The sequence below is a fragment of the Sturnira hondurensis genome, unplaced genomic scaffold (assembly GCF_014824575.4).
Source record: "Sturnira hondurensis isolate 20B ecotype Veracruz unplaced genomic scaffold, ASM1482457v3 Scaffold0022215, whole genome shotgun sequence".
Lineage (NCBI taxonomy): Eukaryota > Metazoa > Chordata > Mammalia > Chiroptera > Phyllostomidae > Sturnira > Sturnira hondurensis.
In genome coordinates, this window is record NW_028094846.1 from 12,702,719 (window position 1) to 12,914,406 (window position 211,688).

Below are 211,688 nucleotides of genomic sequence, written 5' to 3' on the forward strand. Positions count from 1 at the left end.
TTCAGTGGTGTCCCAACCTGTGGCGACCACCCTTCACTGGGCCTGAGTGAGACATAAACCACAGGACACCAGGCCTGTGCTGGAAAGAGCACGCCTGCCACAGATGTGTTTGAACACAACGGAGTTTTGTTAGCATAATCGTTTCCATTGCAAAAGCAATAAACCCCTTGGCAAAGAAAATCAGAACGCAACCATCGGTTGTTACGTGACCTGAGAACTATTTGATGCCATGGTGGAATGTGCAAGGTGCGTCGCATTTTAAAAGTGGGGTACAGTGCCCTGGCCAGGTGGCTCAGAGGGTTGGAGTGTGGCTCCATACGCCAAAATGTTGCAGTACCTGGTCAGGGCACATGCCTAGGCTGTGTGTCTGGTCCCCAGTGGGGGCATATGCAGGAGGCAACCTATTGATGTTTCTCTCTCATATTGGTGGCTTCATATCTCTCTCTCTCTCTCTCTCTCACTCACTCATCAATAAAACATATCCTCAAATAAGGATTTAAAAAAGTGAGGCATAGTACAGCACCATTGAAATCTGTCACCAACTCTGTTAAAAAGAAAGTCAAAGCTATTAGGGAAACACTGAAAAATTTTTTAAAATGTTTCAACCACAGTCATCTCTGAACAATGGGAAGTAAAGATTTTTCTTCATTTCTATTTTACAGCTTTGGTATTTTCCATAATTATTAGTGCATCAACACATCTTACAACCATAACAAGAAAAGCATAACACATATGATTTTAATTTAAAAATATAAAAGTGAAATCAAAGCCCATGGCCTCATCCTTGAGAGTCAGCGATTGTCTCATTTGGATTTAAGGTGCTGTTTTTGGAAGGGGTTTAGTTTGAGAGAAATAGCATTGATAAGCATGGGGCCGGCAGTCCTCCGCCTGCGGAGGGATCCGTGTCCCGCGTTTCCGAACCCTCAGACACCTCTCCCATGGCCCTTTTACATTGTCTGTCACTGTCACAAACCCTGCACATTTAATTTCATGTCAGCCGCGCTGCAACTAAGACACTCATTCTCCGAGTCTGCGAGGACAGGCACTATCTCATCCATCACATCCGCACACAAAGCGCCCTTTCACAGGCGGCCCCATGGCCAAGGGCACGGACTTCGGTCAGACAGAATCGAGCTCAGAGCCCAGCACTGTGTTCTCTGGGTACGTCTCCACGGGCAGCACTGAACGGAGCTCCCAGTAATTAGAAAATAACGATTAAGGATAATTTCCCTGACAGGGTGGTTGTGAGCAACAAATGGCACAAGGCCCTGAGCCCAGGGCACAGTAAACGTCAGCGACAGCCAGCCGCGGAGCTGAGAGGTGAGCGTAGGCACCTCTGGCTGCAGAGCGCACACCCTCTCCACACGCAGACGTCTGCCTCCACCAGGCTCCTCCTCCTCTCTGTCCAGGTCCAGGGACTCTGTAGTCGGTGGCAGCACAGCGCCCCCCACAGTCACTGGGTCGTAAGCATTTCTGCCTTCCCGAAGTCGTGGCCTCCTCTTCAGCAGTGTCGTCTCCCAGAAACCTGGAGACAGGTGAGCAGAGGACAGGACGAGCTCTGCCTTGTCCCTGCAGGGACTTTTCCCTCTTCACAGGCGAGTCTCCTCCCTGCCGACCCAAGCAGCTCCAGCAGCTGGGTTGCAGCTGCGTCCCTTCCCCGGGGATTACCTCTGCCGAGCTCCCAGGACCTGATTTTCCCTTTGCACCTTTGTCAGGCCCAGACACCAGCAGAGCGCACACAAGCTGGGAGCAGGGCGGCCTGCCGGAGACCAGGCAGTGCGGTGTGTTCTTTTGTGTTTGGAGCGGCTGTGCCAATTAGCTTGTACTCTGCCCACATGCCCGGGGCTCAGAGGGAAAGAGGGAAGCAGGCCAGGCCTCCAGACTTAGACAATGGGCTCCCGGAACACGGAGGGGGCAGGAGCACCTGCTGTTCTCTCCTGTCTGGGCTGAAATTGGGGGCGGAGTGGCAGAGGGAGGGCTTGCAGGGAGGGGGTCGAGCTGTGCACTTGCTGCAGGAAGTTCTGCCTCCCGGTGCCAGCCGGGCTCACAGGGGCGGCCCAGAGGAAGGGCACCACCCGGAGTCCCTCCGGGCCCACGGAGTGCTCGCTGGGAGCCCTGGGGGGCAGGCGCGGTTCTTTTAGGCCAGGAAGAATACCTCCAGGGCGGGGCTGTGGCTCCTCCGAGCTTGTGTCCTGGGTCATTTGGATACAGTTCTGGCCACTGGAAGCACGCCTGTGGAGGGCGTTATGGTGCTGTGGGTGAGGAGGACGACTTTTGGCAAGAGGACGCTGTTGTGCATTCCTGTCCCACCTCCCTTCCGGACCCCTTCCATCATCCTCAGCCACTTGACCTCCAGTTAGGGTTTCTTCCTCGGAAACGCAGAGAATCGACATTTCTTTCTCGGAGGGCTCCTGTGGCGGGGAAAGGAAATGAAATGTTGAAACACCTGGCACATAGAGAACACTCGGTACACTTCGGCCATTATCACTTACAGAATCCATATAGAACGTGTCCATAGAATTACTGGACTCTCTTTGGGGATGAAGAAAACTGTAAGCCCCACAGAGATAATATTTCACCTCTGAGGTTGACTAGAGTACCAGGTGGTCAGAAAGCAGAGGTGACGAGGAGAATGTAAGGAACATTTCCCAAAGCCCCCCAGGCGCCCCACGGGGCTGGGCGCCTCATGTGTGTGTCAGCTCATTTCACACGGAGGAGACATTTCTGGGAGATTAGGCGGTTCGGTGAGACAGCTTGCTGGCACATTAAGGAAACAAAAGAAATGTTCAGGACTGGCAGGCCCGCTGCGCCTTGACGTCTAATTAGAAAACCACGTCATTGTGAATTAGTAGAGCTGCTCTGCAGCTCTGCCTGAGGGGCTAGGATAAAAGAGCCAACAGACAAGTCACAAAGCAAAGTCCATTAACATCCTGGGGACTCCGTGGGTTCCCCCTACACACACACACACACACACACACACACACGTGCGCGCAAGTCGGAGGGCTGACAGCACTGAGCCTGTACTGTCTTCATGTCACGCTCAACGGTGCCCGCCCAGACACCCTTGTCACGTCACGGAGAGCACGCTCTTCTAATCTGAGATCTTCGCGTCAGTCGAATTGGTGTTACAATGAGATAGCAAGGTAACTCAAACGACCAAAATAAAATATTTCCATGATGACTAAGCAACAACGGGATCGTAGGTTCATAGAGAGATTTTCTTTCCACTTGACAAGACATTTCAAGAAGGAAAACTGTAGAGTCTCTTCAGCTTCCATGTTGGGACTGAGCTGTGCATTGTCACAGATGGTCAATGCGGGTATCACTCACCCATTCATTCATTTACTCCTTGCATCTCTCACTTATGTTTCCATTCATCCAACCACGTGAGTTGAGTGCTGTATCATAATGGGTAGAGGGGAGGTGACATAAAATGCCAAATAAGAAATGGTACCTTCCTTTAAGGGACTTATGGGGCAAGCCAAGGACAAAGACTGGCCATGATGCAAATAACCATAACCCAGATTTGGGCTAGGATGGGGTGTCCCTGCTAAGAAGTCTGGCATGTCGTGTGCAGGTGATAATAGGAGAGAGTTTAGAGCCTGGGAGTGCGCATCCTAGGAGCAGGTGGTGTGCGGGCTGGAGGAGAGAGAGGCAAGGGAGCCAGTTAGGGGGTGAGTGCAATCATCCTTCAGGGGGCCTCCCGTCCCTGTCCTTGCTACCTTGTCACCCATGTCCTCCTCCACCCACGGCATCAAGGCTCTTCCTCCACCTCTGGGCTAGAACTAATCTTTCCACTTGCACTTGCATGGTGAGCCACTAAATGCTAGCTGGCAACTTTTCTCGGAAACACACGCTTTTGCTGTGTAATCATCTACGTCCCTGGCGGCAGATTCTCTGATCCGGGCTTTTCATGACCTGCCCATCGATAAGTCCTGTGTTCGAAAGGCGGGCGTACCTTTGGCCCAGTTCTAACCGGAAACTCTCCCTGAGAAATGTCTCACTCACTTGTAACTTATACAGAAAAAAAAAAATCCCTCTCCCATAGACAATCTTTTCATAAAGATAATCTGAATGTGAGGAATAGGGGGAAATTTTATCACTATAGTTGGTATCCGCATCGTATTAGAATAAATCCATCACTACTTACCTGGCTTCGGATGCAGATTTGGGGTCAGATGGATGTGCCCCTCCTCTTTGCCCTTTTATAGCTGTGTGGGGGCCTAACCTTGCCCACACGAGGATTAGTGGGCTGAGTGGTTAGGAAGAACAAGACTCACAAGGAGAATGTCTGATCTTCTGGGTGACTTTTTGCTGAAGGAAGGTCTTGAAAAACACCATCTCTGACTCCTTACACGAGGCTCTACCTCCATCAGTAAATAGTTGACTAAAACTAGTAAATAGTTGACAAAACCAGGCCCCTCGTGGGGCCTGGACTTGACTTTGTTCATCACTATCTCCCTGGGACCTAGCAGAGTGCCTGGCACCGCCCAGGCACTGGGTGTGGTGCAAATGAGGGGCTCTGTCTGTTTCGTGGTTGGGTGGATGCGGGCTGTACCCACGTGCTCCTGGTTTGTTGAAGCAGGAAAAGTAACGGTAACGAAAACTCTGCTGAACTGCTGAGACCACAGATTCATAGAATCTGGAAGGAGTTCCTTGAGGACTCACTGCCTTCCTTTCTTACGTAAACTTGCTACTGCATCCAAAAGACACGAGCATGCATGGGAGGCCAAAGTGCAGCAGTTGCAACCACAACCGAGGGAAGATTTGGGGGCGTGACCCGCCAGGCATGAACTGGCTGAGCATGAACACCGAGGCCCAAATCCAGATCGACACCTTCCTTTCCCTGGGTCTTCAGCCTCAGCACAAATGTCTTAAATCCCTACACCACAGGCTCCCCACTCAGTGGATTTTGCTCATGTCTTCTCCCAGAGTTTAGTTTATTTTAAAACTTCCCCAAAATGGTCATCTCATAATACTTTTCCCCTGAAAGGCTGTTCGTGGGTCTTCTCTGCCTGGTAGAGTCCAGCACAACAGACCCACCAATTTGAACACACTGCAAAGTACAGAAAATGGAGTTTACTGTCTTTGATGAGTGTCTGATCGGTTTATTAAAGGTATTTCCTAAGTGCTGTGTGTATTTCCTTCCTGGGCCAGCCTGAGAATGCCGGGGCCAGTCTGCCTGAGTAGCCCGACTTCGTCAACTTGCACAGGAAATCTCTCCAAACACAGGTGTGATTGTCTGCTGTCTCTAGGCTGAGCTGTCCTCGACCTTTCCTTTTGTGGATTGAAACCAGTGTTTAGATTTAGCTGTTTACACTCAACAGAGATGCTCGATACCTGATCCTTCTGATGAGCCAGCACCTTATTCTGCCTTCAGGGCCGGAGTCAGTGAAGTACACTTTCTCAAATACACACGCAGTTTTCTTTCTTTCTTTGTTTTTTTTTTTTTTTGGGTCAAAGAATGGTGCCAAATGCAGCCATGTTTTCTGCCCTTTGTTTAAAATGTGTGCTGATTTATGGCCCCCTTTCGATCTTTACAAAGAATGCCTGCATGCCTACCTGCTCAGCCCCGGCCACTGCTGAAAGCAGAGAGGAGCAGGATTGGTACATTAATACCTCTCCATCTTCAGGAAGAATGGCTCATCATCAGTGACTGCTAAGCCCAAATCCTGTTTGGCATAGGCGCTTGAAGATGCCATTTACCTGCTTACAACTCTAGGTAGCAGGGAAGCTCATTCACTTCCTGAGAAGCTCATTTCACAGCCGATTTTTCCTGGAGGGTCAAAGGAACCGATGCCTTTTAAAAATGCCATGTGTCACTGGTATGTTGTTAGGATTTTTCTGTAGAGGAAGTAAATGTTTTTGCTACCTGTTCTTATGGATTTTTCTGCCGAAAATGTTTAGAGGGGTGTGTGTGTGTGTGTGTGTGTGTGTGTGTGTGTATGTATGTTTATTTTTGGAAAAGACTTAGACCTGTTTTATCACGGCTCTCTTGGCACTGCCCACATAACAGGCCTCCCTCCATCTTTGTTTTTCTCTCTTCCTTTATAAAATATTTTTTAACAGCCAGTATGAACCAGCCACTGTGCTGGGCACAAGGATACGAGAATGAACAAAACTGGCACTGTTTCCTTCCCCTCGTCAGCCCTCCTCATACTGGAGTAAGAGTCTTGGGTTTAGATCCTTATTTTTTTATTGAAAGATTCAAGCTTTATTTCCGTCTTGGTTGGTTTGAAAAGATGTATACCTGCCACCTGCACTGTAGGATCCACATCTAACCTCATTCGATACAGGTGTCCTGTTCCAAAGGGTATCTCAGATCTACACCCCTGTTACCCTGGGAGCTTATGGTCCAAACACTGTCAGTGATTTCTACTTTCTTTACCATAAAGGGTTTCCTACTGGAGAGCATTATCCCGAGTGAACTAAGCCAGGCGGTGAAAGACAAATACCAGATGATCTCACCTATAAGTGGAACCTAATCAACAATACAAACAAGTGAGCAAAATAGAACCGGAGATGTGGAAATAAAGGACAAATTGACAGTGACCAGAGGGGAGGGGGAGGGGGATAACAGGGGAAAGAAGGGGAAGAGTCAAGTCAGAGAGCATGTACAAGGGCCCCATGGACAAGGACAACAGGGGGGGGGGTGTTGAATGTAGGAGGTAGAGGGTGGGTAGGGCAGGGGAGAGTAATGGGGGATTGGGGATAACTGTAAATGAACAAGAAGAAATAAAATAAAATAAAATAAAGGACTTTTTAAATAAGAAAATCGGTTCTGAAGCCAAATATATTAGACTGGTTTAAAGCCCCTCAATAACTATCTAAAATAATGTGGGATCTTCACCACCTCCCTGTTTCTCCTACTTTCTCCAGCACCCCGAGAAAGCCCCTATGACCCTGGGCGGCAAACCCTGTCCCCTGGCGGGGTGGTTGGCTTGGTGAACCGGCCCTGGAGTGTTGCGCTGGGGACGCCACGCCCTCTAGCGTGAGTCACAATCTCAGGCCGAGAAGCATTTGGCCCTCCAGCTTATTCCGGTTGTTTTTCTGGGTAGTATTTTTAAAGGGGCTGCCTACCTTTCTCAGAATCGGTGGGCAGAATCGCACATCCCCTTGTCCATCTGGCGCTCCGCATCGCGTCCCGGGCGCCTGTAAAGAGATGGAAACTGGGGCCCAGTTTGGAAAGGAGAGGTGAGCAGAGTGCCAGTATTGAGTAGGCGTTTCACGTCTTCTGGTTCTGATTTCTTAGGCTTTGAGGTGTTTCTGCAGGGAGCCCCTTACCCCACTGAGTGTAACTGGTGGGTTCTCACTCCGTAGTGAAGAAAAAAGAGAGCCCTGGATAAGCAGGTTCATTCTCCGCCATTTGCAAAGAGAGTGTCTTGGGAACATATTGCAGAGAATAAAAAGCATGCGTCTGGTCCCGTGTTTGTATTTCAGGGGAGAGAGAGAGAGACAGAGAGAATACGGAAGGCAGGTTCCTAGTTTAGACCTACAGCACAAATTTACCACCCATCTGCAGGACAGAGTCCCAAGTCCCCATGGCACAGAATCCTGCATCTCCACCCGCCCCCACAGTGCCCCCCCCACCCACCCACCCACCCAGCACTGTTCCCACTTCATTGCTACGTGAGGCTCCTAGACTCCGGGAGACTTTGAAAGGCTCTCGGTGGAGGACGCTACCTCTTGTGCCCCAAATCTTTCCCAGAATTTGGGGGAAAGGGAGCAAGTATATTTTTGTTTTTGATTTTGTGTGTTTTAGAAATAGCCTTCTTTTTCCTGAATATAAAAGGGATGTGGGCTGGCGTAGCTCAATGGATTGAGCACGGGCTGCGAACCAAAGGGTCTCCAGTTCGATTCCCAGTCAGGGCACACGCCTGGGTTGCGGACCAAGTCCCAGCAGGGGGGCGCGGAAGAGGCAACTGAGGCAACTGCACATTGATATTTCTCTCCTTCTCTTCCCCTCTCTCTAGAAATAAATAAATAAAATACTTTTTAAAAATAAAAATAAACAAAAGTGATGCCTCTGACAAGATCCAATGCTGGTAGGGGTACCGATCCGCAGGATCTCGGGTGGTGGGAATTAGTATTAGGGAAGATGCATGACTGATGTAACCACGATGGAAAACCAGTTTGACGCCGTGTTTTACAGTTGAACTCTCACATACCCTATGACAGGCATTTCCTCCCCCAGGTTCACTTCCAGGAGAAATTATTATACAGAAGCACTGGGAAGACACGTACAAGGCTGTTCAGAGTAGCTCTGTTCATACAGGAAACGTCTGGAAATAGTTTCATTGAGGAGGAAACAGTAATACAGTCACACAGTGGAATATTACAGTCCTCAAAACAAATGAGCTCCAGAGGCGTCAATCAATCAGAATAAATCTGAGCAGTGCCATATTAAGTAAAAAAGATCCTAGAATGTGATATATAGCATGCTATCCTCTGAAAAAATAAAAGCCAAAATAAACAAGCATATGTATGTATACTTCTAAGCGCTCGATGTCAAATTAGATACAACACTACTAAAAGGAAAAGAAGGAAATCACGAGACTTCGGAAGGTCGTTATCTTAGGTAGAAAGGAAAGTGGTGAATGGGGTAGTGAACCCCGACACGGAAAATGTTGCTGGAGTCCGTCCTGGCTTTTCCATCGAGCAGTGGGTTTATAACTACTTATTCTCTTACCATAAACAAACACATCAATAAACAATGGCTATGTGTGGACCAATGAGGACAGTATTTACTGGACTGGAGATTATGATTAACCCACGTCAGAGAGGATCTGGGCTCCAAAGGCAAAACTGAAAGCAAAAGTCATACATTCGTTGTGGACAATTCAGAGCCCCGGCAAAATGTGAAGAGTCAGCCCTCCTTGTTCCGCTCCAGAGACTCTCATTATGCACACGCTGGTAGATGTCCTATCAGCTATTTTTTCCCCTAACTCATATTTTCTAATAAAGTAATAATCTTGATGTTCAAACAGCACTGTTCATCTTTATATTTCCTATTATATAAAGTACATTTTTTCCCATGTGATAAAATAAGCTCTGAAAATATGATTTTTAACAGCTGAATAGTATGGCGTTCTATGTATGCATCACAATTTACTTGGCAAATCCTTTATGAGCATTTATTTTGATTGTTCCAAATTCTGTGCTGTTGTGGATAAGGCGGCAATCTGCATTTTCAACATAAATCTGGTTGTCATTGGTGATGATCTCCTTAGGATAAAATTTTAAGAGTGGAACCAAGGTGTGAAGACATGATTGGTATTGTTACATATTGATAAATTGGAGGGCACTCTTTATGTGAGAAATAAACCAAATAAGGCAGTGCACATAAATGTACCTAATACATACAAGAGAGACATTTAATCAATATCGATTGAATATAGAGCTGTGTATAGTTACAAGGTAAGGGTATCTCGGAAGAGGATGAAGGACTCTCTGTCCCATTTGCCAGATTATGAAAATTAAATGACCTCGTGTTGTGTCTTAATGTTTAGCATGAATACAAATGCATGCCATGGGAGCGGTTCTTCCTTGTCACATTAATGATAATAAATATAATTTAGATATCATAGTATTCTTTCAAAATGTTTCCATCTGCATTATTTCATTTTCTCTCCATGAAAACCATCTTCTAAGGTATATGTTATCCTCCTACTCCCAAATTACAGATAAGGAACTTGGCACTTGGGTTAGAGAATTTACCCAAGATTATAAAGCTTAAAACTGAATTGCAGTCCCAATATTGGCGAAATGGCTCATATCAGAACGGCAACACTTATAAACTACGGACAAAATATTTTACCCAGCTATTTGAAAGACACCAGAGAACCACCAAAAGCAGGCAAAGACAGGGAGGGAAATGTTTAAAAACAGTGGTCTCGGTTTTCACCAGAAGAAACTAGAAAAATACAAGCAACTTAAACCCAAAAGAAGCATAAGAGATAAGAAAGATAAGAAAAAAAATCAATGAAATAGAAAATTACTGTATACAAATTTAACAAAGTCCAAAATTTGTTCATGAAAAAAAATAATAAAATTGCTAAGCCCCTAGCTAGACTGATAAGAAAAAAACGAGGGAGACACAATTTGCCAATGTTGAAAATGAAAGGGCAATCGCTGCATATTTTATAGACAATAGAAGAATAATAAGGGAGTACTGTGAACACTTTAATGTCGGTGAACCCAGCAACTTGAGGGACATGTGCAAATTCCTTGAAAAACACATTAGCAAACACATTACCAAAACTGCCGAAAGAAGAAATGGCCAGTCTGCATATTCATCTTTCTTAGATGGAATTTGTTATTAAAACATTCACTCAAAAAGAATGTCACGTCCAAACGGTGTCACCTGTAAATTCTGTCAGACAGTAAGGAAGAAATAAACCCCCGTCTTCAGTTCGTCTCGCACACACAGAAGGGGACATTGTCTGGCTTGTGCCACAGTCGGCATAACTCTCGTACCGAAGCTTGATAAAGACATGACAAGACACACGACTGCGGTTCGATTCCCAGTCAGGGCACATGCCTGGGTTGCAGGCCAGTTCCCAGCAGGGGACTCACGAGAGACAACCATACATTGATATTTCTCTCCTTCTCCCCTTCCCTTCCCCTCTAAAGATAAATAAAATCTTAATAAAAAAAAAAGACATGACAAGAAAATAGGAATGATACATATTCCTCATGAACAGTGACGCAATGACTCTGACCAAAATATCAGTGAGTCAAATTCAGCAACATGTAAAACCACATGGGTTTATCCCAGGAGTGCAAGATTAGCTTAATTTGAAAATCAATCAGTTTAATTTACCATTAAAGCTATAAAGGAAACAACAGGATAATTTAATGTCAATAGATGCATTAAAGACATTTTACAAAATTCAATAGATATTTACAATAAAATTGTCAGCAAATTAGAACTAGCAGGGAAGTCACTCACCCTAAAAAGGGGCATCTCTTAAAAACACAGGTAACATCACATGTAATAGTGAAATATTGAATACAAACTCCCTGATTTCATGAATAAGGCAGGAATAGTAACTTCCATCTCCTCTCTCTACATCGTACTGGAGGTTTTAGCCAGTTCCTTATAGCCAAAAAAATGAAACAAAGGCATCGATAAGGAAACGGAAAAAGTAAAGCTGTTGTTTATTCACAGACAGCATGATTGTTTATATAAAAAAATTATACAGAATCTACAAAAAAGTTGCTAGAACTAATAAGTGAATCTAACAGTGTTGGATCAATTATATGTTAATATAAAAATATGTTAATACAAAAATCAATCATATGTTAATATATTAGAACCAATAAATAAAATTTTAAATAAAAAATAAATTTTCAAACAGTTTCCTATCATCATAAACACAAAACACTTGGAAAAATGAGCAAAAAATATTCAAAACCTCTACACAAGAAACTATAAACTATTGCTGAGAGAAATTTAAAAAGACCTAATTAAATGGGTAGATTTACCATGTTTGTAGGACAAATGACTCACCATTGTTAAAAATGTCTCTTCTTCCCAAATTTGATTTCTAAATGCAATTCAATACCAACCAAAATCTCATCATACCTCCATGAAGTTATCGACAAGTCCTTCTAAAATGTACGTGGCAATGCGAAGGGCCTGGAATAGGCAAAACAATCTCAAAACAACAAGTTGGAAGATGCACACCTCCTGATTTCAACACTTACTAGAAAGCTACAGTAATAAAGAGAAGGTGAAATTCGTCTAATTGCTTGGAGAAACTATCATTTTGAGGTGGCTGTACAAATATCACTTAAGGTCATATTCATAAAAACGGAGTCAGTATAGCGTAATATAGTATTCTCAAAGTGAAACTCACATACTACTAATCTGAAGATAATTTTAAATGGTGCATGGACAAATTTTTTAAAAATAAATTTTTCCTTTAAAGATTATCCATGCTTGCCCTGGCTGGTATGGCTCAGTGGATTGAGCACGGGCCTGCAGACCAAAAGGTCACCTGTTTGATTCCCAATTGGGGTACATGCCGGGGTTGCTGTACGGGTCCCCAGCAGGGGGCGCATGAGAGGCAACCGCTCATTGATGTTTCTGTCACTTTCTCCTTCCCTTCCCCTCACTAAAAATAAATGAATAAAATATTTTTTAAAAAAAGATTATCCATGCTTAAAGTTACAAAGACCCCTTTCCATTAAAGATGATCATATACAGTTTGCTTCTGAAACAAACTGAAGTTTTAAAAAATCAGATAAATTTAGGGGTTAATGAGAGAATGTTAACTGCTCATTCCGGAATGAGGGATGCTTATCTACCCAGGTACTGGCAGGGCAGGAGAACCCAGGCTTCCCTCCGTCCACACTCTTCTTCCCTTCACAGGCTGACTCCTGGCTCCCCAACTATTTCCACTGGTGAGATACTCTGAATCCATCGCCACTCGGACCAGTAAGAGGTTGAAGGATGAATCACTCAGCCAATGCTGCCACTAGTAATGGCCAGACTGTATTCCCACAGTTAGAATGTACAGATGAAGCTCAAGGACAGTGATCTGGTGGGGCGGGGGTCACAGAACGAGGGGGTTCCAAACTTGTTACACAGCATTTCAGCTGATAATCGCTGTTGGGCAGAGTTCCCACAATGAGCGAGGCACCGAGCTCACCGCTTAAGAGCACAGCCATCGTTTGAGAGGGGTCCTGTTATTATCCCCACTTCACACAGGAGGAAACAGCGGGGCCCAGTTCAAGGTCACATAAAGAAAGTAGGGGAGCCAGGATTCTAATCTCATCAGTCTGGCTCCAGAGTCTGTGCTCTTAACTTGCATGTTGTACACAATAAAGAATAGATTGGGGGAAAAAATACCATCCTCAAGATCCTTGGTGCCACTGCTAGAACCCTCCAGGAGACCTTTCTCTCACTCCAGTATCTCTTCCCCATGCCCTGCTTTGCTTCGCCAGAGTGTTTTTTTGTTTTTTGTTTTTTGAGTTAAGAACCACAGTGGGCTAAGCCTTGGTTTTCCAATGGGTAAAACTGGAAGCATAATGGTACCTGTTCAATGGTTTGGTAAATTCTAAGCAGATAGTAAACATCCAATAAGTAAACCTTATCATGATCATGACCGGTTGTGAGAGAGTTTAACAAAGGTTTAGAAAATACTGTCTTAAAATGGGGTGCCTCTGGCCTTGTTAGTCCAGAATTCTCTGTTATTGCCTTCCCGATACAAACAGGTTGCTTATCTTCGAAGCTCTCTTAGAATGTCAAGGTTAGAAATTTCAAGTTTCTTTTTAGATTTGGATCTAAAAAGAACCATTTCTGCCATCACCACCAAGAAAGCTTGGGAATCCTTGGGTTTGAGACTCTCAAGATGGCCCACTCAGCCCTGGCTGGTTTGGCTCAGTGGATTAATCACCAGCCTGGGAACTGAAGGGGTCGCCAGTTGATTCCCAGTCAGGGCACATGCCTGGGTTGCTGGCCGGGTCCCCAGTGAGGGGGCATGTGAGAGAGGCAACCACATATTGATATTTCTCTTCCTCTCTTTCTCCCTCCCTTCCCCTCTGTCTAATAAATAAATAAATAAAATACATTTTTTAAGAAAGATGGCCCACCCAGCAAAGGACCTATAGCTTGGCCTCACCCCTTGAGCTCTGCCCACACCCGTTCATTCAGATGAATAACAGCACAAAAGAAAGCACACAGCACATTCTTGCATTCATGGGGTTATTCATCGGGAAAGGAAGAGAAGAATAAGTGCTGCCAATGGGAATTGCCAGTTTTCAGAGAACTAAGAGACATTCTTGCTTCCAGGTGCTGAAAGTTTAAATAAGGAACAACAAATGATCTAAATCAGTCGTTTTCAAACCACGGTCGATGGAGCCCTGGAGTTTTGCAAAGGCACCACAGGGGCAGCTGTGGGTTAGTAATTATCCCACTGGCCGAAGTTTAACTTGCAAAAGAGTGGATGCATTGCAGCTATAAGGCTCGGGGCAATGGCTGCAGCAGAGGCACCAGAGCCTTCACGCTTCCTAGAGGCACCGTCACTCCTGGATATGGGTGACCTTGGCCAAGTCACCTTCCACCTTGGTTTGACTTCTTTTCTGTCCGATGAGGAGAACCAGTGATGTGTGACCACAAAGACCTTTGGGCTGTAAAACACTGAGGCCCATACATGAGTTGCATCCTTTGCAGTGTTTACTTCCAACAACAAAAATATTTTAGGATTACCTTCCCTACAACTAACTGTCTTTAAAGCTGGTCCATCACGTCTTTCACTGTCATCATTGATTACAAATCCTGGGTCTTTCAGGAGGAATGCGAATTTTTTTCCAGTGGAACCCATGAGAACGAGACTTGGAACTAGGACATCATACACCCCAGGGCTTGATTCAGTGCATGGCTCCAAGAAGGGCAGTCTCTCTTTGTTCAATTGATCTGAATTATAGAGCCTGCTCTTGGATATTAAACTTTTTATAGCATCATTTTAATGCATGCACATATTTCTTACTGTGCCATCCTTTTCTTAACCACTCATAGACGTCTAGATTCTGTCCAAATCTTTCCTTTTATTCGCAATATCGGGATGAAAATCCACGCCTGTTCCCCTAGTTTCTCCTTTAGATTCCCAGTAGTAGACAACTGAGTTAAAAGGAAAGAAATCATTTTAAGGTTTTGATGTGTATGGACGAACTGATTTCTACAAAGATTGTACTTAGGTATACTTTTACTAACAATAGAAATGAAACAAAAATAAACACCAACAGATAAAAAAGCACACGGAAAAGAACTTGCAACATAGAGTTCGGTGAGTATTTTATTGCCCAATTTCTCGGAAAGGAAAAGAGTGTAAGTCAGTGTGTCTACAGGTTTGCAGATACTGGATCTTGGCTGAGGCATGCTGGGTACATACAGTACCCAGTATTTATTTTTACAGTTTCCAGTGATGAAGATCATTTGACGCTCCCTCCAGGGTTAAAGCATGCACACTGGAGGAAGTAATCAGTGGGGGGAAAGGTAGGTTTTGAGTCTAGCAGCTGGATTCTTTCATTTTTCATTCTGTGGGTTCCAGCTCTCCAATATCAAGGTAAACCCCAGGATACATACAGGCAAATTTCTACCATGATAAATTCTAATACAAGTCATGCAGCAGGCATGGTGATTGAGGTCATTATCAGCTGCATCACTTTTTTCAATGCAATATGGGGTGAGGTCATCAGGTGAGTTCAAGGGAGGAATGGAAGGTGTTTGAAAGGAAGGGGGTATGGAAGTTGCCCCAGAGTAGGAAAATAAATTAGCTAGAGAAATGTGGTTGGATTTGGGAAAGTACTGCATCTCGATTGAGGTCTGTAGTCATGACTTAAGGTGAGGCTGGTCAGTAGTAGCAGTGGGGGGTATTATTTCACCCAGTTCCAACAAGATACTTAAATTTGGGTGCAGAATCAGTGAGTGGTTGCATTTAATAAGAGTTCAAGTTTTGCCAAGTTAGTGCAACAGAGGACGAAAGGGTAATTAAAGGTGGCTAGGTGGGGAAGTGAGGCCACAAAAAAGGGTCATAGATTTGGAGAAACTCGGATCAGTGGATTGGATGGAGGTACTGAAAATTATGAGTGGACGAGTTGAGAGAATAGGCAGTAATGATTGGAGACTGCGACCACAGTTTAGATTTATTATTCTTATTATTGATGGATTCAAACAATTGGGGCTGGATGCCAATTAGCATAGTGCCTCAGATAAGGCAGGAGAGTGGCTGAATGAGATCACAGCCCTTCTAAAGGTAGCGGCTGTCTGGGACTGACTTGAGAACTTGGTTTACTCTTCACGTGGAAGGTGCAGACCAGAGGAGGGAATGAGGAAAGAAAGTGTAGAGACTAGCTTGTTGGCAGTGGTTGTCCGGTTGCCTCCTGGGCCTGAGACCAATAGCTTTCCTAAGAGGTTCAGAAAAGACAAAGGTGGGAGGTACATCCTTTGGAGGATGTACCTCGAGTTGCTGGGAAACTCCTGCTGGGGGTGGTAGTGATGTGGGTGGGAGGGTAACAGCCAGCTCCTTAGTGTGAAGATCTCCTATCTTTGATCTTTTTAGGCACTTTGGTTGCCTCCTCGGCCACGTGAGGGAGGTTTTCATTTTCTGATTTAAGAAATCCCATCTTATTCTGTCCAGATTATCTTTTTCAGCCTGGCCTGTTGCTATTTCACCAAGATGGAGCCGAGGGCAGAAATGTGCTCGATAACACACCGTAAGGCTTTTGAACTTGAGCCCTGCTCCTGACATTTGGGATGGCGAGTGCATTCTTCTGGGACTAAAAGACAGTCCCCAAGGGTCAGAGGCCTCCCATGGGTTTCACCAGAGAGTAGATAAAAACTGTGGGCTTCCAGGCTTAGAAGTTGCCTCCCCTTTGAATTCTTCCAAGAGTCACGATCAGATCCCAAGTCTTCCTGAAACAGTGGCGCTTTGTCCTGGAGGAATGAGGGCCCACTGCCCAGAGAACCTAAGACCGGATGTTATCATTTCCAAATGTCAATTCCTGCTGGGAAGGCAATGGCAGGGCACAAAAAAGGTGAGTAGAATCCAAAATGAAGGCGAAAGAAGGGGTGAGGACCGCCAGGAGGGAGGGAACGGCACACTAGAAGGCGCGAGGGCCCGTTCCATTGCCGGGTCACCAGCTGGCTCACCTTTAGAGACGGCGGCCATCGATCAGTAACGGTGGCCTGCCTAGGTCCTCCGCCACGTCTGAGCTCAGGGAGCCGGGACAGCGCAGACAAAGAGCAGAGCGTCACCACACCTGAAAGTGGCTGCTGACGGAAAAGGAGCCCACTGGGGCTAACGGGAGGCGCATGTGACTTTTGGTGACAACATTGAAAGGGACGGCTGAGTTAATTGAATACAGGTAAACTCGAAGCATGAGCATGCCAGACATGCTGCCACCAGGGGTCGCTCGCGCGACTCCGAGGGCCGCCGGCACTTGCTGAGCTGTGAACCGTCGAATGTGAGTTTATGTCTCTATTCCCGAAGGCGGCCCCAAATTTACTCCCCTGGAGTAAAGTGAAAATTAAAGGGAAGATGCAGTGAAAAAAAATCTGAGAGATATCAAAGCATAAACATATGTCAATGATGCTAAAAATTCAAATTAAAACTAGACCAGCATATTTACATGTTTTATTAAATCTTTACAATCAGTAATTATAATCAAATACACAATTATATACAAGGACTATATACATTTTGCCCAGACTTCTACATCACAGTACACAGCTCCCCTTAGAAATATTGTTTACATTTATCACCAAACAATAAAACCCGACAGCAGCAGCGTTACAGCACCTGTTGGTACAGACATCTTTTTCATAAATTACATCATAAGAAAATAGACGGCTGTAAATTGGGCTTTTAAAAATGTCTTTTATAAAATCTGAACATACAATGTTTCATTCACAGAATGTTTTTTTCTATGTTCTGACTGAAGCCTTGTGCATAAAACGACTGGCTGGCGTATTCACTAAGTCCCCCCACGACACCTCGAAATTGTAAGCCCTGTTTGAGTTCCTTATGCCGAGTGTTGCGCGTTTGGCGTGGGGTCTGGTGAGAGAACAAATGCTGGTTTTACTGTAACGACAACTGTATTCTTGTTGGAAGCCTATTAAAATTGAAAAGAAAAAGAGAACCTGCCCAACAAAATATCCTACCCCAAACATGCCCAGTAAATCACAATTCTTTCACACCTAAAACTTTACGGGACGAGTACTACCGATCAGGGGGTATCACTTCAATGGACTTCGATAAGCAAGAAAACTACAGCTATTTTTAGTTAGTAAACAAGTGAAGTTTAAAACTTGAAAATACCTGAATTAAATACTTGTTCTAATATCTCACTTTTAACTTTTGGATAAAACCCTCCCTTGATTCTGGGCTTGTAAACATTGTTTAGATCCTTCTTAGTCACACAATTTCATGGCTGTGGCGATCACTCTATTTCTATGCAGTCGACATTTAACTGAGGTAGACCAGATGTTTCTAAAATCCAGGGTTTCACAGAATCCCCTGAATGGTTAGGAAGTAAATAAAACCTCTATAGGTGGTATTTTAAAAAGCAAAACGTAAAAAAGCCCTAGTGCTTCGGAATTTTTTAATGAGCTCAGAAAGAACTTAATGGCATTATGTCAAATAAGAAATGGAGAGTCAATCTCAATGTCCCGGTTTTGAAGCCAAACCTTATACCTTCTTTTCTTAAATGGGGGGAAAATCCAGTATAATTCCTTCTGGGTGCTGAGTATAGTTTGTTAATTTTTTTCTTCCCTTTAAAAATAATTTTTTTTAAGGATTCGCTTTTCTAAACAAATGAGCAATTTGCTTCTAGATCTCAATAAGTGGCAACAGCTCCCCCTTGTGGCCAAAGGAAGGGAGAGCAGCAGTAAGCTGGTACCTTATATGCCACAAAACCTTTGCTGGGGGAAAAAAAATGCCTTTGTTTTGACAACTTTAGAAAAGTGAGATTTAGACAACAATGGCTCTGAGATATAAACAGAAACAAATCACTAAACATAAGGCTTCTCTAGTCAGTCTCCCAGAAGAACATTTGCCCCTTTTCTCCAAGCCCCAGTACTACAAATCCAGGCAAGTCAAGTGATGAAGCTTCAGCTACGTTGGCAGCTTTGTAATTGAGGAGAACAAAGCTCTATGTCTACCCTTTCGTGTAGTCTATGCATTACAGTTCTGCCCTCTTACACCAGATTTCACATGCAGTGCCTAAAAATGTCCATTCTGGTGTCAGGTTTAACTGAGGGCCAATAAAGTTCTTCTCTATTACTCTTTCCCCATGCCCACCCCCCTCCCCTGGCCAAAGTGAATTCTCTGTGAGATTTATTATTCACGGACCCAGTTAGGTTTTGCTGGAATTTCTGAAAGCAGCTAGTCAGCCCCTTGTAAAAGAGTACGTTCACCTGGACCTAAGACGCACTGTACAGGAATATACATAACTACAAGACAGCGCTGCTGTCCTTTCAACGGCTCTACACCCACTCACAGGCCATCTGTGCCTTACAGCTGTTTTAGGAGAAAGTCACCAGGTAATGTCATGGCAAAGAGAGATAAAATGAAGTCTCATAAATACTCCTTTAGAACTAATTCAGGTAAGTTGTTAAAAATAAATAAACGGAATAAAGCCATTATTGCAACTACAGGGCTGTTTACAGATATCAACAACAAATTTAAAACTTAAATGTGGCCAGCACCAGACTGCCACAAAAAAAAATTTATTAAACAATATGGCTATATGTTAGTTGCTACTGTGTAAGTTTTTTACACAGGTTACCATAGACTAATTTTCAAGTCCACATCAGAAGAAATATTTGTGTTTTTTTTAAGCAAACTTAAAAACCATGATTCAACAGAAAATGTGACAGATTCTTTAGGTCCAACTTTAGAAATCATAGTTTCAAAAGAGGAAAAAATACGTATTCCCCCAGGTTTTCAGATGACTACCACAGTTTTATCATAACTTCCTACGATGAAACTGGAGCAAAATGCATTTACTACCAGCTCCACGGGCCACGTGGCTCAAACTGCGCACTGAGCATGGGAGGGAGTAAGGCTGAGGACTAGAGGCGACCACCTCTACGAGAAATGAACTGGACAGACTCATCACTTGCCCTATAAGGATACACAACATTAAGTTCCTTCTCAGAGTAGTCACAGCTTTCCCTGTGGAAGGCTCAATGGCAAGTTCATATTGCAACACTACAGTTTCTCCCTTGCTCCGTTTTTCAGGAGTATTAAGTAACCAATTTCCACAATATATTATTATATGACCTTTTTACCTGGTCCCAATGATTAGTCACTATGCAGAAAACTCACTGAGAAAGCACAATGGCTTCACCTTTGGTTTAAATGAAAAGGACATTGCTAAGAGGGAAGAAAAATCAAGTCATCTTCATCATTTGTTGCACAATGAAGCAAGTGAAAGAGATGAGCAAAGACTGTTTCCACCGTCAACACATCGCCTCCTAACCGCATAGGGCACTTCGAGTGTTTCTGCGAAGGCGGCGCGGCCAGAATGCCCACAGCACACACGTGTTTCCCCACAGAGCCTGCAAGCCCAAGGCCAAGAAAGCGGAGCTTCCTTTCATCAGGCGCTACACAAATCCCTACCCCCCACGCCGCTACTAACGGGGTTTGTTTCTGTCTCGCAGAGCCTGCAGAAAGCTGGCTCCCAGGCACATCCGGCAGTCTTCTCCCGGCCCGGGTGCTGGTGTCTGAGGGGACTGCGAGTTTCCGTTCCCCGTGGGACGGTCTGAAACAAGGTCGATGCTGACACAGCAAGCTCCAGGCCCCGGTGACAACCAACCACCCCGGTCACAACGCGGCTGCTCATCCCCACACTCGAAGCCCCCCTCCCGCTGGAGAGCCCGCTTGGGACGAGGGGTCTGTTAACCACAGTTTACCTACTCTTTTGAAATGCCTACCACCCCATTCTTCAGTGAGTCATAGTTCATCTTTCTCCATCATTTCAAACGCTTCTATATCTTCACTCCAGTCTGCTAATATGGAGTCTATGGGCTGGTCCTTCTTACCCCAGCTGACGCTGGGGTTGGAATCTTCCTCAGTTTCCGACTGTTCCTGAAGCTGGTTATCTGAATCTGTACATTCACCGTCAAGGCTTGTAGGTGGGTGGTTTTCTGGGGGATCAGAGTTCTGTCCAGGAGGAGAGACCCCTGCAGCCTCGTCTGCAGCTGCTGCAGGTGCTGATTCTAGGGGAGCGTCCAGGGAGCTTTCTTCAGGAGACCCTTGATCAACCGAGTCCACCTCCGGAGAGCCCCGTGCCAGCTGCTCAGTACTCTGATTCTGAGAGTCACTCTCAGAGAACGGCTGTTCCTCACTTTCCGCATCAGGGTCTGTGGGTGAAAGAAACAAACTGCATGAAACTTTTCCCCTTCAGAAATCTGTCACACTTTCACAAGCATTCTGGTTCACACAATCAAATGAAGACATAAAAGTTAAGTGCAATTATATTTTTCTGTACATTTATTTTGCAAAATGGAACAGTAGAAAATATTCTTCTGAACTGAAAGGAATATCTAATAAGTGGTAAGACTGCCTTCAATGGATATTAGTAAATGCCGAGAAATACACTAAACAATAATACTATTAAAATGCATATAAATTTGCATTATATGTCAAACATTTATTAAACATCTAGATTCAGGGAAGACTGTGTATTTAATTTAAAATTAAATATAATTTTAAACAGCACATACCACGGCTATATTTTATGATAGTAGTCTTGGAAAATGAAAATTCCTACTGGGTAAACCATGAAAACAGACAATGCAAAATTCTGGATGATTTAAGAGTATTAATGTGATTGATTAAATAAAGTATTTTCATAAAGACAATAACTGAGATTATTTATAAAACATGTATTTCATTATTGTTGGGCCTACAAATTATTGGCTATAATCACTGAAAAGCTCCTGGAAGGCGGAATATTAAGTTAAAGCCTTTCATAATGAACAGAAACCCGGGAGCAGCATTCCAACGCAGGGCTCCGACAGGACGTCGCGTCAGCAGTAGCCACGCCCACAGCCCCCCCCCCCCCCCCCCCCCCCCCCCCCCCCGCNTAGGGGAGCGTCCAGGGAGCTTTCTTCAGGAGACCCTTGATCAACCGAGTCCACCTCCGGAGAGCCCCGTGCCAGCTGCTCAGTACTCTGATTCTGAGAGTCACTCTCAGAGAACGGCTGTTCCTCACTTTCCGCATCAGGGTCTGTGGGTGAAAGAAACAAACTGCATGAAACTTTTCCCCTTCAGAAATCTGTCACACTTTCACAAGCATTCTGGTTCACACAATCAAATGAAGACATAAAAGTTAAGTGCAATTATATTTTTCTGTACATTTATTTTGCAAAATGGAACAGTAGAAAATATTCTTCTGAACTGAAAGGAATATCTAATAAGTGGTAAGACTGCCTTCAATGGATATTAGTAAATGCCGAGAAATACACTAAACAATAATACTATTAAAATGCATATAAATTTGCATTATATGTCAAACATTTATTAAACATCTAGATTCAGGGAAGACTGTGTATTTAATTTAAAATTAAATATAATTTTAAACAGCACATACCACGGCTATATTTTATGATAGTAGTCTTGGAAAATGAAAATTCCTACTGGGTAAACCATGAAAACAGACAATGCAAAATTCTGGATGATTTAAGAGCATTAATGTGGTTGATTAAATAAAGTATTTTCATAAAGACAATAACTGAGATTATTTATAAAACATGTATTTCATTATTGTTGGGCCTACAAATTATTGGCTATAATCACTGAAAAGCTCCTGGAAGGCGGAATATTAAGTTAAACCCTTTCTTAATGAACAGAAACCCGGGAGCAGCGTTCCAACGCAGGGCTCCGACAGGTCGGCGTGTCAGCAGTAGCCACGCCCACAGGCGGCACCCCCCCCCCCCCCCCCCCCCCCCCNCCCCCCCCCCCCCCCCCCGGGGCTCTGCGGTCAGGGTGGAAGGAGCAAAACGAAACAGCAGACCTGTCCCGCTGGCTCTCCCAGCCCAGGTGGGGAAAGGGACACTCACGAAGGCTCACAACGTGAGTGGAGAGCCCCGTGGCAGTGTTCTGGAGTTAGAAAAGAGTAAGAAGTGGATCTGAAGGTTTCCTCTGAAGCCGACACTTGAACTGAGATTTAAACAGTAAGTGGAGTTAATCAATCAGTCAAAGAACAGAGGGGAGATGGGCCTCCTCTAAAACCAGGAAAAGTGCGGGAAATGCAGGCCTGCAGGAAGGTGTCGGTGGGTGCGTTACACAGACTGACTGGGCAGGATGACCTAAGGAAGTTTAAGTTACCCCGGTCATGTGTTGGGGCGGGGGGAGCATGGGGCACAAGGAGTGCCCATATATCCTGTCTCCCCAGCTGCGAAAAGGACACAGTTTAATGAGACAACCAGGAAAGCCCTCTGGGGGCCCCAAGAAGAGAAAGCAGTTTGCTGGCTGCTTACAGCTCCCTGATGCCAGGCTACCCGAAATTCAAGGGAGGACAACCACCAACAGAACCTTCCAGTTTCTTTCTAGACAGCATTAATCTAACGGAAAAGGGCAGGAAAGGTGTGGTGCCATCTCATCTAGCAATCAAGATTGTGCGTAGGCCAAAACAAAAAGAAAAAACAAAAAAACCCACCCTGGGGTAACCTATCATACAACATTATTTTAGAAATCCAGCTAATACATCGGGTAACAAAATAGTGTAAATGTAAAAAAAAGGAAAGAGCAAATTGTCTTTATTTTCAGATTGTGTTGTATACTTAAACTCAAAGCAACCCTTAATTTTTGAAAACACTATTAAGATAAAAGTATTTTATAAGGAAGGTAAAAAATAAAATAAATAGACATAAACCAATAGCCCCTTCATAGCATCAATACTGATTAGAAATAAAATGAAGTATCCTTTTCACAATAAAAATAAAAGCTACAAAACATAGAATTGAATTTATTATGGAAAAGACCCATATTGCTTAATACTATAAAACCTTAATGAAAATAAAGAGCAAGATCTGATTAAATTTACAAGTAAGTGTATGGTCCTAAAATAGAAAGTCTGAATATTTGACAAAATTTTTCCATTTATACATAAAGCATGCAATTACACATTCTAAAATAAATCCCATTTCTACTTATTTTTGTTTACTTTTGGGACCAGAATTATTTTTAAATTCCTATGAAAGAATACACATCAAAGGGAAATCAAGAAATTCTGAAAAGAATTAGTGAGAGCTGCCTCATCAAATATCTGAATTTATTGAAAACAGCGAAGTGTCTTATTACCGGCACAGGAGTAAACAGGTCAGAGGGACAGAAGAGCGAGCAGCCACGGACCAAGTGTGCAGGAAGGGATGTCTGACCGGCAGCAAAGTGGCAGCGCCGGGAATGTGGAGACCCGCTGGAGAGGGCGGAAGGGAAGACGGTGCGGTCACGCTGCCACACCCCTCCCTCTCCAGTGCCTCTTGNTTTTTAAATTCCTATGGAAGAATACACATCAAAGGGAAATCAAGAAATTCTGAAAAGAATTAGAGCTGCCTCATCAAATATCTGAATTTATTGAAAACAGCAAAGTGTCTTATTACCGGCACAGGAGTAAACAGGTCAGAGGGACAGAAGAGCGAGCAGCCACGGACCAAGTGTGCAGGAAGGGATGTCTGACCGGCAGCAAAGAGGCAGCGCCGGGAATGTGGAGACCCGCTGGAGAGGGCGGAAGGGAAGACGGTGCGGTCACGCTGCCACACCCCTCCCTCTCCAGTGCCTCTTGTCATGGGAGGGAGTTTCACAGTGCTAAGAGTGTAACGACTGCATCGTTAAACCCAGGAATGGTGTATCCGAAACACAGGAAACAAAGGAAGAATGAGGAAAATCTCAAGATGCAAGCACGAGAAAACAAGTTCCGATCATGCAAGGACAAGGGAAGCTTGGGCGAAGACTCGGAGACCGGCTGTTCTGTAACCACTCACTGGCCTCCACAGCAGGACTTTACTGAAAGCCAGGAACCCAGAGGGGAGCAGCAGGTTAAAAAGCACCAGGTAATGCACATGTCAAAGTGGGAACTGAGTCAAATAGGCGCCCTTCAATTTTACCGATGAGAACGAGAGAGAACGTGGTGAGGAAGATGGCATTTAAACTTGGCATTCAGAATGGCTAGACACTGTCATAGAGCAAAAGACCCAGGGGCTTGAAGGGACTAAGAAGGCACCTCCGGAAAGAGGGAGGTGGCTTTGCCACTGCAAAAATGCAGGAGAATACGCAACGTGGTTGGATCAGGGGGCAGGTGACCATCAGTTCTGCAACCGAGAAGGGTCTGGGTTCTACTCTCCTGGCAGTGAGGCCATCTGCACGCACGCACACTAGACTTTCTCTGCAGAATCAAATCCTTTGCAACAGCAACCTGACTCCCAGAGTTCAACTTCAGGACACAGTGACCCGGACCAGCTTCAGCAGGGGAGTTTTAGGAGAGGTAACGCTGCCCGTTCAGGCCCGGGACCCCGTCTCTTATTTCCCCGTCTGCCTGTGGACCAGACAGACACAAAGGAAGGAGCAGCCCTTCAAACATCTGCCAGTAGCTCCCAAGGCCCCGGGGGCCCGCCCTGCAAACTGCAGGCATAAATATGCACTGAAATACAGACGGTTTTCCCCTTGAGAAGCAATAGCGAGAAAAGAAAACTGATTCTTAATTGTAAACTGTTTCAACTTGGAGCTAAAAGTTAAAAGTAAACACAGTGTCTTTTGCTCACGGGCACTGGATTAGGACTGGAATTGAGTACATTTATAAACTTCACATTCAGGAAAGATGGGACACACGAAAGACACAGGATTAAAATTTCTGTGGAGAACTTCACATTTTAGAAGTGTGGCTGGTTAGACCTGACAAAGCAACATCTCCCCTTGACAAATGACTAAACTTGCACTTCTGGAAAAAAAAATGCGTACAGTAGTCCACATTCTTATTTACAAAGGGCACATTCCAAGACCCCCAGTGGGTGCCCAAAACCAAGGAAGCACCAAACCCTGTATGTACTGTGCTATTTTCCTACACATGTGCCTACAATAAAGTTCACTTTATAAATTAGATACAGTGAGAGACTAACAATAACTCATAATTACATAGAACAATTATAACACTATCCTGCAACAAAAGTTACGTGGATGTGCTCTCTCCATCTCAAAAGATCCAAGAACTGACCTGGCTACTAAGTGACGGGTGGGGGGGGCGGGGCGGGTGCAGACGGACGTGCTGATGGCTCACGATCAGAACTGCAGGCCATTTGAAACGTGAGCCTCGGTTGTTTCTGAAATTTTCCATTTAACATTTCTGGACCGTGGCTGACCACGGGTGACTGAGCCGTGGAGAGGGAAACTGCGGATCAGAAGGGACCACACGCGGTGTCTGAACACTCTGGCTGGGAGACAGGGCGACTGTTTCCCCAGGAACCGTGGGGCCTCACCACCAGCAGGAGAAGTGGGACCGGGGGCTTGCTCTGGGGCTTCTCCTTCTGTATTACCACGTAGGGGGAACTGCTCAGTCAAAACCGTGTGACTTTATAAGGGAAGCACGTATCTGAGGAGTGAGAGTTTGAGAACGGGCACTCTGGAGGGCACGTGGTTGCTCCGATTTTAAGGAAGGTACCATTGGTGAGGCCCCTCGAGAGTGCACTATGTCCAGACAGAGGCTGGGAGATAAAACGGGCCCCCTTCTTGGCCTTGTTCAGTGTTTCTCCAAGTGTACAAGTACCTGGGTGTGTGTTTACAATCTCGGACTCTGACTCTCTGCCTTCAGAAAGTCTGATTCCACAGTCCGCAGTCGGACCGGGGAGTCTACCCTCCTAACGAGCACACCAGCTGACTCCGATGCCGGGCGGAAAGACATGCGTGCAGCCGCGGCACAGGGCACGCTAACGGTGGCCCCTGCAGACCTTCGCTTCCTAGGAGGTGTTCCTAACTCAATAAAGCACTCGATTTCATAAACCCATTATCATTAATTTTTTACATTAATAAATAGTAACAATTGCACTGTAACTTATTGCTGATTTAGTTAATATAGCGCTACTGTTCTTGAAACAGCTACGCAAGGGGAGTTTCTAAAGTCTTGCTAAGATGATCACTCTAATACTGAACCACAGGTTCAATAAATGTATAGACGAGTAAAACTTTAAAATACGTACGATAATCTGACTAAAACCCCTTTACTGCCAGGTTCTTCAGGGAATCCTGTTCAGATAATTTCTGTTGGTAGTAACAGAATTCTTATTTTCCTACACTCTGTCTCTGGTATGGGAAGCACATGCTTTTACATAATCTTACAGTCCTAAACTCATGCACTCTTACAGACATATGTGTTCTTAAAACAAGTCAATATTTTAAATATTTTACACTCTGTTCAAGTAACAAGTGACCAAAAGTAATACATGCCAAGACAACAATGTCTTTGTTAGTGACTGTTGCATGAACATGGACAGTGAATTCTAATTATACGGGATATTTAACATATAGGATTTGTTATAATAGGATCCATAAAGAATTATCACCGAACACCTGACTAGTCATGAAAAAATTTGGAGTGTATTAAACCAGATATGATCATGGTATCCATTTAAACAAAATCATACATATGTACATGTACATGTGCATATATATGTATGCGTATTTATACACATATACACATACATCTATACATAGATAATTTAAGGCTTATTAATTGAGATACTTACTACTATTAATAATGTAGCTTGGAATCATTTTACCTTTTAATATTGCTGCTGAAATTCCAATGGTAGCACAAAATAGGAGGGGAAAAGCAAAGGCATTAAAGAGTCATATGGAATAATAATTTGCCCGTTGGATGTGCCTAAACGCACACACGTAGGAAAGATCTGAGTTTAGAAAGCGGGCGCATAACGAACACCAGGTACGCAGGACAAGGAGAGAAGACGAGAACTCTCTGCCAGTCTGTTTCGTGTGTGACACCCTTGCACACATATACCCTGTTCATCGCACTGCTCTCATACAGCGGGCACTTGAAAGACTCTCAAAGGAGAGTAAAGCAATACAGAAAGACAAGACCAAACACGGAGTTGGACAGCAACAGATTACTGCAGAACTTTCTTTTTTTCTTTTTCTTTTTACTCTTCCATGGGAAGTTATAATGAATGGACTCAGTTTCCTTCACATCTGTCAAACAAACACCCCAGGGGATTCAACGGCCCTAGACAAACTGCACAGCCTGACCTATATAGGAGGGTGGGAGAAGCACAGCTGCCTCTGTGGGTGTCTAGCGGTCAGAGAGACTGCTGCCGTGGGCAGTGTCACAGCCCATGGCTGATGGCCCACCGTCCCTCAGCTCTCCCAGCTCCTGGGGCTGGAGCTATAAAAGAACACTAGTGAGACCTTGCATTTACCCAGTCACTTGGGTTTCAAAGGTCGTTCAAGTCACTCACAAACACTGGCCACCCTCGTGCACCCTCTGAGTTAGTAAGGCATGCCATCTGGTTCAGACCGCAGCAGCTCCTGTGGCCTATAGGATCTCAGTGGGAGGGGCCGCTGAGTTTGTACTGCAGGCGGCACCATGGTCAGGCGGTCACGTGGTCAGTGGTCACGTGGTCACAAGCAGCTGCGGACGCCCAGTTTCCTTTATACTGGAGACACCACCATTCTACACGACCTCTTTCAGTCCTTACACAAGACACGAAAGGTGCAGCATCAGTGGAACTGAATGCTGAGTATCTGTGGATGGTAAAATGACTCCACTGGGGCAATCTCTTGTATTTTTATCACCGGGCAGAATCCAAGCAAAAATGATAAATTACGCATTAACACAGAATTCTGAAAACATCCTCACGTGGCCAAATCAACGTCATTAGTCTTATTTCCAAATGGCAAATTTATTCGGAAACCATCTTCTAAAAATTGTCCTTATTTTGCCAGTAAACCAAAGTAAGTTTTTGTCGCTCACATTCGTCATAAAACTCGTCAAGCTGATGCTAAACTGCGCTAGAAAACAAGCCGTTTCCCGCTCACCTCGATCTTTCGCTTTGTCCGAAAGGAGCACCTCCACCTCCTCGTACTCCCGGAGAGCGTCCAGAATGATGCTTCCTTCTTTGCTGAACAGGAACAGCATGGGGATCTTGATGTCATCTGTGTCCTTTCCGTCCCCCGCCATCTGGAACAGAGGGGCAGTGTCACTGCTGCTCCCCTCGTTGTCATCTAGCCGGAAAAAGGGAGAGAGCAAACTGAATGAAAACACTCGTCCACTAAGGAGGTCCGCCTGCCCACCGTCACGGCTTTGCACCTGCTGGTGGCGTGCATTCTGTGCGCCGAGAACCAAACAAACAGACTTTCTGGGCCCACGGATTCTACTCCCAGAAATCCATGCTGGGGAGATGATGCAAAAGCAGTGACATGATCTATGGCCACCAAAGTTGGCTGAAGTGCCTGCTGTCTGGACTTGTGAACAACTGCGAACCACCATGAACAAATTACAGCGAACTACAGGATGGAACACATGGAAGAACACATGGATTTTCTACGAAAAATAAAAAATTAAAGCACGCTGGTTGAAATACACGAGTGAAGTGATTTGAAGTTTGTAATTTCAGTGGGAAAAGGCCCAAGGAGATAAAAATCTACTAGCAACTAGTGCTTATCCCTCTGATATGTCAGCTATTATGCTAAGACATTTTATATATACTATCTTCAAATCTTATAACCACCTGAAAGATATTTATCACCATTTCACTGGAGCTCAAAAACCACTCCGCTGAAGACACAGACCAGTGAAGCCAGGCTGACATGACGCCATGCTCTGTGGCAGAGCCGGGGGTGTCCGCCACAAAGGCCAGACCCAGGTCTTTGGGGCAAAAGAGACACCTTCAGTGGCTCCCATGGAGGTGGCAGGACGCAGTTCTGCCCTTCGGGCTCTGGACCTTGTGGGCACATTTTCTTATCCATGGTGTCGGCTGTTTTTACCACTCACCTCTACCCACCTCCACGCCTGTCCCTAAGTACCTTCAAAAAAGACAGGAGACCTACAGAAATCATTAAGAGTCTCATTGGATTACCTATTCCGTATGTCATCTAGTGAAGTAAAAATACGACAAAACTTTTTGTGCAATTTTGGAAAACAAAAGGAAAAGTCCTACAAATGACTTCCTTCTAATCAACAGAACGGGCTGCTGCGGAGGGTGACGTACCAATAACAATGCCGCCGATGGCTCCAGCGTTCTGGATGTTGCGTGCCTTTTCTGCAAACATGCACTGTCCTCTCTGTATCAGCGCGATTTTTCCCATCACTGCCTCGGGGTTAGTAAGCTCTGAACAACCATTGTATGGTTTGCTGCTTGCAACAAATCCTCGTGTCTGTCAGAAATAAAGACGACAAGTATTCTTTTATCTTCTCAAATCACTACCTAGTCATTAAAAAAGTTCCACATCTAGAGCTTTAGGTAGACCTCATTTTCTCAGTAATGCCATCATGTCCAATATATATTCCACATAACCTTTAGCTTTGAACATTTTGCATGTCATAGCACACTGCCAATGTTTCTACTGTGCTATAAGTTTATAAAGCACTTTACGTAAATTACTAAGCCTGGTCTAACAACCCTGAGTGAAATGACACAGATAGCATTTCATTCCACACACTCGGAAACTGAGTCTCGGGCTGCAGAGTTTGCTCTAGGACACAACGGCAGCAAGTGGTAGCACTGGGACCCGAAGGCAGACGCAGGACGCACCCGCCCGCACACCCAACGCCAGCCTCAGAGACGGTGGTGGAACAGTGTTTTAATGCCCCTCTAGAACAGTGATTCTTAACCCTTTTCATCTCGTGGCGCACACAAACTACTAAAATTCTGCAGCACACCCCAAAATGGTTTTTGCTGATCTGACAAAAGGATGGGTATAACTTTGACTCATTCACACTAGATGGCTACTGTGGTGTTGGCTGCTGTCGTGTCTTTATTTGACAACCTAAAGGAAGAGAGGTCGGTGCCCCCGACTGAATAGTCAGGTGTTGTGTATTTACACATCCCGCAGCACACTGGCTGAAAACTGCTGCTCTAGGATGTCAGTTTGATGAGGGGGAGCATGAGTCCTCCCAGGGTCTGCAAACTTGATAGACAGTAAACATCTAAAACAGTGCCTCAGTGCAGCAGCAACTTGGCAAAGAGGTGTTGAACGGGCAAAGCAATCTATAAACCCACGCAGCTTTAAAATGCACACCAGACTTTGTCTCAATTAGGGGTCGTAAGAGTTTTTAAAGCATGTCTTTAGAAGTGTCCAACCTCCTGGCATCTCTGGGCCACACTGGAAGAAGAGTTTGTCTTGGGCCCCACGTTAAATACACAAACACGAAAACTGAGGAGCAAAGCTGAGGCTTTAAGTAGAGGTTTCACCCGAGCACCTCGGGATTGAGCCTCCAAGCCCGATTTTTGTCCAAAGAAAGTTTTAGCAGTTGTTAAAAAAAAACAAAACTGAAAACCATTTTACATTCAAGGTACTGATTTAGAGAAGAGACCAAGAATTGGGGGACAGTATCTGAACAGTATTTTACATAAAATTCTGAAAACATATTGTCTATATAAACTAAGACTCAAAAATCTCAAGATATGTTTTTAACTTTATTTTATTCTGGGATACTGAAGATTTAGGTTTTTAAAATGAATTCAAGCGACTGAGTTCGAAGAGAGACTAAGAAATTGGACAACGCTCTCACAGCACTTTGAACTTGGTCTCCACGGCACTGGGTGAGCGTGCTCACCTCCTTGTGTTTGGCCAGGTCGAGCCCAAACTGCGCGGGGCCGGCCGTCAGCACGACCCGGCCGAAGAACGGGTGGGACACGATCTGCACGGCCCGCGGGGGCAGCTGCTGCTCCTTCTGCTGCTGACTGGACAGCTCGATCATCTCCTGCATGAACCGCAGGCCGTCCTCGGCGTCGATGGAGCTAGCAGCCTGGGAAAGAACACGATTTCGGCCTTTCGGGGAACGGCCCACTTTTTTTTTCCCCTGAAACATTCAACTCTTTGATGTCTCAAGTACTACTATTGCACTATAGTGTTCCAACTCTAAATCTTCTCTTTTCAGTTTTGGTCCCTACCAAATATTTATGGCCTCATTCATTCTAAAAACTATTATTTCTAGAAATATTTCCTGAAAATTACATCTGTAATTTTGACCAATATCTTCTCACTGTTCTATAAAACACTGTTGATATAGATTGAGAATTGACTGTCACCCAATACCGAATGCCCGTTTTGCTAGTTTTCGCCGTGGTCTCCCCTTTCAGGAAGTAAAACCCGTACCGGACCCATACTCCCTTTCTTTGAAATTATGAACCAACTACCAGATTAAATTCAAAACACATTTATCGGGCGGCTATTCTATTCCAGCACTTGACTAGACACTGCGGAGACTTAAGAAGTTTATATCCAGAGGAGAGAAACGTGTAAAATTAGCCAAGTTACATTTTTCAAGTGGGAAAGTGAACAAGGAAATAACCAGTTCTGCCAGTGTGGATCTGGAAAACACTTAGAATGACATCTGAATGGAGTTTCCGCAGAGGAAAACCTGAAGAATGCCCGACTGCAGTAGAAACAAGATTGATTCCTGCCAGTTTGCAAGAAAAGTCAAGGGGGCCGGAGAGGAGAGGAGAGAGGGGAACAGAGAGGAGCTGGGAGACAGAACGTTGAAGCCTGTCCCGAGGTGTCTTGTTCTGTGACTCAGAGGAGGGGGTGTGTTTACTGAGATGGGAACACGGAGGAGGAGGGATGGACTGAGGTGGGGGCCGGAGGAGATGATTCGGGTGTGCGCAGGCGGAGGCCGAGATGCGGAAAGGTGCGCAGGTAGGTCAGAGTTGGGTTTCGGAGTGAAGTCAGGAATCAGGGTTACTAGACTGTCTCAGCCGCCAAGCGCGCAGAGATGACGGCTGAGCTGCAGGAGCAGAGGAGCTGCCGAAGATGACCGCAGAGAGAGCACAGTGGCCCGGGCTCTGCGCTCGTGCCGAGAGACAGCCACGCGGGCCCGGGCGGGGATGTGGGCAGGTGTAGCTGCTGGGCTCCCCTGGAGGCCAAGGAAAGGGAATGCTTCAGAAAGGGGGCGGTCAACAGCTACAGAACAGCTCCATCCCATAAGGAATAGGAGGCCACTGGGTGGCACTGATGTCACTGGTGGCCTGGATGTCGTCAGAGATGCCACTCCTCCTACTGAAAAGGGAAGGGGTGAGTGACACATATAAGGAAGCAAGCAGAATGTTCTTTGAGGAAAGGATGGATGTGGCAAGAACGGAGATGAGACAGAAATCTGAGGGGCGGGAGAGGCTGTGGGAGGTCTGAACGTAAAATTTACAGGTACCTGAGTATGGTTCTAGGTTGAAATTACTTAGCAAACTATGTAGTTTCTCAGAAATAATGTCCTAATAAGATGAATACTTTAAAGGCCCCATATTATAAATACGTTTAAAGTAAAAATCAATAAAAATTTCTCCAAAAGACATGTTATCTTTTCTATGCGTAGACAAATGAATGCAAATTTTGATTTCTATAGTGAATAAAATACTTAGATTCAGTAGCTCTTTGGAAACTAAAATAATGTAAAATGTAAGTGTAAATATTAAAACTAATTATTACAAGATTATGCTGTAAATAAACGTAATGGAAAGACAAGAGACTGAGAAACAGAGAACTTGGACGTGAGTCCTGTATTCGACTTTATTAACTAGAGCAAGTGCGCAACCTATTTGAGACGTGCTCCCACTGCAGCGTGCAGGGGCCGAATCCGATGGCTTTCCAACATATTTTCAAGTCCTAAAACTTTGAGTCTATAACTTTAACCCATACTTTAAATGGTTTTTAAAAGCCCAATGTCATTATCTTATTAAAGCAAACGAGATCAAGAACAGCAGAGTTGGACCTAATTAGTGCAGCAATGTCTTACTTGGATTGCATGTTGAACCAACTGGACTCTCCCATCTTTGAGGTGGATCAAACTCACCCCCATCTTCTTCAAGATTTCTAAGTGCTCGGGGTTAGTGGCCATGAAATCTCTGGCTCTCAGAGGGGGTTTAGCTCCACTCCTGAAACTCTCCTCTCTGCTAAAAGCAATTATAGGCAAGGCTTAAAAAACTACAAGTCAGAACTGGGGAAAAACATAAAGCAGATAAAAATAATGTTAGATACTTGCAAAACTGCTAGTTTTAGAACTAGTGAAAATGGACTAACTGAAAACAGGCATTTGCCTATATATGCACCTTAGATTATTAATAAGTGGTATAGCTTTTAAATATAATTATTTTACAGTTGTAAAACCGTGTATGTTATCTGTAAGGTATTATTGGTAAGCAGAATTAGAACCATTTGAAAGCACAGAGTAGACTGGCTTTGGGATCAGTGTTACATAAATCCGTGTTACTACTAATTTCTTCCTTAAAAGAGTTTTTCTCCCCATATTTTAAAAGCAAAACAGTAGTTGTATCAGTGAATGATAACATTCACCTAAAATTTTTATTTTTATTTCCTATTAATGGCCTTTCTAATTCAACTAGAATTAGAAAGGAAAAAAATGAACTCCTTAAGGCCAAAATCTTATTTAACAAAGAATAAGCACCCTATCAAAAAATAAAATCAAACAAAAGAAAAACTATATTTGCACTACACAAAAACTACAGGTAAAAGGAAAAATATTTTCTACATATATAAGACATATGAAAATATCTGATGAAACTATTTCATATAAAAATGAGCTATACAAGTTGAAATTATACGCTGCCCACTGACTATTAAGTTCATTAACAAGATAAATAGAAAAGTTTCATAATAATAAAAGACGGTGCAGAGTAAACTTTGCTATCTAATTTTACTCACAGTTTTTATTTGACTCAGCCAGACTACACACCTCAACAGCTCTGGTCTGAGTGATGACTGTCCGCCCGTGTATGTCCCCCGTGTTCTCTGTCATCTACTACGAACAACTCAGATCATGGCACAAAACACAAACAAGACATCTTACACTCTGATGATGCCTCTGGGGCAGCTCTTATCCACCACATTTTTCAAGGGCTCACGGATGCTCTGAGCGTACAGCGGGTCATTAGGGAAGAGAATCTGAGTATTTGGACAAGTCCAATCAAAATTGCTGTCATCCAGTTCTATATACTCTGAAGTCTACAATGTAAAAAGAAAGTGACGTGAGTATGACTAGCTCACCTATCATTCACCTATCATTATACTTTGTCCAAAGGAGATGTTAAATAAAATGTAAGTGTATACAGGATGCAATAAAACAAAATAAGAAAACATCGAGTGTATTTTTCCTCCTACCACACTACATTTATTGAATTCTAGTCATGGATTACTTTCCACGTGGAAAAATAAAACAAACACAGAAAAGTAAAATACGAAATAAGACTATGATTAAAAAACGTAACCTACTGTGTTCTTCTTAGAGGTGCTTTGATTTGTAGTAGACAGCCAAAGAGGTAAAAGGTGAGCTTCTGTTGTGAATATATAATCTTCTATGTCAAAAATAATATCTTCTTTATCCGCAAATAACAGGTAAAGATATTTAAACATTTCAGCCAAGAAGAAAGAATCCATTCTAAAATAAGAGGTCACAAGTAAATGTAAGAGCACAGGAGTATGCTAATGCCAACGACCTGGAGGCCAGAGTCCGGGGGGCTGACCTACCTACACCAATTCAGACGTCCAAAGAACTCGAGAACACACCCATCCCCGGGTGGTGACTGCCCTGACTCCACATACTTCCCAGAGAAACCAGACCCACCAGTGCACCTGCCCACCACACAGGTACACCGAATCTTGCCAACACTGCAGACAAGACTCTCCCACTGGCCTTCCAATGAGGGAGAGTCCCACTTCTCCCATAGGGAACCAACGGTTGGGAGGTAATGCAGACAAACGCTACTACTGAGAACCGTGTAATCTTCAACTGGTATTAACCGAATGGGATGAAGTAATACAACTTTGGTGGAGTTTATTATGCAGCTATTTAAGTGATAAACAAAAAGGCGTTCAAGGCAAGGGAATCATGTACAAAAAGTTGCATGAAAAAAGAATAACACAAAATCACACAGAGTATAACTATAAGTACCTGTGAAGAAAAATAAAAGCAATAAAAATATGTAATGTTATGGACTATTTAATGTTATGATGTTTTAATTAACCATTTTTAAAAGCTTTCATACAATTAAAAGTGGCAGAAAAAGAGCATGGCTGTTAGATGGAGTGATAGTAACATGAGACTTCATTAAAGGACCACCTCCCAGAGCGTCTTGGGTTTTGACAGGAATAAATAACTTGTGGTTTGCTGGACAGGTTGCACAGTCTCATACCTCTGGCCAAGCACAACTCCTGGCACACAGTAGGCACTCAACAGACATTTAATGAATTGAATGCAAGTTTACACAGCATTACTAAAGAATGAACTGGAGAGGTCGTGAAACACAGCAGTAAAGAACATGGGCTTTGGAAATAGAAAGGACCTTCCCCTGACCACGGCAAGACTGTACAGGGACCGTGAACTTGAGCACATTCTTCTGTCAAGAACATCATCACTACATACCTAAAGCTTGTGTAAAGACTAAATGATACTGTGTCCGTTATCTACCATAGCACCCGGCATATGCACCCGAGCTCAAAAATAGAACTACCGTTCTTCTCCCTACACATAAATGATGCTTTACTTGGAAACAACAACTCACCTGACACCTTTTTGAACATTTTCGATGTCAGTCTCGACAGAACAGACGAGACACTTCCCTCTCAACCTGCCGCACACCTAAATGAGTTAACATTTTCTGAGGAACTGACAGTTACCATCATGAGCAAATGCCAGCTTGAGAGCAGTAGACTCACAAGCAGGATGCTGGTTTTTGACAAATTCTAGAACTGATTACAAAACAGAGAAACACCTGGAAACACTTAGAAAAGAAAGAAAGACACGGTCTGGTCACGATGTATGGGTTGGGTAAAACTAGCATGTTGGGTATCTTATCTACCTAATTTGTATTAAAAATCAATAAACGCACACACATGTGCAAACACACAGGCATTGAAAATGGCTGGAAGACTGTCGATCACATTTCCAGCAGTGGTCATCTTAGGGTGGTCAAGTAGGGAAAGTGTCTCAGGAAGATCCTCATACTCTTTTTGCCATCTAAATTCTCTCCAGTGGTCATCTACAGCTAGGAAACCACAGACACTTCCGTGTGGAAAACTGTGTGAGGACACTGGGGAGCCAGGCGGCAGCACCGGAAGGCCCACTGGGGAGGAGGCAGCCACGGGCTGAGAGCTCGTAGCAGAAGGCCATGAAGTCGTGGTCCTGGCCAACAGTCTCCCCAACACCGCAGGTGGAAGTTTTTTAAGGTGTGCCGATCTAAACTGCAGACCACTCACTACAAACAGGAAGCTTAGCTAATACAGTAGATGACCGAGATGAGAATCAACTTCTCTTTCTGGTATAAAAGCACTAAAAAACCCCCAAAACAAAAGACCATGAAATTCTGCCGGGATAAGTGTAAAGTCCTAAACTTATAACTTTATAGTAAAGAAAAGCCAGTAGCACAGGAGCAGGGTGGGGAACGCCCACTTGTCACCAGGCCATAATGAGGTATCTGAGATCGACTGGCCAGAAGTTCACTGTGAGTTGAACATAATAAAGCTGCCTAAAAATCTAAAGCACGCCAACAGCACAATATGACGAAGATTAGCGGTTCTCAGCCTTTGCCTGGGCCCGGTGCATCAGAGGGGCGCGTGCTGCTGTGAGTGAGGTGATGACACGGCGACCCTCGACTGCACAGAGTGCAAGCCCATGAGCCCCTGGGAAAATGAGCAACCTGGGGCCTGGATCCAGACGGTAACGGTGCTGATGTGCCGGGCATGTCTTGAGCGTGGTTAGTTCTGGACATGCTATTTTAGGAGACTGTATATGCTAGAATGCAATCAGGACGGAGCGAAGGCAGTGGGGTAAGAGGTCCTGAGACAAGGTCATACAAGGAGTATTCAGTAGGGAGCACATTAAATGTAGAAAGCTGGAACTTGTTGAACAGTAAATCATGTCTTCCTCTCCAACACCTCAGCCTACTACTCCTCTTCCCACTGCGGCACCTGTCGCGTGGCTGTAACTGCTAATTCCTTCTTTACACACCTATTTTCTTCACTGACTACAGTCATGAGAGGGACTGATTCCAAGTTTAATGAAGTGCAGTGCCTGGCATACAGTGAGTGATTAGTTAGCATTGCAGTCAAAAGCCAATCTGCCCTGATTAGAATGACTAAACCTTACTCACTGTGTGACCTTGGGCAAGTTCCCTAACCTCTCTGTGCCTTGGTCTTTTCCTGTGGAAAAGGAAGATTATAATAGAAATTCCACATCAGAAGGTTGTTGTAAACATCAACAGGGCTTCGTTAAAAGAGTGCCTAGAATTCAGGAAGCTGTACGAATACACGGGCTGTCTGCTCTCATCACTTGCTCTGTGCTCTCCGCGTGCCTGCTTTCAGGCACCTGTCCTTTATCACGCATCAGCTGTGGTCATGGACAGAGGAGCCAGGACTAATAACCACAACCTAAATACTCCGAGGGAAGGACCAAGGGACAACCCTGAGTAGACAAAGGACACAGGACCTTCCGGAAACCGTTCTGTGACTACCACATCTCACTTTGTATTTCATGTCCCTTGAATATGTTTCATGGCACTTACACAATGTTTTAAAGCCCATTTATCTGCCTGTCCTCAGCAATTCAATGACAGAAAAGACAGGTTTCCATACCATGAATCCTCAAAAATACTCTAAGTCTGGCACATAAGACACCTGGGTAAGTATTTGTGGAATGAACATTTGCTAACCAAATGAACAAAGAAGCCTTACTATTCTTTTAGAAGTATGTTGTTATGTTCTGGGCGGTTAAAACAGCCAGATAAGGGATCTCAGAATAACTGAAATGCTTCTGAGTTATCGTCACCTTAACCAAAGTGCGCATTTCGTGTCTGGAGTAACTCGTGCCGTCTACGTCTGTCTAGTGCCCACGACACAGAAACCGCCAGTCACCCTTCCCAGCCGCTAAATCTGCAACAGAATCATACACACACCGACCACGATACCGTTTTCGAGGAATTCTTGACTCAACACAAATCATAATTCAGATTATTCATCAGCACCTTGAAAATTTCTAACATTTTATGGAACATAAAAAAGCTATTACAAAGGAAAAATAAAACCTCAATATTTCTAATACTCCTGATACCAAGGTTCTGACATTTAACAATCATTTGTTCATCTTTTAAGAAATCATTGAGCATCTTCTATATGCCAGGCACTATGATAAAAATAAACTTTTCAAAACAATTTAAAATGAGCCTATTCAGGAGAGTTAAAGATAAAACCAACGAACTATGGCCTGCACCTTCACACACCCCCTGCAGAAGGTTACGCGTGTCCGAACTCCAGCAGCCGCATTTCGGGGAGTGTTTTACCTGTCCTCATGACTTCCAGTACGAACATCCTTCATGGCAGCAAATCCGCAAGGCACTCTAGCATATTTATTTAAATTTTCAATAAGTGTTTTCCCTACTTCAAGGTAGTAAGGGTCTCCTGTAGCCTATTAAAAAGGAGAATATATACACACATATATAGCTTATGTATTACCATACATTCATTTATCAAATATTTATTGAGTACCTACTAGGTGCCAGGCATCGTATCGGGCACAGGAACACATGTCACACAGACCCTAGCTCTGAAAACAAGCCATGGAACCTGCTTTACTGAATGGCTTAAACACACCACTGGAAAGCCATCCAACTGCGTATCTTAACCTTTATTGCAGTAAGTTTCTAATGCCCAAAAGGTTTTCTGATTAAAGGAAGGCAAGAGACATGCTCTAGAAAGCACCTCTAGAATACAAAATTTCTCTTTAAAGAGATGATTACATGGCTATCGTGCAAAGGCATAAAACTCAACTATCAGTTCTTCCATCTCCTAGTAACTCTCGGAGCTGGATGAGTAAGAGCCCTGATCTATCCGACCAGCACAACACTGAACAAGGACTCTGCAAGCCCACTCACTCTCCTCACAGCAAATGGGGGGTGGGGAGACAAAACAGCAAAAAGGAAGGCAAATTAACTTACTTTATACAAGAAGTATGTACTTTCTGCAAATTCTGGTCTTAAAGGATGTTGAGCCCAATGTACCCTGAAATCTGTGGTAAATGCCTAGAGAAAAAATATTCAAAGAGGAAGAAGTGATTAAAAAATAATAACTAGGCCTAGAATATATAGTAGTATATAAATTAGATCAAAAACAAGTAAAAAAATAGAATACTGATAAAAACTTTCATCTATACAATAAAAATTTTCATTGCTTAAAAACCACAATTCCTCTTTGCTAAGGCTTCTATTAGTCACGATTAAAGGAAATCTGAATCATCACTGCGGCTGTTGGGAAGCTCAGAGAACACCGTGACACTGAGCAGTGACACCCCGCGGGGCCTGAGAGCCCCCCACAGCTGTGTCTTCTTCTTCCCCCCCGTCTGCACTTTTTCTCTGAATGGAGTCTCTAGTTCTCATATTTCTATTTTTGCTTATGCTTCCTTTTATAATAACCTCAAATTCTCTGTGGAATAAGGAAGGCATTATTTAAAAATAAAACTAGTCTCACTTGAAATGTACTCAGTAATAGAGCCAAATGATTTAAAGGCAAACGAAAACCCTTATGAGAATGAAATAAAATCTCAGTGGTGATAATATGTATTCAGTTGAAGCTTTAGTTTATTCTGAGGGAATATGAATTTTCTACAATGCTCAGTCCTACTCACCTGAAAGCTAATAAAATGCTACTTTCCAAAGCAAACCCTTGGGGAAGCATTCCTAAGCACTTGGTGAAATGCTTGGGTTTCTCACAGGGGACAGGGAATAAGCAGGGACAGAATAAGGCCATTCAAGAATGTGGAGATTTTTAATGGACATTTCTGGAAAGCCAAAAAATATGTTACTAAAATCTTGCCACATGAAGCTAGCAAGAATATCTATTACTGATACAGTGTATAAAAGCCAGGGGGAGTAACCACCAATCAGCACGAGGGAGACCTGTATTCCCCAGATTTCCAGGGAACATGTGTGATCAGCAAGCGTATAGTCAATGTATATCATTTCTATAAAATAAGCCTTGGAAAATAAAAAGTAAAAAGGTCTCCCTGGTGGGTATACGTAAAAGTTAGAATGAAACAACATGGAATGCTATGGATTAGCAAAGGTTGAGAAACTCTAATTCAGGATTTTTTTTTTTACATAAAATAAGTGTCAGAATTACCATACACTAGACTTTTCTGAATATATGAAGAAAAAAACATATACAATACTCTGTAAGCCAAAAATAAACTACATAATGCAGAAAAATAAATAGAAAAAAAAGGATGTTTCTACCTTTAAATTAGCAATTTACTATACATTTAAATTAGAATTCCAAAGATAATTTACTTACCTCTGGTAGAAAATTGTGTTTTTTAATCACCTGATACAACATTTCATGAGTTTCAATAGCAGGTCTAATATCCCCCTTTAAGACCTAAAAGTCAACATAACAACGTTACCTGACTTTTTTTGAAATCTATCATTTTATAAACAAGGAAATATAGCTTAATACAATTTTAAAATGTGACTCTGTTGGTAATTCTATTTCAGAGATCACAAGGGCATTAGTTACAACTATTTTGCTTCAGTGTCAGGACAACAGAGTGTCTGGCTGTCTTACCTGCAGACCTGGAAAAAAGGCGAGCAGAGCATCCATCCAGGTGCGAGCATTCAGCATCGGCTTGTGGATGTGCACGTCGAGCAGAAGCGGGGGCTGGCTGATGTACCGCATAATGGCGTCGTAGTGCTGAAAGGCCACAGTGTGCGTTCAGCCAAGGAGATGAAAAGGAGGAGCTATTCTAAACCCAGGACTTCACCAAACAGCATTGTAAAGAAATTACACCTGGATTCATCCACTACAAATACATTTACAACACCGTTATTATGTAAATATTTAAATTGCTTTATATGCGCAATTTTTTCTAAAACTATGGTATAGACACCCTGTGTCCTTTAACTGATGCAGAACAGAAAGACTGCAATGGATATGGGCCCTTCTGGGGGAACAGATGTGAGTACGGCTATCCTGTACGACAGCCCACGGTGAGTACACCCTTGTGGCCCAAGGGTGCTCTTACATCCTCTTGAAACGTAATTTCAGGCTTCTAGATTAACAGAATTAGTTTGTTTTCTCCCATGTCTGGGAATGTTGGACCCTTGGCTAACAATATTCTGGTGCTCGCCATTACCCAAACTAACGCGTCTAATTTCCATTGCTACTCTTATGGTCTGCTAGGTCTGCCGTTTAGGTGCCTAAATACTCTTTTCCCCCTTCTTTTATCTTCTTCTCCTAGTTATTCCTCAGCTGTAACAAGTTGAGCTGTTCGAGTCCATGAATGATAATGAGCCCCCCAAAATATCTCTCCTCATTAACCTCAAGAAAATCTTGTTATAATCCAACTGATGACTTAGTACTCTTACTAGTTTTCCCCTAACTCATCTACTATTTCATCACTGCACATGCATTAACTCATTTAATCCTCCCCAAACTCTATAAATGCATAGTACTAGAACTCACACTTTGTGGAGGGGGAACAGAGGCAAACTGCACAGTTATTTGACCAAAGTCACAAAACCAGTGGTACAACCAGGATTGAAACCCAGGCAGGAAAACTGCTATACCTTTAACCACCGTATCACAGTGTCTCGCAGTGATGTGGGTGAACAGATGGGTGGGCAAAGAAACGGTAGAGTCTTTCAAAAAGGACGGTGACACAGCTGACGAGCCTGCTGTGCTCATTTCAGTTTCCTTACATTACAGACAAAGGTGATCCAATCGGGCTCACTAATACTCCCCCAACCCCCTAATAATACGGCTGTGGCTCTGATCCAGACTGCAGACTTACAGACCTCTTTTGAAATGAACACCTGGAAGATTCTCCAAGTTTCATTTCCACAGCCCTACATACTTGATGTGATCAAGGGCCAGGCCAAACTTCCAGGCAAAAGCTAACTAGTAATTTATTCCAATAAATTCCCTTCCTTGTATGAGATATCAGGTAAAACTCAAATCTACATACTACTGTCCGATCTTGAGACCTCCTGACAAGAGATGAAAATAAAACTATTCTGTGGACTAGTTTCTGGAGTGATGTGGCTTTCCCCCTGTCCCTGTCCAACACCAGCAGGAAATACTGCCTAAAATCCTGCCTCACATTTAAAAATAATCACTTTCCGAATGTCCCTCATCACTGGGTTTCTATCAAAATCTGGTACTCAAATTAAGTCAGCTCTACAGTTAATACAAAACTGGATCAACTTACTGTATTAAATCTTTCCAGAAAACTGTCATCTCCAAGCAAGACATAGGCTTTCAACAGATATTCGTAATAGGAGTCAATGCCTGCTCCAACTCCGCTATCTATAGAAAATGCATATAAACGAGAGTCTTTATTAAACAAGTCAAAATCTCTTTTACAGAGTACAAATGAAAGTACTAGCACACTAAGAATGAAAAATTAGTCTAAACATGAAACTGTTTAAAGTAAAAATTACACACTCACATAAGTATTAACCCTACTATATGAATAATAGTTCCTTTGCTAATAGTTTATATACTTAAAACGCTACTTGCCAAAATTGCTTACAAAGGTCTGATTTAAAAGCAGGAAATACTAGTTTTAAGAATTATTTTTAAAATAATTTTCTCAGTGAGGAATTCCAAAGAGGAAGCACTAAATTATGTATTTTTTCTGAGACCCTTAATCAGGAAGACATCAATCTTTAAAGTTATAACAGGTATGAAAACAATGCTACTATTTGGAGTTGTCAGTTCTAACTGCTAAAATTAACACTGATTGTCAGCTTCTTCCTCCAAGATCATCACAGAGGTTCAAAGAGAGGAACTACCAAAAAAATTAGGAATCCTGGTGGCAGGCGGTGGGGACAGGGGTGGACGGGAGTTGGGGGGGAGAGGGAGAGGGCTGCTCTGGCCCGGAGCAGAGGCAGCCAGGCCTGGCTATGCAGGGTCAGACAGGAGGGGCCCTGCCGGAGCTCAGCTCCTGCCCCTCCCCGCCATGGCCTGAGACACAGTGTCCCCTGCCACGCCTGCCACGGCTCAGATCTACGCTCCAGGTTCTCTCGGGGCTAAGATCCGCACAGCACAGAAGCCCTGCACGCGACACCGAACAAATGAAGTCGGAACTGACTTTAGCCCCTCTTTCCCCACCGTTTCCCCTCCAAACTCCTGAGGCTGCTGAATTACAATCTAAATTATAATTATAGTAACAATCCTAAAAATCCCTATATCCAGGGCACATTCCAGGGCAACCAAATCAGAATGTTCAGAATTCCAGGCACTGATGTTTTTTAAAACTTTTTGGAATTCATTTAAAAATCACTGGGCTGGATAGGAATAGCAGTGTGACTTTGCCACAAAGTACATGACAAGGAAACATGAACTTATTAGTCCAAAACATTTAAGTAGCATGACTTTTTCAAAAGAAAAAGAATGCTAGAATAAAAGTTTATCAGGAGAAAAAAACTTAGAATAGGCACACCAAAAATTTAAATTGTTCTAATGGACATATTAAAGTGATGGGGAAGATATTAGCAATACAAAATAAGAAAAAAACTATTTTAATTGAGCAGAAATATATGGAATAAGAAACACAAGTTACAATAACATCACGGACAGGAGCAAAAGCTGAGGAACATACTAGCAAACTGAAAGACCACCCAGTCTTCTTCCAGACGGCATATAGGGCAGGAAAAAACAGTATGTATGTTGAGATATAGGGAGGATAGAAACAGAAGGAATTTACCTAATAGGAACTACAAAAAGAGAGGTAAATAAAAATGAAAAAGATAAAATATCTAAAAAATAAGGACCAATTTCTCAGCGATTACAAAGATTTTAAATAGAAAGGATTCAGAGAATACCAAAAGGAGAGATAAAGGTCTACAACTAAAATTATGATAACATTTTTAGAATTTTTTCTTTGGCTTTGATATGCTTAATCTTCCAGAGAAACAGAGTAGATCACATACAAGGGCATAGAAATCAGAATAAATATCAGATTTTTAATAGGATGTAAGAAGACAATAGATTATATTTTCAAGAACGTGAAAGAAAAGAACTCAAAATTATATCCAGCCCAACTGTCGCTCAAACATGAAAGCATAATAAAATTGCTGTCAGGCATGCAAAGCCTCAGAAACTATTAAAAGCTACTGAAAAAAGTTGGGGATAAATACTTAAATAAGAAGAGACAAATCTAAGAGATGCTGCAAGTACTATACAAAGTACAAGTGGCCCAATACCTTAATAAAGTTTGTTATCTTTAAAGAAAGAGGGAGAAAGACCAAAAGAAAAGAGAGAATGTCTCCATAGTGAACAGAATGCAACCACTACACAAATCAGTGTAAAGACGGATGAAGACTGGAGCAAGGTGGAGGGGACAAGGGACAGGAGCGCGTGCTGAAGTCAAGTTCCTGTTTCACTAGGAGGCAAACACAGTGCTCAGGTAAAGACAAACACGTCAAAGAGAAACAGAAAAGATAGGACACACTGAAATGAAGGATGGTGCAAGTCAGTCCAATGCAATCGCAGAAGTAGGGCAAGTCGAGGACCACGTGCAGAAGTAACAGGCTGTCGGGGGGGGGCGCTTCTGTAGTAGACTGTCCGTCGGTGGGTGCGTGCTACACATTAAAAATGACCAGGTGAAATGGGCCATGCATGGGCCGACGATGAAACTGTCATAAGCCAACAATGATAACTGATTTAATTTTGATTAATGTGAACCTGAGTGCCAAAGCAAATTTTAAAAAAGAGAGAGAGAAAAAAAGAAAGAAAAATTGTAGAATTCTGAAGCCAGGATTCAGATTAGTTTCAGAAACCATTTAGATAAAACTTAGACAAATTTTATACAATATTGAACAGAGGCAGTCATTTTCATATGTTCAAATTAATAATTATATTTTTAATTTATTTAATAGCAGGCAGTTTTTTTATATGTAACAACACAAGGCTTTTGGGAAACAGAAAATCACATAAGATAATGTCATAAGGAATATCTAATATATTTCCACTCATCTCTGCACGTTTTATAAGGTGTCTTATAAAGATGAAATCACATTCTTTATACAACCCTGTATCCTGTCTGTTCATGTAACATAGTAATATGCTTCCATCTCACGATCTGAATTCATTTAATAAGAACCAGTAATAATACTGTTGAACACAGAGTTCCACTTACACCTTCTGTGAGGTGGCTGGGGATGCAGATGGTGAGGCCCTTGAAGAAATCCGTTCTACTGTCCCCTCTACATCCTCTTTCTAAAATGCTACACCCAGGAAGCACTGAAATAGCACACTAAGGTGTCTGGAAAAAGTGAGCTATTGTTTGGCACACCAAGGAAAAGAATCAGGCTAGATTAGTTATAATTCTGGCAATCTTGTGAGAAATCTGCTTTATACTGTCCCACGAGCTACTTCAACAAATCAAAATCCAACCATTCTGAGGATGTGAAGTTCTGATTTAAAAAAAACCAACTTACATACCTTTTCGTACCCAGTCTCCAGTATGAATATTTATAGTCACACCCACTAAATTACTACTTCGCTGTCTTTTTTCCCAGAGAAAATCAAGAGCTTTTCTTGCATATTCCTATCACCAAAAAAAGAAAAAGCGTACTTTAATAACTTCATGTCTCTGGCAAACAGGAACGAAGAAACAAACATCAAAGCCCCATAGAATATTTTAAGGAATAACTAAAATTTCTAAGATAACCATTAATAATATATGTTACATTTCCTCACAAGTCAAATCTTGGCTCTTTCGCAGCCAATCAAATCTAGTTAAAAACAATGACTCTGAAAATGCTATTTAGTGGCCATGATCTCCATTTGACACCATCCAGATTCATCTGCTCTTGTAGTACAAGTTCACATTCACACACACGTATTATTAAATTATGTTAATTGCTGACATAATTAAATGCACTTGATATGTCACTTAGATGCAAAGTGAAAATCTCCTCAGATATTTTTATTTAGAAAATAGGAAGAGCTTTGAAAGTTTGTACACCATCTTTGAAACACAAACAGGCATTTAAGATCCCACTTTTGCCCTGACTGGTGTGGCTCAGTGGACTGAGCGCTGGCCTGCGAACCAAAGGACTGATGATTCAACTCCCAGTCAGGGCACGTGCCTGGGTTGCAGGTGAGGTCCCCAGTTGGGGGCATGTGAGAGGCAACCACACACTAATGTTTCTCTTTTTCTCTTTCTCCCTCCCTTCACCTTTCTCAGGAAATAAAAAAATAAAATCTTTTTAAAAATCTCACTTTTTTTTTAAAGAGAGAGGGAAAGGAGAGGAGAAAGAGAGAAACAGCAATGTGCAAGAGATACATCGATCTGTTGCCTGCGAAATGCCCCTAACTAGGGAACTGGCCTGCAACCCAGGAATGTGCCCTGACTGGGACTTGAACCGGTGACCTTTAGGTTCACAGGCTGGCATGCAATCTACTGAGCCACAACAGTCAGGGCATAGATCCCACTTTTTGAACAACTCTTCTTTGTTAGAGAAGAGTAGGTAAATCAACTAGTATTCATCTGACAACCAAACTTTTAACCTTATGATGTTTCTTTTCTTTTTTTCATTTATTTTTACCCATTGGACACTAATTTCCTGATCAAATTCTTGGTTTTGGACATATACTGGATAGTTTCCAAGTTCAAATTAACTTAAAAGCATAAATCTACTTAGCATTGCAGAGGTTCTAAAAAAGACATCATAAACCAACGTGTCACTTTGCAGATATTTAATTCTTGATTCAAACTATTTACACTGATTTGTAAAACTAGGCAGATTACAACTTTAATTACATGCTATAGTTTCAGACCTGGAAAGTTTCATCAAGATTATATTTCCCTATCCTATCCTTCAGCTAAGAAAGCAGTCCTAGTAAAGTCAAAGATTAACCCAAGCTTAAAACTAAATTATAGGACAACTCAATGCGGTTTCTTTATAGATGAGCCCAAAAGTCAGCAAAGTTTTTCTGACAAGGGCCAGGGAGCAAGTCTTTCAGGCACTGTGACAATTTTTCAACCGTGTCGCTGTAGCACAAACACAGCCACAGACAAAACTAAACAGATGAGCACGGCTGTGCTCCAGTAAAACTCCATTCACAGAAGCAGGCGCTGGCTGAACGTGGCCACAGACCGCAGTTCCCAACCCTGTGTTAGACCGGTGCTCTACCAGCTGCCTTAGGTTGCTTATAGTGAATCACTGGCCATTCAAGAGGCTTCAAAAATCATGACTCTCAACAGAGTTACTCAAACACAAAACAGCTTAGAGGAAGGAGTATGGGCTTTGACTTTGGAAAGGCACAGACTCTGACTCCACTTCTGTTCGTTCACCCACCAGCTGCACATCTTACCCTCTGAGCCTCACTTTCCTCACCCAAATCTCAGAGTCTGCGGTTCAGGTTAGTGTGCAAAAGTGTCTTTACTTAACAGTTAACCAGGTATAGAATAAACACTAAACCAAACGTGATACACCTGTCTGAGAGACACTTCGGCACACACGCACAATGTGACTTGTTTTATGTACACTCCGATTCAATGCCTCTGAAGCTGACACATTCCCCTTTCTGCTTGTCCCACGTACACCATCTGACGAGTTTTTAAAAAGCCTCCTGCTGCACATATTAAAGAGAGAGGGTGTTCTGTGTTAATATTGCTCTCCAATGCCAAGCTTAAACAATCAGATAAAAAATTTTTAAATGTGAGACGTTACTAGTCCACAATAAACTACGTGAAGGCTACTAAGTCTTTTGGACAATTAATAACATTTCCCTTGACGTAATCAAAGACAAGACTCTTGATCAAGACTTAAGTGCAAAAATTTCATCATGTTTTAGATTATTGAAGTTTTTAGAAATGTGATAGAACACCTCAAAGTCTGAAAGTAAAAAGCTTGGAGATGTCGTATTTCATGTAAGACATTTGTGGCATCAAATTCATAGTAATATGGCTAAAAAATCTGAGAACAAACCTAAATGTTATAGTTTGTGAAAAAAATGCGAAGTTGTAGTTAATGTATTTACCTCACAATGACTTCCATGTTTCTGACAAAAACTGGGATGGGATGTACACAGTTCCCTAAAATCACAGTGCCCCTTGGACCATTAATCCTAATAACTGACCCACGGAAAAAAGATGCAGAGTTAGTTACGTCCCGTGCCCAGGAGATCAAAGACTACGAAACGCAAACCTCGAATATGGTTGCTCCTGTGAACCGACTCAGAGCAGCGAACTCCAGGATCAAGGTCCCCGCACACGCTGTGCAGGTGTCGGTCTCAGTTCCCGTCCGAGCTTCCGGTTTCCTCATGCCAAACTTTAAATTGATCTAAATAAAACCAGGAGATGGGTATTAGCACTAACAGAGATACTGACTCCTGCATAAGAGTATTTTTCAATCAAGACTTCTTATCAGCCCTGGCCGTGTGGCTCAGCGGACTAAGTGCTGGCCTGCAAACCAAAAGGTCACCGCTTCGGTTCCCAACCAAGGCACAGGCCAGGTCCCCGGCTGGGGGCGTGGAAGAGGCAACTTATTGACGTATTTCTCGCAAGTTGCTGTTTTTCTCCCTTTCTCCTTCCCTTCTCCTCTAAAAGTGAATAGAATCTTTAAAAGAAACAAACATTAAAAAAACCTTTAAAAAAAGACTTCTTATCAAAACATGAAAAGAATTCACAAAATAACTAAATACATTCAATCTGATGATCTTTGTGACTTTCCTATTATTATCTAGGGGAATGTATTCTATGCACACCAGTAAGTTTTCATTTAGTTCCTTCCTCAATGATATTGAAATTCAGGATCATTATAAAAATGGCATAGAGAAAATAACTTGTATAACAATTCTGTTTGCAGGACAGTTTGAACTAATTAGTACAAGAATAGGCAACTAGATAGACCAACCCTAGAAGAAATTGGGTTTAATTGAGAATTTGTGAAAAACCAGTGTTATATTAAATAGGTCTTCACAGGGAAAACACTGATTAAGTTATGGAATGTATTTAAAATGAAATTAAAATTTTGTTTTCAGGTTTAAAAAGTTTTAAAATATAATACATTGCCTTGCTAATGGACTAACAAATAACGCACAAAAAATTACTTTCAAAGGACTATTTTGTTTTATAATTCAAAGACAGTCACACTGCCTTTTTATAATACCACAGTATAAACCTTCACTAACCAAACTAAACTGACCAGAAACTGATTAAAAATAGGATGTTTTTCTGTAGTCCAAATAAATAACCAAAGCATAACCAGAACCAAGCATATGCCAACGATTTTGCATAAAATAAACAAAAAAAATCAAATGTTGAACATTATGAGTATGTTTCCAATTCTTACAAAGAGAAGCCCAAGTAACTTTATTTCTACTGAGCTGCAGAACTCAGCTGCTGGGTGTGCCTATGACCTGAACAGTGTCAGACAACAGGCTGGAGGACCGACTGTCGGAGCCCAGAGACAGGAGACGGCGGCAAGAGACGGCGCAAGTGAAATGCAGGAGAGACGCGGGTCACTACGTGGGCTTTGGTACCGCAAAAATGATCCCATTTTTCCTCGTTACACTGACAAAAGAATGGCAATACTCTATTATAACGGCAATAGCACAGTGACATGCACGTGCTTTTATACAACGAGGAACTGCAAGTGTAGAAACTTTCTGGAGAACGACCGGGCAGTAAGTACCTAAACGGCATTCCCTACTTCTGTGACTTTATTTCCTCTTCTAGTACTGTATCCTAAGAAAGAAATAGGTTAAAAGATGTGTATAAGGAAGGCTATTTCAAATATGAAAAATCAGAAATTTAAATAAGAGATTTAATACTAGTCTGTTTCAGAAAAAAACAGTGTTGGTCACAACCCACTGAACAGAGAGGGGTAAAGTCACTGGGCTGCGACCTCTAACTTGAAAAGCACTGTCATCTCCAGCCGGAAGGGTCCTGATGAAGGAGATGAGTCTGATTTGATTTGCGTCGGTAGAGAAGTTATTCCAGACTATAGAGATGATGCTTAAAGGTAGAGCAGTAATAAAATAATAATTATATAATAACAATAATAATAATAATAATAATTTCAGAAAAAATAATAAAACTAAACCAAGAAGATAAAACCCGAGGTGGTTTGAGGGACACTAGCAGCTCCTGGGTGGGAGAGAAATCAGGAAGGAAGCCGATTCCCAAAGCATAAGGAATTCTGCAAGTTAAAAGGCACTCTGCACGACAGGAAGAGTCCTTCTAAATTCCCACACCACTCAAATCCAAATTAGTTGAATGTCAATATAAACTTGTTATCTAGCTATGGGGCACTTTTGTTCAGCCTCCAGCAGGTGAGAAACAACGGCTCCAGCCACAAAAACTCACTATTGGTTTCTACTTTAAACAGCAAAGGAAGCATTTAAACGCTTCTGTATTTCTCAGACTTACTTACTCGGGGATAAGGAAGGCCACTGGTAGTATTGAAAGCTGGTAACAGTTTGTAACCCAACTGCGTGGCCATCTGCAGGAGCTCGTCATTGTACCACTGCATGCACGCGCCCTTCTCTTTCAGCATGATCGCCAGCGAGTGGCCCCCCAGGAGGCCCCTGCAATCAGAGAGGAGACAGCGTCGGCACCTACGGGCATCTGCGAGTCACCACCCACACGGACGCCTGTGACAACCTCGCACACACAGGGAAATACCACAGAAGAACTTAATTTTTTACTTAACTCCGGCTTCTCATTTATGGCAAAACTTTGTATCGGGTAAGCCAGTATAAAAAAGAATATGGATGCTCTACCTGTTGTAAAGGGTTTGCTATTCTTTAAAACCTTAAGTTTTCCTAAAGAAAAGAACACCAATGAAGCTACTTATTTTAACAAATTTGAAAAATGGAATTTTAGCAAAATTTAAATTTAACTAATTCAATTATACCATCATGAAAGCTTTAATTCTTAGTGTAACATTAAAAAAATAAAAAGCAACCCCCACTAACATTAAATGTAACAAACTCTGAAAAGCTACATAACTGTTTCTTAAATTTTTTTAATTTTAAAAAATTATTAAATTTAACTGAAGAACAGACTCACTTTGACAAACTGAAATGAATTACAGTAACACAAGAGTAACCTTATTAAATATAAAAATTAATAATGTTGAAATTTGAGTTAATAAATCCTGTAATTCTATATTTTTAAATGTTCCAAGAGTACTTCAAATTGTGTAGTTGAAAGGTAATCCTATAAATTTACTTTCGTTTGGCTTGAAGAGGTGCTAGCAAAGGTTAGCAAACCGTATTCCTAGTGAGAAACCTGTAATGTGGCTAATATGCGAATGTTCCACCTAGGGTCCTTTCTTAACAATATACAAAAATCAAAGGGACTACCTTTGTTTTGAGTCTGCAACTTTTCCCAAAACCTGCTGCTGCCTGATCCTGATTTAATGCAGGGCCCCCCATTAGCCTCTGTTCATAATATCCCAACTTTCATCTTTTAAAAATAAGAACTGTCTTGCTTTACTCATGAGCATGGGGAAGTAAACACTGTACCCTAAGCCTGTCCCTTACTAAGGGTCCGGCTTCCGCGTCCCCGCACTTACCCGAGGACTCTGATGTTGGTCTCGAAGACTGACACCACTACGTCATTATCTAAATTAACATCTCTTAAAACTTTCCTCACTGCGTCTTCAAACTCTTTAGTTTTATTTAACACCTGGAAGAAAAGTAAGAAAATAAACCATTAGAAGTAGTTTTCCTTTCCTTGGCTGTTTCATCTGTTCACCTGATAATATTTTGTAGTGCCTTTCTCCACTTGATTTGACACTTTCACTAAAAATTCTACTTAGAAAGCATTCCATAAGAATACCTGATTAAAATTCCAGTAAAATTCAGGATAAGCCCCAAGTAAAATGTAATATGAAATACAATTTTAAATGGACTGCTTGCCATTCTCAATCTCGAGAGTCCATATAAATTGTGTGGCGACAACCTCCCTGATTAAGGCGCCACCATATAAGCTGACACTCCTATAAATTATTGGAGTATCTCCATGATTCTACATAATGTCACTTGGCATTCACATGACATTATTCATTCAACAGTGTGAAGGATTTATTTAGAAGCAAAGATCAAAGGCTTTTCAGAATTTCAGCCGTACTGTGTGTGTATTATGAAATTGATAAAGTCAGTCAATTTGAGAAGAATTAAACCTACCACAAGAGTGTCCAAAGAATCAATCAGGGTCAGGGAAAACCTAAAAAACGAGTATAATGAGATACAAAACATTAGCAGTCTCAGCATTTTATCTCTGAATGCACAGGCAGGCGGATCTACCCCCCACTGCCTGGCAGTTCCTAGTCACCAGCTCCCCACGCATCGACAGCACAATGGAACCCGCAAAGCACTGAAGGACCTGAAAAGCCTTAACGCTACATTTATTTCAGCTCCGCACCCTTCAAAATGAATAGAAATATTCATCAGCTCTTTTCAAAGCAAATAAAAATATTAAAGCCTCAAACCTTATAACGTGTCAATGGCTTTACATACATGTTTAAAGTGACATTCATCTTACTGCAACAACTCAACTTTCCACGGATCAAAGAGCCAAACTGATGTTTTTACAAAAGATAACACAGGGAACAAGGGAACCTAATGTAACATTAAAGCAGCCCTTGACATTCAAGCAATCCCCAGGAACACTACTGTCAACCGCCCCTAAGAGCCTCAGGCTTGGGACTTGGTGATGCCACGCCAGCCCTGTGATGACACTCACTTGCCCAGGGCATCATCCACGTCACCCCGACTTGGCTCCTGGCCTCTGACTCGACCTCTGCAGGTTAAAGGCATGAGTTCATCGGCTGGGTAAGCATGTTCCTGCAAGGAGAATCTGAGTGAGTCACTGGGAAAGTAACAGAAAGCATACATCACTTAAAGAACATAGTTTTTTCAGTCATTTTGTTAAAAAGTACAATAAAGATCAGTCAAAAAAAATTCTACTATCCTTATGGTCTATTTAATCTTTTTTTTTTTTACCAAAAAAAAGTTTAGTTGTAAATGTAATACATGCTTGAAAAAAATGTATATAAGAAAACATTTCTTTAAAATATCATAATCAGCCCTGGCCAGTGTAGCTTATTTGGTAGGAACATCGTCCCGTGGACCAAAGGGTCAGGGGTTCAATTCCCAGTTAGGGCACATACCCAGGCTGTGGGTTTGATCCCCAGTCGGGGCACATACAAGAAGGCAGGGACTTGATGTTTCTTTCTCACATCAATGTTTCTCTCCCCCCGCCCCCGCCTTCCTCTCTCTAAAAGCAATGAAAAAAATGTCCTCAGGTGAGGATAAAAAAATTAAATGAAATGAAAACTCTGGTAATCTGCTCCCCCTCCACCCAACCTCACTCTCCAGAGAGAACTACTGTTAAGACTGGAGTTTATCCTCCCAGATTTATTGGCACATATCAAAATCCACGAGCACATGTCACTTTGCAATTTTATTCACAACAGGTGTGTGTGTCACACGAACACAATCCTCCACAATCTGTTTACTTAAGTCACGGTTTTCCCTACGAGAATTTTATAGACTTCTACTCCTCGGTACTTGTCGGCTTCAGAACTCACCAAACCTGTACCTGATACATTTTGATAAGAAAAAACTATTTCCCGCTCAGTACTTGCTCGGGACACATCGTACTTCTAGAACTAGCACAAGTCATGACGCCACCCTGCAAGAGGAAACGCTTCACCGTTTGCTGCTCGGTTTCGGCACCCGTCCGCAGCTCCGGGAGGAATAACAAGTGCCACAGTTCCAGCCGCAGAGCCATACATCTGCACAGGCTGATGTGATGGAGTACATGTGCTGTAAGCACTGCTCCATACACTTTAGTTCAATTGTCACACAACCCTCTGAAACAGATTCAAGTACCTCTATTCTATAGACAAGAAAACCGAGGCCCAGAGGAGGTAAATGAGCCCATGTCATGCAACGGGCAAAGGATAGATCCAGAATTCACCCCTGACCACCTGACTCCAGAGCGTCCACACTCTGCAGTGCCTTCTCACAGTGGTCCAAAGTAGGGACATGCTCGAGTTTATTTATTCCTCTATTGATAAACATGTAGGTTGGACTCAGGTTTTCACTACATCAGCAACTCTGCAATAAACATCTATATGCACATGTATTTTCTACATATGCTTGTACTGCTGTGGATTAAATCCTTAGGAATAGACCCAATGGGTCAAAGGTATGGATATTTAATTTTTGGTAGCTACTATCAAACTGAAGACATCAATTTATACTCTTTCTCGTACCTCTGATACTGTGTATTCGTATGAGTCTTAAAGTTCAGCAAAAATATTCCTGATTCCCTGTCCGATTCTAACTTACTACCCATTATTAAACTCATTTATGTAATTCCAAACCCACAGCACATTAGCAGCCAAAAACTAGAATCGAAGGCAAGAACACTGAACAGGCGATCAACAGAAAGGAAAAGACACCCCATCGCCAAATAATCCCAATAATTGAAGTAGGATAAAGAATACAAAAAGCAGTAAAGATTGCAATACCTTAGGTATTTAAAAAACTTCAGTGCTCTATAATAATTCATTTCCCAATTAGAAGATTCCAGGCAACAAATGTTTTAATATAATTAGAATCCACATGCAACTATTAAATTTTGAATAGAATATTCTGTCATTTTAATTATTACACTGAGTTTCAGTATAAATTAGTAATTATTTTAACATGTATCTTTTACATGTCAAGTTGCTACTTTTTCAGTGTTAATTCCAATGGCACTGTGACTCCCAGAACACCCACTATTTCCACTACTCTGTAGGTTTGTATTGAACACAGAGAAAAACACTGAGAATTAATTCAAGACAAGTCATATTTTTAAACTTGCTGATGTATTTTGCAAGATAGCATTCAAATGTTAATCTGATTTATAAAAGTTCCTTTAAAATCCAGAGTTGCTGAAGCCACTGTTAAGAAAGCTTCATGCTGCTATTTGGGGGTTTTGCAGCACACACCCGCCAGACGGGTGGCAATGTCCGCAATTACGTATGAAACGCCAACCCTGAGCTTATCCAGATAAGAAACACATTAACAGCAACTGCAAAGCAGAATAATCAAATCAGGGAGTTTTGAGCCAGGTGTAAAAATACTTCATGTTCCTGTTTCAAGATTAAGAATAAAAAGAAAACCACAGCCTTTTCTTGGGGCTAACCACAAAGCAAACTACAGTTGGTTTGCATAAATCCAGAATACTGCATACGTGGCAAATGAAGAGCCATATTATGCCCCAAACACCCTGGCTATCTGAGGTGCAGTAATACTTTCTCCTCACGAGGTAATGCCAGAACTAGGGGTAATTCACATTGCTACGACTCGGAGCCATGAAGAACATTTAATAATTATCACCCAGGAACACAACTCAGGTGATAAGGGTTCAAAATGAACTACACAGAATGCGTGCCTTGCTAAAAGACAGAAAACATAAAACAAAACATGGTAGAGTCTTCACATCAGATTCTCGATCTACTAGCATTTTGAAGTGATAAAACTCCGTCTGAAAACAAGTCAAAGCATCCTAAAAACCGACTTTTCATAACACCAACACCAAAACTATGCAAAGGGGAGAGACTGTTCTAGTAACAATAAAACAAAAGCATTATTTATTAAAGTAAGTTACTAAAAATATCAAATCTATTTCATTTCCAATAAAATTATGTACATTTTTATATGTTTTTTTCTAGATCATTAAGGACCTCCCTCCTTGAGACAGATAAGATATGCCCTCCTGAAATAAACACTAAATGATATATAATAAACCATCTATCACAAGCCAATAGCACGTGCTCATTAATGAGTGAACCTGCATAATTTACCAGTTATCTTTTCATCCCAGGTCAAATTTCTCTGTTCCCTTTTGTTCACTATTTCTATTCACTTAGCAAACTATTTTTCAGGTTTAAGATTGCATTTATTTGAATCTGATCAATGATAATTATTTTATCAACCTTATGAAATGTTATTTGAAATAAATGATAATAGCCCTGGCTGGTGTAACTCAGTGGATTGAGCATGGGCCTGTGAAGCAAAGGGTCGCCGGTTCGATTCCTGGTCAGGGCACATGCCTGGGTTGCAGGCCAGGTCCCTAGTAGGAGACATATGAGAGACAACCACACATTGATGTTGCTCACCCACTCTTTCTCCTTCCCTTCCCCTCTAAAAAATAAATAAATAAATAAAATATTGAAATAAATGATAATAAGTAATAAAGTTATAATGAAATGAAGTCCTGCTATTAACAGATTTTTTTTAGGAAGATTACATCGACAGATGCAGAAAAAGCACTTGACAAAATTCAATACTCTGTAATGATGCAAATTATCAGCCAATGAGAAACAGAAAGGAACTTAATCTAGTACAGGGCATGTAGGAAGACCAACAGCTAACATCACACTTAATATATTGTGAAGGGCAACTGCTTTCCCCCAAGATCAGGAGTAAAGCAAGGATGCCGTGTCTTTTCAACATAATACTACAAGTCGTAAGCACTGCAAGAAGAAGAAATAAAAGGTATAACAACTGAAAAGGAAGAAGGAAAAGTCTCTTTGTTTGCAGAGGACATGACTGACCATGTGGAGAATCCTGAGGAATCTACTGCCAAAAGCTACTAGAAATAATAAGTGGGTTCAGCAAGACTGCAGAATACAGAGCTAACAGGTAAAAACGTTTTTTGTATTTCTGTATAATGTTGATGGACAACTGGAAATTAAAATGTAAAAAGCCGCAATTTATAATAACATCAAAAATATGAAACATTTATGAATAAATTTAACAAAAGATGTGCAAGGCCTGTATAATGAACACTACGAAACATGCTGACATGAACTACATGGACAGAGACACCGTGTTGGATTGGAAGACCCCAAATTACCACCCCATTCTCCCAAAGTTGATCTACAGCGTCAACACAGCCCCAATCGATGGCTCAACACTTTTTCTTTTTTTTTTAAGAACTTGACTATATGAGCTAAAATTTACACGGAAATGTGGAGAACCTAACATATTCTAAACAATCTTAAAAAGAACAAAGCTGAAAGACTTACTATCACATTTTTTTTTTTTACTATCACATTAAAGACTCTTTGAGACTGGTGTACAAATAAATATTTAGATCAATGGAGGAAAAACTACAGCGTCTAGAAACACACCCAAGCGTTCAAGGTTAACTGACTTCACACAGGTGCCAAAGTAACTCAGCGTGGAAAAGGTATTCTTTTCACAAACAATGCTGGAACAATTGGACAGCCACACAGAAAATAAATACATATAAATCAACTTTTACTTCACATCACATACAAACGTAACTGAAAGTGGGTGAGAGATCTCAATAAACAAGCTGAAGTTACAAACACCTAGAAGGAAACAAGAAAATCTTTATGACTGGGCTAGGCAAATATTATTTAGGTGGGCTATAAAAGACCTGAAGCATAAAAGAACAAAGGGTAAATGGGACTTGGTCACAATTGAAAACATCTGCATTTCAAATGACTGGTAAGAAAATTAAAAGGCAAAGCACAGACTAGGGGTGAGGGATGAGCAAAAGTAGGTTTACAGTTGTTAAGTACGTAAAAACGGTTTATTCTTGTATCATTATTATTAATCATTGGGTTATTATTTATTATTATTAACCTACTTTCGCCCACCCCTGTATATGTGATACAGGACTGACATCCAGAATACATAACTCTTACGACTCAGTAGTAACAGGACAAATGACCTGATTTTAAAATGGGTAACCAATTTGAACACACACTTCAAAAACAAAAAAGAGATACAAAGCACATGGAAAGATTTTTAACATCATTAGTCATCAAAAATCAAATTAAAATCATAACAAACACCCCTATACGCTCGCTAGAATGACTAAAAAAACTAAAAGACCGAAAACGCCAAGCGTTGGGGAGGTTGCGGAGTAAATGAAACTCTTAGACGCTGCTGGTGGGGAATGCAAGCTGTACCAGTCACTTTCGAAAAGTTTGGCAGTTTCTTACAAACTTAAACTTACCCTTCCCATATGACCCAGCAAGCCCATTCCTAGGTGGGAAAGACATGAAAATGTGTGTCTCCACAAAAATTCACGTCCACAGCTTCATAGTCTTTTTAGGAACAGCCAAAGAGCAGAAACAAGCCAAAAATGCAGCAAGTGGTGAATGGATAAGCAAATTGTGTTCTATCGAATCAACTAAACACTCCTGAGCAAAACAGAGAAGTGGCAATATATCCAACAACATGGATAAACCTCAAAGGCATCATGCTAAAATAAACCACAGAACCCCAAGGGAAAGAGCACATACACTACAGCAGCGATTATGTGACATCCCAGAAAAGGGAAAGCTGCGGTGACCAAATGCAGCTGGAGGGTGGGTGGGTGGGGTGGACTCCAAAAGAGGACCAGGTGTGGAACACACACCTGTGAGGGTAAACAACTGCACACAATGGTCAAAGTCAGCACTTAAGACCCGAAAATTCTCTGTGAACTATGCCTAATTAAGCAGAAAGATTTGGTTCTACTCAGTTAAAATCCACTTGGTTCTACTGAGTTACGTGAAGTATCAGAGTGTGATGATAAAACATTATGAGAGGATACTACCTAATTTTTTAAAAGATTTTACTTATTTATTTTTAGAGAGAGGGGAAGGGCGGGAGAAAGAGAGGGAGAGGAACACTGATGTTTGAGAGAAACATCATCGATGGGCTGCCGTTCACACGCTCCCTACTGGAGACCTGGCCCACAACCCAGGCATGTGCCCTGACAGAGAATCAACCCAGCGACCCCTTGGTCACAGGTGGGCACTCAATCCAGCCTGAGCCATACCAGCCAGAGCCAGATTTTCTCATGTCATTTTCATGGTGTTCTAGAAGCACAGGCCAAGGAATAAGGAACAATGTTAACAAAGAGTAGTCCCACAGTCATCTACACACCAAAAAATGACAAATTTTTATCTTCCCTCCTCCGAGTCATCAGTACCACTCTATACTACTTTATTTACAGGATTACTCCTTTTAATGAACAAGCTATCAAAAGAAAACACTAGGTACAGATTTTCCAATGGGGAATATGAAAAAATTCTGGAGACAGTGATGATTGATTGCATAACATGAGTGTACTAAATGCTATAAAACTGTACACTTAAAAATGATGTAAATGGCAAATTTTGTTATGAACACTTTACCACAATAAAAATGCTTTAAAATAAACATTAAGGGGGGGGAAAAGTAGTTCTAAGAAGATGCACACAAGTCCATAAAGAAGATACACTTTAGGACAGTTCCTTTGGCTTGAATGACGAAAAGACTCTTCTGTTTCTGTACCAGTGGTTGGTAGGCACAATTCTCCTAGTTAAAGGGAAGTGTGCCTGCTCCTTCGGAGTCCTTCTGAAACGGTCAGAGCTCCACCAAGTCCAGCTTTCGCTCACTGCGGTCTGACCGCGCCGTCTGCAGCGGACAGGGACCTGACCAGAGCCCAGCTCCAGCGCGGGTCTGCAGCTGGGAGCCTCGATGCACGTCCTCCTGCGTCTAAATTGATCTGCAGGCTGACCTCGGCACAAACGCTGAAAACAGGCGAACAGAAGACCTAAAATGCCTGTAGTCTGGGGTTAAGGCAGAGCACACACAGACTGCCAAAACAATCTAATTCCATGTTATTTAGGGAAAAGAGAAAGCCATCTGTGCAATTCACTGGGAATAAACTGCAGGCTGACTGGGGCTAGAGACCTGTCCAACATAGCTATTCTAATGTCAACATGTAAGCCCGTCATTGATAAAATCAGAAAACTCCTGGATGTAACACCAGGGATGGCACAGACGTAGCAATCCACCTCAGGCTGGCAGGTCACCACCGTTCCTGGGGAACTGTGTTAACAGAAGCTGGGGAACCAAAAAGGAAAAGAAAAAAAACACCCTCAAAAAGCACATGCTGAGAACAGGGAAGGACATGTACATTTTAAGGAAGTTCTATGTACAGTCTGGGGAATGAGTTGCTGAGTTTTAAGAGGCAATGTCAACCTCAGGCAGAGAATGAACCGTGAGAGCAGCAGTGACCAAGCAGCAGCGGTCAGTGGCAGCAGTGAACACACACAGTGCTTCCTACTTGCTGGACACTGGTGCGAAGCACTTCCATGCTGAACCCTTACAATGACACTGTGAGGCAAGCACAGCATTTCAGAGAGATGAGGACAGGCTCAGGGAGGCGGCGGAGCCACTTCTGGGAGTCCTGGTCCGCATCCAGAGTTCTTGCTCTTAGTCATATTCTATCGCCTGCCTTTGGAAAATACCACTGTTTTCCTGGGAACCGAGAAGGTAAAAAGGATCTACTCTAACTGTAGACTAGACTGAAGAGTAATATTTAAAAAACTAGTGAACAATGAAAAGCCTTCAGCATTTACTGAAAGCCCACCATGTGCCAGGCAGGTCTGCATTTTGGCACAGTGGGCAACTGACTACTAAAAATCGAATTAAATTTAAAGCTTATATATCCTCCAACTCACCATAAACATATTTTTAGTGAAGTTTATAAAATGATTTCCTTGAATTTAAAAGGCAAAGACATATCACAATAATCAAATGCACAAAATCAAGCACTATATTAATTGAATCTTCACAAGAATTCAATTCAGTTCTCTCCAAAAAAAAAAAAAAACTTAGTAAGTATTTACACACCAGACATGGTGCTAGACACAGAACATATAAAAGATGAAGTTATTAAATATTAAATAAAACTGTCCCTATTTCCAAAAATCTTGTATCTGTAATCTCACACCCTCTGCAGCCATCCCCGTTTCCCACAGAATAGCACTGCTCAGGGTTCCATGACCTGTGCAGGGTCCAGGCCCCGAAACTGCCGAGGCGGGATTTGAACTCAAACCCACCTCACCCCGAAACCCACACACCTTTGCTCCAGAGCACACGAGCAGTGCTGCTGAGGGTAAGAACTAGAAAAAAATTTCCGCTGACTTCAAATAACAAATACAGGGCACCTGCTCTGTGTTTAATATTTTAGAACTATTTCATGTTAGCTGAGAACCTGGAAAGGGGAAGCGTAAATTCTAGACTAAATCTTGGGTTACAAAACTCACATAAAATGAGCACAACACAAGTACACTGTAAGGGTCACACATGCTGTAAAGCAGCTGAACATTTTAAAGTATCGCGCCAACTGCAGATCGGTGTCCCTCTACCAGCAAAAGGGAGGGGAGGGTTAATTCCAGTAGTCCGCAGTCTCTGGGGCCAAAAGTCCTCTCCTTGAGGCCTTATAAGCGAGTAGTTGTAACAGGAAGTCACTCAGCCAGGGTCCAATACGTAGGAATTGGAAAAGGAAGCCTCTCAGGGCTGCCCTCAACACCTGCTCTGTCACAAACCCATTCGTTAACTGCCTTCTATAATAGGAAAAGTATATATATATATATATATGATTTTATTTATTCAATTTTAGAGAGAGGGGAAGGGAAGAAGAAAGAGAGGGAGAGAAACACCAATGTGCGGTTGCCTCTCACATGCCCCTCAACGGGGACCTGGCCCACAACCCAGGCATGTGCCCCAACCGGGAGGAGAACCGGCAACCCCTTGGTTTGCAGGCCAGCACTCAGTCCACTGAGCCACACTTGCCAGGGCAGGAAAAGTATATTGATAAACCTTTCTGCTGTTTACCTAGTAAGTGACAAGGTAGTAAAGATACTACTGTGCTTTATTAAAAAAAGANGGGAAGGGAAGAAGAAAGAGAGGGAGAGAAACACCAATGTGCGGTTGCCTCTCACATGCCCCTCAATGGGGACCTGGCCCACAACCCAGGCACGTGCCCCAACCGGGAGGAGAACCGGCAACCCCTTGGTTTGCAGGCCAGCACTCAGTCCACTGAGCCACACTTGCCAGGGCAGGAAAAGTATATTGATAAACCTTTCTGCTGTTTACCTAGTAAGTGACAAGGTAGTAAAGATACTACTGTGCTTTATTAAAAAAAGATCCTCTTCACAGTGGGATGTATTGAACTGATGCAGCCATATAGCATTTTATTTAACTTTGGATCCAAAAGCAGGCATTTCTGAGATGGCTAAGATTTGAGGGTGTAGCATGGGCCCACCTGGCCACCTCAAAACCATTAGCCAAGACTTGTTAGATTATGCTTTGCCCAAACTGAATTACTCGGGGATAAATGATTTCTTTATTCCTATGGGCACCAGGACCAACAATCACCAGCTGCCCAGACACCAAAAATCATGCTTCTAAAACCTCTTGGTGTCACCTTGGCATGTGGGGCAGGGGCGCTGCCCCCGTGTACCACTAGCCACAGAAGCCCTTTTTTAACTAAGTGATTCTGAAAAAAGTATGAAGGAAATGGCTGAGATCCCACAAAGTAAATTGAAGTCTGTGCTTTCAATACGGCTAAAAATAACTACAACTTCATCGCCATCATATTCTAAAACCATTTATTAAGAAACCAGCATTACTTTTAAAAATGTTCAATACAAAAGGGAATAAGGACCAACAAATGTTTTTAAAAAAATACAAAACTGGAAAAAGTATATGTACTTGGATATTATAATGTTTATACATGAAGATATTTGAGTAATACATAATAAAAAATGAATTCACAAACTCCCCTAAAAATATTTAAAAGCAAACTATAGTTAGTTCTCTGTCAAATCTCTCCCAACTACATTTTTACCGGCCTTAGTCAAAAGAAATCATGCTGATATTTCAAGGAATAAAAACAAGGTCATAAGCAGTAATTACCAGAATAACTTGATTGAAGTCATTACAAAATTACAAATGAAATTTTCTTTTGAACTCTAAAATCTGCTTGTTAACTTATCTTTTTAAAAACTAAAAAAAAATTTGGAGTTTAAGACCATTCTACTGAAGGGCAAGAAGCAGGGGAGGTCGGGGGGCAGCTACAGCACCCCCCGTCCCACCGTGGGAACCCTCCTCCCCGCCTCCCACTCTCCTTGTACCACGAGGGAATTACATTCATTGTGGTAAAAAATAAATAAATAAAATTTACCATGTTTAAGTGTAACTTCAGCAAGTTTAAGTATATTAAGTGTTATGCAAAAGATCTCCAGAACTTTTTCAACCTGAAAAGCTAAAACTGCTATTTCATCTCAAGTAAGTACTAAGGCATTTTCAAACCATGTAGATCAGAAAGCAAAATATATCCCAATCTAAGCCCACCATGGGGACATAACTGGGACGGAGAATACAAGAGCACAAAACAGTCTGTCTCTTTTAAGCCATGGTTTTCTTTATAGAGTATATAAAACATTATTGTAAATATGTATTTTTTTACTTAAAAAAGTAATCTCTCTTAATGCCAGAGACAACATCTTAAGCATGTTTATGGCCACAACGTCTGGCTACAGAAAGCACTCAATGAACACTGCTGAGAACATCAAAGGAAACTGTTTCCTAATCTAATTCAACTTATTCTTACCTATTCAATAAACTGGTTCTCTAATGACCACTCCCAGGAACACTCTGTTAGTCTAGGTCTGCACTGATTTTTTAAGTGTAAAAAAAAAAGTGCTATTAATTCAGGTTTCAAAATTCCCAGGACTGTGCTCACACAATAATCTGTTCACATGAATGGAATATAAAGATAAGCCTTCTACTTACCATATAGTTACCATAAGCATGATCAAACATTTCCAGTACTTGATTCCTAATTTTAAAAGAGCAGAAATAGAAAAAAGTTAAGTATACTCTATTTATTGTCTTCCAAAAAGTAAATGTTCCTTCACAAACACACACCAATAGACAAAAAAATAACAACAATATTTACTTAGAAAGGGACCTAAGCGGAGTCAGGAAGTACACCAGTGTTAGTCAAGAGGTTTTCATGACCCACGCACAGCTGGGCCAGACTCTCAGTACTCCTCCCCAGCAATTCATGTAAAATTCATCTTAAAATTTTTCCAAAGAAAATGGATGAATGATGCATGCCACGGATAAAGAAGGAAATCTGCTGCTGAAAAACAATGACGTCTTAACGAAATTATTTAACCTTGGTTCTGAAAGGAAGACGTGCTAGAACGCCCCAGAAGAAATGACTATTGCTTAGACTACACGTCCTACCACGGACGGGGTGGGGGTGGGTGTGCGTGGATACGGAACAAGGGTACTTTCGAGCTCCTGCCTCTCCCTTAAACTGGCTAAAACCACTCATGTCTAGTCTGCCACGTTTTCAGAAGGTGCCTTTGATGACACTGTGGTGTACGCCCACCTTCTTTAAAAAAAACTTCAAAAACCAAATAAAAGACACTCACCTCTGAAATGAGAAAACTTATCCTCAAAAACAGATGTGCATGTTTTGGCTGTTTGTCAAAGTCCCCAAACTGAGTCAAATCGGAAAGTCAAATCTGCAAGGCTGGGACCAAGGACTCTCAGCCTTCATTGAAATGCTCTCAAGTTTGGGGACTTGAGAACTATTGGAAAAACTGTAAAAGTTAATGTTATGGCTAAAGTTTCTCAATAATTAGGAAGGGAAAAATTGAATAATATCTTATTAACTCTTACTCTTATTCCCAAGTTCCTAATGGCAAGAATTGAAAAAACGTTAGGGAAAATGACTGCGTATACTTTTACTTTGCCTCTTGTTATATTGCAACTGTCAGTTTAGAAACTGTAACCACAGATGGTGAAATACTGGTAATAATGAAGCTAGCAAACAGAAGAGGACTAATTTCCAGATCCTACAGCCACAAAATCAAAAATCAAACTTGTGAACTGAATAAACTTAGTTCTGACTTTTTTTAAAAAAATATTTTATTTATTTATCTTTAGAGGGGAAGGGAAGGAGAGAGGAAGGAAACATCAATGTATGGTTGCTCTCGTGCATTCCCTGCAGGGAACTGGCCCCTGCCGGAAACTGGCCTGCAACCCAAGCATGTGCCCTGACTGGGAATCGAACCGCGATCGTCTGGTTCGCAGGCCCACGCTCAATCCACTGAGCTACACCAGCCAGGGCAGTTCTGACTTTTTATATTAATTGTTCAGTGACACTTACTCACCAAAACAAGACTTTATTTATCCCTTTGATAAAACATAATTCTTTGTGTTTATATGTATAATAAGATATAGATCAACTTATCTGAGAAAATTACTGAGTATCTTAAAGAATCCTTCTAGACATTTATTGTCTTACAAGTGATAAAGACTCTCAAATCAGCTAATAAACCAAAAAATATATAAGAAGTTAAAATTTCCCTTTTGGGCAATGATATCAATAAATGAAATATAGGAATTCTTTTTCCTTCCCTGGAAATAAAATACAAGATTGTTACCAAGACGCAGAAATTCCTGTGCAATGGCAGTGCCTAGTCATATGTACTACAGACAACATAAGCTTTAACCTGTTAACCCAACTTTGCAAGCATTCAATTTTCAAGACTATGAATATATTATGAATGCATACAAGGACACATTTTCCAGTCCTTACAGTTATACAGCACATGACCGGCAAATTCCACAACACACACTTCAAACAGAAGATATTTAACGTCCAGTTAACCTTCTCTCTGACTTTATCATAAAAGTCATAACAAAGCCTATCTAAATACAGAATAGTAGGGTAAGTACTGTATTAAACAAAAAGTGTTCCTATAAAGTTGTGTATCTATTTAAGAGATTGGATTAAAATATATTGGAAATCAGATCCGTAGTTCAAAAATTATGTCTCTTTCTTCATTTCTAAATAATTTCTGTAAGGCAGCTTTTTCTAAAGTTACACTGCCTGCCAACGTGCTCCAGAAATTGGATTGTTTTATACTTCTTTTTAATGAAAAGGTATTAACTGCTGTAACACTTAAAACACAAAAGCAAAAGATAAGTTATTCCAGGAAGGAGAAGGCTACAGAGGACTAGGTAAATAATTCCAGGAACTATAACCTTCAAGCAACTATGCAACTGCTTACTATTCTGGGCAATCCCAGTCTTTATCGCCAGTTTGATTCCAGGGGAGGAGAAAAGGGGTGGGGCATTCTGCTTTCCATCATAAACCATTCTTTGGGTTTTACAAATAGCTTACAGGTAAACTTCATGGATCAAGGGATCATTTGCTGAAAATTTCCAGAGGGAAAAGCAGTCGAACAATTGTGTATTTATAGTTTATAGCTATAAATTCTTATTCCACACTTAGCGTATTATAAGGAAATCTAAATCAACAAGCCTGAGTTATTGTACCTTTCCTTTCACAAATGATCTCAAAATTGATCGGAATTGGTTGGGTATTTCCAGTTAAAAATTATCTTGGGTCAAAAGTGTCATATTCTGCAGGGCTGGGAATTTAAGACAGAAAACTACTTGAACAAGAACTAAATAAAAATAAAAATTAAAACAGAAAAAATTTAGCCCTGGCTGGTGTAGCTCAGTGGATTGAGCATGGGCCTGCGAACCAGACGATCGCAGTTCGATTCCCAGTCAGGGCACATGCCTGGGTTGCAGGCTGGTTCCCTGCAGGCCAACTCCCAGCAGGGGACGCACGAAAGGCAACCATACATTGATGTTTCTCTTCCTCTCTCCTTCCCTTCCCCTCTAAAGATAAATAAATAAAATATTTAAAAAAAACACCAGAAAAAATATATATTAAAAAAGTGACATATTCTTCAACTAGAAGATTTTAATAGAAAAGGGAGAAAGGGGAGGGGTAGACAAACAAGATACTTGAAGCTTCCTTCTCCAATTCTTATGGGTTTGAATACCGGGCTCTACCATTTAGTAGCTCAATGACTCCGAACAAGTCAACCCCGAGTCTCCATTTCCAAATCTGCAAAATGGGGATCACATCCGCTTCATTGAGAAACAGGGAAGATTACAGAGATAACACGGAAAGCGCCTGGCACCTCGGATAGTTTTCAGAAAGTTACCAGTGACATGTTTAATTCAAAAGAGAAAATTAAAGATGCTTATTAGAGTTTAGTGGTGATTTTGTTTTAATCGCTGATATTTGGTCTTTTTTTCCCACCAAGGTCTTTTATTGCTATTGTACTTAAAAATACAAGACTCTCGCAACAATATGAATACTAGGAATTGCACAAAGGAAAACCTGATGGTATCACCTTACCTCCCAACCCCTGAAGGTAGTCATCTTTCTACATTTTTCTGAGCTTAGACAATTTCTTTATTTAAAAAAAAAAAACATGGGAAGGTACTATACATATTATTCTACTTTTTTTGTTGCTGTTGGTCTTGGAATAACACATCCTGGATAGCCTTCCAATGACCTACCTCCTCCTTAATGTCTGAATGTCATTCCATAATACGGATACTCCAAAGAACAATTTTGTTCTTTCAAAATGTACAACCTTGTATACCTATCTCTATGTTAAAAGTACTTTTATTTCTATAGGATAGAGTCCTGGAGGTGGGATTACTGAATCAAAGAGTACATACAATTTAAGTTTTAGCAGTTACAGCAAATCACTCCCACCAAGGTTTGCTTCTCACACCTCAACTAGCCAAGTGCTCTATCCATATGTTTTCTATTTATCAATCTGATGATCTAAAAAAACAGCTGTCTCATTGCTTTAAGATGCCTCTTTCCCATTTATGAGGTTGAGTCACTTTTCATGTTTATTGATGTTTTGCATTTCTTCTCATATGAGTTAAATCTTCAAGCCCTTTGCCCATTTTCTACAGGTTCTTGGCTTTTTCTTATGCATTCCTGGGACCTAGTGTACGTTGGGAATACTGACTCTGAAATGCTTTAATTATATCTGATAAGTTTATGACACTTTCAGACTGATAAAACTACTTGGAGTAAAGTGAATAGGTATACTTAATTGTGGCTTTTGAAAACACCACCAAATATTGTTCTGTTATGAATACACAGTGCAAGAAACGGTAAAACGTGTCATGCCCAAGTGCCAATGACCCTCTTTCTCCATAACAGGTGCAAACATTATTTCCTCAACTACTGCAATATCAGCAACATTTTCCCAGCGGGGAGCTCACTTGTGCGAGGAATCTTACCATATCTCGCAGGACAAACAACCGCAGGATTCTCCCGCTCAGCAAGAGGGGCTTGTAGCCCACTTCACGGGCCACTGACATGGCAGCCGCGTCGACACATCCCGGCTGCCCTCAAGGAACCTACACATGTCACCGACGGCCAAGGCGACACCCTTACAGTCCCCCGAGGTCGCAAAGCGGGCGTTGGCCCCCACCTCCCCGGAACCTGTCCACCCCTCCGGGGTTCTCTGGAGGCCACAAACCCCCCATCGCGACGAGAGGCCACTAAATGCCTGGCTCGAAATGACAGGCACCTGTGGTCAGACACACAAGGAAACCCACCCCAGTCTGCCAAGCACCCTTACCCAAGCTTCTGTTTTTCTTCCCTACTCATGGGCGCGGCCCCAGCCGTCCACACGGATGTGGCCGTCACTAGGCACAGTGCGGCCGTCGTCGTGGCCACCACGCTCCATGGTGCTCGCTGGGGGACCGCGGATCCACAGCCCCGGCCGCCACCGGCTTCGCTCATGGCCCCGCGGTTCCGCGCACGCGCAGCGGCTACGCCCGGCCGGTGGGACACATCTCCGGACGCGGGTGGCAAGAGGGCTGCGAGCCGTGCCGAGGGCGGGATGTGGAAGAAAGCGAGCTGTCGCCGTCGCCGGACGCTCTCTCGAAGCCACTTGGCCGGTCCTCAGCGCCAGCGCTGCCAGCACCCTCCGCCTTTCCAGCCGGAGCACCTCCCCCGGCTTTCCGGTGTCGTAGTCTAGGAAACCACCTCCCCCGGCGCGACTTCCGGGTGGGGCCCGCCGCTGAGCCTCAGGACCAATGGGGACCGGATCTCGGAGAGGCTGGCTCCGGGGGCCGGAGGCCGCATTGGCCCGGAGACGGGAGACGTGGACGAAAGGCGGGACTGGGCGCGGCTCTGCCGCTTGGGCCCTCCTCCGACCCGTGAACTTGGCCACTTGAAGACTACGGGTCCCGGCGTGCACTGCTTCTTCCCTGGAGGTCCGGCACCCCGACTCCGCCTAGTTGAGTTTCCCCCTTGGGTGGGCACTCTGCATCCTGGGTCGGGGGCTCTCGGAGAGTCATGAGGGGGCTCCTGGGATCTGCCTTTGCCCGGCTCCCCGTGGCCAGCCCTTCCTTCCCGGAGCTGGCCAGCTCTTTATCGGTCTTGCTGCGAATGACGTTTCCCCGACGGCTGGCAGGACGAGGCTCAAATGTCCCTGGGTCGGGGCCACACACTTTAGGGAATAGCTTCGTTTGGAGCGATCCTCTGCCCTCAGGGAGATTACAAAACAGTAACAGCAATAAAGAATTGAGCCTTCCACGGCAGTTTGCTGAGAGTTTTACTTGCAGTCTCTCATGCACTCCTCCCAACTGTGTAAGATCATCTGCAACTTGCAAAGGAGGAATCTCAGGCTAGGGAAGTTGGGGAACAAGCCCTTGTCACACTGCTAGGTTAGATTGGAGTCCAGCCAGCCTTATGACCCTGGGAGCCGTTGCATGTAACCACGGCGTGATACCACGAGAGTGAAGGAGAGCACGTGAGGCCTCAGGCTTGATTAATAACCGTTATCTAAAAAGCTCACTGGAAGGAGAGTGGTGTGAGCTACAGAGAAAGTTTAATGCAGGAGATTGGAACCTGCAATTTACTTTTGATGACAGAGTCCCGTGTTAACCACTGGTAAAGTGAGGCGTAGGCTCCCCTTGAGAAACCACGTTGTTTTTAATGTGTGATAATTCAATAGGTATATGCAGAGTTTGGGAGCTTGGAGGTGAGTTCTGTGACCGCAAGAAATCGCTTACTCACCCCCCTCAAGCCACATCCAGCTCTCTTTTTGAAAACTTGTCTTCCTTGAATTCAGTCACCTTGCATCATCCACTTCCCTCTGGGACTGGTGACACCAGTGACTCCTCTTCCTTCTCTGCCTCTCTTCCCTACACTTTAAGGTCTTCTTTTTGTCTTTTTTCCCCCTCTTTATACTCTGTTCCTCAAAGAACAGAGTGAGATGTTGCACTCACGTGGATTCAACCGTCATATCCTTGTGGTTGATTTCTAAATCAGTATCCGTCCTGATCTCTAGACACACATCTCCACCTCCCTAGTAGAAATTCCCTTCTGTCTGGCCCAAGGGTGGCTCAAGGGTCATGGGTTCACTGGTTGAAATGAACAAACACATCAGAATCATCTCCAACCCATCTTCCTCCTTCGTGGTTCATGCCCCATCAATTGCCAAATTAGATAGATTCTACTTCTGTGATCACTGCCTTTCTTTTCACTCCTACTTCTGCTCAGTCCCAGGCTCCATCCCCTCTTTCCTGAACCATGGCAACAGCCTCCTAAATTATTTCCTTGCCAACCTACTTTTCTGTATGTTGCTACCAGAGTTAGCATTTGAGGACATCTGTAAACCCTCTGCACACATCATCTCCCTTCTACCCCTGCCCTGCCCCAGACCCCAAGACTATAATTAGTAGATTCTCATATTTTATCTTTTCTGTGCCTTTGCTCTTACTATCCCTTCATCATCTTGCCATCTTTGTAGAACACCCCCCATCCATTAAGTCTCAGACTCCATCTCCAAAAAAAACTTCCAAAACGTCCAATCTTTACAAGTCATCCTGGTCCCTTTTCTTCCATTATGCTCTGTGTCTTTATTACTGTTTTTCAGTCAGCCAGGTCCATTAGAGTGTGACTGTGTGGAGGGTATTGACGTTAGCTTATTTATATGTCTGTTCAAGAACTCAGCTCTGCGCCCCTCCTGTTACCGATTCTCAATAGGTGTTGGATATACTTGTTTCCTTATTCCTTCCCTTCCCTTATCTACTGACCGTGGAGGTTGTGAAAACCCATGAGGTCATCGCTGCACAATATTTAATTTAGCCCTTCTTATGGACCTGCAACCCTATGTTGGCTCCACCCTGGATCCTCTTTGGCAGCTTTAATGATGAAGTTAACTAAATAAATAGTGCCTGTGAATTGTTCTGGGTCCTGGCATAGAGAGTAGGATGAGCTGAAGGTCAACACCCATCATCCAGTATTTGAAAACTAGGAACAAAGGGAACAGCCAAATCATCGGTGACCTTTAATACTGGCCTTTCAAGTGTAGAATTTGCTTTTTTTCCTCCTTGGCCTATTTGTGTGTTTTCAAACTAACACTGCATTTAAAAAATGCGTAATGAAAGCCTAGAATATGTTTCTTTGTTGACTTGATAAATAATAAGTATCTTTTGCTCCCTTACTGAAATTCAGTGTCTAGCCAGTGATTGAGTCCATTTCTTCCTGATCTCTGCAAAACCCTGAGAGGGAAGGTTGAGACTGCAGTTTGTCTTATCTGAAGTGAAGGCCCTGGAAGTGAAAGAAAAATATATTTGCATAGCACATTTCAAAAAGAGAATCCATTTTAACCCCTTAATGGAAAGAATAGAAATTCTCAGCTAATGGGCAGCTTGCAGACACTGGGAAAAATTTACATTCATTATTTAAAAACCAACTCACATTGTTTTAGCCATGGCTGGTGTAGCCCAGTGGATTGAGCACGGGCCTGCGAACCACACAATCGTGGTTCGATTCCCAGTCAGGGCACATGCCTGGGTTGCAGGCCAGTTCCTAGCAGCGGATGCACAAGAGGCAACCATACATTGATATTTCTCTCCTCTCCTTCCCTTCCCCTCTAAAAGATAAATAAATAAAATCTTAAAAAAAATAAAAACCAACTCACATTGTTTTAGAACCTATCCACTTAGTGATGAAAAGGATATCGGAGTTACACAGGAGAGACCTTGGCCTGTCACGCAGGGGGAGAAACACTTGTGTGAAACATTAAGGAGAAGGGGCGTAAGGACTTGTAAAGACTATGGACAAGACTGTAGACGAGTAAAGCTCATTAAAAAACGACAAGACGTAAGAGTCGTTAATAAGATGCCCTTTAACCAGTTAAGAGTTTGTTTGCACGGCCTTGGGGCTTATGTAAATACACAGGCTCACTCAGTGTTCTCTGTTTACTTGCCTGGATGGACCCGGAGTTGGGGAGGGGTGGGAGTCCTGGTTAGAATCCTATGGATTCACAAACCAGGGAGAGTGTCCACTTTAATATTGTGGCTCAGACAGAGTCCCAGGAGGCAGCCCCGGCTGTGTGACACCGACCAGAGACCAGCAGTTGCCCCTAAAGGATTTGCATTCTTTAATACGACAGATCTGTTTACTCCTAAACTCTGGTGTGGAATTCGGGAGTGGTGATTTTTGTCATTCTTCAGATCACTCTTCCTATTGTATGATAGTGTCTGGTGCTCACAGAACACTTTTCTCTTTGAGAACCCAATCCTGCAAACATTTAAAAAAAAGGGCAGTACTTAGTCTACATTCACAGCTTGAGACTGTAAGGCGCTGGAAAGAGGACTTCATAAAAAAGGTTCTCAGGGAGTGTTGTGGACTGACTCCATGCCTGGCTGCCCGCTTGATTTATCCAAACGCAAAGAAAGAGAGTGGGAAGTTTGGGTGGTCTACTACCCTGAATGATGTTTCCAGATCTCGATTTGAGATCTTCAGAACCACTTCAGCTCCAGCTCATGGTTTCATGTCTCTCGATAACAACCACACCAGCTCTCTCTCAGGCAAGAGATTTTGCTCCTGAGCCATGTTTAATGTTAAGCTCAGTCCGGTGGTTGGGTCTGTCCGTTTGTAGCCATTTTCCATTATGTATCAGGGGGGAAAAAAAACGGGCAAGTAACGTGCCTCTTCACAAGCTGGTGCGTCTTGCCCCTGCCCCCGCTCCTAAACCCTCGTTTTGCGCTATTCACACAGAGTTTACTTGACATGTCAGTCCAGGCACATAGGTGTTAAGTCAGCCCCATTCAACAGCATCCATACAGGTAGCAGAGGTGGCACAGTGGCCGAGAAAGAGGGTTCCCAGGGTTCCCGGCCAGCTCTGCCACATAGTAGCTATGTCACCTTAAGCAGATTACTGAATTTCTCGGTGCCTTAGTTTCCTCATTTGTAAACGGGAATAAGAACACAGTGGGCCCTGTGTAACTCTGGATTTTGCCTCCGGGATTCAACCAACCGTTGATGGAACAGACGCCGTCACAAACTTACGTTGTTGCTGGCATGTGGTACATCGTTAGGCCTATAATGGTTGCCTCTGTAGTGAACAAGCACAGATTTTTTTTTTCTTGGCATTATTCCCTAAACAATACAGTACAACTATTTATGTAGCATTTACGCTGTATTCGGTGTTATAAGTAACCTGAAGATGATTTAAAGTGGACAGAAGGATGTGCCTGGATGTATATGGAAACACTGTGCCATTTTACGTGAGGGTCGTGAGCATCTGCCGATTTGGGTATCTGCGGGACCCAGGTACCAATCCCCTAACGATACCAAGGGACAGCTGGAGTACCGCACTCAGTGGGTTTTTTTTTTTTTTCAGGAAGATTAAATGGTTTAATTGTTGGAATACCTTCCTTACAGGGGTCTTGCCAAGATAGTAAGACAATGTGTGTAAAATATTTGGCAGTTTGAAAGGGCTCGATAAATAGCAGCTATCGATCCTCTCATCATTATTATGGGCTAGAAAGTCACGGTCAAAAGTAAGATTCCAGGGCAGACGCAGCTGCTCCACAGCCCCCAGGGGCCTGGTTTTACTCTCAGCCCTGGATCGTTTTCATCACTCCAGCCACTGATTGGGTGGCGGCGCCACTCACCGAGATGGAAACCAGAGGATGAAGGGCAGTTGGGGAGAGGGGGATAGATGATGCGTTCAGTCCAGACCACAGAAAAGAAGGTCCAAAAGCTGGGAGGCAAACCAGAGAAAAGAGCCACAGAAGTCAAGGGTGAGAAGACGTCCAGAGGGGCGTGGCCCGAGATGTCCCAAGCTGCAGGAAGTTCAGATAAGATAAGGACAGAAAGGTATTTATCTTACTTGTACATTCCCTCAGGGTGGGTTGTGTAAGCCGTGCCCGCACCGTAAATGTTGACCGGATAATTTAACCATTAAGCCGTTTGAGGGGAGCAAAGTACAGGTAAAATGATTTGTCAATGAAAGGATCAAGCCTATTTGCTTTTATATTAACAAATGAAACATGAAATCGGACAGCACTTATGAGGCCACTTTATGAAGTCAGCTGAGCTACCCTTACGCACAGGTCAAGTGAGCGGCCGCTCCCACGAGGGAATGGAAAAGATGGCGTCTCTAGGCACCTCGGTGTCCGTTCTTCTGCTACCTTACAATGCCCGAAACACTAATTATTCTGGAAGCTTGTGCATGTACCTGGGAGGGGGCCGTGCTGGCTGGCTAAAATGTTTGCAGAAATACCACACACCACCTGCTGTCATGGATTGTTAGTTTGAGATTTAAAATAATGACTTTTGCTTTGCAACCCTTTTAAGTTGACAAAGGTTTCATAAGCGCTGTATTGTATCATTTAATAAATAGCAACAATTCCCTCAAACAACTAGTCATGGAAGCCTTCTTTCTAAGTTTAAAAAAAAAAGGCTCTCAGTCTTTTAGAGAGATAAAGTCTCATATATAAAAATGCTTAAAAATAGACAAAAGGTTTGGATCTAGCACAAATGATAGTGACAATAATACTAAACCCTTTATTATAATGGTATTGTTACAGAACAGATGGGGGTAGTGAATGAAATACTATTACCGAAAAGACCCCCACCTTTTTCTCCAGGGGTTCCCCCCTACCTAGTAGGTTCGCTTTGCCTGCTGCCAGAGAAAAGATGTCCCTCAACACCAGAGATTGGTGAAAAGGAAAGGAATTGTTTCTTTAAAAGTTATACAGTCTTAGAGTAGTGACTTAATGTCTTCATTAAAATACTGAAATCCTTTAGAATACCCACAGACACACACAGTCCTTCCTTCTCCCTCCGCCCAGTCCAGGGTACCGTATCTCAGGAAAAGAAGTAGAAATCCATGGCAGCCCCTCGGTTCCCGCACCATCCGCTGTGTTGCCGCCATGATCTCTGGTTAATTCAGAGCCATGTGGCACCTTCTCATGTCCCATCAGCAAGAGTCCTTTATCCCCTTTTCTTCCAGGCAAAGTCTCTCCTGCTGCCTGAGCCATGTGGCAAAAGAGAGCAACCCGAAGCCACGTGGTCCTGCTCGGGATGGCTGCCACGCCAGGGTTTAAATCCTTGCGCCAATCTTCCTCTGTAGCCCCATTTCTGATCCCCTCCCACAATCAGTTACACCTGCCAGCATTCCTGCCTTCTAGCTTTACTGGGCTGCCATAGTAAGTCCGGGCAGGCAGGGCCCCATGACATGGAGCCAATCATCGCTAATCTCTCATGCAGACTCTGTAACTAGGGGGAGTTGCCTCCTAGTTATATCCTGGGTTGAAATCACTCCCGTCCCCCTGGCTCAAAGCTTGGCCACAGCTCTTTAACATTATCTATGAAACCAGTTAAAGGTTATAAATATGTCAAATGACCATGCTAGAGGTTACCTGCAAAGCTGTTGCTGTTCAAAACCGCTCTCAATGGCCCTGCTCCATGTGTCCCATCCCCCAGGTCAGACTGGTGGGGATGAGGACATCATATATATTTTTTTCTCTAATATTTCCTGTACCCCCTGAGTTCTGGACCCCATTACAAATCCCTATTTGCCCCCCCCCCCCCGTTGGCTGTACCCTGTTACAGTATAATCCAAGGTGCTACAAGAAAGAGATTCCACCTACAATGATTTATACAAGAAAGTTGTTTATCTTCCAGATAACATCAGAAACAGGGAGGTGGTTCAGGGCTAGTGAGCAATTCTACCCCCAAAAGTCATCCAGGACCTCAGGGTGCTACTCTGTCCCCTGGTAGGCGTTTCTTTGGTAGAAGCTGGTTCACCAGCATCCCATAAACCTTTCAGCCAGCCTGGATAGGAAGGGGAGAGGGAAGGGCAAGCAGTTTCCTTTATAAAGGATGTGACCAGGAAGGTCCACACCTCACTGACACTCACAGCTCATTGCAAAGGAGTTACTCAGCTGACATTTGTGCTTCTAACTGGGAAGGTATATGCCCAGCTTCAACGTCCATTCTAGAATCAGAAAGGATACGACGATACCAAATATTAGGAGACCTTTGTCATTCTATGCCAAAGCCTCGCTTTGGTGTTTTTACAGTCATGGTTATACTCACAGTGAAGATGCAAATACGACTTTTTGTTATGTTCATGCATTCCTAAAATGGGCTAACTGAAAAACCTGAGCCATTTTACTTTTAATTTTGCTTATTATGTACAGTTTCTCTCTCAAATCCTTAAGTACTATCGACAAATCATAGGATCTCCTTGGAGAGGTGTGGGAAAAAAATCATTATTTTGTCTGAGCCTTGGGTAGATTTTACAATTGCTTATCTGGAGGACCTTCTCCTTTCTTTCCTCTCTGTATAAGATGCAAAGAGATAGTGTGTTACTAGAAATACTCCCAGGCAGCTTCCCAGGAGAGTACTTCAATCTCTTGGGGATAAAAGACGCAGCTAGTAAACAGTAGAAGCAGTACTATGAGTTGAGTCATTGCAGCTGCTGGTGGAATAAAAGAATTAAAGATAATAGGATTCGCCTAAAAGGACTAGAGGGTTGCTATTCACGGGTCCACCTTGAGTCCCCTGGAGTCTGTTAGAAGTTGATAAGAAATCTGAATGGTTGGCCAAGTCATTTAATTTACGAAGTATTAGGCTTTGGTGAGAAAGCAGGGATGTTGGGAGGAAGGCACCCAAGGAGGCGTGAATGTAGCGTAGTTAAACAGCAATGCTCTCTTAGCACTTCCGTTCCTTCTGGATACCAGGGAACCTGGGCTTTCAGCACCATTTTCATGCGTTTCTGAAGTTGTCTTCGTTTTTCACTTCCAGAAACCTGCTTCACGCTTTCATTCATGGCAGATTCTAGAACCAGGATGCTAAATGTGGTAGCTACTCGCCACATTTGGCTCTCGAGCACACGAAATGTGGTTATTTCGTCCATGTATACTGGATTTCAAAGGTCTGTTATGAAAAAGAGACGGAGACTATCGGATGATTTTAACATTGGTTACATTATTTAAGGGATCATATTTTAGATATGTTGGATTAAATAAAATACATTATGAGCTAATTTCACCCGTTTCTTTTCACCTTTTTAATGTCACCGCACCCCCTGGCTGGGGGAGGGGCACTCTGCCCACAGGCACCCCCAGCAACCACAGATAAGAATAAGCCTACCAAGACATGATCTACTTGGGGAAGAAAGGTAGTCAATCTCTCAAAGGAGAAGGGCCCGGAGCCTTTTCCTCAATGGGCTTTTATTGGGTTCAGTTTGCACAGGAATACAGGTGAAGCTCGTCAGTCATTGTCAGGCAGTAAGGGTCAGACAATAGATAACATACTAAGAACTACAAGAGCTTATTCTGAGTCAGGGTCAGTTAGCTAAGGGGCTACAAAACTTTGGAAAACAGACTCATTTCCTGCTCCGACTCTTATCAGAAAATTGAGAGCATTCTTATCAAAGCAGATTTCACAGGATTTCATGCATTCTTTCTTAGGCCTGATCACCCCAGGGAACCCGCCCTTTCCAGCACAGGGCTGCACCGCCCTCTGTCATTGTTTCAGGTTTAAATCAGGCAGGGGAAGTAAGGCAGCTGAGAGATTAGGAGACTTCTCGCAGACAGAATGAGCGAGAAGCTGAGGGGCAAGGGTTCATCACCCCCTTTTTCTGTAGCCCCCCAAGTCCTTCTCTGGGGGCCCCTTTGTGACTGTCTCTGTCTTAGGTCATCCCTTCCTTGAGGAATCTTACCCGTCATTGGCTAACCCGTCAGGCTTGGGGCCAAGGAGGGTGAAGTAAAGGGGGCAGAGGTGGCACCCCTGCCAGGGAGACAAGCTTTGTCTCCTTAGTGGCTTAGGGTCCCAAGGTCGCTCACTCAGCCTTAGCCATGGGCAGGGTAGGGGGGAAGGGTTACAGCTTCTGAAACCAGGTAGGGCGGTTCCCAACACCTGGCTACAGCTGGGGTAGACAGACACCTGATCCAAACTGGGTCTTACAGAGTCTCTCTCCCAGGAATTTGAACTCAAGATTCAGACGTTATAGTCTTTGCCAGTTCCTGGATGTGGGAGTAAATAAAGTCAGGGGCTGTAAGTTAGTCACAGGCCTCCCTTTGTACAGGCAAGTAGAGAAAGCGACACTGGAGAGAGATGAGAATGGAACAGATGTTCACAGAGAAGCAAAAATGGGAGACCTGGTCACCTGCGGCATAGAGAAAGATGGGGAAATCACCTCCCGATGCATTTCAGGTTCTTTAGTTTCCACTCGACACTTAAACTCCTCTTTTTGCCTAAGCCAGTGTGAGTAGGGTTTTGTCACAAGCCTCCAAAGCAGCCCGGACTGAGAGGAGCACTCGGGGACCAACATCTTATCAGTGCAGCTAAAATCCAACAGAGGACAAAGACCTGAGAAACAAATCCTAGCTGAAGGCCTAGAGACGGGAGGTAAAGGTCCAGGAAAAGAATAGAGGAGAAAGCAAATTTTAGGTACTTCCCAGTTAACTTCACCTCTTACATCTGAGCACTGGTTTAGTTATGAAGAGGACTTCGGCACAAAGTTTTAACGCATGATCCCATTGTCAAGGGCATTAGTGTAGCATTGCTCATTCCAAACTAGTATTTTTGAAAATAATTCTTGATGATGGCAGCTGGGTATAATTTATCAAGGGTCATCCGTGTTAGTTCAGTGGAACAGAGTTTTGCTTTTATGGTGACTGTTATAGAACTAAAAACGAAAAAAATATCTATTTCATTTCCAGGAGTGTCTCTCCAATTTTTACAGTTTCTTTAAATTTTGTAAAGTAATGATGGGATTGTCTTGCTCATGGAGATTTGTTTAAAATGCTTTGTGTCCATGTGTTTAATCTCATCCATTAACGGGGTCTAGTAATTTCATCTTCAGGTGTTTTTTACCCACCTAGAGAAAGGTTCCCCTGGTGGTTTTGATCTAGGAATCACTACTTTTCAGAGAATCAAAAAGAAGGAAAGAAAGAAAAGAAAGAAAGAAAGGTTTACACATCAAAGGCTGTTCAGAAGAAAAACTTCAACCTCAGGCTTTTCAGAGTTCAAACAAACATCTGTCGTGTTTTCCACAGTGCGCCCGCCGCACTGTGCATTAACAAGTATGATTTCAGAAATTCAGTTTGTAATTCCTGAAAGCATATCAAGCAGACGGCAATGGCCTTGAATAAATCGAGTTGTCTTTCATGTCAGACCTCTGGGGAGGTTCATCAGTAACACGCGACTGAAAGTTGAACCTAGGAGTTCCCACCTCCCCCCTGGGCCGTCTGTCAGAACTTGCTGTGCCCCGGCGCCCGCCTGGCTCCCCGTGGTGGGAAGACAGCGCCAGCAGGGTGGCCCTGCAGATGTCAGGGCATCGCCCAGGAATTCTGGGGAAGAACAGTTGGGTCAAGATCAGCACTTCAAAGCAGCAGTTCTGCCCTTCGGAACAATGACCATCCACGGGTTGTTTTAGGGAGCCAGTTTTACCTGGACCACTGTGGCCAGTGCGGTTTTTTCCTCCCCTTTTGCTTTATATATCACTCCCCATTACATACCGTTGTTAACGGGCCTAAAAGATAGGAGGAAGTGCACTCACAAAATTCCTTGACCTATGGGATCCTGGGAAAACAGAGGAACCTTTGGCCAAACTGAGATTCAAATTTTAGATATTTTTAAACATTCAAGTGTTTCTGATTTTGACTGCCATACATCTTCCTTATAGAATGCGAGGGGCAGGGAGAGGAGTCAAAAGACAATAATAACCACTTAAAATCTCAGCAGCTCAAACCACATTTTTCATTTCATTACATATTCTTGGAGGCTTTTTTTGTGGGGGGAGGCCTGTGGATGTATAGTAATCTTCATGTGACTTTTTAAAAACTCAAAACTGTAACTAAGCCTTTCCCACAGTATTGCAAACTGTTTGTAAACAATTCTTTCCCAGGTTGGCTGGTGCACCCCGATATAGTGAAAATTAAATAGCTCTGTAGAAAGCTCTAAGTGGCTTTGCCTGGTCTTTTATGTTCAGGGCATCTGTGAGTCGGGGGACCTGCAGGTGGAGAACACAGTCGGTCCTCCTCTGTCTTCTTCCTGCATTTAAAGTGGAGACTCCGCTTCCACTTTGTCAGAGGCGTGACTTGGGCAGGACCTTGTATAGAGCTTCTTGCTGGAGGCGATGGCGTTCACCTCCACCGTGTGCTCGCGGTACGGACCTCCTCGCCCAGTACTAGTCTCGTTGCCCGGGGACGGCCTAAGCCACGGTATCTGCGTGATGCAGTCTTAGCTCACTTTGGTGAGGATCTGGTCATACACATAATTTTTAATGACTATTCTGTCAGCCCAGGTTCTTGGTTGCAAACAACATTTGGCTGCAAATGAATTCAATTAATTCACTTGAAATTTAAATGAATGTAAATATGTTCAAGTCTTGGAGGGCATGAGGACCAGGCTTGAGGAATAGCCATCTCCAATCCTAGCACCAGAATGCTTCAGGAATTTAACTGTACCGTTGGCTTTGGAGGTGGGACACTCACTACTAGACCCTCTGTCACTGCCCCCTGGGAGCTGAGGTCTCTCTGCCACAGTCTGCCACCGCAGCAGAAGGGATTTTTCACTGACACCTCCTTCTTCTTACCACTCTATCAAATGGAAACGTTGAAAGAGTGAGACTGACTGGCGGAGCATACACTGTGTGTGTACCCATGCCCTGGCTACCAGGGAAAGTGGAAAAACATGTTGGCCACTTCTAATTAGAAACAGAAATTTCACCCACGCACAAAGGACATTCATAACCGGCTAGGCAGAGAAAACGTCTGACAAAGTCCAAAACAGCTGTGTAATGCTTTACTGCGTCAAGTTTTACAATATAGTTAATAACTTCCTTATTGTTGAAAACTTGGCCCATTTAAGAAAATATATTTTTAGTCATGTTTATTGAGGTATAATTTACATAGGACTAACATGCACCCTTGCCGTATACTGTTACATCGGAATTAACAAATGCATATACGGTCCTGGAGCAACCGCTGTAATCAAGATATCAAGTCCCGGCTCAGTGAGGCTCAGTGGATCGAGTGCCGGCCTCCGAACCAAAGGGTTGCCAGTTCGATTCCCAGTCAGGGCACATGCCTGGGTTGTGGGCCAGGTCCCCAGGAGGGGGCGCATGAGAGGCAACCACACATTAATGTTTCCCTCTCTTTCTCCTTCCCTTCCCCTCTCTCTAAAAACAAATAAATAAAATCTTTAAAGGGAGACATAGAACAGTTCTCCCCCCAGATTCCCTTACTTGCCCCTTCACAATCAATCCCTCCCGTGACCCCCAACTGCAGGCAACCAATGATCTATATATAGCTGTATAGTTTTTCCTTTCCCAGCATGTCGTGTAAAAGGAAGCATACAGGCTTTTCCCACTCTAATCATTCTGAGACTCGTCCATGTCACAGTGCATGTCAGTGGGGCGCTTCTTCTTATGGTTGAGTAGTAAGTACTCCACCGTATGGATGTACCACAGTCTGTACATTCACCAGCTAAAGGACGTTCGGGTTGTTTTCCAGTTTTTGACGATTACTGATACCACAACTATAGAAGCGGCATACAAGTTTAGTTGACTCCTCTCAAGACCCCCACCAGCCCCATCCTAACCACACCAAAGAGACATATAATCTTTGAAAAACTACGGAAACCGTTTCAAATCAACCCGGTCACTTCCAATTCTAATCTGATCATTGGCCCTCAATAGCAGTGTCAGAGGAGCTGATCTGGGAAGGGTTCTTGCATACTGCGTGCTTGGTGTGGTGAGAAGAGAGAGGTGGTCAGGTTTCCGTCACTGTCCCATCACCCCTGCCTTCATTTCTCCAATGTCCCTCCCTCTCTTGTCTGAAGCTATCGGTGCCGTAGAACTAAAGCTGAGAGTATAGACAAGGTTTACACCAGGAAAGGAGGCAGATGTCCCTCTTGGGCTCTCCCTGGCCACGTCCACCCTGTGCACTCATTTCTCCAACGTCTGCTACAGTGCTGGTATGTAATTGATCCGCCGTCATTCTTTCTGGGATGAAGTAAAGTCATGGAGGAATGAGCAACTATTGACACTGGCGAGGAAGCATTGTCTTATTTACAATTAGAGACAGAATGAATGTGCCACTCGGTGTTACCCACTGAGAATAAATTTGTTTGCACAGCCGTGCAATTACGTCAAGAGTAATTGCCCATGGCTGCAGTTAGACATAATCTAATTCCTAGCGAAACAAGCGCACGCAGTTTCGACGCATAATTACATCTGACCTGAAGGGACTTCCCTGTGGATTTCTTCCTGGTGACAGAAAATTCAAAGTGCCATACGGTGGCAACAGAGCCTCACCTGTTCATCACTGAGGGCTGCGCCTCCCAGCTCCACTGACCGCATTTGCTTACAAGGCAAAACAAGCCCCACTCCAAAGAAACAGGACGTCTGGACATCTCTCCGAGGATGAACATTTTATTGGAATATAGGCACTTGACCGAGTAAATGCATGGTTACAAAGTGTTTTCAAGTTATTTGCTTTACATAGTGGCTAAAAAAATATCAATCTGCAGTGTTTTTTTTTTTTCTTGAAGTCGCAGACCTCAGAAGGCAAAGCCCCAAACCCGTTTGTTTACAGTAAAGAAGATGTATGTAGCCAACACTTTATCAAATGGACCGTGTTTCTCTTTTAGTCAGGGGCACCCTCCCCTTCCTCGTGTTCAAATTGCTGTGTAGCATGTATCACTTAGCGCTTACTATAAAGAAATGAAATCACCTGTCTGGGAGAAGTGGGAAGCCCTTTGAAATCACTGGCTCCAGCCTGGAGGTTACAACACCAGACCTGAGGACCTTCTTAATCAAATGTAGAAGATCAGGCCTACTGACCTGCAAGGTTTCCACACCCAGCCTCTTTAGAAAGCTTTTGGACAAACTGGAATTTCATCCTTGTGGTCACCAAAATACTTTCTTTTTTTTTTTTGAAATGAGAATTTACTCTCCATAATGCAAGGCACTAGCCCAAGCTGCAAAGGAGAAGATGACAAGTTAATTTCTGTAAAGAAAGAAATGTATTATTTATTTGTGGAAGGTCAACAATAACATAGCCCATTTAGAGTCATGGAATTTTCGCCCAACAGCATGTCTTGAGGTCTGATGCCTTTCTAACAGACTTCCCCGCAGGAGAGAGCCCCAGTGCAGCCAGCAGAGGGTCGTCCGTGCTGCTCACGGAAACCCAGTGACCTTGCTCGGACCTGGAAAGCACTGCAACACCTCAGCGAAGTCCTTGTGAAAAGCAACAAATTCACGCCGATGCGAAGTTATTCCATGCAACACATTAAAATGAATAAGGAATATTTTTAATGCACTTCAGTTTCCTGTTCCACCTGCGAATGGGACAATCGCCCTGCGTAGTCTAGTGAATTTGTCTTTGGTGAAATACATGCAGAAAAGTGCTTTGCATTCTCAAGTGCGTCCTCCCCTTTTGTGCCCAGTCCCCTCGGGCCTACACGGATGTCCATCCATCTGATGCAGTGACACGCACTCTCTTTTAGGGTTGGAAAGAATCACTTCGCTTTCCGAGAGTTTGAGAAGCCCTGATGCGAGGAAAGGAAGAAAGCTGGGGAGCTCCAGGCTGGCGGCAGCCTGGGCTGTGACCTCCTCCCTCGCTACAATTCTCCTGGAGGGAAGGACAGCCCTGGGCAGGGCTGGGCACTGTTCCTTTGGCTCCTTGCCTTGCTGGGCACAGCATCTGACCACGTGGCCATCTGGACTTGATTTAGGGGAGGACTTTGCAAGGGCGGGAAGCCCAGCTGGAAAACATCTCCCCGGCGGACAGCAAGCCCCAAATAGCCGCGGCCCAGCAGAATGGTGGGTGTTGGGTTCTCACATTTCCTGAGCAGCCTGGCACAGGCCAGTTCCTTGCTGGGCACTAGGGATGTTAATGTGACCCAAGGAGGCAGAGCGCCATTATTCAAGGCTGTGTGCTTCTCGCAGGAGGCACATCTAATGGCTAAACCCTCCTTTCTGCCCTGGAAGAGAAGAACCCTTGGAAGAGACAGGAAGTAAAGAGAAATACTTCGGTATTTCACGCCAAGTGCAAGGATATGAGTGGGGATTGGTGTCACAGGGACCAGGGGGAGTGGCCTTTACCTTCTTCACCTGTCGGGAGATCCTTCCCAGGTGTGAAGAAAGCTGTACCAGGAGATTATACTGATACTGATTATAATTCATCCTTTAAGACCTAGAAATCCATGTTGAATTCCTGCTTAAATGGTTGAACTGTGGGATAAGTCCTCTAAAGAGCTGATACAAACTTTCTTGTTGACGATGATCAAACGCAGCTCTTAGGGCAATATACTGGGATCTATTATTAACATTTGTGGAAAGAAGGAAGAAGATGAAGCACTGGTTCTGAAGCTTTTAGGAAATACACTGATATTTTCCTTCTTTTTTTTAAGATTTTATTTATTTTTAGAGAGAGGGGAAGGAAAAGAGAGAGAGAGAGACATCGATGTGTGAGAGACACATCAATCCATTGCCTCTCGCTCGCCCCCTACTGGGGATCTGGCCCACAACCTGAGCATGTGCCCTGACTGGGAATCGAACCCGCCACCTTTTGGTTTGCAGGCTGTCATTCAATCCACCGAGCCCCACGGGCCAGGCAATAAACTAATATTTTCTGAAGGACAATAGATTAGTTCTTCATTTAATCTTTTGGAAGTCCATCCCACCTGTGACATTAATAGGAATAGGTCACAGTGGACGTGGAAGATGTAGTTGTGTCTATTTCTGCCAAAGTGTAGGTTCTGGGAGAAAGGAGCAGATCTTTCAGAGCACAGACCTCCAGTGCCTGGGACGCAACAGACCCCATTCACCTGCTAACTGACCGCACAAGTGGTCTCTACCTTTGGTACCATTTTCAGAGCTTGACGCTGTGGATATATCTTGGCTTTTCTCTCTCTCTCTCTTTTCTTTCTCTTTTTTAATTCATTTAATTCATTTATTCACTTTATTTCCTTCTGGGAATGAACCAGGACTGCTTCAGTAGACAGACAGAAAGTTTCCCGGTCAGCACAGAAAGCTTATCATGTGAAAACTGCCATTTTTCTTAACTTCCCTTGGGCCTTTTAATTTATACTGAACAAAAGCACCTTATCGCTTCTTTTCTCTATCTCTCTCTCTCTTTTTTGGTACTATGCTTAACTCAGCGTGAGGCAAAGAATAGCTGTCTCAATAACATATGTCTAATTGGTAGGCTTCACACCCAATAATTTAGCTAAGCTCGTCCTCTGCACAGTCTAAGGCTAATTTGGAACGCTCCAATGTGCAAGGGAAATTGTCTCGCCTTGTTTGAATTTCCCCAAGAGGTGATTAATGAAGAAGAATCCACGAGATGAACCGACGAGACATGGAGAGCAGAATTAGTATCGGGCCCGGGCAGTCCCGCAGACCACAGCCGGCTCGGTCACTCCGGCTCTGCGGGGGGGCTGCACACAGCCGGGCCCTGCTGATGGCCATGTTTGCTTTCGGGCAGCCAGACCGTGGACAACGGCTGAGTCCTTAGAGACAGTGAAGGGGGGGTAGTAGACAGGGAAGCTGGATTTACAGCCCGTGTTTGCATCCTCACGAAGGATTGAAAAGCCTTAAAGTGCATGAGAAGAAAATGTGCAGAGTGTATTGAAAACTGTGCTCCTGCTGCTTCCTCCACCTTCAATGCGACGCCCGCTGCCACCCTTGGACACCCTCAGCTCCCTCTCACCCCAAACACTGCGTTACCTTTGTAATTCCGATTAAAATGCTAAAGCAATAATTCATGGAAGAACAGTTTGCTTCCACAAAGGTTTGCCTCCGCGCTCACGCCCTCCATGCGTTCCCTCTAATTTCAATACAAATTAAGGGAGCACTTTATAAATTTTTGTTTGGTAACAACACACATGCAAACCCTAAATATATCCATAACTCACCCAGTTGGGGTTAGTTTGTTCAAAGAAATACTATGGGCAGATTTTCCCTTTCAGTCCTCTGAGGGCTGCTCTGGGGGGCTCTCCCTCTCATCCTCTTCCGGGGGACCTGGGATGTCGGTGTTGGGAGCGTTCTCCACCACCCACTGACACTCGTAAACACGGGCACCCTTGGTCTGCTCTGCATCTGGGCTGGCAGCTGCGTGGGCCTTGCCATTCTCCCCTCCCACCGCTTCCTCTTCCACAGAGACCTGGCTCTCCCCGGGGCCACTGGGCTCGGAACTTATAATGTGATCTCCTTGTGCCGTGGCCATATCTCCTTCCTTGGCATCAGGGCTGGAAGGCCTGCCTGGGGGCTCCTTCCCAATGGGCTCCCCTGCCTCTGCGTGCTCTTCTGTGGTGCCTGGGCCTCGGGAGCCCTGGCTGAGCCCTCCACAAGCTGGCTGAGCCTCTGCACAGACCCCCGACTCCGCCCCACTGGCCTCGGCCTCCCTCTCCCTCATTTCAGCGTCCTCACAGGTGTCCTGGCTGGAGGCAGCTGTTTGACTGGCCTCTGGATAGGGTGGGGTTGTTTCCTCTTCTTTTTCAATTTCTTGGGGCACAGGGGTCTCCTGAGGTGCATCTTTCTTGATCTCGGGGGCCACAGACTCCACTGGCACTTCGACGGTCACCGTCAACAAACCTCGGAGCTCCTTCAAGGAGCCTGAGGCAGAGATGGATTCCGGCTTTTCCTGGCCAGGTTCTCTGTTCTTGGGGGTCCCTCCAAACTCCAACTCTGGTGGGTGTGTGCCGGGGGCTCCTGCCGCATCCTCTGCAGCCACGGGATTCACAACAGGGTCACCCAGGCTTGACGTGATCACCTGCCCGTCCCCACCTGGAAAAGAAGGGCTCTCTTCTCGGGCCAATGGACGAGGGCCCCCAGGCTGTGTCGCTTCTCCTGGTTCCAGGAACACTTCGTTACTGGCGGTCTCGCTGTCGGCAGCTCCTGGCAGCGTGGCCGAGGCTCTCCTGGCAGGGCTGGCCTGGTTGGACCCCGCGGGCGTTTTCAGATCTGTTAAGCTGGACACGCTTTCACTGGGCAAGGCCATGTTGTCTTCAAATAAGTTGTGTTTTTTCAGGACAGCAGCTTCCTTTATCACTGGGGGATCAGAAAACAAAACAGGACGTGAGAGCTCGGCCCCGGGGGACTTGGCTTTTCTGGTTTTGCCCAGAAGCCAAACTCTCCTCTCAACTTTTCTAGCTATCCAAATGTCTCAAGTTCAAGTTCCAGCTTACACACACTCACCCTCTTCCGGGTAGCCTGCCACGAAGACAGAAGCCTGAAAACCCACACCGAACTCTGGACCTCCCTAGTGCTTTTGCGTTCATTCCTCCACGCATTCATTTACTCAAACCGCACACACTGGGCACTGACTGCGGGGCAGGCTCTGGGAACCCGAAGACGAAGAAAACACAGCCTTTGCCGTCGAAGAGCTCGCAATCCATGACGGTAGCGCTCGGATTACGCAGACGGCCCCCACCGCATTTTATTAGCGGCTGATGTGTGCGGCAGCAGGTTATAGCCGCCTTGCCTGAGACCCCTTGAGGACAGGAGCGGGCTGGCTTTTCTCCACGTTCCCCACAGTGCAGTCCTAGTGTGCGCCAGGTTCTCAGTCAGCCCTGGGCCCCCGGACACAGGAGCCCTGCTGACCTTCACTGTGGCCGTGGCCTCTTCGCCGCAGAGGCCTCTGCTGTAAGCAACTTTGCTGCAAACGTTTTTTGCTGCATCACTAACTAACTGGCCGTAAGGCTATTTTGCTATAAAAAAGAATAAATAGCTGGTTGACTGTCTTTTGGGTTTTTTTTGGGGGGGTGGTCTTTTTAGTTTCATTTCTTCATTGATGAACCAATCACCGTAAAAGATAATAAAATAACTATAACTAGCGGATAGTTGTTTTTTTGCATTGGTTTATTTTTGGTTTTAGGGTTATTTCTTTATTTATTTTTGCTCAGGTTTGGTTTCATTTCTCCACTGACAAAGTGGTGGAGGAAATAAATAGTGGAGATCTTAAAATAGTTAGCATTTTTTCCCAGATGATGGTGATTTTTGCCCCAAGAGTCAGTCGGTTTCTTATTTTGAAACACTAGGTTGGGAAGAGAAAGGGAGGCACCCAAGGGCCTCTGAGGGTGTAGGGTTAAACCCACGTGTCGCTTAGAACAAAGGCAAGGCCTTGGGTACACTCCACAAGATAAAACCTGTTATTTGCACAGTAAACTTCCGTGAATCGACACGCATATGAAATGCATTCAAATATTTGCATTTGGCCATTAAGTCTTTTTACATTTTGTTATTCCGTTTTCATGCCCCTCTTTTGTGTGACATAATTTTATCTTTCTCATGGAAAAGTTGCCTTTTGGCCAATGAGTTCTGGGCCAAAAATGTTTGTGGCAAAGACGCTGCAGCAAGAACATTGGACACACCAAAATGAAGACCCATGCCCACCCAGCTCAGCCTTCGAGGCCCGGAGAGAAGGAACGATGACACTAATAATGACAGCAGTGGACACTTCTGACAACGAGCCCCTGCTTGTTATGGCCGTGCAGGCTGTACAGAGCGCGATGGTGTCGCATCCCAGGGGGGAGTCCTCCTCGTCAGAGACAGCGGAGGTTCAGGCACAGCCGTCTGCAGCAGCTGCAGAAGCGTGGTCTGCTCTCACATGCTCTCAAATGGCATCGTGGCCGTTTTTGGACAGAAAGCAGTCACAGGTCTGGAGAAAGGGAGTTTTTTTTCTTTTCTTTTTTTAAATAAGGAATTATTTTATTGCTGTTGCTAGCATGTCCCTGTCTAGATTAGACAAATTTTTAAAAATTAGAATGTTATTTTTCAATTGTAGTTTACATTCAGCCCTGGCCAGGTGGCTCAGTTGGTTGGAGCCTCGTCCTGTGCACCAAAAAAGGTTGTGGGTTCAAATCCCAGTCAGGGCATGTATGGGAGACAACCCATCGAAGTTCCTCTCCATTACAGTTTACACTCAGTACTGTTCAGTGTTATTTTGTATGAGTTTCAGGTGCACGGCTGGTTAGACAATCGTGTGTTTTACAAGGTGTTTCCCACCAGTATTTCCAGCACCCACCTGGCCCCGTACATCGTTACTACGGTATAATCTGACTGCGTTTCCTAGGTTCTACTACATTCCCGTGACTATTTCGTAACTTCTAATTTTTTAAATTGAGTTTATTGGGATGACATCGGTTAATAAAAGTTATATAGGTTTCAGGAAGCCTTTTTCTAATTCTCCCAGGTGCTGTGGTGGCCTGGCAGTGGCCTTGACCGAGCCCGTCCTCTGTGTAGACACTGCGGACACCTTTCCATCCTTTATCTCATGAGAACCCCAGCGATGAGCCGCTGGGACCTGGGGCTTGCACTTGGCCAGTTTCCTTTGTGGCAGAGTTTTGGGATGCTCGACACCTTTTCCATGGAGACCAGCTCTGGGTCGGGCCTACAGGTTTATGGGTGGCCCTCCCCGTCTCTGCCCAAGCTTTCCCTGTTCACACCCTGTTCGAGCAAGGCCTGCTTCCCCATGGGGTACCCAAGTCCCAGCCAGCCTCCCAGCGCACGGTGTCACTGCCCGGTCTCTTCCCTGCGGCTGAGAGGAGGTGAGGAATGTGCTGAGCAGCTGCTTGGAGGTCACCTCTTCCCGCTCCAGGCGGAGCCGTGGGCCTGTGACTAAGAGGAGCCCTTTGTCCTTTGTTCTGTCTGGAACAGCTGGCGGAAGACAGCTGCTGGTCATGAGGCACCCTAGGTTTAATCTCTCCAAATCTCAGTCTTCTCATCTGAACAATGAAGCTTAACACTCCATCATCCCACAGTGCCCTTCTTTGTATTGAAAGAGAAGGACTACCTAATGGTCCTGGCGTAGCATGTGCGCCGTCAGGGGTAGTGTCCCTCCCTCCTCCTCTTCCCTCCTCTCCCGCCTTCGTCGCCCCAGCAACGTCGGCCCTGCCCCTTTCATTTCTGCTAAGGAAACCCAGCGGGCCGCACTGGGTCCCATTTCTGGGGTGCTCCCCTCTATCCGGAGCTCCCCCCGGCACCAGGAAAACCTCCCTCACCTTTCAGAGTTTCATCGAGGAGGAGCTGGTGTAAAATCTCCTCGTACACGTTTTCCACGTGGATCATGTTGGTGTGATCTGCGAAGATGAACTGCTCGTATTTCTGAAGTTCCTGGAGGGGGAGAGACAGAGAGGACCAGGCCTGAGCTGCCAGTGTGTGGGGGAGATGCAGGAAGGACGAGTCCTGGGTCGCCACTCCTCACACTGGGTGCAAGTCGCAAGCACTAAAGGGAGTAGACCAGAAAGTTGATCACCTCCAGGGGTGTCAGGGAGCCCTCCTTCTACCCCATCATAACCAAAGGATTTGCTTCTTCGTTTTTTAAGTGCCAACAGTACTTACCGAGGTATATGTTGCACACAATAAAATGCAAACATGAAAAGTATGGCTCAATGATTTAAAATACACAAAGAGCCTCATGAAACCCCAACCCAAATCAAGACAGAGGACATCACTTGCACGCCCTTTTCCTGTCCACGTCCCTCCGGAGATAAGCACCGGTTGAACATCTGTGGCAGTGGCCTAGTTTCTCTTGTTCTTGAACTTCATGTAAGCGGCATTAATTGGCTCTTCTTTGCGTTTGTTTTCGAGAGTCATCCATGGGGCCACAGGGATCAGTGGCTTGTTCTTTCTTATTGATAAGACTTCCATCATATGGATAAACTAAAATTGTTAATCCACACTCCTGTTGATGGATATTGAGATTTTTCTCCCACTTCTTGACTGGGAGGAATAGAGACGCTATGAATATTCCCGTGCATGATTTCTGTAGATTTAAGGACTGACTTGTCTTGGGTAGGTGCCTGGAAATGAGCCTGCTGGGTCCTGGAGCAGACGTGCGTTTGACTTTATTAAAATGAGGTCCCTTTCCAGGTGTAAGAATCTCTAGTCAAGGACTCTCTGGGAAATCAGGAACGTTCTCCTCTTTCCCTCCGATTGACCCTGGCACTCACTTCTTCCTCCAAGACAACCGGAGCAGGATGCAAAATCCTTTATCCCTTCCTGCTTCCCAAGCATTTCCCAGTGGCTTGCCTGTTATCAGCAGGAGGCCGGAGGAGGGACTGAAAAGCACCCAATCCCATCCCTGTGTTGAACTCAGTAACCCTTGCGCCCGAGGGTGCCGGAAAGAGAGCCTGGCGCGCACTCCTCGACAGCCTGGGACTTAGCAGCAGGATTTGATGCCTTTGGCCTGGAGTGGCAGGGTGGACAACAGGGGGTCAGAGGTCACCATTTCAGACAGCTCCCTGTGCCAGGGCTGGAGGCTCTGCCGTAGCCGGGGACCAGGTCACAGAGGGCTCTCACGGGGTCCCTTTATATATGCGCACTTTGGAGGGAAGACTGCTCTGCGTCCCTGTCCTCCTGTGAAGTGAGGGGCACAGGCTCATGTCTGCAGCGCCCCTCCGTGTTCCCGCCTGGTCTCCCATTCCGCGTTCCCCTGACAGTTGTTCACCCTCAGGACTGGGCAGAAGCAGGACTCTGGATGGCCCTCCTCAACCCACACGCAGAGCAGGGCAACCTCCTCGGGACTCCAGCAGGAGGAGCTGCCCTCGTCCGGCTCCTGCCGAGCTAGTCACACGGCACCCTGTGTGCCTGCCTCCTGCCTCTGGGCTGTGAATGGACCTCAGGACGGACAGCAGGGCCGTGGGCTGGGCCCAGGACCGGGATCGCATCTGAGAACTGTTGAATGCACGTTTGCTGAATAAACAGGAGACCTTTAAAATTTCAACCGGCTGAACAATCTGTGAAGAGAAGTCATTTCTAGGGACATTTATACAGCTGTCACATGGCCAGCTTCACAAAACAGAGCTTCTTGACAAAATAGATTGAACTACGACACTCTCGTGTTGAATTCCCTGGGTCGATTACGTTGAACCCCTGAGGGAGGGTCTTGGGGAATCAGATTTTTTCCAAAGCTTCCGGGGCAATTCTGACGTGCATCTTGAGTTCGATACCCCAGGTCTAGGAAGCTGCAACTTAAAGAGCCAAGAAAAACCACACCTTTATAAAATAAAGAACTCTCTCCTGAGGCTGGAACACCCCTAATTTATCCAGTCTGTAAATCCAGTTGTTTAAAGTCTCTTGACCCTGATACCATGTCCTTCAGGATGGAAAACTCCGGGTCACAGGTTCTTCAGAAACTGGTCTCTCTTGATTAGAAGTCATGCGAGTTCCTTACAAACTGGGCACATCTCTGCTGGTGTTTGAAAAGGGGAGGGCAGGAGGACAGAAGGCTTTCTTCACCCTCCCCCTTTTCTGGGGGGAGGAGGAGGTCCCAAGGCCCCCAGGGGCTGCCTTTGGGACCGGAAGAGGAAAACAGGCTTAGCAGAGAGTTGGTGTGCCCACACGTCCCGAGGTGGACTGAGTCGTCCTCTCGGTGGCTGAACTTTTCCAATCACGTAGGCCAAAGGCTATTCCTGTGGACAGACTGCTCCCTGGCATCATCCGATCCCTTTCTATGAAGGAAGCACACCCCCAGAAATAAACTCCGTGGACAAGATACGCTGATGACACTTTGAAGAAAAACGGCATTGACAGAATGTAGAAACGACGGAGGACACTGCCCTGCTGCCCCCGTACTTGACTCACAGAGAGGGTTTTAGTGGTCCAGGGCTTGGAGATGCTCTACACGGCCAAAAAGCCCTGTTTAAATTCCGAACGCTCCTTATCATTTGCTCTAAGCACCCTGCACATGTCCTGGCTCACAGAGCCTTTCTGAGATGTAGAAATAGTAAAAGCAGTGTTTGGCCCTCACTGCGTGCATCACATGTACCAGTGCGTGTGAGCTGGGTGCAGAATCAGCTGGTGGCCAGCTCTGTGATCTTGTGCCCATGACTTAAGCCCTCGGGGTTCCTTGTTGCTACAGTGAGGATATAAATAGAACCTCCTCATAGGGTTTCCCGAGAATCATCGAGCTAACCCATGCACAGTGCTTTACACAGCGCCTGGTGCATGGTAAGCACTCATCGATGTTACTTGCCTCATTCTAGTCTTCTCCATTTTAACAAGGATACTGCACAGTAGTACTATCTCCATTGTATGGAAAGTGAAGTCTAGACCAAAAGAGAGCAAAAGTGATTTGCCCAAGGCCCAAGAGCCAATCCGATACCTAGAGGAGCCAGGACTTGAACCCAGGTCTTCACCCAGCCCCCAGAGTCAGCTCACTCATTACTCCCCTCTGCAGACTAAGTCACTCTTTGTAATCAGGGCTGTCACTGGTCGCCTGGGGTTTGTAACAGCTTTAAATGAGTTGTTTCATTGAGTTCACCAAACAAACGTTACTGGCTTTATCAGAACAAACCTCCTGTAATCAATCACGTTACTTAAGATCTTTTCCTGGATGTGGTGGTGAAGTTTCAGAGGCCATGTAGGAATTACGAGTCATACTTTAACAAGGAACACCTGGCATTTGCAGGCGCTCTATGAAGCCAGGCAGCCCCTAGTTTGGCTCAAACTCATGGCGTCACCCTCTGAGATTTCTGTCTGGTCCAGCAAAGCTCCCCAGCTGCTTGGTTTTGTAAATAAAGCTATGCTGAGACTCAGAGTGTCCCATTGGTCTATGCACAGTCTATGGCCGCTTTGGGGGCTGCTACAACAGAACTGGGTAGTTGCATCAGAAATAGCAATGGCCCATGAAGCCTAAAATATTTACCGTTGGACCATTTACAGAGAAAGTCTGCCAACCCCGTCTACTGTTTGCAAGCACATCCTGGTCCCCCCTCCCCCCCCCCCAGAAGCGCTTGGACATCCCAGGTGATAAGAGCGGGCTCTCTGGAGTGACCTAGCCCTTACTGGTTTGCACGTGGACGCCAGGGCCTTCTGCACGGTGGGAAGTGTGATCTGAACCAGCGCCTCCTGAAATATCCTCTTCCGCATGGTGCTGCTGTCGTAATCATATTGCTGTCGATACAGAGATGGAAACATATGCTCAGTAGCAACACTGCAATCTGTTAACTTTCGCTTCAACAAAAATCCCAGCCACCCCCACGTCATCGCCTTTCCCCCTCTAATTTCTGAGCACCCTATGGTGTTTCCGAGGTCTTGAAGAACTTTCTACGTGATTCTCTCACGCTGTAGGTGGAAGTTATGACTGCCAATCACTCATCCCATCCTCCCCTCTTATAAATACGGACACTGAGACGAGACCAACAACACAGCAATTTCTGCGTTATAAAGAAGCTGGGGATAGAACTGGGGGGTGAATTTGTACTTTGTCCCCCCTGTCCTGGGTGGGTCCCGGGAGGCTCCTGGTCATCTACTTCTTTCATTCTACATCCTAAAAGCAGGCTTTGTGGGCTCTAAGGATTTCTGCGAGGGAAGAGAGGTTCTGGCTCGTAGCTACACTGACACTGCGGCTGTTCATCAAAGGAGTTCCGCATCTAGAACAAGAGAGATGAGGACTCACTTTGTACCCCGTGGATCATCCAAACCGAGAGACCAGAGTGTGGTCTCCAGTGTCACTTTAAGGGGATCACGGACACACGGAAGCACAGCCACAGGCACGTGAGCAGAACGGTCAGGCCCCGTAAAGAATGGTCGATGAGATGAAGCCATTTATACCAGAGGTAGCAATTTGGGGCTAAATTATAGCTCTGTTCGAACAGCAGAAGGCTGCCCTGTGGAAGAAGGACACTGACAAGCAGGGCAGAACTAGACTGACAATCGCTGAGAACCTGGGCTTTAATACTAGGAAGCGTGTACCTGTGTCCAGAGAAGGAATGGACTGTCGTGAGAGGTAGAAAGCGTCCTGACACTGGGGGTGGTGTTGACATTGATATCTTTTCTTTCTCAATTTCAAGTTCATTATTAGTTGTGTTAGCGTGATAAATGTTGCTTTTAATTTCTTTTTCAAAAGATTTTATTGAGAGATTTTTTTTTTAAGAGAGAAGGGAAGGAAGCGAGAAATACAAGAACATCAATCAATGTATGAGAAATGCATTGATTGGTTGCCTCTCATCCACCCCCTGCTGGGGACCTAGCCCACAACCTAGGCCTGAGCCCTGACTGGGAATCAAACTGGCAAGCCTTCGGTTCACAGGCTGGTGCTCAATCCACTGAGCCACACCAGCCAGGGCTGGTTTTCTTTTCAAAAATTTGATTGCCAGAGTTTTCTACTGCCCGTGAGACCTGAAGATCAGGCCAGAAATCCAGGAACCCCCATCTAGGCTCTGTGGAACTTAATCTTCTGCTCCAATCACTGTGTAGGGCAGCGATTGTCGATGTTTTTCATCTCCTGGCACACATAAACTAATTACTAAAATTCTGTGGCACACCAACATAGTTTTACATTTTTTTCCTGATCCGTCCCACCAAAATAGGTATGATTTTGATTAATTCACACCAGACAGCAATTGCTGTGTTTGCTGTGGTCATTTTTTAATTTCATAATCTGAGGGGAAAGAGGACAGTGCCCCTGACTGAATAGTCAGGTACTGCGTGTTTTACAAATTCTTGTGCCACAGCTTTTGAAAATCGCTGGTTTAGGGGAAAGAAAAAGTAAAAAATGAATGCATTAAGTTTAAGTATAGTTTAAGCTCCAGTTCACCTTGACTGGCCCATGGAACTTACATAAGTCACATTAGCTCTCAGAGAGTCAGTTTCCTTATATCTAAAATGGGGGCATATTCTCATTATCTTGCAAGTTCCAGTGAGGATCAAATGAAACAGGACAGGCTTTTAAAAAGCTTTAAAAATATAGCATGCTTGCCCTGGCTGGTATAGCTCAGTGGATTGAGTGCGGGCCTGTGAACCAGACGATCGCGGTTCGATTCCCAGCCAGGGCACATGCCTGGGTTGCAGGCCAGTTCCCAGCAAGGGATGCATGAGAAGCAACCATACATTGATGATTCTCTTCCTCTCTCCTTCCCTTCCCCTCTAAAGATAAATAAAATATTTAAAAAATATATAACATGCTTATGCAAACTCTTATTATTAAAACCATTTTATAGATATTTAAACAGGAAGCCTAATACAAATAAAACAATTTCACATGGCAGGTATCTCTTCTTTTCTTCTTTTAAAAAGTATTTGGCATTTATCTGTTACTTGGAATATATTTTCTTTGCCATGAGGTATTGTTTTTTTTTAACATAGGTTGGCTAATGTAAATGTAATCTATTTGAGAAATAGGCTGTGCCTGGTCTATTTTTATATTCCATGGAATACCTGTCCCACTGTTTTGCTTGTAGTGGGCAGCCAATACATATCGAGTGCAAATGCTTTGAAATTAAACGGGGACATGTCACTTCAGCTGATGGGTGACGATGCTGAGGACCTGTGGTTCCTAAAAACGCCACTAGATGGCAGAAGAGGCCTGAGAGTCGTGCTGGGGAAACACCTGCCAGTCACCGGAACCTCAGGGAGGATAGGTGGGAAAGATGAGAAAGAAAAGGGGACAAGTGAAAGAACTTGGTAATTTCCACTTAAAAAAAAAAAACAGTAGTCGTGTTCTTTTATTCTGCTTCCTTGTTACTGAATATATTGGGGTGATATTGGCTAATAAAATTATGTAGGTGTCAGGCGTACACACCACCTGTATATTGTGCCCTGTGTTCACCATCCCAAGTCAAGTCTCCTTCCATCACCATTTGTCCCTGCTTTACCCCTTCTACCTCCCCCAGGGGTCACACCCTTGTTTTGTGCTTCCCAAAAATGGAAAAATGGTTTTACCTTTAAGACTCGGAGCTTAACCTTCTCCATGGCGACTGCTGCTTTGGAGGCCTCTGCCCCGAGATGTGGGGCGAGCAGCTGGGCGAAGGTGAACACCGCATTCCCCATGAGCTGGAGGCCAAAGCAACACAGAGACAACACAGTCAGGGAGGGGGCACTGCCCCGGTCCGTCTAGGACGGGGACACAGAGGGAGGGGTCGAGCATCTGAGATGAGACCCCTCAGGCACTGCTCTGAGAGTGACCCAGGGTGACGGGTCCTCATCCCACTACCTGAGCTGTGACGTAAATGGGCACATGGTCGCCGTAGGGTCAGTAAGAGACCAGGAACACACACACATGCACATGTATGTATGCATGCATATGTATGTGTGTATACCTGTGTGTATGCTAGGCATCCTTTCTTCGCATCTCTCCTCCTTCCACTCTGGACTGGAAAACCCAAGACCATGGGATTGAAAATGCCATCGTCTCCTGTGGTCACCCCCTTCCTCCACCCTCTGGTACCTGCGTCCAGGGCTCAGCAGGTGGAGGTGGGAGTCTTCCCCAATTCTTTTTGGCTGCCTTTCTTCTGCACACTCACTTTCAGGGGGAGGTAGACCACCCAGCACACTTCTCTGTCTGCCTCCCACCCACCTGCTCACCACTCTGCTGGGTTGGACAGGGTCAGGGGTGGGGCTCAGGGCAAACGTGACAACAGGCTCAGGGCTTGGGCAACGGCAGGAGCTCAGATTTCGCATTTCCTGCCCCTTGCGCCTGTATAAGCTTCGCCAGCGTTTGGTGTTTGGTCTTCTCACAGGGACTCTGCCACGACTGCCCAGTGTGGTTCCTCGTCCATCTTGAATCCCCACAACTCAGAGGTTAGACAGTAAGGGGGGGGAGGATCACTTGGTCCTGCCTATACCATTTGAGAAAAAAGCATGTGCCTTTCTTTTCCACGCCTGTGATTCCAGCACACACCGTCCTCACTGCATTCTCAGTGCAGGGGTACATTTCCCTAAGAACCTGCCTCACCCTGAGCTCCCCGAAGGGGGAACAGGCACAGTGTCCAGCCCCACAATGGGCTTCCCTGGAGAATCCGGGAGACAGGACTGTGCTCTCACAGCGGCAGGGAGCACACCCCTTCTTCGTGTGTAAACCGCCAGACTGTGGGAAAGTCCGGGCTGTTCACGCCTGCTCCTCGTCGGGGGAAGGAACCCATCGCAGGAGAGCCAAACATAAAGCTGTGACTGGAGGCCCGATTGCTTCTGAACTGAGTCAGGGAAGTAACTGTAGCCAGTGGCTCTCAGTCCTGGACACGTATCAGAAGCAGTGGGAACGAGTAGGAAATTTTTTAAAGTATTGAAATATAATATTTAAACTATGAAATCATTTAAAACATAATTTTAATGATTAAAAACTAAAGTATTAAAATTTAAAATGATTGAATTATAGATATATAACTTTGATGATTGAAAAATCATTTCAAAAATATATATGTATAATCAGAATCACTGGAGGTAGGGCCTAGTATTTCTTAAAAGCCCTCCAGACGATTCTCATGTGCACCTGAGGTTCAACGAAGCGGTTATTAATTAATGTCATTTTATTTCCTGGAGATGTTCCCAGTGCAGGACATTCGTCAGTATGGAGGGAAGACGAAGCCCTACTGGAAGGGCAGATGTGACGACAGGTGATGGGTGCACACCTGAGCACCCCAGCCCGCCAGTCCCATCCACCAGCACCCGCTTCCCTCCCGGCTGCGTCCTCAGCCCCAGGCCGCCCCTGTGGCGCCCACCTCCTGCATGTAGTTCTGTGTCTGCTGCACCACCAGGTCGACGTGGGGGAATCTGAAGCGGCTCTTGAGGTCCTGCAGGCGCTCCTGAAGCAGGTTGACTTGGACGTAGCAAGGTTCCATCTTCACGGAATCCAGCGGGAGATTCATAAGCTGGTCCAGATGCTGCATTTGGGGAAGGGGGAAAATGAAACACCTTCAGACTCAGGAGCAATGCTACACGCATATTACATACTCCGTAAATCCTCAGCAATCCAACGGGTGTCGTTAGCACGAATCACTCCCCAAGCACGGCATCTGTGACTTCTTCAGATGTCTTCCTCCCTGCAGTGGGTCCCCAGGTCAGCCCTGCTGCCCGGGCACAGGCCGGGAGAAGAATCAAGGGGATGATGGGAAGACCCAGGGATGCACCCAGGGCTCCAGTCTTCATGTGCTTTTGATGGACTGCCTCCCAGCTCCCACTTCTAGAACTCAAGAGCTAGATGGGTAGGTCCTTTGTAACATGGGATGTTACTGAGCCCATGAGCTCCCACGGCCTTTATAAAGGAGTGCCATCCCTCTCAGAAAATCCCAGCGAGGTCAAGGTGACCCCCGGACTCCTGGACGTGAGGCCAGAGTCCCCAGAGTCTCCTCAGGCTCTGTCAGGGCCCACGGCACTTCCCCCGGCTGCAGGCTCTCTACGGTGCTAGTGGACCTCACGCACCAGGTAGGAGGAGCCTGGTCAGGGAGTGGTACCCAGTTTCAAAACCCGGGTCCCTCCTCTAGTTTGCGCTAGTGCAAACCTGACTGAGGAGGCTTCCAGCGAGGGGCTGGCAATGCACCTCATCTCCCAGTGACCCCAGGGGTCGCCAACATACTCAGTCACTATGAGTGCTGTCACCAACAGAATGCATTGTACTTCCCATGCTCATTCTAAAATGATGTTAAAACCGAATACTGGAGAGCTGGAATAAACGAGAGAGTGGGTGCAGACAGACAGGAGGAAAGGTGCTAGAAACGGAGGCCAGGGCCCAAGGGAGCGCATGCGCGTGACACAGGATGCGCTGTCTCGTTTTCAGGGCGCGGGGCAGAGGTCAGTCGGCGCTCCCGGATTGCTCTGAACAGAGGTTTAAAGGGGGCTCGTTCACACTGTGTTTGTAATGAGAAAGTATCACCCCCTTTAAGAAGTGGTAACAGACAGCCCCGCTAACGTGGAATTAATGATGCTTGAACTTGTCCTTTGTCACAACACATGTCACGTGACCATTTTTAAGCAACACCAATTAAGCAGCCAAGAGAGGAAAAAATGGGTTGCCACTTCGCTCCTAGCAAGTTGGTGAAAGTTTAAATCGGCGAGAAGACTTATTTCTGATGGGAATAAGGAGGGGAACGTCTTCCACCGTACACAGTCGGTAGAAACGTGGAATTTAAATCCCTTTTTTTGGAATGCAGATGGTAACATCTGTTAACGTGAGGGATGAACCCCCCTTTCCACCTACCAATCCTGTCCTAGGAATCTACCCTGTCGAAACGGAAGCATCAGGCGTGAGAATGTACGTTACAAGGTTCCTTGTCACAGCTCTGTCCTATGGTGGCGACCTTAGGACGGTCCACTAAATCATACACGCGATGTTACGCAGCCACTACAATGAATGATTTAGACCTAGCAACGTCAACTTGGAAACAGTTCCATGGGGCATTGTCCAGTGAGAATACTGATAAGCACAGGAGTCTGGGTGATATAATTCCAGTCTGCTAGGACCAGGCGATCTAAAACAATAGCCTGTGGATGTGCACGTGGTAGGGGTTGTAAACCATGGGGAGTTACGGGGTGGCACGTGCCGAGGTGTGGACACTGATTACTTGAGGGGAGGTGGGTGGCGTGTGGGGGAGGAGCAAGAGTAAAGGCACTTTACTGAAGGCTGCGATAAGAAATGTCAAAATAGATACAAATGATCTAGATGACAATGCCATGTGTGGGTGTGCACAGAAAAGTAAGAAAGGAAAAGGGACAGACGTAGCTGGTCTTATCCACTGACTGGTAGGGATGCCCATCATGTATGAAGTGTTTCCACTTGGTTTTAACCAAGTTGGCAAGTGGTGTCTGTCAGGGCTTCTCACATTTCAGGGCGCATCAACCTTCTGGAAGTCTCAGTAGAATGCACTGCTGGGCCCACCCCCCAGAGCTTCTGATTGGGTAGATCTTTGAAGGTGGGGCTAAGAATTTGCATGATTAACAGGCAGGTGATGATGCCACCGTGGGCCTAAGGACCACACTTTGAGAAACATCGATTTTTATCATGAGTCTATATTTTCAGAAACCAACCAACCAACCAACAAAATTTATATAAATGAGGCTATGTGCTTGTATATGTGTATGAACAAGAAAAAAAGTATGTGAAAACACATTCTAAGCTGCTTATGTTAGTGAATTCAGAGAGTTGGGAGGGGACGTGGCCTAGGAATGGAAGGTGGACGAGGGTCAGGTGGGTGTGGGTGTGGGTGTGGGTGATTCATTTTGCATATATATAATATATTTGCATATATAATATATATGTTATATATTATATAATATATATTATAATATATTATATAACATGTATTATATACTTGCAAATATATAATATATAATATATTATATTATATAATTGTATAATATATAATAATATGTAATATATATTTTATATTTGCAAATATATATAATATATAATATGTATATATATTCATGTGATTATTTTTGCAACGTAAAACCACTAATAAGTGAAAAGGGGTAGCTGGATGGATGAGTGGGTTGTGGCTGAATGGAAGGCAGACTAGATGAGTGGATGGAAGGCAGATACGTGGAAGGGAGGGAGGGAGGGGCAGTGGGAGGAGGGCAGGAAGGAAAGGAGAGATGAATGCTGACACAGCCCACGGAAGCGGCAGCCCCAGGCAGACCGTTCACCCTGAGCTCCCTGGTTTCGCATCCTACCTCCTTTAGCTGGGCACCGTCCCGGCTGGTCTGAAAGTTCTGGCTCAGTTGGTCCACTTCTCTTTCAAAGAGCGCGCGTACTTCACTGAACCCCGAGCTCACGGGCCCCATGAGCTCCTCCAGAATGGACGCCAGGAACGGCTGCACACTCTCCGTACAGCTTTTCTCTGCTGGCTGCGCCACCATCGCTGCGGGAGGAAAGAGCCAGAAAACGGTGACTTCCGGCAACATCGGATTCAAGGGCACTTGGGCCAGGCCAGAGCGGGCTGGTCACCCCACAGAGCCACTGACCAGCAAGCTCTAACGTCACTGCACAGACCAGCGCAGTGAGCTTCGCACTGGCACTCGCCAGAAAAGAAAACCACGAGGGGCCTTGAAGATGGAAACACACAGAATCTCTCCGCTCCCCTGGCTTTCCTCTGCTGGCGTGAAATGCACTTTCCTGCTTGGCCCTATAAACACGGCAGGCCCAACGCAAAAAAGAAAATGCCAGTGGCCCGTCAGTCACTGTCATTGTATATGCAGAGTCTGTCTCCTAAAAACACAATTCATCAAGTGTTTCTAAATTGAGGTATAATTGACACATAGCATTATATGAGTGTCAGGTGCATAAAATAATGATTAATCATTTGTATACAGCAATTTATTATGTTTTAATTCATTTCTCTAAGAACCCATCAATACAATTCAATGCCCCTCTCTCTTCCTTAAGAGACTTTCTTAAAAACTCAAAGACAGTCTTGTCTTGGGCAAATGGAAAATAAATTCCTCTCAGTTTGTTACCCCACCTCCCATGCCCACCCCCAATTTTTAAAAAACACTATTTTTTTGGTTCTGGGAATCAAGGGCAGCATGAGCAGTGACAAAAAAATGGAAAGAGCCCCCCAAATCAGAAAGAGGGACGAAACAAATGTAATCGTACTCCCTCTTCCCAGAGGCAAAGCCACGCTTTGATTACAAGAGGAAGGGCATAGCAAAGATTCTGCTTCAGGAAGCCTGGCGAGGCCATTGCAATCGGTGTGGTCACTATTTTTGTCATTGTGGTTCAGTGCTAAGGTAATCCTAATGATGGGCAGGGTTTGGAAGCAGCGATCCCACGGAGGAAGCCCTGAGGCTGGGCCGGAAAGCTGGCTTTGGGCAGCTAGGAAAGTCACGTGGGCTCGTCACAGCAGCGCCGAACTGAAAAGGGGGTTCCCGCTCATCTGGCTGTCCAGTCCTCCATTGTACAGGTGGGAAAACAGGGGCCTGGAGATGTTCGATGGCTGGACCCGGGCCACATCCTAATGCGCAGAAATGGAACTACACTTCAAGTGTACTTCTTAAGTTTTTATTGGTGAATAACTTGCCTACAGGGAGATGACCGGTCACATTCTTATTTTGATTCACAGATATATTTCACAGAGTTATAGAGGATCCTACTGCCTTGTATTCTGACAATTGAAGATGACCAATACTATTAATATTATGTTTAACTCATAAATATTGGGGATATGCAGTATTAAGCAAGTCATCAAATTATTAGGAATAAAGCCCTTTAACAGCATGATTCAGATAAGAGCCCATCTATGAGTTCTAAAAATGGCTGGCTTGCTCCCCAACTACACCATTTTTTCTGCCAGGAGAACAATGAATTATTTTATCAGTCAACTTTGAGAGAAGACCTCTTTGAAAAGCATCGAATTGAAATTTCAGAATGATCATGAACCTGGGGCATAAGCCATGACTATTCAGTGCAAGAAATGTTCCAACCATGGAGGTGCAGGTGCTATCCGAACTCAGAGGCACCACCCAGGGCGAGAAGCAAAGTTTCCTCCATTGGGTTTCACTGAAGCTTCCACGGGAGGGCCGGGCCCTTATGGGTTCCAAGCTGCTACGACGCTATGACCACTGTTACTACTTCTTTGTAACAATTCCCTCCACTCCGTTCTCCCTGAAACCACGAATTCTAACTACGTGATGCAGCCCCTGAGTGAACAAACCAGCTTGTTTTGTTAGCAGGACACATATTATCGCCACTCACCTTTGATCTTCCCAGTTAGAAAGTTCTTGGAGTTCACAATCTGATCCATGTCGGAACGCATGGTGCTCTCCAGGCCCTTCGTCAGCGCCCTGCATTCCTCCTTCAAGGCACTTAGTCCCTCGGAAACCTGCTGCTGGACCAGGTTGTAGGCCTCCTCCAGGAGCTGCAACGGGGACCCACAGGTGAATCGGGGCTCTGTCGCGTGTGAGAGCCTGACGGGGTCCCGTGCAGGGGGGAGGATTAATCCCAGGTGATTGCAGCTTAAACAAAACTGCACACACATCCTGATTTTTCTTTCAAAGGCAGAGTCTGTTTGGATTAGTCCTTCTTTAGGACTATTTAAGGTAAGAATGCGCACGCTCAAGGCAGTCTGGTCTGTACCAGGGAAGGGATTCCTTTTTTTTTTAAAAAGAAAGTCTACCTTAAAAAGAGAAGGGGAGGGACACTTGTTGTGAATAGCACTGAGGCAGGACAAAGCCATCACTTACGCCGAGCCAGGCCCTCTTCCTGTCATTCTTCCTCCCCTTCATTTTAGGCAGAAGGTCTGTCTGAAGGGTTGGCAGCAGCTCCTCCATCACCAGGTGACTCAGGATCTGCCGAGAGGAAGAGGAAGAGAGCCCCCAAGTCTGTTAGATGGTGACAGCAAAATCCGAGCCTCACGGCGACTGATGACATTGCGACTGGCCGTGCCCATCCTTGGCTACCGAAGACTGTCCTGAACTGCGTGACACCTGCTAGGTCAGCCGTTTTCCTCCGGGACCCAGGCCACGGAAACCTCAACTGGGACAACCCTGGGCGCTAAACATTCTTCGACATCCACAAGGAGCAATAATGGTCTGCCAATGTTTTCCCATCAGAAAGGACACATTCCTCATATTCAAACTTCTCGTGTGTCAATTAGAAGAAGCCAGTGCATTTAGGAAAAGAGGAGAAACTTCAATCTGGTGGAGGGCATCTTTAGCCAAAGGGTAAATGGGGCAGGCGTGATTGTGGTGCCTTGAGTCCTGGTCTGTGGCCGCTGAGACCACTATTCCCTTGGGATGTGAGTGTCTTCCTGTCTTTGATGTGACTGTGCCCTGAACCCCACCTCTATTCTCTGGAAAGTTCAGAAAAAGTCAGGGTTAACAGATGCTTTGGAATAACTAGATATTGTGGGGTGGGCAGCGTATCCACGGGGGAGCTCTAAAGTTTTCAGGGTGATTTTTTAAATGGATCCTAAGTTTCTCCTAAAATTTGGCTTGGTTCAATATAAGTGCTTCTGCTGGATCAGCAGTATTCCCCAGGCTCCCCAGATAATACTCCAAGCTACACTGGCCCTTCCTTCTTCACCCCGCCCCCACCCCAACTGGAGCAGTCTTCTTGTTCAAAGTCACTTTGCCATGAGTCTTTCAGGGCTGACAGCTCAGCTGTCAAGGTCAGGCTGCAGACCAAGACTCACAGAAAAAACGAACGTCATTCGGGGGAACGGCGGCAGGCACGACGCTGCAGAATCATTTGACTTCTGCTCCATGCATTTACAATAATATTTGTCCAAAATAATTGATCGCATAGAAATTCAAATTAAACTGGGGGAATTAAGAAGGATGTTCTGTGAGGTCATCGGTCAGCCACCTGCCAGTGGAAATGCTCATGAACTCATTAGATGTGGCCTGTCTTCAGGGTCTGCTATGGGGGGGCGTAACCCTTGAGCTGAACTGAAGAGGAACACTCCCCGTGTGGAGGTGGGCAAGTCATCCAGACCCCCCGAGTGCCTGTGGGTTCCTGGGAGAGACGGCTGCTCGGGTCAATGCAGCAAGTTGCGGTTTTGGGGGGGGCGGTGGCTGTGATCCGTGATGTGGAACTCCGTGGTGTGACAGAGTATAAGGGAGACACGATTTCCACTGGTCCTGGTAGTCCATTGGTGGGGACATTCCTGACTTTCTTAACCATTCTCTGGGGGGAGCCAACAGGTGAACCAGCATTTGGAGGAACTTAAGAACTTGACATGTGCCAACACCACGGGAATCAGGAGGTCCAACAAATAGCCTGAAGTGGGTAATTAATCATCCTCGGCCCCCACCCGGCTCAGTGCAGTCCGTTCTCATTCAGAACACATCTGCCCAAGAGGGATGAGAGTGTGGGGTGGGGAGAGTGAGCTCAGAGCACACGGAGACTGAGGCCAGAACTTCAAACCAGTGGAAAGTATTACCTCGGTTGAACAGTGTGACATTCAAGATAATTGCCCTACTAATATTAATTATGCCAATTCATCCCTTTGCAGAGAGATTGGTTTGAATCTCAGCATAAGCCTGAAGTGGGTTTGAGAAGATGAAAATGTTACAGAGGCCAAAGAAAGTAAATGTTCCATTTGGGTGGGCTTACGGTTTTCTTTTAGTGTTTCCCATGCAATGTTCCAAGAGATTTTGTTCTATGTTTATAACTTAAGCAGTTGAAAAGGAAACATACCCAGAAAAAAAAGGAGGGGATGAGGGTGGGCTGCAAGGGCAGGGGGCTGAGGACCAGCCACGGGGCGGGGCAGAGTGTGACTTCCTCTAACCCTGAAATCGAGGGACAAGGTCGAAAAAATGGGGTCGTTTTTCTGGGATTGAAGCCCCCTGTTCTGTGGGGATGCTGCTCTCTCGGTCCAGGGACTTAATTTAAAGGCAAATAGCAAATAACTAAATCTTTACACTTGGCAAAGTGCTTTCCAATGACACATTTATATTCACAAGTAGAAATATATATTTAATATTTATTTATTTATGTACATATTTATAGATATATAAAATAAATTATATATTTAATATATAATGTATCAATTATATAAATGAATAAATATATAATTTTTTATAGAGAGAGGGGAAAGGAGGAAAAAAGAGAGGGAGAAAAACATCAGTGAGTAGTTGCCTCTCATGGCCTCCTACTTGGGACCTGGCCTGCAACCCAGGCACGTGCCCTGACTGGGAGTTGAACTGGCGACCCTTGGCTCACAGGCCAGTGCTCAATCCACTGAGCCACACCAGCCAGGACAAAACATATATTTACTGGTGTACAAATACAGTCACTCCTCCTTATCTGNTATAATGTATCAATTATATAAATGAATAAATATAATTAACATCATAAATGATGATGAATAAATGAATATATTTATTTGAATATATTTATTTGAATATATTTATTATGAATATATTTATTATGAATATATTTATTCATAAATGAATAAATATAATTATTATTACATTAACATATAATAAATAAATATAACATCTCTATAAAAAATATATAATTTTTTATAGAGAGAGAGGAAAGGAGGAAAAAAGAGAGGGAGAAAAACATCAGTGAGTAGTTGCCTCTCATGGCCTCCTACTTGGGACCTGGCCTGCAACCCAGGCACGTGCCCTGACTGGGAGTTGAACTGGCGACCCTTGGCTCACAGGCCAGTGCTCAATCCACTGAGCCACACCAGCCAGGACAAAACATATATTTACTGGTGTACAAATACAGTCACTCCTCCTTATCTGGGAGCAACACATTCCAAGACCCCGAGGGGATGCCCCAAAACTGCAGTTGATATACATGCATACCTGTGGTAAGCAAGTAATAAAATGGAACAATTATAATAGTGTACTGTGATCAAAGTTTATGTGAATGGGGCCTCTCTCTCTCTCTCTCTCTCTGGGAGCTGCCCTGACAACCAAGACAGCTACTTCGTGACCAATGGAGAACACAGCGGGACGCAGTGAGGACACAGTGGGCAAAAGGACGATTCACGTCCCAGGCAGAATGAAGTGGGATCGTGCGAGAGATTTCATCGCGACACTCAGACTGGTGCGCCACTCAAAACGTATGCATTGTTTACTTCTGGAATTTTCCATTCAGTATTTTCAGACCATGGTTGACCACGAGTGACTGAAACTGTGGAAAATAAGACTGCAGATAAGAGAAACTATTATATCTTCACCCATATGAATATTTTGTATCAACAGTCTGTCAGGCAAATTAGTCTAGGACCTTTGCTTTTTGCCTGGACGTGTGCCTGATATCACCATGGCCAGGAGGGCCTGCCATACTTGCTGCGTGACTCACGACTAAGAAGATAATAAAGTGACAATGCCAAACATCGAAATACGGGCCCCTTGGGTAAAGGGGGTTAGGACAGCTTTATGATTAAGCTCTTAGCAGAAACAGTGCAAATAAATGCAGTGCTTTAAATAAAAGATGTCATATTCTCAAACCAGTAATGGCATGCCACATTCTTTAACTACTTGGCGGCTATTTAGGGCCCCTTGCCTCTCTTTTTGCGTGAGTCCGAGGACAGCCATGTTTCAGCTCTGTGTGTACGAGGTTGCGGGGAAGCTCACCTCACCAGGCCCCGCACAGGGAGAGTTCTGGAAGCCACTTCCTCTCACCAGTTCCACCAAGGATAGCCTGACATGGCTCAAAATGCACTTCCGTCACAGACTGGCTTGGCGACTTCAACTTCAGCCAACTAACCTCTCCGAAGGTTCTTTCTCCCCCCTGGAGGGTGCTGGGTAAATGGTCCTGAAATGCCACCCCCATGCCCACCACCCACATTTTAGGAATCGATGATTTCCCCAAAGACACTCAGGTTCCAGGAGGAGCAAAACTGCCTGGACCACGTGCTAACGCCAGCTTCACTGATCTCTGGTGTGTGTTTGCTTTCCCAGTTAGGGTGTTGCGATGCTGCCGCTGCCAGATTAGCACCTTCTCACACCTGCTTTGTGCGAAAGCTCTGAGAGGTCCGTCTGTGCACAGGCCCACTGCGCACCCACATGCACTTCTAACGCTGCCTTGTTCTCTGGATGTGTCTAGGTGGGCCATGCCTCACCGAGGGCAGGGGATGAGTCATTTAGCCCTCTTGCACCTCAGAGCACTTCACACATGTCAGCCCAAAGCCAAGTGCAGAAAGTCAGCGAAAGCAAACACAGCCAACCCCATACCCAACCCCCAGAGGGGGCCGATTGCACTCCTGCTTTCAACGGTGGAGGGGTGGGAACTGACATGCGATTTGAAATGGAAGGAAAAAATGAAGCAAGCGGCGCGGCCAGACTCAAGGGGCTGAATAATCGTGCAACTTAGTGCATTTCCACAGTTGGTGTGGAATTTCCACGGGAGTTGGAGTCAGAAGCTAGCATTTCCATTGTCATTTGTCCCTTGAGCGTGGGGCCCTGAAACAATCAGCTCCCCAGCACAGGGCCCCTTCTGCCCTGCCTGCCCCTGGGTCACTGGCCTCTCACAGTGGGGGCCTGGCGTAGGATGGCTCAGTAAACAGTCGTCGGAAGAATGAAACTGGGCAAGTTGCTCAACGGCCAAATGCCTGCCTGAACTTTCTCATTTGCAAAATGAGAATAACAATAACTGCTCCACCCACCTCATGAGACGGGTAAGATGAACAGTTAGAGTTAGATATGAACATTAAACAGTATTGCACAGAGGCATTTTAATTCTTGTAAATCTACGAAATACGTCTGTTCATATGACAGAACATTCAGGGTCAAAATACTTCAGCCTCCCCTTATCCTTTTGTTTTCTTACTGACATAAGCACGATCAGTTGTTAGTCCTCTCAGATTTAATAAATGGAGGTGTTTCCCCAAAATATCAGGAACCCAGAATTGGTTGCAGTTCTTGCCTTGTCTAGTGTTGCTCAGTGGGTTGAGCACCAGCCTGTGAACCAAAGAATCACTGGTTCGATTCCCAGTCAGGGCACGTGCCTGGGTTGTGGGCCAGACCCCCAGTAGGGGGCACATGAGACACAAAGACATATTGAAGCTTGTCTCCCTCTCTTTCTCCCTACCGTCCCCTCTCTCTAAAAATAAATAAATAAATAAATAAATAAATAAATAAATAAAATCTTTATTTAAAAAAGGTACTCACTCCTCCAACCTTTAAAAATATTGTTTAAAAAAATAATTGGTTAATGTTCTTGAATAAGTCTCAGGGCAGGAAATAAAGGAGTTTAGAATCCACCAAAAAAGACTCAAAGGATTCTGAGTCACATGGTAAAACAATAAGGACTAGCCCCATCTTCCTGAGAGTGCTGGAGGCTGTGGCTGTTTAACAACCATACACAGGCACCATCTGGCATCTTCCAAATATCGTCCCCTAATAACAAGTGTCACCGGCCCCCACAAGAGGCACTCTGGAAGATGAGGGGAAATTAACGAGTACCATTCTTCTGTGTCTCTAATTAAACGACGCCGTGTCCAGCCTCCCTCCCTCCCACGGGCGGAATCGGCTCGGTGACCGTCATCCTCAAGCAGGATGGGTTCACGTCGTGAAACATGGTTTCATTAGAGTTTCGTAACAAGGTCCCAGGGACCCGGTCACGGCACTAAAGCTTGTGACTGGCATGTAATTAAGGTCATAAAAAAAATTAGACTGCGCCACTGAGAATGGAAAACTAGAAAATGTCAATGAAAACTGTCTCGTGCTCTTAAAACGTGTCTCCTTTCATGACTTCCCGTATCAATCATTCAAAAGATAAAGACAACTGTGTGCCAAATTGTGTTTCCAAACATCTCATTCAATTCTCCCAACCCTGCCAGCCGAAATGTATCTTTTCTTTGGAGGAGTCACCTGAGACCGGAAGAGGTAAGACACCTTGGGGAGATTTAACCCAAGGCTGCCGCCGCCCCAAACCCCCACCACAGACTTCTCGCTCACCCACGCCGTTCACATTTGCTTCCACGCTGGAAGCAGGAGGTCGTCGGAGAGAATAATCCCTTTTACAAGAGAAGGAGAAGCAGCCCTTCTCATTGCCCGTGCAGTGTTTCGGCTGCCCTACTTCACGCCCGGCTGGCGGTCTTTGGAGTGGGTGCCCGGCTGTGGGCGTGCAGGCCACGGGCTTGTAGACCAGCAATTGTCGGCCCGCGTGCCGCCGCGCAGGGGTGTGTGCGAGCATGTTTAAAACATGCAGTGCCTGACTATGTGGTCCGGGGCGTGCCCTCTTTTCCCCTAGACTGTCAAATAAAAAAAAATGACAACAGCCAACATGACAATAGGCAAAAATAGGTATAATTTTGAACGAATCACAATTATGCCTATTTTTTGCCCAGTTAGCAAAAAATATATTTTTGGCGTGCTGCAGGATTTCAGCAATTCGTTTATATGTGTTGTGAGATGAAAGAGGCTGACCATCCCTTTCTAGGCCATGAGAGAAATGGTCTTTGGCTCCGCATCTTCCACTGTTTGGCTGTTTGTTGTGACCCTGACCTCCCACCTTCCAGGCAGAGAACAAGACCCCAAACCCTGAGCTCCGTGTTACCTGGGTTTCATCTCCAGTCATCGTCTCCCACGAGCCATAGTGACCCTTCTCCTGTCGGAAGAACTGCACAGCTTCTAGAAAGGCCTGGGCTTCAAACGTTGTCTGCTTCATGTAATCTAAAAGAAAGAGGCAAGGGCATTTAGCAAAGGAAAAGACTTTATTTTACAGGTGTCTGTGGTTCTTCACGTGTACTGTTTCAGAAATCTAGCATTACCTGATTGTTACAAGGAGCAGAATTGCGAGACAGAAAAATGAAGTGGATACTGAATTCAGAGTCCAGTTGCAGGTGTGCACATCACGCCACTTGCTCAGTGTACTAGCTGATTAAGTCTATCAATTACTGGGCATACTTCCTAGGACTACAGGCAGGTCAATCCCTCTTTCTCTGTCTCGTAATTGCTTCTCCGTCGCAGGCACCTGGTGGCTTTACACGACCCACTGTGACCCCTCATGCTGAGGCCAGCCCTCCTCAGTGAGGCCTCATGTACCCATGGTCTCCATTCCTTCCCATTTTCCTGAACAAAACTCCAGTTTCTCTGTGACATGACATCAGCTTCCTGTCAAAAGGACATGGATACCACATGCTGATTCACGCAAATGCAGAGCGATCGTTGCTAACACGTACAGAGCAGGCTATTGTTCTTTTAAGCTCATCACGTGTTTCATTGCTGCCTCACAAAAACCTCTAAGAAGTTACCATCCCTGTTTTACAGACGATGAGACCCAAAACACAGAGATGAATTAATTGCCCAAGGTCGTACAACTAGTAAGGACATGAATTTGGGAGGTCTGACTGTAGAGCCTGCTTCTAACAACGACACTATATTACCGCACGTACTGACTGTATGAGTTCACCCTCACAAGCACAGTGGATTTTGAAAGGGGTCGTATCTGAGAGGGGATATCCCACCACAAAGAAAGGAATATCTAATGGCAGGATTTTAATTGTGGCTGAAAGGCCTTCCCAGAATTCCACAAGTTGCAGCGCGCATGCAAATGTCTTCACGTCTGCTGCGGATTGGGTGTTTCTCTCCCCCCAGATTCACATGTTGAAACCTTAGCCCTCAGTGTGATGGCATCTGAGGGCTAAGGCAGAGATGGAACCAAAGGCAGGTAACTAGGTTATGCTGGTAGAGCCCAGGTTAGTGCCCTTATGAAGGAAATGTGGTGTCTCTCCCTCCCTTCCCCTGCCCCCCTCCTTCCCTCCAGACACTGGATTTACCAGTGCCTTCATCTTGGACTTCCGAGGCTACGGCATGTTTGTTACCACAGTCCAAACTGACCAAGCCCGTTTTCAACATGTAAAACCAGCTCCTGGAGGGTACAGTGATAACAAAATTATACATATCTGAGCAGGAAATGAATTATGAAAACAATATCATCTTAACAACAAGGAAATCAAATGGTAGAAAGGGGAAACACAGTGGGCAGAGTGCAGAGATTCCAAGCTGCGTCTCTCTCTCTCCCCTCCTGCTGCTGCCCATGTAGGACACGAAGTTCTCTGGCCAATCAGACGGGATCTGCATTTTTCTGGCAATCTTTGTCCGCTGATTCACTGGGCACCTTCAGAGCCTGAGTCAGTCAAGGCTTCAATGACTCATGCAGGGACTGAGCAGAACTAAATAAGGGTCGATCTGCTCTGGAAGGTGACAGTCAATTAATAGGTTGTGGTTGACTCTTCTGAGATTGGTTTCTTAGGTCACAGGAAAGAGAAGATAAATTTCAAGGCATCACCTCTATAAGAGACCAAGTAAAATTCTTCACAGTGAGGACACCAAGAAGCCGAGAAGCTCCATCTTTGAAAGTGTGGAACAGCCCTGGCTGGTGTAGCTCAGTGGATTGAGCACAGGCCTGTGAACCAAACAACTGCGGTTCGATTCCCAGTCAGGGCACATGCCTGGGTTGCAGGCCACTTCCCAGCGGGGGACACATGAGAGGCAACCATACATTGATATTTCTCTCCCTCTCTCCTTCCCTTCCCCTGTAAAGATAAATAAATAAAATCTTAAAAAAAAAGAAGAAAAGGAAAATGTGGAACAGTAACTGATATTTCTAATATCACTGTAGAGATGTGGTTGGAATCTAAATTGGAGTTTTCAAAGCATGTCCCAAGACTCAGTTTTTAAGTCAAAGCATTTTCTTCCTTGTTATTTTTTTTCAGGTTTGGCAATTGATTTAGTCTTTAATCTTAGAGGCTTGGAAAACAAAAATTAAGGCCTTCGTACAAAACTGACAGTAAGTGGGCTGTGGTGTGGGGCTCACGACCCCGGGAGGGCCTTTGCCCACCGAGACGGAACTGTAATGCTCAAATTGAAGTTCAAGATTGACTCATGCACTCTTATTCATAACAGCTGTCTTCATTCCCAACCTCAGGAAATGGAGAGATGGAATACAATGTGGCAGTTGGATGGGGCGAGTGTTGCCAGACCCGGGAGCCTGGGAATGAAGTTTGAAATTCTTCCGTCCTTACAAGAAGCGTAACTGTACTTATTTCTTCCCCCACTGATCTCAGCAACTGGAGAAGGTATTTTAAATCTTCTGCATGCTCTTCATATCTATATCAAAACAAATGATGACACTCCCATTGGAGCTTGCGTCACTGGAGATCGTCGGGAAAAAAATGACTGAAGAAAAGAGATTGGAGACGATGATGTGTGAGTCAGAGTGTGGTCAAAGAGGAAATAAAAGTGCTGGAATACAGTGGTGTGGGAGGGTAGGAGAGCCAAAGAAAAGTATTGGTAATCAAATGGACCACAGAAGAAATTATAGTAATTGAACAGCAGCAGTAATGCTGGAAAGAATGAGGGTGTGGATTCGAATTCTGGACTCCTTACCAGTTAAGATGGACTTGAATGGATTTGAACTAATCCCTTTCCAGAGGCGAAGAGGGGCCTAATCTACTGATTCATCATTCGATTTTCAGCTTATAAACAAATTAAATTAATTTATATAAAACTTTAAGAACACCATCTGCCACATGGTAAGTGGCTTTATGGATACTGGTTTTTATGATTATAAACACCGTTCAACAGCCACAGCCAGGTTGTTGAGGAAATAAAGAACAAAGGCTTGCTTTGCAGAACGTACAACTATGTTGCAATGGTAACATGATCTTCCTTTCTTCTAAGTTGTTTGCAAAGGCATTGCTGAACTCAGCCAGAAAGCACAGGTGTTTGAGAGGAAGCAGATTACCAGTTATTTGATCGACTTCCTGCCATAGGTCTCGTGGGAGCAGATTCGAGGGTCACAATTACCCACTCTCCTGCCAACAAACAATTGAGACTTCGTGTGAATGGCCCCAGAATCAACAATGGTGTTTATTCTTTAAACACCTTCTCCCTGCAAGCAGACTTAGGAAAAAAGGCAGGTATCAACTCAAATTCTACTTTCCAAACCTGCTGTAATCGGGAGGATGCTGCGGGAGACAGATGTGCCGGGGAGAACTTGGATATCATGAAAGGCAACCCCCTCGTTGTACGGTTGAGGCAACTGGATGAAGAAATGGTTCATTTCTTCACTGAAGGTCACACAGCTGGTCAGAATCAGAGCCAAGAGTTGAAAAAGTGGCTTTGGCATGTCATACGTGACCTTGGCATTCATGCTCACTTCAATCATGAACTATGGGAGTTAGACGTAATTTTAAAGGTCGCCAGCCCCCAGCTCTCATTCAACGCTAAGGGCCTTCAGAACCCAGACAGACACTAGTCTGCCCTTAGCTGGAATATTTCCAGTGACAAGAACCTCATGATTTGATGAAATGGTCCTTTTCATCCCTGGACTGCTCTAATTATTTGAAAATTTTTCCTTCTACGGAGCCAAAATCTGTTTCCATGAACTCTCTCTGATGAATCCCATTTCCGTCTTTCAGAGCAAAATAGACGTTTATTTCTCTTCCATATGGTAACTGTAAAAGATAGCTAAATAGCCGTCTTTTCCTTCAACCATTCTTTAAAGAATGGAGTTTTGGGAGTTTTTGAATTTGGCCCTGTTTTTCCCTTTCCTTCCTTTAGTGACCAATTCCAATTTATCAAGGTCTTTCTTAAATTTGGCCCCTAGCCTGAATATACCACTCCAAGTATTGTCTAACTAGTGCAAATTACATAAGGTAACTTTTTCTTTTCTTTTTCTTTTTCCAGGTCCCTAACCTCTTTTTTTTTTTTACAGCCACATCATACTGTTGACTCATAACTTTCTGTAGCCAAATGAAATCCCTATACCTTTTCTCATATAAAACTCTTCTCCATCTAAGCCTTTCGTAACTTATACTTTGCTTTGGATTTTGAGGGGCAGGTTTTGACATTACTCCTATTAGACTGCAACTTACTGCGATCAGCTGAGGGCCCCAGAACCTGCCAAAATCATTTAAAAAGTATAATTCTGTCCCCAAACCCCCTTTCATCTGGGCATCATTAAAAACTTTAGCAAGGCCACCTTCTGCGTTTCTCCCCCTCTCGCTGCTGAAAACGTTTGTCAGGTCAAGGGCAACAACAGAGGCCTGGGAAAGTCTAAACATTTCGGGAACCATGTGGGAGACACATCTTGGCCATTCATTCAGCAGTCACATCCTGAGGACCAAGGCACGTTTACTCTCCGTTGTTTCTCCCTCTCTCATCTGTGCAGCTGCCTGGAAAACTCATATTCGGGAGATACGATTAAGGATTTGTCCAGGGAAGGAAAGCTGTTCCAGGCCCCTTGGGGACAGTCATTCAGGGGATCAGCCAGAGAGAAATCGCTTTTGTTTTTTTCCACTCACACAGATTTACAGCACGTCTGAGGCAATCGCAATACCAAAGCTCCGAGGCCCACGTAGTTACTCCGGATTCGACTCTGGCTGCTCGGCCAGGACTCCCTGGCTCGGGCTGGGCTGGGAAGCTGCCTCGTTTTATCCGTCAGCTGGGCCAAACCACGTTAGCTGATCCGCCTGGCGATTTGCACGCGTTATGTAACAGCATTACTCACTGCACTGCTATGAGGTTCAGCGTCCTCATGTTTGCTTCTAAGCTGCCTTTAGCTTCAGGCCATGTGTCCTTTCTAGGAGAGCTGTAGCAAGCCCTTCCGCCCTAGTTTCTTCCCTAAGAGGAAGGGCAAGAAGCACAGGGGAAAGTAACCAACACGTACCGAAGGCTATCACGGAGCAGGAACCATAGGAGATGTCTACACACTGTCTCATATAATCCTTCCAACAATCCCATCAGGTGGGAATTCCTACTCCCATGTAAAGGCTGACAAAGCAGCTGAGTTTCGGAAAGGTTCATTACTTCCAGAGTCCTGTTATAACATGCTATGGTTTCATTTGTAAAAGCTTTTTATTTTGAGAAAACTGTAGCTTCACAGGTTTTTGTGAGAAATAATACAGATATATCTAATGCTTTTGCCTTCCCCCAGTTGTTCTTTATGGGACTATCTTGCAAAACTGGAGTATAATAGCACAACCAAGAAACTGACGTTGTCACAACCTAACCGCCACATTCAGATTCCATCACTATACGTGGGGGTGCATGCACATGAGTGTGGGTTTATGTACTTTTAAATGATCTTAAATATCTTTCCCTTCTCCAAGTTTAGAATCATGTAATTCCGGAGTTTGAGTATTCCAGAGGGGCCATCCAGACCAACCCACTCATTTAATGAGTGACAGAATGTGACGTGGCCCTTATTAAAAATAAAACAAACTAACCGCCCCTCCTCCCTGGAATGAAAAATGAATGGCGTCCACTTTCACGAAATGGTAATCCAAGTTCTGGTTTTTCTTAAAGTTTTGTTTATTTATGACCAGCCTGCGAAAATATTTATTGCCATTTATAAGTGACAACCCTTCTGAGAACTAGCCCCAGGATTACTCAGAAGTTCCTGAATCGTACCTTGTAAACTACTAGACTAGAATGTTCACCCGCTGACCAGATCGTATCTGTGTTAGTGGACACACATCTACCAGGAAGAGAAAAGGCATAAGCCATGAAAAAAATCTATACCTCACGGAGAGAGAGGAACCCTGGGATGAGTAATAATGGTACTGCTCTGGGCAAAAATACCCTTGCCCTGGTCTACCGCAGAGCATAAAAAGGCTTCTCCAATCAATGGGAGTTTCCAGTGCACATATTGTTTTGACTGAAATTTGAAAGCATACTGAAAAATGCCGCATACCTCATGTGACTAAGAACAGTGCAGCTCACAAATTCTCGATTTGTCCAGGGCATTAAAAGACGGTTTGTCAACAGGCAAAGGGAAGTGGCAATTACTAGCACGCGTGAAGACAGGCTTCGCTCATTTCCTTAAGACCAACACATCAGATCGGTAGGAGAGAAGGCTGTTGGAGGCATCCTGCATCTAGACTTTATCAAGGCAACGGTTAAAGTCTTGCATGATTTTGGCGGACATACTGAAAGAAGTTCAGACTGGCTGGCAATGGCAATGAACACAATCGAAGAATTAAACCATCTAAAGGGTAGGTGCTGGTTCAAAGGCTGAGGTTACTGGTTCCCCACAGGAAAATCTCTAGGGCCTGCCCTGAAACATTTCAATTACTCAGGAAAGGGGATAGACAGACAGACAGACAGACAGATGACTCCAGGGTTTCACTGAACTGTGGGCTCAGAGCAAGTCAGTGGGGTGATCCCGGTGTGTGCGCAGCCGGTGAGGATGGGCCACAGGCAGGTGGAGTATAAATGACAGGGACAAGGGCAGTCATACATGGATTCTGAGCTTACCATTTCATACTTCTAGCTCATGCTAAGCAGCTGAATATTTTACAACCATTTTTCAAATAAAGAAAAAAAGGGGGAGTACTTCTGAAGACAACCCAATGAATGAGGAATCTCCCAGCCTTGGAAAGGCAGAACCTGGAGGGAGATTTTCATCAATGGGAAGGTCTACAATGTATGGGAGGACTAGATTTGTTACATGTGGATTCAAGTACTTAGGTCTGGAATGAGCGGAGAAGGTGAGGGATTAGGAAGCACAAATTGCAGTTACAGAATAGTCCCAGGAATGCAACGTACAGCGCGTGGAATATACTCAATAATATTGTAATACCTGTCCATGGTGTCAGGTGGGCACTAGACTTACTGGGGGATCACTTTGTGAGTTATGTAAATGCCTAATCACTGTGTCACACCTCTGACATTAATATAATACTGCATGTCAACTGTAATTGAACGTTTACTTAACCTAAAAATAAAAAGGGGGGAGACAAGAAAAATAAAATATGTGATTATTATCATTATGAACAACGGTGAGAAATTAAAAAAAATAAAGTAGAGAGTGGCAGATTTTGATTTGATAGGAGGTGAAGTACGCTCCAACAGAATGTCAAAAGTTCCCCCTCCCGCCCTGGGACGGGAAATGCTTCGTCAGCACTACGGTGTTCGCTAATGCTGGGATTCTCAACCTCGTGCCAGAGATTCTGATTCAGCAGCCCGGGTTTGACCAAGGAATCTGCATCTAAATATGCTCTTTTGGTGGTTCTGTTGCAGTTGACTTACAGACCATAGTTCGAGAAAAAATATATACGCCTAGAAAAGATACAACGGAAGACCATAGCTCTTGGAGGTTTAGAGACTTCACCCCCTCATTGTCAGGTTAAGAAACACCCCCTCTAAATGCTCACCTACTTAACACAAATGAACCCCTGAGCTTCCTCAAAGCAGTGTATAAAAGTAGTGCTATGATGAAGCTCTATCAAAAGGCCTGTGTAGAAGGAGTCAGCACCGAGGGCCCGTTTATAAGGACACTATTTTCCCAAACAGCTAGAACTCTGGCCGTGGGAGGGAACGCCCACTCCCTTCAGGAGCAATCATCTCGTCTGGACATAAATCCTCAGGGGTAACCTTGGTGCATCTCCTCTTCCCTTTTTGGGCTCTCACTCAGTGGATCTGTGGACTGTATTTCTCGGTGGCAGCCTTCTTTTCTCCCGCAGTTTCCTTTCCTTACAGTTTTTTTTTCCCCCAAAGCCTTAAAAACATAAAAATGACCCATGTTCTCCTCTCTTCCAAAACTAAGGATGGTGTCATCAGAATCCAGGTGAGGGTGGGGGAGGAACTGCTCCTTTCCAAAGGCCACAAAGGTACCCTGAAGCTGTGTCCACTGAATACGCTTTCCTGCGGCCTGAAAGTGTTCATCTGCCAACTTGTGGACCTACGATCCCTGGGCAGTGTCGGACCAAGAGAACAAGGGCACAATCATTTCCTACCAGCCCAGGACACATACATGTGGCTTTACCTGGGTGAGACTTTGTATCCTAACAGTGAGTGCACAATGATCACCCAATTCCCTAGTCACTGCGGGCGCAGATGGTGCTGAAATGCCCTCAGTGGGAGAATAAATGACACCCCCAAATCTGAGCAAAACAAATGCACATGGTCGCATTTCCTCTTTAAAATGTAAATGGGAAAAAGCGGTCACCGTGGAGTGGGTCGAAGGGCTGTGGGAGTGGAGAGGCTGAGGCGGTCTTCCAACCCCAACCGCAGACACTGGGGCTTGTGCCTCTTGGTGACATCGTGGGGAGTCGCAGGGCCCAGTCCCTGCAGGCAGACACTGACCGCACAACCTGGGCTCCATTAGAAGGCAGCTTGAGTTTTCAAATAAACAGAGAAGCTGTGCCACTCACCACAGGCACAGGCGTTATGTTTTGTGGCACTTTCTCTTTTTCCTGGAAATGACTATTCACGCCCAGGTCTTGGTTTAATTTGTCGCTGGAGCACACAAGCCTAGTAGGGAAATTCTTCCTGACTGATCTATGGGCCACCTTCATCTTGTGAGCTCAGAACACCTTGCCCCATCTTATGCTCATCCACGGAATGTGTTTTCTACAAATAGAGGCAGACAGTGGAGTGATGGCGGGGTTTGCCCTACAGAACACATCCCCGGGTCCGACCGGCATCATCAGATCCTAGCCAGACACACCCGCAGGGCACCTGGCTCCCTGATGGCGCTCTCAGGGGATTTCCCGCCCGTCATCACCCGCAGTGATTAAGAAGGGCATCCAGTTGGTACTTGTCAGACTATTTTATCATTTACATCTCACTAGATTCTCACAGCCGTCTCAGGAGACAGGTAAGCCAGACGTGATCATTCCCAGATAGAAAATGGAAAATAATGATAACTGAAAATCAACGAAGTTTCAGTCATTGTCCAGTGTCATATCAATGTACCACGCATTTTACTGGGTCAGCAAGTGAGAGTAAAAAAAAAAGTAACAGGAGAAAACAGATGTCTGGTCTCATACAGACTCAATTTCACAAAGCACCTAATCTTACTTAAAACGTACAGCTACACAAGAATTTGTATCTACTTTTGTCTAGGATAAAATAGCTCAGTTTCCTTATTTGTGACATTTCCCCAAAGACCAAAAAAATTAAATTGACCCGTGCTCCATTCCCTTCCAAAGAGGCAGCCATAGACACCTGGAAACCCTAACCCCGCCCTCACTGGGCACGTGACCCTCCTGGATCTCACCGCCTCCTCCCCAGGTTCGGGAGGCGGTATGCAACTCAGGCCTCGGGGTCTTGGGGACCAGATCGTTTTTTGTAGAAACTTGAGCAGTCATGTACCAATAAAAACAGCGTCTGCATTCCAGGCCTATTACAGAAACGGCAGCGCTGCCAACAGAGTTCTTTTTAATTTCTGGGGTAACTGAGCCCACAACGCATACCGGCTTTGCGTGGTTGCTTTAAGCCAAAAGACACTGGGATGGTTGAAGGCCCATGACGCTGCATCAGCATAAGTTGCCTCACTACGAGGTCCGCTGAGCGCGGTTTTCCACCTAAAGTAAAGGTGCAATTTGATTGTGAAAAGTCTCAGCAAACATAATTATTTTCAGTGAAGTCCAAGGGGTAGCTTGTTTAATAACAAGTTTAAGTAACCCACGATAGAATTACTACATGCAGCATAACGCGGTCATTAAAATAACAACTACGATGACTTAGACCCATCATGAAAAAATGGTTTGGAGATCATTTTAACTGCAGAAACCATATTACACAAATTACACACACATCCTGATTAAGCAAGGTAAAATCTTCGCCCGCATGAGCAACGATCAGAAAAGAATGCATGAGAAATGAAAAGTGAGTTACCTACGGGGAATTTTGTGTTTGTGGTTCAAACTCTCTGAAATGTGATACTATTATTCTTAGGAAAATCCATGCTGATCTAATGACTTTTTTTTTTTTACCACTCTGCTCATGAACCATAGTTGCCTTTCCAGAGTTGAACCAGTCCCGTAGCAGTGAGCCTAGGAGAGCCCCCAGAGAGTGCCAGCAGCTGCCAAGTTGCGGCCCGTTCCAGTGTCCATACCGAGGTGCTTGTAAAGTGAATTCACAGATGTGAGCGGAACAGCCTGCCTTTCCCTGGGGAGGGGTGGGCCTCCAGTCCGGCTCCTCCTCTGCGTCCGCCAAGCAGTTTCCGGTGTGATTTCAACTTAAGAAGTCATCGCTGTTTCCTTCTCCTTAAAGGCACTGCTCAGTGCGGTGTGCTCACAAGAGGTTTCTGCTGCCTCCTGCACGTGTTCTCTTTCCATCAATGGAGGGGAAACCCTTGCACCTTGAAGCACCTGTGGGCTTGCCACGAGTGTCCTGTAAAGTAGTATTAGGATCCCCCGCTTGCCATGAATGCAGGGCAAGGTCAGGGGGATGGCTCCAGTGTGACGCGTGCCAGGAGCTGGAGGCCCGTCTACGATGCAACCAGGTGACTCATAGGCCTTGCACTATAATGTCCCTGAGTCAAAGGCTGCCATTTGCACCACTGAATCTGAAGGCCACAGCGCAGCACAGCACCTGGCACCAAATGTCCTTTCGATAGACCAGGGAGCAAAGAAATGAGTGACTCAATGGCAGCACGCAGTAGAGGGGACAGCTGTCCGGTGGGCATGACAACGGGGTGCTCGTTCTTCGGCTGCCGCTCTGGCTGTAAAAGGGACTGTGGTGAGCGACATTGCTCCTCGGCCCGATTTCTCACATTCGAAGTGAGAGACCGGTGGTCGGGTCTCCCCTCTCCAGCTCTGGAATAGTGTCGTTCTACGATGCGCCACGAGCACAGCTAGTTGATCCACAGTTGGAGGGCACTTTCCATGGCGGCGCTCCCAGAGGGGGGGGTGAAGCTCCGGCTGCAGGCCCACCTCACCCTTTCCTTTCCAGGACACCTTCTCGCCCCAATGCGCATCTTTCTCTGGGATGTGGGAAGGAATCGATATGGTTCCCGGGAAACACCGAATTACATCCGGGGCGTTCATTATCGTTCCAGTCCGACCTGAGGCTCTTCGTCCTCCCTGTTGCCTTTCCATTTAACCTGCATGACAGTTCAATTCCTGGTTATTTCCACTGGGCCCGCCACATGGGCTGTTTAATGAACTACACTAATACAAGAGTGAAAAGATTCAAGTTTGCCGCCGCACCGTCTAGGACAAGATTATAATAGAAGCGATCTGTCTCATATAAAACACTCAATCATTAATTTAGGTGATCACATCAGCTTGCTCTCTAAAATACCTAATTTTTTTCCTCCTGAAAAAGGAGACACTACCTGTTATCTCCTAATATAACATTTCACAAAAGCACGGTGATTTTCAAAAATTCTTCTGGTTCTCCAGAAAAACCACCCTGTTTATCCTTTTGGGTGTTTATTTGAGTCTAAACTATAAAGCCATGAAAAAGTAGAGCTCGGCGAGAAATTTCTCTTTTCTGAAATGCGGCAGAACAAAACATAGCAGGCCCTTGGTCCCGATCAGAACAACTGAATGGCAGACAAGCCCGTCCTTGACGATCTTTGTTGACGAAGGGCAGCCAAGACAATGATTCTTAAAACGTGGTGTGTGCTTTCCTATACCGAAGTTACAGAAGCTGGGCATGTATTCATCTTGCCATCAGATGAGTCTGATGTCCCAGGGATCCACTCCATTCTAAAACAAAGACCAGAGCTGCCTTGTGGGGAAGTGAGTCGGCTCAGCTGTTCCTCCTTCTTCAGGTAGGAGTGCCTGGCATCTCAGACCGCAGTGGGTGGGAACTGCTCACTTCTCTTCCTCTCTTTGTTCCTCCTCCTGCCCCCTGAACATTCTCTGGCCTCCACTCCTGCCCCCAACACAGGCACAAATATTGCCCTGGGCCACAGACAGTAATCCAAACTGACTTTAAAAGCCTCCTCTGAGGGGAAGGGAAGGGGAAGAGGGAGGGCAAGGATACTCCAGACCAGCTCCGTCCAATAGAAATAGAAATAAAAGCCACATATACAATGACAAATCTTATAGTAGCCCCATCAGAAAAGTAAAAAGAAAGAGTTTGGATGAATTTTAATAACATATTTTATTTACACCAATACACCCCAAATATGTAAGCACTGTAAAATGATTAGCGAGAAGACTTCTAATCTTTTTTCAGTACTAAGATTTTGAATCTCGTGTATTTTACACTGTGGCACATTTCGTTTCAAAGCAGCCTCATTTCAAGGGGTCAGCAGCCACGTGGGGCTGGTGTCCGCCACACTGGGCAGCACAGCTGTGAATGTCCATGGTTTCAGAGTTACATGGTTTATCTGCGTGGGGACAGAGGAGGGGGCAATAAAAGGGGGTGTGCCACCAGACACCCAAACCCGGTTCAAACAGCATTATTACAAGGTGGACCTGTTCAGACGTGTTTCCGCTCTAAGTCCATAAAGAAGGAAGACCTCCACAACTCTCTCTCGTTCATCATTGTGCACACAGCACAGTTCATCTAACAGAAGAAGCCCAGGGTCAAAATAACGCACAGAAATAAGCAACAAGATGACTTGTAACAAGTCCCTGTATGGACTAAGGTTAGATTAAGGGCCTGACAATGATATCTCACTCAGAAACCCTGCATGATGGGCAGTGAGGCGTCCTGGGGGCTTCAACTTGAACGGTGCCAGGCTATCACCATCCTGTGTGGCAGAAAACTGCTAACCACCAACCAGCACATTAGATGAGATCATTTCCACACCGGATACAGCCTTACAACAATCTGCTATATTTATTGTAACAAACTGGTCGGTCACCCCTCTCTTACCCTCCGCCCAAAAGAAACAACTGAAATGCCTGATGGATTCAGGTGCCTCCAGTTCCTACTGCTGACGATCTCAGCAGTTGCTGCAGACTCGACACACGTGATGCAAATAATTCATCCCGTGAAACTATTTGGAAGAACTGGCCCCATGATCTAATTCCCCTATGGCAAATCAGAGAAAGAGGAAATGAAAACAAAGCCTCAATCCCTGTGCTGGAAGTGCCGATGCTTGTCAATGTATGACCGGGGAAAGAGGGAGGGAGGGGTGGGGGAGGGGGGGAGAGAGACAGGGCGGATGTATGTATCACCTCTGATAGATGTGTTACTTACAAGGAAATGTCTTTTTTGATTGTTTGCAGACCTTAATGGAATTTTTACCATTAAGAAAGGCATGATGGAGCCACAGAATCTGAACGGGCTTTGAATGTCTACTTCATTTCTCTCCTAATAGCGTGACATTTATTTACTAAATAAATGAAACAGCATATAATTAATTCCAGACCTGTGCTCATGATTTAAAATTGCAAAAGCAAATATTTGTTAAGCAGTGCATTCCCTGTGGGTTTACAAATTTAAATCCATCACGTTTAACTCCTTCAGAAGATGTCCCCTGAATCCTTCCATAGATCACGTTTTAAAGCACAGGAATTCTCCTTATTAGGCAGTTCTCTCTCCTGGGCCACCTACATTTCTCATGTTATTGACTACAATCAGGGACACTTTTGCAAGTAACATCTTCAGCAGAGTTAGAAATACCATTGCGAAATCATTGTGTCTCTCAGATCTCTTATTTCAAGCTGAGTAACACATGCATCTCTGATAGTTCTTACAGTTTTTCTTTTTCAACCCCAGGCTTTCATTTTTGGCTCTCCTCTGACATCTTTATACAACTCCATTTCTTACATTTTTATTTTTATCCATTTTTCTTTTTTATGTTTTTTATTGTTGTTCAAGTACAGTTTTCTGCCTCCCCACCCCATCGCCTTTAAAAATTTTTTTGTTTCTTACATTTTTTAAAAAAATGTTATTTATTTTATTTTTAGAGAGAGGGGAAGGGAGGGAGACACAGAGGGAGAGGAACATCAATGTGTGGTTGCCTCTCACCCCCTGGCCCACAACCCAGGCATATGCCCTGACTGGGAATCGAACCAGTGACCCTTTGGTTCACAGGCTGATGCTCACACTCAGTCCACTGAGCCATACCAGCCAGGGCACCATCTCATACATTTTAGGTGGGTTTAGGTGGGGCATAGTTCTCCTTGTTTAATTCTGTGCGTGTTTAAAATGACCTTATTATGTACTGCAGCCTGCCCTCACCCCTCTGCCTCCAGCTCTCTCGAACCCCCTTAGTCTATGGCACTATTTTTTCCATAGCACTTATTGCCTTCTATCGTGTTATGTCATTTGTGTATTTATTGTGTTTGTGACTTACTTTCTGTCTCCACCATTGGTCTCTACCTAGAACATAAGTGTCACAAGAACAGGGAATCTTCGTCTGGCTCACTGTTGTATCCTGAGAGCCTGGNAGTGACCCTTTGGTTCACAGGCTGATGCTCACACTCAGTCCACTGAGCCATACCAGCCAGGGCGCCATCTCATACATTTTAGGTGGGTTTAGGTGGGGCATAGTTCTCCTTGTTTAATTCTGTGCATGTTTAAAATGACCTTATTATGTACTGCAGCCTGCCCTCACCCCTCTGCCTCCAGCTCTCTCGAACCCCCTTAGTCTATGGCACTATTTTTCCATAGCGCTTATTGCCTTCTATCGTGTTATGTCATTTGTGTATTTATTGTGTTTGTGACTTACTTTCTGTCTCCACCATTGGTCTCTACCTAGAACATAAGTGTCACAAGAACAGGGAATCTTCGTCTGGCTCACTGTTGTATCCTGAGAGCCTGGAACACTGCGTGGCCATGGTACATGCTCAACATTTGTTGAATAAATGAATGTAGATCATGAGTGTAAATCCACACAATTTCAAATTAAATGAATATATAAGTATTCATCTCAACCCATGTTTCTATTTGATTGATAAGTATTTGCGGCAAGACAACATTAAATGTCTAAATTTAAAATAAATGTTCATTTTATTACAATTTAGAAAGAAGGGGGTTATACTGGTAGAATTCATTCTTTTAAAAGTTTTTTCTTTAGAATAAAGAATTAGGAGTACTGATTATTTCTAACTTATTCCTGTATTTTCCTAATAATGAATACTGAGTTGATAAGCCTACAATATTCAGAATTATGCTCATTCATTTCTCAATTTAAATATAGAAATAAATAGTAAATCTATTTTAGGTTCATGACTGATATCTTTCTGCATATTATGTTATATTTCATGGTTTTAGATTTTAAAATATCATGCTTACACGTCATCTGGAGAAAACAGACCCAATTTTTTAAAAAATCCTATTGATGTGAGTTTATTTTTTATTTGGATTTTATCCCCAATGCTTATCTGGTACCTGAAATATAGTAGGGCTCTAAATTTATTTAGTTACTTAGTGAAAAATAAATTCTGGCAAACTGAGAAAAATCTGACCAAGGACATTTGAGAAAAAAAAAAAACAATAAACACAGTGCATTCAAAACAAGGGTAAAAATGTAAAAGCTAAGGAAAAAGCGATCATTGATGTAGACCTGAGAAAATCATTTTTCAACCAGAATTATGGCTCTCATGACCTAATACTCCCCATCACATATTCACTCACTCACCAAACACTGGTGAGCATCTGTGTCTGAGTCACTGTGGAGAGCACTCTGAGGACAAGGGAACAAGATTCGGTTCCCTGTGGGAAACAGTGATAAATCCACCACCTGTTCACCATTGTGTCTCCAGCACCCCGACACAACCACAAGGCAAATGCTAGGTTTGGTAAAAGTTTGGTCAAAAAGACGCTCCACTATCCACAGCACAATAAAGCCCGGGATAAGCGCTACTGGAGAAAGCAACGGCCGCTGGGAGTTCAGAAGGGGTGGGCTCCCTCTGACTCGGAGGGGACATCGCCCTGGAGCAGGGAGCTAAGTCCACGGGAGGCTGGGCTGGGTCCAAGGAGAAAGGGAGATCCTGGCCCAAAGCACAGAGGTCAGCCACACAGCATTTCCTGTGTTTAAACCCCCAAGCTGTGAAATCTTCAAGCAACCTGCAGAGTGTTTAATTCATATTAGGAGCATATTAGTTACAAAGGCTCCAGACAGACAGGGTGCAAGGCCGTGGGCTCTGGAGGCCAAGGGGCCCAAGGTCTTCCTGATGGGGACCGAGATGCCATTGTGTAGCCGTGAGACGCCGGGAGCACAGAGCCTGGCACCCGGTGGGGCCTCTGTGGCCGTCAGGGACATCCCCTCCTGTCCTTCACTCAGCGTCCTAACTGCGGACTTGAGTTACTGCATTTAGACTCTCCCCATCAGTGTGAGTCTGGTCTTTAAAATGGATTTTTTAGACTCAATGAAAGACTGTGAAGGGATTAGCCAGAGAGCATATATGTATAACCCATGAACATGGACAACAGTGTGGGGATGGCCAGAGGGAAGAGGGGTGAGGGCTGGGGGAGGGCAGCAAAGGGGAGGAGGAAATGGGAACATAGTGTCAGCAACAAAAATAAAGGAAAAAAATGAGTTTTTAAAATCCTCCACTGACTAGAACATGCAATATGCTAATAAGATTTTCTCAAGTAATTTATAAATTAATGTGATGGCAATTAGAATCCCAGTAGGCACTACGGGATAATTAGCTACAATGAACATAAATTCACAAAACATACATATATATATACCTTAAAAGAGTTAAGAAAGTATAGTATGAATGAATTATAAGGGGAAATTTTCCTTATCAGAAAAGAACATACAACAAAAACTTACTACAATAGAATCAAAATGGCATTAGCATAGGAATAAGTAAATCAATTAAAAAGAAGATACTTAGGTAACATGTAATGTTACATATTTTATACATGTAATTAAAGTGGCAAAGATGTAGCTTAATTCAATGGGGGAGGTTATAATTAATAAACAGTGCTGGCATAATTGCTTATTCATTAACGGTAAATTTTAGCCCTCTGACATATGTAAACATGCATGACTTCCAGGCCCACTAGAGACTTCAATGTTAAAAATAAAGCAATATAAAAACTTCAAGGAAAATCAAAGAAATTACAAAAATGATCGAGGAGCAGAGAAATCTTAATAAAAGCAGGAAATTCAGAAACCATAAAAGATGACCATGTTTGGCTGCATAAAAATGAGATACCTTTGCACAGCAAAATATATTATAATTAAAGGTTAATGACAATATAATTCCTCAGTGATAAAGACAAAATGTTGAGAAACATGCTTTTGATGGAAGTACAGAAAGGAGTTAATATCTAAATTTTTACACAGTTCTTTTAAGAACAAGAGAATGAATGAATGAAAATGGGCAAAGAGCATTGATGAACCTCTCAAATACAATGAAATCCCAGTGGTACTAGATACTGGATACGATGCTCAGACTGACTGGCAGTGGGGAAAAGGCATTCGCAGTAACAGGGAGACTCCCTCCCTCCCCATCAGCTTGTCAGAGAACGAGCAGCAAGGCCAGGCAGCAGAGATGCAGAACAAGGATGTCCTCCCCTGCAGGGATGGGAGACGCGCCAGTCCCCCTGAAAATTAGTCTGGAAACATCCACTCAATTAAATACGGATTTACCTTTAAACCCAGCCATCCCACTTCCTGGATACTGTCTCATAAAAATAAGAACACGAAGATATATGCACCAGATATTCATTTTATGATCATTTAGAGTGGAAAAGCTGGAGAGAAAGTTAGGGCCATTGCTAGGACAATGTTGGATAAGGTAGGCTACAAACCACAGGGTATTACATAGTCCCTAATAAACGCTTTATAACTATGTCCGATGACTTGGATAGATGTCTATGAAGCCCTCTTGAGTAAGAACATCAGAAGATAGAAAAGTATGTATCACACAGTTTGACAAAAAAAAACAAAAAACAAAAACCAGTGACCAACCCCCTCCAACAAAACAACAAACCTGTAATGTATATATGTATATGGGGGAAAATGGAAGGACACAAGGTTTGTGATATTGTTTATGGAGGAATGAAGAGAATTAGAGGAGAGAACAAGAAAAAATAGCCTAGTATTTGTAATATCCAAATGTATGCATTTCTATAAAAGTATGGGTGTATATTTTACATGTATCAGTGGATGAATGGATAGAATTTTTAAACAAAGTAGAACAAAACAGGAGGAAACAAAATTTGGCTCAAAAAATCACTTGGCTCATTAAAACCCTCTGTGCTGCCTGCAAATTTGTCCTCCACCCCCACCCCCCCCACTCGCCCCATAGCGGTCAATGCCGCTCTCCCTCCATGTGACTCTGGGTAGGGTGCTCCACCTCCCTGAGTCCTCGTCCGTCAAAGGCTGGCAGGGGGGCACACGGTCTTTAAGGCTCTTTCCAGCTCTGACACCACTCGATGCTTCTGCATGCCACGTCACTCAGTTCAGAGAACACAAGGCCACGTTTTTATTTCCCCAATAACCAGGGAGCTTATGGCAACAAATCCAACAGGCTCAGAAAGCAGGAACAGAGGATGTTCCACTGCCTGATTTCTGTGTTACCCATTCTCGTTTTTTTTCAAGCCAGTTACTATTTTCACGATGCTATGGGCCCCTCCCTGTGGTGGGTAAACGTGACCACTTGCTGTGCATTGCTGGTGTGCTCCGCAATGCTGACTAAATTTCTGTCGGGTGGCTGCTGGCCATGAAATAATCATCTTAAGGGAAGGCAGAGGGCCAGTTTCATGGACGGCATGGTGAGAACGTCATGGCTCAGCAAGGGAACTGAGACCAGGAACGGGAAAGAGGGCAGCTGAGCAGGGTGGGTGGCGGGCAGTCAGCTTTCACCCTTGCTACCCATTCTCCTCCCAGCTTTTCTGAGGACACTCATTCAGCACCTGTGTGCTCTTGCACCTCAGAGACATGGGGACTGGAACCTGAGCTGGGACTTCAGGCCAGAATGGACTAGGGTGAGGTGGGGGGGAGTGGATGGATCAGAGCTGTAGATGACACCGAGAAAGAAACCAAGAACAGGCTGGAAGAATAGGTCCTCTCAGACCCAGTTAAAAGTAAACCCAGGAACTGTGGTGTTCAATGGGGCTGGAATTAAAGTTCTAGGATTAATATAGGTCAAGGCTGTAGACTGAGGAAGCAGTGAGGAGGAAGTTATGCACTGATGGGTATTTGGAGATATGCAAAGCTGTTGGGCAGTTGGAGGTAAGGATTGGAGTTCAGTAAGAAGTACACACCCACCCTCTAAGTATGTATGTCAATGAGGGGGAGGGGAAGGGGGAAGCACAGCAGGGAAATTCTTTAAATTTCCGGAGTAAAAAGATTTTAATTTTGTAAACAGGGTTAAACATTTCAAAGTAGTTTAAGATCAGCTTCATCATAAGATTGTAAAATTGTGACTGAGTAGTCACCAATTTTATTTATCCTAGGCATCATCAACATTTTTGCTTTAAAATAAAACAAAGAAAGCCCTGGCTGGTGTGGCTCACTGGATTGAGCACCAGCCTGTGAACAGAAGGGTGGTTGGTTCAATTCCCACTCAGGTCACATGCCTGGGTTGTGGGCCAGGTCTCCAGCAGGGGGCGTGTGAGAGGCAACCACACACAGATGTTCCCCTCCCTCTCTTTCTCCCTCCTTTCCCCCTCTCTGAAAATAAACAAATAAAATCTTTAAAAAATAAATAAATAAAACAAAGAAAAACCATCCCAATTGTTTATGGGATGACATTACAAAATCAACATAAAATTTTATGAAAATAGTTGTGTATAATAATAATAATATGGGATATGTATTCTGCATTACTGTGTGCCAGTCAGTGCCCTAAGTCCTCTCTTGCATTATCTCCTGTAATTTTCACCATAAATATATTGCACAAAATAAATACATTAATCCTACAGCTTTAATTCCAACCCCACCCAACACCACAATTCTTGGGCTTATTTTCAGAGTACCTCTGCCTTACAGATGAGAGAATAGAAGAGTAATGAGGATAACCTCAGTGGGGAAGCCAGGACTTGAACCCCAAATGATCTGATCCCAAATGTAAAGCTTAGGACCACCAGACCAGAACACTCTCTACAAACAGAAAAGCCATTTGAAATAGGCAATGTCAGGATTCAAAGACAGTTTCTCATCTGCTCAAAGCCTTTTTCATGAAGGGACATACACTATTCTTGTCCAAATATAATATTTCGTGCCTACAGGTGTTTTGGTCATGTTGTCTATGGTCTATGGTGCCTGAAAATGCAGGGTCACACGAAATACCACAGCTCTTGTTTTCAAGTATGTTCTAGACCAAGGGTCAACAAACTTTTCCTGTTACACACAAAATAGGAAATATTCTGGGTTCTGCAGCCACACAATCTCTGTTGCAAGTACTCAAATCTACCAGAGTGCAGCAAAAGCAGCCAGAGGACGCCCGGGCAAAGGGTGTGGCCAAGTTTCACAAAGAAACAGGTGGCCGCCAGATGTGGTTTGTAGACGGCAGTCGGCCAGCTCTTTAGAGAAGAGTCCACACGTTCTTCAGGGCTAATTTGCATGTTGCTCCTTCCCGTAATTCTTCCCTTCCACCAACCCAAATCAAGTCGCGCCATTACAATGTTTTGGGTAATCTTTCATACATACATCACAATTTTTCCTTATTATGACTAGTTTGCAACCCCTAAGAAGACAGGGGCTGTACCTGCTTTGTATACCACTGGATGCCCAGCACCTGTCAGGTACTTGACCTATAGACAGTGCCCAGGGAGTTGGCAGAAGGAATCGGGGTGGGGGGACGGCAGTTCCTGCTGCTTCATCTGGTTCTGTGTTCTGGAGGGAATTAGTTCGTTCTAGACGGACCTTCCCGAGCACCTCTGTGACTGGTACTGGGCGGTTTCACAGGACCATTATGAACCAAAGGACCCAGAGTCCTGTTACGTAAATGAAAAACACATTTCTACACTTCCTCCACAAGTACAAGGGCGCCCACTGTGAGATTCACCAGGTCTCTCCCTGATACCGAGTCAGTATCAGACCAAAGTCCGTATCACAAAACCACCTGTGGACCTGCCCTGGGCACTGCCTGTCTGTCCTCAAACGCTCCCCCTGACCTGCTAACATCTGCACGGTACTGCAATGGGAAGTGACCTGCCAACTCTTGGGCTATGTAGAGCTGGGTCTGGATCCCCTTCACATCCATTCCTGGTCGGCGCTCAATTTCTCGTGGGGTTTTCTCAGTGTAACCTCACATTCCTCCTCTAGGGAGCTCTGAGAATGTCACCTCATCGCCACACTATTGGGGCAGGCGTTGTGGTGGCTTTGACCACTGCCTTTCCTCTGCCTGATGTAGGCTTTGAGCACTAAGGCGATTGATTCCCCTCGTCTACCCCACCAGTCCCTTTGAGACACCTGACACCTCATTCCTAGAAGGACAAAAACAAGAAAGGTGAGATTATTTTTGTTTCCCTGGTGGCAGATATGGAACAAACTTGAGGTTTTACCTCTGTTGGTATAGAAGTGTCCTTCCTTCCAACACAACACAAATGCACGTTTAGAAGATACACGTAACAGAAACCACTCCCGGGCTTTAACAACCCACAGTTTTAAATTGCAGATCCAATGTCTGCAACTATAGTTGTGAGTTCAGAATCTGGATCACGCACGAGAGACACTTCCGCCTTTCGCAGCGCTGACAACATACGCCAAACCCTCCTTTGCCCACCTCGTTTCCCGACCCCGCACACTCAACACCCCTCTGAGCACATTCTGACGCTGCAGCATATGGAGAATGAGAACGCAGACCTGTGCAGGAATCAGGCTGAGCTCTCTGCGAGCCCGGTAACCATAAACAAAATTTTAATTTCCATGCGTCTCAGTTTCTTCATTTGCAAAATGGGGTTAAAGATGAATCCTCCTTAGAACTGTCATGGGGATTAAAAGAGCATACATCAAGAACCGAGTACCTTAGCTGTCTTAGCAGACATTCAATAATTAGGTGCTAGCGTTATTACTTAAAAAAAAACCCTCTAGAATGTGGCCGGGAAAACTAAATGTAAGTCTTCAGGCGCTGAGCTATTTATCACACAGCATTTGGGAACATAGGCTTTGGAGTCAAAGGTTCAGGATTGAATTCTGAGGGCATCATTCCGTAACTGTCTACCTCTAGCAGGTTCCTTTACCTGTCCAAGCCTCAGATTCCCCAGAAGAACAGCAGTAATCCACGCAGTTGTTGTCAGCCTCGGCACAACGCTGGGCACATAGCAGGTGTTCGATAAATATTCGCCCGTGTTAATTTTACCATTACAATCGGCAATCTTATCTCTGACAAGCTGTAATGTATGAAACATTTCATTTCTCTTTCCTTCCTCCATGAGTTACGTAATAATAAATAAACATTCCATACCTGTATTATTTTAGCGAACACGCAAGGACTGCATGTTTGGACGGGGTAGGACTGGAGGAAGATATGGTCGTCCTTTGCATTATTCCAGCAAAGCTTCACGCAAGGGAGAGACTCAGAAGTCACTTCGATGCGAGAGGAAAAGGCTCAGGAAGGAAAGCAATATCGTTCCCATTCTTCTCTTGCTAAATGACTTTTACCAAAGTGACAGTTAAGTTCGCAATGTGACTGTAAAGAAGTATGTGTGACATGAAAACACGTAAAGAATACTAAAGGAATTGTTAAATAACATGAAGGGCTCTTTCATGGAGCAGAGCCAGCAAAGTGATGAATTTAAATAAATGCACAAGGCCACAAGTTTTCCTTTGCCTGGCCAGTCTCAGGAGTCAGAAAGCTGACTAGTAAGACGGATTCTCACAAATCATCCCCAAAACAAGCCAACAGTTTTGTTTCACATCAAGAAGAAAGCCTAAACAGAAATGAGGGGAAGTGATGAGGAGCGTGAGAAAAAGTTGCAAAGTGGATGCACCTTTGGGGAAATGGAAAGCAAACAAGTTACCCCCTGGGTAGCTGAGGAAGAAAGCAGAATGTTCCAAGGACACTCACTGTCTTTGCTGTCATCATGAGTCAAAGGGACGCTGCTCGCAAACACTCTGGGCAGCTTTATTAACCGTGCATACCATTTCCAGGCGCTTCTTCAAATAACGACCTCCTCCTCTCCGTGCTCACTCATTCAGTTGCAAGGACAAAATACAATGAGTTACAACAATAAAATGAAATAAAGTAAAAAAATGCTTATGATACCATAGGCCTGGGGACAGGGACTGAGATGAAACAGTAGAAGGGCGTTGGCCCAGCCTCGAAGGAGGAGTTAGAGAAGGAGGAGTTTGAGGAGTTAGAGAAGTAAGCAGTCCACGAAAATGAGCCGTGGTGAGAGCACCGTGGGAGAAGCTAGAACAGGGAGGAAAAATGAGGGCACAGATAGAATGAAGAAAATCAGAGGAGCTTTCATCAAGATTAGTACTCTTTCCAGGGGTAATTGCACATAAGTTAAGGCCTTCAGAAAAATCAAACTAAGGAGCCCCAAGGGAGCTATTGGCCCAGGATTTATTTCTGAGGCAGAAAGAAGCACAAGGCAGTGAAAATAATTTGTGATCCAAGGGTATGTCCTTTGGTGGACACTTAAGAAAATGAAATATAATTTCAAGATTATAATGTGTAACAGCCCATTTAGCCCCAGTTGTTAGCTCTCTTTTTTTAATATTTCAATTTCAAATCTGCTCCCTTCTCTCCAGTTATTTAAATTCACATTTCTAGGAACATCTTAATCAGGCCATAAGCGACTTAGATTCCTGGCGTGGTACAAGGCCAAACAGTATGAATAGAATAGTACCAGATCCATTTAAAACCATGAAACATTATATAAAACTAGAAGTCAGAAGAGAAACCAGAAATAGGAAAAATTCAGACCACTTTCTCTGGTCAATGGCAACTCACTCATCTATGCTGGAAATTGCTCTATACTTCATCACCACCAAACCCAACCACAAATGTCAACCAACCCATCTCAAAATCTAAGATATTTAGAACTTTCTGGCAATCTTAAGAAGCTTTTCTTTGCAAATTCTTTTGGGAAGAAACACTGGAAGTTTTGCACTTCTTTCAGATAGCCAGAATTCAGTATCTCCTTTTCCTCCTATTGTTGCTCATTCATCAGCACACACGTGGGGAAGGTGGTTCACTTTAAAGGCAAAAACCAAATATGATGACTTGCACGCGCACTAAGGGTACAAAGTGCACACCTGTATTAATGGAGCAGCACCTGTAAGGCCAACCAGAAGCTGGGGCGTGGTCCCCACCAGACACAACACAGCGCACACATGTGTGCACGCATAATACACATCTCGAAAGTGGCCCAGCCGAACACCCTCACCGAAAGGCTGTGTTGCAAAAATGTGTGGTTTGTGAGTAGGGCGCATTGTGCCAGGAAGCACAGCTCAGTCTGTATAAGGGAGGCTCCTTTTGACAAGAAGTGCTAGGCGGGTACCGACCACCTACGTTCTCGGCAAGAATGACTCACGGCTACTATCAGAGGATTCTACAACTTCGTGCAAAGGCTTTTGATTCTCAAAACGTTTAAGACACCTGATGTCTTAAAAACAAAAGAAAAAAGAGGGGAGACCCTCAGCTATGATCTTCCTCCCAGGGATTGAAGAAGGACAGGAGAGGACAGGACAGGACAAGCTGGGTCACCAGAGGGCACCTGGCCTGCATCACCACAGTCTTTAGAGCAGAGTCACTCCAGCTTGGGCAAGGGCCAACTTGAAGGGAGATGGAATGGGGTGAGAGGAGGTGCCTGGTATAATTTCAGGTCCTTTTATCTCATGTCTCCTTGAAAACCAGGAGAAAATGATTCCCAAATATCCCCATTATCAGTTGAATGGGCGACCCTGGTGCCTGAGTCTTGTTTACAAGCAGTGGTTGCATGGGTTTAGTTTGTTCCCCCTCACTTGGCACCGAAGACAGTGTTCTGGATAGAGCAGACACGGAATAAAGGTCTTTCTGTTCCACTTTTGCCTACCTTGTCATTTAGGGTATCATCTGCCCATTACACAGATGCACAAACCGGGGCATTTGGGCCGTCTGGGGAGTCATCTACTTTCTGTGGGAATCTGGGGAAGGAATAGGGAAGTACGAGGGAAGAGAAGTCTCAGTTCCTAGCCTAGTTCTCCACACACAGACCGTGCCCTGATCACCCCCAGAAAAGGGAACTGATGGGGAGTGGCTGGGCATGAAAATGGGTGTTATGATGTCATTGTTCTGCTCCAACTTCCTTCTCTTTCACCTCCTGTTCTAAGTCCCTCAAAATAGCAAGGTCCCACCAACAGCCAGATGGTGGTCACTTGACGTATAATGTGTAGTCTCTACCAAAAATTCAGGTCGAGTCAGAGCTTCCCCCACCTAGCAGCCACAGTAGGAATCCAGTCAGCATACGGAAAGGCTGGAAGGGAAAAATAATGATAAGGGCTAAGTACTTCAAGCTTAAGGAGATGGCCATGCATACAAAGTGCATGACCATCCCACCGGTGCAACACACCCCACAAAATTATTCTCAGCAGTGTATTTACATAAGCCAAAACATTCTGGCTTTGGAGAGCATTTTTAGCATGTTCACAATTTACCATGGCAACACCCATCTGGGTTAAGGCACAACTTCATGTTTCACAGCAGCGAAAAACCTTAACTTCTGTCTCTCAACTGCCACCTGGATTTCAACAAATGTGCAACATCTCTGACTTCCCTTTCACACAGATATTATGAAACTAACCATGCTGGGTCAAGTTCAGTAAGATGTGACTAACTTTACATCATCTGGCCCTCAGTCAGAATTGGATTTTTAGTAGGTTTTATAGGAGTCAGTCAAATACGGGTACACAGTAAGTGCTTAATAAGTACTTGCTGATTGAGAGGTCGCATGGTACACAGTAGGTTGGACAGAGCATGGGCTTTAGAGTCCAACCACCTGGGTTTACAATGCACTGATCACCAGCTGTCTCCCCAGCTGCCTCACAGCCCTCGTCTATAAAATGGACAGGATGAGCACCCGAGTGCCACCTCGCAGGACCGCAGTGAGGAGTACATGAGTGAATTCAGTGGTTTTGTGAGTACGGTTGCTAGTACAAGTATCGGCATCATCAAAGACCAAGTCAGAGATGCAAATTCTTAGCACCCAACCAAGACCTGCTGATTCAGAGAGTCTGGGGACGGGCCCCACCAATTTTTGTTGTAATAGGCCCTCCACAGGATTCTGATGCCCACAGGAGTCGGTGAATCACCGAGTTAATGCCTATACAGCAAACAGCACCATTCCTTTGTAAAAAAAATTATTTATTTTATATAGAGAGGAAGGCATAGAGAGAGAAACTTCAATGTGTTGTTCTACTTATTTATGCATTCATTGGTTGATTCCTGTATGTGCCGTGGCCAAGGATCGAACCCACAACCTTGGCATATAGGGATGATGCTCCAACCAACTGAGCTACCTGTCCAGGACCACAGCACAGTTCTTTTTATTCCACCCCCCCCCCCCACACACACACACACAGCAGCTCTATAAGAGCCCTCACTGGCTGTTAACTCCTGTTACTATGACTACTGATCTGTATAACACTTAAAGGCGGCAGCTAGGTTAACTCCAATTTTTAAAACAGGAGGCTCCTACCCTCATTAAGCACAGCTTCCAAGACAGCTGAACAGAAAGGAGGACACACTGCGTAACTTCTAGAGGTATATGTTTATTTCTGGAATTTTATAGCTACCTTTAAATGAAGAAAGGTAGTAGAGAGTAACAGGGTTCAGAACACCCTACCCCCAAAAGGGCTGGTGAATAGTGAGTATATTAGTTGACTGTTATTACGAAGCCAACTGCCTCAAAGGCAAGTGGCTTAAAACAACAATCGATGTTTATCCCATCTCACAGTTCGAGGGTCAGGGATTCAAAAGCCACACAGCTGTGTGGTTCCAGCTTAAGGTTTTTTTGTGGGGTTGCACTTGCACGTTGGTGGTCAAAGCTACCATCATGGGAAGGCGTGACGAAACAGAAGCACCCACTTCCTAGGTGGTTCACTCCCGTGGCCAACAAGGCTTCTCTCCACAGCAGCCTCCACAGGGGGTCGCTTGTGTGTTCTCACTAATGGCACAAGTCTCTGCCACGTGAGTGGCCCCGAAGAGGAAAAAGAGCTGGGCAGAAGCTGTTCTTTTTGTGACCTGTTCTTGAAAGTCATCTGCCATCACTTCTGCCACATTCAATTTGTAATAAGTGAGTCACCAAGTCTGGCCCACATTCAAGAGGAGGAAAATGGGGCCCCAACTTTCCGAAGGAAAGAGCATCCAAGAATTGGCAAGCATTTTAAAACAATCACAATGAGTTAAGCAGCTACCTTTAGAGGTAAGGCGGGGAGAAACCTAGCAAAATAAGGCCCAGGGAAATTGAGGACGGGCAATTAAAATGATAACATCAGAAATCAGCACCACAGAAAACAAACATGCAATCATCTGCAAAGCTGAAGTTTGGTTTTTAGAAAAGTTCACAATATTGACAAACTCCTAGGAAGACTGACTGTTAAAAACAGAGAGGAGGGACAAGTAAGCGAGGGGACAACAACAGACACTACAGAGAATAAAAGGAGCTTACAAAGAAGAGGACATTATGCATAGCTTATGCCACTAAATTTTAAAATATAAACAAAGTGGGTAAATTTGTAGGCACTGCAACCTACTGAGACGGACTGGAGAAACAGAAAAACCAAATAACCCTCTAACAGTTTAAAAATCTCGGTCAGTAGTTTGACATCTTCCCTCAAAAAAGAACCCCAAGCTAGGATGACTTTATAGGCAACTCTCTCAAATATCAAAAATACAAGTAATTTCAGCCCTGGCTGGTGTAGCTCAGTGGATTGAACGCGGGCCTGTGAACCACACGATCGTGGTTCAATTCCCAGTCAGGGCACATGCCTGGGTTGCAGGCCAGTTCCCAGCAGGGGACTCACGAGAGGCAACCATACAGTGATATTTCTCTCCCTCTCTCCTTCCCTTCCTCTCTGTCAAAAAATAAATAAATAAATCTTAAAAAAAATACAAGTAATTTCAGTCTGCACAATCAAGTGTATACCACTGAAAAAGAAAAAGGGACGGGGCACACTCACTCATGTTATGGAGCAAGATTCATCTTGATAGCAAAATCTAAAGACGTCATTGTAACATAGAAAAACTGCAGGTAAAACACACTCAAACACAGATGTCAACATTCCTTTAAATAGAGGCAAACCAAATCAAACTTCCATTTCTATAGACCAGCAACAAAGAAAAAGTGTTCATAGCAGCATTGTTATTAATAAGTAATGGGCACAGCCCAAGTGCCTGTCAACAGTAAAATGGATGTTACAAATTATGGTGTGTTAATAGAATAGATTATATTCTGCAATGAAATCAATGAAATGCAGCTGCAAGGAATAACACGGGTGAATCACTGGAGTTTAATATTGAAAGAGGAAGTCATGGAAGAAGACATGTAATTAAAGTCCACAGGATAAAGTCTAAAAACATGCAAAATTGATTATACATATATAATACAGCTATAAAAAAATGAAAAGCAAACCACAAAATCCAGGATGGTGCTCTCTCAACGGGAAAAGGCAGTAATAGGATTGAGGAGGGGTATTGGACAAATAGCAGAAGTACCAGTAATGGTCTTCCTACTTCGTAAGCGTTCTTTTATGACTACTCAGTACTTAATCTAAACACTCGATACATCTCAGAGAATGAACGAAAGCCAGCTTAGCATGGTTCTCTCCCATCTCCCATTCTCTAACTTTGTTCCCAGTCGGAGGCAGGGAGCTGTGGCCCACCACTACCTAACACTCGGTGAGAATTTTCTCCAAGTTCCCCTGTGTGTTGATGTTTAAAACAAGTCCAGAAATGTGTGCCAAACGGAGTTATTTCATAATGTTGGATATCCAGCCACACGTTAACACAGCCACCCCACTCACTCTGCCATTGTAATAAGTATGTCCAATCTCACCGCATTCCACCCACAACTAAAAAAAAAAAAAAAAAACCAACTTGAAAGCTATTTAAGCTTGGCCAAGTCCATCCTAATAACATCACAAACTGTCCAGTGATTTGGGAATTTACCCAGTCCAAATTGCACAGACCAAAAAAAACCCCTGCTAGAATTAGCTTCAACTCTCTGTTTAGTCTTTTTTATTATTGTTGCAATGTGTCACCCTTAACTACCATAATAACACAGCGTTTAGACCCTCCTCCCAAGATGGCTATTGGTTCTCAATGGGAAGCAGTGGGGGCATGGGCAAGAATCAAGGGTTTCACTGAAATGACAGTTGTGTTTCACAGGCCGAAAGAAGTATTTAGAAGTATTTCCATGGCGACGTAGCTTTAGGCAACAAATAACTCTTAGGCTCTGCATGGACTGGTGGTGATAAATGCTAAATGGCAAAGAGAAAGCAGTTCTGTTTATTCCATCTTCTGGTGGAGACCTGCTCTGTCGGTTCTAACTCTTAGATTGTTTTTGAAGGCTTCAAGTGGTTAAAGTAAATCCGTAAGGATAAATAATATGGCTGAATAAACCATGTTTGGGTCTATTATTTCAGCTTGATTGAGGTATACCTGACATATAAACTTAGAAGATATTTAAAAGGTACATCATGCTGATTTGATATATACATACATTGTGAAAAGACACCCCCCCCCCGTCTAGTGAATGAACTTATTCATCATCATATATATTTACCTGTTGTGGGGGTGAGAACATTTCAGTTCTACTCTCTTGGCAAATTTCAGTGAGATAGCACAGCGTTATCATTATAGTCGCTATGTTCTACCTGAGATCAGCAGACCTAATCCATCTTACAGCTGAGACTGTGTGCCCCGCCACCAGGCCCTCCCTAGTTCTCCCTCTCTCCATCCCCAGCAACCTCATTCTCCAGGGTTTCTATGACTTCGCCTTTTCTTAGGTTCCGTACAGAAGGGATTCTGTGCAATATTGGTTTTCCTCTGCCTGGCTTATTTTAGATCTGTTATTTTTAAAGTATTCCAACCCATGTCCTTATAAGCAGTGTAATCCTCCTAAAAAGCATATTTGTTTTTATTTACCTTTCGAAGAACCATATATGGTTTGCATTTTACACTGCACAAAGTTTAACCAGTAAACAAGCTCCATGATCGAATATTTTATCTTCAGAGCATATCTAGACTAGAAGATGTACTCATGCTTAGCTGGTGAACAAAATACTGAGTTAAACTCCATATTACTTATCAGGAAATCAGACCTATCTCATGTCTCACATGACCTGAGGTGACTACGCCCAGGTTTGCTTCTCTTCGGGTCATGGAAATGTACTGCAAGAGTAGTTTGATTTAATAGAGATGAGTTTTAAAAGATAAAGAGATGAGACCGTCTTTTCAAAAGTAATGCTGAAGAGGCAATATGATATGTACAATTGAAACTGATGTCAAAAACCAGGTGTTGGGACAACTGGTCCTCTGCCTCTAACTAGCTCTCACCTTGGGCGAGTAAGTCCCTATCTCAAACTTAACATAAAGCAACTCTGAAGGGTTAGAATAGGTAACCTCTAAGTTTCCTTCCAAACTTAGAGTTTTATGAACAGTAAGCAAGGGTCAGAGAGGGGAAGCGATGACGTCTTAAGAGAAAATGCCATAGAGGGAAAGAGAGAAACGTTTATAATTTGTAGAGTATTCACTGTGTGAGGCAAAGAGCACAGATTAAGCTTAAGGAAGGAATGAAGTTTCCTAGCAAAAAGAGTCCTTTTAAAGAATTTCATTTAGGACAGTCTTATGGGAACTGGAATCAAACAGTAATTTAGCAAGTATTATTGCTTATAATGCAAAGAGGTTTTCATGCATTGCAACAAAGGTACATCCCAGAATACCTTATATAGGTAAAAGCAAACAAAGAGATGTTTATAAAAATTGTACTTCTATCTATCTATGTCCAAACACTATTCAGCTGTAGTGTCCCAAAGAGCCCAAGCATAGTTAGAATTTTCAGACTCACAGATGTGTCTCTAAATATAAGCATGGGCCACAAAATCAGAAGTATGTTTTCATAGGTAACAAAATAAGATTCATTATACATTTTTAGTAAAATCAGTTGATGCCCACATCAGACACTTAGTTCCTGGAGTAATGACCTTGCGTCCTAGATGATAACGAGCTGAGTGGAAAGTAAGTTAGTGACAATAGATTCGAGATCTGCTGTTGTACCAAGAGTACAGACCATCGTGCTCAAATAAACACACCAGAAAGGATTTTCCTTCATGTGAATGGTAAGATTCTTCTGTGTTTTAAAAGTCGATTTGATTTAGCAACACTGAACTAAAATGTGCAAACGTCAAAATCAAATGTAATAAAGGCATTTGACTGGACGTGGGATTTGGGGGGCAAGAGCCCAGGCATACAACCCCATGGTAACCAATCCTGGAGTTAGTTCCAGGTTCACCCTGGCTCACTCGATCACAAGCACCCTCAGATGTCATACTTGTCCTGGATGATTGAAGAGACAACCCGAAGCCGGCTGAGTGTCATTTCACGACTGTGTTCTTTTCATCAGAAATCCTCTGGGCTCTTCTTTTGTACTAATCTTTTTCAACTCATGTGCCTTCATGCTTCCCAGACATTCTACTGTCCCCTCTTCCTTAGTGTTCATGGTGATGGGGACGCTGGCATTTGTTTAGTGGCTATCCTTCGAGCTAGCACAGTGCTGCTGGACCGGACTTCCCAGGCACCCCATCTCCTTCCCAGAATCACCACTCATCCAGTGCCTGGCAGCTTTATACGGGCATAGTGGCCAATTCCTCTACTCATGCCAAAGTGTTCCTCTTTGTCCAAACCACAGTTATAATTGCCATCCCTAAAATCACACTTAAACCCTTACATCATTAGTGTCTTCAAACCATTTTAGGAAACACAAGGTATCTGAGCACAGCCAGAGGTACAAAGGGGGCCACGAGATCTCCCTTGAGGCAGTGGGGTAGAGTTAGAGAAGCAGGATGAGCAGACATGAAAACGAATGGTAGAAGGTAGGATGCAGTGGGTGTTTCGTCCGTGGGATGGACAAGAGGTGCTGGTGAAGTCCTCCCTGTGACCTGCACGGCTTGGGTCAGGCTGATGCTTATCCTTAAAGAGGCAAGAGAGGATTGGAGTAGGTGAGGAGCGGCTGTCCCAGGTATATTAAAAGGTCAAAGATGTGCATGGAAAACTTCCATTTGACTTGGGCGGGTGGGAGAGTGTGCAGCAAGGTTAGGGGGGAAGGAGGCTTATGCCTGAGGACAGTGGGGAATGAGACCCAGCCAGTCAGTGTCTGTAGAATGCAGTGTTTCCTCTTTCGGACCATAGCAATGTCATTGAAAGATTGTCATCAAGAACTGTGCTGAAGAAGATGGTGCCTCTGACTGTCACATGCAGAAGGAGGTGGCAGTAACTGGCAAAAGTAAGATCAACTAAATGCCTCTGGACATGTTTTATATGAATCTCAAAGTAGGGTGGTGGCAATGAACTTGAAATAGAACACAGGAGAGACACTGGCAATTGAGCACAAAGAGGGTGAGTCAGAGAGCCTGAGTCACTGAATTTCACAAGGGCTTTGGATTCCTAATAAATATGCTGCTTAAACTTCCAAAGGTAAAATCCTAGGTCCATGCTGCGAGTGAATAAGTTAGTGCTTAACACAAAAGCACTAATCCCTTTTACTTTCATGTTTAAAGTTTGAGTAGAAGCAGCTGGCAGGTGCGTGAACACACATGCCCCACGCTCCTTCCCAGATGGGCACGTTTGCACGTCTGTCTAGGGGTGAAGGGTGGACGCATTTGCAGAGCCTGTACCAGGCGCCAGGCCCTTGGCCATTTGCTGGGGACACAGAGATAAAAGGGAGCCTGTGCCTCTGAGGGAGGGGGCCTGCCAGCGGCACCCCTCCTGCAAAGTGAGCCCCAGCCTCAAGGACCACCAGGCGGCTGACCTCCCACCTGGGTCTCCACGTCAGTGTGTGCTCCTGCTCTCGCCAGCCTTGTTCATGCATCTGTGTAAGAGACCTTCTCACCTGGTGGTGCCCAGAGGTCTCCTTCACAACATCTGCAACACAGGACACCACCCTCTTTCCCTGGACACGGCTCCTCCTTGCCCAAGGACCCATCTCGGAGAATGGCGGAAACATGGCGGGGCTCGTCTCGGGTCGCCCCACTGCCGTCTCGTTCCCCACATTACCTATCCTTAATTACTGTTGACTCTACTTCCTGGATAACTCTCTCACGCAGCCACCTCCTGCCATCTCCACAGTCACCTCTTCGGTGCAAGCTGCCACCGTCTGTTGCTGCCCAAACTTCCTAAGTGACCTCTTGGCCTCCCAGCATGCCCTCCCATCCACTGCCCACGCACCAGCCAGTGTGACCTTTCTAAAGCGAATATAGGCTGAGTCACTCATCTGCTTAAAATCCTTTAGGGGTTTCCTGTTGCTGTTAGCATCAAGTGCAAATCCCTTAATGTGCATGGCAAAGCCCTTCATGGCCTGAATCCTGCCCATCTTCCCATCCTCACTTGGCTGGGTCTCCTCTCTAAGCACCAGCCGCACAAAATCCTTTCAGTTCCTCTAATGGTCCGTGTGCGGACCCTCTCTTCCTGGCCAATACATACCCTGTTCTGCCTGCCAGAAACACTTTTCCCCTTCTCTGCAAATTCCCACGCCGAAAAAGGATCACGGGCAGACACGCAGTAATAATGATCACTACTCCACATTGCATGTGTACAGCCCTCTGTACGGACTGTGAGTGTCGGCCACATCCCTGTGACTTCAGTAGAGCATAGATACAATATTTTGCAAACAAAATTCTGGAGAATGGGCTGAACTTTGGGCGACAGAACCATCTTGGAATATCATGGCTGTATGTAAATCCAATTTTATGGTGTGGGACATTTAGATCCCGGCCTTCCCTCATCCGGGACAAAGGGTTACGGAGTCAGTGCCAAAGCGCATGGGTCGGCAGGTGCTCTGGACCCTGGTCATGCAGTGAGTGGATATTTAGTCCAGTGTGCTGGAGGGGGGTGTTCTGCTAAAGGTTCATCATGGAGTTTTCTTACGCCTGTTCGGTGAGGAGGTGCCAGAAACACGCGCACACATCACATATGCCTCTGTGCTCCCCAGAAGTGTAAGTAACCTCGGAGGCCTCCAGAAGCAGCTTCCTCTCTTGAAGGAAGGAGGAACAGCGAGCCCTCTACTTGCCCTTCCTCCCTTAGGACATAGTTTCCCAGAACAGGGTGTCATCAGGCTCTCTGTCAGGGTTAAATAAGAAATGAACCTGACCCATAAGGAAGAACCAGAGAGGCAGTTCTGGATTCAAAATGAGACCGGTTCAAGCCCAGAACTCCCGGGGCAAGTGGGTTGGGCTCTGGTGGGATTTGAGCACTAAGGAACCATCCTGGAACCCCAAGTGACAGAGGTCCTGAATGGAATTTAGCCCAAAGGCAACAAAATGACCTTCCTTGGAATATCTCTTGAGGGCTCCAAGCTGAGTGGGAGAAGTCCGGCAGAGAAAACTGATACTGTACTATCTCACTGACATTTAGTATCTTAAAAAACCAAACTCCTAGAAACAGAGAACAGATTGGTAGTTGCAGAGGCAGGGGGTAGGCGGTGGAAAAAATGAATGAAAGGGGCCCCAAAGGTATTCTGGGATATCACGTATAATGCGGTGACTCTAGTTAACATTACCGTACTGTCCATTAAAAGCTGCTAAGAGACTAGATCTTCAGAGTTCTCATCACAAGAAAAAAATTGTAAGTCTGCGAATGACAAATGGTAACTAAAATTATTTTGGTGGCCATTTTGCAATATATACATAAATCATTATATTATACTCCTTAAAGTGATACAATATTATATGTCCCTAATATCGCAGTAAAACTGGGGAGGGGAAGGATCCCTGGGGACTTGTGAGTGGACAGGACCAACAGTGGCCCAGCGCCAGCTGATGTCTCACTCCTAGTTCCCAACAGACGGGCGGTGGCCTGAGTCCATGAAGCATAGAGGCAGGGGGCGGAGCTAACTCTGGTTACCTGGGGGTAGAAGTCAGCAGCCTCCCCGAGGCCCCTCAGGGTTTCTGGCAGGTGTCACACCCCTAATTCCTAATCCCTTCTGGTAATCACGGAAAAAAATAATGGTTAACTAGCTGTCTGAGAATCCTCTTACTAGTTTATTCAAGGTCACACACTGAATAACAGGTAGAGACTGAGATGAATCGGGGAGGGGTGCAATAAAGAATGCTGCATGGCGCTCTCCAAAACCCAGAAACACAAGCGGGAAGGGAAAGACCCATGAGCTCATCGCCGGGAGGGTCAGGGACTGTCCCCTGAGATGTTTTGATTGTCTCCAGCTCTGACTACAGCTACTGGAAATTATGCCAAATCACAGTAAGTCTGCATAGAGCCTCCGTCAGGAAAAGCGGTTTTGGGACAGAGGAATGCGACACGGGCCCAGGGCCATGCGACAGGACCTCATGAGCTTGCTGCCTGCGATAACACACTGGAGAACAGAGCTGGGTTCTCAGCCGCCTGCACGCTTCCATAAATGGAGTCTGGATGCAGGCTGCATGCCAGCCAAAGACTCCCCGGAGAAATTCCTATTATGTCCATGGAAGGGAAGTGCAGCAAGTCCCATCTGGCCGGGCCGAGAATACCCCCTGCTTAGGAAACTTCGCGGTTGTCTGTACTTGGTGCCAAGTGCATGCTCACACTAGACCAAAGCCCCGGACCCAGAGGTGTGAGTGCGCTGAGAGAGGAGCCAGACAGAGCCGGCAGTGCTGGGCGATTCTGTCTCTACAACACCAAAACCACAAGGCGAGATATTAATAAGGGTGTCGTTTTTATGAAGTCCCTAGCTAGTTACGAGACAATATTATGACCCATGTTGTTGAGAGTTGCTATAGCAAAATAGAGTGACATTATCTTCTCCCACTTGGTCTATCAATACACGAGCTAAAATCAGGAACAGGCTGACAGGCACCACTAGTGACTCGAACTCCGTGGGCCTGACGCTCTCGGGGAAACCCCAGAGCTTTAAAGTAGGTGCACAGTGAAATCAGCCTTATTAGGAAGTAAAGGCCCAGTGGGTGAGGCAACAACCCCGCTGCTACCTGCTCCAAGGGGCTGAAGTGCTGAGCTCCCCTCCACCCTCCGGCCTGTGACCAAAGGCTTCATGGGGGCCAGAAAACCAGCATTCATGTCCACTCAGCAACAACATGACATACCAGAATGAAAAGCTTTATTAGAAACATAAAGTTAATGAAATCCATACCTCGAGGCACCATGGTCTGAGGCCACACCGCTGCAGCGTGGCCAGGGGGGCCAACAGTGCCACCAGCGCAGGCAGTTTGTTAGAAGAGCAAAATCAGGGACCCACCGTAGACCCAGTGAGTCAGAATAGCTGAGAATTGGGCCCCCAAATCTGTGTTCAAGTTCTGTAAGTGATTCCTATGTACCTTCAAGTTTTGAGTAACTAGTATTCAGAGGAAGGCGGGAATAAGCAAGAAATGTCCTAAGGACCAGGATTTTGCCAGGGACACCTGATGCATTCTTGCTGTCACGTAGATTTTAAACCATCGGTTACAAGGAGGAGGATGAATTACATGCAAAATTACGTGTGGAAGATGGTGCCTCAAAGCATGCCTATGTGTGGGGTCAGACTCCTGCTCCGCATTCTGCCCCACCGAGGCCTCCAGACCAGACTAAACCACCGGCATGTTCTCCATGCTCCCCCCGTGCAAGACTCTCGTTTGGCACACCTGGGGCAATGCCACCTGTGGCTCTTTCTAGGAAGCATTCTAACAGATGGCTGAGCAGGTCAACTGAGCAAAACAGCCCAGCTGGGGGCAAGGGAGCAGGCGGGCCATACCGTGATTTAGGTGTCGGATGCAGTCATTCAGGAGAGCACTGAACTTCTTCTGGTCAGCGGCCTCGTGGAAGCAGAAGTAGCCATGTCTGAGGAAGGGCAGCCACAGGTACACGGGGAATTCCTTCGGCAGGACCACAAAGGGCTGGGCGTTCTCCTTCTCAATGGATGCTACAGAAATAGTGAAGACACAAAGATGTCTCAAAATGTGTGTCTTTTCTTAAAGTGCTTATTTCAGGCTGTGAAGGCAGCCTTCTAGGGCAGGCCACAGGATGGAAAGGTGCTGTGAAATGTCTTTGGGGGGTTTGGGGGTAATGAGAGTCCGGGCTCCTCCCATAGCCTTCCACCGGCTTCACCTGTCTCACTCCAGCAGGTGGGCTCACATGCTCCCCCTTGGGGACAACCAAGACCCTCAGACACGATCTTTCCAGACTTCCTTAAACCGACAAAATGAGCAAACAGAGCTCCCTCTTCCCTACTGGCTCTCCCCAGGCTACCCTGACCGCCTGTGCAGACACTCACCCTCCTCTCCCGCAGGCTTGCATACCACCAAGTCTGCTCTCTGCCCTGCATTCTCTCTTCCTCCTTCCCGCCCTCCCTGTTTTCACGCCATGAACCCCCCTTCTCCCCTCAGTCGTGTTCCTGCCCCGCCAGCCCCAAAACCAAATTGCTGAGGTCACTAGTGTCACCCTGGCTGCCAGCCTGTGGCTTCCTCTTTATTATCTATGCTGTTAATCGGATCTGAAACAACTGTTGCTGCTGGCTACCCCTTCTTTTAAAACATTCTCTTCTCGTGACTTCTGAAAGCATGTCTCTCCTGGTGTCCTTCAGGCTTTTAAACAAGTGTTTCTCCTTTGTCCCCTTTATTGGTTCCTCTGCGTCCCCCCAGGTAAGGGTTGGCACTTGCTCCCTGTTCTGTCCTGGTGTCCACTTTGCTCTTAGTCTCCATTCCTCCCAGGTGCCACCACCCACCCCAGGCCTCTGCAGATTGCTTCTGCTGTTCATGTCACCTCTCCTCCTCCCCTCCCATCACGATCTTGCACAGAGACATCTCACATCCAGCAAAAGTCAATGCAAAAGCCCGCGGCTCTGAGGTGCCTTTGTCGGCACCTCCCCTGCTACCAGAGACAGAGTTGGGTGCTCCCTACCTTGTTCTCCCCAAATAGAGTAATAATCTGTTTCCATGTCTGGCCCCAACACTGAGGGCGAGGGGCACAGGCTGAGAGCAGCTCTCTCACTGATGCTCCCCAGAAAGCTGTCCCACTGCCCTGGGAGTCCCAGAAGAGGGAGACTGCATCTGACATATCTTTGTACCCTCCACTCAAGGCACAGTCACGGAACCTAGTAGCTGTGGAACTGCTGAATGAATAAATGTGCTATGTTGTCTGAGGAAATTATTTTATTTATTCATCTTTAGAGGGGAAGGGAAGGAGAGAGGGAGAGAAATATCAATGTATGGTTGCCTCTCATGTGTCCCCTGCTGGGACCTGGCCTGGAACCCAAGCATGTGCCCCGACTGGGAATCGAACTGCGATCCTTTGGTTCATAGGCCCGCGCTCAATCCACTGAGCTACACCAGCCCTGGGGCTGTCTGAGAACATTTTAAAAGGCTTAAACAATGGAAACTTTTGCCTCTTTCCTCAAACTCCATTCCAAGAGACTCACGTGAAGCCATAGTAGTACTCAGATGCCCCAGCTAAGCTCGGCTCCCTTCCCTGCATTACAATGACATGATCTTGCACTCAGTTAAATGAAACCCATCTTCTCCCTTGAGTTGCGGAGAACAAGTACGTGAAAAATGATCCCTGTGCACCCTGCTTATACCCTATGCTCCGATCTCAGGGCACGGAAGGGAAGAAGGACCCTCCAAGAGGCCAGTGCAAGCTCTAGGCACACCAAGAAATGGATCACAACCTAAGGAGGGCTCCACAACCAAGTCTTGCTACTGGCAAGTTACTAAGTCTAAGACTGGCTTGGAAAATGAATAGATCTCCCAGCGCACCTGTGGGAGATGTTTCCATGTCCCGAAACCTGTAGGTCACATAGTGGAATGCACTGGGACCACCAGCAAAATACCTGGCCCACAACAACCTAACAGTGAGTCAGCGTGTGAATGAACAAACAAACGAATGGATGACTGAATGCTGTAGCAGAGACCTCTGCTAGCAACACATGTCTATTCTCCCTTCTTTCTCGGGAATAAAATCCTGGATTTTTCATTGAGCAAATGCCGCACAGAAATGAAGACTACACGTCCAGCCTTCACTTCAGCTTGCAATGCCACAGCCACTAAGTTCTGGCTAACGGGGTGCCAGGGGTACCCAACCTTGTGACGTCCCTGGGCCATACGGGAAGAAAATGAGTTGTCTTGGGCCACACATTAAAAACACAAACACTACAAAAACGATGAGAAAAAAAAGATTTCAAGTAAATATACGATTTTGTGTTGGGCGACATTCGTAGCCATTCTGGGCTGCACGTGGCCCACAGGGCGTGGGTTGGACGCCCCTGGAATGGAAGAGGCAGTGAAACTTCCTGGAAGTTTCCCTAAAGAGAGGGAATGTGTTTGTCTCCTCCCCCTTTCTCCTTCCTGCTGCCTGGGAGGAGAAAGCCCCCCCTGCTCTCCAGCAGCCCCCTTGTGCTGTGTCAAAAGGGCCACGACTTAGAAATAAAGGGGGAGAAAGCTAGGATGAGTCCCTGACATTCATGGAACTGTCCCACCCGCCCTGGACTGCTAAAGCCAAACGTTTAGCAAGGCAATAGAACTTTATGTATTTAATTTGAGTTTTTTATTGTGTGTGGCAAGCTAGATTCTCACTAATAAAATGCCAAGTAAATGAGTCACTTCAGCAAGACCTGAGGGCACCTACAATACATCATCTTAGCAGAGAGACATATTCGTCCATAAGCCTCTAGTACTTTTTCTCACGTGAGGTTAATTCCTTCCACCTTTCCTGTGCCTCCTCAGCCTGTAACATCCTTTCCAGTAGAACTGGTGTCTCACAGGGAGTCCTTCTGTTAACGTGGTTTTGTGAAGCAATTCTTGCCCTTTCCAAGACGTCACGGTTTTATACAAACAACTGACAGAAACACGGACCTTCTGCATTTAAAAGCTTCAGAAAGCCCCGTAAAACGCACTCCTATTTAACCTCTTACGACAACTTTCCAGAGGCCGTTCGTCGGCATTCTTTCTGAGTTGAGTTACAAGACTTTCACAAATGATCCACTGTAGAATGTTTTATTTTTAAAACTCAGAAGGCCACACCATACAATAAGGAAAAAAGTCATGAAATGCCCCCATCTGAAGCCCTGAGCCAAACGGCATCAGTCACACAAGACTCGTGCTTCTTACTCCTCTCCATTCCTTCCAACATGATTTCATCAACTAACCAGTCACTATATTGTCTGTGCTGACCGACTCCATCGGGAGGTCGTCTCGAGAGAAATTCTGGGGAATCCGCACACTGGTATTTCCACTTCCAGCGGTCGCTCCAGAGCCAAGATGACATGTAAGTAGATGTCAAAGCAATATAATAATATGTACAGTGCACATAAAGTGTTGCTTTAGTTTGAATTACTACGTATTTAATAATAGTTTGTTAATCCAGGTTTATGGTCCCTGTACCAATCTAATAATAGTGCCATTAAAAACACTATGCTAAGAATTTCACACCAAAATAACAGTGGAAAACAATGACTATATTTTCTCCATAAACTCTAATGAAATGATTATACCCATTAATGAGAACCAGCGCTCTCTTCACGAAGCCGAGTAATTACTGTTCAGTGTGATCTACACAAAGCCAGATGGAATTATTCCATTATCCACAGTTCATGAATCTCTGTGAAAGGCACTACTTGGTCTATACACACATATTATCCATCATGGTTTCTACGTGGAAAAGGTAGAATGAATGAGAATCCAAGTACAGCAGAGATGAAAAGATCCTTCTAGATTTTCAAAGTTCAAGGCCCTGGTGTTGGAGAAACAGTAACCACAGAGGCTCAGTAACACCAGGGAACACATTTACTAAGGGGCGCAGTTAGAACGAGATAAAAATTCGGCCTTCCAACTCTCACTTCAGTGTGCTTTCCATGGCAGCGTTCGGCTATTATGTATAAAAATGCTAATGAACACAACGCTTTTTTACAGCGTAGCTGTGAGTTACTCTAACGCTTGTTGAAAAACATGGTGTCGAATTAGAATATTCTATGGCATATCTTCCTAAAATGAGGAAAATAATATTCCCTTGACAGGCTTGCTGAAAGACAAGCTTGTGCATTGTACAGACTGAGCCCTGCCTATTCATTTCTGCTATCCTGTGCCGTGCTACCAAAGCCTCCACTGTATTCCCAAAGCCTTAAGATGCCAACCAATGGCACGCACTCAATGCACTAGAAACCCAGGGACTGACTTACATTCTACTGACCGTGACTCAAAATAATAGAACTGGTACAATGTTTACCTAGATTGGGAGAACTATGTCTCCCACTTGCCTGTGGAGTCTGTGTATCTAACCCAGGGTTTCGCAACTTCTGCAACTACTGGTAATTTATGTCGGATAAGCCTTCATTTTCGGGGCTGGTTCTGTTCCTTGCTGGGTGTTTCACAGCATCCTGGGCCTCCACCCACCGAATGCCTGAGGCACCATCCTTCCAAGCTGTGACAACCAAAAATGTCTCCAGACCCTGGCAAAGGTCCCCGGAGGGAAAAAATCTCCCTCCCCCCACGGAGAACCACTAGCTAAACAAAGCAAGTCTAGGCACGTTGCCTTGGGAAAGAATGCTCAGCCACTCACCAAGAGGGTCTGGGAAATGCCGATCGGATAACAAATTGTATTCCTCTTCTGAGGTTAACACTTTGCCACCCGCCGGCAGAAGGCGGCTTTTAGGAGCAGCTCCTTTCTGATAGGCCTGGGAAAGGAAAGGAGACGTGAGTGATCATTTGGCATTTTGAAAAAGATCCAGAATATTAGATATAGACAGACCCAGACACTCAGAGATAAGCCATTCCCACCCTATGTTACTGAGTACGAGCCATGCATTTAATAAAATACATTTTGCATGACTGCTGCTTACAAGATATTCCTTTAGTGCTTGTGTGGGATGGTCGCAACATGGTGAGTCAGAGTCCCTCATCTCGGGGAGAGTCACTGTAGGTGTGCTTCTCAGATGAGGACAACACGGTGTCAGTAACTTCCAGGAGTCCTGCATCGTACCATTGCAGGCACAGGCAGTCGAATCATTCTGATACCCACAAGGGTGATGTACACACAGACGTTCACTACACTGAGTGCCAGCCGACTGGTGACTAACGAGACCGTGGGCCAGGTAACCGCAATCATGGTTGCCAAGGATTTTCACCCAAAACAAAAAAAGGTTGTCATGAGGAAGATGTCACCACTGGGCCCTGGGGCACGCGACTGTTTTAAAGAAACATGATCGGCAGTGGAAGGGCATTATCACGAGTCGGAACACATGCCAGCCGGCAGACGGAAAGCTCTGCGGTTCAGGAAACACAAGAGGTGCAGAGCATTGCTAGGACACTGGAAAGCATTTGTAAAGCAGAGAGGCCCCCAGGGACCCCAGAGAAGGTGCAGTTAGGTGGTTGCATCTGATGCTGATGGCCCGGCTTGAGTCAAGGCAAAATTTTGAGAATGATCAGCTAAAAGCCAGTTGAGAGTTGACACCCCATACAATATTTGTATTGTATTGCATGACCCGAAATACAGCGTGGACTCCAGGTAATAACTCAGAGAGTGTTGATCAGGGGTCCACATAATCCGAATAAGAATAACACACTCTCCATCAACAAGGCAGTGACTGAAGAGACCCAAACAAAACAAACTCTCACACGTCTAAGAAGGTCGTTTGCAACTGCTTACGAGCATCAGGGACCCAGAGAGAATCGAAAGTTGTGTGATTGACTGACCTCAAACCTGAATTGTGTTATTTGTTTTAACAGGCCCCACTCTGGGCTTTTATAAGCATTACATTGCTTAATCTTAAAAATGCCACTAGGAATTAGCTATTATCTCCATTTCACAAAGGAGAAGAGAGGTTAAATAACCTGCCAATGGCCCATCGGTGAGTAGATGACAAATCCTGGATTCGTACCTGGTCTGTCCAGTCCAGTGCAAGTCCAAGTGCACCAGTGAAATGATTATCAACTGAGACTGCTTATGTTTTTTGCTCAATTACCAGTCAAAACCGAACCCTCCATAAAATAACCAGCAACGTGTAAGTACTTTGTGTATAACTAACTCTTAGGTATAATTTTTAAGAACAAATTCTTCTATAAATGAAAAAATGACATTAATAAAACAGAGGAATTATGGCAAGCTGAATGGTATTTTTCTTAATTTCTAAGTTTTCTCGAATACTTGTTTATTGTCACATTCAGTAACCATATCTTAAAAGTACAAACAGGAGCATTTGGAAATGATGAGCAAAAAAGTGTTTATACTTGGTTATTATCCAATTCAATAACCATATCTTAGAAATCCAAACAGGTTCATTGGAAAATAAGGAGCAAATAAATGGAAAGTTGAGGGAGAAAGCTTTAAAAATGAAAAGAGGAAAAACACCCATTTTGATTCAAAATGAAACTTCAGTTAGTGCCAAATATGGTGAAGACCATAATAAATCCAAGAGGAAGCTCTCTGAGTGTTTCCTCCCAACAACCGCCTGGTGATCTTACCAGCAGGTGCCCTGCATTGGTTTCTGCCAGGGCTCAGCCACATGCTGAGTATTTCAACGTGCTCCTTTGTCTAATCCTCACGGTGACATCGTGAGTAAGGGAGCAGGCTCACCATTTTACAGATGAGAAAGGTGAGGCTCAAGAAGATTTACAACTAATGAAAGGACACATCTAATACCTGATACAGGTGTGATTCAAAGTCCCCAATCTTGTCCATTACACCATACTGCCTCTTTGCAAGCTTCCCTAAGAGGACAGCGTAACGTGTCATACAAAATAAAAATGATTTGCTATCATTGTCATTATTATTGGTAGTGTATTGGGAATTTGCTTGGCAGAGCATATCAAGAGTTGAATAAAATCTTAACATAGATAAACAGAGAAAATATAGTTAATGAGTGTTGAAAAGAACAAGGCTACTGAAGACAGCATTACCTGGCTGCCTGCGGAATAAATCTGTATTGCATTTTATTTCTATTTTCCACCAGAAATGGGAAGGAAACACATTGGTCTATCAGCCTGAAACCTCCCCCTAAAGGTTTAGTACCAGGAATATTGCTCAGAGTATCCATGGTGGTTGTCCAGGCTGCTCTTGAACTTAGAGTCAAGAGAGCAAAGTTTTTAAATCTGTTACCGCTTTTAACTGATAAATAATAGCTATTCATTCCAAAGGCAGCTTCAGAATCTATGTAGATTTAAAATATGTACAGTAGGAGATGTGAACTGAATTGTTGCGATCATTCAGCCTAACTCTCCAGTTTAATTGAAGCCCAAACTAAACTTTGGTTTCCCAAGTTCAAGGCCCAGTGTTCCTCCCTCTATAGCACTATACTCTCCACAGGGGAAACAAATGGGAACCCATAAAAACTGACGTCTTCCCAGGTGCTGAGCACTTTGCATATGTTATCTCATTTTTTTTCACATTTCACAGACAAGAAAAATAATGAGATAACCAAAAATTTGTTAAAAGGAAAAAATCTGTAAATATATGCAAAATAAGTATATGAAATGTCCTGAATTCCTAGGAACTCATGCAAATTCAACCATGGTCTTGTTAAATAACTCCTCAGCCACCTGTCCTGTAGGAGGCTTAAGAATGGGAAGACACGGAGACACAGAGCTAAGGGACAGATACCAGGACAGCGACCTTGAAGCAGGAAAGGCTCCTGCCCTGGTCGCCGGGCACAACCTCTTTCCACACTCATTTGCAATTGCTTGTTCAAGGTCTCTCTGGCGCACTAGACTACGAACATCTGTCTGACCCACTGCCCTATGCCCAGAACCTCTGATGATGTGGCACATAGTAGGCACTCAGTAAACATCTGTTCCCTGAAATGAGCACCTTCTCGAGAGTGAGGGCTTCTTAAAATCATCGGTTCTGAAGGAGAGGGCACAAAAGTCAATCCACTGGATTTGTAGGAATATTGCAAGAACCAAGGGCAACAAGGAAATATCTCACCTCTTTGTTCTCATAGCTCTCCACAGCAAAATCATTTTTAACCACAACGTATCTCTCCTTCCATTTCTTTATGTCTTCAGCAAACTGTGTTAGTTCTGCTTCATATAAAACAGTGCCAGGGTCCAAGGGTGGCTTAAAGAAGATGAATACGATTAATCATGATAATAGAAGTTGACATACCGTGCTACCACGAAGTCTGTCCATGCACGTCAAGGACTATTTTAGGAAACTGTCCTGTCCTGAGATCCTGGAGAAGTGGCTACTTCTTTCCTTCCCTCCACAGTTCCCTCTCCTACTCCACCCATCCACTACACATATTCGTCTTATTGATATTGTTGTGGCTTTCATTTCCCTCCATTAGGTTACAGAAACAGAAGCAAATGGTGGAAGGGGTTATGGTAAGAAGGTTACACCTGGTATACATGTGGCACTTAATAAATCCTCGATAAACTCTGCGGAAGAGAGGGAGCAAAGCAGTTAAGTGTAAGTTGTAGAATTCTATCCCGACACCAGGAATATGCCTCAGGTTTAATTCCCCCAAGACAGGAGAATTAACAGGCTGTTCTCCCATTCATCACACCCCCAGGCAGCCTCAGGAGTCCATGCTGAGTGGTTCTCCCAGGTCCCAAGCTGCAGGGACCCAGGCTACACGCACTGAACCAATACCTGTTCTCAAGGAGACCACGTGGGCTCCCTGATCAAAGAACAAGCAGGCAAACCAGCACCGCTCTGCCTCTGGTGCTTAAAAGCCTGAGGATTTCTTGTGAATGCTGGTGGCCCAGGTTCCATAGGGGAGTCTCTGGGACACTCCCAGTTAGGTCTCCTGGCGAACTGTGTACAGAATCAATCCCATCCTGCCTCACGGTGCAAATCTTGTTTTATCTCAAATTTAAGAAGGGACCTCTGTCTTTCCTGTGAATTTATGTCTATTTTCCCTTTATTAAAAAAAATCTTACCTCCCTTAGAAACTCAGCCTCCCCACTTCAAACATTGCACCGAGGGGGCCGATAAGCTGATCTTTCTAAGAACGGTCTGAGGGATGAAATAAATGCCTTCCCAGAGTCCAGGGCTTAATATTCTGTCCTCGCAAATAATAAGGCAGTCACTTATCTTGCCTCATTAACGGGTTGAGAGGACCTCATTTTTCTCTCTACATGAGACCGAAGCCATATATAAACTGAACTCTTCATGGTCCTTATGTATAGCATTTCTTAAGCCCAGACCACTGAAATCAATTGACACGCTTGTTTGAAATGTGGCTCCACCCGAGACTTAAATATAACAGAATCTCTGGGAGAGTGTGGGCCAGAATGTGCATTTTAACAGCCTCCCTGAATTTTGAGAATCACTGTTCTATGGAGATGACAATCTGTTATCCCTACGCACCCAGGCCACTAAATCCACTGGTCACCTGACTCAACCTCTTGGCAGTATGTGACCCATTTCATACTGCCAACCTCCTGAAACTCCTTTTTCTTGCCTTCTAGAACATTTCGATTCCATGGCTTTTCTCCTACTCTGCAGGCTATTTCTTTTTTGTCCATTGGGCAGGATTCTTCTTTTTCTGATCCCTTCTATTGGAGGGGCCAAAGGTTGGTCATGAAACCTTTCTCTCCTCTCTATTCTGTCTCAACTAGGTCCCATGGCTTTGCTACCAGTTATAAGCTAAGAAATCCCAAGTTTCTATTCTCTAGCTTTACTCTCTCCACTGAGCTCAAGATCAGAGGATTCAACTACTTCCTCAATGTTTCCACGAGTATAAGTGTCTTAAACTTAAGATGTCTTAAATAAGGGTCTTAAACTTAAGATGCCAAAAGTGAACTCATGTTTCCCACCTACTTCCAACTCCTTTATCTGAAAGGCACCTCCATCCACTTATTTGCAAGAAGTCATCACTGATTTCTCTCTATTCTCTGCTCTCTCTAATCCAGTCCATCAGCAAGTCCCGTCAGCTTCATCTCAACCACCTTAACCTGGACCTGTCCTCATAACTGCCACCACCACCACCCCAGTGCCATTTGCCATCATCCCTCTCCTGAGCTGCTTATGCTGTCCTCCGCACTGGTCCCCCATCTCCCGCCTTGTCCTTCCCCATAGTCTTTTCATTGTAGAGGGGCCAGAAAGATCACTTAAAATCAGAAGTCCCTCTGTATTCAATACCTTTCCACAACTTCCCACCACACTGAAAGTAAACACCCAATTGTAGTCCATGGTCCCCCATGGTGTAGTCCCCACCCGTCACTCTGCAGTCATTTCTCATCCCTGCTCCCTTGCTCACACTGCTCTCTGCGCTCCAGCCCTCCTGATGTGCCCGAGGCTGCCGCAGGGACTCTGGACTCGTCCTGTCATGTGCCCGGCACACTCTTCCCACAGATGTGCACGCAGCCTACGCTTCCTTCCCTCCCATTTCTGCTCCAGCGTTGCCCCCACCGAGGGCTTCTCTGACCGTCTCCTCTAAAGTAAGCCTCCTGCTTCATTGTTCTTTGTAGCATTCGCCCTCGCCTGACATCACCTGATGGTCATTTGTTCCTTTATTGTCTGTCTCCTACGTTTGAATCTAAATAGGAAGACAGAGAATTTTACTTCTTCCCCTGTTGGAGCAGGGCCTGGCGCATAGTAGGTATCGATAGTTAGTTGCTGAGATCATGGATAATCATTATAGTGGAGCCAAAGAAAAAGAATAAGTGACTTTAAACAATTGAAGTTCACTACACAAGTCAAATTTCCTGATATCAAAGCATCAATGTGGGGAAAACACATTAAAAGTGGATCATGCTGTTTTTTAAAAAATATGGATTACATCATCAACAAAAATGCATACCTTCTAACTCTCAGGTAAATAGAGTGTTTTGAGCATGAAATGATTTGAGAGCACACTTTTTAAAATCAGCCATTCAAATGATTGTTCCTTTGGGGTCTATTGTGAGTTATAAAGCCATACTCAGTGGGAGAAAGACACAAGCCAAGCGGCCCTGGGTTACCTTGGTCTTCAGAAGCTGTGACGTCACGTCTCTTTGCTGCTCCACTTCACTGCGCACGTGATCACAGAAAGCCACCGAGTACTGGCGGCTGTAGTAGGGACTGAAGTTTTTGATAGCAGCCTCTGTTTTCCCTGGGGAAACGTGAAAGTCAGAATTTAGAAATGCAGCCTGTCTTGCACCATAGACACCTGCCTACCTCGTTCCATAATCACTCCTCCTGTCTCCCTCATACCTCTGTCCCCCAGGAAGGTGTTAGTCCACGTGACCCGAGAACTATGACACATGTTGCACCTGCGTTTATCTCACCCCTTGTCTGAGACCACCCTGAAGGATTTTGTTGTCCCTAGGGACCATCCATCCATCTGGGGACCAGGAGAATTTTTCTTCATTTTATATCAACAACCCATTGCCATGGCCAGAATTCAACATCCTTCCAATCCCCTACAATTCCGACCCCCCCTCACCCTGTTCTCACTTCAGCTGGCTCTCCATTCGCCTCTGTCATTCAGTTCCCGCACAGCAGTCACCCCAGGGTCCACCACGTCAGCTCGGCACTTTCCTCACTCCATTTGTCCTCAGAGCCCTGAGGCTCCTCCCTCTTGTCCTGCTGATCCACCGCCCTGGATGCAATATCAACAAGCTACTTCTAGTCCTGGTCCTATGTGTCTGGTTTAATGCTTTGTGTGGGGTTCAAAGCATCATCTAATCACTGTAAGGCGGAGAGAAAAGCTCTGTGAGTCCAGAGTCCTGAGTTCTGGTCCCAATTCTACTAAGAGAGAAACTGGCTATAGGACCTCCGTCAAATCATTCATTCTGTCCATTCATTGTGTCCCTAACTCTAAAGGGAAGTGCCAACCAGTCCACCCTGTTCTTGGAATCTATGTGAAATTGAAGCATAACCACAAATGTCCAGCAGACTCATAATAGTGACCAATGACTACAATATGGTCTCTCAGTGCCAGCAGAAAATAAAGCTGAGAGACCACCACGTGGGGGCAGCTTGAGGACTGGAAGATGGAGAGGGAGAGCCAGGCGCTGGGAATATTCTGGAGCTTTCCCAACCTGTGCTTAGCTTTAGCAAGTAGCGCAGTTGCAGAGGAAGGAGAAGAGAGGAGAAATAAGGGAGAGAGGACAAAGGAGAGTTCTAATGCAGGTTAGAAATCTTCACAATCTTCTGAGCACTTGCTACAGAGTATAGAAATAAATACAGGTTCTTTTGATTGTGCTTAAAAGCTCTCAGCCCTTGGAGTAAGATATTGGCCTGAGAAAAAGTAAACCTGATACAACATTCCGAAATATTTTGAAATACTTTCATGTGAATTTGGCATAATGTTCATTTTCAAAGTTGATATTACCATCTACAGAGAAATATTAAAATATACTGTCAAGATTTGTTTAGAGCTATTGCACATATAAAATTTAAAAAATAAGTGAAGAGTTCTAGCCACATAGATTGAGATACTCAATACAAGAACCTTGAATCCATATTTGTCAACTCCTACCCTATAGTAACACAGCCCAAAACACCCATAATGCATGCAAATTCTCTTTGTATGGAGAAGTCTACTTTAGCTCAGGCATTTAGATCTCAAGATCTATACGAGGCGAAGGGAACTTCTTGCTTATGCCCTCAATAAAAAGATATTTCCTGACCATATTCACGGGCTTTAATAGTTGTTCATTGCAAGGTGCTATGAGACCCACTAATAACAGGTTCTGTGGAACTGCGAATGAAAGCTCCTATAATTTGAGCCAGGCATGCTTTTGCTTGCTCTATGAGTTTATGGTATTAGCAGTAATCAATATTTACATAACGCTTTAATACACTCGGGCTTTGTAACTGTCTAATTGGGTATTATTTTCATTAGCTTCTATACAGTGCATGAGAAATAAACTTCAATCCCTTTGCCTATAATGTGCTTACATAGGAGTGAGACGTCCTTAAGAATTACCACAATGAGAATGGGTCTCACCTCACTGAAACACAAACGATTAACAAAATGTGCCCCTCGGATCCAAGTAACCACTATTTTGCCTGTCAGAAGAGCAGCCTGTTAATTTCTGATGCTGATTTTTGCACTCCTGCAAGAACTTGGATTTAAAGGAAAGGAGACGGCTGTTGTTTTACAACGAGCTCTCCAAAGCCTTGAAAGCTGATTTCCTGCTCCGTCGCCAAGCCTCCTAAAGGATGCCCGGCTCCTACGGAAGTGCTACCATGCCACCACTCCCTCCCAGTGTATGGGAAAAGTGCCTCTGTGACTTGACAATTGCCTATGGTACCATCAATGCATCATCCAAGAGGCAACACTCATAAAAAAGGGATCCGGCTTCCTTGGGGAATCAACCTCATGACTGGTTCAGAATGGGAATAAAACAGCTAAGAACATCACAAGTTCTAGGGGAAAGAAAACCTAAAGAAATTTCCAAAATGCGCCTGGGTTTCAGAGTAAGCCTATCTACACCCAAATAGAGGAAAGCCCAATGTAGGGATCTTGACCCTTTGAGAAAAGCCTCACGCTGGGGCAACGTGTCACTGTGGTTAGGATGGTGGACTCCGGAGTCAGACAGACACGGGTTTGGGTCCCATCTCTGCTATTTACCGGCAGTGGCATCTCACGTGGCATCCTCTTGTATAAAATGAAGCCAAGAGGAGCCATCTCCTAGTGTTATTGTAATGGCATGAACAAATGCGGGAAAGGGCTCCGCATGGTCGTTGGCACATAGAAAGTAATTAATAATCCACAGTAATTAAATCGATGGTGATGGTGGTGATGGAGCACTGGCGTCAACTACCAAGGGAATGTCCTTCAGCTGAAATCACGGAGAGGTCAAGATCAGGTCATCTACTGCAGCTCCGTACCCGGGGCCATCCTGCCCAACTGCAGTGAGAACAGGGGTCCCACTCATCACAGGCTCCAAGCAAACGTAACCTACATTTTCACAGATGCTTCAGGAACACTTATCAGGACATCAGAGGCCCTCGGTGCACCCCTGAATTGAAACCAGTGAAATAAAACATTGGCACGAATGAGCCAAAGCCAAAGCACGAGTTAGGAGCTGTGTTACATCCAGCCCCTCTCTCTATGCCTCAGTTTTCTTGCCTGTAAAATGGGGATAGTAAGACACCCATTTCCACATTTCGTCTGGATGAAGTGAGATCATGTTCAGGTAAAAGAGAGCCCAGACCAGTGCCTGACACTTTAGTTGCTCAATATATTTTGACCGTTATAACTATTATTTAATATTCCGCTGAGAAAACATTCAAATGAAGTGAACAGGCACACAGGCTGGACCAGCTTGTTTTCAGTGTTCGAGATTCTTGGCTATTGGAGTGTCTCCCCTCCCACCCCTCTTCCCGATTTAAAATCCCGCTCCCTTTCCTAAACTGTTTGTAAAACGCAGGGCCAGGCCTTGCACTAAAAGGACGTTACTCCATGATACAAAGACTAGAACCAGTGGAAGGGCCAGGCTTTGTCCACACTTTGTTATAACAGCATTTCTGGTACGTATTTCTTCCAATCTTCCTCACTTGTTACTGCCTGTGCCGGACGCTGTGTTGCTACAACTAACTCCACCAGGCTGCTTGCAACACCCTTCGAGACAATTGTCACTGAAGTTTAAAAAAGCCTCTTCCACAGCTCTGACACTTAGCTTCAGCTCAACTCCGTCAACGTTAAGAAAAGTGGCCCGTGGCCCTTTTGCAACCATTTGAATTCAGAGAGATTCAAAAGCTCAGCGCTGCTGTTTGGCTCCTTCTCCCGGAGGCCCACATTCAATCACCAGATCTTGCCACCTCTATTTGCACAGCTTTTCTTGAACCCACCCCCTCTTCCCCATCTCCGCACACCTTCAACCACGTCTTTATTGTCTTTTTAACAAGGCTGTAAAGTCTCTTCATCTGCCCTATGTCACTATCACAGCAGCCCCCAAACACTGGTGGTGTCCAGTTCTAAAGGAGCAACAGAGGAGTCAAAACCCATGTGCAAGAAGGAGTGGTGTTGCCGTTACGCGGACCCTGGAGGATTGTGGGAAATTAGCCACAGTGTGGTCAGGGTGACAGGCAGGTTCTGGGGAGCATCGGACTGAGAAAGTGTTGGACTGAGAAAGTGCTGGACCGAGGGCTGACGGAACAGAACAGGAGAGGCTGAAGCCGTCGTGCCCCTCGAGGGAGAGCTGGCGTGAGTTGCGGAGGCCCGAGGTGGGAGTGGGGGGCTCCCAGGGCACTCTTTGAACGCTGTTACAGTCACCCCTCCAGTCGCAGAGGCACGATCCTCTGTGTCCCACTCTGACAAGTTTCATTTGTCCCTACCTTCGTAAAAACTTTCAACAGCCCCCCATTGCTACTCTCCAGGGCAGTAACCACGTAGCCCAGCACCAAAGGCCCTGTGACCTGGCCCCCACTGCTCTCACCTCCTACCCCTCCTGCTCTAACTCTACTCCTGGTCTTCTGGACATGCCCATCCTTCATCCCTCCATCTCCCCAGAAGTATCCTGCCAGCTGCTGCCAGACCCTTCTGGCCCAGAGGAGAATCCCAGCCTAAGAAGAAACCTTTTTGGCTCTCCCCAGCTGAAAGCACTCTACTTCTCTTGTATTCTCCCGAGACTGTGTACCAGTTTGCTACAGCTGTTTAAATACAGCTTCTCTCTCCTCCAAGGAGGACACTGTATTTATGGACCCAGCAAATATTTGTTGGATGAACAAAAGAACGGCTGTGTCAATATTTAAGAGGAAAGCAAAGTACAATGAATGCCTCATAATCGTGGGACCCATGTCAATACCCCATGAAAGGAGAAAAGCACAGTTCTCCACTCGGGTACTTATTATTACAAATATGCGCTCTTAAAGTTCAAGTGTTTGTTTTTGAAAAATGTCAGACTCTTACTGATTAATTCCTTTCAAGTTTTTTAAATGAATCTTGTCCATGAAATTATAGGTGGGAAATTATTTACCAACAGAAGCTTTTCTTTCTTTTTCTTGAGCGGTCTGTAAACACGGGAATTGTATGGTATAAAGGTCTGGGTAAAACTACCATGAAGTCTGAGGAGCCCAAAAGATTCGTATAGCGTCTCATTCTAGAAGGTTCTTTATTAACCTTCCAGTTCTGCAGTGGCTCAACTCAAATCTAATCTTTCTCATGAGTTCTCTTCCTTGAAAGGTACTGTCTACAGTGGATTGCTCTTGGCTCCCCCATTATTCCTGATGTCGATGCAACTATATGATATATTACAGAATCTTCCCTGAAATACGCAGATTTTCTCCTTATTCAATCACTTTTAGAAAAGCAGGCCATAAGGACAGAAAGATATCAAAAAAGTCCAAACACTATTTTGGCTGTATTTCCTTCTAATTCCTTTTACAATTATTTTTAAATAGTTGAGTTTATTATATTTTATATCCAGTTTTATTTACGTAACATTTCACCTCTGGGTTTTTTTCTGTGATAGTACCAAAATAAATTAACATTCTAAAGATGTTACATTTTTATTGTTACTATGGAAGAGAAATACATAATTTAAAAAGTAGGTTTATTTTGACAAAGTGGCTGTTTCCTGGGAATGTCAGCAAATCCACCTGGGAGAGAGGATTATTTAGGCCTTTGGAACCATTTCTTAAAACCTGTTGAGGTCTCAGGTGAATATTAATTTGGGGAAACAAGGACGTGGCTCTAAAAATATTTTTAATCCAGCATATTTATAAAATAGTGTATATTATCCACTACTGTTTATTTTCCCTAGAGTTTCTCAGGTCATAAAAGCTTAAAAGTCCTGATGAATTATAGCATCAGCTTTATCCTCAGGTTTCTAAGCACCATCGCTTTGCACCTTTGGGTGGAAAAACCAGAAATCCCAATTCAGGACGCAAAGGCGCAAAAATCTAATTACATAGAATAATGCCCAGGGGTTCTCTCTTTGTTCTAGTAAATGCCTTAGAGCAGTGATTTCCAATCTTTTTCATCTCATGGCACACATAAACTAATTACTTAAATTCTGCAGCATATCAAAAATATTCTTCCAATCTGACAAAAAAAAACAGGTATAATTCTGATTCATTCACACGGGTCAGCTATTGTTATGTTGGCTGTTGTCATTATGTTGGCTGATCTAAGGAAAAAGAAGTCAGTGCCCCTGACTATATAGTCAGGTACCGAATGTTTTAAAAATTCTTGAGGCACACCGGTGTGCCCTGGCACACTGGTTGAAAATCTCTGCCTTTAGAGAATGGGAATAAATTTCATCATAATTGAACGCGTGTGTGTGGGGGGCTTGAGTAATAGCTTTTGCACAGCTTCTACTAGGCAAAGTCAGAAACTTTTCCCGGCAGTAAGGCCCTGCATTATAAGAAACTTCACTTTGAGCTAAAAATAAGAGACACATAAACCAACTTGCATTCTCTGTGATTTAGTTCAGATATGAATCCACAGAAAAGATCCATAAACAGTTACATTCCCAAAGCTTATGTTAAATGTACCAAAGTCATTCCAGGACCCTCTCCAGACTCAGAAAGCATCTGGAGAGAAAGCAGATGCGTTTAGGGACAAACAATAGACCCGTTTCCTGGTTTCCAAAACTCACACTCGTGGAGATCCAAAACTCTGAGTCAGGCTTGCAGCGCACTTGAACTTGGACTGTGAGAAACCTTCGATTTTTCCCAATTCCCATTCTAAAAGCAGGCCAGCATCTTTAAGTCGGCCACAAAGCTTAACCTGCTAAAGGCATTCAGTGAATCCACATGCCCTTATAGATGCTACTCCAGCTCCAGTGTGTGTATGTGGTGGGGGGGAAGTTAAAAGGCTTTCTGCCAGTGACCACAGCCACTGAAATCACTTAAGGCTCCCATTTTCCACTACGTAGAAGAACAATACCTTCACAGCTCAATATAAGTAAGAGACTTGGGAAGAAGCATTTAAAAAGGAAAAACACACTACTGTTTTATAGGCTACAGTTCCCTTTACCTTATTCTATGAAAAAAATACAGTGGTCAGCTGCGGTCAGCTATTCCAGAGAACAGCTTTCTGGAACTGGAAGGCGTCAGTCTTGTCTCCTCTCTTTGAGAGGAAGAAACCAATAGTATTGCTGGAAAATATATATATATGCCCATACTTGTATGCACGCGACTTTCTTCAGCCATAATTCAATGGAAGCCAACTTGAAACTTTCTTCCATTTCATTTGGAAACATTTTCAAGATCATCTTCCCATTACCTCACAGCGTGCGTCCAGGGCTTACGGCACAACTGATGAGAAGAAATCATGCTCACTCCGCCCCTTCTCGAAGCTGTCTAGTGTGCTCCACGGGAGCTGAAGATCGGCTGTCTTTTCTTTACAGGGACACGAGGGAAGAGTGTGGAAAATAAAATTGAATCAAGCGGATGCAGCTATTAATATGTTTTCCGAAGGCATCCCAAGAACTATGAATTTGGGAGGCATAATACTGTTTTGGCCCATTAGACCACCGTTCGGGGTTTTGAAGTAAATAGATCACTAAAATTCAGGAACTGAAATAATGAGATTCCCGTTGACTTTTTTTTCAGTCTAATTATACTCATTAAATTCTTTCTGCACATATTTTATCAGAGGCCCTCAGATTATTCCCAAATCCTGAAAATATTCTCTGCTTTAAGATGGCAGCCATGCAAACAGACACAGCAGGCGCATGGAACGAAATTGGGCCAGACTTAAACCAGGCAACAAGCCTAGGAATTTTACTAAGCAATTCTCCTTCCAAACCAATAAGTTCTGCTATCTCCTCCAGGTCTCTTTTATTTTCCTAACTATATCCTTTCTTTTCCTTCATTCCACTTTCCACTTTCCTTCTCTCCACACAGAAGTATACCCATCTGAAATGCTTTCTATTATAGTTTCTAATTCTCTCTCAAGAATATATACCATTAATGTAAAAAGAAAAAAAACCATTTCTAGAGAACTGTGTTTGGGGCCTGGATACGCCTGTGTTGTGTTATTCTGGGGATACAGAGAACAAGAGAAAAGTGGACTTGGCTGGGAAAATGAAAGGTGACCTTGCTCAGCTTGGGGGTAGGGGGCCGGCGAGTCCAGGAAAACGTTCATACACTGTTCGACATACACGCAGGTCAGCTGACTTTCTGAAACTATTTATAAGGCAGATGAGGTGCTCACTAGGGAAAATTATCTTAACAGGCCCTAACTTATCCCCACAAGAATGAAAAAAACTGCCGAAGTGATTCTGGCTCCCAGCCCCTTGATTTGGTCTGGCTGTGTGTCCTCCGAATGTGGTTTTCTTGATAATAAACCAACATCTCCAATAAGAAAGGCTGACCGAGCATAGTCCAAGTTCAGCTTATCACACAGCGAAATTTTGCTTTTTTTGACAACGTAAGGACTGACAGTCAGTGGATCAGTTCATCACTACATTTAAAAATTCTTGAGTAATGTACCAGGTCTACCCAGAGAAAGTCCAGCCATTGTTAATATAATGAGAATGGTTTGTGAGACATCAATGTAACCTGGCAACCAAGGAGAGTGGATTGGAATGTGCATGTGTGAATAGTGACAACTTCACTGTTCTAGTCAGTGGGGGTTGTAGACACCGTTGAGTAAGCATGCGTACTGTGTGGCTGGCACACTCAAGATGACTGAGCAAGTGGAACAATGAATCTGCATCAAAGTTTCCATTAAGCTTAAACATTTCTCTGCAGAAACTATTGAAATGATTCAGAAGGCTGCAGCTATGGGCACCTGGTGATTCAGAGCTTCATCATGACAACGTGCCTACTCACGCCTCACATCTCATGCAGTTTCTTGGTGAAACATCAAATCACCCAGGAAACTAGCCCTCCTGCAGCCCAGATTTGACACCCTGCAACTTCTGGCTTTTCCCAAAATTAAAATCACCTTTGAAAGAAAAGATTTCAGATCAAGGATGAGTTTCAAGAAAATACGATGGGGTAGCTGATGGCATTTGGGACAACTGTGTGAGGTCCCAAGGTGCCTCCGTTGAAGGAGACTGAGGCATCATTGTCCTATGTACAATGTCCCTTGCATCTTGTATCTTCTTCAATAAATGTCTCTATTTTTCTTATTACTTGGCTGACTACCTTCTGGACAGACCTCACACACTATTGAAAAATTATCCAAAAGCTATGAGATGCTTTAGAAACAGAGAGGAAGACACACACACACACACACACACACAGCACAAAACCACCAGTTATTTAGATATTCCCAAGTTCTTTAAAATCACCCCTTTTATTTCTATAGAAATTGCTCTTTTATAAAGTGAGTCCACACGGCACTTGATAAAGGTGCTAGAACCTCATAAGATTAGCTCTGCTTGGAGTCCAAGCCTCACGAGTGAGACTCAATTACTCTAACAAGTCGTGACGTGCACCAGGCAAATAGGACTGTAGGTAACTTTCCCACCGTGCCCTAGGAAGGCAGCCTGAGGTCCTCTGGATGGGAGCACAGACGTGCCGATGGCAGTCACATTCCAGCTTCCCCACACCGACACGACAACAAGACCACAGATGATTGACTTCCAGGGCTGGATGGGATGGGATGCTTACTTCCATCCCAGCATCCTCCTATTTTCAGGTCAAGAAATTAATTGGCCCCTGGTCGCAAGTCAGTAATGGGATATTTATGAAAAGAAAAAGAACGATATTAATGTTTTTAACAGTTTTTATCTCTATGAATACTACGTTGATTTTTGTGGAGGAATCTGAGCACTTCTTTCGATGGGCAGATACAATCCACTGGAATACATATTGAGTCCCAGCGTAATTATCCACTTATTTAATGAATATTAAACTCTTGGATTAATAACAAGTGAAAAGCAATATGAATGTTTAGGGCTTCAACGTAATGAGTTCTCAATTTATCAGCCGCATCGGCGTGTGACTGCATTTCAGAAAACACTCTGAAACACAAGCAAAAGCATCAGGCTCGGGTTTATCCCAACCAGCAGAAGTTGCCAGCAAGAAGGCAGAGGCCCAGCAGAGCTCCGGGCACAGGAGAAGCGAGCTGACCTTCTCTGCGAACCCCTTAATCTCATCATGTGCTCCAATTAAGCGGCGTCTCCAACTCTAGTAAAGCTGCCGTCTTTGCTGGCTGATAGAAGACTCCCTGGGAATGCACTAAGTAGATTTTCTTACCTACTGATTAAGAATCAGTTTTGCACCAAATTAGGGTTAAAAGGTATTGCCATGCACCAGCCCAGCCACCTGCATGGTACTTGAAATGTCCTTAATGAAGTGTCTCTAGTGTCTTCTGTGTGTTCATTTATACGGGCCAAGAGATATGCTGAATCATAGACCCCGAATAATAAGTGTTCTGTGTTATGCATTGTTTCAAATTAAGAACTACTTCAAACATACAGAACAATAGAGAAAGTAACATCCATTTCCAGTACCCAGCTGAATACAATCTTACCGTTATGCCTTATTTGCCTCAAACATTTTAAAACAAAACACTGCAGCTACATTTGTAGCTGCCCCCACACCAGCTCCGCACCCCACATCACTCATAGGCACCACTATGCTCAGAGTGATGTCTATTCCTATAAAGCATGTTAGACCCTTACTGTATGCGTATGTATCCACCCATAATTAATAGCATTGTTAAGCACATTTTCAAATTTGACTCTTCCTGTCATTCTGTAGCTTGTTTTACTTTTTACCGGTATTATTACAGATGGATAGATCTCATGTATCTCATATATGGGATATTTAATTCTAGTTTACTAATGTAAACTGCTATCTCTACTTCTGATATATGCCACGATTTATTTAATTCCTTCTTGATGGACCTCCCACGTGTTTCTTCCCTTTTGCTCTTCTAATCAATACTGATGTGAACGTATATGGCACATAAAGGGAGTGTTTTTCCAGTGTCTGGAACAGTGGGGCGAAGGCAGGGCATCTTCTCCTGATTTCCTAAATTTTTCTCCAAAGTAGCTTGTGAAATTCACATGCTGAGTAATGAGTTTCCTGCTCCCACATGCTTAGAAACCGTGGGTAATGTCCTACTTACACATTGGCGTGTATTTTGATAGATTTTTTAAAAAATAGTGCCTTCATTTACATGTATCCAGTTACCAGTGAGTTGGACATCTTTTCATGTATTTATTGGCTATTCAGGTTTCTTATTCTGTGAATCCACCCTCTCCCTCTCCAGTCTTCCTCTTACCGATGTGTAGGCATCATTTATCAATTTAAGGCACACGCTTCTCAGCTGTAAACATTGCGGCTGTCTTTGCACTTTGATGACAGTGCTGAATGGGAGTTTTAGAGTTTAGCGGAGTCAGCTATTTCTCTAGTTTGTGTCTTGGGGGTATGGCTTAGCATTTCCTTCCTTACTATTTTTTTTTCATGAGAATATTCTTCTATATTTTCTTCAAAAATTGCCTTAGCCATATGGCTTTTTACAACCTAGAATTAATTTTTATGTAGAGTATGATTTAGGAATAAATCATTTCCACACAGATAACTAATTCTCCTGCAACTATTTACTGAACAGCCCCCAAAGAAGAGAGGTCAATGGCAATGAACTATAACTAATACTGTGTTGATACCTCCATATCATAATTTAAGTGATCATTTCTCTTCCGGACATTGCAGAGTTTTTGTAAGCCAGCCTGGAAACCAACCCCCCAGTTGTAACCTTGACTGTACAGGGAAAGGCATCGCAAGATCCCAACCACTCACATATCGAAACGCGTGAAGTACATGAAGGGCTGTCTAGACAGGAGAAAAGACACTGTTACACTAAGTCGCAAAAGGGAAACATTTCAGAAGCAGGTTGTCCCTTCCCGTGAACCTCCCGATGCTGACCGAATGTGCACCACAGGCAGGCTGCTCGCGTGGATGCAAGTTCAGCTGCCGTTCAGTCCCACGTGGCTGTCATCTCCCTGCATGGCTCCAACTATTGAGGTTTCCACCAAGCACTCTCATGGGGCCCAGTTGGTTTCAAAACTAACACCCCCAAAGGGGGAAACCCGTGGGTTCCGATGCCTCTGAAGAAGGTGTGTTCAGTCTGAGCACAGAGCAATTTCTCAGCTCTTTACCTTGGACAGATCCATCCTCTGCTGAACCAAGTCGGACTTCCAGGAGCAAAAGATTCTGCTTCCGAGAGGTTTCTAAGTCCAAATGCCCATTATTGCGCCTCACCACTTATTATTCTATGACCTGAGGCAAGTTACTTTATCTCTAGGACAGTGCTGTTTAATAGAAGTTTCTGTTGCGACGAAGACATTCTACATCTGTTCTGTGTAGAAGGGCTACTGAATGGTGGTTAGTGTGACTGGGAAATGGAATTAATATTTTAGCCAGTTTCAGTTAACTTGAATTTTAATAACCACCTGTGGCTTAATGGCTGCCATGCTAAATCGCGAAGCTCTAGAAAACGTCCATGTCTTCATCTTCAAATGGGGATAAAAATCTCAGAGTTTTCCTTCATTTTACCAGTCAAGATTCTCCTAGGCTGCCTGGTAAAAAAAATAGATAAAATTCCGTTCCCTACATCAGACCCACTGAGTCAGAATGTACCAGGAGAGACTAGAAATCTTGTATTTTCAATATGTTGCTCCAGTTGATTCTCAGGATATTTAAGTTACAGCATTTCAGTGAAGACCAGATACTGGGTTTGTAAGTGTTTGCAAGTTGCTGAGCACATGACACACCCCAGAGCAAGAATGCACATGTTCTGCAGAAGTCTGAGTGTTGGGCTAACCCAGGGCTCACTAGGATCTAAAGTACTGAAGGGGATCAGAAAATGCAACCCTAAACTATTCGGCTTTCACAATGAGGCTTATCTTGAGCTGAAGGCAGTTAAGGAGCAGCAAATGCAAAAAGAGCTTTATGCCGTCTCTTAATAGTTGCAAAGCAGGTTATACTTTTCCCCTTGTAAATGTGCCCCCCACCCCACACCAGGAAGAAGAAAACAACCAACATTGCTGGGGACAGAAAGTTGGCATCCAGATGGGTCTGCACAGACAAACCTATGCAATCTCCTGCCCTAGAGCCCACACCCCTTTTCCTTGGTCTCGTCATCTCTCCACATATGTGTCACTCTTGGTCGACATGGTATACAAGTCCCAGGCACTAACCACTCCTTTGAGATGTACTGATCGCTCCCCTGTGTATTTGTGTTGGGTGCATAAGCAAATGTTTGTTTTTCTCCTGTTACCTTCCCTTTTATCAGTGAAATCACAGGCCCCAGCCACTAAGTCTAAGAGGGTAGAGGAAAGTACACCAATCACAGGCCCCTGATGTATGCTAAGATAGCCTAGTTTTAAAATGTCTGAGAGTCAGAGTGTTCAGAAGGCCAAGGGCACGTTCCCAGTCTCCCTTTGTTCTGTTGCAATGAGAAGAAATAGAACGATATGAGGTACGAAGCTGCTGATGAGTAGTTTGAAGGCCCAATGATCTCAACTCTATTGGAAGGGGTATACGTCACTGGAAATCTGGTGAAGGGATTTGGAAATCTGGGAGGTAATAGTAAACTCCTAACATGTAACTATACCGTCAAAGTAATTTGAAAAACAGAAGTAAAAAAGGGAAAGAGAGGGGAAGGTAGGAAAAAAATTTTGCATAGTGAAGGCTTTGTTAATGTCAAAGTTAACATTTGTTAACTTTATGAACTAGGGAAAAGAAAGATCTCAATAGGACTTAAAAAATGACTTTTGGGGGAAGTGGGGTGGTGGTGGGGGGCAAATGGCCTGCATGCTAGTCCATTCCTGAATTGGCTGTTGTTTCAAGGAACATATTATAGAACCACCATGGGGAATTCTAAAATTGCGGTGTCGTTCCAGAATCCATGAGCATCCCCATTTTGAGGATGTAGAAACCATCTGCTTCTCTACTTTCCTTCAGAGAGTTTATAATGAGACTCTTTCAGAGTACTTGAAGCTCTCCAAGTAAAAAACACAAACTTTAAAAATAAAGGTTGTTAGTTGCAGAAGCAGAAACATCAGGAGCTAAAGTGTCTATGATGGCTTCTGTGGGCTCTTCTCATCAAGGAAACAGATCTGAAATCGTATAGATCCCATCGGGTCCCTTTGAAGGAGATGTATCAAAACTGGGGAATCCAAGGATGATCAGGAGGGAAGAAAAAAACTGCAATGAGGTAGAAAAGATTTTAGCTTTACTTCTTTTAGTAAAGCTAAAAGAAGCATGGGCTGGGAATTTCACTTGTGTTTACATTTTAAATTTCATTTTCTTTAATTGTATGCATATTATAATGTTTGGCTAACTGCAAAATTTGACTTTACTACTACAGCAGATGGAAGATAGCCATCTGTGGAAATGTAAAATAAGTCATGAATTCTTCTTTATCCTCTTTGAATAATTGATTATGTTAACCAAATAAATTATATTTAACTTGGCCAAAACTTTCAAATAAGAGGTTTTTTAAATCCTTTTTTTTTAATTGATTGATTTTAGGGAGAGAGGAAGAAAGGGAAGGAGAGAGGTGGGGGGGAGAGAGAGAAACATCGATTTGTTGTTCCACTTATCTATGTGCTCATTGGTTGATTCTCAGATGTGCTCTGACTGGGGATCAAACCCACAACCTTGGTGTATCAGGACAACACTCTAATGAACTGAGTTACCCAGCCAGGGCTATAATGAGAGTTTTTTTTAAGAAGTAAAATATTTAATTTTCTGAGATAAGACTGGAAGTTGTTTGTTCCATTTAATGTAACAAAATATTAAATATTTAAAATAATAGAAAAAATAAATATCTTACTGAACAAATGAATGTATGAAGGAACAAACTGGGTATATATAAAAACACCCCTCCTTGCCTTCTCCTCCTCTCTCCTCCTTCTCTCTCATTCATATTTATAGTCTCCCTCTCCCTCCATTTAAACTTTCGCCTCTACAATCCTTTAAAACTGTTATTCTCTATAATTTTTAAATTGTTATTCTTTACATACTGTGAACTTATATTCCCTTCACTAGACGACCAGAAAGTTCAAATAAATAAGTAAATAGCAATTTGTCAGAAAGACTTGTCCTAAAGCAATATGTTTAGCTATGTAGTGATTTGGTACAAGCTGGATGCCCCTGGACTATTGATGTATCACAGTGACCAGCTCCCAGCAGCCTGGGGCTCCAAGGGAGGGCCTCGCAGGAGGAGCATATTATCCCTTTCCCCCAAATCTGGTCTGAAGTTTACTGGTTTGGGGGGAGCCAGTCACCACGACTACCTCTACAAAGCAAGCTGTGAGGTGAAAATTTAGATTAAGATCATGTTTATGTGGCACGACAATACTTGGTTGATTGAATCCAATTTAGCAAGAAGAGGGAAAGAATTTAGTTTAAACAATCTAAATATTAGAAATGGGCTACTTTTAGAAAAATAAAACAGACCCAGTTTATCCTGGAAATGACTTTAAAAGAGAGCCCCTTAGGAGAAAAGGAGTGAACCTCTTTGTCGTCTGTCTCACCATGTTCCAGGAAGGGTCTGTGTGGTGCTGCAGACTTGTCTGTGTTTAGGTAATGGCAACAGGCGAGGAGTAAAAAAGCCACTGCATGTTACTGGGGGGAAGGGGAGTTCTGTAAACATGCAGGTAACGAGTGCAACATACACCTGAATGCACAGTGCCTTCTATCTCCAGGTAAACAAACAAACAACACAAATAGTAAACAATAATCAAAAAATTTAACCACACATTCTCAAAAATATCTCCAGATTGAGGCAGCTTCCTTTACAAGGGAAAGAAAGGAAAAGTCTTGTCTCACTCAGTTACCCCAGGGTAGAAAGAGGGGGGAAAGACACACACATACACACAAACACACATATATGTTATCTTAGTTGTTATGGTTGTCAGTAAATAAGACCTGCCAACCAAACCAGTGGAATGAATGACAGGAAATGAGGCAAACGTTTAAGAGGAAGTGGCTTTGCATCAGCAACGGAGGAGAGTGAGGAGTAGGAAACCCACAAGAAGTGTAAAAATGGAATATCAAGGGCCTCATCTTAAGAAAGGAACTCAGAGCCCATGACTAAACTGTCATGAAGATGTGCACAATCCAGCCAAATAGTCTTGTATGGTTATTTGAAGATATAAAAAGATAATCAAGAGAGACCAAAAAGACAGAAGGTGTATGACATACAAAACCTTCTAAATTTTCCATCAAAATGTATGCAAATCATTTAATCCTTAGAAATCTAAAGAAAACATTTTAAATGTGAAAAAAGGATACCTCTTTTTAAATTACGTACAGGGCAGGGCAGGGAATATAAAACAGAAAACTGTACTTGAATAAGAATTAAAGAAAAAATAAATAAATAAATAAATAAACTTAAAAAAGTAAATAAATTACGTACACATCTGAGATCATTTAAAATGTGTTAGTTTGACCTCAGGTACCTTCATTGTTATAAATTTGTTTATTGACACTAAAGTTTCAGTATAAAATTTGAAGCAAATAAAAATTTTCTTCAAAAAATGTGTTTTCTTATTTAATTATGTAAGTAAAGTATAAGAAAGTGGTAAGATCAGGGAAATAAATACGGTGTACTTTAAATTGAATGCTACCATTAAAAATACATTTATGAAAAGAAACTATCATGTAAAAATGCAAGTCATCCAAGTAAACAACATCACCCAAAAAGTGACTGTAGACTTATTTGGGGAGACCAATCACAAAGATGCAAAAGAAACAGGACCAGCTAGGCAGAGAAAAAAGACTAGAAGGAACAAAATGGCGGCAATAACAGTCATTATCACTCATAGGCCCATGGATGAATTTTTTCCTTCTGTTTTTATAAGGGCTATACTTTGTAGACATATTTCATTTTAAAATGGGAACAATGACAACAAAAAACCCTTTATCCAGATAAACAGTATAGAAAAAGTAATAACCTGCTTAGTTAAGGTCGAAAAAACCTACCTAGCTAACCCAAATAAGAACATTACATATTATTCAATTAGTATTTAAAAATTAAGGTAAATGGTGTCCCATTAACTGCCAAAACACAGCAAAATCAATCCAATCACTGTAAGAGTAAAAATAATCAATAATAATCTCTCAGACAGCATCAATTCTGCCATTGTTTTCGAGCATATTTACCCAGTTAAAATAAGCAATTGGTTTACCTAAAATATGATTCTGTGTTCTGGTTATTTTAAGCACGTGGCCGAACTTTAAAGAACCAGTAATTATATAGTAAGAGCAATTTTGGCTTAACCATTTCTTTTCTCGCTTTTGCTTCTATATCCCAATTTTGACATGATTCTTTCACGACATATTAAATGTTTACTATATGCACGAAATTTTAGTGAGTGAATTGATAGGGGCACAGCTAAAAGAAAGAACTCTCCCCACTGGGCACTCTCGCGGATTCCCTTCTTCCTTCAACCTCACTCGAGGCACCCCCGCCACCCCATCACCCCCTCCTACTCCACCTCCCCACTCAGAGACGGTTGTAACCTCACTGGGGAAAGAGTTCAAATGCCCAGGAAGTGTAATAAGCAGGAAAAAATACAATGACCCCCAATCATTTCATTACTCTCAGCTTCTGATTAAAACAATAATTTCTGTTCCCAACTATGACCTTGGTGTCGTTGTTTGTTCATGGACACGCCCTTCCTTGGAGTCCCAGCCTGTCTTTTTCTGAATCCCCAAATATTTTTTGTCACTTTGTCACTCTTATTATATGAAATGTTAAAGGGACTTACCTAAGAAAAAGAAGGTAAAGAACATGTATATTAAAATGACAGCAAACTCACAATTACTAACAACCACACCTAAAATAAAAACAAACGAAGGAAAAAACTAGAACAGGAACAGAACCACAGACATGGAGATCCCATGGAGGGTTAGCAACAGGGGAGTGGGAGGAGGAGAGGGGGAGAAGGTACAAAGACTAAGTAGCACAGATGGCAGGTAGAAAATAGACAGACAGAGGGCAAGAATAGTATGGGAAATGTAAGACACATGGACATGAACTAAAGGGGGCAATGTGGGAGGAAGAGGGTACACGGGGTGGAGGAGAATGAAGGGGGGAAATGGGACAACTGTAATGACATAATGAATAAAATATATTTTTTTAAAAAGAAGTCTTTCATCCCTAGAGAATGCCCAGAGAATCAGCACCCCCAGCTCGAAGCTGAAGGTGTCCCCTTCATTCTCCAAGAAACTTGACTAACAAACCACAAAGTCCCCACTGGCTTCTCTACTTGTCCTCTCACAGACTTTTCAGCACTACCCAGGTTGCTGGGTGTTGCTTGATCCTCTGCCACAACTTCCTACTCAGAGTTTCTTTTATCAGCAAATAACTGGGGGATAAAAGGATAGGGTGAACTGCAAACCTAGTCCATCTTTTTAAATGATCAGCACTGAAATAAAAGTCTTTGGAGATTAATTCTAGGTAGACGAACTGAGAGGAAAGTTTGAAATCTCCTCAGTTCAGAGTGAAGGCTGCCAAAACAGGTGTGTCTGTCGATCTTCAGCCTGGGAGATAGAGAGACTGACTGTTCGATTTCTTTTGGCAGGCTTCCCACATCTCAGCGGGTGGGGCACACTCCGAGGGACGGGGAGCCTGAAATGAGCACGCTCAAAGCGTTAGAAAAGTGAAACTGACTCAGAGATAATGTTACGTGATTTCACCCTTCACTTCCTGTGTGTGCACGAAAATCTGCTTTACTGAGTGAAGACCATCAAGAAGTAACACCGATAAGACAAGCACAACAGCAACCATGGAATGCACATTTTTATTTTTATTTTTTATTGAATTTCTTGGGAGGACACTGGGTATCAAAATGATGCAGATTTCAGGTGCACAACTCTACAACACGTCATCTGGACACTGTATTGTGTGTTCGCCCGGAGTCACATCTCTGTCTATCACCATTTACCGCGACATCCCCTCCTCCCCTGTCTCTCCTCACCTCCCCCCAGCAATCACCACACTGTGGTCCATGCAGATAGACTCGTTTTTAAAGACTGAATAGCCCTGGCTGGTGTAGCTCAGTGGGTTGAGCGCAGGCCTGTGAACCACGCGATCGCAGTTCGATTCCCCAGTCAGGGCACATGCCTGGGTTGCACCCAGTTCCCAGCAGGGGACTCACGAGAGGCAACCGTACATTGATATTTCTCTCCTTCTCTCCTTCCCTTTCCCTCTAAAGATAAATAAATTAAAATATATTTTTAAAAAGACTGAATAAACTTAAGTGCTGCACGCATATTATAGACGAAAGGGAGCAAGAGCGAACAGGTCTACGGTGCCTCCACATGCAAACACAACCACCAACTTGGGAGGTGGAGTCCAGGGGTTTGGACATTCAGTGCTTCAGCGTCCCTCCCAGCAGACCCCTTTTATAAAATGACCCCTTTTAAAAACCATAATGTGGTCACCAAATACACATATGGTTTTAGGACACACAGTAGTGCACAACAAGAAGCCACAAAAGGATGTGGCTCAACCCATGCAGTGTTTAGTGACAGAGGCAATATTTCAGCAAGCTGTAGGCTAGTCCCCCGGCATGTTTTAATGTAAGTGCATTTCACTGCTCTTGGAATGCATAGTTTCTCCACATCTTGACATCGCTAAACTGGGAGCACGTCTTCTAATCAATAGGGTTGTATCACTGTCTTCCACGAAATGGCTATCGTGACAGGGTGGCATTGGCACAAACCTGGATCACAGCTGTTCAGTCTACTGCCATATTGACCGGGCTTTGCTTATAGGTGGCACTGAGTTTAACTGCCATTTTAATGCATCTTAAAAAAAATTAAACCGATTCAATGTCAAAACAAAAATTATCGTGGAAATAAAAAAGGCATGGAAAAGGAGTTGTGGGGTAAATTTGGGGTCAGTGGAATAACAATTCCTTATTTGATTGCAAAGCAACAATCAATTGTTTTGGGGGGAACTAAACAAGTGATAGAAAAATTGGAGTTGCATTTTGTTATAAAGATACATGCAAAGGACAATTTACTTCACGCCAAATAATACAGTTGCAAGCAGACTAAAGTGCTAACTCTCTCAGAAGAAATGCAAGGAGTGGCAAAACAACTCTGGGCCAGTACAGCCAACTCACGTGCAGTGCGAGATGATAGGTAAACAGAATTGGCGGCACTTTTTTTCTTAACAATACATGAAAGAGTGAATTAGGTACAAACCCCCAAGTCTAACACTGGGAACCCTTTCAGTGCCCACATAATATTCCCAGCATACATTTACTCTTACTTCTTCTCCTTCTCTCCAGTCCCGGCAAACTATTGTCTTGCCAGCCTGCTGTGCTCTCGGCTTGGAATGCCCTTCCTCCAAGTCCAGTTCAACCTGCCAGAATCCTAATCATCCTTCAAAGTCCACTTGTTCAACACGGATTCAGCACAGTCTATGTGTAGAACAATGAGGATTTTTAAGAGGTCATTTGGAAGGTTCCGGAGGAGCCGCCCGGTCTGACCTGTCTTCAAAGTTGCATCCTCCACAAAACCTTTTTCATCCACTCAGCTGTGATCTCTCCCTCCTTTGAGTCCTCCTCTCTTTTATTATTTCAGTCTCAGAATCTGTTACTGACCTCCTGCTATATGCCAAGAATAATACCGGGCACTTTCACGCACACTTACATCATCTCATCCTCCCAACGGCTTCACTGGGCAGACTCTCCACAGACCCACTGGACATATGAGGAAACTTACGCTCATCAATTTCCCGTTCATAGCAAGGTAGGGACCGAGACTAAGTTTATTTCCATCAATATTTCAGCAGCACTCACTTGACCTTATTATGTGTGTGGTTATCTAACCTTCTCTGTTAGGATGGAATTTTAAAACATCCTGATGTGTCCTTTGAATACTAACTATATGAAATGTCTGGCTTATAATAGGTGCTCATAATGTATATACAAAGCAAGTTGAGTTCTGAGCATTCTGGTGAACGCAAAGCTCATGATAATGTGGACATGAGGGTTTGAGCACCAGCTGACCCACGTGACTCTGTGGTACATGGGCACGTACTGACCCCTTGTCAGAACTGCGGGTGAGAGTTGCGAAGGGAGCCAGAAGGTATGTGAGAAAATAGCTGGTTCCAGAAAGGGGAAATGACCTGGTTGGCCTGATAGAGACTGGGAAGTCAAAGGTAAACAACAAGCTAGAAATGCATGAGAATAAAAGAAAAACAGGTGTGCAAGAATTCAGAGTGGCTTGATGAAGCTCTGTTCCCAAACACTGGGGAAAATGGAAGGACCTGGGACCAAGCAAAGCTTAGCTGGGGACTTTCCAACCTCCAAATCCAGGAGAGCCAAGTGAGTCAAGAATCAAGTTACTTTTCTGAGCTTTGCCCAGGACCTGAGATCCAGAAAGAAAAAGAATCCTCCTTCTCTAGGAACGTACTAGCTGAAAAAGAGCTCAGTTTGGGTCTAACAGCAGAGGGTAAAGCTGTACCATGACAAAAAGCTACAGGCTCCTGGTTGAAAGCAAATACAGACAAGTGAGAGAGTGACAGGATTTCAGAGTTGGAAGGAACTGTAGCTATTATCTAATCAAACCTACTCTTGTGGCAGATCCAACGGCAGGGGGAAGTTGAGCTTATTTAAAGGTTGACATGTATGCTAAACTAATTAAGTAACATTAGCCTGCCCACTTATAACTGACCTCATCCAAATAGAGCTGTGTTTCCAGATTCCATCACCAGCCAGTGAAAGCCTTATATATATACTCCAGGCACATAAGCCCCACCCAACCTGGGATGGGTACAAGACCCTGAGATGGGAAAGAACTACTGGAGAGCCCTTGAACTCCAGGAATACAGTTCTAGAGGTAGAAACTCTCCATCGGCCCCCTGGAAAGTGAAAATAGAAAGCTTTCCAGAAGAGGGATGAAGAGCCACCCAAAGAAGTAAGATGGGGCCTCACATTCATCCTGTTCCCAGATTGTCGCCTCCCAGTGTGCCTTAGTCTCCTGTGGTTGCTGAAACAGATTATCACAAGCTAAAAATAACAGAAATGTACTCTCTCACAGTTCTGGAAGCCAGAAGTCTAAAATCAGGATCAGTAGGATGATATCAAAGTGTCAGCCAGTCCACCCGCTGCTGGCAGGCCCACTCTCCCTCTAGAGGGTCTAGGAGGGGACCCGAGCCCTGCCCTTTCCAGCTGCTGTCAATCCTTGCTTTGCAGCTATTGCCACTGCTATCTATGTGTGTGCATGTGTGTACACATGTGTGCATGTCCATGTGTGTGTGATCTCCCTCCATCTCTCTTAGAAGAATACACGCGGCTGCATTTAAGGACCTTGTCTCAAGATCCTTAAACTTACTCACATCTGCAAATAGCCTTTTCCCAAATAAGGTAACATGTACAGGCTCCAGGGATTAAGACCTGATACCTTTAGGGGACATTCTTTTGGCCTGCTACCCCATGTTAACAAGTTGTGAGTACGAGAGGCAACTGATTGATGTTTCTCTTCCTCTTTTTCTCCATCCCTTCCCCTCTCTAAGAATAAATAAATAACATCTTTAAAAACAAAGGAACTCACTTCCCACTAGCTGGGCTGGGCTGTCCTCCGGAGCCGGGTCACTGACAGTGACACTACATCCCTCAGGTGACAAAGCCCTTTCAGAAAGAAGACCACCAGGGTCCTGGTCACTTTCAGAATCCAGGAGAATGGTCAGGGCAACAGTCAGGGCCAGGAATCCTGGGACAGGCTCTGCATACTAAATAAGTTTTGACACTGCTTTCTAAGAGGGGAAGGGTCAAGTCAAGGAACATGGATAAAGGACCCACAGACAAAGAAAATGGGGGGAGGATTAAAAGTGGAAGGCGGGGGGTGAGTGGGGCAGGGGGTGAGTAATGGGGTTCGCATGGGGACAACAGTAATTGAAAAACAATAAAAAAGAAATAAAATGAAAAAATAACTGAGTTTCATCCATTTTTATCCCCTGCAAAAATGGAGCAATACTTTCTCCCTTCTTTATAGGCCCCTGGATGTTCACTCAGCATTTGTAAGAACCGCCATCTTTGAAAGACTCACGCCGTTTCTCCAGGACACTGTCTACTGACAATTCTGAGTAACTGCCCGATTAAGCACCAAGGTCGTGCCTGGTGGGTGCAGTCTCTCACTCTCATCTCCGGGCACAAACAAGAAAACCAGTGACTCGTGACAAGTCACATCAAATACCTCCAGGTGACTTGAAAATCAATGATGTTTCAGAAAAGTCCTCAACCCAGAACAGGAAAAGGAAACGTACAAAGATAAGAACATCAATGAGAATGTGAACCTAAGTGTTTTGCTTATTTTGGAAAGGGATACATTTTCTCATAGCCTATGATGTCTAGCAAAACGGTTTGGCTTTTTGCATCATAGGCCCCTTTAAGACTACGCTGATAGTTTTGGGTACCAGAAAAATATATAAAACCACAACATTCTGCCACTTCAGGTTCCCTGACCCCAAGTGAAAAGATCTTGGTTTTGATGTCTGCGAAGCATCCTTCTGGGGCTTGCAAGAGCAAGATTCTGTTAGAAAGTTAGACAAGAATGAGCTGAGTCCTGTGGGAAGTCTGCATTGGCCCACAGTGAAGAACCAATGGGCTTGTCCTGAGAAAGTCGAGGAAATTACATCTAAAATTATTTCACGTTTTTGCTCAGACTTTAAATTCAATTTTTAAAATGATGACTCTTCAGAATCAATAGGTCCACAGTCACAGCAACCTAATATACCGATGCATCGATGCCATTTCTTGGAGAGAAATTTCTATTTTACTGGTAGATACAACAAAGAGCTTGTATCTGACTTAGTCATAAAGCCAGAACATGTTCTTACTGAGTGACAAAAACCAAAAACCCCAACAACAACCAGACTATTTATAAGCTGACCACATCTCTTGCTGCCTATTTGCAGCTTGCTAAGGAAATGCAGTGATGCAAAGCCAGTAACTCAGCAAACTACAAACTACTATTCAAAAATGACTTCCCAAACCTTTGCTTTTATGTGAATTAACCTTAAACATCTTTACTTAGTGCTAAACTCTCTAGCACTCTCTAGCACTCTGTACTCTTTTATATCACCCACTCTACTAGACACAGTGGGTGATAGAAAAGAGTATATAGTTCCCTATGGGAGAACATGACCCAGAGGAGGGAAAGAAAGCTCAGGATGTGAAGCTTAGACCAAATCAGAGGTAGAGTGAGTAGGATAATCTTCCTCCTCCAAAAAGTGAAAAACTCATGCACTATTGTTATCCTGCCTTGCGGTACAGCCACTGCTACACAGTTACCTCTGTGGGCACTACCCCCTTGCTGTCTTCGTGTATGTGGGGCATCAGCAGTCAGATGCAGAACATCCAAGCACCACTGGAATAAAGGAACCTGCTATAGTCCTAGGAAGAAAAGGATGGGTAATGGTCATCACTCCTAGCAGGGAGTGTGAAGGGCTTTGTGCAAATAAGATTTGGTCAGTCATGTTTGCTATCCATCTTCCTGGGGCCTAGTTCTGGACTATAATAGTCTACGGGAATATTCTAGGCCCCACTAACCCGTGATTCAGTCCTTGCATCTTCAAGGGAATAGATCACATCACTAGAATGCATCATTCCCACCCAAAAGTCACAGGCTAGAGACTACAAAACCCAGGAACACAAGTGGGGTTCTGATGCCTGTTCCTGTGAATGGTTGGGACTTTGGAAAAGCGGAAATACTGAGGCAGCGAACTGCTGACCATGAAGAGGTGACTGGTGAATAGGATGTCATTTGCTGTTTGGTGCCTTAAAGTACTGTAATGATGGACTTTGGGTAGGGTTGCAATACATCTCATGACGACAGGGGAGAAAGTCTTGAAGATGACTAGTTGGTCTTTAGTTAAATATGGAAGAAAAGAGAAAGCAATGTACATGTAAAACCATGAAGCCGTATGGTTTCACGCCGTCTGCAGTCATGTCGTGGGGAAACCAAGAAGACTGGTTAAGGAAGAGCCATAATACTAGTTAAGAAGAACCATAATACTCCTATAAGAAAACAACTGGGAAAAGTTCCCAAAATGATATTCCCAAGGATCTCGTGGTCCTGTGGGACCAGCACAAAGCATGATAACTTGAGAATAAGATGGTAAATAGAACCGCACAATAATTGCTGGGAATTGGTAGTATTCCAAAGAAATACCTGTAAGGAAGGGAGGTAAAGAAATATTATTCATCATCTGTGTGAAAAATCCGTGAATCTGGATAGTAAGGATGATGAAGAGGCATTTGAATAAGAATTCAACGAGAGGAAAAGATCTCGTGTTGTAGATGACACTGACATTAACACACTACATGGCCCATTAACAGACTATTTCTCCCAATGGCCCAATGGGAGAAATGGATGATGTGTTCCTGGTTTAGTTTACAATGTTGGCACAGAGGCGTGAAACACTTGGGATGGGAAACATCAACGACCCAAACAGATGGTTGGAGACCCTAAACTAAAAGCAGAATGTCTCACAAATTACTGCCTGCACTGCAACTTATTTCTCTGTATAGAGAGGCAGTAACCAAGGGGAACTGCTCCTTGGATCCAATTCTAAACAGCCAGTGAAATGAAATAACAAACTTGGAGTGAAAGTAATGATGTCATGGGAGCGTACGACAGATGCTTAGCCATCCTCCACTCACCCAAGGCTTTTCACTCTGTTTGGAAATTGAACTTGCTGATGCACAGGGACCTGGGGCTCAAGTTCAATGGACTACTCTCTACTACCTCTGCTTCGCCTCCAAGCTGTGTGCCTATCTGTCACGCTTCCTTCCAAACCTATTCGCCCCCATTGCAATTATGGATGGATAAGTAATTTAAATTTAATATTACACAAACTGACTATTAGTGCAAGAAGAAAAGAACTGTTGTTAACTAAGCTAAACGTTTTGGAAGGTTTTGATAAAGAGTTCTAAAAAGAATTTCTAAATCAGGCATAGGCAACTCAACAGTGAACATCATTTGAAAAACCACGAAAAGTATAGATGTGCTTGAATGCTGTGATCAGATTTTTTTAAAACAAGACTCACCCAACTTGAAATAAAAACTGGAAATTATACATAATACCAAAAATGACAATGGGAACCTCTAATTAATTTTTTAAAGATCTTCCCCATATGTCAAATGACTGGGAATGAATAAATTTGTTTCATCAATATGGTTTAAGTTAAAATATTCAAGACATATGATCTTCTTTATAATATGCTAATTTGTCTCTTTTATTAATTGTCAAACTTCATTCCAATAGCAACAGATAAAATGCTCATATCTTGGCAATTTTGGTAGTCAGGTAGGGGGTGGACAAAACCGTGATGGTAAAACCTGAGCTTCCAGGAGGCAGAATTCACGAGGCTTAGCAGAAACAGGACCATGACTCTGCGGCAACAGACTGACAGATGGTTGAGTGGTGCCCATCTGTCCACATAGTCTGTGATTCTGTCTGCACCGAATTCCACCAAGGGACAGTGACAGGGATTCCTGTACGTAGTTTTATCTTGACCTCTGATTTCAACAGGGCTAGCAGAAAAAAATTAGAAAAGGGCATTCCCCAAGAAAAAATGTAATGGAGTACAGTCTCTCCAAAAACAGTGACAGATAGATTGAGACCTACAATTTTTAAGCACAATGAAGAGTGTCTTTTAGTTATGTTAGAAACCAAAGAAATGCCAGGAAGTGATAAATGAGATGTATGGCACCCGTGACATGATGCTGGTGGAATAACAGAGAGAAAGAAAAGCAGCTCCATTATTATTTTTATCCTTGTCTTCTCTTCCATGAAGAAAGATTTTTAGCCCTGGCCTGGTAGGTCAGTTAGTTGGAGCATTGTCTTGATGCAACAAGCTTGTGGTTCATGCTAAGGTTGCAGTTCAATTCCTGGTCAGGGGTTGTACGAGAATCAATGAATGAGTGCGTGGATGAGTGGAACAACAGATTGCTGTTTCTCTCTCTATCCTTCCTCTCTTTCTCTAAAGTCAATAAATTAGAAACAAATGATTTTTGGCCCCAGCTGGTGTGGCTCAGTGGATTGAGTGCCAGTCTGTGAACCAACAGGTTGCCAGTTCAATTCCCAGTCAGGACACACGATTGGGTTGCAGGCCAGGTCCCCAGTAGGGGGCACATGAGAGGCAACCACACATGGATGTTTCTCTCCTTCTCTTTCTCCCTCCCTTCCTTTCTTTCTAAAAATAAATAAATAAAATATTTTTAAATGATTTTGTACTTAAAATAGAAGGCTAAGTATGATAAGAGAAAAAAGAAAGTCCAAAATTGACAAAGAGCTTTAAAGTGAGCAGCAGGACTTTGAAAAATAACTGCAACCCTATGTGTTGAGAAAATTCACAAGTAAGATTGCTAAGCTATTGCCAACCAGTAGAGGTTCTGGGAGAGCTGGATAGACAAATGTAGACCTGATTCTTAAAAAACAAATAAAGAAAAAGGAGACACAAATGCAGATTTTGTAACTACAGGCCTTTGAAGTTAATTAAATAATACCAGGAAAGATGATAGAACTGCTATTAATGGGATGATTTGAAATTTCAAAAGAAAAAAACAGATCATAAATAGTATCTGTTTTGTACTAAAAGCAACAATCAAATCTATTGGAGAAAAAATAGGGTCATTTCTTTAAAAAAAATAAAGCAGGATCAAAACCAGACTGAGTGCTACTGGGGTTGCAGGGAACAATATTCTCCATTCTCCATATTTTCATAAAAACAACTCTAGGACAACAGAATGGAGAAAGTGCCTACAGAGGAGCTCAGAGTTTAACACAAAGGAACGCACTGTGTCTCCTGCCTTGCTTTCTTTTCAAGCAAATGACATTCAGGCAAAACGTTTGAGATCCTCGTAGAAGTGCGGCAGTTTTTAGAACCAAGCTAGTTGAGGGAGCTAAATAGGCAAAATGCATTAGTGATGGAGAACAATACTGTGAAGGTGGGTGTTGTAGTAAAAAGAAGTCCAGCTTCAGACACAGAAGGATAAATCATATATCTCATATAATTTCACTCATATGGACTGAAGAGACAAGTTCATAGACAGAAAGTAAAATAAAGGTTATTTAATGCTACATGCATTAAATACTACATGCATTTACAATGGAAATCATACAAAAATTTTGCATATAGATAGTGGCGACAGTTACACAAGATTGTGAATACTTCAATGCCACCAAAGAGTACACTTATAAAAGGTCAAAATGATACATATTATGTTATATATATTTTACCACAATAAAAAAGAGATCTGGCTTTGACCAGACAGACCTGGGTTTGAACCCCAGCATCACAGGTCAAGCCCCTTTCCTACATGCACAAGAGCCTGGGAGCTGACCAGGGACTAGAGCCGGGGAGAACTGGCTGGTACTGAGCCAGAGGGGATGGCAGAAGCTCCGGGCCAGAAGCTAGGTGCGAGACAAGAAGCAGGGGTGGAATTAGGAAGAATTCATTTCTGGCACAGTTCACTCACAAAATAACCTGTCCAAATGTGGATCGACTGGCTCTAGGTATAGGGGTGTCCAACCTTTCGGCATCTGTGGGCCACACTGGAAGAAGAAGACTTATCTCAGGCCACACATTAAATACACAAACACTAAAGGAAACAAAAAAAACCTCGTACTGTTTGAAGTACATTTACGATTTTGTGTTGGGCCACATTCATAGCCACCCTGGGCCTCATGAGACCTGTTGGACACCCCTGCTGGGAGATAATGAGTTTCTCAATGGACATACGATATTGAAAACCACTCATAAGGGTTCAGTAAGGACATTCAAGCTAAGATGGCCTTTAACTTCCTTTAAATTCCCTTCCTGAGAGGCAAGCAAGTGATGTTTACTCTTTCAATAAAATCTCCTTGAACTATGAGGCTTATAGAGTGATGACCCCAAAGAGTGATGAACTGGAAAAATAATGGGGATGAAAAAAACTTCTTAGATGAATTAGTCATTCCACTACTCCCAGCTGAGCACAATCAAGATATTCAAAAATATGTAGCCAGAAGAAAAAACCCTTAGGAATAAGAATTGTCAAACGCAATAATATATTATTGCATACGTTTATGGCATATTTTTTCCCCACGGATCCACAGGTAAACATGGTATTGAAACAGAGCTAATCCAGAAACATTTCCATTGAAAGAGGCAGAGATTCAGTTAACTCCAGTTCAAAGCATCTATTTATTGATGTATTCATTCATTCGACAAACCAGTATTGAGGACAGATTGTGAAATACAAGATGGGTAGGAAAATAAGACAAATTTTCCATTAGCAAGAGCTCAGATTAGTTACTGTGTTCAGGAGGCTCAGAAACTCAGTGGAGCTGATAGACTGCACTCCTATCGTGCCTTTCATTTTAAAGCTATAATTTTTAAAATTGTTCACGCTCTTTGGCATCTAAGAAGCACTTCTAAGGAAATAATCACAGAGGCATGTAAATATTTATGCAGCAGGATGCTCACCAAAATCTTATTTATAATAATAAAAATCTGAAAATGACCTTCATGTCTAACAAGAGGAGAATGGGGAAGTAAATTATAGGCTATGTGGAAGCTAGGGTCCTCCACAGCCAATAAAACTTAGGCTTTAGAAGAATATTTAGTGAAGTAACGATAAGGGAATTGTTTGTGACATAGTGTGCAGCAGCTGTATACAGACTTGTATGAAAATATGATCCAAGGACATAGCACACTGCACTTTCCTCTCTAAACAGAGCAGTTATTAATCTTGTGATAATGCTTTTCTTAGAATAACTATCATAACTGAGCTAGGGCAACGCTAAGGGGCATAAATCACACATATTCCAGTACAAAGTCCCAAACTGGAATTTAAGTCTCGGTGCCTAGTCTGGAAATTGAGGATGATAATATTTATAGGAAATTGCATAGCAGTGGGATGGGGTCCCCGCTTTGCCACAGACCAGCCATAAATAAGGCTCCTGTGCCACCCGGCGGGCAGCAGAAATCCCCATCCACTATCGCCATCATCTTCGGTGAGTGGAGGACCAGAAAGAAGCAATAAAGAGATCCTTCAGTGGAGTGGTGATTTAAAACAACTCAATCAAGATAGTGATTTTCTTTATCTGCTTTATCTCCAAACCAGTTTTTTAAATCAAGGGTTATAAAGTAAGGGGCCCTCCCACCCCCAGTCGGAGTGACTGTCTTAGCCCCATTCACTAGCATGGCGGAGTCTTCCTTAATTTAGAAGTTGATGGTCTCATGATTGACCACCTGTAAACACAGGTGGCAAACACAAGGCCCGTGGGCCAAATCCGGCCCTCCACCTTGTTTTATTTGGCCCGGCACCTTGCTCCTACCCAGTGGCAGTGCTGGCTCCTTGCCCCTAATTAAGGAGTAGTTACATTTGTACAGTCCTAAAATTACATTCGACCCTTTAAAGGCAACTGTGAGGCTGATGGGCCCCCAGTGAAAATGAGTTTGACGCCACTGAATTAGCTTGACGTTGAACAAGATAGCTGACCCTGTTGGTGAGAAGGTGCACAAATTTGCTTTTCCTAGGCCACCCATGAATGTTGAGCCTGGTGAGGGGAATCTGCAAAAGGTACCCGAATAATGACAAAGAGCTAATGTAAGCAATTTTCCTCTGCGATGGACTCCATATTCTCAGGGAGGCAAGCCCTGGACACACTGCCTTTCCACTCCATCATTCTCCTGATATGTAACAGGGGCCATTAAACTAGGTAAGAAGATGAATTGCTGGGGATGTTTATGCATGCCTTCAGCAGCCCATGAAATGTACCCAAGAACAATAAAGATATCTGATGACCTGTCAGGGAGATGCCTATGCAAATGAGAACATCATGATTATACTTCTGCTTCGTCTAAAGGCTCTCATGATATACAGAGGGGAAATTTCCACTTGCTCGTAGCATCACAAATAAGAAGCCGGTTTCAGACTAGGACAGGCTGGAAATGAAAATTCATGGCCCAATGCCTAATGCAGCCATAAAAGAGGACGATAATGGACATAGATCAGCATCCAAGCTTATTTCCTTTGAAAACAATAATTTCATCAGATGACAGTTCTTACCGCTCTCCTGAAATTATAGTATTTGGCAGTAAAAGTCATTTGCATTCCTCAGAAGTAAAATATGTTGTAAATGCTATGTCATCAGCGTCTTTCTGCTCTTAAATAATAAATGATGCTCCTGACCAGAATTCAACAACCTTCAAGGTGCCGAAAAGAAGTAAGACACAAAGAGGTCAAAACAACCGACAGAGAGCCATTCAGCCAACTCCTTTGGAAAGGAGGAAGTCAGCTCTGTTAGTCTGAGTCCAGTCTCGGCCTCTTGTGGCTGCGTAGTGACATGGTACATAAGGCCAGGACTGGCTTCAAGGAGAATGTCATCCATTTAGGATTCCATGCGTGGCCTTCACCACAGACTTACCTTCCCTGGACCTCACTTGCCGTCTGCAAAGTGAGCATGAAAATTGTACCTATTCCAGAAGATCATTGTGAGGATTTAAACGAGGTAACGCATATAAAGTTTCCAACGTAGTGCCTGGCAGGTGATTAAAGACCTCGCTGAACAAAAAACAGTTACCATCACCGTTACCATTATTTTTGTTATTATTGTTATGCCATCTGCCTATCTGACATCTCCACTCGGATACCCACCTTGGCATGTCTGAAACTGAAGTCCTCATTTGCACGCCCACCCCCACTCCCAGCCCTCTCTCTTTCAATGAGCGGCAAGCCCACCCTTTCCATTGCTCTCATCAGAGACCTTGGAGTTGTGCTGAAGCCACTAACTTCCTCCTGCCCCACAGACCTGTTAGCTCTGCCTCCAAAATCCATTGATAACCCAACCACTTCTCACTACCTCCAGGGACCCCCTAGCCCTAGCTACCCCTGACCTAGATTACAGCTCCAGCTTCCTAACTGGCCTCCTGTTTCCTCCCTTGCCCCTTCCTTTTACCGCCTGTTCTCAACACAGCAGTCTGAGAAATCAGATTATGTCATTCCTGTGCCCAGAACTCCCCATGATTTCTCCAGCCCAAGTCTTTACAACGGCCCTCGAGTCCCTCTGTGACATGGCCCCACCCACCTCCCTGCCATCTTTATTAGCACAAGTGGCGTGCGCCTCCTCAGAACAGCAAGAATGCTATTCCTAAGACCAGACAAGCTCCTTTCCCAATTCAGAGCCTTTGAATTTCCTATTTCCTCTGCCCAGGGTGTACCTCCCCAGATACCCTGTATCCCACTCTGGTACTTCATTCAGCTGTTAGAGAGGAATTCCCTGACCCTTGTCTGAAGGGGTAGCCCTCACCACACTCTTTTCTCCTCCCTCTTCTTATGTATCTTCGTAATTTTATTACCACACACCATCCAATTATTTGTTTCCTTCTTTCTCCCCATTACCACCTCCATAATGAAGTCCCCCGAGAGCAGTTTAGTCTGTTCTGTTCATCTCAATTCACAGAATGGCACATTCTATCTGATGACTAGAATGAAAGGCAGGAAATGAATGTCTCGCCATTGGAAATGGATGTGTTTCATGGAGTTTTATATGCCCATCTTCGGTAAGATTCTTTGGAGAGTCTTAATCAATTAAGCAACCTTTTCACTAAGAAGAAAACTGAGGCCTAAAGACAAGCCCAAAGTCACATGGTAAATATTAGAACGAGGCTTCAAACAACTAACTGCTTCTGTACCAAATTTCATGTCGTCCTCCCAAAGTCCATGCTTTCTAATGAAACTGGAGTGTACTATATAGTCTTACCTCCATAAATTATAGAAACTGTATATCAGCTCAGTTCCGGTTCCAGGCAGTACTGTGAAACCCATGTTGCAGTGGCAGAAACCAAGGTTAGAGGAGATTAGAGAACTTCAGAAGGTTGTAGCACTAGCCAGCAACTGGTACTGGTGTCCCTGAACTTGGGGGTGTGCCTGCAGGGCCAGTAGTCTGATGAATCGAGAAAGCTGCACATTTACCATTTATGATGAATGTTTCATTAGGCTTTTTAGTTTGCCCACTTTTCTGAAAATGGAACGGACATATCATAAGTATCATTTTGAAAGCTTTTATCATAAATCTTAATGTCTTACACTCATTGGCAAAATACATCATAGGTATATATTTCTCCATTTAATGAACAACAAATAGTGAGCGAAGATTAAAACTCTCTCTGGAGAAATGCTGAGTTTGGCTAGCAACCCCTCTCATGGCGCTCTGTATTTTCAGAAAAAAACATATGGAAACACCAAGAGCTGTACTCTCTTTCTCGGGCATCCATCAGCGCCCATAGCCGTGATGATCTGAAATAAGCGAAGTGGTTGTGGTGTGCCTCGAGACTCTCTCTAATAATATTGGAGAAGGAAATACCAAACACAAAACATGCTGGAAGGTGGGCCACTAACGTCATCGTGGGTCGGGAGGCATTCCTACAGCTCCTTCTCGGAACTTATAGAATTCTATAAGACCGCTGAAAATGCAGAGAAATGCCAGGACAGAGAAAATGGAACATCCCAGAATGCAGATGACATATGATCTTTTCCAAAGAGTCTGAGTAAGGTGCTATGTTATTTCAGTTTCAAGAGCAAAGCATATGGTTCAAAAATCACTTGCAGTATTGAAAAGTACTACAAGGGGAAGCAGTGGCAATATATCATTTAAAGGAGGGCTTTTAAAAATCTTAGCTCTTATTATAAATATAATTTAAATGCACAGTGCAGGCCCAAATGCAGTCCTGTGAAAATTGGTGCCTCGCAGAGGAAGAGTGAGTTGGAAGGAGGAAAACCCCATGGGAAGGAATAGCCTGGAACCAAAAGATCACTGAAAATTCCAGACATCCTCTTAAAGTTGGCTATAGAATCCAGAGTGAGAGCCAAGAAGAGAAAATAGAGAAAATTCAGCTATGTACCCTACCAGGTCCTGGCTGGGAGAAAGGGGTGGTCACACTAAGTACTAGGGCATCATATGTTTCCATCCCTTTCAAACAAAATCACAAAGAGATAAGAAAAGTTTAGGGTTTCTTTATGAGCTTAAACACCGAGGGAAACACAGGAGACCTGCAACCAAGCCAGACGGACTCAGGGCTTCATCAGAGACTCAAGTACCCGCCAACCTGTCCACCCAACTGTGCATGCAATTCTTGAGTACCAACTGGACAGTACGCCTACGTGTTCAATGTAGGGCTCAATAATATAATGCATAAGCTTAAAAACAGACTTGGCATTTGCAGGATTTTTATATATAACTCAGAATTAAAGTATGTTCCGTTTGCACTGGAAACATAAAGCTTGGAGATTTCTGGTTCGGTGCAGCTTGGCTGAAATAGCACAGGCTGTGAAAAGAGCTCCGTGCCATGGTGTGGAGACCCAGGTTCCAGTCCTGTCTCTGCCACAACGGGTGGACCGGACAGGAGTGGCTCACTCAGTCACTCAGGTCACAGTGAGAAGATTGGGTTGGATGCTCGTCTCTCAAGTCCCTGCGGCTCCCCGAGTCTTCTACAAAACTTCGTTTAGAAACAACAGTCTAAAATACCACGTGAGCCCCAGATGTGAGCCTCAAGCGTGATTTTAAGATTTCTGTAGCACATTCTAAGTTGATTTTAGTATAGTTTAATCCAATAGAACCAAAATAGTACCACTTCGATATGTAATGCTATTAAATAACATTAACGAGGCATTTTACATTCTTTCCTTTGTACCAAGATTTAAAAGCCCTGTGTGTATTTTTTCACTTGCGTCATATCTTAATTTGAACTACCCACATTTCAAGAGTTCGATGGTTATATGTGTTTAATTACTACTGTATAGGCAGCTCAGGTTTCGAGGGCTTAAACATTTCTTACCTGAACATAAAGTGAAGAAAGAGCCCACCTTCAAAGTGAGAATGCACTTAAAGTAGAAAGACTGTTCATTAACTATTAGGGTCAACATGTTGAGGGAATGTAAGGGAAGAGGTAATTAACAAAAGGAGAGGACTTTGATGGAAATGGCCAAATGGATACCGAAGAAAGCTTGAAGTGGAACAGAAATGAACTTCAGGCCTGGCCCATAAAATGTTCACACCAAAATTGTCAGTCCCTCCTCTTATCTGCAGACATACACAGGGTGTCCAGGTAAGGTCTTTGTGGCCCTAAGAATGATAGAGCCACTAGGCCAGGGCTTCTGGAGTCTGTGGGCCCTTATGGGATCTGTGGATAGAATTCGGGGGATCCAGAAGTTGAGTGGAAGGAAATAACAGTTATTCGTATTAGCTGCCAACTCCAATTCAGCTTTCCCTACTGCACGTGGGCACCAAACCACAGCGGAATGTGGCAGTACTTATGGCTCCGTCATCAGTAGACACTGCAGGCGTCTCCACCACACATTTCACTCGCTGCCTGTCGCAGAAGAGCGTTTTGTCACGATGACGGCAGTCATGAGACCCAGCACGAGACCTTGTCATCAGAGGCATCGAGAAGCACACTACAATATTACACTACAGATTTGAAAATATTCTGATAACTGCATTGTCATAAAATTGGATTCTTTGGTACATCCATTTCTTTTTCTTTTGAAAATGTCATTCTGAGAAGGGTTCACCAGACTGCCCGGCGGTCTGTGGCACAACGCATTAGACAGAAGGAGTCTGGGGCCCTGAATGACCCCGCCCCGTCTCTGTCCCATGAAGAACCACACTGGATTGTGTGATGAGTGAGATATAAATCACTATCAGGACCAGCTCCCGAGATCTGGGGAGTGTTCGTTTCGGCAGTCAGCCCAGTGCAAGCTACAACGGAAATCTGGCTTCTGGCCGCCAGCAACTGCTTCTCACAGCAACTGGATTCTATGCCCTGAAGAGAGGGGAACCACTAGCAGTGTGGTGCTGCTGGTAAGCTGGGTCTCAAAACAAAACAAAACAAAACAAAATGACCTGGCAAGGCTGATCGCAGGCTCCCAATACCACGTCCCTAAACTCTGAGTCAGGAAGGGACACCCAAGTTCAGTGCTCGCCAGCCAGTGCGAGCGCATTCCTGGCACACCTGGGGGCTGCTCTACACCCCCCCACACACACCCCCCGCTCGTGACCCAGCCTAGAAAGCTGTGTTGTGGCTGCCCTTGCCTGATTTGAGGGCAGGGATGTGGCAGAATCTTGAGAATAATTGTTTCAAGACTCCTGTTTAAACAATTGCGCCTGACTCTTCCATAATGAATAAATAAAGCAAAATACCTTCGATGCAGTAATTTGTAAATGCAACAAGCTGTTGAAAGGAATCTAATTAGTACTAATTACAATCCTAGAGTGTCCCAACAAATTATAATGCCATTGCTTCTGTCGAGGCATTGTGTTTAAACACGCTGAAACATTAATTAGTCTGCATGCAGAACAAATGTGTGAGTTAGGTATTATTTGGCAGCATCTGAAAGCCAATTATTCACTCTGGGAAGGCTGGGTACCATTTCTGATAGTGAAAACAAATTTATTAGCCTAATAGTAGGATTGGGAGATCAGCAGATTGTATTACCTTCATCTCTGAGCTCTTTCCATCTCACCGGGCATTTCTGCTTGTCCTAATTTTACATCTAAGAAACTGAAGGCAGCCAGTCGGCAGATGTGATATCTACAGAGAATCCAGCTTCGGATTCAGAGAGTCCTCAGGAAATTATAGTCACTCCTGTTTTTCAAGTTGGAAAGCTTCACTTATGGGTCTTTGAGGCTTTCTTCACAAACATAAATATTTTCTTCTATAATGAAGAAGGTACCTAAAATGACCATTTCACTTCAAGTTTTAAAGTAACATAGAAGACCTGCTTGCACCTACTTGTAAATTCCATATTATGTTTTGCTAATGTGTAGACAAATTTTAATTTCTGGATTAAGCTATTTATAATCTCATCCACTGGAACTATTCACTTCGAACAATAGTGTAATTATTTAAAAGTAAGATATAGAAGCAAGGGTTTAGTAAATTCAGACCAATTCAGACCAAGGGATAAGTTACTGGTTTAGCTCATAAAGAAAATACGTCACTGTTCAAATCCTATCAGGTTGACATTCCTTTCCATGAAAGAAAAAGTTACATGGACAAGTTACTGGCTATTTCCGAAAGAATATTCGATATCCTGTTAACTTTTCTCTGAGACAGTTACTTCCTGGTACTTTGTAAGTGTTCCACAAATACTAGCATTTACTCTCATTATTATCATTATTCCACAGACTAGGAGTTATCATTTTTCATGAAAAACTAACATCCTATGTAAAGTACAGCATAAGAAATATAGTCGATAATATTGTAATAGCTCTGCCTGGTGCCAACTGGTTACTACAAATACCAGGGGGGACATTTGTAAAGCATATGACCATCTAACCACCAATCTGTACACCTGAAACGAAATAAAAGTAATACAGAATATAAACTGTAATTGAAAAAAATTTTAATAAATAAAAAGATCAAGATAAAAAACAAGAATTGACATCTCAGTCATACTCTTAGGTCTTTGCCATGCCATAGAATTTTTATTTACTTTAAGTTTAAGCAGTACCTTTTAGTAAATGTTACTGACATAATTCTCTCTGATGAAACCATTTAAGGTGTTGATACTGCAGATATTATGCGTTTTTCCATTGTTGCTCCTAGAATTTATCTTAATCTGACTCCAGGCCTGTGTCCATTTCATTTAGGCAAGTATGCAGTCATATCTATCTAACTCATTCCACATAACTTATGTAAGAGATAATTTTTTAAAACAAATCTGTTCAGTTGAAATTGGGGAAAGCCTCTGAATTCTTTTGAGCTAATGGCAGAAATTAACACCCATCCTGTGTGATTCCTAAAGATAACGGCACAGGCCCATTACCGACAATGTCCTTTTTGAAAGAACATCCCCGGTTTTCCTCCTGAGTTGACCCTGCTCCTTGGTTCCGGCCCCAAACCAGCACATGCCAGCAGCTCCACGTGCAGACCTGCTCTACCTCCCTCCCAGACCTACTGAGAAAGCAGGGAACAGGTAGCGCCGCTACAGTCTCCAACAGCAGTTCTGACAGGCGGCAAAAGCACAGTCGTCGTATTGTTCTTTCCTACAGACTGGAGAGAAGAATCATTTTTCTTGTCTTCCATTTCTCTCCTCATCGTGTCCCTGTTTTTCCCTTTAGCAAATGGAACATATTTCTAAAACCCGTCTTCATATCTTTGCCTGCTCATTTCATCATGTCTGTGGTTCCTGTCTGTTTCTATAGGTGGATATTTTCCCTTAGAGTTAAGGATATTTCCTGCTTCTTCATGTGCCTGGGAACTGTTGATTGGATACTGGATATTGCGAATTTTGCATCGCTGGATGTATATTTTGTTGTGTTCCTATAAAGAATGTTGGACTTCATTCAGGCATGCAGTTAAGTTATTTAGGACCAGTTTGGTCTTGCTGAAGTTTGTTTTTACATTTTTTTTTTTAATGAGAGCAGGTCCAGAGCAGCCTTGAAGTCAAGGGCTAATTTCTGCTCACTACTCCTGAGGACTCTACTATACAAGGTCCTGTGTATTACAAGGTCTTTCTATTTTGGATGATGGGAATACAGACAATTCTCAGCTCTGGATGAGTGCCAGGAATCACTTGACTCCATAAATCCAGACACACACAATCTGCTGTTCTAGCAAAAAAAGTTTTGTATTATTTCTTTGATCATTTTGTCTCTTTCACTTTCTATGTTCTCTATTTTCTGGGACTTCTGTGAGTCAGATATTAAAATATTTAGATTGATCCTTTCATTGCTTTTAATATTGCCTCTTCTATTTTCCATCTTTTGATTTTTTTCTTCTGTTTTCTGAAAGATTTCCTCAACTTTATTTTCCAAAGCAACACTTGGATTTTGTAAAATATTCATCCTTAGATATTTCATTTCCAAGAGCGATTTTTATTCCATTATTGTTACTTCCTCGCTGTATCCTGAACGTGTTTTACAAGCTCAACACTTCTCTTATATTTGAGAATATTCATTATCGTTTTAAATTTTTTTCTCCTCTCATTCATGTATTCATCAGATATTTATTGGTAGCAAACCACGCACCATGCAGTGATCGATTGGTTGAGAACAAACAGCAGTGAATCACTCATGCTTTCATGGAGCTTATATTGCTAATGGTGGTCGGCGGAGAATAAAAATCTAACAAGTAAACATATCATATCACATGTCTCTTGATAACAGTGCTATGAGGATCCCCTCCCATCAAACCCCTCTCTCTCTTGCTCACTATGCTCCTACACTGCAGCCGAACCGCCCTTTCTCTGGTTCCTTCAAGTTTCGTCCCCTCTTTTCCCTTCTATATGCTGTTCCCTCTACTCACAATGTTCTCTCCCCCAGGTTCTTCACGTGAATAGTCACATACTGGCCTGCTCAGCACCCTATGCTAAATACACCTCTTCTCCTTGCCCTATCATTACCATTTGTTTCCTGTCCCCGTAGCTTTTTTATTCCCTGCATGACACTTATTAAAACTTGTAATGTGGGTTACCTGCCTAAGAGCCATTCATGCTTTTTTCTTGCTAACTCAACCTGATTTTGCCCAGGTATCCATGATACTCCACACAGCCAACTGCTTCAGAAAAGGCCTCCCTTGGCCCCAGCTCTGGGGTGAGTCTAGATCCATCTAACCAAATCATGATATTTCCATACTCTCACCAGTGATGGATTAGCTTGGAGGCATGCGTGACCCAGTTCTGATCAGCGGGAGTCTGCTAGCGAGGCACCTGGGGGTGGCGTGCTCTCATGAAGAGACTCAAAGGAGAGACAGTCCTCTTGCCAGCCTCTGAGATGCTGTTTTACCTAAGAATGTGACTCTTCGAGTCATGAGGGAAGCCATCCCACAAAGGGTAGAAAGATTCAAAAAAAATAAGCTGACCTTGGGCGATAACCCTGTGCCACCAAATGAGCCTGCCTTCCTGCTTTTTTGGGTTCCCATGAGCTCTTCTGGAGGAATCTACTAGATCCTGGGCTTCGACCATCAGAGAGACGGCGCCATGAGGACTGAGGCATTAAATAACACTTACTTTCTAAAACAGAGTAGGGAAGAAGACATGTAGTAGGATGGTTACATTCTCTGACATAGTAAAATCATAAAACAAAATTGGCAGAGAATGGAGACAGCATATACAAAAATTTTGTTACTCCTTAACACAATTTGATTCTTTTCTATAACCATAACTGATGGTGGTAGTATTCATGTCGTTGCCTGGTGCTCTTGTACGTATTGGGGGGGGTGGTTAAAGCAAATGAGAATTTGGGGATATGTAATTCTTTCATCCTGTGCTTTGAGAACCAAGAAAAATGAAGTGTAAATATAACGTAGGAAATAGACACTTTTTCCTAGTTCTGTCCACCAGAAAGATCCTGAAACAATGGCCAACCCAGTCGTGGCAATGAGCCTCCTGAGGCCCAAACTGTCATCTTAAAATAGTATTTCCCACTGAGAGAAAGAGTCTTCTTAAAATACTATTTCTCCTTTGTAGAGATAGGATAGGAAACAAACAAGATGAGCCTTGAATACACCCTGACCTACCAGATAGCAAGGAAGCCACCAACTACTGTTGGGGGTATTTCAAAAGGACTCGGAAGCCAACTTGAAGAGTTTTTCATTCCTGATGGAAAATTTGAGCTTCAGTGAGGATAAGAATTACAGCAGCATTCACGAATTCATAATGATACTTTTTAAGTTAATTGACCACCTTCGGAAGATGACAGGAAAGCAATCAATTATCTGGAAAACTGGTAAATAAAAGGAAAGGATAAAGTTTGAATCCTGCCTTTCCTATGTAAACTATAATACAGAGGAACCAAATATAGTGAAGGAAAGTAGCAGTCTATAAAATTATTCTAATAGATGAAAATGAAATGACACAATAGAGTAGCACCATAATTTAACCCGCCCCCCCAATGAAGCGTTGGATCCTGGCAATGAGCTTCAACGGTTGCTAACACCACAGNGTCATGGCAATGAGCCTCCTGAGGCCCAAACTGTCATCTTAAAATAGTATTTCCCACTGAGAGAAAGAGTCATCTTAAAATACTATTTCTCCTTTGTAGAGATAGGATAGGAAACAAACAAGATGAGCCTCGAATACACCCTGACCTACCAGATAGCAAGGAAGCCACCAACTACTGTTGGGGGTATTTCAAAAGGACTCAGAAGCCAACTTGAAGAGTTTTTCATTCCTGATGGAAAATTTGAGCTTCAGTGAGGATAAGAATTATGGTGGCATTCACGAATTCATAATGATACTTTTTAAGTTAATTGATCACCTTCGGAAGATGACAGGAAAGCAATAAATTATCTGGAAAACTGGTAAATAAAAGGAAAGGATAAAGTTTGAATCCTGCCTTTCCTATGTAAACTATAATACAGAGGAACCAAATATAGTGAAGGAAAGTAGCAGTCTATAAAATTATTCTAATAGATGAAAATGAAATGACACAATAGAGTAGCACCATAATTTAACCCGCCCCCCCAATGAAGCGTTGGATCCTGGCAATGAGCTTCAACGGTTGCTAACACCACAGAAAGGGACAACCAGATGCCATGTACCCCCAGACGAAGAACACATCACCCCCTGTAGTCTTCACAAAACTATGACTCCCCGGTCTGATGGAGTCTCACTGTCACGCTGTCAATTTGAAGAAAACGCAAGAGAAATATGTGGAACTCACATCGCTAGCAAATTCCAGACTGTGGAAAACCCTGCCTGCCAAATGGCCCAGATCCTTCAACAGATACTTTGCAAGTAAAAGACAGAGATGGAGGGGAAGACTGTAAATTAAAAGAAAGTTAAAACGGATATTTTTTTTAAATGGGCAAGGCTACACTACAGTGCTTAAAGATGCATGGGTGATAAAACCATAAGGAAACACAAGGATGCCATCCCTATGAAATCTAGGATGAGTGAGTGGCGGGGTGGTCTGTTACTGTGGCCATCTCCAAGGAGCCTTAACTCGTGGTATCTTTGACTTTGCAGAGTCCCCTCCCCTTGCATTGGGCCTGGCCTCAGACTTGATTTAACAATTGAATGTAGCAAGTCATGCTCAGCCATTCCAGGCTTAAACCCTAAGAACCCTGGCAGCTTCTAGAAATTTTGTACCCTGGCAAACCCTGACCTATCATTTTAAAAGTCCAGTACCCTACTGGAGAGACAGGTATAAGGGCCACCCAGACCAGGGGGGGACAGAAAGCCCTCCAAGTTGAGGCCAGCCACCAGCCAATCTGCCAGCAGAAAACAGCCACAGGAAGGAATGCCCACCGGGAAGTTCGAAGTATAAAACTGCCCAGCTGGACCCGGGACAGGTAGAGGAATTGTGGGCAAAGAAGTAGTTGCTGTAGGAGCAATGACCTTTGGAGGGAGCTTGGGGGGCAGCAAGAGATAACTGAAGACAGCGGTTATTTCGGGAGACACAGAAAGGTCTAGGACTGGGAACGGAGCTCCTGAGTGAAAGCGTCTGCCGCACCTAGTGAAGTCCTTTCCATTTCTTGACCTGGGTGAGGGTGAAGGATACTCGCCTTAAATGATTCACTAAGCTCAGCGTTTGTATCATGCGGTTTTCCAAACCTGTACTTTATTTGAAAAAAATCGAGGAAAAAATCCACATGATTTGGCAGAGAGACGTTTACTTACTCTTTTTTCCAAAATTCCTTCAGGCTACGGACTTTTTCTAAACCACTGCGGGGCTCCTAGTAAAAACTATCAGTTTATTCTAATCCTGCAGATATCGACACTCAAACAGCATCATGAACAAAAACATAAACTTTGGGTCCTAGACCTTGCAATGTCCAAAACTGAATTAATTGCTTTCACATCTCTAAACCTTTCCCTCTCTCCTCTAAGTGAGAAAAAACATGTAGTACCAAAAAAAAAAAAAATTAGGCATTTTTATAAGCTGGCTTGCATTTTCTTATTGGCAGCAACTTGCTGGTCTCTTTTTAAAATGAATTTTCAGCTTCCAAGGAGAAAATCTGTATTGCATTTGGAGTTTTATGTGGTGGTGGTGCATGTGTACGTATTTTAGTTTGCAACTGTCAGAATTTTAGCCCTTCATTCCTAAGCATTACTGAAGTGGCTTAAATAGATTGTAACAGATTAATCATACCCCTTTATTCCTTTGTCTTCCTTTCCATTATCCTTTTGCCTTCTCTCCACCTCCATTTCACATTTCCCAATGCAAATTGCTACACATACCTTTTTTCTTTAAGCAGTATCCCCTAGCTTCACTGACAAAAAAATCAAAATTTCCCTTTAGGAGATTAAAAATTTGCCACCACAATTCACCCGGCATATTTTCTAAAACTTTCACGGCCCATTTAGTTTAGTTAGAGTAGAAACTACTGTTGCAAACTGAGCTCCTGCCCTTGCACTTTCCACCTGGGAACCCAGTTCAGACCTTCCCAAAGGTGACAATGGAGTGAACCTACAATCAGTTCAGTGGTCCACGGCAAAAGTAAACTTCAGCGTCCCAACAGGAAAATCACTACTGTCACCTTAAGACTTACTGCCCCTAAAGGAGCCTTGGGGTGTGGTCCTCCTGCAGCCAATGCTCACAGCAGAAAGAAGCATTTCATCACGAGCAGATTGTGACTTACCGCCCAGACTCTCCGAGTTCAGCAAAGCATGAATGGGGGACCCAAGAAAGAAGGTCACTGTCTCATCCACAACTACAGGGCCAAATGTTGATCTGTCTCAGTTTTGTCTATATCTCAGGTGATTCTAAGAAATTCACGCTACGGTTCCAAAGTCTTGGTTTGCAGTCACAAAAACTAAAGGTGGTAGAAAGTAATCATTGCCACTAGAAATTCTCAACCTGCAATCATTTTCATAATTTTAAACTCCTACTAGCTTCATCAGTAGATTGGTATACTTGAAGGCATTTTTTTAATCAAAATATATTAGGATCAATATATGTTTGGGCATTGTTGATACTGGATCCTTTCCTTCTTTTGCCTATCCCTGCTCCTTCCCCCCCAGAGGGCTGCAAATTCCCTTTTCTTAGGAGAATCCACTCATTTCTACAAATCAGGAACTGAGATAAATAACAATGGTGTAATCTTTACCCACTTCCTATTACCATTGCTAGCCAGACAAATCGAGCTCTAAGATCGCCTTACCACAATTATCCAGATAAATCAGATCAGGTCTTTGCCCAACTTCTCCCAACAAACCAGGACAGAAAAACAAGCCAATGTGTGGACGGGGACTACACATCCAGACCGAGAAGCCTGGGAACAGGCACAGCTCTCTCACCTTTCACTTACCTCGTCTACGGAGACTTCACCTTAGACACAGTTACCTGCATAAGTTTCTTATACAGTCACCTAAGTTAACCCTTACCATATAAACCTGATACAATTCCCCAGAGGGAAATATATGCTGTTTTTAAGCAGAAACTCATTTCTCACTTTAAAGCATCAGATCACTGATGAGCATTTCAGAGGGAGCCATTGGGCTCTTTATAGGATATGTGAGACTGACTATGAGTCAGGAAAAGAACAGTTTTCCTAACTGCTAGTTGTTGCTACTAGGCCTAGAAGTGTCCACCAGCCCCCACCCATTGAATTACAATTCCATGGTAATTTTTAAAAGAAAAAAAAATTGTTTAAACAGGAAAGCATTGTATTTTTGAAGCTATAGTTGACTTTCAGGCATACCAAAGGTTTGAAAAGAAAAAGGAAACAAGGCATAAAAAGAGAAAAGTGCCCTGGCTGGTGTGGCTCAGTAGATTGAGCACCAGCCTGCAAACCAAAGGATTGCTGGTTTGATTCCCAGTCAGGGCACATGCCTGGGTTGTGGGCCAGATCCTTGGTTGGGGGCACGTGATAGGCAACCACACATTGATGTTTCTTTCCCTCTCTTTCTCCCTCTCTAAAAATAAATAAAATCTTTGAAAAAAAAAGAGAGAGAGAAAAGTGTCCTAAATTGACCCCTGAGCTTTCTTTCTCATTTAAGGACACATTCAGGTCCTCACTGAAAGCGAACAGACGACACTGCCCATGTGATCACAGATTGGTCTCTGTCATTTATTGATAAAAGCATCTTACGAAGGGAAATTACTGAAAGTCTTCTAGGAACATTCCTGAAACTTTATTTTGTTGCAAGAAACATGAGTGTCGAAATCATTTGCAAAACTAACATCTTTAGAAATGAAGTAAGCCCCTAACACTTCTGATAACCCTTTACCCATCCATGTGACAACGATCCCTGTTGACACAGTTTTGAGGCACACAAACCAAACGGCAGCTGTCAAATGATTCAGCTAAAAGTAAATGTTGATTCAGACAGCTGCTTCTAGCACATACAAGATTAAATCAACAAAACTCGCTCCAAATACTCACACGCTGACAAGTTACTCTCCATATGTTAGCAAGACGATCAAGCTTGAAAGAAAATGATTGTCCCAGCTAAAAAAAAAAAAGCTTTTCAAATCTAAAATATTTCACTGGCAGCTACTTTATGAAAAACGGGTCATAAAATTGTCTTTAAACTTTCCTATCATACTTTCAATCATTCTGCTTACCATTGAATCCCAGCTTGAGAAATTTATGGGCTAAAGGATGAGCAAAAAGGGGAAGGTAGGGTTATGGTTTGCTTCATCCCACCCCCCCGCCGGCCCCCCCGCAGGATCTGGGGCTTCAAAGCCACCAGGAAGTCATAGTCCCATGACCTTTATTTGCTCATCCACTAACAATTCACAACCCCATGCGTTTTTCCAACACACTTTTCTTCTTTGGCAAGACTTAGGCGCTCAAATGAGGCAACGTCTCGTTTTCTCGTTAACTCTTCCCCCTGTCCCTAAGGGTTTAGGGACATTAACTCTTCCCCCTGTCCCTAAGGGTTTAGGCACTTGAAAGTGCCTCCCAAACAAAGAATGAGGAGACAAAATTGAGCAAAACTAGAGGATTCGGTTGAATGTCCCATAAGTCCTTCCTGGGTGATAGCTATCTCATCCTTCAGTGCACATAACCATCTAATTTCAATAATGAGATAACATATTCTCTTATCATGACCACGATGTCGGCATTCAGGATAGTCAGGACCATGAAGGCTTTTCAAGCTGGTTAACTCGCTCATTGCTGACTTCCATTGATTACTATAGATGGCCGTGCTCCAACTTCTGGTGTTTCTAGGCTTTGTGGTGAGTTAAAAAATCTTATAAAATAAGTGCCAGAAACATGCTTTGCTAATAGCTCAATGCAAGCCCCTTCTCACGTATTCTGTTACATACCTTATTTCAGTGCCCTGTACCACAAGGCTATGGCTAAACATGTGACACCAAGGCCTGCTTACTTTATGCTCTTTTGCTCATATAAACAGGTCATCCATCTTTTCCCCATTTTAAATAAACAACAGCAAAGGGATTGTTGACCAAGTTTTATCCCCTGACCATATGGGATGTGGATGACCTTCAAGTACCGAAAACACTAAGCAGGAATCCACAGAATCAACTATACAGCACTGAAGTGCCCTGGCTTAGTGGGTTTAGGTGTTATGGTGGGTAAAAACAATTATCGATTATAAGAACACTAAATAAACACCTTCTTCTTAGCAGAAGGTTCAGGGGTCTCAGGAAGACAGAGGTCTTCCAGACCACCCAGACAGAGGTCTCAGGAAGAACGCAGCCATTTCTTTACAGAATGAGGGTTTCACGGCCAGTTTAGAAGGTATTTAGAGAGCCAGAGAAACACTAACTTCACAAGACAACCAAGAGCCAAGTGGGTGGTGGACAAGGTGGAGTGGAGACACAGAGGCCAAAGGCACCCAGGAGATAGAGTCATGATTTCCTGCAGTTTCAGTTCAGTTTGGTTTTCTTTTTCTTCTGCCTCACACTCTTTTCTGAATCACCCCGTCTCTGAAAGTTTCTCAAAATGAGTTTCTCCCCATCTATGACTTGCAACAGTTACAAAATAGGTTAGTGTTCCGCTTTTGCTTTCCCCCTCCCCTTCTCCAGGAAGGGAAGGGGACCCTACAACCTGGAAGCGTGATGACATTGTCCTTTCTGCCTCTGATGAAATCATCCCCCCAGGTGACACTCTGAAGTTCAAGTGAAGCTGTGGCCAAGGCTGCGTTGTACAGAACCAGACCAGAAAGACCAGGAGGGAAATTCTGCTCGATAGGTCAGGAATCCCCAGGGAAATCTCCAGAAGCGAGGGGCATCCCCTGCGGTGTTCGGAGGCAAGTTCAGAAAGAGCTGAGAACCACGAAGTCCAGAGACAGAAAAGCCAGGTGTTTCTGGCCTGGGTGGGTCGGCGGTTGGGGAGGCCGAGCCCCAAGCCGACGACGCAGCGGAGGGAAGGAGGTCTTGCCCCACCCTGCAGCCTGCACCTGTCTCTCCCAGCCCTCCCAGGGCTCTTCCCCGAGCGTCCCCAGCCCCACCGGACCCGGGGCGCACCGTCCAGCCCCACCCGCCCTGGATGGAACCCGGGGACCCCTGCGCCGGCAGGTAGAGAGCAGGGCGTGGAGGCCGGGATGCATGGCGGGCACCTGCTCAGGACGTCCCCTCTGGGGCCAGTGCCCGGGCGGCCCTTCTGTCCCAAGGGTCCCCCGGGAGGCGTACCTCGGATGTAGGCACACTTGCCCTCGTCCAGCTGGCTGGAGGCCGAGGCGCCCATGGCTGCGCGGCGCGCGGGTGCTGAGCGCGGTGGCGGCCCGGCCCACACCCCAGGCGGCACTGGAGGCTCCGGTGCGTGCCCGCTGCTCGCGTCTGCAGGCTGAAGCGACGGGTAGCGGGCTCTGCAGTTAAAGGACCAACTTCCTCCGAGAAGCGCCGCCTTCTGGGACGCCTCCTCCAGGTCCGCGCCCTCCGAGGAGCTGTGGGCTGGCCCCAGGCCTTCTTCCCGCCCTCGCCTCTCTGCTCAGCTGCAAGGGGGTGTCCAGTCTGGAAGGATATTCGGCTCCTTCTCTTCGTCAGCTTCTTATTCTCAGTGGTTTAGGGCCGCCCAGAAACACCTTGGGGTAAACGGACCACTTCCCTGGTGACTGAAGACATCTGCGAGCTGGAACCTTCCCCACTTAACATCCCACCAGGTGGAGTTCTAGGTTTCCTAGCTTTGTACACTTTCTGGTACAAGCAGCAAGAGTTCTTCTCAAGCATGACCTAAGAACTGATTAGAAATGCAAAATTTCAGCTGTCTCCTGTCCCCACCACGTGGGGCCCCAGTTAGAAACTCTGGGAGCAGGGCCCAGTAATCTGTATTTCCACAGCACCCCCCACCCCACCCCCAGGTAATTCTGAAACCTGCTGAAGTTTGAGAACCAAGGGTAAACTGTACCTTCCTGCAGGGAAGAAGTTGAGCCAGGGAGGAAGTGGGAAATGAAAGGAAAAAAAAGAAAGAGACATCAAAAGACTTAGGGAAATCCCAGGGCTGGGTCCTACACTATGCTCCCAGCCCCAAACCTTAAGACCTGACCAGTACGTTCTTAGACCTCCAGGTGCCGTTGCTCTCCTTGACAGACTGAAAATATTTCCTTAGCAAGGGCATCTGTTCTTTTCCCACAGCCGCTATTTAGCTTGGCAGCCTGTCCCAAATAAGAACCAGCTTGGGGAGAAGGGACTCTATTCATTTCTTCCTATTCTTAGTAGTTAGGGCTTTAATGACTCCTGTTGACTTAACCTCCAAGGTCAAATGGCCTGGGCACACAGAGCCAGACCTCGAAGGCTCTTCCCTCCACAGTTCACCCGCCAGGACGTTAACGTGAAGATTTCTCCCAGCTCACACCCGGTCTCTCCCACCCTACACTCCCATGCGTCCGGAAATTCTCTCAGTTCTACAGTTGACTCTTCAACACCATGGGTTTGAACCTTGAGGGTCCACTTACAGGCAGGGTTTTTTCAATAAATATACAGTCAGATTTGGGTGTCCCCCCCCCCGGTTTCAAATTCCTGGCTTTTGGTATCTTCGGGGATACCGTACCCAGTCCCCTGTGCATACTGAGTATTTGGGGAGTCCCAAATCATGTGTGAGTTTTTTAATGGGGAGCGTTGATAACGGCTAATCCCCTGTACTGTTCCAGGGTCAAGTTCACTTTCAAAACAGCTTCCATACCCAATCATTTCTCATCCCCTGCGCTGCTGTCACTCCCATTGTTTCTCACCTGGATCGTCCCCACGGCCTCCCCACTGTTCTCCCGTCTTCAGAGAAAAAGCCACAGTCTGTCACTGACAGCAGGCCCGACTCTTCTTTGCCCTGGTCTGGGCGACTCTGCCCTTCCTCTCTCTGTTCCAGGCCCCGTGGCCTGTTTGCTCTGCCAGGACCACAGTGGGTGCTCTCCCTTTGCCCGGGAAACCACTCCTCTTCTCTCAGCTATTCCCACAGTTCACTCTCAAAATCTCTCACTTCATTTAAACCTCCCTGGAAAGGCTGACACCTTAGAGAGGCTTTTCTTGACCCCCTGTTTAGACCCCGGCCCTCAACTCTCCGTTCCTCTTGCTTCATCCGTCTATACATATCACATAGTATCATCGGACGTGTATTTCTCTGCTTGTCTCTGCCCAGTGAGACGGCAACTCCGTAAGGTCAGGGATTTTCTTTGGTGATGCTATTTCTTTTGTTTGTTTTTTAATTGTCTTCTTATTGTTTTTTCTTTAAGGGCAGGATTTTTATTCATTATGCTCTCCGATGTATCTCAAATGCCTAAAACAGGACCTGGCACATCGGAGGTACTCAGTAAATAACCACTGAATAAGTGATTGAATGAAATATAAAATATAAGAATCTGGACTCCATAAAAGTTGTGATCTCAATGACTAAAGAGCATTTCCAGATAATTACCTACACAAGGATTTAAACTATTCAATGTTCAATTCTCTTTTCTCAATATTGGCTTTTATAATTAAGCACATCTTCTCGGAGTAGCAATTCCTTTCATTACATAAATTGCTACAATTGTGTCTCAGAACACTGTTATTATTAAAGAAAACTAATTTGGATCTTCTGCCAGAAAATAGTTTTGGCTTGTCACCTTTTGTCTGAGAACACTTTAAGAAAAGACCAATTATTCTGATCTACCATTCTTTGCTCGTCTGCAACATGCACAGATGTGGGACGAGGTACAAGGAAGGATTTGTGAGGCATAGTGTTAACAAGCTTTGTAACCCAACAGCCCTGCTTCCAAGCCTAACCTGGTAACTCAATAGCCCCTGGACCTGGGCAAGTTGCTTACCTTCCTTCTCTCAGTCTCCTGATCTGTTCAATGGAGCTAATAACACATCATGAGCTATTGTCAAAATTGAATTTGATCTGGTCTGTGAGGCACTTACAATAGTCGTGGGGACACAGTGTTGAGTAAATGGAAGCTAGGACTATTGTGATCAATAATGACAAGAGTGGTCAAGGAAGCAATTTTCTAGAGAGAGTGGAATTTTAATTAGACTTTAAAAATCAGAAGGACTTCTGTTCCCTTTTTCACCCAAACAAATAAAGCACCTTTTTTCCCAATCGGTTTACAGGAAAAATTAAGGAATTCATTATTGGAGTCATAGTATTTAACATTCGCAAATCCTATGTGGGCATCATTTTATTAATCACACACTAAAAATGAGTCTCCAAGCAATTCAATAATTTTGTGAACCAGATTCAACTTCGGATGACTCAAATCAGCTAGTTTGGAAAATTTCTTATGCAATGTCAGGTTTTGTACTGTATCCATGCATTTTGTATGGAAATACTCTTAAGACCATTTTTTCAGGTAAGTAACACATACTAAAATAATTGCCTTTTAAAAACATCTTCATTGAGGTAGGTGTATTTATACACCATAAAACTCACCCAGTGAGATGACCTTTTTTTAGAGGAGCGACTTAGTTAAATAGACATTCATTACCTTTAAAATGTATCTTTTGGGATTGCCTTGCATGTCATAGAACCACGACTCTCTCGGCTGCCATGTGACTCTCTCTTGTGCGACTCAGTGGCATCTGTCTATTTGGGCAGTGAGTAACCTTGTCCATTTAACCGCCTGCGGAGGAGGGACCCCCTCCAATGTCCTCGCACTGCCCCAGGTACCTTGCACTACCCTGTAATACAGGAGTAGGAGCTTGGTAATTACTTGACTGACTAGTAAGTACACCCACTAAGTCCCATAGTTATCAAATATACCCTGCACAAAAGCCCGCTGAGGTAGGCGCCATCCTTGTCACCAGCTTACAGAGGAGGAGACCAAGGTTAATAAGTTGAAGGGATTTATCTGAGGCCACCTGTCACCTGGGTTTATCTGACTGTGTTCACCCTACTTCATCCTCTCAACCACCACCCTACTTTTTTTACCTTAAAGCCTGCTTTTGTTTATTTACATGAGAAACCTAGGTTTTACTATAGAAAATTAGAAGCTACTGGTAAATGAACTATTGATAAACAAGAAGAAAAAAGGGGAACATCACCCAAATCTCACCATCAGTATCTTTAGATAACCCCAATTACCAATAACTCCAAGTTTGGTTTAGAATCCTACAGATTTACATATGTGCAATTATATTTTATAATAGCATACAAGCTTATTCATAATTACTTGTTTATCAAAACAAAATGATGCTTTGTGTATGGATACTATAATTGGTGGCATAATTTTTCATTTGGAGTGTTTCCATTTAAATAAATATTCAGACCCAGGTCAACGGTACTTCATTGTATAAATGCGATTTATTTTTTTAATATTTTATTTATTTATTTTTAGAGGGGAAGGGAAGGAGAGGAGAGAAGTATCAATGTATGGTTGCCTCTTGTGAGTCCCCTGCTGGGAACTGGCCTGCAACCCAGGCATGTGCCCTGACTGGGAATCGAACTGCGATCGTGTGGTTTGAAGGCCCGTGCTCAATCCACTGAGCTACACCAGCCAAGGTGGGAGTTCATTTTATTGTGTAATTTTCTGTTGTTTAATTTAGAAAGACAATTATTTTTTCTGTGGACTTTCTGGCTATATTTGTTCCTCTGTGAATTGACTTGACTGTTCTTGTACTTGTCCATTCTTCTATTTATTTCTTATTATTGAGTTGGAAGAGCTTTCTATATATTAAAGACATTGACTCATTTACTGTGATGCACATTGCAAATTGATACATTCTGCTTATTAAAATGTATATTTCTATGCTCTTCATTGAATTATCTTTTTTGAAGATTGTGCCAAACATAGGGAAACTGCAAAATCAATTAAATTAGTCTCTGCCCACTCCTATCTTTCCTTAACACTTCCCTCTTTGTAGTTTCTAAAGAATGCCTCACCTTACCAACAATATCTTTAATAGGTCGTTCTACAAAGTAAATCAACTATTGAAAGTCATTTTATATTTTTTCTTAGTGAAGCTCCTTCACTTA

The 211,688-nt window shown here is 44.0% G+C and overlaps 2 protein-coding genes and 1 non-coding gene across 4 annotated transcripts; all 3 read right to left on the bottom strand.

The window, feature by feature from the left end:
* Positions 1 to 17,128: 17,128 nt before the first annotated feature.
* Positions 17,129 to 69,418, bottom strand: EDEM3 (ER degradation enhancing alpha-mannosidase like protein 3). Of its 2 annotated transcripts, XM_037035268.1 has the most exons (21): positions 69,044 to 69,418; positions 64,347 to 64,392; positions 53,437 to 53,537; positions 52,878 to 52,917; positions 52,265 to 52,377; positions 51,119 to 51,272; positions 48,890 to 49,024; positions 46,176 to 46,281; positions 42,937 to 43,034; positions 41,295 to 41,420; positions 41,025 to 41,108; positions 39,674 to 39,757; positions 39,020 to 39,144; positions 34,959 to 35,124; positions 34,537 to 34,691; positions 33,466 to 33,619; positions 31,294 to 31,485; positions 29,726 to 29,891; positions 28,554 to 28,739; positions 27,248 to 27,295; positions 17,129 to 20,872 (listed from the first exon to the last, which is right to left on the bottom strand). In XM_037035268.1, exons 1-21 carry the CDS (start codon positions 69,205 to 69,207, stop codon positions 20,463 to 20,465), a joined length of 2,853 nt encoding a protein of 950 aa, XP_036891163.1. In that variant the 5' UTR covers positions 69,208 to 69,418; the 3' UTR covers positions 17,129 to 20,462. The 2 variants fall into 2 exon arrangements, with proteins under 2 accessions (XP_036891163.1, XP_036891161.1); XM_037035266.1 differs by lacking the exon at positions 17,129 to 20,872 and having other exon boundaries at positions 27,216 to 27,295; positions 33,466 to 33,622.
* On the bottom strand, positions 62,904 to 63,035 carry LOC118979299 (U11 spliceosomal RNA). Its single transcript, XR_005064888.1, has one exon. It is a non-coding gene; the product is annotated as a U11 spliceosomal RNA (small nuclear RNA).
* Positions 69,419 to 85,868: 16,450 nt separating the features above from the next.
* Positions 85,869 to 207,174, bottom strand: NIBAN1 (niban apoptosis regulator 1). Its single transcript, XM_037034979.1, has 14 exons — positions 206,936 to 207,174; positions 159,483 to 159,613; positions 156,502 to 156,633; positions 153,142 to 153,256; positions 148,346 to 148,513; positions 111,411 to 111,526; positions 104,630 to 104,734; positions 104,142 to 104,304; positions 102,122 to 102,309; positions 99,175 to 99,336; positions 97,400 to 97,510; positions 94,523 to 94,630; positions 90,736 to 90,847; positions 85,869 to 87,784 (listed from the first exon to the last, which is right to left on the bottom strand). Exons 1-14 carry the CDS (start codon positions 206,988 to 206,990, stop codon positions 86,700 to 86,702), a joined length of 2,751 nt encoding a protein of 916 aa, XP_036890874.1. The 5' UTR covers positions 206,991 to 207,174; the 3' UTR covers positions 85,869 to 86,699.
* Between the last annotated feature and the right edge of the window lie 4,514 nt (positions 207,175 to 211,688).

Coding starts and splice junctions, on each gene's coding strand:
- EDEM3 (XM_037035268.1), bottom strand. CDS start 69,207: ATGAGCGAAGCCGGTGGCGGCCGGGGCTGTGGATCCGCGGTCCCCCAG. Junction 52,918..53,436: donor GTGGATGATGCCCTGGGCAA/GTGAGTGTCATC, acceptor CTCGTTTTTTAG/GTTTTCCCTGACCCTGATTG. Junction 52,378..52,877: donor ATTCTTTGGACACTCTTGTG/GTAGGTTTAATT, acceptor CTTTTCTTCCAG/GTGTTAAATAAAACTAAAGA.
- NIBAN1 (XM_037034979.1), bottom strand. CDS start 206,990: ATGGGCGCCTCGGCCTCCAGCCAGCTGGACGAGGGCAAGTGTGCCTAC. Junction 156,634..159,482: donor CACAGCTTCTGAAGACCAAG/GTAACCCAGGGC, acceptor ATCTTCTTTAAG/CCACCCTTGGACCCTGGCAC. Junction 87,785..90,735: donor CCTCGATGAAACTCTGAAAG/GTGAGGGAGGTT, acceptor CTGATCCCCCAG/TGATAAAGGAAGCTGCTGTC.